The sequence below is a fragment of the Aulonocara sp. 'chitande type north' Nkhata Bay genome, linkage group LG12 (genome assembly GCF_057382095.1).
Source record: "Aulonocara sp. 'chitande type north' Nkhata Bay isolate Kocher_YH1m ecotype deep benthic linkage group LG12, A_spYH_male_GT1.1, whole genome shotgun sequence".
Classification (NCBI taxonomy): Eukaryota; Metazoa; Chordata; class Actinopteri; order Cichliformes; family Cichlidae; genus Aulonocara; species Aulonocara sp. 'chitande type north' Nkhata Bay.
This window is the reverse complement of record NC_141355.1, coordinates 28,791,473-29,035,265: the sequence shown is the minus strand read 5'-3', so window position 1 is coordinate 29,035,265 and position 243,793 is coordinate 28,791,473. Positions and strand designations below refer to the sequence as shown.

At 39.7% G+C, this 243,793-nt stretch overlaps 5 protein-coding genes across 20 annotated transcripts; 1 reads left to right on the top strand and 4 right to left on the bottom strand.

Annotated features, from left to right (window-relative positions):
• Nucleotides 1–6,529: 6,529 nt before the first annotated feature.
• On the bottom strand, nt 6,530–9,671 carry pcna (proliferating cell nuclear antigen). The gene is made up of 6 exons (XM_086314892.1): nt 9,278–9,671; nt 8,302–8,399; nt 8,145–8,212; nt 7,862–8,056; nt 7,181–7,304; nt 6,530–7,083 (listed from the first exon to the last, which is right to left on the bottom strand). The coding sequence occupies exons 1-6, from the start codon at nt 9,496–9,498 to the stop codon at nt 7,007–7,009; spliced, it is 783 nt and encodes a 260-aa protein (XP_086171018.1). The 5' UTR covers nt 9,499–9,671; the 3' UTR covers nt 6,530–7,006.
• A 2,009-nt stretch (nt 9,672–11,680) lies between these two features.
• On the bottom strand, nt 11,681–19,680 carry LOC147317662 (putative aminopeptidase W07G4.4). Its single transcript, XM_086314888.1, has 16 exons — nt 19,408–19,680; nt 18,570–18,611; nt 18,393–18,483; nt 17,538–17,686; nt 17,326–17,434; nt 16,910–17,037; nt 16,743–16,842; nt 16,468–16,543; nt 16,294–16,379; nt 15,533–15,637; nt 15,219–15,294; nt 15,024–15,142; nt 14,855–14,938; nt 13,430–13,487; nt 12,269–12,450; nt 11,681–12,178 (listed from the first exon to the last, which is right to left on the bottom strand). The coding sequence occupies exons 1-16, from the start codon at nt 19,416–19,418 to the stop codon at nt 12,044–12,046; spliced, it is 1,551 nt and encodes a 516-aa protein (XP_086171014.1). The 5' UTR covers nt 19,419–19,680; the 3' UTR covers nt 11,681–12,043.
• A 94-nt stretch (nt 19,681–19,774) lies between these two features.
• fahd2a (fumarylacetoacetate hydrolase domain containing 2A) lies at nt 19,775–28,897 on the top strand. 2 transcript variants are annotated; one of them, XM_086314890.1, is made up of 8 exons: nt 19,775–19,983; nt 21,309–21,574; nt 21,816–22,032; nt 23,057–23,116; nt 23,207–23,369; nt 25,693–25,801; nt 26,302–26,389; nt 28,469–28,897. In XM_086314890.1, exons 2-8 carry the CDS (start codon nt 21,309–21,311, stop codon nt 28,529–28,531), a joined length of 966 nt encoding a protein of 321 aa, XP_086171016.1. In that variant the 5' UTR covers nt 19,775–19,983; the 3' UTR covers nt 28,532–28,897. The 2 variants fall into 2 exon arrangements, with proteins under 2 accessions (XP_086171016.1, XP_086171015.1); XM_086314889.1 differs by having other exon boundaries at nt 19,969–20,046.
• A 1,726-nt stretch (nt 28,898–30,623) lies between these two features.
• Nucleotides 30,624–207,248, bottom strand: gpat2 (glycerol-3-phosphate acyltransferase 2, mitochondrial). 15 transcript variants are annotated; one of them, XM_086314873.1, is made up of 25 exons: nt 207,110–207,248; nt 199,393–199,458; nt 164,726–164,823; nt 76,797–76,903; nt 73,266–73,376; nt 72,962–73,032; nt 72,757–72,867; nt 72,210–72,332; nt 66,021–66,120; nt 60,264–60,397; nt 59,988–60,087; nt 57,102–57,287; nt 55,757–55,855; nt 54,956–55,038; nt 50,122–50,252; nt 49,945–50,015; nt 49,531–49,691; nt 49,321–49,424; nt 43,984–44,165; nt 43,381–43,458; nt 42,535–42,660; nt 35,349–35,469; nt 34,000–34,068; nt 33,570–33,625; nt 30,624–31,176 (listed from the first exon to the last, which is right to left on the bottom strand). In XM_086314873.1, exons 4-25 carry the CDS (start codon nt 76,869–76,871, stop codon nt 31,060–31,062), a joined length of 2,409 nt encoding a protein of 802 aa, XP_086170999.1. In that variant the 5' UTR covers nt 76,872–76,903; nt 164,726–164,823; nt 199,393–199,458; nt 207,110–207,248; the 3' UTR covers nt 30,624–31,059. The 15 variants fall into 15 exon arrangements, with proteins under 15 accessions (XP_086170999.1, XP_086171003.1, XP_086171002.1 ...); XM_086314877.1 differs by having other exon boundaries at nt 199,393–199,454; nt 207,110–207,237; XM_086314876.1 differs by lacking the exon at nt 207,110–207,248 and adding an exon at nt 206,962–207,008.
• A 27,805-nt stretch (nt 207,249–235,053) lies between these two features.
• Nucleotides 235,054–240,688, bottom strand: adra2b (adrenoceptor alpha 2B). Its single transcript, XM_086314871.1, has 2 exons — nt 239,823–240,688; nt 235,054–239,649 (listed from the first exon to the last, which is right to left on the bottom strand). Exon 2 carries the CDS (start codon nt 239,624–239,626, stop codon nt 238,049–238,051), a length of 1,578 nt encoding a protein of 525 aa, XP_086170997.1. The 5' UTR covers nt 239,627–239,649; nt 239,823–240,688; the 3' UTR covers nt 235,054–238,048.
• Between the last annotated feature and the right edge of the window lie 3,105 nt (nt 240,689–243,793).

Sequence of the window (243,793 nt, the reverse complement as noted above, 5' to 3'; positions counted from 1 at the left end):
AACCTGCTCTCTTCTCTGTCTCAGTAAATGTACCGCATCACTGTCAGTAGACTCCTCCTGCCTCGCAGAAGAAGACAGAGATAGACAGCCAGGCAGAGTCTTTCATCCCATTCCCCTTATCTTCCTGGCCAAAATCCCCTGCCTCCAGAAAGCAATTTAAAGGCCAGACAGAGGAGAGGGAGCGAGTCAGAGCGATGCAGGAACGCAACCTCATGATAAACCAGCAGGCATCTGGTTCACTTGAATACAACAGTCCACATCCTGAAGAAGCGAAAGCCTACTACAGTAAAAATGCATAAAAATATTCAACAGTGAAATACAATTACATCTGAGCACCATCTATTAACAAATATAGACATGTTACAAACAATATAAACATTTGATTATGGTTTTGAGTGTATTTCTGGTAATAAAGACGTGTTTCTGAACTTACATGATAATATTAAGACCAAGATCTAATATCAACAGGCTGACCGGGAGCAGGTCCAAAGGTTCAGCCACAGACCTGTGTGAGATATGATTCCTCAAACTTTTCTTTGTGAAGAGCGACACTGATTAATCTCTGACAGTGGCCCTGCAGGAGCCTGTGCTCTGTCAAGCCCCCTTAATGGGTTGACATTTGGGGGAGGTGCTTATTTGCTGGTGATCAATACCTGACTCATGTCCATACAGATTAGCACAAAGACCAGAAATGGAGGAATCAGCTAGTTTGGCTGAATCCCAAAAGATAATCTTCTACAGGCAGAGTTGGCAAGTAGAAATACAAATACTACTATTAAAAATACTTTAGTAAAAGTTGAAGTACTGATTCAACTACTTAACTCAAGTAAAAGTAAAACAATACAGGCTCTGAAATGTACTCAAAGTAAGAAAGTAAAAAGTAGTTCTTTGGAGGACGTTTCTATTTTTATGCAACGCTAACTGAACCTTGTGCTGTATTAACATAATAATAAATAATATCAGTAGATTCTAATTATACTCAGCTTGACTCTGACAATGAAATCACAGCTACTGTGCACCAGTTACACATTGTTCTTTACTTTAAACCCATCACAGTACAGCAAACTAACCTCTTTATCCTGCACTAACATGCAGCCTTTAAATAACACAGTTAGTCTATCTCAGTTTGCTATGCAGCATGTTTCACAATATGAAAAAAAAAAAGATCCCATGCTCAGACACAACATCTGATTTTAAAACATGAGGACTTACATGTGAGCTTTCCTTACCTTTAATTCTAACCTCTCTTCTTCCTCTCCTGTCTTTCTTATCTTTCTCCATTTCTGAGTTTCTATGCTCCATCCTCTGGTGAGTAATAAACGAACAGGACTGCCTTTCATGTGTTTAGGCTCAGATCAGTTTGATGTTTGGAGGCTGGAAGTATTTGTATTTGTACTTTTACTTCCCGCCTCAGTCTACAGGTTGGTGTCACTGTGAAACAAAACTGGATTTTGCACTTGTTTCTTGTGTTGGCCATATACTGTTATATACCATCACTCACTCCGTCTGCACTTGTTTCAGTTTCAGGTGACTTCTCTGATACTTGTTTATCATGTTGCTTTGAAAACTCCAAGCTCTGCTGCTAATTTGCATACAGTTTATTCAAATGTTAGTGATGGGGGATGGCATGTAATTAATTAATCAAATTTGATTACTAAAACAGAATAAATGAGATAATTGTTGTCAGACATTCTGTTTATAATAACGCTCTCACTTTGCCTTTTAGTCCTCACTCCCAGGCTGCCACATGTCTCAATTCATATTCATGTATTTATTTTTTTCAGCTGAATTATGATTAAAGTTCTTTAAATCCATTAGAGTGATAAACTCTGTGTGTAAAGTACATGATAGCATCACACAGTGGCTGCAGATTTGCTGGTTGCACATCCATGATGCAAATCTCCACTTTGGCCACTGTGGAGGCCATTTGAGGAAAGTGAATTCACTGGCAAGTTTGAGAAACCAGTTTGAGATTATGTGACGTTGCATATCATCCTTAAGCAGAAGTTGAGACTCGTCAGACCAGGCAACGGTTTTCCAATCTTCTGTCTCAGCTTCCTGTCCTTTGCTAGCAGGACAGTCACCCGGTGTGGTGTTCTGCTGCTGTAGTTAATCTGCTTCAAGGTTTGATGTGTTGTGCACACAGAGATGCTCTTCTGTATAGCTTATTGTAGCAGTTGGTTATTTGAGTTACTGTTGTCTTCCTAGGAAACAGTAACTCATATGACCTTGGAGCGAGTTGTGTGGGAAATTCCCAGTAGCAGTTTCTGAAATAACCAGCACAACTACAACCACAACACGTCCACTTAAATCACATTTTCTTCCCCCTCAGATCCTCAGTTGAAGTTCAGCAGGTCGTCCAAACCACGTCTGGATGACTAAATCCATTCAGTTGCTGTGATGTGGTAGGCTGATTAAATACTTGTGTTAACAAGCAGTTGAACAGCTGTACCTAACAAAGTGGCTGTTGAGAGCGTATAAATAATCCCAGTGTTTATATGAAATGTTCCTCTGAGTTGTGCTGCCTCGAGCTGCTTAAATAAGAAGATTTTAAAAAGTATTGGCTCAGATAATAAGCGGTTCACTGTGCTTGTTAAGACAAATAATCAGTGTTGAAGACTGGGTGGTAATTATCACCTTCTGGATTATATCTGTTAAGAACACAATCTACGGTAACTGTAATCTAATTAGATAGACGAAAACAAAAACGATTTCCAACAATATCAAGTCAGCACGACACAAAAGTCACACACTCGCTGTGGAGCTCTGAGTCACAGACAGATTATCTGAGTGGCCTGATTTTGTCAAAGTCGGCTCTGTCCATTAAGCAGAACTCAGACACACAGCTCTGACATTATTATAAAGCACGGCTGATAACGCCGTTTAAAATTGTGGCCAATTCAGGCGTGGAAACCCCAATCAGGCTGAACCCTCCTTGCTCTCTTCCAGGATGTGATTAATCTTAACCTGGATGGCAGTGCTTAATTAAATATTGAGGCAGCTTAAATGGCTGCGCTGTCGCTTTGTTTTATCGGTCACTTCCTAAAATGACAGTCCCATCTTTTCCCTCGCTCCTCTGCATCTGGAGACAACACACTTCTGCTCTTATCTGAAGCACTGGCTCTATCAGGTAGACACAATGTACTTTAGGAAGTAAAATAATGCGAGCACAGCTGCACGCACGGCTCTGTGGAACATTTCATTAGAGGGTAAAAAGCTGGTGAGTGCTGGAATGAATTTAGACATTCAGGCACTTGGAGTTATGAAGCACATCTCATCAGATCTATCTGACATGAATGAATGCATTAAAAAAATCCTCTTTTCGTGGCGCTGGGTGAAAGCTCAGCCCTTTCAGCAGAAAAATTCAGATGGAGTCTGGGATTACAAAAGCAGGCAGTCTACTGTGAGGTTTTAATCTGCGCTGTCTCTCCCCTGCTGTCCCTTATCTCTGGCTGCCTTTATCCTTTATTCAACTGGGACAGGTAAAAGCAAAGTCAGATTGCTCACTGACAGCCTGAAGATGAGAAAACTCCTCTAAATGGGGAAATGTTCTCAAAGGAAAAAGTCTGGGAAATATTTACTTTGTTGCTGTGTGGTAACAATGAGAAGACTGATACTAGGTAAAAAGCATACCACCAAGTTTGGACACGCACACACAGCCAGACTAGGTCCTGAAAGAGCAAAATCCTTCATCCCTAAAGCTAACCAATTAACCCGTGGTATACTGTTTAATCCTTACATAAACAAACAATTTGCCACTGAGCATTAACTAACCCTCTCAGTCTCCTGGCAACTGCTAGGCGGGAGATATGCTTCAGTTTTCTGTATGGATTAAAGATACATGGTGCACTGTTCATTTTGCATAGAGCACACATGAAGGTTCATGCTGTTTTTAAACTGTCCAAGATGTTAGGCTAAACTAAGGCCAGGACAACCTATCTGCAGACAAGAAAACAAAGCAGGTGGTTATAGGCCAGGAGCAGCCATCTACAGCTAGCCCCAAGCCCCAGCATTGTATGAAGTTATGCTAGCCCTCCTGTTAAGGACATGTTTTTACCCTTTAAATTAAACGAGGTACATATCATGTGGTATTGCAGGTAGATACCTACCTACTTGCGATGGCCTTAATTGTATCCAGTCTGTATGCAAAGCTCAGTGTAGCCTTAAACTTGTTGGCTTAAACTAAAGCCTGAAATTGGCTGTTAAACTGTGGGATGCTCCCCAGCCGAGCCACTAGGGGGCCTTGGAGACTGACTGGAAAATAAAGGGATCATGTCTGAAGGAGACCCATTGCAGAAGCCTGGGTTCAAATCTGCTAATCTTGAAATTATTTTATTGCACCAGAAAAGGTTTAAGAACGATTACCAAGTTAAGACAAGTGTCTAGTCTGTAAGCTAGCCTAAGCTAACTACAGCCTTTTTTTTTACCCAGTCTGAATTTCTACAAACCTTAAACCTTCACTTTGCTGTCGCTATGCTAAATCATCTATTTTTACAAGGACTAAGCTAATTAACATTAACAATTAAAGTTTTTTCATGAGGCTTTATTTCAATTAACTTTCCTAACAAAAACATGACCTACGACTGGTCTTTGGTAGGCCTGTGGTGCTCTTTCAAAGATTTTGTTTGGAGCTCATAATGTTGCATTCGTAGGGATGATGATGAAATTAACATAAAATATACAAAAATAAAAAAATTTGGGATTTATAATAAAGTTGGGGGAAAAAAAAGCTAAGTTTACATGTTTTCAGGTGTCTCCATTGCATAAAAGCTGCATGTATAGAAGCACCAGTGAAACCTGGAAGCCATGTTTCTACCACCTTCTTTGCTGTTGTTGAAATCTCCCATATATTAAATTTCAGGCCTCTTTGAGTCTCTCAATTATAACATGTCTGGGTAGACTAATCAAAAAGACTTCTGTCTTTTTGTAAGCCTCTGCTGCTCAAATGTTAGTTTCCAACAAAAACATTAAAAACAAGTAAATCAAGACTAAAACAATTATTGTACAATTCTGGGTTAAAACAATGTTTCTGTTCTGCCTTTTGTTCCCTGTTTTTATAAAATTGCTTTGTGAAATTGAAGTAAAAAAAATCTGCTACCTTAATTTTTCCAATCTCTTAGCTTGATATTTACTAACACTACCAGCTAGTTTGTAGTTATGTCATGTGGCAGACTGCTTTGTGTAATGAAACACAGGCCGTGCCAGATGCGTCTGCCAGTCAGATTAAAGCTTTATGAGGATTAAACGGACTCTACAGTGCCTACTGCCCTCCAACACAGATAACACAATCAGCTGCAGCCACACACTCTTGTTTCTCAGATGCATTTCTTGCTGCATGTTAAGTGATTTCTCTGAATATGCACAAGTTTGTTCAGTTTGGTCATCGACCTGCAGGGGCACAGAGCTGAAGCTCCAGAGGACCCTGACTCAAACAGCTTATCTATGATGTTTGCGATTCTGGGAAAATCCATTAAAATCCCCTTTGTCTGGTTGAATAACTGAAATCCAGTGAGTTCACAGTTACACAGTTGGAAACAGATTATGAAAAAGGATGCTGGGCAGCTGTTAGATTTAAGTGCAAAATAAACTGAAATACTTTTTGAAAACTGCAAAATTGTGTTTTGGACCATGAAGATCTTTTGTGCACAGTCTTTACTGTAAAAGAAAATTCCCGAATGAGGAAGAAAATCATCAGGATTGCAATAAAAAAAACAAAACTATTTTAGTCAGTTTTTAACTTTGCAGGTCATTTGTTTCACCCGAAAAATAAAATCAGAAGTAGCAGAAGAGCATCACCTAGTGGCCATTTCTGATTACTGCGTCATGTTGACTCAATGAAGATTGAATCAATACGATTTGGGGAGGTTTTTAGGAAAAATAACAAGAGTTTGCTGATCAAGTTTTATAACCTTAAATGCAAACTTGGGTCTTTTCTTTTACAACTGATAAAAACTGTGCAGTGACAGAACTGATTTACATTTCTTAGCTTGTGAATGTGAGAGAAAACCCCCCCCCCAAAAAACAGGACATTATTTACTTTTTTCTTAATGATTCTGATGATGAACAGGCCAGATGGATCGCTTTCATTCTTATTAACTCTTAGCAAAACCCTGTTTTTAAATAGAGAACATGACCTGTTTCTCAAAAAAACAAACAAAAAAACAAAACTATTTATAACAAGTCAACAGACAGGAATGACAATACTTAGAGGATTTGTTTATTTGTTTCCAAATCACAAAAACTTTGATTTTTTTTAGATTTGATTCCTTTCTTGAGCCGTAATTTCACGCCGCTGTGGTTTGCAGATGGTGCAAAAAAGAAACATTTCATTTTACAGCTAGTGTCAGTGTTAGATCCTACATTTGATTACACCTAAACTCAATGTGCTCAACATAAAAGATAAAAACTTTTTTAAAAAGCTGTGTAGGTCTGTACCTTGGTGCAAATGAGCATAACAGCTTAGAGATCTGCAAGGAGTGTGATAAATACAGAAAGAATATTCACACATGTCCAGAAAAACGAGACAAAATTATTTTTAAACAACCTCAATTATTTATTTGGGAATGAATCCATGAATACAAAAACATTGCGTTTGACTGACAGTGCTGAACCACAGGAAGTATTTACAAATGTGTTATCTACAAAAGAAAAAAAGGGAGGAAAAACGAAAAGGAAATATGACATTTTAAATCTGCTTTCCCAAAAACGGGCAAAAAATAGAGAGCGACTCTAATTTAGATTGAGCAAGTGCTGACATTTACACTGGGGATGTCTGGACCAGAGCCGGGTGCTCTGAGGCTTCACTGCATCACGCAGATGGCACCATTCATACAGCTGACAGCTGGCTGCTTATAAAAGGCCGACCTTCCACCGCGGACAGCAGATCAGAAACCTCGGGGCAGAGTGATCGACCGCCATGAGATCACTTCAGTGCTTCAATCACTCGGGACAAGTCGCAGTCGTCTCGCTTTTCTCTATTCTCCCTTTTTGGTCTGTTAGAAACACCTTAAGAAGCCTCCTCATCAATCTTCGGTGCCAGGTAGTATTTGATGTGCCCCATGTCAGCAATCTTGTACTCCACCACTGTAGGGAGAAAAACAAAACAAACAGTCAAGTCTAGGCCACGACACACCAAACGAAGAATCCTGCAGTCATTTGAGGGAAGAGCAGATGCACGTACCCAGGGGGATATCAGCGGACATGCTGAGAGTGACGGTCTTGGAGAGTGGTGTGGCCTTGGTGAAGAAGTTCAGGTAGTTGAGGGCAAAGATCAGCTGGACGGGTTCATTCATCTCAATCGTAACCTAAACACAGGAAGGGAAGAGCCAAGAACTTAACAGGTGCTGCCACACTCACTCAGATCACCAGCTCATAGAGTAAATAAGAAGCTCTAAAGTAAAGGCCTTAATTGCTGTCTCAGCATTAAGATGGCAACAAATATTTAAGAATACTTGATTTATTTAAATTAAAAAAAAAAAAAAGTTGGTCTTAAATCTGCTGGTAACTAATTGATGCCTTTAAATAAACAGTCATGAATTCATGACACTGAAACATCTGCAGAGCTTTCAACCTCCACCTGTACTCTGTACAAACAGCAAAAGTCACTTCTTGGTAGAAACTTAAACTGATCCAGTCATAGGTCAGTATTTCTCTCTTTTTATTTTATTGCGTTTTTACTGTTGAACAGCTTGTGAGTGCATTACTGCCACCTTCTGGCAGTAATAGCACATTACACCAGGAGCCAGTTAAAACGGAGCACAAAATGCATATTTAAACCATCACATTTTAATTATTTCACATGTAAATTTTATGCAATTGTCTTGCCCATGTCTGCCAAAACATGCTGAGCTCTCATACTCACAGCCTCGTCCTCTTTGTCCACATTGCTGGTCTGGGACAGCTTGATGTTTCCTGTGCCCAGCTCGCCTGAGGCGGAGAACTTGACTCCATCCTTGGCGCAGGAGATCATGACGGCGTCGCCGATCTGTGAAAGGTCACGGCAGATGCGAGCGAACTCCCCGGAGGGCATCTTCACCACACAGCTGTACTCCTGCTCCTGGAGGGACCGACAGACATGGAAAGGTTAGCAACCGTGTGAGGAAAACCCTGCCGTATACAAATTGAGGATGTAACAGCTGACTTACCGGAATACCAAGCTGCTCCACATCCAGGTCCATCAGTTTCATCTCATAATCTGACACCTTCTCCTGGTCTGCAAGATTGAAGAGAAGCGGTAAATACACCACCGTGACACCACCAGTCAGACTGATGTTACTGAATAAACATAGAATTCAAACTTACTGAGAGTCTCAAAGACGAGGGCGAGCGTGTCTGCATTGTCTTCTGCTCTGAGGGTGATGATGTCCTCATTTCCGGCACACTTCAAGATTTTTGACATACTGGATAAGAGAGGTAAAAAAAATAAATCCGTAAACTTTAGTCTCGCTGCATTATAAAATACAACAAAACTAAATAAATAACTAATATAACCACGTCATTCACACAATAAATCAAATCCTTTCCGCAAAATATAATTGAAAATTTCAACAAGTAGTCAGTAGTTAAATAAAAATATCATTCAGTCTGTTCTCTTTTTAAAAGAAGGACCTGCAGCGACAACAGGCTAAACAATAAAACAGTTTAAAATAAATATTACTAACAGTCTAATTTGCCGATTAAAAAGCGTTGTAAACAACTAAACAGGCAGTGACGTAGGAACGGAAGTGGTATTTCCCGGGTTCAACAACAATTCCCGCCAACTATCCCGGCGCACAGTTTGGCGCTAAAACGCTGTCACCGCGCAATCACAAAGCAGCGGAACTCTCTCAAACTGCTCCAATCGTAATTTAAACTTTAAAATGTTTTTGCCCCCTTAACAACATCTAATATACAAAGCGCGCCATTTCAGAGCGGTCACTAAAGAGTTAACTAAGTTCAGGAGGCAGACATGCCCGGGCAACTCCGCCAAGATGGCCTTGTTCTTTGTCAGCATCAGAAGCTGCATTAAGATGTAATAAAGTGCGCTTAAAAGGGGCTAAAAGCGATCGTGAGACTCAAAAATAGTGACCGCGTCACAAACCAAGCAGCCATTTTTTTTCGTGTTATTAGACTCGATAAACTTTGACAACTCAACCTGTCAACCTGGGGACATTAGTCAGCAGAAACTCCTCTTAGCTAAGCCCCATCAAGAACCAGCAACGGGCTGGCATCAAACGGTGTTAAGACAGTATTTTCTACCTATAAGCTCTATTTTTTATGTTTGGTATATGTGCTCCACCTGCTCAGGTTGACTCCCATGGCGAGGTTCCTATCGCAGCGGTACGAGTCGAAGCCATCGTGCCGCAGAGTGAGCTGCACCAGTGAGACGTGAGAGGAGTCCATGCTCTGCAGGGAGATGCCGGACGAGCTGACGTCCCAGCAGGCTTCTGTGATCAGATCCTTCAGAGCCTCCAGCACCTTCTTCAGGATGGAGCCCTGGACCAGGCGAGCCTCGAACATGGTTGCTGTGGAGTTTTATGTCTGCGCAGATGAAAAGATGAGAAAGGCTTCTCTGAGAGCTCAGGTTTTGTGTTGCTGGCGAGCACAGACACGGCACGTGATTACCACTTTCACGGTACAGAGGAGTTTAAGCTGGAAGCGCGCGCTAACAGCCAGTTTTAATGATTCGGGGGCGCGATTGCGTCATTTCCGTTTCCTTGTCGACGCCACAACCGCTTAAAAGAGTGGGCGATTATTTCAGCCATGTTGGAGAGGACAATTTTGTAACCTGGACAAATTATACAGAATTATACAACACTGTACAGCAGGGGTGTCAAACATAGGGCACGGGGGCCAGAATCGACCTAGCAAAAACTCAAATCTGGCCCACTGGACAATTTTAGAAAATGTGGGCATCACGTTTTGGAATTTTTTTCAGACGTTTTACAGGCTTTTAGTACCGATAAAGACCTTTCCCATAGCCATTCATACAACACCAAAGTAATTAAGAAATACATGAATAAATACCATAAAAGTTCTTGTTCCCTCCGGGTACTCCGGCTTCCTCCCACCGTCCAAAGACATGCAGCTTGTGGGGTTAATTGGATAATCCAAATTGCCACTAGGTGTGAATGGTTGTCTGTCCCGGTTGTTCAGTGATGACGCGACGAATCCTACTTCCGGGTCTAAAGTAGTAATATGGCTTTTGTGTTGTTAACATGTTTAATGTTATGTATTTTCTTCTGTTTGATCTCAAAAAGCTCCTAAAACAGTCAGTGATCCCTGTTGACCTCCCTCAGCTTTTATTACCACTAATCATTTATTTAAGCTCAGTTTTTAAAACCTTAGGATGTAACTACAGCTCAGCCCATGCAGCAGTATATGAATGACTAACCTCGTATTGTGGATGGATTATCTCAGTTGTTCTCCCGGCTGAAGTTTGGTCCTTTTACAGCATCCTGCCATGCGATTACATTTGTTTCTGACCACCGAGAACACTCACGTTAACTTTTATCGAGTGGAAAAAAAGTTAGCTTGTTTATATTATGCTAACATAGCTGTGTCGCTAGCGGTCACATAGCACATCATTATATACCAGCTAGCCCAACTTCAGTAACCCTACAAACATCACTGCTGTTTAGTTTTCTGTCTTCATTTATGCTGGAAGTGATAACAGAGCTGTACGTTTTAATTTGTTTCCAAAACCCCGCAGTCAGGACATGCTATATTGTATTTAGATAGAAGCTAGCGAGCTAACTCCCTGCTAACTTCTAACTCCGTTAAATGTCATAAATTCCGTTTTCATGGATGCCTGGATGCTAAACTCAATTGTTACACCTGGTAGAGCAGAACGCTGATCATTTTATTAAAGATGAAAGACTTTAGACAGTTTTTCAACTCTCAGTAATGCCACAGTGATCATTTGATATATGGACCTGCAGCAGAGTTTAGACCCAGATACGGCTAGTGACGTCAGACTGAACAACCGACAGACTGGCGACCTGTCCAGGGTGTACCCCGCCTCTCGCCCTATGACAGCTGGGATAGGCTCCAGCGCCCCTGAAAAGGATAAGCGGAAGTGAATGGATGGATGGAAGTTCTTGTTCATCTAAAGAAAAAAAACAACTTTGTTTTATACATACAGGACAATCTGGGCAATGAGCAGTACATTTATTTCTTAAAATGTAAGTCCAAAGTGTAGCAGCTGCAATTTATTTTACTACAAAACAAAACTGAGACACACTGTTGTGATTTAACTTCTTTTTCTTATATTATGGTATCAGTCAGATTCAATCTGTAGTTAGACTTCTTTTCAGTGACAAAGTATTGAATTTAAATCAAAGTGGGAGCTAATCTTCACATCCAAAGTACTTGTTCTATATAAACAACAAAATGTATTTGTCATATAAAATGACCACTGTAATATGACTGTTTTGCATGCTAAATGTGTAAATTAACTGTAGCTATCACCTAACTATTCAAAATTTTACAAAGCTTAATAGTTAGCTAAATGTATCTAGTCTTTTTAAAAATAGGTTTACTACAAGTGCAACAATTTTGAACATCAGTTAGGATTTTCCAGTTTAAAAAAAAATAAAAATAAAAATCCATCACTTCCTTTTTTATTTTAAACTTGGTCCAAAGGCAATAAAAATGGGGCTTCCTCCTTGTAAGAAAACAAGTTACGTTGAGAGAACACAAAGACCTCAAAAACCTTTTTATTGATGAAGTACTTGGTTTGACAAGCACATGGTGTCACAAATTACACAAATCACATCTAAAGTCTGGTGCATACATACAGGCACACATAGAAAAGGATGTTACGTTTGCACGGCCATTTAACCCCTGAGAATGTACTGATTCAGGCCACTTGACAGGCTGGTTTGACACTTGATTCGGATATGAAGCAGCAAACAGTCTTACAGAAAAGCAGTCTGAGGTATTAATTCATGTCAAACAGGACAGATTATTTTTAATTTTTTAAGTGCTGTAGCAGGTGTTTCTTTTGTAATTGGATGGGAAGAAATTTGTGCAGGGTTTAAGTGCAGAGACTAAATTTCTCTGTTTAGAGATCAGAGAGTATGTAGTTGGTTGCCATGGTGACGATTGGGGCTCCTGTTGGTACACCTGGGAAAGGACCGCTGGACCCGGCGATGTCAATGTGGGAGTACGGCAGAGGGGCTTCAGAATCCACGCCGTGCTGTGGTGGGCACGCACAAGGTAACACAGGTCATTCCACATGAATGCACACATTTCACATGAATAGCAGATGAATAAAATCAGCAAGCACCTTGTCAAGTCCTGAAGCCATGATGAGAAAAGCTGCAGGTGTCTGATGTCCTCGAGGTGTAGCAGAGGACGGCAGGTTGTTGCACTGCAGGATGTCCTCGTACTCAGACTGGCCCTTGTGGAACTCATAGTCCTCGCGCCTGATAGTAGACACCTCAAACAAATCGCCCAGCACCTCTCCGGCTGCAAGGGAGAAGGCCATGTATTAGTGTAAATCAAAGGCAGCGTTCTGCCAACTGAAGGCAACATTGTGCTAGTATAGGAGAAGGTAGGGTCATTTCACAGAATGAAAGTCACAGCAGACATTATCAGTGGTATCTTGCAGCTGCCCCTCAGCTAACATCAGTGGTTCCAGCTATGAGATCAGCAGGTTTATAGTGGTGTGGGCTGAATGCATGAAACAGGAACAAGATAGGACCCTGCACTGGTGGAAAGAGGTTTATGAAGCAATGTGCTTTTACTTCTTTTCAAGTATTTGCAATTCTTACAATAGCAGCATCTGCTGGGAAAACGGTAGTACTGCAATTTTATGAAAGCCTAAACTACAAAAACGTGCTAGGCCAACAGGAGTGGTCTCACTGACAATATCATTATAATTTGCTCCAATAATAGTTACACCGGAAAAAAAAAAGTTAAAAGCTGTTGAAAACAGATTCTAAAGAGGTCACATGATTCAATTTATATATAAATAAGCTTTGAAAGGCTGCCCTGTTTTAGACAGTCTGTGTAAAGATCTGGGAAGATTTTTCTAATTAATTAGACCCTAAATCAGGTCCCATAAATCTGTAGTCTGCACTAAAGTTATGTCTTAACTGAGTTCGATGCAAACATAATTCATTTTTTAAAACATATTGAAATCCAATTAACCAAAGTATCTGAGTAAATATGCAGCAATCAAGGAGTCCATTCATTGAATAATGGTTTTAGCTGTAATTGAAATGAGCAGAACAGAGTAATTCAAAGCATCATCTGTACAGTTAAAATAACTAAAGGACTGGTTATTCGGCGTTTCCTCTGTCAGTGAAGTTGTCTTGGCTGTTTTGGTTTGTACACCTGGCAAAACAGGTGAACTAACTCAACTGTTAACAAAATGATTCAGCTCCAGCTGAAAGAGCTGGAGAAGCCTTAGGTAAGTAGATCTATAATTGTAAATATTTCTCACCTTTCTGCCACTGAGCAGCGTTCCCGCTGCGATGGGCTGGTCCGTTATCCATGATGATCTAAATCAAAAAGTTCCAAACTTAACTTAGTACAACAATGATGATTAAAACACTGCTCTTATTTTTTTTTCCTATCATAAAGGAGGGGTCACAGATTCTTTGTTTCATTTAGCTCAGAATTCAGACTGTTACTGTTTATGTACCACAACAACAAATTTAGGTCAGATTTCTAAATGCCAACTTGATTACAAAGAGATTATGAGTAAAATCCATGCTTTTCTCAATACGCATCACCTGACTAGTTTAGAAGATCTTAAAAACAAATTGGGAAACTGATTTGGGAGAATCTACCTCAGACCCAACTGGGCAAACTGTAGTCCAGTTTAAACTTGTACATAGTGGTCATTGGTCTGCTGATCATCGTGTGACTGATGCGGAGGATCCTGACCACTGTTGTATGTTTTGGCTTGTTTTCTAAAATGTGGACAAACAGCACATCCATCTCCATTGATTTCACCGTTTGGGGTGGCCCCATTAGATATCTCTCTAAGTGAACGTGACTGCCTTCTTATCTCTGTTGGCTAGAAGGCTCACTCTCTCTCCATGGAAGGATTTGTTGTCAAGTGCTTCCTCACAGAGGGTTGTTTTCCTCTCTTATTACTGTAGGTCTTTACCTCGTAATATAAAGCATCTTGAGGCGACTGCTTTTGTGATTTGGCACTGTATAAATAAATCTGAATTGAATTAAATTAGATCAGATACAACACATTTTATGTTACCTGGCAACCATTTATATAATTTGTATAGTATAAGCATGGAAGCTGTCATTACTAACACAGAGCAGTATTGGTGTACTGAATGCATGTGACAGAATGACAACATGACAACATATTTTTATACACGATTGAGTAAATATGTTAATGTCTGACTATATTCATATCCTTGATCTGGTTTTCTAGGGGTAGGGTGGGTTGGGTTTGAGGAATGTGTTCAGACTGTTTTTTGTTTTGTATTGATAAAAAAAAAAATTAGTTACAATAGTGCATGCTCATTTTAAACATTGCCAAAGTAGTTAGTGTATGCATAAGAAACCCTGTAAGCCAAAAGCTCCATCTTCAGATTACTCTAAACAATCTGTTTTATTATTTATTTATTTTTTAACTTTAGGCTACAAGTCAGTGAGAGCAGATGTCCTCCGTATGTTCAGCTCAGGCACGCTGTTCTGGCCGTGAGCACAGAAGTCCCATTAGCCTGCTGTTCAAACCTTCCGTTTGCAAGGAGCACTCAATCAAAAGAAATTTGTTTTAAAGAGAGAGCAGCTATAACTGCTTGAGGCTTTACATAAATGGTTCATTTCAACTGTTAAACATGCTCTTGAATAAAAACACAGCTCTTGAAGATATTGTCTGAGTTTCAGCAGTACTCACAGAGTAGTTGGGTCCCATGGCTCTGATGGCGTGACCAGTCAGAGTGGCGATAGTAAACAGCTGCGGAGAAACTTCATTTACTGCCTGTGTGGAGAGCAGAGGTAAGGTCACGCTGGGAAGGAATGCAACTGAAAACTAACAGCTAAAGATGTCTCCCGAGCTTTCCGACCTTCTCCTTCATCTCGCAGAGCAGGTCGACCATCACCATACGACCCTCGGCATCAGTGTTTCCCACTCTCACCCTACGACCCGCACGGGAAACCACCAGCTCATCCGCCACGTAGCAATCTGAGTAAAATCAAAAAATGTCAGCTGACGAGACTCCACAGAAATATTGTGGAAAAACAAATGGAAGCCCACTGACCTGCACCCACGCTGTTCCTCACCATGGCCATCACGCCAACAACCTTCAGGTGCTGTGGCTTCAGCTGGGCTACGATCTGAAGTGCAAGAGGAGTTTCAAAAGTTTCACTCCCCCATTTAAAATGTATCAAATCTCAGTATGTATAGCGGCCCTCTGAAGACTGCAGGGAGGCGAAATATTCACCTCTGTGCATCTAATAAGGTTTTTATTAACGGTGACTCAGCAGCGTGCAGAGCTGATTTATAGCCGAGTCACAAGTGATGAATATTTATTCCAAGTATTTATTGTTCAGGTGCAAAGAGGCGATTATTCACCTGGAAGAAGCCAGCGACAGCAGCAGCTCCACACTTGTCCCTGTGCATCCCGGCCATGACGCCACCAGCCTTGATGTCTGCTCCACCGGTGTCGTAGGTGATACCCTGGAAACGCCACATCAGAGGCACATTTGCTGACTAAGTACAAACGAATACCCGCCACTTCTTTCTGATTTCCTACCTGACACCTTCCTGCATGCCATTCTTCCTGTTAACTCCCATAATAATCAAACACTGTTACGAATCAATAATATATGCATCTGCGCCTCTATGGTGTTTACCAGATTGGATATGTAATGTAGTAAACAATCTACACCATACATACAGTTCTAGCCCATCTGTCAACACAACCTGGCAACTCACAGCCAATTTAAGCAGTTAAGTGTTCAGCAAATCTGTGTAACACTGAAGAAACTAGCTCTCTGTTTTAGCTGGTGCTAAACTCTGAACATGCCGTAAGAGAGACATTTTAATCTGGATAAATACACTTTTGATCATAAGCTTATATCTGCTCATTGTGGGCATGAAGTTAGTCAATGCCATGGGCTCTGAGGTTAAATGGTGTAACATTCATATTTTATATGACTATATGATATTTGAGGGGGTTTTCATTTTGGGTTTAATATCATCTTGTAGGGTCTCAACTTCATAATATGAAGTACATTGGGCTGACTATTGTAATGATCTGGTGTTATATGAATAATATTTAAATAAAGCGATTTAATTGGTTCAAGGGCAGACACGTAAGAGTGTAGTCTCACCTTTCCCACCAACATGAGCGTCTTTTCGATCGGCCCCTCTCCGCAGTACTGCAGTTTGACGACTCGGGCCTGGTGACGGGGTACACCTGTAAAAGAAGAAAACATTAAATCAGTTTGATAGCTTTAAAAAAAAAAAACCCATCTTAACAGCTTTGTGGGTCAGTGGCATCTTACTGTTGGCACAGCGGTTGACCGCAGCCAGGCACGGATACTCTTTCTCCAGAGTCTTCAGGTCGCTCACCACTTCAACCTGACGGTGAACAAACGCAGAGGTTTGAGGTGAGAAAACGTGGATTAAACTGTGACAGAAGAACCAAAGATAAATTAAAAAAAAAAAAAAAAAAAAAAAAAAAAAAAAGTTGTAGACCGAAAATCAACAAAAATTCCAAATTCTGAATTTTTCTTAAAAAACAAAAGCAGAATATAGATGTAATAATACTCGTTCTTACCTTCACAGGGCTGTCTTTAAAGAGTTCCTGGACGTAATCAGCCACACGAGGAGCAGCCATACGTTCAGGGTCTGATCCACCGATGTCACGGTACGCCAGTCTGAGGGGGCCAAATGTGGTCAGCTTAGGAAACGTGTGCAGACAATGAGTTCAAGTATCTGACTCACCTCCCATTCTCCAGAGCATTAGCCAGCTCCACCAGCTTTGTTCCCCGAGCCTCTTCCGCTGCCCACAGTCCCAGAACACACACCTTGTGGTCATTTTTTTTCACGTTGCTCTCTCTCACTTCAAGAGGCTTTTGGGCACAAAGAGGGTGAATGAGTGTCCTTTTTGCACACAGATACGTTTTCTTGTTTTTAATTCATGGCTCCATACAGGGAAACTATCTGAATACAATTTCTAAACTTGGCCACAGCATCATTATGATTGCGGACAGCGTCTCTAGAGTGACTGTGTGTAGTGTCTGCAGCTGCTTGTGTCCACCTCACACACCTTTCGATTTCCATACATGGATGATAGCACTTATACACTAAACCTGTCATTACTGGCAAACGGTAAACCATCAATCAAGATATTTTCTCACCATGTAGAGTGCATGAAGGGCTCCGAGCGCAGCCACCAAGGTGTTGTTCTTGTAGTCTGCGTGTGGAGGGCACACCAGCAGGGGGCGCTGCATGCCAGCTTTTAAGGCACTGAAAGGGCAAACAGACACCACATGAGGTAAGAAACATGGAAGTAAACCAGCAATTCAAGTCAAAGAAGGAGAAGAAAAAAAGTCAGCTGCCTTCAACTGACCGCTGGATCCCGTTGACTGCTGCATCACTGAAGCGCCTGATGTCATCGTAGTCGCGGTTTACGGGGCCGGTGGAGGCAAACACCAAGCGGTTACCAGGAAGGCCAGGGACCTTGATGACCACCACCTCCTCCCCCAGACCGCTGTCCACCTAGAATCACCACAAAGCACAATGCATCAGTAGAGGGCAGTAGTAGTACCATGACTGCAGGACGTCACTGTCACACTGAGGTTTAGAGGGCAGGCAATTTCAGGTCCTTCAATGCAGCTGCTCACATCCATCACACTTCCTTAACTTCTTACTGTCACAGTAACATAACAGACTGTGTGATGCTTTTTCACACTAATGTAGCAGGAATGACAACAAGATATAATGACGAATATCTGCTAAAACTGTGCTGATTTAATAAAGTGATTGTTTAAATCTAATATAATGTAGCTTAAATTGAGATTATTGTTTGGTTTGTGGATCTTGTGATTACCAATCACTTGGTTCAATTTAAGATGATTTAATTTCATTTGGCCCTTTATTTGCTTTGGTGACGCCCTTATAGAAAGTTTCAGACAAGGTTTAAATGTGAAAGTGTTTTTCCATCAGATTTGGAATGCCCTGCCCGATGAGATCAGCCAGCCATGACTTGCTTTCTTTTTCATTAAGTTTGTAACAATTCTCCAAGGACATAAAACATGAAAATACACTGACACGTACCTTTTTTCTCCTTATTTTAACTTCTCCTCAAGTTTATTTTAATGTGGTCTTATTTGTTTAACCCTATTGTTTTAATCCAGCTTCTATGCCCATCTTTTGCACAACTGCAAGCAAATATATAGTCGAAAGAAGAGAGTCGGACTCTTACAGCACTGTAGTCCTGCAGTGGGGCTTTCAGGGACTCAAGTTCAGAGGGCAGGGATTCATGGCTCTGGGTCACTAAAACAATCCCATCAAAACTAGAAAGAAGAAACAAACGGTCTTTTAAGAAAATCAAAAGAATAAAAACTGACAGTCAAAGAGGAAGTGGGGCCCTGATACTTACTTCTGGTTCCTGAGGTCGCTCGTCCATTGGATGGGCTGGACGCTGGAGAGAGAAACTGCAATGTCAGCAGAGCCTAACACGATATCTCAGAAGACAGAGTTGCACAATCAGTCTTTTATAATGCAGGCTACTGATAAAAAAAAGTGGGCCAAGGTTCTGTGTTGTCTACAGCTGCTAAGGAGTGTCACACAATACATTTCCTGTGGCGGTAAACACGTTTAGACTTTGGTTGTCCATGCAACTTGAAGCCAGAAATCTTGTTGCTTGAGCTAAAATGACTGTCTCCAGACCAAATAACCTGCGCTTTACAGGGAATAAAATGCTCACGAGACTGACTCATTTCACATGAGTCAGATACTTCTGGCATCATATGACGCTTAGAAGAAGTAACCGAAAGTGAAAACTAGATATGAATAAATATCTGCAAGCAGGATGGTAGGTTCGGATTTATCCACATTTTAACTAAATAAATAACACGTAAAACAATAAATTCAATATCACGCAGCTGTGTGCAAAGCCAGTTAAACACGTGCTTAATAAAACAAGTAATCACACTCACAGCAATATCATTACTACTACTTACTACTACTTAAAACTACGCGTTTATGTGAGACACGTGGATTAATATGGCCTCCTTTTTGCTATATTACCACTCTGACTTATTGCATTAAGTTTATATTACAGTAAAATATATCTTATTTTCACAGCCTGCTATTTGTGGGTTAAAATACAAAAACATGTTGAAATTGGATCCGATTCTGCGCATGCGGCAGAAAGCTGCACGTCAGAAAACCGTTAAATTAGCCGTTTTGAATTTTAAATAAAACGTAAATACTACCTGGTGCACATTTTCTGTCGTCTTGCTCTGCTACCTTCAGGATGAAAAGCCTAAATGATCCTTCCTACACCGGTTAGGAATTGGTCACATGATCCACTCACGCTGCCTTCAGGGACTTCCGTAGCTGCAAGATAAAGACAAGCTTAGCCGTAAAGTGCTTTTTGGGTCGGCTAATAAAGGCAGCTTTGACACTAAACGGCTGGTTTCAGTGTGTGGTTAAGCAGCAAAATTATGTGCTGTAAATTTATTTCGTGTTTTGTTGTAGAAAATGTCTAAATTTAAGTTAGCCAGGCCGCCAAATTTCCTACTGTACTTCAAGACACAATAAGGACACAGCAGGGATTTGTAGTTTCTACTTCCGATTCATTAAAAAGCCAAAAGCTCAATTTAGATGATTACATCACACATATATATTAATTACAACTAGCAATGATATAAATGATAATCGTGGCTGCACTCCGTCGCTGGCTGAGTGATTTATCTCGCTTTGGACGAGACTGAGCTGACGGACTACAAACGCTAACCGGAAGTAGCTAAAAGTAGTGTTTTCTGTGCAGAGCTGCAAAAACTGCGGAGGTGAGTATTGACTGAAGGCAGTGCAAAGGTCGAAGTGGAAGCAGTAGGTGTCACGGTTGTTCTGTAAGTGTTTTAGTATAAAATAAGAGTTAAAAATGATAAAAAAAAAAATTTCCGAGATAAGCAAATCATCCCAGGCTGCAGGTACCGTTTCTAGGGACAGAAGCTGCACAGAGAAGCTGCTTTTTCCACCGTGGTTACAACTTGCAGCTCTATTACAATGCGACAGCGGGAGATAATTACGTGTTATTATTTTGTGCAGATTAGCGAACTTAATTTGCACTTGCTCCATTATGGCAGCCGGTTCTCAGAAAAGTTAGGGTTCACGCAAGTTTTAAGAGTTTAAGGAGTTTAGACTGAGGCATTAAAAGTCAGAATCTGGAGAATATTAGAAAAGTAGTGCATGACAGAATCGTTGCACTGCATTATAAACGGAAACTGATGATATACTAGGATTTCCCACACAGCTAGCGCTATAGTTTACATAGAATGGTCAGAAATAGAGGGGGAAACAATCCAGTCATATTAGGCAGGTCTCTGGGGGAAAATGCCTTATTTTCTTTAAATCAAATATCCAGTCATTGTTCAGCTGTGGCTCAGGTGGTCTACTGTCGGTGGATTTCGATATCTCAGACTAAAGCTTAGTGTCAGTCTTAATTGGAGTGTAAATGTGTGTGTGAATGTTAGATAGAAGTCACTTACATTTAAAAGAGTGTGTGTGTGTGTGTGAGTGAGAATGAGACATGCTGACTGACTGCTCAAGAAAAGTAGAAAATGGTAGTGGTCACCAGTGCTACACTACAGCCTCCTAGTAGCTGCACCTTTAATATAAATGTTAAAATCCTAGGTGATTTTCAGAAAACGACCACATTCTTAAGTTTTCATATTCACAAACTTGGGTGTCCATGACGCCCGGCCTTGTGCAGCATGAACAAGTCCATTTACCATTTATTAACCAAGGTGTATACTGAAGAACTTCTGTGCACAGCACACCTGAAGCAGCAGCAGCAGCAGCAGCATATCACACCAGGTGCCGCTCCTGTCAGCTAACAACAGGAAAATGAAGCTATAGTCCTCCATCTTATTTCTCTAATCCAATTCAAGGCTACAGTTGGGTCGGAGCCTATCCCAGTGAGAGTCACACTACACCATGGACAGGTCACCAATCTACCAGAGGGCTAACATATAGAGAAAAACGATTATTCATGTTTATTCACACAAAATCAGTTAAACTACCATCCATGTCTTTGGACTGTGCATTTGTTGAAGGATCAGGTATGACCTCTACTATCTGTTTCCACTTCCTCTTCTTCTCACACGAACAGATGAGACTTCCTCTTCGCTCCTTTTGCATCTTCAGGAGTGTAATCGCTCAGGGGCAAGCTGTGGACGTGCAGAGGCGAGGACTCAGCGGTGCAGCGATGCGTCTGGTGCAGTTTCGACGTCGTGGTGAAGAAGCAAGCATCAGGGTGGGAGTGGAGCAAGGTGAGGGGCACAGTGTGGTGGATCTGAAGGCATTTGACCCCTTGATGCCGTCAACAATGCGAGAGCTTCTGGAGCTGGGAGACAAGGGCCTGGAGTGTGCACAGAGGTATCAACAACTCTCTTCCATTAAGCCATTAATTAATACAGCCATACTATTGCCTTATGCTCCTTCTACTCAAATGACTCAATCATCAGCTTATTTGATTACACTCATCTCAAATCATCATCATTTTAGTATTTTCAGTTAACACAATCTTCTTTCTCACATACGTCAACAAGCTTGGTCATCTGTTCAACTTCTGTTTTCCACATCATCTAAAACAAGTCTTCCTCATCATCATCCTCAGAGCTTTGGCGTCCGGTAAGTGTGTAGTAGACCGAGCAGACATCCAGCTGCTGTCTCCAGTGACAGGTCCAGAGAAGGTGGTATGTGTGGGTATGAACTACCGCGACCACTGCCTGGAACAAAATGCTCCAATCCCCAAAGAACCAATCATCTTCAACAAGTTTCCCAGCGCCATCACAGGGCCGTACGATGACATCATATTGCCCTCTGAGAGCCAGGTGAGGGCAAGACTGACAGAGGCCTTAATAGGAAGAACAATGCTAACTCAAAAGAAGTCAAAGTTATATCTAGAAAAAGACAAAAAATAAATAAAATTCTTGTAAGATGATTGTTGAAGATCTCTGAGCAAAAACCACCACAAGAGCTATCACCTCTAGCTTTTATCAGCCTTGACTTCAAACAAGCCTGAAATCTCCGCTCTTATTATCCAGAATTACTCCCAAAGGAGTAACACATCTAATGTAGCCTTACAGACGACACAGACCCACGTTATCTGCGTTAAAGGCAGTGTGGTGTGCAGATAATAAAGGTCATCTCTGTCATATTTTTCAAATGGGTTGTGTTGTTCCTTAGTTCAAACACCAGAACTAATGAAGAGACTGCATTGAGCTGATAATGTATGTTATCAAAGAGTCAGTGCACCCTGAGCTGTGTCTGTTTAGCCCAAGTCTGCACAGCTCACACACTTTGACCACTGCAGACAGACTGAAGTCAACTGCACGCGACCTTTTCTGCTGATCAGCAGCCTACATACTGATCTCAGAGTATGCGAATTGGATAGGATTGTGTAGAAGTGCATCTCTCTAGCTTTGAACTTCAAATCCCTTGAAAGTTGTCACATTAACATTTACTTTTAATGGAAAAATACTTTTACATGAGTGGTTAAAGGTGGAGTAGGTCACTGTTTAAAGTAGGAATCTGGTCTGGACAAGCCAGACTAGAGTGAAGAAAATACCAAAGTATTATAGAAAAGATTTGGGGGACTCCTTACGTTAGCCATTAAAAGTAGGCCCTGTGACATATTTCACATTTAGTGCCTGATTAAAATTTAACCAATCAAATTAATTCTTTTGTTTTCTTTGATAGATGTGAGCAGGACAATAATTTAACAGCACAACACTTGCATAAAAAAAAACAAACAAGCTGTTTTTAGTATACTTTAATTTATTAATGCTAAAAAATACACATGTGATGCTTCTTGACGCCGTTTTTACATCATCTTGGCCTTTTGTGCGATTGAAGGAGGTGGACTGGGAGGTGGAGTTGGCCTTTGTGATAGGACGAAGAGGAAAACACATCAAGGTCAGCATCACAGCATCAATGAAGGCCGCGGTGCTTTCACGCTTGGCGAAGCAGCTGTTCTGACTTGATTTCCACTCCTCTTTCTATTAGGAGGAAGACGCTCTCTCCTACGTGGCCGGGTTCACCGTGGCCAATGACGTCAGCGCTCGTGACTGGCAGATGAAGCGTAACGGGAAGCAGTGGCTTCTAGGAAAGACATTTGACAGCTTCTGTCCTCTCGGCTCAGCCTTAGTAACCACTGACACCGTGACAGGTGAGAGAACGAGCATCCGCAGCAGGAAGCGTGAGGCTGAAAGGGGGAATTAAAGACAATCTGGTGACTCATGCAATTATCTGTGATTCCGTACGCCAGCAGCTTCACCGAGTTAACAAGCTGCAATTCAGTGAGGAAATGTTGTTTTTGTAGCTGATGGGAGCAGCATGAAAGCCCCAACCAGATGATAATGGTAACCATTAGGATTTCTAAAGGCTAAAAACATTCTTGTCAAATGTGGGCCATCATGTTTACGATTCACCACGGTTTAATTTCTGCTACCAACGGTTTAATAACAAAACAAAGAAATTCTTACTTCTATATGCAGACTAGAATATTCCTGCATCACATCATAATATCCATTTTCAAAGATGAGATGTTCACATAAAAATGTCCCGCGATGATTTTTGTGCTTAACAGGCGATCATCGCTGATATTTGCTTTTGGGTTACGGCCATTATTTGAGCTGACAAGTAAAAAACTCGCGTAAGATACTATAAATGGTTATTGTTACATGCAGTTGTGAAACATTGGGTACACATTCAGTAGCTTGTAAAAAAACATCTTTAACTGCAATAAATCTTCATCATTATGTTCTGTATGATTTATTTTATTTTATTTTTTTTAATGAGCGCTACATTGTTGCTTCAGTTCATTCGTTCTGGCCGATCGTGGCTCAAGAGTTGGCAGTTCATCTTGTAATCGGAAGGTTGCCGGTTTGAGCCCCGGCTTGGACAGTCTCGGTCGTTGTGTCCTTGGGCAAGACACTTCACCCGTTGCCTACTGGTGGTGGTCAGAGGGCCCGGTGGCGCCAGTGTTCAGCAGCCTCGCCTCTGTCAGTGCGCCCCAGGGTGGCTGTGGCTACAATGTAGCTTACCATCACCAGTGTGTGAATGGGTGGATGACTGAATGTGTAAAGCGCTTTGGGGTCCTTGAGGACTAGTAAAGCGCTATACAAATACAGGCCATTTACCATTCAGGCTTTCATTTGTGAATGTTACAAACGGCTCGTGGATGAAGACTAAATTTATTGAACTCAACAGTAAAGATGTAAATCCACATCAGTGCTGTAAAGCAGTCCGTATATGTCAGATGTTGTATGTGTGAATCACAGCTAAGCTGTAATATTGAAGTTTTTACAGATTTTTCACATTTGGTGTGACCAAAATTCACCAAAGTTAAATCAGCTCGAGCTCTCATTGGCGCTACATTCACAGATAATTTCTTGAGAACTGTGGATGCTAGACTGCTAACAAACAGACAAACAATCAGAACTGATGACATTCTCACTTTTTTCGGGGGAGAACAAAATAACCAAACGTTGTGATGTGGTGTGGAGATGGTGCAGGAGCAGAGCAGGGTAGCAGCGTGCCCACGTCTACGGAAGGTGACATTTAAATAGCCTCCGGATGGACCACAAGCCCAGATCATCACCCCTCCATCACCGTAGTTTAGAGTCTAAACTACGGTGATCAGCACCCTGTAAACTTTACAGGGTGCTGATTTTACCAAACATGGTGCTGTGCATTACAGCCGGATGTCTCCACTTTTGTCTCATCTGGACATTGTTTCAGAAGTTTTTGTTTATTGTTCAGATGCAACTTTGCAAAACTAAGCCGTGCTGACATGTCCTCTTCAGAGAGACGAGGCTTTTCTTTTATACAACACACTTGAAAAATGATTCAACACCGTCGCTGTCAAAGACCACGTCAGTCTAAGTTTAGTTAGAATGAAAATCGCTCTTTAAAGGTAGAGTGTGCTTGTCTGCCTGTTTGAAAATGATAATTACATAATTTTTATTATTAGTAATTACCCTCCACAAGTGTCGTTGTCCTCTTACTTTGGTTATTTGCGTGCAGGTAAAACAGAGGCAGCTGAGCAATTAAAACCCTCTATGGATGGGTGACAATTTAAAGGAAAAGCCTAGATGCTTGACCCCCCTGCAGGGAGAGGAGGTGGCTGTGTTATGCTGTCGGGGGCATTTTGAATGTATGAGTTTAGTCTGTGTAAACATCACTGCACAGAAGAAAGTTCTGAGTGATCACATGTATCCTATAGTGCACTGTTGAAAAGACAGTGCCCCCGTCTACAGGTCAGAAATGATATTTAAATGCTAAAACATAAAAACTGTTGTTATCCACGATGCAGATGTACTCTTGAAAAAATAATAGTGTGTTCATGACGGGTGGTCTAATAAATTTGTTTAGACTACTTTCCACCAGCTTCTTTAAAATAATAAAATTATTTCCCTACAAATTTGTCTCCTATCTTTAGGCCTAAAGTCACAAGTAGGAAACTACTTCATGTGTCATTTCTCCTTCAGATCCTCATAACTTGAGCATCCGCTGCCTGGTTAATGGAGACACGGTCCAGGACAGCAACACGGATCAGATCATCTTCAAGACAGCAGCGCTTGTCGCTTGGGTCTCAAAGTAAGTTCCATAAATGAGAAGTTCAGATACTGTGTGTTTATGTACTCATATACATAACAAAGTACTCTTTTCTGCTTGAGTAACTCAAGCTGAGAGTTCAGATTCCAGGAAGTTAAGAAATGAAGCCACAAAAAGTTGCCGACTCTGAGCTAAAATTACACGCTTCATTTAAGACTTATCCACCCCAACCGGCACCGACCAGCTGGAGCGTTCTCTGATCTGATTTGAGATTTTAAGACTACAACGCCTCTCCCACTCTCGCTCAACTTACTGGTGATAATGCCTGTGTTATTCTCTTAATAATGGCAGCCCACAGCACCTTTCACAGGATCTGTGCAGACAGCGGAATAATCTGTGGGAGATATTGTTTCGCATGCTCCGGCTTAATCTAAATTAATACTGAAATTATACTGCGCGACGACGAGAAAGAAAATCCTAATTTGCTGAAGTGATGGTAATTCTTCTGATATTCCACTCTGTGCTTTTTCCCCTATTGATAGGTTTGTGACATTGATTCCAGGCGATGTGTTTCTGACAGGAACTCCTCCAGGCGTGGGTGCATTTAGAAAGCCGCCCATCTTTCTCAAGGTGATTTTATAGTCTGACAAAAGTGAATTCGCAGCATGTACAGCTGGTCTGGACATGTTTTGTTACCAATGTGGTTTATGCCTCTATCAAACATGGTAAAAGTATTGAATAATGAGGTTGGTGTTTGCACAGGTAATATCTATCAGACTGCTTTTTCCCTTCTATTCTTATCTCTGTATGGTATCAAAGAAGGCTCGTTAACCCTCAGAAGTCTTACCCAAGAAGTGGCAGCAATATTGAAACCAGAGATTGTAGAAAGTCGGTGACATTCAAGAACTTTTGAGCCCAGTTCATGAAATCATGAAATGATCACCAATAAGTACAGGATACAGATGATTGACAGGGTACTAAATTAGAGCACAGGTGTCAACTCCAGTCCTCGAGGGCCAGTGTCCTGAAACCTTTACATGCATCCCTGCTGCAACACCTGAATAAATTTAGTAGATCATTAGCAAGACTCTTGAACTTGATTGCATGCTGAAGCAGCAATTCAGCCATTTGATTCATGCTACAGCAGCTCTTGAGTGAATGAACATGGTGCAATAAAAGCACTTTTTGAAGTACATTTTTCCAAACACTTACATATATATAAATGTGCTTGAGTAAACACACCTGAATAAAATTTACTAATTTTATTCAGGTGTGTTGCAGCAGAGACAGAAAAGTTTTAGGACACTGGCTCTCGAGGACTGTAGTTCAACACTCCTGCATTAGAGGGTTAGGAAGGTCGCTCACAACCAACCATCAGCAACAAAGTAATATGCAGGGCTCAAGTAATCAGAAGTGATAACAAGACCTTATCTCTAGGTTTTGGAAACAAAAGTCGACGTCAGACCAAATGTGAAAATCTGTAAAGAAAATTGTGTTACCCACAATTTTTTATGAGTCGTCTTCAAACTTCACAACAATATACCAGGCCTTGGGGGTCATGAGTACCTAGGTTGAATAAGTATTTGACCATGAAAACATTTTTCAAGAAATCATAAATAATGAGTAACATATCACGTGAAAGGGCATAGAGGGAGCTGTATAACACACTTTATTTTTTCAATAACATCCTACGATGTCACAATGATAATATAACAGGCTGACATCATCATTTTGTAATAAAAATATAATAAAACATCAAAGTTGTAGTATAGCATTTGCCCTTTGGGGGCAGTTGTGCTCTCTGAGTGCTCTTGTTTTATTTGTTCCCTTATTGCTAAGATTTGGGAGAATAATTTAATAAAACACTACGGTATCAATTTCAAACTCCTACGCCGCCTCGTTCTCGAGTCATCGCATTCACAAACATGCGTGTCCACGACACCTGCTCATCCTGTGGGGCGATGGTAATACAGCATGAGCCGTACAGCTGAGGGGTGAAGAAAGAAAAAATGGCTCTTTCAGAGTACCTAAGTTGAGAATTTGGCTTCAGGTTAAATTTGAGGGTTGAAACTGATGATGATTTAAGATCTCAGAGGGTTAAATGTTGTCATCTCAGGCGCTTACAGTCACGTGGAAAAGAAAGTCTCCTGTGATGACTTTCTTTTCCACGTGTGAGCACAGAATCTCCACACATCTGTTCAAACCTTTGGTTTACAAAGGTCGGCCAATCAGAATAAAGCCTTAGGTCACACATAAGTAAATTGATTGTAGACGACAGTAGGTCACTAATGGCCAGGCTCTGGTTGCCTAGGTAACCATCTAATGAACATGCCACTCCCTCATATGAGAAGCAGTGGTTTTGGATGTGAGGCCAGCAAAGCTGAGCCAACTCAGGACCTGAGTTAGCATTGCTAACACTTATTTTTTCTGTTGTTGCTGCAAGTCGCTTAATTTCATTGACATTTTGTGGTTGTTATATTGCTGCAAGGCTCTTCCTGGAGAAAGAAGCTAAAACAGAAAACAAAAATTAAACTATGAATCAATGCAAAGCCACTTTAGTAAAGGCAAAGAATTTAAAAAACGTAGCTGAAAAGAGGCATAAAAGGACTATATTGTCCTTTCCCCCATTAATTACTAACAGATAATAAGGCAGTGATTTGAAATGTGTTTTTTTTAATTAAGTGTTAAAACATTTTTTTTTTCTTCCAGAAGGGGGACGTGGTGGAGTGCCAGATAGAACAATTAGGTTCTATAATCAACAAAGTGGTGTAAACCCTGGGAAGAGAATCCATGAATGAACATCAGCCGCTGAACTGCACCTTCTGATCACCCTCACAATGAATTACTATTCAAATAGTTTTTTTCCCCCTTTTACATAATGTGAAAAAACCATCAGGAGATATGTAAAACTCCCTGATGAATGTTTTATTCATGATACTTCAGTAATTGTGAGGAGAGAAAATGTGTTATTTTCTTTTACTACACAAAACAGAGTAATTATGTGACTCAACCTCAGAGTGATCACGAGCTGTAAAAAATACCCTCCGTCAGCAGCCGCCCACTCGTGCTGTGCAGAAGAAACCGTGAACCTACTGATTTTTCTTTTTATGTGAAAATAAAAAAGTATTTTGACACTGACGTAAAAAGTATTTCTAATTATGATTTAATATTCAGGATCAAAGACTTCAGTCAGAAGTGAAAGAACATCATCTTTCCCATAAAAGAAGGAAAACAGATTACTAGATGTGTGGAAATTAATGAAATTACAAAATGCTGCTTCCAACTGTGTGTTTTGTTTGTTTTTTGGTTTTTTTACTTCGATCTGTGTTTCGACTCATGTAGCAGCTTTTAAATATGTCTGACAGAGCTTCAAGGATGGAGTCAGTGTACTTGTTTACAATTTGCAGCAGTGTGACATGTTGACATCCTCAAACTGGCAGCTACGTTTCGACCACTGTATCCCTTATAATTTGTAAACTGCTCCAGTTTAAGATTAGTTAGCTTTTTGTTGAACATATATGGTGCAAAGTGGAGTGCTTTGCAGCTCAGTGTCTCGCTAACCTCAAAATACCCTACAAAAAAACCTCAGCCTCAGGCAATCTTCACAAGTCACAGAGGAGATTTTCATCTCATCCAAGGATGTTACGTGATTGGTTTGTCTGTTTGCCAAGAGGATTACTAAACAAGTTATGAAAAGCTCTGCATGAAAGTGTTTACTGAAGGCGGGGATTGGCCCAAGATAAACCTTTGGAGTTAATCTGGATCCACGAGTTTGTGGAAGGACCCTGAAATTTTGGAGACACTGTTTGAAGTTCTTGAGAAAACAAACTAACCCAGATCCATCTATTATTCTGGATCCACAGCCTCACTTCATGCGCAGTGCAGAGGGAATCTTCAGCACTCTTCTAGTTTTTTATTATGAAGACTAAAGGAACACCTCGAATATGAAATCAGACTTACATATTCACAGAAATTAATGGAAAAAATGCTAAATTAGTTCACCCCCACTGGCAACTGTATAATAATTATAATAACTCAGAAAAAAAGTATTTTGCATCGTCTGAATTGCGACTTCAAAATGCCACAGCCAATCAATCCCTATCCTGTTTTTTGTTTGTTTTTAAAGGTGTTCATGATTTTCTTTTTTCCACGTGAGAGCAGCTCACATGGAAAACAGTCCTCAAAACTCACATTTCTTATTATGCAAATCCTCTGTTTTAAGTCTCGGTAGCTGCTCTTAAACAGATACTCAAACGCAAACCTTCTAATTTAATTTCTGTTCCGAGTGGGCCACGGCTACAGGCCAGTTCCACAACTATTTAGGACTCAGTATCCTCAGCTCAACACTAGAGGGCAGTAGATTCTCACGGCCGATGGCAGCTCAACCACTGCGGCTGTGGTCTGTGCTCGCTGAAGGAGTAAAAACAGCTGCACTGGCATGTGACTGTACAAACAGTCAGCTGTGAACGCCAAAATACAGAGGCCTCCAAGTCCCCATTAAAGCAAGCCATCGATTTGTCTCTGCATCTTAATGTCAAAAGGTCTACGTGAGACATACAGACTCTCCAGAGGTCTGACTCAGCACTGAATGATCTATGTCCAGAAGGAGAGCAGCTCAGAACCATGGCTGTGTGCAAGAGACTAACTAATAACTAATAAACTACTTTAAAGGGCTGTAAATGGCCTGCATTTGTATAGCGCTTTACTCAGTCCCTAAGGACCCCAAAGCGCTTTACACTACATTCAGTCATTCACCCATTCACACACACATTCACACACTGGCAATGGCAAGCTACATTGTAGCCACAGGTGCCCTGGGGCGCACTGACAGAGGCGAGCTGTAGTTGGTTTCGTTTGTACACAGTGAACTTTTTGCGCTTTTGTTCAAGTCATGATGACACAGGAACTTTTATTTGAGTATAAAGAACCAAACAAACATTTTCTCACGGAACAGACAAAACTTGATGCATCCTTCGTTACAACATAAACATGCGTGGATGCGCAAACTGTACCAACGAGCGTCATCCTACAGCGAGTCCTCACAACTGATTACAGGGACTTAATAATCCTCCTCTCCTGCGGCTTTATGCAAATGCTATTACTAAAGATAAACTTAAAATCAATGTCTCATCACTGAAAAATCAAAATGCAATTAACCCAAAGACACCAGCGTCCTGGCTCAGCATGCATCTGTTTTAACTGAACACGGGCTCCCTTGATACAAACAGAGGATGAGGTCAGACTCTGCAAGAAAACAAAGCCGCGTTGAAGCCTTGAGTCATGCTGCTCAGTTAAATGTATTAATTGTAGAGGTACTGAGAGATGAAGCGGTGCAGTTTCTGCCTGTTTTCTGACAACTGGAACAAAGGACTAACAGCCAGGAAGACGCCTCCCTTCTGCCACTCCTCCAAGAGGACCTGAATTGAAAATAACGAGCAGAAACACAGATACGTTAGTAGCATCGCAACCACAGTGCTTATTATTTAGTAACCTTTATTTGAACAAAGTGAGTGCGCAGCTTTTTTTCTTATCTTCATCAAAGCGCTTCCTGCACAAGGCTGAATAAAAAACAGTGAGGTAATAAGACGGATAAAAACAAAAAGCTCCCAAAGCAACAACGCTTCAAAAATGAAAGAGAAAAACAAAGCTACAGATTTCACATAAACAACATCACCTAATTCACTTAGCAAGGTCTGAAATAATGAGGCCAAATGAAAGAGGCAAACTTAAGATTGTGTTGTCCTTCCTTTTTCTTTTAAAGTTTCCTAAAAACTAGAAGCACATTTCCTGTTTGCTTCAACTTGGAGATCTTAGAATTCCCCCTGCCTTACCATCGGAGGCTTAAGATGAAGAAAAGGTCCATTTCTGACTGATAACCTCAATAATAAACTTAATAATTGCCTCTTGAGATGTTTGCAGATAAATGGGTCAATGATGCTCTATTTTTAAAAAGACCGCGATTCCCAACCCGCAGACTGAAAGAGAAGACTGATGGGAGCAGACACTTTGCCTGCCGAGTTGAAAGGCTGGTGTAGTGGTAGAGTAGGGATAAAAATGTTGCTTCTTTGCTCTTTCTTCTGAAAATCATACCTCCTACAACAAAAGGTAAAAGTAAGTAACATTCATTTATACGGTGCTTTTTACTCCTTTACATGAATAAAACCAACACTAAACAAAAGCTACACAATAAATCATTCTGGAAAATCCTGCGTTTCTGTTCAGATTTCGGAGTTTAAGTTGGTGCCCTTCTTTCTCTTCAATATTTCCTGCTGCTGTTTGCAGAATCACAGCAGATGGAGATAAGAGAGGCTCATATTCATCTGCAAGACAAACCATTTGCTGTGTTCCAACTTTCATTTTATGAAAAGAAAAAAAAAACAAAAAAAACATCCGCAGACTTGAAAGCTGCAGCAGCATGATAATCTATCACAATATACATGAGGCCTTTATCCAGTCTCATCAAAGTTTCTGTTTAATCCAGAGTTCACTGTGCCCTGGTGGAGTGCTTTCATATCAGGTCATCTCACACCCAACGGGAAGAAAGAGAAATGTGCCACAGAGGATTCCTCAAAAAAACAAGTTTTGTTGCTTCATACACTCCAGCAAAATATGCAGCATAATATCCTTCAGTGAGATCAAAACAATGCTTCATTGTTAAAATAAGTCCTATTCCGCGTATAACTCCTGCACTCCACAACATGTGGCTTTTTCAAGGTTACGTTCTTATTACTGAAAGGAGTCTAGTAGTTTTAAATTCTTCCGGGTAGAAAAACCTGTAATCACAAATCACTTTTTATAAGGGGGTCATATATTTAGCGTGTAAAGTCTCAAGGAACTGCAGCTGTGAAATGAATGCAGTAAAAATTATGGTATTTGAAGTTTCGAGATGGAAGGATTAGAGTGATGCATCATTGATCCCAACCAACCAACATTTAGAGGAGCCTTTTCCACATAGAAGCTGAACCGCAGCACATCTACAGAGATCGAAAGATGTTTTAATCTTTAGTCCAAACTTAGAATGGGAGAAAATGTAAAAACAGAAATAGACTGTGATAGCAGCATTACAGGTTCATTTAAAAACAGTGAGGTTATAATGAGACACTATTATTGATTGTTCTATCGATCATTTTACTTCCAACTGTGAATTAGAGAGTTTATTAGAGCCTTATAAATATGGGACTGTAAACACTGATCTCATGTGTAAATGCTGCTTTAAAACTTCTCAGTGCAACCCTACCAAAAATGGCACCGGCACAGGGACCTCTGGGGTGGGAAAGGTTAAAGACCTGAATGTCAAATGTAAACCACTTTGTCACAGTTAAGAGACCTCAACCTGTCTGCGCTACTTTTTTCCATTTCCTAATTTTAAATAACTCATTTCTTTGGCTCAGTGAATTCTCTTTATGAACTGACATTTCTGCCTCCTACATGATTGGATTTGGTTGGTTCCAGCCAGGCAGAGAGGCTTCCTATTGCATCAAACATCAGGTTTCTGTTCACAGCCACTGAAAAATGCCACCAGTTTGATTGATTAATAGTGATTTGGAGATCACTTCAACTTTTTTAGAGTTGGATTGCACCTCAACTTTGAGTCCTGAGTGGAGCTATAATTCCTGGCACACAGGCAGATTTGGACGGACGGACGGACGGACGGACGGACGGACGGACGGACGGACGGACGGACGGACGGACGGACGGACGGACGGACGGACGGACGGACGGACAGACAGACAGACAGACAGACAGACAGACAGACAGACAGACAGACAGACAGACAGACACACACACACACACACAGGCTGTCACTCACCCCCAGGTCTATTAGTGTTCTGACTGCAGTGTGCGCCGCCTCCTCTGAGCAGCTCTCTGTGAGATACAGCAAAAAGACGCACATGAAACAAAAGAACAGACAGATATCCAATATAGAAAAAGCAGGTTGGGATAGGAGAACAAAGCCATACCAGTGGGACTGTATTTTTTTTCAGAGTGTAACATTGTAGGGTCATTTGGGTATTTTCTGGTTATCTTTTATGGTGTTTTTTTTTTTAAACAAGGAGGATAGCATGTGATGGGAGTGAAAGGAGCTGTTTTTCTTCTCTGGTCTACGTACCTTTGTTACAACACACACTGAATCAGTTTTTTTAAAAAAGGCAAGGTGACAAGCTTTTAAAGTTTTGACACAAAAATGGAAGATCTTTGTGAGTTTTTTTTTTTCCAGAGGGATGTCAGGTTGAACTCACCATAGTGCTGTTTCTTCTTATTTGCTGTGTCACAAAGATGTGAGTGTATTTGAGCCACGAACTCAGCTTCTGCAGCAGGAAAGACATGAAAATGGAGGCAATTATTCAAGCGAAACAAAGCGAGAACAATCTGCTAAGATAAAGCCATCTTATTATAAAAGCTACTAGATAAAAGCTCTTTGATTCGTCCTGTAAAAGCAAAAACCATATCTGATTTTAATTTTGCTTGTATCCCCTTCAAGGTCCTCTCCTTGGTCACCTCTGCATTGAGTTTGTGGGAAAGGAAGATGTCACTAGAAGCTAAATCTGGCGAATGGGGGCGGGGAGTGTAAGTGGCTATAGTGTTGTGTGGCCAAAAGCACACCCTGCAGCTCGGGTCATTGGTGCTTAATGCTCACTCTCAGATGTTACAGGGTGATATAGTAGAACTCTGCACTCACAATATGAACATGGGGGATAAATTAATAAGGTACATCACTGTTAACGTGGAAAAAAAAAGAACAATGTGCGTGCTTCACATTCTGTTTTTGACCTGATGGTCTTTCTTGGGCCTGGAAAAATCCAACTCCTCCAATAAAGACTGCTGTTTGGTCTTTGGGTTGTGGCTGGAGAACCAGCTCTGATCACTGGTGATTATCTTCAACACAGAAGGGAGTTCAATTTATGGCAAAAGTTGATATTTGTGCTCTGGTTTTAGGTTTCTGGAACATTTTTAAATGTACATGGGAAAATGGTCAGAATGGCATTTCTAGTTGAAGCAGTGAGTGCTTCACTGTGAGAAAACACTGCAGTGCAGAGGTTCCCACATATTAAAACAGCACTTTGTTTTCATTGATTAATTTTTGCTCTTTTGGGAGTCCACTTGATGTGGATTCGACAGTCAAAGGTTTTGTTTAGGCAACACGGCATTTCTACACCACTAATCAAGAGAAATGAAAAACTGTTGAGATAAATGACCATTTAAAATAAAAAAAATACTTAATGCATAATTAGTTTGAAATGCTTTGATTGCATATTAACAATTAAGGGTTTTTATAATTTTAGTGACTATTTGTAGCTGACCTGCAGTACCTTCATGGCCACTAGGGGGCTGCAGACCACACCTTGGAAATTGCTGTTGCAGGTGAGTTTAAATCAGTATAGTTTTGGTTTTCAAAACATGAAAAATGTCACCAGCATTCACTGCATGCATCGATACTAGAGTAGGCCTGACTGAAAAGTCACTCTAATACCAGATCACGAGATTGCCAAATTACTCGTAACCACAAAAGGAATTTATGACCTATCTAATGTTTACCACCCCACATTGAACACAGGTGACCAGCTTCCCTTAAACAGTGTCCACATACCAGCCAGAGGCATCTCAAAGAGATCCAGCCCCATAGTGGTCCAGCATAGCGCCCTGAGATGTCCAGCTAACATTCTGCAGAGGAAGAACAGCATCTCTGGACAGTGACTTGGCTGTCGTATCTAGAAGAAGTTGACACAGGCCACGAAGGACACATAAGAGTAAATCAGAATGAGGCAGTGAAGAGTTGAAAGATTATTTTCTACTACAATACCACATACTTAAACTCACTGTCAGGAGGACGATGCACAGCTCTGGGATGTGATATTACTCAAAATAAACTGTTGACTCGCTGAGGCTTGAATATTTGAAGGCAACATATTTTTATGAGAGTGCTGCTGATGTACTGTTTGTAGAAGAAAATCGCAGTGGATAATAAATACATCCAAGACTATTAACGGTACGACAGAAGGAGCCCAATTACTTCTGCCAAGTAAGCCGTGTGATTGGTTTGGTTTGTTGGTCCGTTTTTAGCAGGATTACTCAAAAAGTTTTGGACAGATCTGCATGAAAACTTCACAAAAGTGGGGCTTGGCCCAACTTAGAAATGATTAACATTTGGAGTCGATACCAATATGGATCTGAATTCAAGGATTTTTTGGAAGGATTCGCTGCTATTGTGAGACGGGAGTAAATTGGACATTTTGTGTCACATTCTAACAAATGCACAATTTTAATATCACAGTTAAATCTGAGAAATCTCTTAATGTTTTTATGAAGATACAAAAAAAAAGAATCCAGATACACAACTCATGAATGGTGCAGAGGTAATATTAAGCCTCAAGTGGCCTTTTTTAAGTGCATTACATTTAAGCGAAAGACCAGCAAAGAAAACAAACACTAATGAAAGAGTAAAGCCTTCTCAATGACTTCAAACAACAGACTAATCTGCAGTGCCTACTAAAAGTTTAGAAGTACTCTGCTTCCTGGTCAAATAGCTGTTAGAAATAAATGATTGCCCCACTAATCATAAACCAGATGGGATGCTGTGTCACTGCAGGATGTTGTATAGATCTCTTCAATTGTGGATAAATCTGTAACAGTATTACCAACAATCTCCATGCTTCACGGCAGGAACGACATCCTTTCACCTTCTCGGAGTCGCAGTGGGCTGAACCAAAAATCTAAACCCCAAAACTTCGACTAAGATCAAAGCCCAGAAACCCATTCTTTGTGTTTCTTTGTAGGGATGGATATTGATAACAGTTTGTTTGATACAAATCCCTTAATCCCTCCTGATCTGTGTACAAAGAAGAACAAAAAATTAAGACTATACAGATTTTTCCCCCCAGCTTTAGAATCACGTATTTCACCTGTGGAAAAGCTCAACTCCTGTGAATTTGACATCATGGTTTTGCAACTACCAGAGGAAAAAATGGATTGGACAATGTAAAGACCAGTCTTGATTCCCATCCCTTTTTCCTGGCCTAAGCAGTTCTTTTCTTCTTATCGGTTTCCCTCAGGGGAGGTTTCTTTGCAACAATTCGACCATGAAGGCCTGATTCACAGCCTCCCTTGAACAGTCGATATTGAGATGTGTCTGCTGTTTGAACTCTGGGAAGCACTGATGTGGGCTCTAATCTGAACTGCCGTTAATTGTTCATCTCTGAGTCTCTAAGAAGTTATCCTCTGCGGCAAAGGGAAGTCTCGGCCTTCCTCTCCTGAAGCAGACAACACGATAGCCATTTTTGTTTGATAGATTTTACGACTACACTTTCTAAACTGACTGACCTTGGTGTCTGAAAGTAAAGATAGAGTGTCTTTTCTGTTTACTTAGTGGAGTGGTCCTTGCCATAACATGAATTACTGCAGTAGCTCAAGGTCACTTCCGGCATATGAACACTATTGCAGTCCAGAATAACTGAATCTGAAGTTGGTTATAATTTTATTAACAGTGTTTAAAATTGTTAAACCAAACCTTTAGAAAACTAAGATTCAGCAAGTCAGATTCCTGAACAGCAGACTAAGAAAAGCATTTCTTTAAGGACTTGGATTTAACCACAGCAGTCGTGATGAAATATGACAGCTGCCCAAAAAACTGGAACCAAACTGTTCTCTAAAATATCCATAAATGCTTTAAAATTTGATCTTTCATTGCCTGACATTAAGGTCCTTGGCTGTGTACTCAAACTTTGGATAAACTGTGTAATTACTCTATAAAATGCTCTTCATTTGTCTCAGAAACTGGAAATAAATTTTGCTATAAAGACTGCGTTAATGAGTACATCAGATAATGAGAGGGGCCATGAAGCTGGTGGTTCATTAAACTACTTGATAAAGTGTGTGGGGACATTATAATCATGTGGAGTTCAGCTGCTCCTGTAAAATGTTCCATTTTCTTTGGACATTACACAACTGCACCAAACAGCTTGCAGCTCATATTTGGTTGATTCTGCTCTCCTCATCTAAACTTTAGGTTTTGTGGAAAGAGAATGGAGGTTTCTGCCACAACTTTCAAAGTGCACGGAGAAGAACAAGGGTCCTAAGAGGTCTAAGATAATTCAGGGTGACACCCTGATGAAGGCCACAGACCAAAATGTCTGATCAAGTAATAAAATTGTTCCTTATACCTTAAATGTTGCTGGGGCTTACATTAGTATATCAAAGTCTGAGCCAATCCTCATTTCTTTATATTTTGCTAGGAATATGTTAAGGTGCAGTGATTTATTGAAACGTGGAAACGAACACGTAAATACAGTATGTAAGGCATAGTTTATGCCTTGAAAGTCAATATTTGATATGTTTATTCTTCAACACAGTCTGAACTCTTGGACAAGCTTCCTCGTCTTTTCTTAAGAACTTTTCAGGATTAGTTCTCCAGACTTCTTGAAGGAGATTCAAAGCTTTTCTTTGGACACTGGCTGCATTTTGGTCCGTTCTCCGTCAAGATGATCTCACACTGCTTCAATAATGTTGAGGTCTGGGGTCTGGGGAGACAACTCCATGACTGATAGTGTTCCACTGTGGGGGGGGGTTTCTTATCAGTTATGCTTTTACTGCACTGGAAGTGTTTTTATGATCAACATTATGCTGAAAAATGATGCTGTTTCCAGTCAGATGCTTTCTGATGGTACCTGGTATGCATTTTGACAAGATTCCCAATACCACTTGCTGAAATAGAGTCTTAAACCATGACAGACCACCGTGTTTTACAGATGGCTGTAGACATTTTGAACAAAAATGTCAAATGTGGATTCATCACTCCATCAAGAACTATTGTCACAGATTTTTAGTCAAGTTCTTGTATAATTTGGCACACCTCAGCCTCTTCTCCTGGTTTGCCTTCCCTAAGAATGGCTTCTTGACAGCAACCCTACCACCATTTCAGAGGAGTGGATGGATGAGTCGGAGGGCTGGATGCATTTCTCAGGTTCTGTGTCAGGTCGATTTTTTCTCTCTAAAGGAGATGACTTTCAGATACTGTTCATATGTTGTTGATAATTTTTAGGTCTTTTTTTTCTTCTGTCCTCTACCTATCCAGTTAAGGACACACTGCACCCAAGATACACCAAGTTTTCAGCTAACAACTCTGTTTATGCCTTTCAAACTGTGTAGATCCATAGATTCGACTAAAAAAAATAAGAATAAATGTTTCGGGACAGGCTGCTAGAAATAAAGCACCTAAAATAAAATTGTTTCTTCACTAAGATGTCTGCTATTTTTAGAAACAACTCTTTGTTCATCCCTTGTGTTTGGTGCCTAATTACCGAAGTATTGATTCACAGATCAGTGTTAAGTGGGTGAAGAAACAATAAAAAAAAAAACATCCCTCTGGGTGGAAAAAGCAGGTAATGTCCAAACAAAAACTGAAAGGCCTTCAGAACCTTGAACATTATTTCTCAAGACCACTTTAAAACATTACAAGAAAGCCTGGCTTCTTTAGATACCCAAAATATAAAGAAATGGGGCTTTTTGCACAGCACCTTATATCTGCATACAATCCTTTTTTTTTTTAAATAATGCATTAATTAAGCTTTTATAACAACTTTTTATATTTTTGCTAATGAACTGGTGCCACTTAGTCAACTGGGCTAATTCAATTAGCGTTTAAACAATCATTATAAAAAAGGTGAAGCACTTAAATACACAGAAAAAGTTGGAGACAAAAATGACAGGATGAAAACAGAGCCGTCAGAGTAACGATCACGAGTTGAGTTGTACGAGCAGTAAAAGCACATCACAACAAAAAGGTCAGCACTGCAGCTGTTGTATAAACAAGTCCAGAGAGACTGCTTAGCAAAGACATTACACAAAGAATGAATGTTTGCAAAGTGCAACAAAAAATGCATTTTCAGCACAGTATTTACACAGATAATATAAGGAGCTTTAAACTACAGAAATAAAATTGGATCCAAAAGGAAAATGGCAGAATCCAATAACACTAAAATGTCGATCATATTGATTTATTTATATTGCATTTTACTGTTTGTTTCACATAACTGAGAGGCAGCATGAATAAATAACCTAATACGCACAAACAAAAAAATATATACATACATTTGGGAAAACAAAACAGCAAAGTTTTCTTGCTTTTTCTTGCCTGCAAAACAAAAGTGAATCTACCTAGGCAAACTGAGGTTAGGGAATACTTTTTGCTGTCTGTTATGTAGGTGTATGCAGTCTTGCTTCAGCACCTGAACTGAGGATAGCAGTGCAGAGGCGGCAGGATAAGAAAAATGAGCGTACTGGATGGAGAGAGTTAAAAGATGGAGTTTGAAAGAGTGGAGCTTTGTAAACTGTAGTGCGGCACTTCCTTGGTGGACAAAGCTGAAATGAGAAGAAGTTATGCCAGCGTGGGTGGCACTATGCAGTCAACCAGCGAGCTACATGTGGCAAAGCCAGTCATAAGAATGCTCTTTCTGTTGTGTGGTGATGCTAGTAAAATCTTTAAATTATAAAAAAAATCAGGGCCTGTATTTCCAGAGTTAGGCATATGAATAGTAGAGAATTGCGAAGCACAAAAGAAGAGTAGTCTCCACACTGAAGAGTGCAATTTCCAGTATTCAGAGGTGTCGCTTGGCAATCATTCATATGAAAAGCAGGTCATATACAGAAAGACGGCTCTACCTACTATTATGACATCATGTGACATGTAGCTCAGAAGGTAGAAGGTCATCTTGCTGGTTGGTGGTCTGCGTTTGATCTCAGATACTTCCTGCCCACGTGTTAAAGTCTACTTGCTTAAGACCCCAATTACCCTCCCTGCCCCTAGTGGTTATGGTTAGGTAGTATCTTCGTGGCACCTTACTGCCAATAGTTTCTGTGTGCATACTTGTATGGCTCAGGTTGTGGGTATATAAATCTTGCTCTGACCACCTGACTCCTGTTTGGGAAGAAAAAAGGTTCTAATTTGAGTTTTTCTGTGAAAACTTAGTTTAAGGTAAAATTAGGTTCAGAAAAGTGGCAGTTTCAGTCTGTAAGTTTGTAGGAAATGATTGTGAGGTAATGGAAACACAAGTGTGTGTGTAAATGGGCATGTGGGAGGCAAATTGTAAGGCACTTTGATAAAAGCCCTATATAACGTCAGTCTATTTATCAGTCCATATCATAAAATGATCTAATAGGAACATAAAAATGCCCTGAAGCTAAAATGTAACACCATTAGATTTTTTTTCCCCCCGAGCTTGAAGTATATGTGCCAGCTCTTTTTCATTTGAAAGTGTAGGTGTAGGTTTCCACTATTTACTGGAGAATTACAAAGTACAGTTTTGTTTGCCTGTATGACTTTTCTCATGTGATGCTTGAAATAAATCCCAGGAAGCACACACAAAGCACCACTGAGCTCACAATACTCCTTTCACAGAACCTGGGATACACAACCTGTAACAAATATGAACAAATTAACATTACCAACTAAAGTACAACTAAATACTATTAGGAGGAAGGAGGCAAGGAGGTGGAGGGTGATGTGTTTTTGGAAGCAATGAAGCAATGATGATGCAGAGCTCAGTGGCAGACTTGAAAAGCACCAAATCTATATATGGCTTGCCTTTTGTAAACAGACAGGTGGTGGGCACATATAACTGAATGTCCTACATATTATAACCAACACATCTATAAAGACTTAATACACTGAAGTCTTTGAAAATGCTCTCTATTGCAAAACATAATGTAAAGTGCTGGTATCACCTTTTTTTTCTTTTTAAACTGCTCATAGTGTCGACTATTCACAATGTAAGCAAATGTTCATTGTTCCGAGATTTAAACAGGAAAAGCCATTTTAAGATGACAGCACCCACGGCCATTATGGTTCTTTAATGTGCGATAAGCAAATATGCAGTTTCTTACCTTTTCCATCATCTGGCAAAACAAAATGCTTCCAAGCACGTGGATGCTAAAACTTTGAATAACAATATCCTCATCTTTACTGGATTCTATGATGCTGAAGCTTGCATTTAAAACGCTTCATTGGTTAATGCTACTGCTATCTCCATAGCTGCCAGCAGAGCTGTTAAATAGTATGCCTGCTCACATCAATGTGATAAAACTGCTGCTCTTTCTCTATGCAGATTTACATTTGCACAGTCACGACTCCCGAGACCATCACCTCAAAGTTGCTCTGCAGTGAATACGAATAACATGCCTGCACCTTTGACAGCTGGTGAATTGGACACCTTGGAAGTCGGATATCACGTCCAACAGTCACGACAGTTGGACTTCTTTTAAATCTAAGACCTTACTGCTAATTGGCATTCAGGATGTGGGCTCTATCCATGCAGGTGCTTTTATAATGGAGATTCAGTTGCTTTAAAGTTGTATTTCATGTGGTTGTTCTGGTATTTTCTGTGCATGTCCTGTAGGCAGTTTGGGCCAGCGCACAGCCAGTCCCACAACGGTGCCTTTTGAGAACAAACTACCATAATAAACATATCGGAGAGCTGAATGTTAAGTAGTGCTACTTAGAGAACGATGAGTTAATATCCGTGGGAAGAAAATCACGGCCAACCAGATCTTAAGGCTTCATAACAGATGTGGGCCTTAAATTTCAACTGTCACTTCAGTGTCTATGAAGCCTACTCACTTCAGACGTTGAAATGAGTCATTTCAACTTTTTTATGTAACTTTTCAGTCTATCCAGTCTTTTTATTTCTCTCAGTGGAAAGATGTGGAACCAGCTCTATACTGGACACAACAGAAGAGAGATGAAGGAGCTACAGGGGCTCAGGAAAGCCAGTGGTCTTCTGTACCTTATAGGAGCAAAAGTCCGGCTCCTCGCAGTCAGAATCGCTGTGATAAGGGTCGTCAGAAGTGGTCCAGGTCAGAGGACCCTCCTGTTTCTTCCAGAAATCACAGATGGGAACATCCCTGGGAACCTCCAGAGGATAGTGGGCAGAACAGACAGAAGCAAGCTCTGGTTAACATAATATGCAAAATATAATGGAGACCACAGGATAAATGGATGACATTGTGTCTTTAACTCTTTCCCCCATAAAGACGTCATTTGACGACCGCCCTGCACCCTTAACCACGAGTTTTGATATCTCAGTATCTATAAATAAAGATGTGGTTTGACCACCACTGGAGTAGTTTTTTCCAAGGGAACCTTTATAGACAGAGCCTTCTGGTGAAAACCCAGACACTTCTTTTCCTGTAAGCAGACCTGAAATGCATTCAGAAAAAGGCTTCAAGAGTTACTCCTAGTGGGCTTTAAAGGGGTAAAGAGTTAAATGAACCTGATTTCTACTGAAGTCTAAAAGCAATGCAATAGAACGCTCTCTAGTACAACACCATCCTCTGGTGAACTGTGGCCTCATTAGCGGTGCTGGACTGCATTAGATTGTGGAGGTGTATGATATAAAGTCTCCAATGAGTACAGAGTAACTTAAATAGTTATAAAACCAAATTCAAACAAAGAAAACATTAAAGAGTTGAAGGTAACATTAAAATTGCATCTTTGGGTAAAACACACACCAGATCTATTACATATTTAATTCATTAAACTACCTTTAGGACAAGATTTCAGTGCAGTTTTGTTTGTTAAATTACGCAGTTTTATAAGGCCCAACTTTTAAAACTATTAAAATTTTTCTTACTTCTTCCTGGATCAGGATGCCACAGCGAACCAGACTGTCAATGGCATCCAGCGCGAAACTCTGGGAAGACTGACAAGGCTATTGAGAAAACGTGAGAGGGCAAATGATTCAATGGTGAGGCAAGGTTACAAACAGCTTCAGCCAATCACATATCTAAAAAATGCAGAGGGAGACGGCTGACAGGGAACATAAGGTGTGTAGTAGAGACGTAGGAATCATCTTAGAACGAGAATAAGGGGTGCCCGGGAGGGGAATCAGAGCAGGAGAGATGTTTCTCTGTGAGGAATGGGGAGAGAAGTGTAGCTGCAAGCAGCAGAGACAAGAAAGAGCAGCTGCCGAAATGAAAGGTGGGGAAACAAAAAGGAATAGTATTTCTGGCTCAGATTCGGAGCCCTTGAAGTCAGTTTGATGGAGCATGTACACACACACACACACACAAGCGCACACACAGATACACAGTGCACGCATACAATCCAAAACCTCTCTCTGGCTGAGACAGAGGCAGCAGAGCAGGATGAATGGCTGTTCAGCTCCATTAAACATCCATTGAATGAGACACGCTGGCTGTGTGTGTGTGTGTGTGAGATATGAATTCAAACTCACTGGCATGAAGCCCGGAGGCAGGAGATGGCAGAGCTGCAAGGCTCTTGCAGTGAGCTCAGACTGGCAGAGCACCACATCAAACTCCGTGTCACCTTTGACCTCCACTCCTTCCACGTCACTCCGCACGCTGCTGCTGACGCCACTGTGAGCCACCTCGCACAGCATGGCTGACACCGCACACGCTACGAACACAAACATTTTATTGTTTGCCTCCTCAAGACCAAATGTGCAGCACAGGTGTTGTGTGGCAAAGCAAGTGTTTGTTTATGACAGCTAAGTAGGTTACAATTTGGCTGAAATCTGTTAGCCATTACACACGCTCTTTGGAAAATAGATACACTGATGAGATTTTGCTGATAAGCGTGAGCTAGGATTTCCGTCATTTACACAAGTGTTATTAAGTCTTTGTTTACATTCTCAATCCCAATTATCCATTCTTTTTCATGTCCTGGTGGAAAAGTCTTGACATCCAGATTGTTCATGTTCCTAAACTGTGCAGCTGTCACACCTCGGGAAATTCAAACCTGATGGAGAAACCTGTGAAGTAAATCCATTTTCCTTATTTTATTAAATTCCATACAGCACCAAATCAAAACAGCAGTCACCTCCAGGCAGTTTATACTGTAAAGTAAAGACAAAACAAAAAAGTAAACAAAAATTTAAAACAATGACTTGAGATATTCCTGTTAACTAGTTTAATAGTCATTAACTGGTCAACTAGTCTAAAAATAAGAACACACATATGTGAGATCGATTAACAGAGTGCTGTTAATTTTAGCTGTGCTGTGCTAAGTTATCATCCACAGTACACTGCCTGCACTCAGTGTGGTTAGGTATTGCTCCAGCCTGACAGTTATATGTAATTTTACTCTGGCTCTGCACACTTACAGCCATTTATTTTCTGCATCAAATTACTGCAGAACTGCGCTCATTCATGGACCTTTTCACCTCGCTTCTTTAAAACTTCCCATCGCATAAAGAAGGTCGGCAAGTGTCATTGTAACCTCTTGATGACAGGGCACTGCCAGTGTATATTAATAAAATAAAAGAAGGATTTTATTTTGCTACTTGTTTAACTGACTAGTATTTCTGGTCCCAAGTAGTGAGCAGCAACACCTCAAGGGCACACGACTACTATGGACAAAAGCTCAGGCTTCAAACAGCTTTTTTCCTACTCTTGGCTCCGGATGAGGTTAATAAAAGTGGGCGTTTCTATTATGGTAATCTCGACCACCCTTTTAACTTATCTGTTTGCAAAGTGGTAAAACTGCTTGTTGCAGGCTTGGGAATAACCTGAGGGACCGCACCATGCCCAGCATAACATAAATCGTTATGAATCATGAAAAGCTAATCCAGTAGAGTCCAAGAATAAAACTGTGAAGCAGGAAATGAGCATAACACAGCCACTTTAAACAAAAACCATTATGGAGGCGGGGGAGATTTGACTATTGCTAACCCCAAATGTGTGTTTATCATATCGCTCTTTCGATTTGCTACAACATCACAACAACGTACTGTATACAGGACCTGATGCAACTTATTTTTACCACTTGAGGTTAGCACCCATGTATGAATATACAACAAAGAGACTTTCAGCAGTACAAAGCCCCCTGCCCACCAGTTTCACTTCCTATACAACCAAAAGAGGTCATGCAGGAACAGTGAATCATGCTGGAGAAGTAGCTTCCTGTACTTCAAACCATTATTTTTACCTCCACCAGGAATCCAAAAATGGGGCTACAGTTTCTATGGCTTCATTCCTGTCTGCCTGTCAGCATGAAAATAAGATTTCAGCAGATAGCTCTGGGCTTGAGGATCTGGTAAAGTATAGATTTACGGTTTAGGATTTCTGCCATTAGACGATTACCATATATTACTGTCATGTATTATCGCTCTGTTCCCAACCAAAACACCAAAGAAAAACACAAGACACTGGATAATTCTGTAAATTAAAACACCAGATATTCAGTGCCAATACTCTTTAGATTATTGCTTTCAGCAATATCTGTGGTACAGGTGTAGATTGTTTAAAAAAAAAATGTGGGGGAAAAAAATACAGCTGCGGATATTAAAACACAAAAATAAAGTGTAGGTCTGTGACAGAAGGCAAATTATGTCTTTTAAAGGAAATGAATGACTTGGACGCCCATCCATAATCAAACCTCCACACTTCTATTTCCTCCTGCTCGCATCCAGGCCATCTATTTCCTGAATGCATAATGGGAATGGAAATAAAATGTAAAGAGCACAATCAGCATATGTGAACACCATATGTTGGTTATGATAAACTTTCAGTATGTGTCCATTATCATAATTTTACACAGGAGATAACACAATCAAACCAGGGATTTCCGGTCTCTATCCAAAAGAGGAGGTTTTTAATGGTGCCACGTGTAATACAGTTTGATTCAATTACATGCATTCCATACAACTGTGACCCTAATGCACATCTTGCATTTGTAGTCTGATTTGCTGTCCATGTCTTGCTCATGGATGGTCACTGAAGCAACTGCCAACTGTCTACAAGACAGTTGATGTACAGTTTAGCTCTCAGGGCCTTATTTGTAGTGACTGAAATTGAAATGCAGCCACAGAAAGATCTAAATAAAACCTGTAAGAGTTATCTGACAGGCTTCAGCCAACAAAAACTAAAATACTGCAACTCTAGTACTGTTGTTTTAAATTTGACATATACTATATACTACTACTTTGATATACTATCACTGGCCAGTCACATGAAAGCTCGATACATTTAGACACGCAGACATGATCAAGACAATCTGCTGAAGTTCAAACTGCATCAGAATGTGGAGGAAAGGTGATTTAAGTGGCTGTGTACATGGTACAGTTGGTGATGCAAGACAGACTGATAATTTCAGAAACTGCTGACCTACTGGGATTTTCCCACTCAACCATCTCTAGACTTTATAGAGAATGGTCAGAAAAAGAGAAAATATCCAGTGAGCTGCAATTCTCTGGGCAAAAATGCCTTGCTGATGTCAGAGGTCAGAAGAGGATGCCAGACTGACAGGAAGGCAACGATAACTTACATAACAGCTCGCTACAAACAGGGCATGCAGAAGAGCATCTCTGAATGTACAACATGTCATCCCTTTGTCACCACATGTACTCAGCTTCTGATGGCTCATTCCAGCAGGATAATGAGCCATGTCACAAAACTCAAACCATCTCAAACTGTACTTTGAGATGGTTACTCAAATGATCTCCACAGTCATCAGATCTGATTCTCTGTCAACAGTGTTGGGGAGTAACGGAATACATGTGCCGCCGTTACGTATTTAAAAACACTAAATATGAGTAGCTGTATTCCGTTACAGTTACAGTTTAAAAAGGTGGTATTCAGAATACAGTTACTTTGTTGAAATAAACGGATTACACGCCGGTATTTTCCTGTTTCATATGTTAGGCTATGCCCTCTCTATTTTTGGCAATTCCACGCACATTAAGAGGCTCAAATGCCTGTGTCTCAATCTCATAATGACGTGAACAAATGTTTTTTAAATTATTTAATATGAAGGCAATAGGCAGAGTGTTATAGGTGTAGTCCTAAAGAATGTAGCCTCATGGGTAGTGTAGTCCGTGCTGCAGGGAGAATGGCCTGCCATACCCGTTATGTGTCTGTGAGCACCAGGGAGGGAGAAAAAGTAGAGTGGAAAAGTACGAGTTGTCACCGATCAGAAACGGGAGATGGAAGCATGTAAATATTATAATAACCACTTCAGCCAAGAAGAGTGCCTGACGAGCCCAGTTGTAAGTAAGCTATTAAGACTCGACTGTACACCGTGTTCTTGTTTTCCTCTGAAACAATAAGTTCCGTTGGAGCAGCCTTTCAACGCCTCTCTCTGTCTCTCGCTAGCAAAGTTGACCCAGACAACAAAGTAAAGCTATTTTTGGCTACGAGCCCGTATTAGCCAGAGGTCCCTTTACTACGGTTCAGAGCCGCGGACCTGTTTTATATACGCACGGAATAGTTTTGTATGCGAGATCGCTGCTAAAAGTGCAGCGTTACCAAATGTCAACCTACTCTTACTCATTTTATATTAAGATTTAAACATCTAGTTGGTATTGGTATGGCGAGTAGCCTTTAGTAATAGTAACAAACCACACAGCAATAGTACATTCACGTAGTTGTAAAAAAGCATGATAATATATTAAGCAATCCAAAGTATTCAGAATACGTCACTCTCATTGAGTAACGTAACAGAATACATTACAATATACATTTTGGGGCATATATTCTGTAATCTGTAGTGGATTACATTTTATAGTTAACTAAAACTAAACTAAAAACTAAAACTAGATGTAATAAAAATCTTAGTTAACTAAATTAAAATAAATATTCGACTTTTGAAAAAACAAAACAAAAAAACAAACAATCCTGTGAACCTTTAAAACGAACTAAACTAGAGGAAATATCCTTTGATTAAGTGCTTGTTATTTTGGTAACACATTTTTATCAAAACTTGTCTGATGAGGCTTTGATGGACATATTTATTGAATCATTTGGACATCTACAAGACCGTGAGTCGATGCTTTAAAAAGTTCTTTGTTTTTGCAGTAATACCTGTATTAATTTTCTTAAATCTTGCATCTGACATATGCCCTCTATACAACAATAATTAATAAAGACTAAAACTAAAGCTGAAAGTACTAAAAAAACTAAAGTGAAACTTCACAGTTTCAAAAAACTACTAAAATGAGCCTACCTGCTCTGGAAAGTAACTGAAACTAAACTGAATTAAAGGCAAAAAGTCAAAACAAAATAAAAATTGAACACTAATAACAACTTAAAAACTATACTATCTCTGTGCTTTATCATCCAATAGAGCAACTTTAGGATGTGGTGAAACAGCAAATTCACATCATAAATGTGCAGCCGATATACCTGACGCAACTATTCCCAGCGCACCCCCACTATACGTTTAGGTTCGAGTTCAAGCATTATATACGAATCTCCACATACTCCTAAAGCTGGAAGCGATGGACATTAAAGAAATGTAAACTTAAAATGAAACTGTTTAATTCCACTGCTGACACTTGCTAGTTTAAAAAAAACTCTTTCTGTGTGCACACTCCCTGACACTGCTAAAAACTTGCTACCCCCTAAATGTCACGCATAATAAATTCTTAAAATTAAAATGTTTTCTCTAGAATTGATTTTCCAAGCTGACATGCCAACAGAGTAACTGCCAAGGCCTCCTACGAAAAATACGGTGCCTGCCAGAACACATGGTGATGGTGACAAGATGATAGATAAATAAACGTCCACGAAAATTATGTTACCTACATAAAACGCATGCCTTCAAAGTCACTCACCCCCAACAGCCTCCGAAATAAAGGCGTGTGTGACCGTCTTTGCCATGTAGGAGAGGTGAAGTGTGGCAGCAAGAGAAGGACAGGGCACAATCAATGGGTCTTTCCTAGAATTGGAGAGGTGTGTACCAAAAGGAAAAATAATAAAAGGTAGAATGTATTATTGATGAGCAACAGCTCATCAGCATTTTTCTTTTATGACAGGAAACTGACTTGGATGGAGCAGCAGCTATGATGAGGTGAGGGGCGAGCAGAGACAGGGAGTAGTGGACAACCTCTGTCAAACTTCCCCCAAAGCCGACGTCTTTGTTCCTGAACAAAAGTTCCTCTGTGAGCCAAGCCACATCACGACACAGAACAGATGTACTTACACCCTGTGGAGGAGAGAAGAAGGAAAAATCTAATTCCAAAATCAGACATGAACATTAACCATCTGCTGACATTAGTTAGAGACTGGTGGGAATGACTCAGAAAATCACTGTCACACTCTACTACACTTGCACGAAAAAAAAACAATATGAGCCGCTTGGAGTGTTGATGGATCCTTAGAGGGGTAGCAGCAGATTTTAACACTCACAGCAGCAAGAGGAAACTTGTTTGCATCTACACAGGGGCTGACAAACGAACCTTGCGATGTTTGTACAGCAGAAGACTGGACATAAGACTGGTGGGCATCACAGCCATGCAGGAAGTTGCAGCTAGACGCACACATACACACAAACACACACACAGATTATGCAGCACAATTTGCATACCATTATAGACTCATTTACTATTCAGCAAGGAAGATAATCCTGTACTTACAGAAGATGAGGTGGAGGATGATGGCAATGCTGAGGTTTCTCTCCGACCGACTTGGCTCTTGAAGTTCAGATGCATAATAAGAAGACGGCAGGAGCCACGACACTCTCCTCTGCCCGAATGCACTGCCAGCGCTTCAAAGAAAAAAAGGGGGAGTGAAAAGAGAAGAATACCAGCATAAATTTAGATTTTCATTTATTTATCTTATATAGAAGAGATGATGCCATAGAAAGAGAGACAGAAGGATGTGGCGCTCAAAGTGTTCTACGTAAAGAGAGCTGGTCTCTTGTCCCCGATGGCAAAGAGACAAATAACAACTGAAATGGGAAAACTGATGAGCAAAACAGCTTGTTGTGCTGACACAGTAGATGTTCACACCAGTTTCAACAGTTTGGTGGTACATCGTACTTTAGTTTTCCACACTGTATCTTTAACTGAATTAAAAGGGATGTTGTTGTAACTTCGTGCAATCGTAGCAGAAGTATAATCTGCATGGAAAAAGAAGAGAAACTTTGGAAACACTTTTTCCGATGTGTTTCCGATCCACTGAAATTAATGCTAAGGATCCCAATTGACATATTTATTTCATCATGTTACATCCCCCAGGAGGATGTCTCTTCTCCCTACTAACCCTTTGTTTTGTACTAATAGTAACAGTAAAAATGAGTCCAGAGAATCCATGGACGACAGGGTAGTCTCATATTAAACAATGGCATCACATCCTTTTTCCAGGCCAGATCTGCAAGCCTCAACTTCATCCGACGAGAGAGACACCCAGGTAGTTACATGGGTCTCTTTCCTATACTGCTAGAATAGGAAAGGCTTATCTTTTAAGGCTTCAAATGGAATCATAATTGTCCCAACTTGCAGTGACTGATTAGAAGTTTTATTATTGATCCACATGCTCAATATCCCAGCAGGCAAGTCCTTGCAGCAAGATGTAGAGCATGCTTAAAAATTACTTTATACTACTGGACATGGGGGGCAGCTCCACAAACAATGAAAATAAGATCTTACAGAAGACTGACATTTAGCATAATACTTGGACAAGGCTGGATTCCCTCAGGAACAATGTACAGCCTGTGTAAAATCTTGAATTGCCTCTCCCAAGCAGAGTTAAAGACCAGGACACTGGAAAGCTGCACAGGCCATAGAGGCCACTCCAGGCCTCCGGCTCTATAGTAACCAGGTCAGATTCCAATCTGCCTTTTACTTTGTCAGCATTATCTACATGGAGGCTCAAGAGGATCTTATAAAGCCTCTTGGTAAAATATTTAAGTTGTATATTATATGGGAGAAATGCTGAGACCTCCAGTGAAATTTATAATGCCTACTTATCAAAGGTACTTTAACTGGCTGTAACAAAGCCTTCTCAGCTTTGGGGAAAATAAAGTACAACTTTACTTTTCTTATTTTGATGAAGATTAGGCAGCCTAGTAAGTATAAATGAGCTCACAGACATTACTAAAGGTCTAAGTATATAAATTTTTACCACATGTGACTGCAGTGGGGTATTTATAATTATCTAGTATATTTCTTTTTCTTTAACATTTTTTAGAGGTATTACATTATAGAACTGGAAACATTATTTAATTTATAGCTAAAAAAATGAAACTATTGTAAAGTGAAGAAAAAAATAATCTCTTAGATTAGGTCTACAGAATAGCTATAAAGCTTTCAGACGCTTTGAAACCAAAACCCGGCATGTGTTTGTAAAGATCAATCATATTTTAAGCAATCTGCATTGACAGCAAATAAACCAAATATAACAGACTAATGGCTTAACAAATAAAATAGTAAAAGTAAAACAAATTGAACACTTTCAGTTTAATTTTGACTCAAATCTAGCTGCAGATCAAATGCACTGGTAAACCAGGAGGGTTGGTGGTGAAAGTAAACAAATCTGCCCACGAACTGTTACATGTTCTAAATAAACATGAGACATTTACGCGTGTACACCCATGCAAACCACCGCTCTCGAGAGGACAAATCGGCTCTGTCGTTTTTTTTTGTCAAAGCCACATGGAGTCACTGGGGACGGGCAAAAGTGCTGCATGCTGTTCTGCAGCAGCCTTTCACGATTCGCTCTTTGTATTCCATATAAGAGCCATCTCACATTAAAACATGGGGTTGCTTTTATTGTGAAGCAGGCTCTGCACTTAGTATGCGATAGTTTATCTAGCGTACAAAATGAGATGATGGCCATTCCTGGCCTTTTTTCTAGCCATCCATCCATCCGTTATTTGTTGCTTATCCAATTCAGGATCCCAGGGGGGCTGGAGTCTATCCCAGCTGTCACAGGTCCAGAGTCGGGGGTAGCCCCTGGTCAGGTCGCCAGTCCATCACAGGGCCAACATGGAGACAGATAATCACACACTCTCACATTCATGGCAAGTACTGACCCAACAGATATCAGGTGACCTTACGTGCATGGACTGTGAGAGGAAACCGGAGAACCCAGAGAGAACTCATGCAGACACAGTGAGAACATGTGTCTGCATGTAAACACAGCTAAATTCAAACCCAGGATCCTCTTGCTGTGAAATGACAGTGCTAACCACTCCACAAAAAACAACTATGTTAATTACTATAATTTATAATTAATATACTTAATGTTGTAAATGGAAAAATACTGAGAGACGCCATAAACAGCAGCACTAGCTGTTCCTTTCTATTTGTGCTCAATGAGTCTTTGGAGGTGTATTAAACCACAACTGCAATTATCACAGCAAACAAAGCACTCATTAAACAAGGAATGAAACTGAAATGATTATAACTTTAAAGAGTAATAACATAGTCTCTGAACTAAAAAGATCCTGTATTGGCCGTCAGCGATTTGAATGTGTTGAAGTGAAGTGGACTCATTGTCCGGGGAGTTGTGTAAGAAATCATGTGAATCAGTCTCGATATTATTTGCTCCAGTTGAAAAAAAATTTCAACAGCCTTATCTAATTATATTGAATAATTTCATTACATAATTATATTACATAATAATAATTTCACTTACCCAAAAAATAGATAAATAAATGCATCACAAATTCAAGCTAACTCTAAAAGTGTTCAGTAAGAGTTCAGTGGATCACTTCACACTACATTTGTGCCTATAACGAGCAATAATGTTTTTCAGCTGTTTATCTGATGCTGTGTTAAAAGTGGTGTAGCACTGATGCATTCTGGTTCTATATTATTTTTAAGAGAAGATATCAAAACATTTTAGACAGAAATTGTTCATTTCAACTAAGAAAAGTTACAAAGTGTGTGCACTTTTGTAAACAGTGTCAGTCATATAGTCACTTATCCATCTCACCATCCATTATAAATCACAGGTTACTGTAATGTGTGAAATATAGAAAGAAAGTTCTACATTTTATTGTCATCGGTTGGCTGTAGTGCCCAAAATAATGAGAATTAAAATCCACTGAGAAGTCAATGAGGCAAACAGTCACAATTACCTATTTTCAGTAGACTGGACATGCAACCTCACCTGTATCCAGACAGCTTACACCAAGCTTCCAAAAAACAACAACAACTGTGTTTTAGAAGCTAACAAGCTAATGTTAGGCTTGGCATTCCCTCTGATAAACAGTTTAAATTCTAGTGTCTGAGTCTAACAATTTTAGATCTACTACAATGAAAGTTTTTCTACTGCCAGCTAGCAGCCGCTAACAGAGGCTAACACCAACTAACAGCAGCAAAAACAACACAGTTTACTAACAGAAAAGTCCAGGATATCCTGACCAACTCACCTCGCTATCATTGTCATTGGACAGGCATGAGCTTCACTGATTCATTTACTTGTTTCATTGAATTCAGTTCATTCATTGACATCTAGAGATGAAATCTTAAACACTGTATCTTTAAACCTTATTATGAGCTACATGGAAAAACTGAAGAAAAAAAAGAGAATCTCCAAAGGTGCATCATGCTGCCCAGAATCTGTTGATGATAGAATCCCTATATACAAGTACATAGGTCATATCTGTGAAGGCACCCTTAATGCTTGATGATATACTGCAAACCATTGAAAAATTAAGTGCACTGTCAAAACAAAACTGCTGAGCAGTTTATATCCTGTCTTGCACAAGATCAGGAAAACATTTTGTTTGTTTTAGAGTTGTCTGTCTCTTCAGCTCTTACATATTGTAGTTAAAGGGTGAGCCAATGCTCCTTCCCAAATGTGGTTGCATTCAAATCAAAACATGCAAATATATACACTAAAATGTCTAAGCTTCAGTATCTGATACAGTGTGTTTGTAGCATTCTGAATTAAATATATGTAACGGTTAAATGATATGCAAATGCTCTAAAGCTGAAACCTCAGCAGCTAGGGAAAAACAGAGTGCAGCAGAAGCACTGAGCAGCGCCCAAGGATGTTTATGATGTAGGCGCAGAGAGTTGAAGTTGCTCACATGCAGATGACAATCCAATCTAACTACCCATCTCTACTCCTCTCTTTTTCTATCGCTTGGCTGTTTTTTCCTCCATCCCTCTCATAAGAATTAAATGTATGATGGGAGAAGCCACTCTGCTCGTCAGAAGCCAAGCAGAGATTGAGCGGGGATGTTATTTTCTTTCCGTTATCTTTTTTTCACTGGCAGACTGTGTAATGTTGATGGTAATTGGACCCAGGCTAAGAGGATGAAAACTCTCATCAGTGCTTGCATCATATCTGTGCCAGATTTAAGGTTTAGAGAAAAGTTCTTCAAAGTTTAGGAGAAAACAACTTTTCAATTTCACAGATCCAGATAAAACACAATGCAGTTCCACTGTGGTTTGTTCATATGCAGTATTAATGTTCACTCACGCATACAGGCATGTATGCAGAAGCTTTGATTACCGGTTGTTGAGGATAACAGGAAGCAACAGGTCCTGTAGAGGGAGCCATTCATCTACTCTGCACCTGCCTGATTCGCACATCTCCTACACACAAACACACGCACACAGGATCGTTTACACACGCATGCACATGCAAAGAGCTTTAAATTTGCATCTTTAAATTACTTAAAACTAATGCTCTTGTTAACTGGGTTCATAAAACTGCACAAAGACTCAATTAGTAACTCCATTTCCAGTTTATTAGGTATATCTAGCTAAAACTAATATATAGTGATACAGTGTATCCTGCAAATTTCCTACTGAAAAGCAATAATGCCAACCAAAGAGGCATTTAACTTATTATCTTTCTTGTGGTGTGCTGAATTACACTCACTCTCTCTAGTCTCAACGTGCAGAAAACAGAGGGCATAAATGTAGAAATTGATTTATTATTTACTTAATATAATATGCTATAAATGAGATTTTACAGCTCAAAGGAAATTTTAACTAAGACTAATTTAAAATGAAATAATTTCAAAACTCATTTTTGAAGCTAATTTAATTATTACAATGTGAAAAGTGTGATTTATGACAAAGCTTTCTGTTTACTGGCACAAGAGTGTATAAATAAATGATCCCACAAAGCGTAACGAGACAATATTCTCAGCTCTTTTCAACAAAAACATGTCTGCCTTTCTTTCTTTCCACTAGGACAACATGACTGTTTGTTTAACCACTGTTAAAACGCTCAGAACTCATGCTCAAAGTAAACACCAGTACGGCTGAATGGGGTTTTTAATGACATGGGCTTCCTGCTGCGTACCTTGACAGAAAAGGGCTGGGCGAGGTGAATCCTCACACTTCCTTCTGGCCTCCAACAGAAAAGGCACCACAACCACTGGAAGATAGATCTCAACCCAACCTATGAAGATATGTAAAATACACACACACAGATATATATCTTGACATATTTACATTTAGGAGGACATGTGAACAGCAATACCACTAATGAGCAGGATCTATAACGAGTACTAAGATAAACAGCCGCCCTCATAGTGTGCTTAGGAGTACAGGAACTGTGTGTACAGCACTGTGTGTCTACAGTGTGTGAATGACAGAGCAGAAATGATGGGGCAAGGACCTTATTATTGCAATTAACCAAAAGCAACACCCACTCTCCGGTATCATCTCAAAGTGCAGATAACAAAGGGCGTTATTAATGGAGACTAATAATCATCACAGCTGCCTTGAAAAAATATTAAAATGCAAACCTCAACTCAACGACCAAAGCTGCCCAGTGAGAAATTAGAGAGCAAAGTTGTGAAAGCTCTCGAAGTTGGAGAGTCATCACTGACAACTTTGGGTTTTTTCTCGAGACCACAAGTTTCATTCTGTGAGCACCTCTTTAGACAAAAATCTGAGAAACTTGTGCCGTCAACACACAACACAGATATCCTGATCACAGGACTGTAACTACAAAATCTTATTTTTAATGGACTCAATATTCTTTGTCTTTCTTCTGTTTGAGTAGACAATTCTCTTTTCCTATTTTTCTAACTACAGCTATTTTGGGGGTTCTTGGGGGTTTAGGCTGTATTTGCTTACATTTGAGTGAACTTGCCCGTGTCTGCTTATTATCTATTAGCAGTTCCTGTTTTCAAAGTAAACATACATACAGCTATGCTTGGATGTAATAACGGAACCAAGTTAACACTGTACAAAATAAAGTGAATTTTAGGTAAATTCATACAGTCATCACACTATTAAAGCATTATTTTTTTCTCCGATGTAGTGACACTGTATCTGTGTGTGAAAGGTCTTTGTGTTCACATTCACTCAGTTGTATCTTAAAAAGTGTTTGCATGTTGATCGCCTCCATGAGCTGTATGTCAAAGTAACTGCTGTCGCTCCAACTGTTCGTCGTGTTGATAAGTGAGCCAAAAAAAATGGCACAGACTGCAATAACTAATTTCCTGTTGTTTTTATAACACTGACAAGCACCTGTTCCTTTCACCATATGCAGTATTTCTGCCTCATGTTCTTTCTCCTTTTTGCAGTTTGAAAACAAAGCACTAAAGCAAACCTGTTCACTTGTTCCTGAGGACAGAACAGTTACAGATGGATCCTATTAAGTGTGTGCGTGCGCTTGCAAGTGTTTGTTTACACACATCCACCTGAATGTAGGTCTTGGGTACACAATCGTACGAGATGCCCACGGGGACCAGACTGACGTCGGGGACAGATCCCTCTTTGATGAGCTGCCTGATGCGAGCCAGCCACTGGCCACCCAGGCCAGACCTCTCTGACACACCAATACTTATTGCCTGGCCCTCATGTAGCAGCTCACGTACCAGCTGAGGAGAGAAAGATGGCAAAGACAGAGGTGTGAAAAATCCTGGGAGTCAGAGAACAATTAACATAAACGCCTACAATGCATTTTGAAAAGACACATAAGCAATAATGCAAACCAGAAGATGGAGGAAACATTAAAAAAAAAGTCCAGAGGCAGATGGTGGAGGAAAGTCAAGTCAAAATGCAGGAAGCAGGCAGGATAAAGAGCAGAGATAAAGCGGGACTGTGGGGGACACTTAATGACATTCAGAGATACTTCCCTCACCCCAAATCCTGTTTCCCCCTTACAGACAACAGAAATTCAATTACCATTGAACAGCAGCTAAACAGGCCTACACTCAATAAACAATAAAGGTCTATTAACACTGAAATACAAGCAATAAACAAGCCTGCCTTCTCACGCAAAACAAATATGCTTTCTCACTTGAAGCGCAACTGAAAACAAACAAAGTAATAAAACATCTCACAGCATCAATTCATAAACAGGCTGTTTATGTTTCACTTTAGCTATAGTCTCTGTATACCGACGTCAGACTGAGCTGTTTTATTGAACTGTATAACACAATATTGATCTTAGTAAAGACAGTAGCGCCTTTAAATGAAATGTGGCTTTAGGTAAACTGATACAGATCACAAAGCGGCTGGCTCCTTAGATATAAACAGATATTAAGAATAAATAGATGCTGATGATTACTGGTAAAAAAATAAAATAACTGAGGCACTTAGACAGGCACTTGAGGAAACCATAAAAGATGCAAGATGTGGGAGAAAACAATACACACCACGAATATCTCCCAGATAACCGACCTGTCAAGCTCCTGATTTAAACTACCAATGCTCTTCATATTTCCCCACCCTCGTTCTTATGGCTTTGTCACTCTAGCCAACTTCCAGAGCTGCAATATCTTTAGCAAAGACTGAAGCTACTTTGTAATTCTGAGAATGAATGGAAAGTAGGATGAGATGGTAGGGTGGCAGGCTGCATTCTGATTGGGGAGCTGACTGTGATAACAATCCGCCATGTAGTGCAATGAAAAGTCCCTGCGTGTCTGTGAGTATGAATTTAAATGAATGCACATACACTAAGCAGCAAAATTACAAAGATGGGAATTTTTGTTTACCTTCTAATTTTATATAATTACCTGCTGTCTAGGATTTATTTTTCATCAAAATGCATTAGCAACATGATTTCGAATTCAGGGCTCAGTGTGCCATTTTAACTTTCACATACAGCACTAATGAGGAATTTGTACCAGGAGAACTTTTTTATGACTTGTGGCACAGAAAAATTTGTGCCTCTAACCTCAATTAGTAGTTGCCCATAAAACTGGACATTTGCATATTGTGACCCAAGTGGTAAACTGTCCTGATGCTGGTGTGCTGCAGAAGTAACCTAAACAGAATCTGTTTAAATTCACACTGACTGGTCACTTTATTAGGTATAACTGTTCAACTGCTTTTTAATGCAATTATCTATATCAACCAGTCGCATGCTAGCAAATCAATGCATTTAGGCATGTAGACATAGCCGAGATGATCCTGGCCATGTCTACATGATACATTATGATACAATGGAAGATTACTGAAAGCACAACACGTCAAAGCTCCAAGCAGATGTGCTACAGAAGAATTCTGTCAGCTAAGAACAGGAATAATTCTCAGCCAAAATTGGGCAATAGAAGATTGGAAAAACACTGCCTGATCTGATGAGTTCTGATTTCTGCTGCGGTTGGGTCAGAATTTGGTGTAAAGAGCACAAAGGAATGGATCCATCCTCCCTGCTATCAACAGTTCAGGATGATGGTGATGGTGTAATGACGTGGGGGATATTGTTAACAAACTTTGTGTCCTTTAGGACCAATTTGTCATTGTGTAAATGCTGACCATGTCAATCCCTTTATGACCACAGGGTACCCAACATCTGATCCTTTCAAGTTGCCACTAAGTGAATATGCTGTTACACTGATGGATTCTCGTATCAAACATGAACAAAGTTTCAAATAATGTGATCAGTGTGAGCCAAAAGCTCAGACTTTAGAGTGCTCTAAATGCTCAGGTTCAGACAGTTCATACCACTCTCGGATCTGTATGACATCCAAGAGAGGGAAAATTCTTAATATAGCGACACAGAAGAAAGCTGATTTAAAGGGTGAAGGGTGGACAACTTGTTTCAATCACCAGAGGAGATGTATCAATACCCATCGTAAGATAAATAAGACTCAGCTGTAAATCATACAGATCTTCTCCAGTTGAGTCTAAGAATAAAACATATGGAGCTGGAAAAGAGCAAAAAAGGTCCCCTTTAATTACACTGGGTTAGACTACAAACAGGCAATATTTGCCCAAGTTAGAAAAAAATGGGTAGAAAATTAAAAATCTCAGCAGCTATTTCATGGTCTGCTATGACATTTAGGGAACACAAATGTCAGTATCTCCCTTTTTTATGTGCTAGAATGAGGTTTGCATCTGTTTACTTTAACACTATGCCAGCTCATGTGTGGCACAGCTTGTGCCTGTTAATGTCCTGATGTTTCCATTTAACTTAAATAAAGCCTCTCAGAACCACTGCAATTGCTTGTTAAAGCAGTCAAGCGGAAGTTTGATGTCTGATATAAGGACCAATTTCTTTTCCTTAAAATAAAGTATGAAAATCACCAGACCTAGGAACTCTTATATACTAACCCTTCTTATTTCTAACTTACAGCAGTCATGACAGACTGGTACAACGTGTCCATCTCAGCATCGTCCTCAGTAGGTGCAGAGGGTGGCAGGAGGACTACACCTACTTTCTGCAGGATGGATCTGCAGGATAAACAAAGCATAGCATAACTCAAACACTAGTTTAATGAAAGAAAATGTGCATAAAGTCATTCATGCACATTTTCACCGTTTGAAATAAAACTGCCCAGCTCAAAAATAGTAGCGTGAATAAAAGTGATAAACACAGCACCCTATTTAGTTTGTGTGTATGAATGTACCTTAGGGAGGCGTTCTTAATTTGGAGAGGACAAACAGTGTACGGGACTCTGAGGCTGTGATAGAAGAGCACGAGAGGGATGAGAGCGCAGTCCACGGCGCTCTGACGCACGTACACATAAACCAGCAGAGATCCCTGAATTAGAGAACAGAAGCAGCTTCTGATAAACAAAATTCCTCACATTGTAATTCATTACATCAAACAAACACGGATTGTGCAGAGGTGACGCACAGATTAAGGAGCGAATCCGTGACCTTAGATTAAATCTGCTTTTGATCAAGCCACACAAAGGAAACAGGAAGGAATGAAGAAAAATTTATTTTATGTTTTAAAACTAGCAAAGACACAGTGAAAAATGTGTGAGGTCAACATTCAAGTATTTAAAGATGCAGCCACAGTTCAAGTATAGGTGGTGAGTATGCCTGAATGGCTGGATTGATTGTAGAAGTTGACAGCGCAACTTTGTTTTTTTCCCCAGTGTCAACAACAGCTCTATTATTTGCTTTGTGGTCCCTTATCTTTCGAGTAGCATTAGTGATTTTTTCCATTATGGACATGGAAATGAAGAGCTACTATCGCAAACTCAATTATATATCGAGTGAAGTCAAAGCAGAGAGATAAAACACGATGGCACTTCTGTGCATGCGATATTGTCGCTACAGCAAAAAGCGCTTTGCAATAAAATAATTAAAACACATAAGCAGCCTGAGCATTGGTAGTCTTCATAAACTCATGATAAAAGATATGTTATTCTTTTTTATTTGCTTTTTTAATATAGTGAAAGACACAATAACTGGGTTACACCTGAAATTATTTTATATGAATTTGGTTGTAACTATAGCCAGTATGCAGTGGTTCAAACGGTTCAGTGAGGTCACGCTGTAACCCAACTTGCCTCAATAACGTCTTTTCAGGTTTGTCATGAAACAATTTATGGATGAATAAATTGGTAAAGATTTAGACAATGGGACTAAACAAGATTTAAATTGATTTTGTACACAGTCCCTCCAGAGATAACCCTCGATATATCCTGACAATTACACTGCTCAAAAATATTCAAGAAACACTTGATCATCACTGTTTAATACAAAGTCATAAACACAAATCTGAATCCATTTCACCTCCACTGGAGAGGCAATGACAAGGCAACCCTCAGAAAGGGAGGGGGGGCTCGTCTTATTGCTGCTGTCTAATTTTTCTCTAGTTTTGCTTTTCACTGGTCTCCTTGTCACTACTTCTACCTGCAAACCAATTAGGTGTCACAGGTAGTTGAGCTCCTCAGTAATGGTACATCCAATGTGGTTTACTGTGTCTCCCAACATCAGTCTGTAGAGTGTGAAGGAGATACCAGGACACAGGTACAAGAAAAATATCACTGCAGCCCTGAAAAAAATCATCTCCAGTGGGTTACTTATGAGCATGTTTCTGACCAAACTGACCAAAAGACAATGTTAAGCTGCCTGCAATATATCATTCAGCAAGACTGGTTTGGCAATGGGTCAGTGATGGTCTGGGATGGTATTATCTTTGGAGGGTCACACAAACCTCCAGGTGTCAGCCAATAGTACCAAGATGAAATTATGAAAATCTCAGAGCCACTTCCACTTCATGCTCGTGCAGCTCCTCCTGCTGCAACACAATGCCCTTGGACAAATGGTGTAGTTAGTGCTTGAATGACAAAAGCACTCATACTACTGAGGGGTTCTCAGGCTCTTCATACCTGAATCCAGTTGAGAAGCTCTGGCACAGAAATAGCACCATAGGCTATTCAGATCCAAATCTGGGAAGAAATCCCCAGAACAACATCTGCTGTCTTATCAGGAGAAGTCCAGATGTTGTTGGATTTAATGGACTGATTCTTATATAGCACTTTTCTGCTCTCCCGGAGCACTCAAAGAACTTTATACAACACACCTCATTCACCCATTAAGACCTATTCACACAAGCACTTCTTTTCTCTATGCTTAAATGCTTCCTATCTAACATTCACACACATTAATACTTTGATGGACGCATCAGAGAGGAACTTGGTGTTAGTATCTTGCCCAAGAATATTTGGCATGCAGGCTGGAGCAGCCAGGGATCGAACCACCGACCTTACTCCTGAGCTACACCCACCCTAATGTGCATACAGACACATGGGTGTCAAAAAACTAACTGAGCCATCTGAAGATGCAAGTCACATCAAATCAAATCAAATCACTTTTATTGTCACATCACATGTGCAGGCACACTGGCACAGCACATGCGAGTGAAATTCTTGTGTGCGAGCCCCACAAGCAACAGAGATGTGCAAACACAACAACACAAACGAGCAAAATACAAGAATGGCCAACCTGAAACTAATAAATATATGTACAATATATAATAGTGTATGCATTTCTGGATGTGTATACTAAATATTTTCCTACGTGTGTGTGTGTGTGTGTGTGTGTGTGTGTGTGTGTACACATTTTTACAAATTAAATAGTAAAAAAAAAATAAATAAATAAAAATAAATAAATAAAAAAATAAAAATAATAATAATAATAATAATAATAATAATAATAAAATATATAAAATATACAGAGTTGAATATGTGCAAAACAAGTGGCATTTATATACAGTGTGGAGTGCATAATGTTAAAGTTCCAGTAGTGAAGCTGAGGTGTCTATGACGTGTTCAGCAGTCTGATGGCCTGATGGAAAAAGCTGTCTCTCAGTCTGCTGGTACGGGACCGGATGCTGCAGAACCTCCTTCCTGATGGAAGCAGTCTGAACAGTTTATGGCTGGGGTGACTGGAGTCCTTGATGATCCTCCCCGCTTTCCTCAGGCAGCGCTTCCTGTAGATGTCTTGGAGGGAGGGAAGCTCACCTCCAATTATCCGTTCAGAGCACCGCACTACTCTCTGGAGAGCTTTGCAGTTGTAGGCGGTGCTGTTGCCATACCAGGTGGTGATGCATCCAGTGAGGATGCTCTCAATGGCACAGCGATAGAAGGTCCTGAGGATGCGGGGGCTCATGCCGAATCTTTTCAGTCTCCTGAGAAAGAAGAGGCGCTGCTGCGCCTTCTTCACTGTTTTGTTTGTGTGTACTGACCACGTAAGATCCTCAGCCAGATGTACTCCAAGGAACCGGAAGCTGCTCACTCTCTCCACAGCAGCGCCGTTGATGGTGATGGGGGTGTGTACTTCTCTGCACCTCCGGAAGTCCACTATCAACTCCTTTGTCTTTGCGACGTTGAGGGTGAGATGGTTGTCTTGACACCAGTGGGTCAGGGCGCTGACCTCCTCCCTGTAAGCCGTCTCATCACCGTTGGTGATAAGACCCACCACTGTAGTGTCGTCCGCAAACTTCACAATGATGTTGGAGCTGTTAGTGGCTGTGCAGTCGTAGGTGTAGAGTGAGTACAGGAGAGGGCTCAGTACACACCCCTGTGGAGCACCAGTGTTCAGTGTGATGGGGGATGAGGTGATGCTGCCCAGTCTGACCACTTGGCGTCTGTCAGACAGGAAGCTAAGGATCCAGCTGCAGAGGGAGCTGCTCAGTCCTAGATCCTGCAGTTTCCTGTCCAGCTTCGAGGGAACGATGGTATTGAATGCTGAGCTGTAATCTACAAACAGCATTCTCACATACGTGTCTCTCTTCTCCAGGTGTGACAGGGCAGTGTGTAGTGTCAGGGCTATGGCATCATCAGTGGACCTGTTGTGGCGGTATGCAAACTGTAGAGGGTCCAGTGAGTCGGGTAGTGCAGAGCAGATGAAGTCCCTGACCAGCTTCTCGAAGCATTTGCTTACGATGGGGGTCAGGGCTACAGGTCGCCAGTCGTTCAATGAGGAGATGGTGGAGGATTTGGGTACAGGGACGATGGTGGCCATTTTGAAGCAGGCTGGGACTACAGACAGAGAGAGGGAAAGGTTGAAGATGTGTGTGAACACTCCAGCCAGCTGAGCCGCGCATCAGCGTGTGATTTAAATTGTGAACTTTGATCTTTGTTGAATCCGTCCTCACTGGATTGAAGATTTTTTGTTTTCCACTGACTGCCGTTATGTCACAGTGAATTACTTATTGTATTTCAGAAACACTTTCCAAGTTGAGTATTTTATTCATCAGGACTGGATGTGCAACTTTTACTTTTAAAAGTCACATTAACTTAATTTCACAGCAGAGTATTTGAAAACCATTAGAAATCATAAGAATAACATTTGAGGTTTTCTGTTAGCGGAAGCTGTTTTCACATGCACTGCCGCGTGCAACATGTGAGAAAGCACAACTTCACACAACATCCTGAATGTACTGACGTTTTCCAGAGTTTATCTGTGAAAACAACTTTAGACACACAACATTTCAGCGATAACAAAGCTGAAGACCTCGCTCACTGAAATCATTCATGCCCATTTTAAGCCTGATTCAGAGTTATTTACGTCTGTTTATTTAGTCAACCATGTAATTGTGAAGTGTGAAGTTTGTTAGGAGAAAAAGAAAATAATTCCACATAAAAAGGCAAGCAGGAGAAACCTCAACTTTCAAAAGATTCCAGACAATTAGATCTGTTTACTTCACCTTAGGGCTGGGCGATATATCGAGTTTTTTAAAAATATCGATATATTTTCATACGAGATATAAGATGTGACAATATCGTTTATATCGATATAATATATGTTACGTTATAATTATACTTGTGGAGCCGCAGGTTTGCCTCTCTTTCGTCCACTTTTGTCTCTACGCAACGTTACTCGGCCTCGCCTCTCCTGCACTGAACACAACTCCGCCTCCCCCATAGCTTCACCTGCAGGCAATGACAAGATGAAAGCGGAAAATCTCCGTTAGCGAGTTACCGTGCGTGGGGCTGGATGGCGTCAACGTGTTAGCGAGCTAACCACGCTAACGACATGCAGCCCAGAGGGGCTGCACGGCCTAAAATCCTTTCCTTTTCTCAAAAATCGACAGTGCGCCTTATGTATGAATTCTGGTTGTGCTTACTGACCGCGAACCTATTTTATGTGGTACACAGCGCTCAGCAATCTGTCAATAAATGTTTTAATATGACTTTGCTAAGCTACGGAGCTGCACCGCTTGATGGATTGTCGGAGAATTACGGCTACAGAGGAGGAGCCTCGCGGAGTGATATGTACAGTGTGTGTATAAGGACCACAAATGGCACCTGTTCAGAGACGTGGAGCAGCTGTGAAATCTGTCTCTTTGTTATTATGCTCAGCGTCTTTTAGTTTACATTTTGACTGCACAATTGTGAGCTTTTTGTTATGCACAAAAACAACATTATTTTCTTTTATTTATGGACCATGATTATTTAATATATGCTGATAATTTATTTTTGAGTAATATCTACGCTGTATGTAAATAAAAGTGCCCGTGTGACATCTGGGACACAGTGTGACTAAGAACTCTCTTTTTGTTCTTAACTTATGGCTTTAAAAAGAAAAATCGAGATATATATCTTATATCGCCATCCAGCTAAAAAATATCGAGATATGAATTTTGGGTCATATCGCCCAGCCCTACTTCACCTTACCGAATATATTCTCACATTTCTGTTTACCTTGAAATCTTTTGGAGTAGATGTGTTTACAAATGGGGCGGCAGCTTGTTTACCATCTCAATAGATGTCAGAGCACAACCTAATGTGAAGCCAAAACCTCCCAGTATCAACACTGTGCAAACACACAGTGTACTTTCCATTTTTTGCAGCAAGAGACACCCTTCAGCATAGCAGATATTTAATCTACAAAGGTGTGTGTGCATTTATAGAAATTTGTACCTCTTGTGAGGCTCTGTGTAAAGCCGGCAGATGGTTGAGGTTAACTTGAATGCTGCCGAACACAGAAGCAAACATCTTCAGCATCGCCCAGCACACGAATCTAGTCAAAAGAGGATAGTGGGTGGAGGGATGTATAGAAAGAAGAGATGAAAAAGTTAATGACAAGAGATGCACACAAGGCCGTAATAGACAAATGAAGCCAAGAGAAATAATCACCAATAATATAATTTAGGAAACAGTTTAGCACAAAACGGGAGGAAAGGACAGTGTTAAATGTGATGTTATGTAAATGAGACAGGTGGGGGCAAGAGAAAGTGGGGGAAAAGGATGGAGATAAAAAAAATGATGACATAGGAAAGAAGTGAATCAGTAAGCAATAAAACAGCAAGTGTGAGAGGATGACAGATGTAGATAGAGACAAAGTCTATAAATGAGGGAGACTGAGGAAGCGAGGAGAAATTGAATATTGAAGAGATTTCTTAAACTTCAAGACAGTCAAAAAGTTTCTTTAGAAACAAAATAAAGTTTCCACTTCATTTCACTAGACATTTGAAGAATTTCTGACACTATCTGAGGCTACAGAAACATGGTCCCAAGAGATGATAGAGTCATAACATCCAATTTCAATTTAAATACAACTTAGTGCAGAGATCAAAAACACGCCGTCCACTAGCCGTGGACAAGTTTGTGTCTCAAACAGCTGTCAGTCATCTTGAAGAGCATGATGATTGACAGCTAGAAAGGCATTCATCTGTAAGCAGTCACACAAGAAGCTTTGAGCTGTCTTACAGTAGCACATAAGCATTTCTGTTTGTCTCTTCAACACAATTTAGGGTTTGGAAAGCCTATTGTTCTTCCCCCGAGTGACCAAAAAGAAGTAGGAATTTGTGATATCTACATATCTCCACTGACAGCTGACTATTCCAATTTTTTCCAGTAAAAATTCTTAAAACAATCCTGTGTACAAAAATGTAGAACATTCTTGTAAGACAGAAATCCGAAACCCTGAGCCTCAAATTCTGCTTTTTCTGCTGGTTTAAAAAAAAAAAAACATAAATAAACATAATTACTGAAATGAATTTTTTTTAATGAATCTGGCAATTATCTTGGGCTATTTTGTTGATAATTAATATTCATAAGAGCCTGTGATTGGCCTGTTCGTCATAGCAACCACAGCTGTGCGTTTTTGGGTATCGCCAACTAATACTGCAAAAACACTAAAGCCAACAATGTGTGAGTTAAGCTCTTAACATTTTTCACTTATTCAGTCCATCTATGTAATGAAAGATGTAAAAGTGACTCATGAATGGCCACGTCACTTTAAAAGAGGCTTTTTAATTAATTTCTCCATGCTTGTTGGGGACTATTCTTCAACACTGATCCACAGTAAACCTACAAAGCACAAGGACGGTCTAAGTTCAATTGATGCAACATTGTTAGAATTATAGAATAGAATAGAATTCAACTTTATTGTCATTGCACATGCACAGGTACAGGGCAACGAAATGCAGTTTGCATCCATCCAGAAGTGCTTTAGTGATATAGATATATTACAATATATATTAGCAATAATATAGATATGTGAGTATATTACAGAAATGGGTCTATTATGGTATGTTATAATGTACACGGTATGAAGTATGTTGTGAATATTCTATAACTATAAGTATGTACAGGCTGTAGTGAGTACAAGCTATGTACAGGATATGAACAGGATATAAATATGAAAAACTATACAGAATATGAAATGAAATAAATAACTTTACAGAATCTGGGATATACAGCTATACAGAAATGGGAACTATGCAAGTTGTAAACAGTTGTAGGATTAAAGATTATCGAATGTACAGAATGATTATTTACACAGAGCTATACAGTAGTGCAGTTAAGATAAGTGAGGGTGTAGATAGTTTCTACAGAGGCTATATAAAGTGCTAGTGGTTGTGAGTGGTGGTTCAGTCCATGTTATTATTGTGTTTGAGGGTACAGTTGTCCATTGTGGGTGTGTGTATGTTCAGTCCATGAGTTAACGTGGGTCAGATGTCAGGAGGCAGAGTTCAGGAGTCTGACAGCTGTGGGGAAGAAGCTGTTCCGGTACCTGGTGGTCTTAGTCCGGAGGCTCCTGTGGCGCCTCCCAGAGGGCAGGAGGGTGAAGAGTCCATGTGATGGGTGACTGGGGTCTTTGATGATTTTCCCAGCCCTTTTCAGACACCGCTTCCTGTAGATGTCTTTTATGGCAGGAAGTGGTGCTCCGGCGATGCGCTGGGCAGTTTTCACGACCCTCTGCAACGCCTTCCGGTCCGAGGCAGAGCAGTTCCCGTACCAGACTGTTATACAGTTGGTCAGGATGCTCTCGATGGTGCAGCGATAGAAGTTCACCAGGATGTCTGAGGACAGGTGGTTCTTCCTCAGAGTCCTCAAGAAGAAGAGGCGCTGGTGAGCCTTCTTGACCAGCTTGGAGCAGTTGGTCGTCCAGGTGAGATCCTCGGAGATGTGAACTCCCAGGAACTTGAAGCTGCTCACACGCTCCACAGCCGTCCCCTTAATGTGGATGGGTGGATGTGGGTCAGCATTCCTCCTGTAGTCCACGATGAGCTCCTTGGTCTTCTCGGTGTTAAGCAGCAGGTTGTTTCTGTCGCACCACTCAGCCAGACGATCCACCTCCTCCCTGTAGGCGGCCTCATCGTTGTCACTGATGAGGCCAATCACCGTGGTGTCATCTGCAAACTTAATGATGGTGTTGGAACCATCAGCAGGTCTGCAGTCGTGGGTGAAGAGGGAGTAGAGGAAAGGGCTCATCACACAGCCTTGTGGTACACCGGTGTTCATTGTGATGGTAGATGAGCAGCGGTTATCCAGCCGGACATGTTGGGGGCGGTTGGTCAGGAAGTCCAGTAAGTCCAGTAACCATTTGCAGATGAGGGAACTGATACCCAGGTCTGTCAGTTTCCTGATGAGTTATGAGGGGTGGATTGTATTGAATGCTGAACTGAAGTCTATAAACAGCATTCTGGCGTATGTGTTGTTGTTGTCCAGGTGTGAGAGGACAGAGTGCATTGCGATGGAGACTGCATCCTCTGTGCTCCTGTTCCGGCGGTATGCGAATTGGTGGGGGTCCAGGGTGGGGGGGAGACAGGATTGGAAGTGTGCTAGGACCAGTCGCTCTAAGCACTTAGTGATGATGGGGGTGAGTGCTACTGGGCGGTAATCATTGAGGCAAGATGGGTTGGAGTTTTTGGGTATCGGGACGATGGAGGTGGATTTGAAGCAGGCCGGTACCACAGCGTGGGCCAAGGACAGATTGAATATGTCTGTGAGCACTCCTGCAAGCTCCCCAGAACACGCTCTGAGAACACGCCCGGGGATGCCATCAGGGCCTGCAGCCTTGTGGACATTGATCCTGCTCAGCACCGCTCCTACATCGGTGGGGGAGAGAGTCATAGGTTGGTGGTCTGGCGTCATGTCTGCTTTGGTTGTGGTTGTGGGGTTCCCTCGCTCAAAGCGAGCATAAAAGTTGTTGAGCTCGTTGAGGAAGGAGACATCAGAGGATGCGGGGGAGGGTTTGGTGGTCCTGTAGTCTGTGATGGTCTGGAGTCCTTGCCACATGCGTCGGGGGTTGGAGTTGGAGAAGTGTTCTTCTACCTTCTTTTTGTAATGGTGTTTGGCTTTTTTGATGCCCTTCTTTAGATTAGCCCTGGCTGTACTGTAGGCGCGTGCATCTCCTGACCTAAAGGCAGTGTTGCGGGCCTTCAGGAGGAGACGAACATCCCGGTTCATCCAAGGCTTCTGGTTGGGGTACATGGTGATCCGTTTCTGGGTGGTGACACTGTCTGTGGTTTTGGAGATGTAATCCAGTACAGATGAGGCGTACTGGTCCAGGTCTGTGTGGGTGAACATATTCCAGTCTGTGTTTTTAAATCTGTCCTGGAGCACTGCGTCTGTCCCCTCTGGCCACACTTTAATTGTCCTCACAGCAGGTTTCACACGTTGGATGAGTGGTGAATACCGAGGTGTGAGGAACAGGGAGAGATGGTCCGATTGTCCAATGTGGGGGAGGGGTGTGGCTTTGTAGGCTCCAGCCAGGTTGGAATACACATGGTCTAAAGTCTTGTCTCCTCTGGTGTGGCAGGAGACATGTTGGTGGAATCTGGGGAGGACTGTCTTTAAGTTGGTGTGGTTGAAGTCGCCAGCAACAATAAAAGCAGCCTCGGGGTGTTTATTCTGGTGTTTGTTAATGGCTGCAGAAAGTTCTTTCATGGCCAACCTAGCATTAGCGTCGGGGGGTTAATGTTCATTGTCATTAAAAAACATTCAGCAAATGGCTCATTAATGTGTTTTTAATAGTTTTTGGACAGAATAAACCCTCAATGAAAATGAGAAAAAGCTTTAAAGACCTTGAGTGCACAAATGATACTTGTTGGCAGGATCAGTTGATGGGTGGCTTTGGTGTTGTCGAGGCTTTAAAGGGACAGTTGACCTGATATTTTTTAGATGGCTCTTTTTTTTAGTCATTTTATTTTGGAATGCCCAGTTTTGGAGATATTAGCTGTGGACATGTCTGCCTTCCATCAAAGTCCTTCTACAGGCAAGTCTTGTCACTCGCCAGTAATACAGGGTGGGCCATTTATATGGATACACCGTAATAAAATGGGAATGGTTGGTGATATTAAAGTCCTGTTTGTGGCACATTAGTATATGTGAGGGGGCAAACTCTTCAAGATGGGTGGTGACCATGGCGGCCATTTAGAAGTCGGCCATCTTGGATACAACTTTTGTTTTTCCAATAGGAAATGTGACACATCAAACTTATTGGTAATGTCACAAGAAAAACAATGGTGTGCTTGGTTTCAACGTATGATCGTTTTGGTCACTGCAGTTGCCCGCAGCTTATCTGGATGATACCAACTGGTCTTCAAGCAGGTTTAACTTTCACGATAACGTCATTTTTAAAAAAGTTAAAAGAAAAAAAAAATCCAGATCTTATACATTTACTGCAAAAGAGAAGGTTATTGGCCACAGAATGGGTCAAAAACAAGTACGTATACAGCACAACCAAAGTTAAAACTGTGGTGTATTTTTACTGTGTGTGGGCAGAAATTCAGAAACAGCAATAATTCAGTTTCCTGCCCGGCTCTTGACTGGCTCTTTGAGGGCAGGAACAAAAAAAACATAATTTTTGCCATTACAGAATTCTCCAAAGCCCAACAAATCCTAGATTTCCATTCAGGATTTGTTGAAATGCAGTCTCTCTCTTATACTGCTTCTCTTGATTACAATGGGAATAAATCTCAATTAATCTATTTTGTTACTTGGGGAAACATTTGAAAACTCAGCATCAACATCACGTTCATGAAAGTAGAGAAAGTTTCATGCAGGAACTATTTTCTTTATACCAAATTACGCCCGTTTACTGTATCACTGCGCAGAAGAAAATGAGCATCTACCCATGATGAGAGGCTTGTGAAAAAAAGTCAGTAACGATCATGTCCTCCAAATAAAAGACGCCGCACGCATCTTTTAGTTGGCAGATGGAGAGAGGACAAAAGAAAAAAATCTTCCATGAAACTGCACAATTTTGCACTTTATTTTTTGTAACCTGGCCATGACATTTGAAAAAACAGCTGTCACTGCTGAGTTTTTAAAAAAAAAAAAAGTATCTTTTGGCACTTTGAGCATCACAAAAAAGATGCCACCTAGTTCTGTTATATTCAAGAAAAGGCAATATCTCTAAAACTGAGCAACTCGCATAACAACAATGCATATGGATAAGCAGTCGTATAGACCTAAATTACATTTTAGAAAAGCAATGTTGCTTTAATGTTGAAAATACATAAAATTAACTCCTTAGCCATTATGGAGTAGCAGCGAATGAATGAGAATAAAATAGGAATTTCTCATAAATTAAGATGTGAAAATCTTTTAGAATCGTTATATCATCAAAAGGCTCATCTTTTCTGCATCAAAAGATTAAAAAAAAATCATTAAAAGAAATCGCTGCAGACTGCAACTCCATTTTTGCTTCAGGCACACCGATATGATACATCTCACTCGTTATTTCTAAATGAAAGGTCTCACAGCACAGCTCTGAATCAATATGCAAATGTGATGTATTAGTAAACACACACAAACAACCATCTTTGAACCTAGCTTTTTTTTCCCCCCAATCGACTCATGCACACATAAACAAACCTTAAGACGCCAGAGGAGATGCAGGTGTTAATGAGGGGGAGGAATGGTGAGAGACAATCTAGCTGCCCGTGGCCGTCTCCCCCCTCAGGTGCTTTGTGCTCTGCTGTGAGCGCCTTCTTCACCCTGAAACACATGGTCACAGGACAGCAGGGTTAATACGGAACAAAGCTTCATTTGTGCTACACTTAGACAAACACCAGCCTTCCAGTAAGACAACAACACCATCCCTGAGTGTGGAGGTTACATAAAGGTTAAACTCAATTACACAGGAGGAGGGACAACAACAGCTTCAAACTGAGGAACAGTGACAGAGATTGAAACCTCTCCTCAAGTTATCCCATCTTTCTTCGTTCACTCTTTATAGACTGAGATAGCCTTACTTTTCTGTTCTTTGCATGTCTTTGTCTTATCTCCACTAGTCCTTTCTCATTCTCTCTCTGCAGAACTGCAGGAACCCGTTTCATTTTCTGTATCTCTGCCTATCATTTATTTACTCTCCTCCAGCATCTCTACTCCTGTCATCCTCCCTCTCTTTCTCCTCAGGTACCTGTGACTCTGACAGACTCGCTCAAGCCTGCCGCTAACAGGACTGCCGTAAACCTTGCACCCACTCACAAACAGGGCACAGCACACCCTCCGCACCAGCCAGCCTCGATACCTGCATACAATTCAAAGAAATGAGCATGAGTGAGAGCGCTGGGACCAAATAAATTTGTGTGGCTTTGCCCGAATGCGGTGGATTCTCATACTACCTGGTTTGTGTCTCATTGACACTCAGCAGGTTGTGGAAACCAAGGGAATAGTTTTGTCCAAGCTTCTTGCTCTAAGCAATGACAAAAACAGATAAAGATAGATGACCTGAATGTCAACATCAACCACGAATGGGCTGTGTGGGGCACAATCCAATTTACTGTATAAAAAAAGGCTATAGCTGAAGGACACTATGTGAATGGGGATAGCTACAAGAGGATCTTTATACTCACAACCTTTGCGTGCCATATAAAGTCAGCATTTTTTACTCAGTGAAAGAGATCCATAATTACTCTGCACACTCACCAGACTGTCTGGGGTGCACTGGTGGCAGCACTGGCCCACAACTGGCCTGAACTTCCCCAAACAAGGAGGCACAGTTTTCATCATTTTCCTGATCTTTAATCCACATGACAGCTGGGAAGAAACACAAAACAGACACAACACAAACAGGATGTCACATGCAGAAAAACCACAACCACATCCACTTTTTGAAATAACACTCAACTGCCATGTTATTACGTACATAAAGCTAAAACTAATGTTTCTTATCTTATTTGACTTTAATTTGTTGCACCCTGATGTCTTTTGAGCTTGTGAAATTTTTTCTGTCTCTTTGATTGGTTTAACTCTGAATTCATATCGGCACGCCATTACTAGCAGTGCAGTAAATATTAATACAGTTCCCATGTGAGCCCCTGTATCAGACGCTCCCTGTGCAAATCAAACAAACAGCTCATGCGCTCAACAAGCCAGGCTGTGTACTGTATACTAATCAACCACACTTCAGGCCTCCCCGAGCAAGCTGACTGCTGGTCAGGTGTTCAAATATTTGCAGTACAGTACGATAAAACACGCCAACCGACTGATTATCATGGTCGATGTGTTGTGTTGATCAGGATTCAGAGTGATCGCCTGGCTTTGGGAAAAAAAGATCTAATCAATCTCCTAAGATCAATGACACTTTCTCCAAGTTGAATGATGATGGATTCCAGAAAAGAGAGCAGCTGACTGGTAGATAAGGTCAATTTAAAGACAAAACCTTATGATCATGAAAGTTTGGATCGAACTATCAATAACTTAAAGGGCCATACTCGTTCAGGGGAAAAGTACAAAGTAAAGAGGTAGACCAAAAAAATGAGAGGCATGCGGATTATCAGGCTAAACCTGTGTGTAAATAAGCTGGCCCAGCTCGATGACCAGAGTTACGCACTTATGTCTGCTCATTCCAAGGAGAAGGTAGAAATGCTTCGATCTGGATCTGATGCCCATGATATGTCATTAATTTCCTGGATTATTATTTTGTAGTTCTGTTCTTCTGCTAAGAGTGTTGTACATAACAAGAGATGAATGAAAGCCCCGGATCCAGACAGGAAGGGGATTTTACATTGTGCTGGCACGGCTTGTGCTATGTGATCACCACTTTCCTGGTGAGGAATTTTGTTTTTTAATGCATGTGAGTGGACTTATTGGGCATGACATCACTTTAAAGTTTTAGCTCATTTCAGTTTTGCTGAAAGTTTCAAGGCCTTGAAACTTGCTCAATATAGTAAAAGCTACATAAAAGGAACACGTGTGCGTTGGATTTGATTAGAGTCACTTAATTTTGTTGTACTTTTGTGAGTTTTAATGGAGTTTTAAAATCATGGGGTGATCTATGAATCCCTCCTGGTGGTGCATTGAGATGCTGCTGTGAAGTCTGATCACAGAGCTATTCAGCTGCCACAAAGCTTTGCATTCATAAGCTGTGGTGTTTGGAAACTCGACAGGGAATAGAAATAATTAAAGTAGTGATGCTTTCAAAACAAAATCTTTCAATGTACCATCAGTTAGAGTCACGCAATAAGGAGGGCAAAAAAAAAAGTTTATTCGGCTTCTACATATCAGAGGGAATTTTCTCTAGTTGTGCATTATTATATCCTGAAAACTTAAAAATCAACTCACAAAAATGAAAACATTAGACTGTTGTTTACCTATTTAAGGAAGTTATACAAAGATATTTATGAGGCAAAAAGTGTGTGAAACAGCTCAGTATTTTCTGTCACTCCGCTGTGTAACAAAAACTGCAGCTGCATTTTTCCAGTGACTTTGGGTTAGATCTGCATGCTAACTTGAAAGAACTTCTGCTCTTCCACAACAGTTTTTTAGATTAAGGTGAGTACTGATTTGATCATCCCAAAATATTTTCTTTACTTTCTCAGGGGCTCTTAGGGAATAAAATCATGCCAGCAAAATGCATCCAAGACCAGAACAGATTCTAACCCTGGTCATCTGTATCCTGCATAGATTCTGCTTTATCAGCTTTTAAAAATACAGCTAAAAGTCTAAAAGCTATGTCGCGTTTTCAGTAGCTGTTCAGTGGGCCAGATTGTCGTCTTTGGCGGGCTGATGTTGGACACTACTGATTTAGAGCCATAGAGATATTTCAGCGCCAAGAGCCCGACTCGCCTTTGCTGTTCACCTTGGCAGCTCATTACTTGTTGTCAAAATTGTAAAATTTAAATTTTAAAAGATCTGTAAGACTTGAGGAGAGCTAAACTCATGATTTGTTTGAGCTATGCAACAGTCCTGCTTGCTTACTTCGTCTTTAGCAGAAAACCCCAAACTCTTACTATGCAACATGAAATCTGTCTGAGTTGGCCCGCCAAGTCCACCTACACAGCTAGGAGCTGGCACACAGGTACATCTTAGGCCCCTGAAGGGTTATATCAAGATCAGATAGTTTGACGTCATTGTGTTGCCTGGCAACCACCAACCAATGCGCTAAAATGACCCATTTGTAGCATTTATGCGCCCAGAATCCTAAAAACACCTTATAAAAATATTATAAAAGTATTGTTTTCATTTCAATAGCAACATTCATATCCACAAAGTCAAAGGATGCACGACAGAGCACTGTGAAAAACTCTTGACTTTCTGAGATAATTTTACATTTCACCCTGCCACTCTGATTGGCAACAGCTTTTCTTTCTTTCTAATATGACAATGATCCCAAACAAAATGCCAATGCAGTAAAAGCATACCTAGATAGAAAAACACAAACTATCAGTCATGGATTGGCCTCTCCAAGGCCCAAATCTCGACATTATTAAAGAAGTGTGCGATCATCTTTATACAGACAGGAACAAAAGGCAGCCAGCATCCAAAAAAAGAGCTTTGGATGTTCTTCGAGAAGCCCGGAGAATTATTCCTGAAGACTACTTGAAGAAATTACAAGAGAGCTTGCCTAAGAAAGTTCAGGCTTTGTTGAAGAGTAAATATGGTCATACCAAATATAGATTATATTAGATATATATTTTTTGTGACTTAAAAACATTCAAAATGACACCTGTAGAAATCTGCATTTCTGGAAATCTATAGGGAACAAATTAGTAGCAAATACTGCGACTAAATGTATCCTTTTCAAACCACTGCTTTTAATTTCTCTGTACAGATAATACATACTACGAAGTTTAAATCCTTTTTGAATGCTTGTTAATGATTTCCTCTTCCTCTCAGTCTTTATGCCGATCTACGCTAATCGCCTAGAGCTGAATACCTAACACACAAAGTCAGATGTGAAAATGCTACAGTATAGACGTCCTCATTTCGGTGCAATGAAATACATAGGCATATTTACCATAACGTCAGTATTCCTTTAAAAATTATATTCATTTGTTGACGGGCATGTATGACTCACTGATGCATCACATCCACTGATTTGGCACATCAAACAGAATTAAACACAAGGGGCCACGCATGTTCTCTCGTGATTGTGAAGAACAAAGCTTTTGAGATTAGTGCCCGTGGAGTAAGTGGGAGATGACAGTGGGAGAGAGACATGCAGGCAGTTCTTACAGCGGGTCTATTCTGCTGAATTGGAAGTGGAAGGACTGTGTCTTTGTTTATCCCATCATTCTTCTCCTGCTCCATGGTGAGGCCCCTGCTGATTTACAACCACAACCCTAAAAAAACAGAGAGAGATTGGGTAGGAAAAAAAGAGTATGAGGAGTCATGTCAAAAATGCTGCATTCTGACGTTATGTTGGATTATACTGTAATGTATGCTTGCGATCACATGTAAATGTTTTTAGTGCTTTTTGGAATAATTTGAAGGCATTTCATAGGGCTCAGAGAAAGACTTCCACCTTGCGATTTAAGATAACAAACACTCATCCACACACAATCTCAGCTTCCTTCTTGATAGTATCTCCCAATGCCCTTAGCTACAATTTCACCCACCTAACAAACCCTTTTCTTGCCCTGCACCATCACAAATTCTCTCAAATTCTTCAACACGCCTTTCATTCTTTTCAAATTAAGGGATATCAGCCTCTTGCTGCTAGTATCACTGAATTGGTCTCCTATTGCTTCCTCTTATTGGACTTCTAGTGGCAAACTTCACTTTAAAAGTTTTCTGCTTACTTCTATATGCAGGTAGGAATCAAACAAGGACAGAACTGCCATTAAGAGGTTAGAGATGTTGAAGAACTCGAGGCTGTCCTTGCTCAGCAACACACAGGTGAAGCTGCACGAATGCTCACTAGTAGGTTATAAATCATTAAAAGCAGGGAACATAGCCATCAGCTGAAAAACAGCTCTTATGTAACTGATGCTGGTCCCTTGCCCACTCTGAACCGTAGTAATGAGTGTTGGCAACATAGGTCACAGTGTAATACAATCTAGCTTAAACAGGTTATCTAATTGATAGCACTGGCTGTGGTGGAGCTCAAGTGAGTAATCATCTGAAATTAAGGTAGATTTAATTCAGATTAATTCAAGTTCACACTCTCCAAAGGGAGAGCTACGCAAGCATAAAAGCCACCATCCTGAGAGAGATTACCTTTGGTTTGTATAAGGCTTTTGATTCTACTACAAAAGGGTGAAGACGTGTGCTGCTGCCTTCAAATAAACCTTTTTCTTTGGCTACATCAACGCAATTCAGGAGTCTCATTAGGCACAATGAAAGACTCTTCCTTTGCATCTCTGTCTTTCACTGTGTTGATCCCATTCTGCCCTATTAACTTTGCTAATTAAAACTTAAGCCCTCCCCATGGGAAGACGCTCCATTTCAACTGGCTCAAGTTCCCACATTCATTACCAACTCCTGTGGGAAATGGCAGACATTGATAAGAGCTTCCCAGGGCTCTGTAGTGTTTCACAGGTGCGGCAGGTGATGAAAGAGACAAGGCAGCAAAATGGGAGTAAAGAGTGTAAAACTGTAAATTACACAGGCAGAGAAACAGCAAAGTCTCTAATGGGGTTATATAATCCACTCAAGGGAATACAAGACCACATGGAAACAGCTAGAGACAGCAGTATGCCAAGGCCAGGTCAACGTAACACTGCAAACAAGATTTTAATTTTCTATGTGCCATCTTACCAGTCAACATACAGTACAGAAATTAATGCAGTCGTGTAAAAACATTCACTTCAACATTGAGATCTGGGCCGCAGGTACCTCCTTAGAGCACTCATATTTATTCTTGCTTGACTCTTCCACTCGTTAAAACTTAACTGATCAATTATAGTATTTAATTAATATGCTGTAGTTTGCCAACGTGACAGCTCAGACCTAAGTGGGCCCATGATGAGAAATAATTAAGAATTAATAAGATTAAAAATCAAAAGCCATTAAAAGATGCCAGGACAGATTAGAGTGAGGATCATTTTAGAGCAGCAGTCAAAGGGATGTCAGCTGGTGCATTCATGTCTAGGGTAGGGTTAACCAGGAGTTAATAGCAGAGGCTTTAAAGGGGGTGTTATTGCTTTTTTCCTGCTAAATATTTTTTATTCTTGGACTATTAGAGTAGCTTTACATGATTTAAAGTTGCAAATTAGAGTTGCACCCATTGGCATCGGTCAACTACATTGCAAAGTACTGATTTTTGCAGCTTCCAATTTTCTTTCCGAGATTTATAAATGACACCAAAATCAACTTTTATTCAATGCTAATTATTTTTTTCATATTTTAATGAAATGAAATTAATAAACTTTACAATTTCCTCCAAACCTTAGTAAGTTACAGGTTTCTCCTCTTACATAAACAACTGAATATAGTATATTTTGCTGCTGGAAGGAGGAACAAATAATTCTCTGAAAACAGGTTGCCCACCTTTACTTGACATTTTCTATCTACCTAAACACAAGAAGGTGCAACAGATTTAGATAACAAAACAAATGTCAGTTATTTTGATTATTTTATTTATGTTTGTGACGAGACAATAGGACACCAACCCTTTACTCATTTTTCATTCATCTCCCTAATTTTCCTCATAAATGCTTTTGATTCTTTGCTCATACCAAGGCTGCTGGCTCTAGCTTAAGCCACTTAACCTTTATTTGTTTCTATAAAAAATTCAGGTTCAGCTGAGTGAGGGTGATTTAACTTTCTGATTAGATTTGTTGTTATAAACATTTTCATGGTGGTCCTCTCAGTGTTTACTTTGGACTTACTCACAGCAAAGAGCTTCCTTGCTGACAACATGTTAGTGTGTGGTTGTCAGAATTTTTGTCTGCGCCACTGTGGGGCATGCATCACAGATGCATGAAATGGACTGGTGCATAATTAGACATACGCAAAGCTGACCAGACCGAGAACATTAAACATTAGCTGGTCAGTTGGCCCATCGGTATTAAAAAATAAATAAATAAAAATCTTTATTTGTTTTATATGTACTGCTCCTTGGTGCAACCCCTCAAATGTTCTCTTGCACGTCCTATTTAAGAAACTGAAAAAGAACTTCCTCACACCCCGAGTGGCTGTGCACTGCTAGAGCTACAAAATGAACCTTCAGCAGGCCACTGGTGTGAATGTCTTTGACCAAACAATCAAAAATAAACTTCTTGAGGTTGGCCTGAGGGAGCTATCCGGTGCTTGCTGTCTGGCATTGTGAATCCCAACTGGAATTTGCTGTAGAATTCCAGAATACCACAACATGTGACAGACGTGAAAATGTCTGGAGAACATTATAATGCGTGTAACATCACTCAGCATGACCGGTTTGATGGCGGATCAATGATGGTTTGGGGAGGCAAATCCATGGAGTGACGCACAAACTCGACGCTGGAAATTGGAACCCAGGCCATTAAGTATCAGGTAGAAAATCCCATATCCCATCTGTTGTCTGATTAGGAGCAGGCCCCGACATTGTCAGGCATTCATTCAAACACAGGGAACACACTAACTACTGAGTACCATTTTAAGTTCCTGCAATGAAATTCTAGCAAAAGTCTTTTTTTCCTCTCTTTGATTTTCTGGTTGTCTATCAATTTAGTTCTTTCATCAAAGAATATGTTATCCTAGTTTCTAACACCTCACTCAGTCCATATCAAGATGGATATTGAGCCTGACTTTTTTCACATTGAGATTGATGATTTCAAAGTGTTCCTTTAATTTTTTAAGCAGCGTACACATATGCTACAATAATTACAATAATAACAGCTCATCTATCTGTAAAGGAGCTGCACACAGAGAAGATAACAGAATACATTTGTTTAAAATTCATCCTCCACACCTCCTAGAACAATTCAACTCTGAAATGAAACTCTTCAGATAGGGTTAAGATAGGCAGCACCAAAAAATCATTTTAGATGATGAGAGAAACTGTAACTCCAGGGAAAAACACAAGAAAGTGTGCCCTAGATGGGTAAAAACCCATGACCCTCTTGTTGTGTATCAGAAATCAATGAGCTACACTGCTGTCCATGCGGGACGCAGGAAGAGTTTCTCCTTAAATCTCTATCCAGGTATCATTTGGATTTTCTGCAAAAGCTTGAAAAGATAAACTGTAAATTTTTCTATTAAACCACGGCAATGTCAAAGCAGCAGAGGAATCACACAGAAATGAACTGCATGTTTCTGTCAGAACAGCTTAAAGAACTTAAACTGAAATACACAAAGACAACATTAACACTCTTAATCTGACAAATGGAAAGGTTACTCTGAATGCTGTCAGAGCGCATTACGTATACTGAATTTAGCTGAACACCGCACTGATGGCAAAAAAGGATTGCATTTCACTGATAGCTAAATAATCAACAAGATTATAGTAGCTAACAATAACCTTAAAAAGTAACAATTACAGCATCACCTCAAACACAGAATTTGTAAAACTCACCTCTTGCAGTAGAAACTTGTTTACCGTGTTTGTTTTGAATGCTGTCACAGCTGAAATCCCCACAGCATACAAATTAGCTTTACAAGCCCCTCTACCCTGCAACAGTCCTTGTAATGCTGAACACTAACGTCATCAAGACGCACTTTTGCAGCTGTAACCGACACTGGTAGCTAATTAGCCTAATAACCTGTCTATCAAATATCAAAGGTAACGCCCAGAAAATAGCAGCATTTCACATTTGGATATTTTTCTGTCAGTGGTAGTCTTTAGAGCCAGGATTTCCTTCTGCAAACAAAAATAACTATGTTGTAAACACACCATGTGAACAATTCAGACAGCAACGAATTACTGTAAGCTTGCGTCAAAACGGCAACATATACCTGGAAGTGGTGTCATTTGAATTACACTGAACAGGCAGCTGATCTACTAGGATTTTCCTGCACAACCATCTCTTTATGGAGAATGGTCTGAAAAAGAGAAAATATCCAGTGAGCAGCAGTTCTCTGGGCAATGTAAGATGTCAGAAGAGTAGGGATGGGTATTGATAAGATTTTCACGATTCCGATTCCATTTTCGATTCTGTTTAACGATTCGATTCTTTATCGATTCTCTTATCAATTCTTATTTTTTAAAAAGGAGAACACTAAGTTCGATTAGCTTAGAACTTTGTTTTATATCTTCTCTTTGAACAAGATAAAAATTTAGGAGTAACATGGCCTTACAAACCCAGCAGTGAGATCTTAAGAGATCCAGCCTACGGCTCTTCAATGGGTGTCACAGGGTCCCCAGGAAAAAAATTTGTAAATGTAAAATAATAAAATCAATATTCTTCTGTAGCAATAACAAAGTATAACATAAATCATTCTGTAGCAATTACACAAGAATATCCAGTAATGTCCCTGCCTACAATTAAACACATTCACTTACTGAAAATCGGGGGCATCTGCTGTGGCAAATGGGTGCAAGCCTTTTACCACAAACTTAGTCACTGCTCGGTGACATTTGTCTATCCTGGCCTGAAAGGAGACGCTACCTGTAGACTGCAGCGAGAACTGCCAGCATCTGAGCCAGACTCTGTCTGTCTCTCTCATCATGGTCACCTAAATGCACAGTAATAGCAGGTTTTGTAATAAGGCAGATCGCGCTAACATAATATGCACTGTTAGTTGATTATTTACCTGGCGCATTAACGGGAGAGGACGTGCAAACGTTACCGCCGCTGCTCGGTTGAGATTCACGAGTCTGGAGCGGAATTAAAAACACGACATTCATTTAAAGTTATCGTGTGTTTTGTGAGTAAATGCTTTTGCATATTCGTAGTGTTTCCTCCCTTAATGAAATATCTACTTTGCAAGTTGCCCTGTTGTTCTCGTAAAGTATAATCAAACTTTTGAGCGTTTGCGGCCAGGTAAATGACGCTCCGCAACGTGGTGACGTCATTCGGGGCGACTGGAATCGATAAGGGAATCGTTTGCAAAAATGGCAAACAATTCCAAGGAATTGAAACAGTGGGAACCGGTTCTCAACAAGAACCGGGTTTCGATACCCATCCCTACAGAAGAGAATAATCAGACTGCGTGGAAGTGGATGGAAAGGAGGAAGACAATAACTTAAACAACAACCTGTTATAACGAAGCTATGCAGAAGAGAATCTCTGAATGTACAACAGGTCGAACTTTGAGCCAAATGAGCGACAGCAGCAGAAGACCACACTGGGTACCACTCCAGTCAGCTAGGAACGGGAAATTGACACAGCTTTTCATCCTGGTTGTCTGACTAATGAGTCTCAATTTTGGCTGCACCATTTGGATGGTAGGCTCAGAGTTTGGTGTAAACATGAAAACATGGATCAATCCTGCCTTCTATCAACAGGCTGTCAGTGGTAGTGTAGTGATGTGGGGGCCCCATGGTACCCACTCAGCGTAGTTTAAACCCCACCGCTTATCTGAGTATTGTTGCTGATCATGTCCATCCCTTTATGACCACATGGTACCCATTTTCTGATAGCCACTTCAAGCAGGATAACGAGCCATATCTCAAAGCTCAAAGCCTCCCAAACTGGATTCTTGAACATGACAATGACTTCACTCTACCCAAATTGCCTCCACAGTCATCAGATATCAGTCCAATAAAGCACCATAGGGATGTGATAGAATGTTAGATTCACATTATGGACGTGCAGCAAACAAATGTGCACTGTGTGATGCTGTCATGTCAACATGGACTAAAAGCTGTGAATGCCTTGTTGAATCTATGCCCCTATCACACTGGGGATTCACTGGTGAAAATGAGATGTTACAGAGTGCCGATGTAATAAAACAGCATCAATATGAGCCAAAATGCTTGTGGGCATGAGTAGTTATTAAATTATGTTGCCATTGTGACTCCTTCATGAAACCACTCATATGGGCTAGAGTCCTCACAAACCAAAAAACTGAGAAGCTTGTTGTGTATTTGTCCAGAGCCGTTCGATAAATCAGGCTGAAATGATCAAAACAAAGACCAAAATGTCCATTTGTGAAATCTGACTGGGCTTCAAACAACTAAGTATTATAAAAAAAAAAACACTGACAACATGAAGCAAGTGGGTCTCAGGATAAAGGTTTCTCAATTTCGAGGGAGAGATTGAGGTGGCTACCAATTAAAGAACAGGATACAGGTAATTGTTATACAACAGATGAGTAAATACATTTGAGTTACCTAGGCAACCAGAGCCTAAAATGTCCACTAGTGACCAAAGCGATGTGCGATGTGTGTGGATACAGCTTCAGGCTCTGAAGTCCATGCAAATTTGTTACGTATAAAACTGGAGAGTAATAAACAAATATCTCTTCTCAGCCTCCAGGTGGATGCAGGTGGTGGAGAGCAGCACTGACGTGTCAGAGGCAGAGATGAGAAAGTCTGCAGGTTAAATTGACTACCAAATTGCGAGGGTGTGTTTGATAAATGACATGAGCAGAGTGAGCCACGAGAGTATTTATGATGCAGGCTTTGCCAGTGCATGTAAAGTGGGATTTTTGTCAGTGAGCAGAACTACTCTCAGCTGATCCCTTATTCACAAGGGGTCACCACAGCAGGTAGCCTCACATGTTTGATTTGGGAATTTAACACCAGACGCCCTCCTTGTTTCAACCTGCAAGGGATTTGCGTCTCCTCCTAGAACTGAACCAGGGATGTTTTGCTTGTTAGGCAAATGTGTGGAAACTACTACACATCAAGCCAGAAGAAAATATTAAGGATTTTCATCAGTAAGCATCACTGTACACTGTAGCGGAGCTGCAGATTAATAACTGAAAATTGGGGTTATCACAGAGAACTTCCAGAAACAAATGCCTGACAGCTTATTTCCCAGTCCCTGGTCATTGAGGATGCTAGGATATTATGAAACTGTCATTAATACTCCAGAAGCAACACCTTTTTCTAAAAGGTAACAGTATAAGTATCTAATTTCATACAGCTTGCAACTTTAAAAGATTTGCCTTATGTTAAGTCAGCTAAGGCCCCTGTGCCACACAGGAGTTGGCAACTACCCATTCCTATTGTTACGAACTTGCATTTCATGTGTTTGTTTTGTGCAGTTAATGTATTTGTTTATGTTAATTCGGCTATGCCAGGGCCCTGCTCCGATTGGTGCGTGGATATACAGCCCGACGGGACTGGTTCCAGCTGGAGGACCCGCCCATTAAAGGAGGCTGGAGTGCCACGGCGAGGGAGGCTCTCGCGTCTCTCCTCACAACCCAGCAGTATACCTGTGGCAGCCGCTGGCTGCAGTGCCGTTTTGAAAGTTGTGGAAGTGGAGTGGGTAGGGGTGAGCTGCGGTTTCTTTTGATCACCAGTTTTCTCCTGTTTTAAATTAGTTACAGAGGTCAGACTATTTTATTTTGGTAAGGTCAGGGGCGCGGGATTTGTTTAGATTTGTTTTGTTTATTATTTTGGCTTTGGCCCGTTTTGTTGTCCCTAGACTTGACTTCTTACCACTTTGTAAATAAATCACATTATAAAGAAAGGATTTGTTTCCTGTTGCTGCTTGGGTCTTGGGGGTGGGGGTGTGGGGGGTAAACATGAATTGGGGGCTCGTGACTGCTGAGTGACTGCTAGCAATTGCTGTGAAACTGATTGGTACAGAAACTGTCAACAAGCTTAGATACCGGCCAACAATCTATGGCAACCCCCAGTAACTAGGGAAAAATGTATATTCCCTGAGTGGTTGAGTGTAGTTATCGATTAAAACCAGAGCAATCACAAGCTTATCTTGCGTCACCAAAAATTGTTTTGCCCGCAGCTGCTTGAAATCACCAAATTTCATTCACTTTCTATGGTGATCTGGTGTGGACACAGCTTAGCATGCGATGGTCAAGACAGACAAACTATTATTTGGACAATAAACCAAACCGTGCATATCACAACAAAAATGCATTGCATGTCTCAAAAATAGTGCTAGAGGGGTTCTGCATATTAAAGAAATAAGACATGGAAAAAATATGGATAAGCTATGTAAAATATACACGCAAATATCTGTACAATATATATACACATATCTTAACGTGTTTTTTTTCCATTTAAACAAATACAAGCATGGCTTCAGTGTGGATTGAATATCCCAATACTGTGGAATTTTCTGGAAACAAATATATTTGTCATACTTTCTTTTATCCATAACAATCCCGATTCCACAATCCTTCATACAGAAACCCCATAAACTGCTGCATAGTTTCATTGTTATGCTGTCTTGAATGGGATGGACCCCCCCGCAACAATGACCAATTATTTTGTTCCAGTATTTGGTGTGAAATAATCTATAGACAATATGTGACTATAATAACTGTGACAAATGTTTGCAGCAGACAGACAATGAGCCCTCCTATTATAAAGAAAATTCAATTTGAGCAAGGTTTTATTAAGGAAAGCACAAGTTTAAAAATCCAGTGCTGCATAATGTACTTAGTGATAACATTACCCGCATGCCTTTGACATGTATGAGCCTTCTTCAACAAACCACCAGGGAGCTGGGATTCTGCTGAGCAGGCAGATAGATTACGCAGCTGGGACAGCATTGTGATAGTCTTGTATTTACAGTCTACAAGAAACCCAGGCTGTCCAAAAAAGAATGGTAATATGGTAAATATACACAACTATTCAATCGAAGGTGTGAGCTGTCTCACCGCTTCACTGCGCGCACACACACAGAAAATCAATCTGTGAATCAGTAGCTCTGCGTCACGGAGCCAGAGAGCATCATCGATTTCCCAGAACAAGAGGAATTCTATAACTTTACACTGTGCTCTCTTTCCACCTACAGCCACACTGTTTTCACTTTAATGTAGAGCTGGGCGATATGAGATTTTTTCATATCACGATATGTTTTTTTCATTTCAGGCGATAACGATATCTATCACGATATAAGCCAAATAACTATATTTGTAAGATTTAAATGTGCCGTTGCTCACAAGTAAAATGTGAAAGAATCAGCAGCTTGTTTTTATTTAAATATTTATTTCCCATAATAAGTTCAACAGGGTAGATGTACTTAAGGAACATGAGTTTTTCAGATAAATAAAGGCAAATATTGCAAACTACACAAAAGGCAGCCGCTAAAGCGTTTAAGTTTCAAAATAGAACAAACAAAACAGACTAAATTGTCAATTCCACTTAGAAACAAAGTATTAATTCTAAAAATAAATCTTAGTTTGTTTTACAGAAGAACAGACAAAACTGACTAACTTTTGTCAATATCAAATAAACTGAGAACTAAAAGGAAATTCTCAATCTCTCCTTGTTGTATAGCTTAGCTTTTCAAACAGTTTTAACAGTTACTTTAGTCTGACAAAAGCCGAATGACGAATTAGCGCTTCAAGTCAGAGACTGAGGCTACGTCCACACGTACACGGGTATTTTTGAAAACGGAGATTTTCCGTTTTCGTTTTAAAAAATAATCCCGTCCACACATAAAGGCAGAAATGAAGGAAAACGCTGCTATGAACATGCCAAAGCAGCAGGTGGCGCTAGATTCCTAACCGTGCAGAAATGTTGGCCAATCAGAAGTCTAGAAGCCTCGGTGGGAAAAAGTAAACAAAGCTGGGGCATAGAAGCAGAACCGAGTCGTATGTGTGGAGGGACAGTAACTGTGTGTATATGTAAGCATTTAAACACTGCAGAGAGTAGAATTAACAGTAACAGTATTGTAGAAATTCATTTCACCGAAACAATAACGTGGCGCACAGTGTGACGCATGCACCAGTTTATTGTATTTCCAGACTTGCTTTCGGCACAATTTACAGTTTTACAGTGCACGCTACTCTGTTTTTTGTCAGACTTGAAATAGCCGAAATACCTTCACACTACGGAACTTCTATGGCTCTTCCGTTTGACAATCTCTCCGGCATTGGAACCATCATCTGTTTTCTCTTCGGTCACGCTCGGTTGATTTTTCTAGTCGGCACACTCATTTCCTCCATTACGCGCTGGCTCCATTACCCGCTGGCTGCTTCCCAAACAAACACACGTGCGGCTTGGCACTTGTGCTGTACGTAACAAGTCACGCGACGTGACGCTGCGGCTGTGATTGGTTCGGCTCTGCGCTACTTAATTTGGATTGGCTGACCTTTTTTTTTTTTTTTTTTTTTTTTTGAGGACAAGAGCGGCGAGGTCTATCGCGATAGCTTAATTTCTCTATCGAGTAAAAGTTATATCGCGATACATATCGTTATCGTTCTATCGCCCAGCTCTACTTTAATGATATAGTGCATGTAGGTAATCTTTACAGAAACATTCTGACAGCTATCAATCAAATAAAACTGTTTAATCAGAGTTGTGTATCTGTAACTAATAGCACTACAGCTGGATTAGTTATGACCTTTTTTCACATTTGTTCATCTAAGTCAGAATTCGAACATGTGGTATAATTTACAATATATTAGTGCAAGAATTACTCCCAAAATTAATTTAGAAAACCACATAATCCACTTTTTATGGGAAGATTAGCTTGTCCACACCCTTATCATATACAAAGACAGCTCCTAAATGTGTGACAAAGGCTTTAAATGTGCTGTATCAAACAGCAGCTTTTCAAAAAATTTCACACAATTATTTGTTATCTTGTACTTGTCAATCAATTACCCGTCTTTTGCCAGCATGGAAATCTTTTCATCTTGTGTGATTCACTGAGCGCTATAGATGAGGTCTTTTAAAAAAAATAATTTTTATTTTTAAAAAAGTACATTAGCAACTTCTGCATTTTCCAAATAAGAGAACTAAACTTTACAACAATCAGTGCAGCTTGATTGGAAATTCTGCACAGCAAAAATAACTTGAAATTTTTAATTTGCTACCGTTTAGCCAATTACTTTTGTTTAGCAGTGTGACTTCTACACATCAATCAAATCAACCCTCACAGATGATTTCAAATAAAATAAAAAAATCCAGTTTTCAGTTGATAATCAAATTGTGCAACATGTAGTAGGATACGCAGCAGCAGACATCAACATTTTCATTTTAAATACTTTAAAATGTAACATGTGGGAAACGTTCAATTATAAAATATATGAAACATGATCTCAGATACACTGACCGCAACACTAATGTGATGCATCAGATAATTCTCTTTTTATGGGAAGACTAGCTCCTCGGCAGCCTTATCATAGAGAAAGACGGCTCCTAAATGTGTGACAAAGGCTTCAATTCTGCCGTAATTAACAAAAGCTACAGTTTTGTTAGTTACTGGCTAATACCAGTCAACAAGGTAAATATGAGCAGGTAAAGCTGCTGATAATTTGGTGCATCTACTGGTGCTTATTACTCACATTTATTTTATTTTATTGTAGCACAAAGCTACTAATTCATAAGCAGCAGGTGGCATTTTGTCTGGAAAACGCTTTTAGTGAGAATTATGCTATTCGTGGTTTGAAACAAAGCCACTCCTCCGTATGAAGTCTGGTATCATTTGATTATCAATTCAACTTTCTGCAACATCACCGTGAGGTATAATTAATCACAACTTGTGTTGTTGCTTTGGAACATCCTGCCAACTGGGAAGTTGCACATACTAACATTAAGGAAGATAAATTAGTTAAACTGCTGTGCTAGGCACATGAGGCATAGATAAAATGAACTACACGATCCAAGGCCACTAAAAAGACTAATGACTAGTATATAAAGTAATACTACCTCAAAGATTCTATTCTTCTTTCGGATGCTCCATTTAGGCATCACTACAGCGTAGGGCTGAACGATATATCGCATTTGCGATAATATCGCGACATGATCAAGTGCAATTTTCTAACCGCAAAGGCTGCGATTATACTGCGATTATAAGGCTGTCCAAATTACTACCATATCCCAGAATTCATAGCGCGGCCCAGCCAAACTCCAGTTTCCAGCAATGGCGGCCGCTACTAAGTTTTAAAATTACTCATACTAATCTTTCTGGGTCACAAAATAAACTTTTAACATATTTTCAGGCGAGAAAGTAGTTGTGTAAACATCAAATATCTGCTCGGTTTATCAAGATATCCCATATTTGCAAAAGTGCTTCGACGTTTTCAGAGGCGTCTGCTACCCACCAGCTCGACAGCTAGCCGGGAGCTCGAGGGTTACTGATGCGGCCGAGAACGGCACAACTCCCGGCACATCATTTTCAGATCACCGCGGAGTTTCGCTGCTCGGGTTAAACGTAATATATAAGTCACTTAGACAACCTAAAAATGTTATTGTTGGGCTTTTTTCAGTGTTTTGTTTGTTCGTGAGTAAATCGGTTTGGCTGAGATTAAAGTTATTAGATTAGATAAAATAAAACTTTATTAATCCCCCGGGTGGGTTCCTCCTTGGTTTTCACACAGCTGACTAAACGTCAAACAGAAAACTTATTAAACAGAAGTATGAGACAGTCGAGAATTTACACCAGTGTCTGGTTATATTTTAGATAGCAAGAAGCAGACGGCCGAGTTTATTAAACTCCACCGAGACAGCGGTGACACTAATCAGAACTAGACCGTCCAATTTCACGCCTTTAAACTTTAAAGGCGTGTTTGTGTGTGTGTTTATACAATTGCTATTATGTTTGCACTTTATGTGTAATGTTACTGACTGCAGAGATCAGTAAGATGTGTGTATTTTTTATTTATTAGTTTTATTTATTTAATATTATTTTTTAATTGAATGACTGTCTAGTAGTTCACAGATGTCGAAAAACTGAGTGTGGTAAAGCCACTGATTTTTTTTAATGTATATTTCTGCAATCTGCACATTGTACTGACTTTCATTTTAATGTTTACACCAGGGTTCCTTGTCAGCACTTTATGCTCAGATGTTTGTAAGCTAAAAATAAACTATTGTGTATGTTCAAATATACTGTTGTGATTGAAGAAGTTAAATAAAAATGTCAGTCATCAATTCATGCATCACCTCATGTCATCATAACAGAGGTCTGTCTTCCAGGAAAGAACAGTTTAAAATTAATGTAATATAGTATTGGCCATACTATATGATGTATTGCTTGTCTTTGTTTAATAATACAGAAGACAAAGACCTTAAAAAATAATCGCATATCGCATCGCAATCGCAATATTGGGGCAAAAAAATCGCAATTAGATTATTTTCCATAATCGTTCAGCCCTACTACAGCGGATCATCCACCCACATCTCACCGCAGCATCCTCCTCTATCACACCAACCGTCTTGCATGTGCTCCTTCACCTTCTCTAAGGTCTTCCCTCTTGCCTGGCAGCTCAATATTAAATATCCTTTAAACAATATATTCACCATCCTCTGCATGTGTCTAAAACACTTAAGCCTTGCCTCTCTCCAACTCTGTCTCCATACTACTCAACTCAGCTGTCCTCTAATATGATTTTCCAGTCATGTCCACCCCGGTCACTCCTAATGACAATCTTAACATCTTCAGCTCTGTCTTCTCTTTTGGCAGTGTTTCCAAACGATACCTAATAGCAGGTCTCACTGCTATCTCGTATACCTTCCCCTGTCACTCTTGCTGCTATTCCTCCTGTGAAAAATCATTCCTGTCACTCATCTCGATCCACTCCACCCTGCCCACACTCTCTTCTTCACCTCTCTTTTGCCCCGTTTGTTGTTTAGGATGGTTGACTCTAGGTATTTAACTCATCCACCTTCACTACCTCTGCTCCTTGCACGCTTTCCACCCATCTCCCTCTGTATTCTATCTTGCTTCTACGGACCTTCATTCATTTGCTCTCCGGAGCATACCTCCACCTCTCCAGGCTCTCTTCCACCTGCTCCCTACTCTCACTACAGACTGTGAACATCATAGTCCACAGAGACACATGCCTGACTTCATCTGTTAACCTGTCCATCACCACTGCAAACAAGAAGGCGCCCAGCGGATCCCTGATATAATCCTCTCTCAGATTGGCATATGACCATATGCTTTCTCTAGATCCACAAGTGATCAAATTTACCTCATTATAGCTAAGCAAAAATTAAAGCTGGATAGCCCTTTTTAATGAAGACATTCTGATGTGTTACTGTTTGACAAGTATTTATGTAATAATAACACATATAGGACTGGTACGAGTGTAAATAACAAAATAAAAGCATGCCATCACACTGTCACAGCTTGAATTGAACAAAGCCACATGTGCCTGTGTTCTTGCTACAGATGGAAAGAGAAAAAGTCTATTATGAAAAAGACCCATTGCCACTGACACGTGAGCTGATAATTTGGGTACAGTTTCAAAGACAATTTAATCACTGGAATATCTCCGATGGTGAAATGATATTTTTCTTGCCTTTGAATGACCCCACTCGACAGGCCCAGGCAGAATGATAAAAAAGACGTGTGAGAGGCGAAATAAGAACAAATTGCTGTGACTTTTGATGTTCTTTCATAAAAACAACATTAAAGCATGCACAAAACTTTAAAAATATGACTGAGGGAAAACAGGAGGGGGGAGGAAGATGGGCTTGGAAAAACAGAGATCAGATTGTTTTCGACTAAAAGGATTTGATGATAATTACACTGATCAACGTGTTTTTGACTAATAGGATCTGATTATAATTATACGGATCACTGAGCTGTTTCTAACAGATACTGTCAGATAAAAAGGTTTCCACTTCGCAGTGGATTCACAAAAAAGGAGTACTAATTACACGTCAGATACCCGTCATCTCTCTCTGTTCACACCTTCACATTTTCCCCTATATCATACCTTTAAACAGCTTTTCATTGCTCCCTGACAGCCATGCAGTTTAATTAACTACAGTGGAGTATGAGACACCTGGGCAGACGTGCAAGGTGGGAAAAGACTGAGGCAGACTAAGAGGCCAGATACCTGCAAGCATTCCTCATCCTATTCTTAAAACATGCAGATTCAAGTCTGGGGCCATATTAACCCCTCTGCTCTCAAAAATGTTCAAAATGTGTGTAAATAAAAAAAGAAAAACTTCAAAAACAGAGTTTAGGAGACATCTTCTTTAAACATCATACTGCAACCTGATTTCTTATGCAACTGGCCTGCCTGGTAATTGATTCGTGAACTGAAGACTTGACAGCTTTTATGCAATAATTGAGAATTAACTGTGTAAAATGTGTTGATGCAAAGTCAAACATGAGAAGTCTTTAGTGGCTGCACTGATAATGAACAATGTAAGCTTGTTTGATCAACACCAACTGCCTGATAACACCCACTTCATATTAAGTTTACATTAACTTCAAACAAACACCCAGAGTTGCCCTGCTTCTATGGCAACAACAGACCACACAATGTGTGGTGAAAATAAGAAAGGAAGAACACACTGATCATATTGAAAGCCAAACAGTGTGTATGCCTATGAACCCTATGGTACTGTGAGTACAAATCCCTCAGCAGCTATAAATATCTCACAAGAGGCAGTCACTGAGGCAGGAACACTGAGTGACCATGTTACTTCCACATAGGGCTGCTCAATTAATCGAATTTCAATCACGATTACGATCTGGGCTTTCAACGATCATTAAAAATGACTGAGCCGATTATTAGCCCCTCCCTCATTTATCCACGACACCTTAAAGGCCGGTCCGTGAAAATATTGTCGGGCATAAACCGGTCCTTGGCGCAAAAAAGGTTGGAGACGCTGATTAAGAGGACCCCGAGGGAAGCTCGGAAAGCTAAGCAGAAGTTATTTGGAGAGGAGAGTGATTGCTGTTGGTTGAAAAGAGAGTTTAAAAAAAAAAAAAAAACTTCAGTGGTGTTGCACACTATTTTATATTATTTTTTTAAAGTCATTGTTAACCCTTTAAAGCCAGTCAGAGCAGCACGCTCCGTTTTGTGTAACTATTTTTTAAATCCCTGTAGAACCTGAACCGTGTAAGCTAGCGCAATAATTTGTTTTGCATATGAAACCAGAGGAGTTGTACTTACATCTGATGCCATCAGCTTGTCCTCGGTCACGGTTTCGTTCCACATATAGCTTTGCAAAAATTGCATAAAAAGGCTTGCAGGAACAAAAACATAATATTCCAGAAACACGCTTTGCCGATCCGATCAGCTGTTCGTAACACTTCCCACAGTGAAACAGACGTCAGCACGAACTATCACATGTCCGCCATTTCCTGGCCGAAACCGGAAGTGACGTCATTTTCGCGGAAATTGTAGTTTTTTTACTTGTAGGCCTTAAACCTATACTGGTCATGTTTGACTTTTCTGTGTCGTTTCTGGGATGCTTAGAACTCGAATTGCACTGCTGGAAATAGTTTATTTTGATGCACCTGCTGTTTTCTTTGCAAATTTGCATCATAGGATTGTTTTTTCGTTTTTCCTGCAGTGTATATAAAAATTGGTGTATCTCCAAAATAAAACTATGAAGACACTCAAAATAAATTTCCTGTTGTTGTAAACTATTTTTTGCAACTTTTTTGTATTTAAAGCTTTGAGGGATAAACCTCTTAAATTTCTCCAAGTAGAAATATATGTAAAAAATACAAAAAACGATTTTCAATTTTTTTGTAGTTTATTGCACTTTTTTTGCAATTAATGTAGTTACTATGGACTTAATGCATACATATTATTAAAATATGGGCTATAACAGTTGTATAGCAACTTGAAATGCTCCCACAAATGGCACTACAACATGTAAAAAAATAATATAAGCTCTGGCGGACTTGGTTCTATAGTAGGTCTTAAAGGGTTAAATAAATATCGTCAAATAATCGAGATCTCAATTTCAGTGAAAATAATCGTGATTATCATTTTTGCCATAATCGAGCAGCCCTACTTCCACACAGAAACAGAAAGCAAAGGACAGATTCATAATGAGAGGGACCCACTGAAGTCATATTTTTAACTTCTCCAACATAAGTAATTTTCTTGAGCGATTTTGCTGCTTGACCTTCTGCATTACAGAGAGACGTACAGCATGGTGGATTAAAATAGTGACAAGCGGCGCACTTCTTTGAGCTCTTTTAAAACTCATCACAGCTGTGAATAATTTGAGTTTAAGGGCAGCTACGATAGCACTGAGCTCCACCACATTTTAGCATGGAGCAGTAACTCAGTGACACCTAAATATTGAAAACAAACCTTGTTTTTGCATATAGCAGTAAAACAAAACCCAAACAAATATTATAATTATCTTTAATACTAGACTGAGAACGCACAGTTAAAAAAAACAAACATGTTTTCCTTTTTCTTCCTAATTCTTTAAAATTCTATTTTTCTACCAGTGTTTCAGACCTCTGTGTAAAACTGCCAACTTTATCGAACTGGTTGTATTCTGGTTATTTTCCTATGTAAAACCAACACTGCAATGTCCTTATGATCATTTTGCAGTTAAATTGCTGTCCTGCAGCAATTTCATCACTAGTTGTGGAGGAATATTAGTTTCAAATCTATGAAACTATCTTTGGCTGGACTCTGCATGTAAATAGTTAATATACATTTCCATTTAACATGAATTTCTGTGTATGTAGGGAACAACAAATTTTCAACAGATGACAACAGATTTTCAATTTTTTTCTTATAAATCACAGTTACTCTGCAACTAGAATTTGCCAGCAGACTGATTCTATTCGCCATTTTATCAGCGTCTTTGGTCTTCACGCACAAAAGTCCTTTTGAAGGTAGCAGTTAAAAAAGATATTTTAAAAGGAAACAAGATAACAAGTTAATTCCACACAGTTGCAGTTAATTTGGCAGTACAGCAGTCTCCAACCACTGTTTCCATAAATGTTGATGATTAACATCACAGAGCAAAGCAAATGCAAACAATGTCCATCACATCTGGAAAGGCCTAAGCAAATCTCTTCTGTTTCCACAAAACTCAATGTTGCTCATTTTGTTATACAAGTTTTGAAAAACATGCAGGGGAGTCATTGCCTGGTACAATCTTTTTTCAGTTTAGTGGACACTTAGTCTATTAACGACGTGTATAATTCAATAACCGAGTCATTAGTCAAACATGCAGCTGGGTAAACACTTGACCTGAGTGTTATGAGTGTGTTCAATTGTCGCGCACAACTAAAACATCCATAATCCCTCTGTAGGCTTAAAACCATCAATCACACGTACACACATGTTCAGAGTTTTAGTGCCCAAGTAGATGTGATAAGATGTGGTAGATGTAGCAGGGTGGTTACACTATGATGTACAATTAAATGAATGGATGCTTTAAGAATCAGAGTTCAGCAGATGTGCAGGGACATCTTTGAGAGAGAATGTGTGGAGACACACACATTGTGTTCTTCAGTGATGTCTGACCTACAGCTGAAAAATGTCAGAGAAGAGAGGTGTGTAATTATCTATATTTGTATTCACGGTCACAGCAGTTGTACTGAAGGTGTACAAAAAAGGTTGACAGCAATGTTAAATTAGAAAAGAAACAGGACAATATGGACCTGCACAAAGCTCAAACACATTGCATACAAGCCATTTCACTTGGCTAAACAGTAATTAGTTTTAAGAGAGAATAATTGAGTTACACTGAAGTGAAATGATAAGGTACTGAAGGCAGAGATCACAGCAGGGTGACTGAATTTCACCGAAACACATCAGATATGGCACGTGAACTGAAGTGTAAAGCGTTCACGTGCCAACCCAAGAAAACATGGGTTGTAATCATTTCAACTTGTCTGATTTTCTTGTGTTAAACTCTGTGGTTAACCCTCATGTCTTAAACTACTGAAGAAAAACCGTTATATAACCAGCATCCACAGCCATGTTTTTTGGTTGGGTTTTTTCAGCTGTAATGAATAAATGCCATAGTAACTATATACATACACATTAAACTTAATGTATGTGTATCGCACTTTTCATACAGTGGTTGCAGCTCAGGGTGCAATAAAAGAAGCACATAGTAAAACAGCAGCAAGAGCAAAACAAAACCCATAATAAAAGTTGACATGAGTAAAAAAAAGTGTAGCTATAGGTTTTGTGAAAGTAGTTATCTGAAGACCACTTTGTAAAATGTATGTTGTTACTTTGGCTTTTAAAAAGTGCTTACAATGCAATAAACACTGGGCTGAGTCCTGTGGCATTTTTATGAGTCTGCCAGTGAGAGAAGCACTGAACTATCAGAGGCCACAGGCTAGGATATCTGCTTGGGTGGGCTTTACTAGGTCTACAGAGCAGGTTAAGGCTAAGCGGTGTAATGTTTTGCAAACCATTAACTCTAATAGCAATTGGGGACCTGTGCAGAAAAAGGTAAAATTCACTGCTCAGACCTTCTTATACTTAGGAGACTGTGGCTAAATAAGGTTTGGTTTAGTGCAATGCTTTGGAAACTGCCCCATTCCCTATATTTTTATAAGGATCTAGCAGACATTTTAGTCAAAGGTCAACATCCATATATCCTCTTCAACTTATACACTTCAGGATCATGGTGGGTGCTGGAGCCTATCCTGGCTGTCACTGGGTTAGAGGTGGAGAACAGCCTGAACAGGACGCCAGTTTATTGAAGGACTAACATCCAGAGACAAGACAACCATTTACAAGTATGGCCAACTAAATGTCAGCAGTTAACCTAACATGCATGTTTTTCATCTGCTGAAGAAAGCTGGAGTGCCAAAAATCCAGCCCCAGCTGACTGATGGAGTTGAACCCCTCTTTGTATTCTTGTTGTGAGTCGACAACATTAACCATCTGGCCAGTTCACAACAATCCACCATCTCAGATGCCTGTCCAGTCAAGATCCCCTCAATTCACGGCAATTTGGCATTATATAAATAAAATCAATACTGTGCGCAGCAGCTCACAACTAGGCTCAACTTTGTGTCTAGGAAAGTAGCCATCTTTAAATGATATTTTTAACTTTTGGTTTTAGTTTTTTTTATGATCCTAGTGTAAAACGCTACACGTCAGTTTGACATTGATTTCATATGGCTGATGTGTGCATGATTTGTATCTTTAAGTTCTAGGTGCCCTCCGTTGATAACAGATTCAGGACAACTGTGAATTACGTGGGCTGGGCCTATTTAAGTGGCCTCCTTCACAGCTCGCCTTCTTGGCCTGTTGATCTCCCGCCCTCCTCATCCATCACACAGGACCTTTATTTTCTTAATAAATGGTGGTAATTAGAATATAAACCTGTGTTGCATCCTTCCTTGTGTTGTGCCCTTTCAAGCCAGCTTTAACAGAAGTCTATGGAGCAAGCAAAAAAAATACAGGGAGATTCACTAATGCACTAACTTTTTTTGGATTCACGGGCCTGGTAGGACGTACATCCAGAAATTAGAACCCTTGGGCCCACAGTTACATAAATTTCATTTTAACAGCAAAGTCTGGCCCCAAAGAGGCACACTGACTTTAAAAAAAAAAAAAAAAAAAAAAAAAAAAAAGGTAGGGGAAGAGCCAGCCACTGAATAACTGATGTGAAAAATTGTTACAGGTTACAATGTAACTGACATTAAAAAAAAAAATCTAAATTAGCCCACACTGTGCCAGCTGTCTAAAAGTCGAGGAGAATGACTCATTGTAGTCATTCACCTGGAGATTCTTTTGCCTAATGATGCCCCTTTTTGACTTTTTGAGTTTTGTTCTATTTTCCTTCTAGGACAATGTACCAGAGTGGACCAAGATGATTCCGGGGACAAGTTGTGCACATGTGTGCTCTAGAAAAGCTCTTTTCAGTGAGAAAGAAGACAAAATGTACCTGTTTTTACAGGGTGATCTATTACTTATCAAACAGTCTCTTTAAATGCAAACTGCATTATGAAGAAAAATATAGTAAATATTTAACCATATTCAGCATTAAGTAAATTCCCTGATTAGGGAATTCTGACATAAAACTAATGATGATTTACTGAAGACAAAACAGGACAACAGAGTCTTTGCAACTGCCCTGACTGACGATCTAGCTTTTTATTTTTGTGTTTGCAGTCATCTATTTGAGATTTAAAGAAGCTTTCTTGGACTGAAGGCCTTTCCACACATAACACATTATGTCCTTAATACCAATCATATTGAAGTAAATTATAATTACTTACATAAGCCGTTACCATGAAACACTTTTGCCCCAGGTTACACATTCTGTACAGCATATGACATCTTTCCCTTCTTTCTTTAGGTGTTTGCAACATTAAACGTTGCCTCTTTTGTGTGTATGTACTAACCACCAAAAGGGTAACGTGAATGTGTATGCAATCCTGCCACATGGCTTGGAAGACTTCTGAGAAAAAAGGATTTATTAAGGTCTCATGATTGCATCTCTAACAGTGGATAAACTAATACAATAAGTGCTGAGGGCTTTGTGGTTATATGCCATAGTGAGAGAAGGAGACATGTGAGGGTCATTAGGTGGGCTCAACTGGAGCCCAAAAGCGTGAATTTTCTATGTTAATCTTGCCCTCTTTCACTTTTTCATCCTCACTGTGGAAGATTGGTTTCAGCAAAACACTGATGTTACTGTTTGCCTTCTTGCCAGCCTTTATCACATCTTTGCAAAGTGAAAAATACCAAACCTTCCTGTAAGGCTTGATCTCAAAACAACGTACAAGTTATTTGACTCTTACAAAACAACACCCAAGAAAAATGTTTTCACTCCAGAGGCAAGTGAACAGAGAGGCAAAGTGAGAAGATGTGAGGTAGGAGGAAGCTAATACTCTTCTTTTTTGTTAACAAAGATTAAAAAATTGATTTTAGTTTTTAGAGAAGCTTGATAACACTGCCTGCTACTATGAGTTTTAACATGTCTGGGTTCCTGTCCAACATCAAAATGTTTTCTCTGTAAAACATTGGTAATTTTGCTTTTAGCATAATATGTGGAACAAACAAAAGCAAAGAACTTATTTAAAACCATGTCGGATTAAGGCAAGGACACAAAACAAGCTGTTTTTGTTGTTGCTGCAGAAAGGTTAATATAGCCTATCTGCCCCCAAGGTTTCATTGAGCATTTATAGTAGACGTTTCCTGCATGAACGAAATGTCATGAGGAACTGTAACATTTTCATGAAATGCAATATCAGGCTTATTAAGCTGCAGGGAAAACAAGCACTGGCGCTACGCCACACAGCAGGCCACTTATTTAATAAGTGAAGCCATTGTTTAAATTGTCATCTAGTAACTACACTGATAACAACATGTGTTAGGATGAGTCTGATTAAACTCAGCAGGTAATTGACCAATTGATGACATTGTACCCAATAATTAGCCAAAGTAGTACATCTAGTTTGTTTTATCAAAAAAAAAAGATAAAACATTTAGACGTATATCACTCTCCTTCAAGCCATCCACATAAATCCCTCAAAGAAATACCTGAAATCTGAAACAGACTTGTGCCATTTCTAACTGACCTTAATTATCCACAATTAATGAACCTAACATTTTACTGAATCCTTATTTTAAATACATTGCTGTATAAATTTATTACCCTTCTCATCTAAAACCACACAAAGTTCTAAAATATTACAACCCTAATATTTTACTTTCTATCAATAAACAACTGCAGCTATTCAAAGGATCAGAAAGTACAGTACTGAGTGGAAGACAATAAATTAACCGACATAAACATTATTTAGCTAGCCTAATTGATTTTCACAATTTTGGTTTGCTGATTGTATGCTCTTAGACACTGAGTTTTTAGGTTTTTTTAATACCAAATACAGATTTATAAGGATAACAAGCTCACAATATTGATTCCATGAATAAAAAGGTGAACTGAAACTGTACTGACACCAGTTGACAACTGATCCAAGGTACAATTTGATAAAATGCTGGTTACAAAGCAATATTACAGAGTAGGGTGTATGTCGCTGTTAAATAACTTTTTGTAAAGAGTTGGTGTCTTAAAGAAAACATATCAATCAAAATCAAGACATTTTCTTTTCCTTGGATATAAATATAGACACTGTGGTGTAGAACTCAATACCCTCTCCTCACCTAGCCTCGGGTGGTCACTAGTGGATAAAAGATGAAAAGAAACACAATTCTACTTCAAGCCATCGATCTAAATCCATCAATTAAAGCAACATCTAAAATTGTTCAAGTGTGTTTGCAGCCTTCAGAAAATGTCTAATTATTTTCTGAATCGGCACAAAATGTGCCAAATTTCTTTCAAAAGGTAACATCAACAACTGTCAACACATAGAAAGTAACAGCAGCTGTAACTCAGTGCTAACTGGCCTTAATTCTCCTCATTTACTGAGACTGAGTTTTCAGCGTTTTTAACTACTGGGTTAAGAACACTGTGGTTTACAAGCTAATAATATTGACATGAATAAAAAGGTGAACTAAAACACTTTGAGTTAACAATTGATTGATCTAAGTCACCATCCAACAAAATTGAATAATTTTACATAGTAAGATGCATGTCAGTGTCAATATTTTTTAGTAAAAACACGGTCTCTTGGACAAACACTTAACCAAAACATGTTTCTGTGATGTAAATAAAGGTTCCATATACAGCTGTCCATATGTTTTTTTCATTTCAGGCGATAATGATATCTATCACGATATAAGCCAAATAACTATATTTGTAAGATGTAAATGTGCCGTTGCTCACAAATAAAATGTGAACTAATCAGCAGCTTGTTTTGATTTAAATATTTATTTCCCATAATAAGTTCAACAGGGTAGATGTACTTAAGGAACATGAGACTTTTTCAGATAAATAAAGGCAAATATTGCAAACTACACAAAAGGCAGCCGCTAAAGCATAGTTGCCAAACTCTGGCCTGCGGGCCAAATTTGGCCCGCAGCCTAATTTCATTTGGCCCGCGAACCCATACCAAATTACTATTAGAGCTGGCCTGCTGGTATTATACAGCTAGTATATATATTGTTTAGTATAAAGCTTTGCTTGTTCCATATTCAGTTTTCCAGCAAAACTTATTTGAGTCCATAAGAAAAGATTCATTCTTATATCTGGAGGAAGATTTTTTTTTTCAATAAATATTAATGTTAGCCCACGACTTTGTTCCAGTTTTGAATTTTGGCCCACTGTGTATTTGAGTTTGACACCCCTGCGCTAAAGCGTTTAAGTTTCAAAATAGAACAAACAAAACAGACTACTAAATTGTCAATTCCACTTAGAAACAAAATATTAATTGTAAAAATAAATCTTAGTTTGTTTTACAGAAGAACAGACAAAATTGACTAACTTTTGTCAATATCAAATAAACTGAGAACTAAAAGGAAATTCTCAATCTCTCCTTGTTGTATAGCTTAGCTTTTCAAACAGTTTAATTCTAGCTGTAAAATTATGCTTCTAGCTCATATTCACAAAGGTAGGATGGTTCGCCACTTAATTTTAGCAGTTAAAGTATGCTTGTACATCACATTTACAAAGGTAGGACGGTTTGGCACATAATTTTACCCATCGGAGTATGTTTGTAGCTTATATTCACAACGGTAGGACGGTTTGCCACTGAATTTCGTGTTGTGCGCATGCATAGAAACAACGGGTAGGATGGTTTGTCAGGTAGGATGGATTCCAAGAACACCTGCATTGGAACGATTGGTTCGGCGATTGGTTCGGCTCTGCGCTAGTTAATTTGGATTGGTTGTTCTTTTTTTTTTCTTTTTTTTTTTTTTTAAGAGGACAAGAGAGATGAGGCCTATCGCAATAGTTTAACTTTTCTATCGAGGAAAAGTTATTTCGCAATACATATCGTTATCATTCTATCGCCCAGCTCTAGTTCCATAGTGTATAGATTTCTTTCACAGATTTCTTTCACGGCAGATATTCCCAGTTTCAGACAGATAAGAGACAAACCAAGCCTCAGGGTCCCAAACTAGTGTACTCCTGGTGCAGATCCAAACCCCGGATAAATAGAAGGATTGCATCAGGACGGACATCCAGTATAAAATCTGTGCCAAATCAAACATGCGGATCTGCTGTGGTGGCCCTTTGGGAAATATTGAATAAATACAACTTTTATTTACAATGGAAAATAAAGAGAAGAACAGTGAAGCAAATGCTGAGCAGTGCAACAACTTTATCTGGCGGACAGAAGAGTACCATTTATGCCTAAAACCCCCCGAGGCTCCCACCGGAAACAGGGACATTTAGTCTTGTATTCATTTAATTTAGCACTAGTCCTAATCATGTGGCACAAACCAAACATCTGTGCTTTGGTGCTACTGCGGAGTTCGTAATAGTTTAGTTTTTCTGTTTATACATTTGTAAAACCACGATCATGGCATCAGTTCGCTAGTAACAAATAATAATAATAATAACCAAAAGAGCAGCTGACAAACACGTGTCATTGGGGAAAATGTGTATTCCAGACAGATTGGCAAGTAGTTTCTGGATATTTTGGCTATAAAATATAATAGGAATGGAGGCATACAATGCTGCAAAGAAAGAAAAAAAATAACTTGTTACATATTTGGTTACAGACAGATTTCTGTGGTCGTCATTACAAATCATTACAAATAATTACAATGGATGAACTTGCAGGAGTTATTTTGCGGTTTTGAGTTAGATTTTTCCGATATTTGGGATGTGTATAAACATATCTCAGCAATCACACAGCAAAAAACACGAATACTTAAATAATCCTATTTTACCTCAGACCCACAGCTAGATGCTTCTCCGGGTAGGTTAAGTCTCTAAAATTATTTCTCTGCCTCCTTAGATATGGTCCCAACTCTGCCAGCACAAAGATCAAACACGACACTGACATCCTGAAATATGTATATCAATGAATACAGTGAAGCTGTATTACGTGTCCGTAATACAGCTTCACCTCCTTGATCAAACCATTAAATTTTCCCTGCAGCTTTCTTTTTAGAATCAGAAAAACCTAGAATCTTCGTTTTCTCCTTTTTTCGTTAGCAAAATCAAGGGCGGCAAGGTTTGCATCTCGAAATTCTGAATTTCATGTTGTTTTTACACAAGGTGTTTGCCGTTTAATGGTAAATGGCTGGGCACTCAGACTGAAGTATTGGAAATTTTAAAATGAATATAGAGGTTTTAAAGATGTTAACAAAAGCTGCGAACATTAAGGGTATTTGTAGAGCGCTTTACTTAGTCCACTTACTTACCCCAAAAGCGCTTTACACATTCAGTCATCCACCCATTCACACACTGGTGATGGCAAGCTACGTTGTAGCCACAGCTGCACTGGGGCGCACTGACAGAGGCGAGGCTGCCGGACACTGGCGCCACCAGTAGGCAATGGGGGTGAAGTGTCTTGCCCAAGGACACAACGACCAGGACTGTCCGAGCCGGGGCTCGAACCGGCAACCTTCAGATTACAAGGCGAACTCCCAACTCTTGAGCCACGATCGTTTAACAGCCTTAAGGGACAACTTTTACTCTGTAGTTGGCAACTATTCGTAGACAAGTTAGTGCCCAGCCTACGGGCAACTGAGGTAATATGATAGCAGCCAAAGCAATCACAAAGAAGACCAATTTTTCCTTCGAAAAGCCAGCAAAAACTCAACGATTGTTTGGGGAATGCACATCTTTTCCTAGCAACTGGAGATTGACTGGGGGGTTGCCAACTGGTTTCTGAGCCTATATATCTGTGAGCTTAATGTTCGCAGCTTTTGTTAACATCTTTAAAACCTCTATATTCATTTTAAAATTTCCAATACTTCAGTCTGAGGGGGGTTAACTAAAACCAGATGGGCCACTGGGCTTTTAAAGCACTGATGGAAGTCCTGGTTCTACAAAAGCAGACATAGCTCTTGTATAAATTACAGTTCAAGAAACCCAAAGAGTTAACAACACTCAAAGTCAGAGTAAAAAGTTGGTCAAGAGAATGAGGATATTACTGGCTATTGCTTTAACTTTTAATGAAAGTCTCTCCAGGAAGAAATTTTGAAGAAGTGTTGCACTCTGTTGTTCATATTGTTGTGCGCAGGATAAAGTACAATGCCTGGCTGCTAATTCACTCTTCACAGCTGGCCAAACATAGCGTGAAGTGGGTGAGAATGTGAAATCACAGAAATCGAACACTGACAGGGCCTTATCTGACACTGGAAAGGTGTGGAAATTTCTGAAGCTATCTGACCAAATGACAAGCAGTTTGAAACGAGTGCAAAGCTTGCTCAATGCCCTAAGGATACTCTAAAATGGACAGCAGTGCAGATTCACGCAGTAACTTGGATGTTAGGGGTTTTTTTTGGGGGGGGGGTTAGGGGCATACACTGATAAATTTGGCTGTCGAATGCTCCAGGATATTTGCAGCTGAAAATGAAATTATGTCACACAGGATTCACGAACAGACTAAACTTATCTTCTGGGTTACCAGCACTGAATGAATAAGACTATCATAGTTGTGATTTTCAACATCCCATCTCATTCATGTGATTTCATTTAAAAAGAAAGAAAATGAAGAGGGCACTTTTATTTAAAGTACTGAAGGCACTTACATTTCAAGTCCTCACACTTCAATTTCAGTGACAAATGTTTGGGTTTTTTTTTTTAAACAGGAAACAAATTAAACAGGCAGCAGCCTAGTCAGACCATGTTCTGTTTGCAACGCTGCTGCCCCCATTGATGTCACCTGGGGAGGACTACAAATTGGTTTTCACCTGAACAATACGCTTGGGTCCATTTGATGTGTTAACCTTCATTTGTACCAGGAAATGTAATTGGAAAACAAATTTGAAAATGCAACTGTGAATAATTTACACTAAAACTGGCAAAGTGTTTCAACTTGGGCTGCTGAGACAGACGTCTCTCATGGAGTCCTTTAGTGATGCAGGCAGGCAAGGTGTTCAAATAGTGCACGACTTCAGTTTTTCTATTTCTATATGATGAGCTCTGCATTATTAAGTGATAAGAACAAGAAATCTGATGTCCTGTAATCATTATGATGCTATACTTTGAGATACAATAAATAAAATAAGTTTTTGTGCAAAGTATCGTATCGGATCAGTATCGTCGATACCACACTGAATATTACTTGGTATCGGATCGGAAATGAAATCAGTGGTATCGCACATCACTACTATTCAGACACTAGCCAACCGAGCAGACTGTGTGACCAAAGCTTCTGCCGCCCTTGCACTGAACATGAACCCTCTTTCAAAGTCAGTTTGATCTCTTCTTTTTGGCATTTTGAAAAAATCTAATCACTTGGGCCTGCTCATCACTTTCAAACATGTCTCAGAACATGTCTTGAGTTTTCCATGCAGAGCGCTGTGGCTTGGATCACCTGTAACTATTGTGTTTCTTTACTTATTTGTCACATATCACAATTTTTTTAAAATATCCATTTGATCAGTAAGAAGTCTACAGCACAGCACAGATCCTTAGAAATCATTCCTCGCAAGTTTCAAAGAAATTGAAAAAGAAAGCAAAAGGTAGTTAACGGTGTCTCACCTCTACTGAAGGTTTTTGCCCAAATTCAACAGATTTGAACCATACTCACAGCAGTATTTAATGACTATTCCTCATTTCAAATATGTTAGTTACAAGAAGATATTTTTTTCAATTAGTGTTGCATTTGAAATAACAATAACAGATAAAAGAGCCACTTTACTTAACATAAAATAATATTAAAAGTGTTTTGGGGATCATTAGAATCTATGGAGCTTGGAAGTTAGTCAGGAGATTAGATAATTTAAAGGATTTATAGTATTAATAACCCACATTGTAATAAAGGATTTCATTGGTGTTAAAGCTGGATTTGAAATGCCCGACAGCAATATAATTAGTTATAAATCTTAGAAACCCAAGTGTGCATTTAAATGAATGAATTACCTCCACTGCCCACATCGACTATGTGGTCTTTTTGTCAGCTGCCTTTATTTTCTTCATCTGTTCGGTGTAGTGGAGGCGTGTAATAGTAGGTGTGAGCCGTCCACCACCATTTGGTGTTCAGCAGAGAGAGCACAGGCAAGGACAACAATATCACTCTTCACCTCAAAGATATTTTTCCAACAAAACCGACCACACAAGAATTCTTTTCAGTGTGGACATTTTCAAATCTTAAATTGCTCGAAAACTAGTAAACTAGAGAAAATGTAAACTCTGTATGAATGCCTGCAATACTGTGTGCAGGCATGACACTACACTGGCTATAAAATTTTAAATGGCAGATATTTATTTTATATCATTTCTGTTTTTGTGTAGTGGGCCCTAATTTGTAGTTTGGGCTTGTCTTCTAGTGTGCAGTGAGCCTTGTACTCTGAACTATATAACCTTAAGGTATTAAGCACCCACTCATGAACAGTTCACATTTTCTAACAAAACATTCTTGTCAGGGCAAAGTGACCTTTCCTTCTATACTGTATACAGTTTCCATTTCTCTCCTGCACCAAAAGAAAGAAAAAATAAAAGGTAAAGGGGACACTGAGACGAGAAATAAAGCTGTGATTTTTGTGACTTCAGTTTCTCAGTGCAGACTACTCCTCATCTGAACAACTTGACACTTTATCACACCCTTCTGCTGGTCTTTCTAGCTCATCACAAATAAAGATCATTTCTTTGTTCACTCTCACTGAAAAATGTGCGATGTGGTTCTGGCAGCTTCTGATGGATAGGTCTTTGAAAACACTGACTTTTTTTTGTCTTATAGCCAGCAAATTCAAAGTCAACTCACTTCTGAGCAGCATAAGGCAGTTCTCCAATTAAAAGGCCTCAATTTTTGTTATACACATCAAACGCACATCAAAAAAGTAAAGAAAAAGTTTAAAGATGTTTAATAACGAGAGTTGTAGAGACTATCCCAATTGCCCTAAGGCTTCTTTAGTTATACTATTGTATCTCTCCATTGTCAAAGATCTGTAACAATTAAATGGGATGAAAAAGCAATTATATACAAGGAATGTACAAAGAAAAACATCAGTAACCTATAATTTCTAATTTATCATTTCCAAAGTGAGTTATTTTCTTTACCTTATTGTGCAGTTATCAAAGCCCAGCAGTGTAGCTAATAGGGTCGCATACTGTTAAATGCACATAGATCTTAGAATGCACAAGTGATGAGCTCCTCCACAGGTGTGCACATATTTTTCTTCAAAAACACAACACACTCCCAGCGCTTTCCTCCTCTGTTTCCAACTTGCACATTTAGTCTTTTTTCCTCCCCTGCCCCTTTCCTCTCTCAACCAGCTGTGCAGATAAACAACCAAGCACTCAAGTGGAGAAAAGAAACATCCCCAATGACAGCTCAGGGTAAGAGCTCTTCTAATTACACTACAAAACACTGCCTAAGCATCTTCTGTCTTACCGTCATCCTTCTCTCTGTTCTGCTCCTCCTAACTCTGCTTCTTTGGCACTCAAGTCTCCTCTTCTTGCTTCTCTTGAATTTTAACCAGCACGACAAAGAACTAAAGAAACATTTTTCCTCATTTGCTTTGCATTTGCTAATGTGAAACACAGACTGAAACCGGTCTATATTGAGTCTCTTCTCCCATCACCATCTGTCTTCTCCTTTTCTAAAATTCTGCCTTTTCTTTTTTTTTTTCTTGTCATCTGCTGCCTTTCCTCTTATTACATTTTTTTCCCGTTTGCTATCACTCGCTTATCTGCACCATCTTCTTCTGCCTGGTAATAACAGTCGTCCTCTTTTCCACCGCCTCAGATTTTCACACAACAACTAGGCAAGGAGGTTGATACAATATTTAGCATCATTTCAAATAGTGTACTTGATTGAGGCTTTTAGTGCCGATGCATATCAACATTTCCATGTCATGGATGAGTTAATCCAATATCTGATTGTTTTTTTTCCCGTACATTTTATCAGAAAGCTAACAACAGAAATATGTAAAAGCAACCACTTGAAAAACACCAACGACTTAACTTGTAACGACAAATGGGGTCTTTCCAGCTCCGTATTTTTATCCTTAGACTCTATTAAAGTATTTGCATAATTAGTTCAACCACTGTCTAAAATGAGCTGTTTCAGTACTCTTCCCTATTCCCTAAAACCAGCGTAGAAAAAAACCCCTCTGCAGTCTCCAACCCTGCATTTAGAGCAGTTTGAAGCTTAAGCTTTAGGCTTATAGGAATTACTTGTACATATGCTGATGTGTGAAACTTTGGCCAGGTTTAATAGGAACATCCACCACTGTAACAGAAATGGGCAAAAGCACATGTTATATTACTCCAAACCCATCACCAATATGGCAATCGTGGCTCAAAGAGTTGGCAGTTTGTCTTGTAATTGGAAGGTTGCCGGTTCGAGCCCCAGCTCGGACAGTCTCGGTCGTTGTGTCCTTGGGCAAGACGCTTCACCTGTTTCCTACTGGTGGTGGTCAGAGGGCCTGGTGGCGCCAGTGTTGGGCAGCCTCGCCTCTGTCAGTTCTTAAAGCTGAGTACTACCTAGCGCCAGAAAAAAGACTATTGGAGAGCCTGCTTTTTCTTTTCATGCCCCATTTTTGTGGAACAACGTCCCTCACGATATTAGGCAGGCATGCTCTGTGGAGGTTTTTAAAACTATGTTGAAGACCCACTTGTTCACCCTATCCTACATGTCTTAATTCTACGCCTTCTATGCCTAGTTTTTAAATTCTTATTGTTTATAACTTGTATTGTGTTTTTAAGTTGTATTGCTATATAACTTCTATAATCCAGTGAGACAGCCGTTTCGCCGGCTTCAGCCTGAGCTGCATGGTTCCAGCTCGTCTTCAGTTAACCTAACATATTCCATAAGGTCAGCCCAGCTAATTGCGGGAGACATGAGGGGTGAAACCAAATATCTCATTAGGACTCATCAGACCAAAGCACAGATTTGCACAGGTCTAATACCCATTTCTTGTGTTTCTTGGTCCAAGCAAAAGTCTTCTGCTTGTTAGTGGTGGTTTCTTAGCAGCTATTTGACCACAAGGGCCTGATTTGCACAGTGGATGTCGAGATGTGTCTGCTACTGGAATTCTGTGTGGCCTTTATCTGGGTTCTAAAAACAGTGATGAGCAGTTATACTGGTAGCATTCCAGCCTCTCTTTACACCAACACCTGTTCCTACACATATCCTATATATACTAAAATCCACTGTGGCCACAACATTTTCCTGATGTGAAGTACAAAAAACTGTAACACTTATCATTATTATTATTATCATTACTTTCAGCATCAGTTAGAGGTGGGGATCACCAGACACACAACAATACAATAATATCATTCACGATACATATTATTGCATTTTTCTATTGCAATTTATCACCTTTTTTCAAAGGTAATTATGCCCTCGAAGTTCAACTTTGTCAATCTGTGTTAACTATTAAGTATTTAAGTTTATTTAATGAAATACTGATATTTGGATTCCCTGAAATGATACAATATCACATCCTGAGATAATAATAAATCCGCATGAGACCCAGCCCAATTATTCATGTCCTCTATAGTGGTCATTTGTTTTTGGTCTATATCTTTGGTCTGACTTATTTGAGCCACCCTAAAGATAAACCAAAATCAAAGATACCACCTCCTCCTCCTCCCTGCTGCCCCCTCCCAACCTCCCTCGGTTCTCGGGAGAATATCACAATACTATGTTGTATTGATTTTTTTTCCCTCCACCTCTAGCATTGGTTCCCTCAACTTAAAAATATCGGTCCCTTCTGCTCAAAAGGTAGTCTGTGTGGATCTAGACTGGGGAACTGAGGTGTTGAGACCTGGTAGCGATGATGGACTAATACTAGAGATGGACCGATCCGATATTACGTATCGGTATCGGTCCGATACTGACCTAAATTACTGGATCGGATATCGGAGAAAAATAAAAAATGTAATCCGATCCATTAAATATCACGAAAGCACCTCGCAAAACTTGCAACACACCGTAACTCGCCTCAGAACGTTAGCAGTCGGAGCAGTATGCATCACGTGATAGAGCAGCTGTGGCATGCCGGACCTGTCGGTGGTCTGGATAGCATGTGGAGCTTCGCTAGCAACCTGGCATTTCATCTCCGACAAAGTTATCCCCGAGAGAAGTAAAGCAAGTGTGTAAGTCCATCTCTGAATGTTTGTAAAGCATTCCCACGTTAAGCTTAACAAGCTACTGCCTCTCGCTCTCCGGCTGCTACTTCAATCGTGAAACTGCTTAAATGATCAGCTGATCGGCTTTTCTGTCGCGAGTCCGTGTCTCTTGTTTGTTTTTGGCCCACTTTGCACCAGAAAGAGGAAACCAGCGGCTGAACAACAGCAGAACGTTTAAGCTTGATCAGCTGTTGTTAGAATTTATTTAATATTTCTTTCTACACCAGGATCTTTTTCTACGTAGCTGACGCTGGTAACTGTGCAGGGGCGGATCTAGCAAAGTTTAGCCAGGGGGGCCGATAGGGCATGAACAGGGAAAAGGGGGCACAAAGACATACTTTTCTTTCTTATTCTCATTTAAAATGTCGAGCTTTTAATAAATAATTATCTGACACCCAAAGTTTTAATTTGATGTAAAATGAATAGAAGTCCATTACTGTATATAGTGACTATTAAGTCTAATATATATACCCTAGTAAGCTATAGTACTTTTTACTTTGGGAAGGTACCATCTGTGCAGTCTGCAATTTTGTTGAAGAAAGATGTTGAATCTATTTAATATTTCTTGAAAAATAATTGATTTCTGTGCATTTTTTTCACACTGCATCAAATTAAGGTTGATTACGTTGATTAAGCATCATGAGGTGGCGCGTGAGGGGTGGTTCCTTATTTTTTATTTATTTATTTTTGTTGTTGCTGGGAGTTGGAACCCTATTAGTTAGGTTGCTTAATATTTACGCTAAGTACTCTTTAAAATACCAGAATAGGGAGGATGGTGTAGGTCTAAGTTTATTAGATTGATCAGTATTGCTGAACTATGAAATATTTTTTTTGTATACAGGTATAACAGAATAGCTTTAGTGTAGTTGTTGTTTTAAACTTGAGTATGAACTTGCAGACTTGCAAAATGCAGCAAGATATTTTAAAAAACAGTTTTGTTGATTAAAAAACACTATATCGGATTCATATCGGTATCGGCAGATATCCAAATTTATGATATCGGTATCGGTATCGGACATAAAAAAGTGGTATCGTGCCATCTCTAACTAATACAAACATGAAAACAGTGCTTGTTCCATTTTTTTAATCATTTTTTGTTTTTTTATTTAGTCATTGTTTATTGAAAATAATCTAATCAAGCAACTTATAGTGAATCACAGCTGGTACATTTTGCTGTTGACTAATGCTTCCAAACGTTAAATTCTCTCACCAGTATATATAAAAAAAAGTAATGCTAGTTATCATTTTGAAGGACTGAGACCATTTAAATCTCAATTTCCAAATGAGACCCTGTCCAGTTTAAACGGTTAGCAAAGGCTCGCGCTAAACTCGGATTTCAAAATGCTAACAGAGGCCGGGAGCTTCGTCTCTGTCGGCAGCGATTAGCTTTAGCTGCTAACGCTGCTGATGTTTAGAAAGAGCAGCAGGACTCTGATTACACATGCTTCCAAGAACATTACAACTAAACTGATATATTAAAACATTTTAGAGATGATAGTAAATCATGACAGATTTCCCCTGACTATATTAAAGTTTCTCTGACTATATTTGTGGACATCTGTTACAGATGAACATCTGCTGTTGCCAGCAGCTCATAAACTAAAGAATCAATACAACATGTAGATCAGGTATGATGATTATTTAATACAAACCTACAATAACTAAATAGTTCTAAAGTTACAGGTTATATACTATGGAAGACTGCAAGTTAGTTACTGTATTTAATACTTTAGAAATTCCTGGGAGAGTTAAAGCCATTACTGGAATTTTTGCCATTAAATTTTTAATTTTAGTGGCGTTCTGTTCTTCAAATTCCCAACAGTACATGTCAGGGGTGAAAAACTGTTTTATTTTAGAACATAGGATAGTGGATAAGGAGCTGCCAGACAAAATGAAATGAACAAGAGAACACAGGAGGTTTATGAATGTAGTGAGAAAGGACATGCAGTCGGTTGAAGTGACAGAAGATGCAAGGGACAGGGTGAGATAGAGGAAGAAAATCTGCTATGACAATCCCTAAACAAACAGCCAAAGGAAGAAGAAATAGTAAAATCCATCCATTTCTTCCGCTTATTCAAGTCAGGATCATGGGGGTGCTGGAGCCTATACTAGTTGCCATATGGTGAGAAGAAGATTGCCAGTCTTTCACACGGCTAACACAGAGAGACAGATAACCATTCACATTCATATGTATGGGCAATTTAGAACTAATTAACCTAACCCCACTAATGGCATGTCTTTAACCCAGTACCTTCTTGCCGTGAGGCAACAGTGCTAGTAGTAAGTTTAAAATTTGCATTCCTAACTCTGAGCTCCAGTAGCGGACTCAGTGACTGAAACTGAACAGCCTCTTGTTTGTCTTCAACTTGCCATAAATTAGTGATATAGTTTAATAAATTGGGACTGGTGGCTATGTGTGTTACGTCTTTGCATCAAGCTGTTGAACCAACCTCTTCTCTGTAATGTTGAGTACTTAATAAAGTGCACAATGATGAGCGGCTGCAGTAAAAGACAAAAACAAAAAAAAACAAAAAACAAAACCTAATCCAACACATCTTGTCTTCTGCCAAGGTTTCCATCAGTGAAACGAATGAGTTACAGCAGGAGACACAGCAGTTTGTATCAGTATTAGAGAGACTCTGGTCTTGGTAGTGCTGATAGTGCTTTATTCAGCAACACAGACAAAAGTAAAGCATTCACTTTATTTGCTTTGGCAGTCTTTCTATAATTCTCATCTTGGCACTCCTCATTCCCTGCAAAAGCTCACTCTTTCACCCTCAAGAAAAAAAAAGACAGCCTTTGTGTGGATATTTGTTGTTGCTTTTCTGAAGTTAAAATCACTTTTAAGCCTATAGAAGGGAGAAAGCCCATTTCCTCTGGTCTTTCCCTTTCAGCTCCTCTCTCCTGACAAATCATTCATCTCTTTCCATTTGTTTGTTCAATTATTTTGTTCATTTTTTCATATCACCTGATTCTCTCGTTATTGCGTTTTATCTCTTTCTGCCGCTCACGTTACCCAACTCTCATTGTGCCTGACGCTGGTTATTTCTCCTCCAGGACCCAATCTAGCTGTGATGGATCCACTCATCTCTTCTGCATTAGACTGCCAGGGGAACAAACCATAGTATTAACAACAGCAATAAAACTGATGACGGTAATAAAAGAACCACACCAGCATTATCTGCGCCGTTGATACAAGTAATGGTGAGCAAGTTATCATGAATGGATCTCACTTTCTGACTCTCCCACTCCACACACATATATAATTCAAGCATGCACACTGCCAAGAAAGTAAAATCTATTTAACGGGCAATTTATGTGATAATCAGGCCATAACTTTCTAATTTATGAAGTTCCCTTCTGGAGACTACCAATCAAATCATCTTCAATCATTGTGGCTCTCCAAAATTAGCAAGATTCCAAGGATTGCTCTGTTCCTTACCAAGAGCTCACAAAAAGAATTGGATACAAGAACTGCTATTGAAATGTGGTCTAATTCTCTTGTTTCAGCACATTTAACTCATCCTGCCTTAATCAATAAAGTCCAAGTGGCAGTCAGGGTTAGGTCATCATCAATTTGTCTGACTGACAAATGAATCCAACAACTATTGACAGTAACAACAAAGGTCTTAGAACAAGTTACTGCAAACTGTAGATTTATGGTAATGAAGAAGAAACTGAAAAAGCTTCTCGGATGAGAGGTGAAACGTCTTCAAGCAACTTAAAGAAGTCCAGACGCTTTTCTTTCCAAGCTCCTTTGACTACGATGACCTGGATGACTGAGAACCTTCACAGACATGTATGGTAATGCTTTCATATAAGAGCCAAGACAAACAATATGTAAGCCAAACCCAGAAAGTCTCAAGTGATATTGTAAAAAATTGTCCCAGGAATACAATAAAAATGAATTAAATTGCAAAATGCAGTAAGTATAAAAATACAAAAACTACTTTCAGATTAAAACAAAAAACAGGTGGATCAACTGGTTTAAAGACAGTAGTCCTGACTAGTTTAGATATCACAACAAATTATTGAAATTTGGTAATATGGTTGGAAAAAACCAAGAAGAAAATAACAGAAATAGCAATATATTAACCCTCTGGGGTCCAGGGCATAATTGGCCCTTTTTGACTACTTTTGATTTTACCTCTATATTTCACCTTTAAAAACCATTTATCTTGCCTTGTTTCATATCATTCTTTTCAACACAACCTAACATGTCTAAATTTACATTTTTTTATCTTGACATATTGTATTAACACAACTGTTCTAAATTCAGACAAAAAAAACAAAATCTGAGTAGAAAAAAATGATAATTTTTACTATAACAACCACAAACATGCTTAACGAATCATTTTCATAACTTGAAATGCAATTTAAAAAAATTATGCACACGTTTTGCAAACACCTACAGTGGGGCAAAAAAGTATTTAGTCAGCCACCGATTGTGCAAGTTCCCCCACCTAAAATGATGACAGAGGTCAGTAATTTGCACCAGAGGTACACTTCAACTGTGAGAGACAGAATGTGAAAAAAAAAATCCATGAATCCACATGGTAGGATTTGTAAAGAATTTATTCGTAAATCAGGGTGGAAAATAAGTATTTGGTCAATAACAAAAATACAACTCAATACTTTGTAACATAACCTTTGTTGGCAATAACAGAGGTCAAACGTTTACTATAGGTCTTTACCAGGTTTGTACACACAGTAGCTGGTATTTTGGCCCATTCCTCCATGCAGATCTTCTCGAGAGCAGTGATGTTTTGGGGCTGTCGCCGAGCAACACGGACTTTCAACTCCCGCCACAGATTTTCTATGGGGTTGAGGTCTGGAGACTGGCTAGGCCACTCCAGGACTTTCAAATGCTTCTTACGGAGCCACTCCTTTGTTGCCCGGGCGGTGTGTTTTGGATCATTGTCATGTTGGAAGACCCAGCCTCGTTTCATCTTCAAAGTTCTCACTGATGGAAGGAGGTTTTGGCTCAAAATCTCACGATACATGGCCCCATTCATTCTGTCCTTAACACGGATCAGTCGTCCTGTCCCCTTGGCAGAAAAACAGCCCCATAGCATGATGTTTCCACCCCCATGCTTCACAGTAGGTATGGTGTTCTTGGGATGCAACTCAGTATTCTTCTTCCTCCAAACACGACGAGTTGAGTTTATACCAAAAAGTTCTACTTTGGTTTCATCTGACCACATGACATTCTCCCAATCCTCTGCTGTATCATCCATGTGCTCTCTGGCAAACTTCAGACGGGCCTGGACATGCACTGGCTTCAGCAGCGGAACACGTCTGGCACTGCGGGATTTGATTCCCTGCCGTTTTAGTGTGTTACTGATGGTGACCTTTGTTACTTTGGTCCCAGCTCTCTGCAGGTCATTCACCAGGTCCCCCCGTGTGGTTCTGGGATCTTTGCTCACCGTTCTCATGATCATTTTGACCCCACGGGATGAGATCTTGCGTGGAGCCCCAGATCGAGGGAGATTATCAGTGGTCTTGTATGTCTTCCATTTTCCGATGATTGCTCCCACAGTTGATTTTTTCACACCAAGCTGCTTGCCTATTGTAGATTCACTCTTCCCAGTCTGGTGCAGGTCTACAATACTTTTCCTGGTGTCCTTCGAAAGCTCTTTGGTCTTGGCCATGGCAGAGTTTGGAGTCTGACTGTTTGAGGCTGTGGACAGGTGTCTTTTATACAGATGATGAGTTCAAACAGGTGCCATTCATACAGGTAACGAGTGGGGGACAGAAAAGCTTCTTACAGAAGACGTTACAGGTCTGTGAGAGCCAGAGATTTTCCTTGTTTGAGGTGACCAAATACTTATTTTCCACCCTCTTTACTACCTCAATTCTCAAAAGTTCTTGAAAAACTGTTTAAAAACAGACTGGAAAAATTTATAGATAAACATAAACTACTCACTGAGAGTCAGTACGGATTCAGATCAAGCAGATCAACATCATCGGCACTATTAGATTCAATAGAATACATCACAAATTCCATAGACAAAAAGCAATATGTGGCTGGGTTATTCATAGACTTGACAAAGGCATTTGACACTATAGATCATGATATATTAATAAGAAAACTGGAACGTTATGGTGTCAGAGGGGTAGTTTTAGATTGGGTCCGGAGTTATTTAAGTGACAGAAAGCAGTTTGTGAAAATAAATGGTGGTTGCTCCTTATGTATGGACATTGCTTGTGGTGTACCCCAAGGGTCAGTTTTGGGTCCAAAATTCTTCAACTTGTACATTAACGACATCTGTAAAGTGTCCAAAGTATTAAAAATGGTTCTCTTTGCTGACGATACAAACATTTTTTGCTCTGGTGATGATCTGCAGAATTTATTGGAGGATATGACTAATGAAATAAGTAAAGTGAAGTTCTGGCTTGATAAAAACAAATTATCATTAAATTTGAATAAATCTAAACTGATGTTATTTGGAAATAGTAGTTTAAATACAAATACAAAGATTCAAATAAATGGTGTTGATATTGAAAGAGTCAGTGAAAATAAATTGCAGTACTAAACAAGGCAAAACAGGTATTCGACAGAACATCACTTCATATTCTCCACTGTTCACTGGTTTCACCATACTTAAGCTATTGTGCAGAGGTCTGGGGCAATAACTATAAAACCACATTACATTCACTTTTTACTCTTCAAAAAAAAAAGCAATTCGAATCATCCACAATGCAGGTTATAGGGAACATACAAACTCACTATTTTTGCAGTCTGAAATATTGAAAATTGACGATATAGTGAAATTCCAAACAGCACAAATTCTATTCAAAGCAAAAAATAAAGAACTGCCAGGTAATATTCAGAGTATGTTTTTGTTGAAAGAAGGAAGTTATAATTTAAGGGGTTTTTGTAACTTCAAAACAATGAAGGTACGTACTACAAGAAAAGGCTTTTGTGTTTCTGTTCATGGAGTGAAACTATGGAACAAACTGAATATGGAATTAAAGCAATGTCCAAACATAAAACTGTTCAAAAAGAGTTATAAAAATATGATCTTCTCGATCTATAAAGAAAAGGAAAATATTTAAATTAAGTGAATGTCTCTATTTAAAAACAAACAAACAAACAAAAAATTCATGATGTGATATTATAGTATATAGTATATCAGAAATCTGTTCACTATTTTTATTACAAATTATATCAGCAAGGAAGCTGACTAAATATTCACTGATAATTTATGGCAAAGGGGTGGGATTAAATAAGTGTATACTTCTTCCCACTCCCTTTCAACATGTAAATTAATCAGAATGTTTTTTTGTATGTAATTTGTATAGTATTTTTTTCTCTCTTATTTCTTTTCTAAATGTACTTGTATATTGTTCACATGTTGAAATAAATTACCAATCAATCAATCAATAAATTCTTTACAAATCCTACCATGTGAATTCATGGATTTTTTTTTCACATTCTGTCTCTCACAGTTGAAGTGTACCTCTGGTGCAAATTACTGACCTCTGTCATCATTTTAAGTGGGGGAACTTGCACAATCGGTGGCTGACTAAATACTTTTTTGCCCCACTGTATTTACCTAAAAATTCAGCCAATGCCTGCGTTTTTTATATAACCATTTAAAACTATTTACAGAACAATCAGGTGTTCTGCATCAAATAAGAAGTCACACAAATTATTTGTGCCACTCCAAAAAATAGTTTCTGTTCACTGTGAGATAAAGGAGAACACCACAGGCCTAAACCCTGCAGGTCTGACAGCAGGTGATGTATCACTCCTGTCTTCCACCTGGAGACAACATTTACATTGCAATCTGACTTCGGTGGAGTTTTTGCAGCAGCTGTGAAATTCACTTGTATAACTGACACAAATCAAAATAACGACTACAATACACACTAACTACACAAGACAACACACTAACTATAGACTGTCTGTGAAGGTTCTCAGTCATCCAGGTCATCGTAGTCAAAGGAGCTTGCAAAGAAAAGTGTCAGAGAAGCTACTTCAGAACTGAAGAAGCTTCTCGGATGAGAGGTGAAACGTCTTCAAGCAACTTAAAGAAGTCCAGACTCTTTTCTTTACAAGCTCCTCTACCTATAGACTCCAAACACGCTAAACGTCACAAATCTCTCACGTCTCAAAACTCGCTGTCCCTCTTTCTTTCGCTTGCTCGCTTTCTCTCGGCACCGTCACTCCTAAAATTTCTCCCTCTAACTAAACAACAAAATGCCAGATGTTGCCATATAATTTTTTGATTGGTCAACATGGTACATTTTTCCACCAATAGGGAAGGGGTATTTTTTCTTTAAAGATGCACCACAATAACTTTGGACCAAGACAAAAAGCTGGTTCTCCTACTTTTTCACTTTTAAAAATTAAGATTTGCTTTCCTTCATTCTGGCGCCCGTGTTTGTGTGCTGAACCCTCCTTCACACACAGCAACGACAATCAGGTCAAAGATAACACTGAGCCGTTAACACGTCTTCTTTGTGATGACAGAACAACGTGTGCCACAAAGTTTGCAATCAAATTCAGCTGGACTCTGGTGCGAGCTTATCAACTCTGAATGTTTACTGCATTTGTCATATTTTGGAAGTTTTTATTTTTAGTCTTTATTATAATTCTAGATTGAATAATCACAGTTATATTTACATATTTAGAAACTTTTCTAATGTGACTGTAATGATAGAGAGACTTACAGAATATTTTTTCAAACATGTTTTAATTTATCCATAAAGAAGAAATGCATTACTTTTTTTGCTGAAAATGCAGAAACCATAACTGAATTTTCTACTTCATGTGTTCCTGTAAATAGAACATAGCACAATCACCAGACAAGTAGGCATGCTTCAGCTAGAGAAAAAAAAAATACACTTACAGAAAATAATCAGATAAGACATGAGAGCTGCACAATCTAAGGAAACACAACAGCCCTGGACCTTGCATCACCTTAAGATGTTCAGCTTTTATTAAGACTGGTAGCAGAACTGTGCTGACTCAGGTCTATGATAATTTGTGATGCTGCACTTTCTAATACTGTCGAGAAAGACTGCCTTATACTGAATGGAGGTAGGCTGTCCCATGTAACTTAGAGGTCTCATATACAGTAATATACTAATTGCATATTTACAAGTTAAGGTAATCCAGTGCAACACTACGAAAGCAAATTGCGTCTTCAAAAAAGTTTTTTTCAAAAGTTTCAAATTATGAATGTATTGAATACTTTTTATAACTTTTCATTTGCTGTACAATAACAATAAAGCACATTTTGTTGTTGACAAATCAACAATACACTAAAGAACATTTTTAAGTACAACCCTACTACAGCAATTGGCAAGAGACCTTACAAGGTAAAAACCAGTACAGTTTCAGTCTGTGTATGTGTGTACGTCTGTCTGTTTCTAGGAAAAGGATATAATAAAACTCCTACTCCTGCCCTGCAGGTTGACAGCCCTAGCCTTCAGATTGATTTGACCAATAATTCCGGCAAAAGCTCATTCACATGAAACCAGATTCTGTGCTTCCCATCTGTCGCCCACTCCCTCACATTCAGTCTTGCTATTTCAGATTCCAACAAAACCTTATTTGTTTGCAACCCTGGAAAGCTATCCAAATTTTTAAAACTGTATAAATCAATACACAAAAAGTCTAGAATAAATCACGGCAAATTGATAATGATGGCTTTGATGAGAGAAGAAGTGGGTGTACTAGAAATGTGGTGGAAGATGACAATACTACCCAGAATTTGAGGTTGTTGTTATTCCCATGGATACTTTATGCAAACACATGCAATATGAATGCAGACGCTAATGCATTTTTAATGAATGTCATCAGAAGGCTAAATGTGGGACAGAGTGTTGTTTTAATTGAAGAGGAATAATTCAAGTACCAGCATTCCATCTGCTATATCACCAACTCAAAAAGGATGAGATTGTGTTATTTAACACCCAGTGTCACTTAATATTTGAATTAAAAAAATAATTTTAAGCTTTTGTGTTACCACTTAGTTCAGAAAATTGATTTCGCATTCATGCGTCTCATTTGGGGCTTCGCAAAAAGAAAATGTAGCTCAATTTGGAGTTCATAGTCTAGGTGGTTCGTGAAGTGCTCTCTGCAAGAGTTCCCTTAACGGGGAATAATGATATCAGTGAGTAACTGGCTTTGTGAGCTTCAACACATATTCCAAAACACTGTCATGTTGCAAAGGTTCTTATTCTTTTCCTCCAATTTTTTCTCAAACTACTACTTTTGATTAAATATTGCTAACTTAGCCACTTGTGGTTTTGGGCTACAGGAACAAGAAGACTGCTCAGTGAAACAGTAGGCATAACATCAAACACCAGCACGTCTGCAACGCTCTGTGATTTATTAATTATGAGTTTCCTGTAAAGGCCAAAGTTCAGTGGTGTCGACACGAACAGATACATTACTGCTGCAAAGTTTGGAGTCACCCAAAAAAAGTTTTATGTTCTGTGATTTTTTTTATTAACGTCTTTAAATAAAGAAATCTAGATAGGACATCCCTTAATCTGTCTTCTTTCGCTTATCCTAAGTCAGGTCACAACGGCTAAGCAGCATATTCTGTAGTCTTTCTCCCAAACAAAATGTTCCAGGTCCTCCAGGGAAAGCCCAAGATGCTCCTGGTCCAGAGAAGATATATATTCCTACTGGCAAGTTCTGGGTCTTCTGTGTAGTTTCCTCCCAGCTGGGCAAGCCTGGAAAGCCTCCAAAGGAAGGAGCCAAGGAGGAATTCTGCTTGTTCATTTACTATTCTGAGTTTAAGATTGTAGTTTCAGGCTTTGGTTCCTATTATAGTTGTTATTCCTTTGTGCTTAGTCCTTGATTTTGGATATCGGTTCCATTTCCTCTGTTCAGTATTTGCATTCTTAGGTCTAGGTTTTAGTTTGTTTGTATTCTGTTTCTCGTTTCTGTCATCATGCCTCAAGTCTTGTCTCCATGTTGTCTTGTCTCCATGTTTGTTCGACTTTCCGTCTTTGTGTGAAGTCTGCGTTTCTGTTCCTGCGTTTTGTTTCTCCCCGTTTAATTTTTGTGGCCTCTGTCTCTTTAGTTCTACTTCCCCTGTCTCGCCACCTGTAATTAGTGTCACCTGTTGCTCCATCATCATCCCCATGGCTGTCTCTCTCCTTGCTGTTTGTTTTTTTCAACATGAGAATTAGTTTAGATTTCCTGGATGCTGATCTGCTTTTAAGTTTATTTCTCGTTTCTCGAGCCCTGAATTTGGCGTCCTCCTGCATGCCACAAGACTTTTACATAGTACACAGTAGATCCCCTGGTAACTGGAAACCGTACTGCTATGGCTACACTGATTTGCTTATCTGTATAATTTTTCACTCGTGAACAAGATCCCACAATACTTAACCTCCTTTTGACTGGGTTAAAAACTTTCCCCTCAAATTAAATACAATTTCTGGGAGTGAACTGTGGCGTCAGTCTAGAGCTGGGCGATATATCGCGTTTTTAAAAAATATCGATATATTTTTATACGAGATATAAGATGTGACAATATCCTTTATATCGATATAGTCTATGTTACATTATAATTATACTTGTGGAGCCGCAAGTTTGTCTCTCTTTCGTCCACTTTCGTCTTTATGCAACGTTACTCGGCCTCGCCTCTCGTTCACTGAACACAACTCCCCCTCCTCCCCCATCGCTTCACCTGCAGGAAGCGACAAGATGGACACGGCGAATCTCCGTTAACGAGTTACTGCGCATCGCCTCGTGCGTGGGGCTGGATGGCGTCAACGTGTTAGCTAGCTAACCACGCAAACGAGCTAACCACGCTAACGCCATGCAGCCCACAGGGGCTGCACGGACTAAAATCCTTTCATTTTCTCAAAAGTTGACAGCGCGCCTTATATATGAATTCTGGTTGTGCTTGATGGCTGCGAACCGATTTTATGTGGAACAGGGCGCTCAGCAATCTGTCAAAAAAATTTTTAGTACGACTTTGGTAAGCTACGGAGCTGCACCGCTTGATGGATTGTCGGAGCATTACGGCTGAGCCTCGCGGAGTTATACGTACTGTGCTTCAACGTAATATTACCCTATTGTGTATAAGGACCATAAATGGCACCTGTTAAGAGACGTGGTTGCGAAGTGGATTTCAAACTCCAGGCTGTCAGTCACAGAGTACAAGTTGGGAACAGAGCAGCTGTGAAATCTGTCTTTGTTATTGTGCTCAGCGTCTTTTAGTTTACATTTTGACTGCACAATTGTGAGCTTTTTGTTATGCACAAAAACAACATTGTTTTCTTTTATTTATGGAGCATTATTATTTAATAAATGCTCATAGTTTATTTTTGAGTAAATTTTATGTACATCTGCTCTATGTTAATAAAAGTGCCTGTGTGACATCTGGGACACAGCTTTGACTAAGAACTCTCTTTTTGTTCTTACTTTATGGCTTTAAAAAAAAAAATCGAGATATATATCTTATATCGCCATCCAGCTAAAAAAAATATCGAGATATGAATTTTGGGTCGTATCGCCCAGCCCTACGTCAGTCATAGAGGTATTAGACGGGATCAGAGACCAAAGGAAAGCCTTGTTTTGCTCATTTGTCTCACTCATTTGTCTCATCAAAGAATCATCAAAGATAATAATCATTATCTTTTATTGGATAACATTTATTGAATCCCAGAATCTAGGACTTGATCTATTGCTGATGTTTAGACCAGTGTTTGTAAAGTTGAAGGGTGATGAATGTTTCTCATAATGGGCTTTTTTTGTTCTTTTTGGTCATCCCATTTCCCACAGTAAGTATGCAACATTCTTTTTTTTTTTTAAATCCTTCTTTAATCAACACATTTCATCTTTGTTTACATGACTGGAAAAGGTTTTTTCTAATGACTAATCCACTTCATAGCAAGTTATTCTATTAGATAATAAAAAGTACTGTCGAAGATGGATGGTAGATGATGGATTCAAACCTAAAACACTTCCTGCCTTGTAGCAACAGTCTTAACCACTGTTCCACTGTGCCCCCAAATTTATGTTACCACATAAAAGTTAAGAAAATGTCTACAAGCTGCAGCTGATAACAAATACCTACTAGCTATGAAACGTTGACAGGAACATAGTTTGGATACCATTTCCTGCATTGTGGTAAATCCCGTTGGTAGAGAGAGCATACTTCACATACTTGCCAGGGCATTGCCAGATCTGATTGACTGGGTCCTAGCCTTGATGAGGGGCACTTTAGCAAAGGTCCTGCCCCTCATCAAGGCTAGGTGCAGCTGAGAAGGGCTGAGAACATGAGGTGTTAAGGGTTAAACCACTCGAGAACGTGCCTCTAACTATAAAAAGTCATTTTTGCCTGCACTGGAACAAGTTTTGTTTAAAGTCTGGCCTCTGTCTTCTATGTGTGACCCTGCCCAAATGTCAGTTTAACATGGCAACAGCGTTTGATTAAGCAGGAATATACTGAATGTTCTAATTCATTCAGGACCTGCCTGCTATCTTCAATCAGAGAGTAACAGCAATGATTTCACAAAGTTTATTTAACAAACAAATCAACTGTTGGCAAGCCATTAATTTTTTTAATGACCTACACCATAGCACTGCAGCCTGATATAAAATTTGATTGTACAATATAGAAAATAAGCTTGCCTGATGTTGTATTCTCTAGCTCTGTGTTCCCTCAAAGGTCAACACTGTCTATATGGGTTTGCTATTTGTCAGTGATGCAGATTTATGTGTCAGAGTTTACCAAGTTGGACTCGATACAAGCAGGAGCCTCATGAGCTGAGTGCTGCTCAAAAATGTTTAAGGCATGGGAGTAATAGAGAAGCCTGCACACATCCACCACTTCAGAAACTGCATAAGAGAGTTTGTATGAGAGAGAGAGAGCGGGAAGCACAATTTTCATTGCTTCCACACTCACAGCAAAATTTAGGTAATGCTTAATCATAAAACCTCACTGTTTTATAATGATCCTTGACTTTAAACGGGTTAAACATCTCAAATCTGCAACGCTAAATTGTCATTCGTGTGGGTATTATGTTCTTAAAACTGGCAATAAAGGAAGATGAAACGTTTTATTGTTTTTTAGTTGTAGCGAGGGAACGCAAAGGTTAATTGTTGAGAGACTTTGTCTAATTAAAAGCAAATTTCTTTGTGAAGAAATCTGAGAAATTGCCTTGTGGGCTCTACAATTGTACGAGCTATAGCTTGTATCAGGAGCAACAATCAGCTGTTTTTCTGCTCTGCTGGTGTATTGAATTAGCTCGTTTACAGCATATGGCTTTGCCTACATTTTACCCATGGGTTGCCACTTTGTGCAGTGAAATGCAATCTCATCTGAAAACTTTTTGTTTAATGCCTTTTATATTTAATTCAGCATAGAGGCTTGTATTTAAGTGCCTAGAAACTTTTAATAATGCAGTGGTATAAGGAAATCATAGACATATTAGTAACAGGCTGTACATGCAGGACTCAAATACATTTTCCATAAATGGATCCCTTAAAGCGTTTTTGTAGATATACAGAAGTAATCCTGTCATCTAATATTTTAGCTTTTCAAAGGCCAAGATTTGTATATTACTCACAATAATGTTTGCTTAAATTAATTCCATTTTTGGTGATATTCAGTTAAAATTTTCTTTGGGATGATTAACTGACACTTTCATATTTCTTAAGACTTCTCAGTATATACAGATTTTTATTAATGACCAGTCTTAAATTAGGGAACTATTTGCTGTTTTGACTTATGTTTACTTACATACACTCACTCTGGACAGACTGAAATGCTAAAGTGCTCGCCTGAAACACCTGAAATGCCACAGCCAAACTTATGTGAACAACTGCATGTAATTGTAGGTCAGCTGTAAAAGTACAATAAACTACAATACGTCATTCCCAAGAAACTCCAGTTCACATATCAACACACTAATTCCAATCCACTGAATACGTTTAAATTAAACAACTCTACAGTAATTATCTTTACAAAGTTACGCTTCCAGCAAATCAAAACACATTCATTTCAAAAAGCTGCAGCACCAGCTAAAGTTAATTCTTTATATCACCATTAATTAAATATCTGTATGACATTTTCCACGGTTTGCTTGCCTCTGACCATATATACTAGTGTTTGCACACACCCCCCAGTCTTTTCTTTTCTTTTTTGTTCCTATAAACTCCAAACTCTTTAGTTACTTGAGCTACAGTAATTAACTCAGAGGAAACAATAGTCATGATCTGACATTATTTTAGAACAAGAATCACTTTTATTTTATTTTGGAAAGAATTAATTGTGTGTTGTAAATGTTGTCACTGCAATGGAAACACTTTGGAAAGATGCACCATTTCTGGCTTCCTTCATAGACACTATTAAGTTTCTTCAGTCGGACTTTCTACTGCTTTTTGCCATAGCAATGCAAGCTCGGACATCTCCTCTGAGGAAAACTGACATTGTGTTGACTCTACGGCTGGGTATCGATTTTGATTTCTATAATCGATTCGATTCCAATTCGCAAGGTCCCGATTGGATTTGATTCTGAATGAGACAATCTGAAATATTATAATTCAGATCATTTATCGGTACATATCCATATTTTTATAAAGCCAAAGCTGACACTTGTGAGACTTCAGAGGTGTAAGCATCACAGCAGCTGCCTTTGTGTCAAAGTAACTGAGGATAAAACACAGAAAAACACGGAGATTTTCCTGGCCTGGCTTTTCATAGCAGATAACCGCCTTAAAAATATTCTGCAGTAGATTAAAAAAAACTGAAGAAAATCATGAATCAGCATATGAACATTATCTGATGCTGCTAAAAGTGAAACAGAACAAAGTTACTGAAGTTTTATTAGAGACACAGCTAAGCTTTTTTCAATTTAAAAAGTTTAAATTAGGTTTTCTCAGCGGAGGTTGTTTAAAAACAAAAACAAAAAACAAAATAGTGACCGACAGCACTGTACACAATGGTAGACTGGTGCATAATAAGACAGAAAGAGAGGGCTGTGCAGGAAGTGTGATTTTATCTTGGTGGAAGCAAAACAGCCAAAGCAAGCGGGAATTCGTGACAATGTTTTTCAAACATGAAGTATAGTTTTGATCTTCTTTTGCTGTTGGTTCAGTATATTTTGGACAGAGAGTGACAAATCCTGCAGGTTCAGAATCTGTGAGATGTCGGCTTCCAGCACCAGACAACGTGTCCGTGTACGTGCAGTGAAATCCGTCTACCTGCTTATTAATCGTGTTTTAAGTGTTCTAACTCAAAGTGTTTTAACTCTTTGAAATAGTTTTGTGACCTTTAATCTGAGATTCTGGCGTTTCTGGCAAAATCAATTTATATTTGAAAATAAATTTAGGATTTAATGAATCAATATTGATTGCATTATTCAAGCTAAAATCGATATGAATCAGGAAATCGATTTTTTAAACCCACCCCTAGTTGACACACAACTGAAGGGCCCAGACAAATTACAATAATAAAGGGCATATTAAGCACTGTTGCACTAGGTCTTGAAATTGTAACCCTTTAAACTGAAAAAGCCTAAAAGGGCTCACCGACAGTGTATCCACTGGGGAGGACAATGACCCATTTTACAAGTTTAAAGTACACTATAATTTAAATGGGTTCCTTTTTTTTGCCCAGCTCCACTTTCCCAAGTTTTAAGGATTTTGGCCTGGTAATTTCAGCATAATGCGATCACACGGTAAACAACCAAAAAACAGCACAGATAAAGCAACTCCACCTCATCTTCCCCCTCAGGAGATAAAATAAAATAACAGAGTAGGAGTAAAGGTATCAATACTGGTACTGACAAAATTCTAACAAAACCCATCTATATCAGAATCTTGTTCTCTTGAAAAATGCTAAAATGGCCTTTGTACTGAAAGGCATACATCACTCTTTTATAAGAAGCCTCCAGGGATTATGCACCAGCTTGGCTTTAAAGTCAAAGACAGTAAGAGGACACAAAGGAAGGAAACAACAGCTGATGAAAGACCGAGGGATAAAGGATTGCAAAGGTCCTTTGACAGACTCACCTTGGATCTAATAGACATGACATCGTCGTAATGTCCTAGGACAATGGCTTTTTTATAACTAGGGACAACCTTAAATTCACCAACTTAATCATGTCGAGTTCTTTTTCACACAGTTCAAACTTTCTAAAGGGCTCTCACAGAAAGAATTTCTCTGCTTTCTTTAGCTTCTTTTAAATACCATCATTACGCTGTGGAGACTGATCCATTATTCATTTAATAAAGTCCTACCGGTTAAATGAATAATGGATCAGTAAATAATGGATTAGTAAAAAAAAAAAAGAAGAAAAAAAAAGACTTCAACATTTCTCTAACTGTGAAAAAAAGAAAGTTCCAGCCTGCACATTTCTGGACATCTTGGTAATTAGCGTATGATCATATGTTAAGTGTATCCTCACATGAGTTATTTTGTATTTCTAAGGATCAATTTTTCATTTTCCAATTTTATGCGCGCGCGCACGCGCACACACACACACACACACGCACGCGCACGCACACACACGCACGCACGCACACACACACACACACATATATACAGAATGCGTTTTTGAAACAACTTGAAACATTCAAGTTTGAAAAATATGCAAAAAACTCAAAAATCAGAAAGATGGTAAATATGTACAAATACAAAACTGTATCAATAATGACTTGAGACCATTTCTTTGATAAAAGAATCTAATTTAAACTAACAAATACTTTGTCTGCTAACTTTGGATTAACAGAGTGGGTGTGAGAGGAGCCACAGGCTGCATGGACAAACACAGCCCCCCCACCAAGTAACATCCTGCTAAGAGACGATGCCTTTCAAGCAGCAGCCTTACACGCTGCAGGAGACAGAACTCATGGGCTCAGCCTGAAAAATTGTTATCAATGTCAAGTGTATTAGTGTAGCTTTCATGAGCCACCTAAGTGTTAATGGAAAGTGATACTTGCTCTTGTTAACAGACACATCATCTTTTGTTTAGGCACATGGGGATGAGCACTTAATCCAACACCCCAGTGATAATCATAAAGCATTTTTCTTAACACTTCTGAGTTAGAAAGCTCTGAAACTCTAAAGACAAATTATTTCTTACCTCTACCATTATTTGCTTTATGACATACTCTAAAGTAGTCTCAAAAGTTTCTGACAAATGCTGTTTCTTTGTGTATTTCTTAGTTTGTATGTTTGTTTTTATCAGGTTCATTTGAAATTAGAAGTTATCCTATATTTAGTAACTCTTTATGGTAATTTCATTTTAATGGAGAAAGACATAACATCAACCAAAAATCCAGAAAAAAAAGACATTACATAAAAGTTACAAAGTGATTTTCATGTCACTGAGTGAAATAAAGGGGACCTTGTGGGCAGAGCAAGATTTCAATCCATTATGGCATGTGCTACCAATGGTGTTCTTGGTGACTGTGGTCCCAACTACCTTTGGATCATTAGCAAGTGCTTCCCATGTAGTTTTGGGCTGACCCACCACTTTTCCCCATGATCATCCTCACTCTATGTGGCAAAATCTTGCATGGAGCTCACAATTTAGGGTGACTGAAGACCATTTTATATTTCTTCCATTTCCAAGTAATTTCACTACTTGTCATCTTCTCACCAAGCTTCTTACTGATGGTCTTGTAGCCCATTCAAGCCTTGTGCAAGTGTACAATGTTGTCTCTGAAGTGAGCTTTGACAGTTCTATTCTCTTGCCTATGGCGAAGGTGAGGAATAGAAGAAATTGATTCTGTGGACTGAATCAATTTCTTCAGATACTCCTCAAATCACTGAGATCAGGAGTATCTGTAACAGACTGACTGACTGAAATCTGCATGCCCATGTGGGAGACAGATTACAATCTCTGCTATGCACAATTCCGGCTAGCTTGTAGGGAATCAAATGATTATTTCAGTGACATACAAATCAATTTGTAACTTTTATGCAATTTGTTTTTTCAGGATTTTCTTTTTTTGATATTCTGTCTCATAAAATTAGTTTCATAAAATTAGAAACTGTTCATCCCTTTGTAAGAAAACAAACTTAGAATTCAGCAGAGGATCAAATAATTGGTTCTCCGCACCATATAAAAGTCATGTGAAAATCAGTTTTTTCTAGTACACTCTTACTACTTCCGGGAATTAAGAGGATAAATAACAGCCAGGTGCTGATATTAAAATGTGCTTGATTAACTGATCATCAACATGTTTGGCAAGTTACAAGTTACATCTGAATAAATCACAAGATTTGTGGAACAATGTCCTTTGGGCACACTGCACAAAACAGAAATGTCTGGCCATAATGCATAGTGATACGTTTGGTGAAAACCACACAGCATATCAGCACAAGCACCCCATTTCTAATGTCAAGCACAGTGATAGAGGGGGTGATGATTTGGGCTCGTTTTGCAGCCACAGCATATTGGCATCTTGAAGTCATTGAGTCAACCATAAACTCCTCTGTACACTAAGGTTGGCCGATATGTAAAATTTTCTAGCTGACAGTCGTCAGTCCACTAAATGACGATAGGCGATATATTCGCGCAGGTGACTTTTTGATGGGCGGAGCAATGAATCATGCACGGACTGATTGGCACATTGAGAATTTATACGTTTTGTTTGGAGGAAATATTTCAGTATTAATATAACTACTTTTTGGATTATTCATTTATTTATTTGAGATGCACCAAATCGCACAAAAGACTTAACATTACGTCAGAGATTTTATTCTATGTTTGCTGGACTAGACATTTTGATTTTTAACTTACTTTTTGTTTAATTTTTTATTTGCTGTTTGGTTGGGTGTGTAAGACAAATAAATTGTCACAATGACCTAGAGGGTACTCTAAAAGTAAAATGTTCTTTTCTCATTTCAAGTAAAATAAGTTTGCATTCTGAACTTTAAAAAAAAGCTTTTGAAAAAGCTGACTTTAGAAAAAAAATGGTGACTGTAGCCAGTGGCACCCCTTGGCCTCCCAGTAGATTCACCTATGGTATCAATTTGAAAATCCTACGTCACTTCGTTCTCAAGTTATTCAATTCACAAGATTTTCTGAAAACTTGACCTATGACCTTGAGGTCGCTTAGTTCTCGATTTATCCCATTCCCAAACGTGGGTGTTCATGTTGCCTGCCAACCTGGCGGGTTTTTGACAAAACCCCATTAGGCTTTTACGTGTGAGGGGTAAAAGGTGTAGTGTAAGTTTCCCTTTATCTTGTATTTCTCTAACCATCTAGGCATTAACTCCCCCTTTTTCCTCATAAAGTGAGGAAAGGGATGACTGGACAGATGACCTTACATCTAACCCTAGAGATGAGTTCTGCATCTCATCTCCTGGTAGAGTTTTTTGTTTTCATACGCGCTCTGAATAAATGATTTGATTTGCTGAGTAGCATCCCATCACAGACAAAAGAAAACACTATACAGATTAAAGCCCCATGGTAAATTCAAGGAAGGTTAAAAAGGTCAGTCAAAGTCTAGTAATAGGTCTGGGCGCATAAAAAAAAAAAAAAAAAAAAAAACAGCATCTGGGTCTGGATCTGGACTATTGCTGATCTCAGGAAAAAAGGTGTGCTAAATCATGCCCAAAACAAAACAGAACCATCAGATCCTCTCAATTAGTGGACAAATGTTCAGTAATTTCCTTCAATTTGTCACCCATTTTTACATTCTTAGAGGTGCAGTGTGCAGAATTTATCCTCACTGTTTCTATGAGAAGCTATATGTACAGCCATTTATCAGGAAACCCCCCAAGATTCATTAGGAAAAGCCTGGAAACCAAGAATTGTAAATGAGAATAAACAAAATAAAAAATGATAGATAGAAAATGATGAAGGATGAAGACTGAAGTCCTGTTTGTGAGTTTCACCAGTAAGATCAAATAACTGTGCTAACAATACACACCCATTCGCTTGTTAAAATGTTTCACGACTACAGAACCTGCTTGACTCTGCAGATAATTGATTTATTTAGGTACCATTATGTGTTGAATATGCGTTTTATTCCCATACCAAAGATTTCTCTTCTTCACTGAGGTGAGGAGTACATGATTAGACTGAGATGGTGGGCTGCCTCTGCATCATCATCATCATCATCCAGTAAAATGCCATTTTGATGCAGTTTATATAAAAGCTAAAATGGTTACTACAATATTCTACCCAAGCATATAAAAAGAGCTCCGGCTTATTACCCGGTCCTAGTTATGAGTCACATTTCCCCTAAAGTACAGATGCAATTCCAGCTCATTGGGGTAATGTTCAGACTCTAATGCTGCTAATTCTTCAGCACTTGCTTTCATCCACTGTTCAATATTCAGCCATGCTGGCAAACTCACACAAACCTAACATCCAGCCCCACAGCTTTAGCACCTTTCTGTCTCCTAATGCTCCTATAGATCCGATTACCAATGGAGTAGTTGGTAGTGTGTACCTCACATGTATTCAATTCATTCGGTGCTCTAATAGAGACTGACCGGGCTCACAATTTATATAAAATGATGACATACAAAGTTATCACAGGGAACCAAGTTAGTGTGCCTCCCAAGCTATACTGACTTACTTTTTACAGATCATGTACAACAGTGGTGTCAAACTCAAATACAGTTCCAGAAATTGTTTTAATATCATGCTGTGACATATTTGAAAATTATCAACTATTTAGATGGTCTTTTATAAGCATCTGCACAAGCAATCTACTGCCTGAAGACAGCGGTAATGTGCTCTACTACGCATAAATTAAATTTATGGGAAGTGGTTGTTTAAAAGGCAACATTAGATTTTGTTGCTTCTTGTTTGGCAGCAATGAAGCTGGATACATGGCTGTAAATTTAGGCGACTCAAAAGTTCAGCAAAATATATTATGCTCTACAGTGGTTTAATTTATGAGTCACAGCTGCTATTAAAGGCATAGCACATTTGTAGGAATCCAGAAGCATGAATACCTAACATGAACAGAGAGATGAAAAATGACACTGATATAAACATTAAACACATCTAAGAGGCTCCAAATTTCCTTACTCTTAATTTAGCAAAAGTTATCTCTATGCAGGAGAATCCCAGGCAATACATCCATATTACTTAGATCCTGGTGTTGTCTTGCATGTGGTAAAAAATAATTGAAATTAATTTAGTGAATTAGCCTCTTCATCAAAAATGAAAGCATATTTTATACAATCAAATTAGATGCAGTCCTGTAAAATTAAGAACACCCCATGATTCAGTGGCTTGTCTATTCACCTTTAGTAACTCTATCAGGAATTTTGGCCCACTCTTCTTTACAATGTTGCTTCAGCTCAGTGGAGTTTGCTGGCACTTGTGTTTTTTCCCACAGCTATTTTGTTGTAGCTTTGCTGCTGACTTTGGGATCACTGTCCTGTTGCATGACCCAGTTTGGATCAAGCTTGACAACCTTGTGCTTGAAAGTTTGTACGAGGTGATTGTGCCATTATGCTGTTTGATTTTTACTAAATGTGATGCTGTGCATTATGGCCAAACAACTCCACTTTGATTTCACCTATCCAGAAAACCTTGTTTCACAAGTCTTGTGGTTTATTCAGATGCAACTTTGCAAACCAAAACTGTGCTGCCATGTTATTTTTTAGAGGGAAGAGGTAACCTTTCCAACACTTCCAACTGAGGCCTGTAGAGTTTAAGATGTACCTCTTAGATTTTTTTTGCAGTTTCTCTGAGTATCTCAGCAGTATCTGACCTTGGGGTGAACTTGCTGAGATGTCTACTCTACTTTCTACTGCAGTGTGTTAACACACACCTGAATACTCCAGATCAACAACTTCCCACAACTCCAGCTTTAGACAGGGTTCATGCGCCTTTTTCAGGGTCAAATTCAAGCTTTTCCAGCACATGCTTTAATGCTTTAAGAATGCACAAGCATCTACTTCAAATCTATTTAATTTATCATCTGTGATATTATGTACAAGTCCAATGTATTTTGTTCATCTCCCTTAAATAAACAGGCAGCCTTAAAACTGTTTATCTTGCCAATCTGTTATTTTCTCATTTTGACAAACTGTATCAGCACAATTTATCTAAATTCAGACAAAATTTTACAAGTAGAAAGTAGAAACCACGAGCATGTTTAACGAATCATTTTCATAACTTGAAATGCAAATAGAAATTGTACATTTTTAAAAATATGCACAAGTTTTGCAAACAACAAAGTTACATGGTACTATTTACCTAAAAATGCAGCCAAGGCTCAGACGTTTTTTATATAACCATTTCAAACTATTTACGGAATAATCAGGTGTTCTGCATCAAATAAGAAAGCACAAAAAATATTTATGCAACTCCAAAAAATAGTTTGTGTCCACTATAACACAGATGAGAACAGCACAGGGATAAACCTGCAGGTCTGACAGCAGGTGTGTCACTCAGTGTTTACACTGCAATCTGCCTTTGGTGGCTTTTTTGCAGCAACTGTGACGATCACTAGTAGAACTGACACACAAAACAAAACAACGACTACACTACACACTAACTACACAAGACAACACACTAACTTGAGACTCCAAACACGGTACACGTCACAAATTTCTCATGTATCAAAACTGTCTCTCTCTCTCTCTCTCGCTCACTCCTAAAACTTCCCCCTCTTCCCAAACAACCAAATGCCACATGTTGCCATATCATTTTTTTGATTGGTCGACGTGGTACATTTTTCCACCAATAGGGAAGGAGTGTTTTTTCTTTTTTCACCAATAACTGTTGTTTTTCACTCACAAGCAAAGCGTGTTTGCTAGCGCTCTCCTTAGAAAACGCCGTTTTTACCGTTTCTTCCCGGAGGAAACGCCACTGTTTTATTAAAAACAAAAAACACCGGTTTTACGTGGCGTATCAACACAATTTAAACACTGGTATATAGTTTGAAGTCCGCACGTTTGACCCAAGTTGAAATGGAGACTCTGGGTTGGTCGACCCCAGAGGGTTAACCAGAAAGCCTTAAGTTAGCAAGTTATGTATCAGGCTAATGTTTAAAGCTTTCACTTGAGTAAATTAACTCATTTCACTGCTAAGTAATGTTAGCTAAGTTCACAGCATATTCCATAATAGCGCTGCCATACGGCATCACACGCAGTGCATTTCAATCATTTCTCCAGCGAGTTTGATAGCTAGCAAAATAATAATCATAATTTTTTAAAAATAGCATGTGTAACGTACACGTACTGGAAAATTATTTACTAGGACTCACCTATCATGTGACTGGAGAGCGCAACCTCCGCCATTGTTGTTTTCCATCAAACACTCATTAAAACAGCAACCTATAAGTATGTTAGCGCACCCATCCCCGACTGTCCGAGGGAGGGGCGGGGTTACACGTTGAAACAGACAGAGGGGCAAGGCAGCCCAGGCGGATTTGCCTCTACATTTTGCGACTCATTTTATTTCTCTATCTGATAAGAAAACTATTCAATCAGATAGTTATTTGTGGTGAATGAAATACAGTTACACTTTCAAGCACTTTTAAGCACCACATCTGAGATTCAAGCACTTTTCAAACCTTGAAAAGACAACATTAAAATTCAAGTATTTTCAAGGATTTCAAGCACCCGTATGAACCCTGTTTATAAAAAGGTGCTAACGCTTAACGTGACCAATTAATCAAGTGCCTTTGATTAGCAGCATCTGGCTACTAGGGGTGCAGCTATTGATCATTTTATTAATCTATCGATTGAACAATTAATTATTATTAATAATAATTCAGTGTCCAACCTAACCTCAGGCCAGTGCCTTACTGGCCCATGTACATTTTTATTGGCTTGTGAAAACCGCTTTTATTAATAAATATTAATGCAATTTAGTTTAATTTAGCCTTCAGCAAGCTGTATGATTTAACCAGTCTGGTGTCAGACTAAGTTAACAGTTCATCTTCATCTTTTAATACAACTTCTGGAGGCTTACTGCAGATGTTTCTGTGTACAAAACAAACAGCAGTGGATGGAGCAACTACAAAGTTTGCTTTTCTTCATGTTGGAGTTTGTTGAAAGACTTTTTTCTAGTAAAGGTTTCAATGGTGATTACAGGAACAGCGCAGCTGTTTTGAAAGCTAGAAGCACATTTTTTCACTCTGAGCTAAGCCTCTCGGCTCTGCCTCTTTGCTCTTGTGTAAAACAACTCTGCCTCCACATTAAAATGTGCCAGCGTTATCATCACTGCTATCAGTGTTTTTGTTTGAAACTAGTGGCTGCGCGGGCTTAATGTTGTCAGGCTTTTTATTCACATGGTGCTCCTAAATACGTTTGTATCGCAGGTCTGTTTTTAGTCAGAAATGTAGGTTTTTTCACATGACTCTACAGTAATCTGAGCAACTATTCTCAAAAAAAGAGAAGAAAAAAAAAGGCCATAAAAAACTAATTCACAATTATTTTTAGTGTTTAAAATTAAATCAAAGGATACAGATAATATAAGATAAAAAAAAAAACAATAATACACTACTGCAGGAGACTAAATCTAGAGTTAAAAGGCAAATTCATTCAAGAGATAACGATGGAACCTAAATGGTTTGTAATCATGAATTTAAATTGACTGAGAGCAACCAAAGAATTCATTTTCTGGATGCATTGCAGAGAGTTTCAGGTGGTTAGAGCGAAGAAATTAGAAGCTGGACTTGCAATGATAGCCAAGCAGGACTAGGGCTGATATGGACCAGAGTGCCATCCTAGCATAGAAGTGGTGGAAAATGGCAGCCTTCCAATTAGAGTCTTAGCGATAAACAGAGACATATGCCTATCATGTATTTTAGGCAGAGAAGATCAGCAAACGTGTTTTAACTGCTGATATGTATAGAAAACCAAAAGTTGAGTAGAGACTATTAATATAAATGATTAACTTTTTATACCTTAAAATCTTTCCCGACAATGAATCCATGATACACTGACATCAAAGAGTCCAGATCTGGTCCTTATCCTGTCCTTTCCTAAAACATCAACTTTAACTACAGCATACAGTGTGTGTGTGTGTGTGTGTGTGTATATATATATATATATATATATATATATATATATATATATATTCATCCATTCGCTTCCGCTTATCCTTTTCAGGGTCGCGGGGGGCGCTGGAGCCTATCCCAGCTGTTATAGGGCGAGAGGCGGGGTACACCCTGGACAGGTCGCAGGACCAACACACAGGGACAGACAACCATTCGCACTCACATTCAAACCTAGAGACAATTTGGATTATCCAATTAACCTATCCCCACAAGCTGCATGTCTTTGGACGGTGGGAGGAAGCTGGAGTACCCGGAGGGAACCCACACAAACACGGGGAGAACATGCAAACTCCACACAGAAAGACCCCGGCCTGATGGTGGAATTGAACTCAGGACCTTTTTGCTGTGCGGCAACAGTGCTAACCACCGTGGCACCGTGCTGCCCATGTGTATGTATATATATATATATACATACATATATACACACACATACATATACATATATATATATACACATATATATACATACATATATACACACACATACATACATATATACACATACATACATATACATATATATATACATATACATATATATATATATACATATATATATATATATACATATATATATATATATATATATATATATACATACATACATATATATATATATATATATACACATATATATATATACACACACACACACACACACACACACACATACACATACATATACACACACACACTGAACATTAATATTTAGTGGATAGCTTCTGGACATAGGCTCCATGACAGCAATACTCCATAATTCAGCATCTTGCTCTACAATGCCAAAGAGAATAGGAAGTGAAAGACCATACAATATAAATTCTGCACGAAACTCTAGTCATTCGTACCTTACTCTGACTCAAAGGTCTGACACCAGGGTCAGTTTGAGATTGTTTTCCATGCTGACAACTTATAAAAAGTTATGTAAAGTCAACATAGATTGTGTTGCCAAGTACTTGTGAACTCTTCTGAACTCCTAAGAACACAACAAAATGTGCTGCCTTGAAAGCAATTAAAGGTGTTGTGTGGCTACAGAAAACAAGAAGAACATTTCCTTTGAGATATACAGAAACACAGACGTGCACACATGCACACACAGAGTCCTCTAACAACGCATGCTGTGTGTAGCAGAATGTTGCAATTATGGTGCAACAATGAAATCGAGTCAAACAGAGCAGTCATCTTCCTCGTTTTAAAGCCACATTTTAAAAAGAAAAATGCATAAATAAATAACCTCAGCTGGTTTACATGCTGTTAAAAAGCACGAATAAGCTTTTACTACACAGAAACATAAAAGAAGCGGATGTGTCACTTCACAAGTATCACACAACGCAGTACTATCAAATATAACAGTAGTGTAGTCAACCACTCAGGAATGCTGATTTGTATACCAGCTGCACTGTCCTGATTGGTGGATGCTGCATATTAATGCCCATTCTGGTAATCATTCTCCACTGTCTGGGAGCTGGCAGCTCTGGAAGACTTGGCTCCAACAAGATTTCAAGCACGGATGGACTATTTGCTGCAGCAAGAAGGCCCATGGGTTTTATCTGTAAGAAACACTCGCAGGGAATCAGTCCCTATAACCAACCTTTTGAAACCTTTCACGCACATTGACTTGCAAACTGATCCAGACACCAAAACGAACACTGAAAGACGTAAACGTGTAAAGCTGCCACCTTTCCTGATCCCCTTTTGAAAGCTGTGGCAAAGCCTGATATTTATTCATCATTTAACCCTCAAGTGACCAAACTTCTTTAGAAACTTAGTGGCATCAGTTATGGCCCTATTTATACAGGAAAATGTTCCTTTTGCCTTCTTTAACCACAACAACTCCTCTATTAATAATTGTTTTTAGCCATTTTTAAGCAAAAAGGGGTCCTGGCATCACAGTTTCACCAGAGCTTTACACTTGGCTGGTTTAAAAAGGAATGATATCACAGAAACTGCACCTGCCTTTAAAAGCTATTAACAGTTCACCCACACAGAGATCAGTACCAGGATATAGTACTGGTAACCAGGCTACAACCACTGTTCAAATGTCTGTGAAAGCATGCACTTCAGGATGTCTGAATCTTGTTCTAGGTCTGCAATACATGGCACGATGGAAGTGAAAACTTCCAATAAAATTAAAGCCTTTAACTTAAAAAAATTTATTTCCAGGGCAAGTCTGAAAAATCCGATCCGAAGCAGATTGATAGTGGGAAACATTTTTATGATTAAACACATCACAACGGCTTAAACATATATACAGTTCTGTCACCTGAAGGTGAAAAACAACAGGAAACAGTCAACATCTGCAATATTACAGAAGCTATGATTTATTATTGATCTGTCAATCTGACTTCAACAAAGCTGCCTTTGACCTTCGAAGCCTGACATTGTGCAGCACATACGGTGTGACCGCACAAGCCAGATAAGGTTATCAACACTTCTGGAGACCTTCTCCAGCCACATTAAATATGTTGTATTGTAATCTTTACACTTGTCAATCAGGCAGACTGACATAGATAAACGATTCATTTTTATAACATTGCCGATAACAGCTATCCAAGCATTTAAACAGCTAAGAATATTCATAAACTGCATAAGTTACAAACACAGCACCCATATTATTCAGGTGAACTCATTTCTAAGTGGCCCTTTTTTACAGTTATTGACTTTTTCAGTCAAAAGTGACGCCACAACTTTTTCCTCACAATTTTTGATAAATAAAAGCCTTGTGTCTAAGAGTGTGTAAGAGATTATCCTATATATTGTTGCGTTTTCAGTTTCACCCCAGTTCTTTTTATTCCTCAGGCCTCCAGAGACGACACCGGAACTCAGTAGTTATTTCACAAAACCTTTATTCATCTTCAGTCACTCATGCACCTTCTAGAAGGGGAGATATACAGGGCCCGGCAATTCCTCTGTAGATCTCAACTCCTTCGTCTGTTACAACCAGTTTTATAGAAACGACGCCCCATTGTAAAACCCACATGGAGTATTGTAAACCCAAAACACTGTGTTTGTGTATGTATGTGCGAGCACGTGAGTGCCTGCGTGTGGGCGTACCTGTGAGTGTGCGACGTGAGTGAGTATGTGTGTGTCGTAACAGTTACAGCACTGGGTGTGTATATGTGACTTCCTGCCGGTCATAAAAGTCCATCTCCCCTCACCCAAGCTACACCAAACAAAACATGGTTATCAGGTCACAAGCACTGAGACCCCCACTCAGGTATCCCTTGGGGAATTTCCACTAAGCTGTTGGCTTCTTGTTTGTCTTACTCTTACAGCTAAGCATGTGGAGGGTCTCCTGCAAACCTACTTCTAAGTTGTGACAGTTATGAGCCTTTATTACATTCAGGGACAAGGGTAACAGACTTCTCCTCTCTTTCCTATCTGTTCCATACAGTCCTAGCATCTCCTAACTGTGACTTCCTATTTCCTTTTATGACAGGCAGACCCCCAGTGTCAATAAATTCCTCTCACTCTCTGCACAATTACACACACACTCAGGCCTATAGCTAAACCAACCTGATCTACAGCTGGACCCTCTCATCTAATCAAACTTAAGCACATTATATTCTAATCATTGTTTTCTTGTACTCACAATATCTATATCTATAGACACACAGAGAGACACACACACACACAGAGAGGGAGAGAGGTAATTTTGTCCAAACTACAGTTCCCGTAATCCGGTGAAGCATTTCATGTAATTTCAACATCCCCATTTCATTTCCAAGAAAACACATTTGCAGCTTTGTCACTTTCTCCTTTCTTCTAGGGCTGGGTGTTCCTTACCATCACCACTGAACTGATATATTTTAACTGTTCCTTTCTTATTTCACAGAGTTTGTGTTTCACCGTTCATTATTATCGGGCAGGACACAGCAGTGGCAAAACAAATGAGTTTAATTTCTGTCAAATGTGTAACATGAACTCCTTATTTCTACCATTTAATTTTCATTTGGAGTTAGAAAGATTAATTTCTAACTTAATAGGAGCTTCAGAGTCTGAAAATGTGATATTAAAAACATCTGTGCTGTGGTCAATAATAAGTCTGACAATCTGTGATTCTGGTCTTCCTTGATTTCAATGGTATCTGAGATGCTGAACACCGAGTTGTTCTTGCTTTGAATGGCTGATGTTGAGCCAAATTGAACTTTTCGGTCAGATGATCCCATGTTGTTTTCTTTGTGTTCTTCCCGTTTATCTTTTCTCACTTGCATGAACTCCATCAAATATGTTGGTAGATATTTCTCATTCATAAAATCATGATTTGGGATTGCACTGTATTGTTTCTTCCTGTCAAAGGGGAGTTTTTCCTTCCTATTGCTCATGGCGTGGTTGTTGGGGTTTCTTTTGAATATTGTAGTCTTTACATCACAAAGTGTCTTTAGGTGACTGTTGTTGTGAACTGGCACTATATAAATAAACCATGTTGAATTGAATTGTTTTGTTTTCACATATTGCTGTTCCCCCCCGCCCGCCTGTCCCGTTTGGTTCTTCTGCCATCAGTATTATTGTCTGAAGGCAAAGAGAGAAGCCCAACGGAATTACTTTACCAAGTGGACCATCCCTGCCTTGCCGTATTGGTCCATTTGATTGACCTTTGTTGTTATTATTTATTTATTTTATTTTATTTTCAGTTGTTACAGACGGGACAGACATGACCGGGGAGAGGGAGGGAAACAAAGACAGTGGGGAAGAGGAATAGTGATGATGGGCAAAGAAGGGGGGGGGGGGGGGGGGGGGGCAAAAAACATATTTTTATATATATATCACCTGGATCACCTGTTGAGAGAGAAAAAAAAGAGAAAACATGCAAAAAAAAAACAGAAATATAATAAACACAACACCATCGCGATACTCTATGTGTATATAGCAGTAAATATTAAATATTGATTATTATGCAGCACGTAAGACTTACAGCACACAGTGTGCTTTGAGGTTGGAGCCAAAAAGGGTGTAGTTTGTTTGTGTGAGCACTCGTGTGTACACCTGTGAGCGTGAGTGCGCTTGTATTTAAAAGATTCCTTCATGTAATGATCTGCTAGAGGGTGTGGGGAGCCATATCCCCGTCCTCCAGGGCATGGTATGGAGGAGATCCAGGCCCCAGACAACCAGAGGCCGTCAGAGCACAAGAGACCAAGGAAGACCAACGGAGGGGCAGCCGCACCACTATCCCGGAAAGAGCTGAGGAGAGCCCCAGATGAGGGGTCACTCAGCAGCTGCGGAGCAGAAGCCAGGGGGGGTTGCAGTGACGAGCCCGTGAGTTCCGCCGGCAGCCAGCTGTGCCAGAGTGACCGAGCCCCAGGCTGAGAGGCTGAGGGCACCCCACCCCCGAAGGGGCCCGAGTGAGCTCCAGGCTCCAGGCCCCGACAAGCAGCCACCAGGAATGAGCTGGTGCGTACCTGGACGCCCATCCCCGGACACAAAAAACCCCACCAATGCACCGATGTCTGAGGGCGTCTGCCACTGGCAGGGGGAGTGGTGGGGGGAGATCGGTTCCATACCTTGGAGGGCCCCAACAGGCAACAGAGAACAGGGGTGTGTGAAGACTCCAAACCTCCCTCTGCCCGCTCATATGTAGTGTTGATGCATGTGTGTTCTAAGGTGCATTTAACACATATGTTTCACATATTGCTAATTCTGTTCATTCTAACCTGGCAGACAAGGCCGTGTCTGTCATATTAGATTTTCCCTTTTGTTCTTTTTTCCCCCCGTCGGCATAAGCTTGTCATATAATCAATCATTTATTGGGCAAAAACAGGAACACTTAAGAGTCAACGGGATCTCCTGGTAACAACAACAGAATCAGTGTCACATGAAAATTAAATTGCAATGAATCAAAACGGTGAAGTCCTGAGAATAAGCCCTGACAGGAAACCCTGTCGATCTCACTAATGAACTCAAAACAAACAGCACACAGACGAGCCTGTTTTGACAGATTATCATGGTGACAAATCCTTTCACAGCAACACTCATAATATATTTTAAAGACAGCAATTTCAAAACGTGTTCTATCAAACTGAGACACAACGAAATGTTTTTAGACAGAATTAAAAAGCAGAGTGGGTGGACAGTCGCTTAACCCAAGGTGTGGGCATCCTTGCCACCCTCCTCTTCTGTTAGACCCCTCCCAGCACTTTGTCTTCGCTAAATGGAATTTTCCATGCATTTGTGCCCTCAAATGCTTGACCCCAGTCCACCGTTTTATCTTCGTCCAGCTAATGTATTAAAGGGCAAACATATACAATTTAGTCTTGATGAAAAATACAAGCTGTCAGAGCAATGGATGCCAATACGACTGCAGGGGTGGAGTGGATTTTACAAACAACTCCATTTAACTTGAACAAGCATCTGTGTCTCTGAACTTCCAATCCATTTATTCAAAGACCTCCTCTGACCCTGTCTGTGGTGATAAAAAGACAAAATTAAAGCCAATGATCTACCTGTTGTTTACATTTCCTACAAACAAAACATTTTGTTACACAATAGTTTAATGGGAAGGGTTTATCCTGCAAAAAGCATCTGGGTTGAAAATGAACCCCCCACTCAACTCTGAATGTTAGTGTTGAAAGTATTTAAACACAACCCTATATATTACAACCATTATAAAATTATAGGATTTAAATATCAGAAAGCTTTAAAATGTTGGTTTTTTTGTTATTTATTCTCTCTAACACTGTGAAATATAACTTGCTCTAGAAAATGGGCACCTCTGGGGCTGACAAGTTAAGCCAACATGAAAGAGATAAAAAACCGCAGTAAGTCGGGTGGCCACTAGAGTCTGGCTCTTAGGGAAAGCTAATTCCCATATAGTCCCATGATAAAATGCCTTAACAGCATTAGTAATCAGGGACACAAACTGTTTTGGTATCTACAGATAATTTCTCCCTTCTTAATAACTGAATATTACATAACTCCTTCATTTGGATACTGCTAAGCTACTGTTGGTTTTAAAACGCTATCTAACAACCAGCTTCAGCTTCAGTGACGTGTACAACCAGTACACGTCACTGAATTGGACAATGTGACTGTGTTTAATGGAGTTACTTGACAAATAATGTGACTTGCAATGAGGTATGGACCATCTAAGAAGTCTTTGCTTAAGTCATGTGTTTCCATGTGCTCTTAATAGCAAATATGCCAAAGTCAGTCAACATGGTAGATATCAGATTAGATATTAGATTATCAACTGATATATGCACTCACTGGCCACTTGATTACTTACACCTTGCTAGTAACAGTTGGGATCCCCTTTTTACTTTCAGACCTGCTTTAATTCCTGTGACATAAATTTCAATTAGGTGCTGAAAATATTCTTCAGATTTTGATCCATGTTGACATGACAGCATCACACATTTGCTGAAGATTTGTCAGCCGCATACAAGGTGGGTATACTGTCGTTTTAAAGGGAAATATATAGTCAGCACCCATACTCAAGCAAAGTGTAGCACTTAAACAATGATCAGTTGGAACTAAGGGGACCAAAGTGTGCCAAGAAAAGATCCCCAACCATCAACAGTCTGATGTGTTGATGTACGGCAAAATGGATCCTTGCTTTTATATTGTTTCCCTACCATCAACATTGTAGTAGGTAATGACTCATCAGACCAAGGAACATTTTTACAGTCTTCTACTGTCCAATTTTGGTGAGCCCGTGTGAACTGTATCCTCAATGCCCTGTTCTCAGCTGACAGGAGTTGCACCTGGTATGGTCTATCTGCTACAAGGTTCAGAGATTCTCTTCTGCATGCCTTGGTTGTAACAAGTGGTTAACTGAGATACTGTTACCTTCCTATATCAGCTTTACCATTCTAACATCAACAAGACATTTTCACTCAGAAAACAGCAGCTTACTGGATATTTTCTCTTTTTTTAAATATTCTTTGTAAACCCTACATACTGTACAACCAGAGCTAATCGTTTGGGAAAATGCCAGTAGATCAGCAGTTTAGAGATACGTTTAGAAATACTTACACAAACCCATCAGACAACAACCATGCCTTATTAAAAGGCCTTTAAATCACTTTTCTTTCCCATTCAAATGCTCAGTTTGAACCTCACTCTGTCTACATGTCTAAATTTAGTGAGTTGATGCCACATGATTAGCTGATTAGATATTTGTGTTGAAGAGTAGTTGAACAAGTATACAAATAAAGTTTCCTGAAAAATTTGCCAATCAGTATAAGCTGAAATACAGGCGTATCCATCTTCTCTAACAGCTTCCAGTTTTTCCCCTTCAATCAACCCCTTTGTTTAGGTTTTACTGATTTTTCTTAAGACAAATCAGGAATATATTTGAAGAGCACTTGTAAGGAAGCTTCTAACACATTAACTGATAAAGTTGCCTTCACCTCGTATAACAAATACTTGTCTTACTTTAGAGGCACAATTGGACTGACAACATTTTATCTTTGTGTTATAGGCCTTCTATGTTTTAACTCCATTCTGAATGGATTTAAATTTGTAAAATTTCATAGCATTAATAGTTTTTACATTTTATTCATAGGAGCCAACCTGTTTCCACTAACACAATTCCATAGTAGTTTCATTTTTAAATGTATTGTTCAAATAATAAACAAACATGACCTTGTTTACTACTCTGATTTAAATTTAGCCTCACCGATTTTGCTCAGCAGCTGAAAATACATGATAAATAAGCCAAAATGTGTGGAACGCTTTGGGTTGTTTACTAAAAGAAACCCACCATATATATATCAGTGTATTAAGTGGGAGCTGCCAGAAACTGTTTTAGCCGTGTCAGCTTATGTCTTTTATTAAGCTGTCATTTTGGTGTTTGGCTGCAACATCTGAGCAAATTCTACCAAGTCGACACTATTTTAAGACCTGGTGTTGTAAGCCTGGTATCTTATTGGCTGGATATCTCGGTATCCCAAAGCGTTTTAACAGTTGTCAACATTGACACACTTTGAAATTTTGATAGGCAAAAAAAACAAAACAAAAAAACAGTGTCATCCAGTTTTACAGATCATTTGAGGGATAGCCATCAGGCCTTAGAAGCAGGTGTTGCACTGAATTACCAAAAAGCAAAAACTTTTCTTTTTTTTTTTTTTTAAAGTCAGATATATTTAAACTAATTTTGTGGTAATTTGTTTTCCTTTTGGATTTTTTCAAGGTAATTCATGCTTTAATGTTAAAACGTTCTTGTGGTTGCTATGCCGAATGTCAGTTTTGGAAAGCCTGGAGTATTACATGTCATTCCTCTGGAACACCTATGAAAAGCAATGACATTTGCCAGAATGACACAATGCCTTTAAGACTCAACATCCGTCGTATTTTCAAATTTTTTAGTCTTTGGTTTTGTCATCTAACTAGCAAAGACGTTAGGAGTACCAGCTTCTAAAACACTGGCTATAATGGCCATTAAAGTAAAAAATGATTACCATGTCTAATAAGAAGCTGTACCTGTCTATACTTATCTGGGTTTGCTTTCTGCTAGTTGCTCATATTCTAGAGTCTCCCTATAAATTATACAGGCCTAGAGACCAGTCGGTTACCCTCTGGCAGCCTCTGGTTGCTTAGGAAGAATGCAAATTCAGCTGTTTGCTGGAAGATGATGACTGGTGTTGAGTAAAATCAGTTGCAAAGACAGCGCTGCACTAAACACCTTTTTTAAACATTTTTTTTAATTTACAACAAATTTTTTTGTACATTACGTAAATCCTAGAGGTTGACCCTGATTTAACATGAAAAAGGTCGACTCATCAAAAAACACTATTCTCTGAACTGTAGTAAAATTTAAAGCTGCTACTGGAAAGAAAAAACTTTAAAGTAAAAACTGCCTGTTGCCAAGAGCATATTTCAAATGGTGAAACTTTTACTGTAAAGGCAAATGATTTCTATTTCTAGTTTGCACTTTTCACAGTCTTATTTGGCAAGCAGCTGACAAGTGTTTGCAGAACAGCCGTGTCTTCAATGCAACCTTCAGGCAACTATAACAACCTGGTAGTAACCAAAGCAGTATATACACTGCCAATTAATACCAATTTTATGCAAGCAACCTGTAGAAACCAATCACCTGGTGATTGTTTGGTGGGTTTACTGGTCGGTCAGGGAACACCCATTTTCCCCTAATGACAAGCATCTGACAGATGGTGACTAACTAGTGTCTAGGGCTGTTACTGAGCCCTACATTGATAAGATAATTAGAAAATCTGTAAACTTCTTTTCTATGATATAGGCCTATCTGTTCAACATTTTCAGCAGTCTAAACAGATGTTTCCCAATTTTATATAATCTTCTCTGTAGTGATCATTTCTATTGACTTGGCAAAACCATAAAGTAAAATATACTTTCTTCTGCTTGAAGTTGTTGACAGCAGCAGATAAATTATGTGTTTGATTATGTGCGCGGATATGTTCCAAAATATTTTCCATAGTAAAGGTTACACGATATTATAATAATAATAATAATAATAATAATAATAATAATAATAATATCATCATCTATTAGGACCATTTATTATCGTTGTTTTATATTGTTATGATGTGTTTTATTTATCCCCTACCCACTCATTAGTCTACTTTCTTGCCATTTTTTTAAGTCTGCCAGCAAAGTTTAAACCAAATATTAAACAAAAATGTTTTGTTGCTTTTTGAGCATCTGAGCCAAACATTTTTGTTTAATATTTGTGTTTGTGCTTTCCTCTTCTCGTTGTATATTGCTATATTTTATACCACATTTATTTATTTTGTTGCTTAACTTTATTAGAAGACTTTACAATGTTGCATGATGTACTGTACTGCGTATTATCTGGGAAATTGTGTCATTTCACAGTGACGATGACTTGATGCTGAAATAACTGTTGTTCATCTGCCATGAAATAGACTATTATTTGGCAATTATTATTATTATGCAATCTTTCTTATTGGACATCAATTTTTTCCATTTATTTTTATTTGTTCCAAGATGAGGCATGCTCTAGTTTCTCAAAGAAAGTAAATCTAGCCTAGGTAGGTATTTAAATATATTATTAGCCTTTTATTTTCTTTATTTTTGACACCTTTTATTTTTGACACTTTGGCCATCACAAGGCAAGCAAAACCAAGTTCTGGTATATTCAGGAGAAAGCGTTGCTCAGCCAGTAGCTCTGATTGTGGGCAACCAAGACCAAAGCAAACAAAATGAATAAATGGTACCGCCAATTGAAGATGCTCCCTTGTCCTCAAACACAGAGTCAGAGACAGAGACGCAGTGTTTGAGAAAATGTGTCTTAGCTGTTCCGATACTCATGACACACAAGGGATCACACTAAGGGTTTTTGCTTAGGCAGCAGTTGTCCATCTTCTCTTCTGGATCGCCTGGAGCATCCTTTAGGTGCCTTCCCAGCTTTGACAAATGTCTAAATAACCACATTTATTCTGCCACATTCAGTTGAGACCGAAGAAGTCATTTGGATGAGTGATGAGACATTTCTCCCAAAACCGCTACGTCCAGATGAACAGAATCAACTATTTAATTACAACGTTTTTTGTGAAACACCTCTCTTTGCAATTGATGTCACACAGAGATTACCAGCAACCAATCACTGAATAGTTGGAGAATATACATTTCCCCCCCACAATCAGGGGTCGGTCTCTAGGCCTACTAAGACTGAAACCTTAGTAGTTTTTTATAAAGTATATTTTGTTTTAATATTATGTCTGTTTTAAAATATTCTGATTAATTAGAAAACTTAAACACTCTGTTTATAAAACAAAATATTATCATTAACCAATTTTTGGGGGGGACAGCCACATATTGTGACTGATCTTTCTTCTTGATGTCATACATCCAAATCAAAATCTCACAATACATGAATATTTATGTTATTCCACCAATTTCAGCCTGAGCTACTCTGTTTAAAAAGATAAAACACTACAATGCACCCAGGCTATAACATTTCATTTGACCACAGAATCATAAATATTGGAGCAGATATCTGGAACTTATTGAACATGAATAAAATCGAATACAAAGATGTTGCCAGTAACACATAATAACATGCTGTGAGGATTATTTTCATTGCTGGTCTTAATGATCTAATTTTCTGCCTGTCACAAATCATCAGAGTCACTAAATAAAAGGCTAACCTTGTTTCTCTGTCCATGAATTCTAAATGACACAGGGATTTGGCCTGCGGAGAAAAAAAAAGTATCTGCTGATTAATGAAAACTTAGATTATAAAGACTATTGTGTAATAACTTCTACTGAACTCTCAGTGAACTCACAGCAACTGACAAAGTGTTGAGGGGCACCTCAAATAAAGCACCTTATTCCTCAGAATCACCACCTGAAAGGGCAGTCACATCTGTCAAAAACCATAAATTAATATCGGACTGAACAGAAACATTAACTTTTTGGAACATCTACAAAAGGCAAATAAATATGAGAAACAGATACTGACACAGAAGTGCTTAATATGGAGCAGAGCTGTCTGATTTGCTGCCAAGCAGTCAACGAGACGTTTTGGAAAAAAAAGGGAAAAATGAGAAAATGTTGTGCTGCCTTGTAACATCGTCAGTGATGGAGGTAAAAGCTCAATCATGATTCTAAGCAAAGTAATTATCTAAAGAGGATTCTGAAGTTTTCAAGTTTTCCACATTTTGTTTTGACTGATCCTAAAATGCACAGTGAGTTTATTGTTTTCTCATCATTATTAATATTCCACAATGACGGAGGAAAAACAGGCTTTTGTAGTGTTACACAATTACTGACAATAAAACACTGGCTTGTCTTATTTAACCCTTACATACTGTTCATATAGTATGGTTCAGGTTAAACTGGGCCAAGAATTCCGTCATAAGGAGCGTCTACAACAAATTTTAAGATACTGATTAATTTATTATGTATAAACAACCTATTAATCTTTCATTAATATTTAAAAGAGCAGGTGGAGTGTATTTTTTTAAGATTTAAAAATCTCATTTTTGGAGAAAAACATCCAACATCACACAAAAAAAACTTTTTTGTGTTTACTTTTCTTCATGCTGAACTCTGCTCATTGCTCTCTTTTATGTTCAGGTCCAACCAATCAGCCTTCTACCTACACGTAGCTTCATCTCAATCAGGCTACACACGATTGGTTTCTTTGGAGGAGACATGGCTACATTAGTTGCACAGTCCACATCCTTCACTCTGCATAGGCAAACAAACACAAAATAGGTACCATGAACTCTGCTTTATATGCTATATTAGCTCTGGTGCATCCTTATACCATGGTTCCCTAAAACACTCTAAAACTTCAAGTGCACTTACAAACAAGCACTTATACAAGGTCTTGGCAGAAGAAGTATTTTATAGAATACAAGGCCATAGTAAGCAAAGTTGTTTTTGTCTCTAATTTACAAAATTAGCCGCATGTTACAGTCAACAAAAATAAATAAAACAAGCAATGGGAAAATGCTTCCTGAGGTCACAACTCAAGTATTAACCATGTGGTTGTTGCCCCATAGGCTTCTGCACAGTTAGCGTTCTTTAGCCAACCAGAGGAGCCTCCAACTGCTGGTTAGTAAAAAGAATACACATTTAAAATACTTCCAAACTGCCCTCATCTTTCAGACCCAGAAGCTTTGTTCTTTTATTTACAGTCCAGTGGCCACACAGAGGCCACAGCATCATGCTGTGGTAGTTATTTTCTGCAACAGGGACTAGATGAAGGGAAAGACAGATAGAGAAAAATAATCTCAGTGTTCTCAGTGAAAACCTTTTCCAGTCCTCTCAAGACTTAAGATTTAACATTACAATATTTATAATTACTTTTTTGTTGTACTTTGTTAGGAACAGTTTATTACACAAAATAAACTAAAGAAAATATCTTCTATTTGCTTGTTTAAATTAGGTGATTAGCTGATATTTTCTACATTAATAATTATAACAAATGAAAATTGCTCTCATATGAGTTTGTAAAGCTGGATCACTTTCTGATCAGGCAGGTGGCTGAAAAAGTGAAGAAAAGACAATTAGGAGATGTATAAAGAAGAGAAAGAGCGCCACTAGTGCCAGATAGTCCAGATGGGAAACAAGGTAATTAGTAGCACAGGGAAGGCCAGGAACATCCATGTGTGTGTGCGTGTGTGCGCGTTGTGTGTGGGGTAGCTCTCACTCTGCCCAGGAGTCACGGTGCACGGCAACGGACAGGATCCAACAGAGAACAATGGAAAGTCACACACATCAAACAAACTGTCAAGCTCAAGACAAGAGTTTGAGGGGAAATTTTCACAGTGCAATTAATTAGGACAGGAGGGAAATGGTAATAGCCTGGCATCAATGCATGCATTTAAACGAATCAGCTTCCATTGTTTGAAGGTGGATGGTTGAGTCAGTTCATGTATGCTCCTACAAAATGCACCTTTTCATATCTTGACACTTAAAAGTATCATAAGATTGATAGAAATTGCTACACAGTATGTAATAACTAATCTGATATTGTCAAAAAAAATTGTCATATTTGCACATGTACAACAACCTATAAGTACGACTGTACATCCACTAAGTACTTGTTACCACCTGTAAGAGTAAAGTGTTTACTTTGCATTAGACTTCATTACATTAGTACCAAAAATATAAATGATATGAAATACAAATAGTATATGATATCTTAAGAGGCATTTGTTTTTATTACTCATCATAACAGGAGCATCATACAAAGTAGCGCACTCACTCCAGCCCCTCAACAGCTCTCAACACAAACTGACCATTAAAAGCTTTGCAAAGGGGATATTTACATATTGCATTGAACTATATGACACAGAAATTCACTCAGCATTATACAGTCTAATGCAGTGAATATGTTTATTTTGATTACAGAGGCCCACGCTAGTTAATTCTTTTTGAATTCTTCTGGGGAATGGGAACAACACGGCCCATTTTAATTACTCAATCAGACAAGTGATTTGCTTAATTATGGATTCCGAGTTTAGGGAGTTGTTTAATTGCTATGAGCACAGGTTAACAGTAGTGCTTTTCAGCTTTTAGATGAGAGCAGGGAGGACAAAGGGTGATCAAAGCTCCACATGGTGGACAAATAAAGACTTTTCAGAAAGATGAACACAAAGTATCATAATAACCTCTTCCACACTGCACTACAGCCCACTAGTCATGCTTTCATCACCCTGATCCTCTTTCTCTCCCACTAATGCTTAAATGTGCCTGGAGAAAACTGTGATAAATCTGCTGATGCCTGTGCCTCTACTCATCTCAGTGATGATGACACTACTCCCATTGCCACTGCAAAGTGCTACAAAGTAAATATGAAGAGGAAGCTCAGCTGATGTATGACAAAGCAGCACTTTTTGAACTGGAGAGGGACAGGAAGGGAGGGAAATAAGAGACAGAAAAAAAATGCATTTGGTGAGTAAGGGATAAGCAATTTGGAGAAATATGATAGTGAGAGAGAGGGTAAAGCAGATCAGAACAACAGCACTGCCATCTCTTTTCTATCAGAACAGCCACACAAAGAAATGTCTGACCTCTGGACCAACTACGGCGCAACTTCACATAGCTCCTTGATGTTTTCCACTACTCCAGTGCTTCACTTTCCTCTTTGAATAGAAAATCTGCACCTTATTGTCTTAGACTGACTGTGCCAATTATGGCACAAAACAGCTTTTCCACTTGAATTCAACACCTTAACTACAGAGGATCCGAAAGTGTGACAGAGGCAAAATTCTGGGTATTACTTTCTGGTCTTACTTTATTGCCTCACAGTCAATTTTAACTGCTGGAACTGCATTTCCAACTATCTACAACAGAGGAGTAAAGTGCAAAGCTAGCCTGGCAACATATTTAGAAAGTCAGCAATTATGAAAAAAACAGTGCCAAGGTTGAATAGGTTTCCTTCGGAAGGAAAAAAAATGAAGTAGACAGACATACACTTGGGTGTTTCCCCAGTCGAAAAATCTATAATGAATACGGTATATTACCAAAAGTATCCACTCATCCATCCAGATTACTGAATTCAGATGTTCAAGTCACTCCAATGTTAGTATTCATCTAGACATTGAAAACTCAATGGCCAAATGAACAGAATCAGCAGAATTCAGAATTCTGGGATTCCCTTACCTGGATGATTGAGTATGCATCAACACACATAAGAATCACCAGTTAACCTGAAATTCATGTCTCTGGACCTTCTGTCTGTGAGGTAACAGTGCTAACCACTGCACCACTGTGCTCCCTAAAATGATAAAAATTTGAATTCAAAATGAAGTGTACATATCCTAGCTTGCTGTGCATACACACATACAAGCAAACATTTGTACATTCATACAAAACATTCAAACCATGAGCAAAATTAAAGGGCACCTGCCAATAAAAGTAAAAAGTCGCCATTTCTTTTAGCAAAATGCCACAAAAAAAAAATCTAAACATTTACAACAAATAAAATATTCAGCTGACATGATGGAATGAGCTTGAACTCTTGGCTAATGTCTTAACCTCAAAAGGATTATGGTCTAATTAGCTAGGTTTACATCTTGTTTAGCATAATACACTAATCATTTTATAAATAACTTGTAATTAGAGTCAAAAGGGGGGATAAAAGAGGATGTGCTTAGGGTGGGCCTAGCTTGTGATTGACAGGTCTCTTCCTTATCAGCTTGCAGTGAATTCTCACTCAAGTGAAGGCTTCATAACAGGTCAGCACAATCACATCTGTCGATGTCCATCTTTTACATACAGCCTATGTATCGAATAAGTTAAAGTTCTGTTCTGTGATTTCCACTCTAGTTACATATAAAAGGGTCACTCAAAGGTAAAGTTAGAATTAACATAGATGTCTTACTTATGTCTCTCACATAGTGTGCAGCCTCATTTTGGATGCTGCCGTTTGCTGTTCTCCCACTTAACAAAGATGTTGAATTCCTTGGAGCAAAGCTGCCCATAGATTTTCATGGTAGGTGGTTTTCAGTTAGAAAAAAGTAGCTTAAGGCATATGCAAAAAAGAAATCACTAAATGTAGTGACAGAGATGTCTGGCACCCAAGCTGAGATGGTCTACGTTTCCACATTAAAAATAAATACAATAAAACACCAAATACCCATTTCTTAACGAGCTTCTTCTTATGAAATTATTACCCTGGAGAGAGACACACACTGAGTCAATCAATACATTGCAGTTTTTTCTAAATAGGACATTTTGTACTAATCACAAGAATTACTATTTGGTGTGTTCCAGCATTCACTGTTTTTGAAGTGCTTACTAACCTTATTTATAGGTTATGTTTTAGGGAGTGCGCTAATCATGCACATTGCCGGATCACCTGCTTTCATGCTCCATTTTAGCTCCTCTATCTCTTTAAGGTTCTCCTCTTAAAAAGCCCAGTGTAGCTACTGGCTAAAAACACAGGAGCTCAATGATAACCTTCTGAAACAGGCTTGGTATGTAAACCTAGAAAGGAGAGATTCATGAGAAGTCACTACAATACACATGCACTAATAATTAGCATTCAGTTTTACATCACAGGTCCAAACTGTCGGCATTCAGTCAGAGCTAATACTAATGTTAACCACTTCAGGCATACTGTTAATATGTCCTGTTTCTTCTAAGATTCCTTCAATTATCATTTTACACATATACATTAGGTTTGGTCCAATCATCCTATCGCCCGCTGTAGCATCACCATAACCATGATAATGATATTAATTTAATAACTCAATAGGGAAATTAGCTAAAAATCACCCTGTCTGACAAGCCTTCGCCAATCACTTTGACCATTGTCAATTTCTAATGTCCTCATCTATTAGCATGACCCTTGTATACCCTAGCAACAGGTGTTAATGGCGACTGTGGCTGTCGCACATGTGGCAGCACAAAGAAGACAAGATGGTAGTGTTAGCTATATTAGCTTTGTTTTGCACAGAGACTAAACAGACAGGTATTCACCTATTGTGGGCTCTTCATTTTTGTCAAATCCTGCAAGTGCATCAACACATATTTAATCTTGTAACAGTTGGAGGATTTGGCATGGTTCGCTGAGGCACAGTTGAGATATTTTAGAGTTTAGAACAAGAAATAATAGTTGGCTGTGATACAGATGGTTTCATCTGAAGTAAGTTTTTGTTTGACAGCTAGCTGCTTGGCAGTGTGTTATATAGTGAGGTATAGAACTGAAGCATTGCAGGTGGCTAAAACAGCAGGGTTTTATTGGTGGACACATTAAATCCTTTTATCGGTGGACTTTGCAAAATTTTATATGCAAACAAAGCAAAAATCTAAAAAGCATAATGTGTGTAAATTATGTGTTTTGAATGGGAAAGCACAGGATGAGTCTTTGCAGTGACATTTTGATTTTTTGGGGGTCCCGGGAGGAATAATGGTGTGCAGGATAAACGGTCGTGGCAGGTTAAAGGTGAGAAAATATATGAGGAATATAAAGGAGAGGTGGATGAAGAGCAAAGCAGGAAAATACAGAGTCTTGCTGTGTCACAGAGAGATAGAGGGATAAAGGTCTTCATCTGCCCAGTAGGGGAAGAGAGGGGGAGCTGTGAGATCAGCAAGGTTTCTGTCGATTAAAAAAAAAATTAAAAAAAATCAGAAGAGGTCATTTCCACCACTCTGAACGCGGACCCCACAGGCAAGGTTTTTCAACTCTGCAGAGCAGCTCACAGAAAGGGACCAAATCTGAACAACCAAAAAAAAAAAAAAAAAAAATTCGACAGCATCAACTCTTTTGGTGCACTACAATCATAATACATCAACTAAAAGATACTTTAAACTGCCAGGGAAGTGAAATACGAATGAGCGAATAGCCAATTGAGATAACTTTTTGATTGGCTGGGACAGATTTTCTAGTTTCCTGGAATATATACACTTCCTCAAGCCTAGTAGAAAATCCTGACATATGGACAGGTACATTAATCTCAAATAACTACAGGGCAAGGCAAGTTTTTTAAAGTAGGAGAAATTGAGGAAGATAAATGATACAGAGGAGATGGAACAACATTAAACAGGCAGAAGAAGACACAGAAAAGCACACAGGGAAGATGTGAAGAGTGAGGGGATGAAGATAAATGTGATAGGGTGGTGGGAGGAAACCCAAGTGAGGGAGAAAGAGCCGTTTCCAGTTCAAACAAACTGATACATTGCGAGATGTGAGAAGGCTGCTGTGTTTACTCTAAAAAGGAAAGTGAGATGAACAAATGCAAAGTGGAGAGGTAAGAAGTAAAGGGAAGCAAAAATAGCCAGAAAAGGAGGAAAGGTTAAAGCTGACACCTTGGCTAGCTGTGGAAGATTGAGGAGGAGTGATTTGAGGAAAGAATGGAAATAAAGAAAGAATGAGGAGTTGAGATAGTGTTGAAGAAAGGCATGTTATGTTGGAGATGGAGAGAGAAAATGACAGGCACGAAGACACGGTGGGTAATATGAATTCATGTAGGCAGCTGACGGACAGTTGAATGTCAGGTTGGCAGTCATTTTTGTAAACAGCGACACTGAGTGTCCTCATCTCATCACACTGCTATGGCTGGAAGGAAAAAAACAAGCAAACGATGGGAAGAGAGATGAAAGAGGCGCATAGTGTGTGTTTGACTGAATCAAAGACAGACGAGGAGTGACTGACTCAGTCACATTTGAGGTCATACAGATTATAAACGCTAGAGATCAGAAACAGCAGAATCTCAAAGGCCAACAGACCAGAGTATAAATGAATTTGAGACGCCAGGAAAGGCGCTGTGTCAATATTCAGCTCTCTTAATGTTGTTAACACCTAAGCCCATGAGGCTCACTGGCAGAAACAAAGAACACATTTACATGAAATCTAATATCATAAAGCTTGTTATGAACTTAGAACAGTCCTGTTTCCAGTGATTCTGTTTATATGCTTCAAATTTTCAGAATTAGGGACTATATTTAAAGCACATACGATGAACATGTGTCACAATGTATCGTGTCTTTTGGAGCAGCAGATGTCTGCCCCCCTCCCTGACCCTGGTTCTGCCGTAGGTTTCTTCTTGTTGGAAGCGAGTTTTTCCTTCCCACTGTCGCAAAGTGCTTGCTTTTATGGGATCGTCTGAATGTTGGGGTTTTCTCTGTTATTGTAAGGTCTTTGCCATACAATATAAAGCATCATCATTGTAAAACTAAGAAACGTATAAAGTTCAATTTGAGGACTGTTTAGTGGACAATGTCAAAAACAGTCTAAACAAGGGAATTTAAAACAATTAATGACATTCTTTAAAAATTAATCATAATTTAAATGCTGCTCAACTGTTTGGCGCCTCATATCATGCACTGTGAATACTGCGCATTATACTCTCCCCAGCCACCTCCTTTAGCTCGTTCAGGGGAACACAGAGGTATTCCCAGACTAGCTGGAAGATGGTATCTCTCTAGTGTATCGTGGATCTATCCCGGGGTCTCCTTCTGATGGGACATATCCGGAACACCTCACCCAGGGACAGCTCAACTGGCTCCTTTTGACGTAGTGGAGAAGCAGCTCTACTCTGAGCTTCTCCCAAATAACTGAACCCGTCCCCCTTTCGGAGAAAGCTCATTTCGGCTATTACGTCTGCGAACTAATTCTTTCACCTTCAAAATAACGTACAATAATAGATTAACGTTTTTTGGCACTTTTCAATAACTGTGTCGGGACTGCATCTCCATCTAGTAGCAGATGGCTGCATATCATTTAGGACTAGAGATGGCACGATACCACTTTTTTATGTCCGATACCGATATCATAAATTTTGATATCTGCCGATACCGATATGAATCCGATATAGTGTGTGTTTTTAATCAATAAAACTGTTTTTTTTTATATCTTGCTGCATTTTGTATAAGTTCATATTCAAGTTTAAATAAACAACAATACTAAAGCTATTCTGTTATACCTGTATGTAAAAAGTACAACAAAATATTTCATAGTAATAGCAATACTGATCAATTTAATAAACTTAAACCTACTCCATCCTCCCTATTCTGGTATTTTAAAGAGTACTTAGTGGAAATATTAAGCAACCTAACTAATAGGGTTCCAAACTCCCAGCACCTCATGAGCACTCCCACCTCATGATGCTTAATCGACGTAATCAACTTTAATTTGATGCAGTGTGGGGAAAAAATGCATAGAAATCAATTATTTTTCAAGAATAATTAAATAGATTCAACATCTTTCTTCTACAGAATTGCAGACTGCACAGATGGTATCTTCCCAAAGAAAAATGTAGTATAGCTTACTAGGGCATATTAGACTTAATAGTTAATATATACAGTAATGGACTTCTATTCATTTTACATCAGATTAAAACTTTGGGTGTAAGATTCAGATAATTATTTATTAAAAGCTCGACATTTTAAATGAGAATAAGAAAGAAAAGTATGTCTTTGTGCCCCCTTTTCCCTGTTAATGCCCTATCGCCCCCCCTGGCTAAACTTTGCTAGATCCGCCCCTGCACAGTTAACAGCCGTCAGCTGCGTAGAAAAGGATCCTGGTGTAGAAAGTAATGTTAAATAAATTCTAACAACAGCTTATCAAGCTTAAACGTGCTGCTGTTGTTCAGCCGCTGGTTTCCTCTTTCTGGTGCAAAGTGGGCCAAAAACAAAGAAGAGAGACAGACTCGCAACAGAAAAGCCGATCAGCTGATCATTAATCAGTTTCACGATTGAAGTAGCAGCAGGAGAGGGAGGGAGAGAGAAGAGGCAGTCGCTCCATATATCGGTTGTTAAGCTTAGCGTGGGAATGCTTTACAAACATTCAGAAATAAACTTATACACTTGCTTTACTTCTCTCTGGGATAACTTCAGAGATGAAATGCTGGTTTGGTAGTGAGGCTACAAATACACACAGCCGCTCTATCACGTGAGGCATACTGCTCCGACATGCTACGGTTATGAGCCGAGTTGCGCCGTGTTGCAAGTTTTGTGAGGTGCTTTTCTGATATTTAATGGATCGGATTACATTTTTTATTTCTCTCCGATATCCGATCCAGTAATTTAGGTCAGTATCGGACCGATACCGATACGTAATATCGGATCGGTCCATCTCTATTTAGGACACAACAATTTGCCGGCATTCGGTATCCATTATGTTAACAATTAGAATATTTGTTGGCTACCCGCACACATTCCAAGACCTGGTGCTACACAAATAAAATGCAATTTAATGTAAATTGAATTATCAGTACTTGCACAGAGAACATGATGAAGAGAAGAACCTGTGAGCTGTGTTCAGGGCTATTTTGATCAATAATTATATTGTAAATCTTGATTATTTAACACAAAAGTAACTTAGCAAACAAGAATTTACTGAACTCGAACTTTTAATTTTATTCAAATGATGAACTCTGAGGACTTTTTTCAAAGCTCATCCTGCAAGGGGAGCCACTGGTCCCTGACAGGTTGCAGCCATCTCCAGCATGGGAGTCACCAAGATACAGAGGTGGCAGCTGACTTGGGCTCCTCAGGAGACTGCACATTAGCTGTCGTGTGCTGCCGAATGCATACCAGGTGACAGACCCTGATCTCATACCTAGTGATCTGTAGGCAAAGGGAGCTGCAGGCAACCATTAATAGTCCTTTCACAGGTTCACCTTTGAAAACCTTGGGAGTTGTGCTTACTCTAGAAAAATCTTGTTGGCCAAAGGTTCTCTTTTAGTCATCTTGGCTTGCTTTTGGAGGGGTGAAAGCACACTGTCTTAAAGCAAAGGGATGTGCCTGATCTATAACACGAGAAACAAAACAACTGTCGCAGCTCTAATTAACAGGCTAATGACATAATCTTGGCAGTAATCAGAGTTTTTCAAACATAGGAATTTTTTCACTAGCATTCATTGTTTAAAAACATGGGGTGCGATAAACGTTAAGGGTAGCTTAACTATTGAATATTTTGGTTATTAATTTGTTGGGAATTCTAGCATTCACTTTTCACACTCAAGTTCACCTAACTTGCCAACTTATCAACTGCCACTAGATTTACTAGACTTTTAGTGCATTGTAAGTGTCTTTTTTCCATTAAAAAAGCATCTTGATTAAAATCTATGAACAGAACTGCTTTGCAATAAAGTCTTGCTTTCCTGCAGCTTTCCTGCTCTCTCTCTCACACTGCTGTGTGACAGAGAGTAAGTGGTGCACTGAAAGAGAAAAAAAAGTAAGACTTTCTACTCCTAACTTTCTCTTCGAGTCATCATTTCACATCCAAATGGAGCTAAAAAATCCCTGCACATATGTCTGGAAGTCTTGTGTATGGGTATTTTGCCATGCTTATAAAACCAGACACTTGTTGGTTTACCAAATTGAGAGCTAAGGCGGAAATACCCAGTGTCAGCCTTAAGCTTGAGAGGTTGGTGTTTAAAAGCCTAAAACTGTAGTGTAAAGACAGATCAAGGGTATATTTGTCCAGGAATGTATTCAGCCTGAGGTCCTAAAACGGCAGCCTGCTGGGTTCACCCTTTTCCTCCTTGCTGCCAAGCTCTGCAGCAGAGTGGGAGAAATCTGTGGGAGTGACCTTTGGTAAAGCAAAGCACTTCACTCCCTGTCTGTGTGTAAAGGTTTTATGTTAAGGTCAAGTGATTGAGACTCATATCAGCTGGGTCCTACTGGCAGGGGGTGGGAGGACTATACCCCTAGAAAAAAGATCCGAAAAGGAGGACAAATAGATTTTCATGTGTAAATTTTTTTCTGAGATTATGTTTTGTTTCCTATTTTTTTCTTGCGAGACAAAACCGAAACAAATATCAGAGCTGCATAAGTGTAACTCTGTCCAAACAGCAGAAGACAGAAAGAGAGAGGAAGCTGATCTCTTCACTTCCAGCATGAAGTGAAAGTATCATAGGCTTCATCATCAGGACATAACGGTATCACAGCAAAGTCACAACATTTGATGTTTTTTTTTTCCCCCTTTCTTTTTAAAAATGTATATAGTTAAGCTAATTTTTTAGGGCACTCTTTTAAATGTGTAAAAAGGCTAATAACAAAAGAAAGCTAATAATATACATTAGAAAGATGAAGGGTCCATTTTATGCCACTTAACAGTGAAGGTCAAATGCAACATTTCTTGTTACACGCCTGATGATGGACAGATGTACGGATGGAAAGATCTAGAGCTTGTAACATGTATCCTAAGTCTTATGTTACCATCATTATCAAATCCCTTAATGCTTACACGTGGCGGGTCACTTGTCTAAACTGTATTTATTACATAGACAAACGCAGCCAAACAATAATGCAATCAAGAACAACCCAATTCTCCAATATTTTTTATGTTTGTTATTTTAACTTGACTTCAATATCTCTCAAAACTATCGATTTACACCATGCATGTGTGTGGACTGTGGCAGAAGGCCGGAAAACATGTGAGAATACATTCAGACACAGAGAGAACGATCTACACAAATAAAGGTCCCTGCTGGGAGGTGACAAAACCAACCACCACACTGCCTGTCTCTCAAAACTATGTCTGTATCATTACTGAACCACAAAGGGGAGGCAGTTTGACATTTTCAAGTTAAAAATTCATAGAAACAAGTCAAAGACAGGTAAATATATCAGTTTTTTGCATGTTAATCTACAAGTTTTGAGATTTTAGGTAACGGGTTAAGGATTAAATTGAAATTAAAATGAAAAATGTAGGATTTTTTTAAATGCTGAAAACACAAGCTTTACTTGCTGCAACAGTTTGCCTACTTTTCCTTTTTGTTAATTAAAAGGTTTAACTAGTTTTCTGTCTGGACTTTGACCAATGCTCAAATTCCTGCACTGTCAGGTTAAAACACCAACAATAGTCTCATTGAAAAGGTGAATGTCTCCAATATAAAGGGATTTGAATAACAGCTCAAAATATGGCAGTCTCCTCCAAAGGGAAATCCCCAGGGAAGATTATACAGAGCATTTCATTTTACAATCCATCTATATGCACACCAAGCTCAAGCTGAATGACCTATTAAGGTGTGACACAGCACCTTTAAATGCAACAGGACAGTCCTGTTCCCCATTACCTGCTCCTGAATCAAGAAGCACACTGTGCCATTCTTCAAAGCTTTAAAGTCTTCAAAGAGAGAGGACGAACAATGGAAACTGGAGTGCAAAAAGAAAGAACATGACTAAGGGAGAGGAAAGACAAATGGAAGACGAAGGACTAAAATCTTGTCTTTTAAAGGATAGTCTTCTGAAACAGCTGTGACATTTCAAAAGGCCAGACTTCCTGAGAGGCACTGACTTTTCTTCTATTAGAGTAGGACACTCCATGATTACACATATCAATAACATCTGAACACAGGCCCTGTCCTTTGTATAAGACAAGTTCCACAACCAAAAGATCATATCAGTTGTTTGTCCCCAGCATTTGAAATGACCCATGAAAGTATTTTTTAAAAATATGTAGGATTGGTTCCACTTTAAAAGAGGGACAACGTCACCAGGCCTGACTAGTACTGAACAAGTTTTCAGTTGCAACAAATGACAACGACGACGACGACGACGACAACAACAACAAAAAGGAAAAAGATGATGGTTTAAAACATTCACAATGTAGAAACATGTTAAACTCTATTTTCTAGGATAACAGGGTGACATGGACATAAGGACCAATGATTTATGGGGTTGCTTTCCAGTGGAGAACAATATTATGTAATATAAGCCATGTAATGTGAATCTTTCTCTTACTGTGTGTGAGTGTAAAAAAGAAACCAAAAGATAACAATGCTCTGTCTCCAGTCTTTCTGCAGCCCTCTTTAAAGGATCTGCTGGTCAGTCAATTGACATAACCTGATTACAAGCAACAAACAGGATGTCTCTTTGCAGGCATTTAACTGAAATTTTAGCAATAACTGATACAAACATGCAAACATGTGTGTGAGTTCAAGTTTCAAGCAGCCAACCAAACATATCGTATTTCCCGGACTACAAAGCGCACCTGAATATTAGCCGCACAAGCTAAAATCAGGGGAAAATCCTGTTTTGTACATACATTAGCCGCACCTGACCAAAAGCCGCAGGTGTTTCAATGTTGTAAAAGAATATACACAAAGGGAATTGTCAGGAAAGAGATGGCTGTTTGGAGACACACCCCTTTTATTAATATTTTGAAAAACAAGTTATGGGTACATATTTGCATAACTTTTTAGGTATATGTACAAGTAGCGGTAATTACAAGTAGGACACATGTACTGTGCTTCATAAATGAGTAACAAATGTAGTACATAACAATAACCTGCAGCACACCAGAAAAATAGATTCAGACTACCTTTTAGGCTCAGGTGCAGTGACACAGCTTTAACAAGAAGAAAAGTCAGTCATTCACCATCTTTCTCTTCTTCCTGCGCACTAAAACCACCAAAGTCCTCTTCTCCAGTGTCGGATATGAACAGGTTCAGGGTGGCTTCGTCATCCACTCTCAGCTTCTTTCCTTCGTTGTCACTTTCAAAACCAAAGAAATCCTCATTGTCAGTGTCGGAGTCGAACACCCTCAGAAGGGCCGTGGCGGTGTCTTCCTCTCCATCATGCAACAGTCCAGCCCTTTGAAATCCATTGGTGATCGTGGATGTTTTCACACTTTTCCACGCTGTCAGAATCCACCGGTGGAATTGAGTATAACTTGCTTTTCGCAAGTTTATCGCCGCTCGTCATCCACGACTCCCGCTGAACACATAGCGCTACTTTGAAGTTTGTTTTTTGCGCTACTTGTACGGCACTATGTTGCCTGGCGGATGGACATGTGACCAACATATCACTCTTGAACCCCGATACTGTGTGTCTGATCACATGCCCTTCCGCCAGGCAACGTAGTGCCGTACAACAGCGGAACAAACAAAACAAATCGTCTTACGATATGACAAAAATCATGGACAATCCATAGAAAAGCCGCACCTGACTAAAAGCCGCAGGGTTCAAAGCTGGTGCAAAAAGTAGCGGCTTATAGCCCGACAATTACGGTAATACAGACAGAAAAATAAACTTGCTTGAAAGTTTTTCATTGAACAGTGCAAACTGTTTTTTAGTGGATTTCTTCCTGTTTTTATTTTTTAGAATTTGTTTCAGGGCGGCGGGGTGGGGGTAATCGTTAGTTTTTAGAGTAAGACAATATTTTTTTACAACCTCATACACATTTATGGTGGGAATTTTATTGAAAGTAAATGAACTAAACTGTAATGTATCCTAAGAGCTGTTTAATTAGGATGCAGAGATAACATAAAGCCTTGTTCATATCTTTAACCCAATAATTCAAATGCAGCAACTATAACAGTTTTAGTTTCTTACTAAAAGCTTCTTTTTTTTAAGTCAAATTCAAGCACCTTGTTATTTACCTTTAAAGAAATTTCAAATTCATTTTTAAAGAAACAGACTTCAAAGCAGCTGTTAAATCTGTCCACCAATCATCTGGTCATTTTAACTGGACTAATTATATAGTGTTATTTAATGCTGTTTAAGGAGACATTGTAGAGACATTGGATGGAGTTGTGGTGCGGGGGTTAGCATTGTGGCCTCACAGCAAAAAGGTTCCTGGATGGGGACTTTCAGTGCCAAGTGTGCAAATTCTTCATGCCTCTGTGGGTTTCCCCCAGGTACTTTCACTTCCTCCCAAAGTCTAAAGACACACATGTTAGGTTAACCGGTGATTTAAAATTATCCAGGGATGATATTGATAAAGTGTATTGCATGAAGCAACTGTATGATGTACGATATAGTTAAATATGACTTGTAGTTAAGAAACTTCGAGTGCTCAATAAGACTTTCTAGTCTGGCAATAAAGATAACCATGTTCTCTCTGAATTACACATATGATAAAGGGTTTTTTTGAGTGATAAATGAAGAATGATTTACCGAACATGATGAATGAGTTTAACTTCACTTTTTCAGAGAGCTCTACTTCAACCTCGAAAGAGGATACAAGTACCATTGCAGCCTCACTAAAATGCCATAAATTGTGCAGCATGAGGTCAAAAGTATTTTTGGAAAAAGTGGCTTTTCACCAGATATTCTAAGACAGAGAAAGAAACAAAAAATGCCATTTATAGACTGTTTGTTTGGTAAAATGTAAAATAGAAAACAAACAGGCCGCCCTGGGAGAGAGGCTGTTTATCTCCAACATATGTCTGTCTTTCTCTTTCTCCCTCTGACTCCATCTATGTGTCATTGAGTAATCACACTTTAACCTGTCCAGTTAACCTGATTTGGCCTTCATGTGCCAATTGGCATGGCATAAAGGAACCGAGCACCTCTTCCTGTTGCACATCATGCTGCATCAGTGACTCAGCATGTCCTGAGTCAATTAACCTTCCCTTTGAACAGGTGTGCAAATCATTTCTACGGGAAATCTCTCCTGTTTGCTCACAGTGAGTTCACAACACACCCAACAATGTCATACTGTAGGCAACATTAGGGAGTGCTCACACTTGGCAACTGATATCATGTCTGAGCACCTCTGACCCCCAAAATCCACACAAAATCATTGCGTACCATGGCCTGGCCTCTTGAGGTGGTGGGCTTGGTTCAGTTGGATTCATGATCAGTAAACATGTTACTGAACTACAGTGCTTTTTCAACAACAGCTCTCTCTGGTAACAAAAAAAGAAAGAAAAAAATCACTGGGTTAATTAACAGATAGATAAGAGGACACCGTGTTATTGTTTCCAAAATCGCACACAAAACACATTAAATCATGAATACTCTACATGGCAGAGAGAAGTGATGCTGAGCCAAACTGAAGCACTCAGATCTTTAAATACAATGTGTGCAGGCCAGTGGGCGAGAGGGAAAGGGGAACAATCGTTCTCAGCAAAGGTACAAGGCAATTATGCCCAATCTGATAATACCCTTAAATACCATCCACACATAAAGCGATTTGCTCATTGCTAGTGGTGCAACGGATCAAAACTCTCACGGTTCGGATCGGATCACGGTTTTAAGTCACGGATCGGATCAATATTCAGATCAGCAAAAAAAAGAAAAAGACAAAGATTTTAACATTTACGTATTAACTTATTTAAGTATTTTTCGCCTATTAAAAACATTCAACTTATATTAGCAACACGTCTGCAAGATACTCTCCCCTCAGTAATTCATAGAGATCAAAACTGTTTTATATTGGGGCGTCAAGGTCTACATAATGTAAGAAGAGTCTTTAACATTATAGACGGACTAAACAATTCTTCAGAGAGGGCCTTTCTCTCACTGGATGCTGAAAAAGCATTCGATAGGGTCGAGTGACCTTATCTTTTTGATGTTCTGACTAGATTTGGTTATCGAGATGTGTTTCGAAGATGGATACAATTATTTTTATATATATATATATATATATATATATATATATATATTAGGGGTGCAACGATATTCGTATCGATATTGAACCGTTCGATACAGTGCTTTCGGTTCGGTACGCATATGTATCGAACAATACAACATTTGTAATTTATTTTATCAACTTTCCTTCTGACTATGCTGTCTGTGTTGAGCGCTCAGTGGATCTGCGCTCGACAGTGCAGCCTAGGCGGAGTAGTCGAACGCAGATTCACTGAGCGCTCAACACAGACAGCATAGTCAGAAGGAAGAGCGCAGGGCAAGCTAGCAAGACAGAAGTTAAGCTCTCCTTGCAACATTCAGATCTGGCGTTTGGAATTATTTTGGTTTTCATGTGACGTATGACCCTGAAGGTAAGCGAGTCATGGACTAAAGTAAAACAGTATGTTGGATGTGTCATGCAATGATCAATTACATGGGTGGGAACTAGTGTGTTAGCGCAGTTAGCTCGTTAACGTGTTGGCCGTCTAGCCCCATGCACGGGGCGATCGGCGGTAGCTCGTTAATGGAGATTTGCCGTGTTGTGGCGTTAAGGTCATTTCAACGAGATCAACCTGAAAGCACTAGTGGGAACACAACGAATATGACTGCACATTTACGCCGACATCATCCTAGTGCAAAGACAAAAACAACAAGCATGCTACTAACTTTAGCCGAGTCATTTAGACAGCTGTTAGCACATGATTCTCCTTATGCTGCTGAGAATATAGCCCAGAAGAAGCGGATAGTATAGCTTTTATTTTGGAAAGAGACATTTCTCTGTAATAAACTCTCTTTTCCAAAGATGAGTGATTCCTCAATCAGATACAGGGCTTGCAATATCGCTAGCCCGACGTCCAGGGGCTAGCGATTTTTTTCAGTCGGGCTACCAAAATCTATCTCTGCCCTGCCCGTCGGGCTATTGTAGGAAGGAAAAATATATGTCAATGCTTTTGCATTCTTTCAGAAATGTAGCTGGGTAATTATGTCATTGGCATTGGTGAGCCACTGTCAATATGTGACATATTGTAATCGCGTTTGAATTTGCGCTTGTTTTTTTGCTTTCACTTTGCAATCGTGCGAACTGTGTATAGAGAGCGACAGCACTGATATGTGAGTGATGATAATTTGTGCACCAATTCCTCTGACATCGTCTTATTAATCGTTAGCTTACTATGCAAACATGACAAGTGAAATCTCCCGCAGCTTAAACATGTGAGAGGTTGATCGCGCAGAGAATCGCTGAGCTTATGTGAGTGTGTGTGTAAAAGCAACACGATATATATTTTAGTTCTGCTGAGCCAAATAAGACAGGTCAGGGTGAAGAAGTGACCGCCAAAGAAAAGCTTACCACAAAACGGAGAAGTTATGACAAATCAGACTATAAGGCAAAAAGAAAGTGCAGCTTTATGGTTTCATGGACAAAAGAATTTCTGTGGCTGCAATATGACGAGCTAAATAACCAGGGCTGCACATAAGTGGTCCGCAGGTGCGCATTCGCTGTCAAAATAAAAAACACGCTTAAGCCTTCTCATTTCACCCAAAATCCCGTGGTACAGTCTAGTCTAAGGGTCTGGTCACAATTCAGGAGTCATTTTAAGTACATCTCTGCGTCAGTACACATGCCCATCACGCAGAACCATCTGTTTACTCCTGGCCTCATTGATGGTACCTATGTACAGTGGAAGCGTCATGGTATTAATACATTTAAGGATCTCTATAAAGATGGCACTTTCTTAACTTTTTTAGACCTGTGTTCAGAAACAAATCTTCCGGCTACCAATCTATTCTGTTATTTTCAGGCACGGCATTGCACTTCTGCTCTCTTCCCCTCCTACCCTCTTCTCCCAAATGTCCAACCGTGGGAGGAATTCTTATCCCTTAAACCCAATAAGAAGTCAATTATATCTTTAATATATAAACAACTTATGGATTTAAATGTCCATTCCGTTGCTAAAATTAGGGGGGCTTGGGAGCAGGAGTTAGGAATAATTTTTTCGGATCAGCAATGGGAGAAAGCAGTATCCAATGTCCGTTATAGTACGTCCTGTGCCAGGTTACAACTCATCCAGTTCAAGGTGTTGTACAGGGTTTACTATTCAAAGTCTCGTCTGTCTGAGATTTACCCACAAGTGATGGATCAGTGTGAGAGATGTCATGCCACCCCATGTGACCTAGGCCATATGTTCTTTCTGTGCCCAAGACTCCATGGCTTCTGGAGTCAGTATTCAGTTATTCTTTCCAAAGCTCTTGGGACCCAAATCTGCACGGACCCTTTTCTAGCTGTTATATATATATACACACACATATACATATATAAATAAATAAATAAATAATGTTCTTCCTCTACAGCCCCCCCCCCATTTTTGCACATGTCGAGGAGCGTGTCAGGCTACATTTCACTGTGTGTTATACTTGTATAACTATGCATGTGACAAATAAAGAACCTTGAACCTTGAAGATACTATTTTGACTTAAATAACGCCCCGCCATTGGAGCGGATAACATGTATACTGAAAAGGAAATTGGATGTTTTTGAAAAGGTGTGGAGACCATTTGTGAATTTTGTAGAAGGATTTGTATTATCTGAGGAGGACGAGGACTGAGGGCAATGACATTTGATTTGGGATAATAGTAATTTTAGGCCTTTAACGGAGTGACAAATCTGATGACTTTTTTGTTTTCTTTTTGCTGTCTGAGAGGAGTGTATGTTCATGTAGTATTTAGAATGTTGGACTGTTTGTAAGTCATTAAAATGTAAAAAAATAATAAAGATATTGTTGGGGGAAAAAAAAGCATTCAACTTAAGACTCATTCCACGCAATTATATAAAAAGAAATTAAGGTGCAATATAGGGCAGTACAGGGCTTTGTATCTACACTCCGCTGTGATATAATGAGCAGTCACGGTCACGTAGCTTTCCGTTGACCTAGAGGTCCACCCATTTGTAGTTGGGCAACAGAAGATGCCTTGGACAGTTCAGCCATAACTTTAAACTTTTCCTGCTCATACATGCCTGGGTACGATCTTGTCACTGAAGTGGATGCGCAACGGGATATCATAGCGTGGCTTAAGCACGTTCATCATAGTTTAAACCCCTTGTTTTGCACAAGGGAATACGGCCTCCAGTCTGCAGCTAAACACCCCAGTAGCTTTTGTAGTAGCTTTAGCCCGGTCGGATTGGGGAGCAAAGGGCTGCTTAAATGCTGCAAACTCCTCTGCTCCTCCACTTGGATCGCTAGCACTGGCCATAACTATTGCTTGACAGACCGACCACGCGCACCATACACATACTTTTTTTCCTTCTTTTTCGAATCTTCGGATCACGTGCATGCCGAACCATGGAGTGGGATCGGTTCGGATTACGGATCAACCGTGATCCGTTGCACCACTACTCATTGCATATCACTTTTTAGCTGATGGTTTTTTGATCACAGATACCCAGTCTTGAGTTGGATAGATATCCCTGTCTAGTGAAAGGGTACAATTCACAGACCTGTGGAAATTTAAGTATATCTTTATTCCTTACAGAAAATTGTGACCACCTCTATAAAAGCAGAACTTTTTGCAATTTGCTGTTCTGGCACATTTAGGTATGTGTTAATAGAATGCCACAATCTTCCCAGGAGAACACACCTCGTTAAATTCACCCCATACAGACTGTGGAATGCTCAGAGAAACTGGAAAAACCCCAAAAGCTACATCTTTCCTTTGCAGAGACGAGTCCAAAATGAAGAATTCTGGCTATAATGTACAATGCCACAGTAAGTGAAAAACAAACAGCAGATCAGCACAAATATCTCACATCAACTGTCAAGCACAGTAGAGGATGGATGATGATTTGGGCATGTTATACAGCCACAGTGTGAAATTGGGTCATGCAGCAGGACAGTGACCTCAAGCACAGCACAAATCTACCACAGAGTCACGGACTAAAGAAAAGAATCAAAGTCCAGATGTCAACCTGATTAAAAGAAGAGTAAGCGAAAATTCCTCCACAAGAATGCGGTCTGATTAAGAGTCTGATTAAGTAATACAGAAAATGACTACTTCAGTAACTGCTGCTAAAGGTGACTCTACAAGCTATTACATCATGCTTTGTACTCCATTTCCACAGGGCTGTATGTCACCTGTGATTGGTGCAAGTAGCTGAATTTCACTAGCATTCCTCACTTCCTGGTCACTATATCACTGCTAGTCTATTCCTGTATGGATGCATTTTCAGAGTCAGACTGCCATGTTTCCATCCTATTCTGATTTAGTGTTGGTCATTTAGATTTTAGCCAACTGCAAATTTAATTCAGAATATAATTAACAGTTTACATGGTTCATTTTGTACATTTCTTCCTACAAAGTTTAAGAATTCAATGCACATTCATAAAACACTTGACACTTTTTTCCAGATCTGCACCAAGTTGTAGGTCCTTTTGTCATTTTCATAAAAACAAATGTCACATTGAAGAATAAATAGGATTCAACTACACAAAACATTTCCATCCTCTTGCCAAAAGGGGTTCGTTACAGGTGGGGAACTCTGTTTTATTTGGCAGCGGTCTGGACACTAACCCCAAAAGGAATTTGTGTTTCCAACTGGAATTGAACCAATGAACTTTCACATGCTAAGTAAATGAGTAAACTGCTACAGTATGGAGTCCCCATCTAAATGTCTCTGTAAATACTTCTTCAAAATGCCAGATGGCCCCAGGGTTATTAAAGGAAAAGAGAAAGACTTCCCATATGGACTTGCAGGATTCTCAAAACTAGAAAACGGCAGACTACACTTGTTGGTTGCCAGCTAATGCATTATTGTTAACACTGGCATTATTAGCAAGCCAGTCACAATTGCAGCCCATCCCATTTAAATTTTGCATCACAGAAGAAATATCCTCATGCCAATCAATATGTCGCGCATATTGTTACCAAACAGAACAATCACAATTGTTCTGCATTGCTACATGTGCAATGACATTACTGGATAGGTGAACATCAGCCTGCTCCGGATGAGCACAAAACTCAGACATATCTGAGGTTGCATCTCTAATTATTATGTTCTCTGTTGTAAGACGTTTTTTGAAAAAAGTTACTCGAGGCCTGTTGGGAACATTACAGACAATGGTGGAGGAAAAACTAGGGTTTGGAGACAACACAGCAAGCTGAATGACAAAAAGACAGACCGAGAGAATGGAGGAGCACAACTGGACATATTAAAAAAAACACCAACAAAAAAAAATGAGGAGAAGGAAATGTTCTTTCAGAGTAGTATTTCTGAAATCAGATCGCTGTTGATTTAATTTAGACCGGAGATAGTTTTTTTCAGAGTCTCTCAAAATGCAACTAATAACAGTGCAGTCTGCATATTTAAAAAAAAAAAAAAAAATTGAAAATAATTTAATTACATTTTGTGAACATTAATGTGCAAAAAAAAAGGTACACATGACTAAAACTTACACTCTTCCCAATCATTTCTGTTCAATTGATAGCTGTTGCTGCTTTATACTGTGACTGCTACAGGCAAATCCTATCAGTGATGTAGATAATTAGCCTAAGCGTTTCTGTTTAACTCTATTAAACAGGGCAAGACTGCCAAGGCTGACTCACATGGCTGGGATGTGATACTGGTGCCCTAATGGGAAACATGCTGCTGCCACACAGTCCTTAATTACAAAGTCCTCTGACAGCCCTTTGCTTGACCTGGCTAATTCTCTACAACAGGCACACACATGCATACCGAATGAAGGCTACACTCTGGTAAAATACTTGACTGACATACAAAATCAATGTAATTAGACTACATGATAGAGGCTCTGTGGTAAGACAATCTGTATTATTAATGACGGAAAAATCTATCAAGCTCTCTCTGTACCTTTCAGTCCTCAATCATGTGTTCGTTCTCTCCCTTCTTTCAAGTCTAATTTATGTTTCAAAGGAAACCATTAGTACAGAGCCACAAAGAGACTGACACTGTCACAGAGGTTGCAGATAAGCAGAGCTGTGCGCAGCCTCGGGATTGGGATACACAGCAGGTGCTGCAGACGACACACAGGCCCGAGTAGCTGACAGAGTTAGAGAATGTGACCTGATAACTACACCGCAATGTCCCACATAAATAAAGACACTAACTCTGGCATGACATTCCTATTGTACGTGCCAGTGTAATGCTGCATACTCTTAAGCAAAAGGTCTCTAAACAAGGAGATATTTACCAACTTTAAGCTTTATTGCAAATTAAGACGGACAAAATTCTCAAATTATTGCTAATTAAACATCAAGCATAAAAGGTCTTCTCTCTTTCTAAAGCATCCTTTTTTCCATGCAGTATTCAGACTTCTTTCACATCCTTTGTGAGGAGGAAAAGACTAAAAGACCTATCACTTATGATCTGTTTAAATAGCTTAACAAATCAACCAACACTTATAAGTGAGAGATCCAAGGAATAGTATCCATATTAAGCACAATGAACTAACTCAGATGACTAGGCATTGCACTTTAACAACCTGGTTCAACCCCTGGTTTTAAAAGCAGATCCAGCAAAAGAACAAAAGTCCTTTACATCCAATATCTACAATGAAACACTATAAATCCAAAAAAGAAGACTCAGATTAAAGTGTATTATACAGTACTTTTCAACAGTTTTGAGCCACTCCTTATTTCATTATACTTTGCTTTTAAGATGCCAGGCTTTCTTGTATTTTATAATTGCTCTTGAGCAATAGTTCTCCAGGCTTTCTGAAACTTTTTCAGGTTTTCTTTGGGCAATGGATGCATTTTCACTCATTTTCAATCCAGTCCTTGTACCTGACCTTTATCAGAAGGTTTCAGTGTTTGTTAAGCAACACAAATAAACACTACCTCAAGGGATGAATTGGTGATGCGCCTATACATAATAGGCAACATTTTGGAAAGCACCAATTTTAAACTGTATATTTAGGCACATTGTTTTTAGTAAAATGTAAACATCACATAACTGGTTCATATTTCTTTAGCTGTATCTATGAAAAATGCCAAAGACGACATAGTTTGACAGGAACAATATATATATTTTTGCATCAACAAGGTGATTTACGAAATCTCAGTATAGTGTGCAGGGTGTCCTTACAAATAAATCTGAGAAAAGTGGAAAAGTGCAGGACAAAAGAAGTGGCTGGCCTAAACAACTAGCTATGAACAATACCTGAAAGTGTTTGTCAAGAAGTCATTGTTATGAAACAGCAAGAAAAGGCTGAGGTATGCCAAATTACAAAACAACTCATGGAACGGCAAACCCAAGTTTGACTTTTTTTTGTATAAGCCGTCCTCAGTATGTATGGAGAAGGTCAGGAGAGAATTTCAGCGTGTCTACAGCCATCTGTATAGAACAGTGGAGGCTCTGTCATCATTTAGAGCTGCATTTCAGCCAGTGGTGTTGGGAATCTTGTCAAAATTGTCAAAATTATTAATGCAGAAAGGTACAGTCAGATTTTAATTATGCAGTACTATATCTGCAAAGCATCTAACTGGCAACAGTTTAATTTTTCAGCATCACAATGACCCCAAACACACAACCAATGCAGTAGAAGCACAGCTTGGTACAAAAACACACAGTGGAACACTATCAGTCATGGACTGGGCTCCCCAGAGACAGCAACTCAATATTAAAGAAGCAAGGTGGTATCATCTTGACATATAATGAAATATGATTTAAGAAGCCTGGAGAACTAATCCTAAAATGTAAACAAAGCTTGTTTAAGAGAGTTCAGACTATGTTAAATAATAAAGGTGGTTATACCAAATATAATCATTCAAGCTCATCAGAAATATATCAGAAAATGTTTTTGCTTTATATACTGTATTTGTATATAAATTTGTAAATCCTCCAACAATTTCTAATTTTCCTAGCACAATATAAAGAACAGAGTGATGACTCAAGACTTTTGCACAGTACTGTAGTACTGTATCTGTGGTGGATAATATACTTTTTAAGATATTATATTTTCAAATGAGACACCACCATTTATGTCAATATACATCAATAACATCTAACACAGAATAGCCCCTCCTCCACTATACATATACAATTTAAAGCTTGCTCTCAAATTTAACATGCAGTATAGAGACAGACATAGCATAATATTTTGTAGTGGAAAGGAAACTATCCTATGAAAAATATGATGCTTATTACCTATAATGACACAGAACATGTAAAGGTTCTACGTTTTGCAAGGTAAAATTACTGTTTTTGGCAATGGACTGCAGCGGCTTTGAAGAGAGTGTAATGGCTACAGTCTGATGAAAGGGGTCTGCTGGCACTTGAAGCACTGAAAATTAATATAAAGGACTCTTAAACGGCTTTTAATTTGTTTTAGGTGACTGTAATGTGTTTTGCTGTTGATCAAACCTAAAACATTGTGCCAGCTGGCAGTCCTGTTTGGTGGTGTGCCGCAATCCAGCATAATTAATACACCAAGCATTTAAGTATCTCATACAACCTCACTTCAAAGAAACGAAAATACCCCATACTGAGTAAAAACATTTTTCCCCAGCAAAACTGCTATTATATTAAACATTATAATGAAATATGCAATATGATTTTCCAGCGTTTCCTGAAAACTGCAGCAGCTCCTGACTGAGAAAGTGACTGCTTTGAAATACAGGCTACGAAAAAATTCATACATTTTATATTTTAAATTGTTTGAATAAAAGTGGTTGCGATAGCTCGCATGCAGAAAATATTGAGATATATAACACATATCACCACTCAGTCTAAAAGTACAGGGACATAAAGCACTGTGCAAAAGTCTTGAACCATCTATTTCTTTACATTTTGCTTGGAAAATAGGAAATAGGTACAGCAATTTATTGAAACATATAGAAATACAGTATGTAAAAAGCAAAAACAATTCTTAGTTTCTACAGTTCTGACACGCATGAAAGTCAATATTTGGTTTAATTTTTTTTAAGTAGTCTTCAGTGAATAGTTCTCCAGGCTTTGTCAAGGACATTCAAAGCTCTTCTTAGGATGTTGATCCCATACTGCTTCAATAACGTTGAGGTCAAGCCAATCCATGACTGATAGAAAAACATATTATGGAACACTATAATGGCACTGCATCATCTGATGGTATCTTTCCTGTGCCCTTAAATCCATCAATTTTAACAAGATCCCAAACACCTCTGGATGAAACAACCACAAACCATGACAGAGCATCAATTGTGCATCTAAATTATCTCAAGTACAGTAATGTCAAATAAAATAAGGGACACATGCAACCCAAACTAAGGCATAAAATAATAATCCCCATACTCTGACTTGTTGGAAGGCTTCTGACATTATTTGGAGGCAAAAAGAGTTCTGACGGTGTTTTTTATCTCCTGGGTGACATGGATTTGGTGTCTATTCATTTATGTGTTTTTGTGCATGTGTGTCTTCACGTTTAAGTGTGCAAGTGAATGAGCATGTTTGCGTATCTATAAGCCATTAAAAATATGTGGTGGCTCCAATGAAGAAAAGCCAGGATATCAGCATTCTGAAGTTTGCATCCTGTGCTATGATGCTAAATTTTATGCTGCTGAAAACAGACGTTACAACGTAAATAATTAATGTTAGTAAAAACTCAGTGTCTAACCTAAGAGCTTGGCTGGTCCATGTACATTTTTATTGGTCTGTTGGGGGGGGGGGGGGGGGGGGGGGGGACTGGTGTGTGTATGTGTGTAAACACAATTTTATTAACAAACAAAATGTTTCACTTTGAATCTGAAAAAGAATGTTGTTGTTTTTTAATGCAATGTGGTCTAGTACACTCCATGCCCCCCTTTTACACACACTTTCTTGCAGGTGTCACAGCTCACTGTGATAGAAAGTGGGATGGCTGCTTGCAAGATGGCACATGTGTTTGGCTGTGCCTCTGGCTTTATCCATGTGTTTGTTTACGTTATGTGTTGTGCAAGTGTTTTTGCTACAGATCTGTCTGGTGTCATCTCCCTTCGGATATATGGTCGCCATGCGTTATTGGCGATCAAATCTGCTATGGATAATTTCCAGAGTCAACGAAACGAGGTTGTTTTCCACTTGAGCACGGCGCAGCACCCAGTTTACCTCCATTCTTGCCAGTCAGCTAGTTGTTGCTTCAGAGGTCTCATTGGAGGAAGCGGGAGTCGGTTTTTTTGTGCTGCTTCGTCAGCTTCGGAGAGAAGTGGATCTTCTTGAACTTCATTACTGGGCTGCTGCCGGTAAGATACGCCTGAGACTTGTGGGAGCTGGATTAATCCCCTCAAGTCCTTATGTTTACTACCTAGGCTGTCATCTCAAAGCGAGGAAAGCCACAGCTCATTGCAGCAGGAATCCTGATTTGCTGTGCGCGGAGCTCCTTATCAACTCTTAATGAACACTGTCTTGCCATTCTCAATCAGGGTGTGCTTTTCAAAACTAGGAATCTCTCTGTTAGATCCCGCACACCCTGGTTAAATAAGCAAACTCGTGGTCTTTGACATTCCTGTGAAAAAGCACAACGTCTGTGGAAGTCCACTGGTCTGATGTCCATCGTGAAGATTTCAAAGAACTTCTTCACCTATATAATGAATGAGTCAGTGAAAGAGGCTAAATCCTCTTATTTCAATAATCTTATAAATCGTCATAAGAATAATCCTAGAGTTCTGTTTGAGACCATCAACAGTATTGTTTCTCCTCCATCTCAGAATGCTGTGTTGCTTTCTGATGAAGACTGTAATATTTTTCTCAATCACTTTATAAATAAGGTGATGGGCTTGAGATCCAAAATCTCCTCAAGTGCCTCCTCTTATGAAGATGGCTCTTGGTGTCCTGGGTCATTTATTTCTTTTTCTCCAATTGACTTAATTACAGTAATAGGTAAAATGGTCATCATGCTCATGAAAGAATAAAGTTACATTGAAACCAAGCACACCATTGTTTTTCTTGTGACATTTCCAATAAGTTTGATGTGTCACATGGCCCTCTTCCTATTGAAAAAACAAAAGTTGTATCCAAGATGGCCGACTTCTAAATGGCCACCATGGTCACCACCCATCTTGAGGAGTTTGCCCCCTCACATATACTAATGTGCCACAAACAGGACTTTAATATCACCAACCATTCCCATTTTATTACGGTGTATCCATATAAATGGCCCACCCTGTAGATCCTGGCTCTACTAGTAATTATTGGCCTATTTCAAAATTGCCATTTATAAGAAAATTACTAGAATTTTTTCAGGTCTTTATTATGCAGATTACAGATTTCTGACCCTTTTCAGTTCGGCTTTCAAAAGCAGCACTCCACTGAAACCCCTCTCTTAAGGGTCTATAATGATGCAGGGAATTGTTCTGTGATCATTTGCTTGATCTCAGTGCAGCCTTCAATACCATTGACCACAAAGCCCTACATAACAGGCTGAAGGTTTTGGCAGATATATCTGGTTCCGTGTTAAACTCATTTTCTTCCTACTTATCAGATAGGACGTCTTGATGTATGCTCTAGTAAATCCCCAAAAGTTTATTCTGCTCAGCGTTTTCAGTGGGAAAAACATTTCGTCACTCACCCAAGTGACTTCTTCAGTCTCACCTGAAGGTTTCCCCAATGTTAAAAAACAGTACATTTGCATAAAGACTGAAACTAGCACCACCGAGGGAACAATGGGGTGGGAGGTCAGTTCCTTGATCATTAGTGCTGACCTTGGATCAGTGGTTGTTGATTAATGGTTATGAGAATCTGCATATTCTGTTTATTTTAACCTTTATGTTTAACAGGCCATAACTTAATTTTAATCAGAACAAAATGTCCTGTAAGCTGAACAAATAAAACATCTCTATGTGCAGAAATGAGCACAGGGAACATCTACAAATTCCAAAACCAATAAAAAAAATAATTAATTAAAAAAAACTCAAACATCTGCACGTTTACATAAAAATACCTGTTTTTGGCAAGCGTGTATTGGTAAGTAAACCAATAAAATATGCAGCCTTGTTGATATTTTGTCACAATCCCAATGTTAAATAATACAGATATTGATTAGCTATAAGGTAAACTGTTTGTCAGAATTTTATTGTAATTCATCAGGAATCTTGATTTTAACCGCTATATCATACACACATTGATACGACATTAATATGAATGCAATCTACATTCTAATTAATGTGTCACAGGCTAAAGTATCACAGGCTTCTTGCCTGATCTTTTAATGTCAGTTAACACGATGCTTTAGAGTGACATGATAACTTTAAGTGTGACACCTAATTACACTCACTCAGTTGTTAAATTATCCGTGTCAGCAGGCCAAAGAAGATTAAATGTGTATCTTGATGGCCAGGGAAACCACAGTGTTCCAAGTCAAATTACAGGAGATGGGATGAAAAGTCTTGTTACTTTACTCCTGCCTAGGGATGGGTACCGGTATGTGGTTCTGACATAAACGGTAGTAACCAGACCAAAAAGCAGCGCACATTTCGGTGCCTTTTTTCCCCCGAGATGTCATACACTTTGAATTCTAGCCAATCATTTTACGTTTCCGAGGATAGTAGGTGGGTCCAGGTACGTAAGTTCTTTTAGAGCAGAGCTACAGATTAAAAATGCCCAAGCGAAGGGGTCAAAGTCTGGCTGTACTTCACAGCAAAAGATGCAAAGTCAGCAGCCTGCAACAGTGCTTTAAGGTGATACTGTGATACTGTCAAAGGAAGTAACACCTCAAATCCGATGAAACACCTGGTGACGCATAGCAGAAATGATGACGGATGATGATGCAGCAGCAGCCGTTCTTCTCTGCGTGAGTAGCTTCATGTTGTTCGTGTGTAATTTACGTTGAGTAGGCTAACCACGTTATTAAATTAATGCATGTAAGGTGAACTAGCAAACATCATCATAGCTACATGCGGCTGTCTTCTTGTTTGATGGCAGATACTCCCTTCACCCTGGCAAAAAAGGCTAAAATGACCAAAGAAAAAGTGGAAAACTGTTAAACATGAAAGGTTTTTGGACAAAGTTTGTGTTTTTTTCTATTGTTTAAGCACTGCTTCCAGCAAAGAGTGATACCATATATGCCCCATAGCTGCAGAAAAGGCTAACATTGTTATCTTTTTACAAAAAAAACAAAAAACAGCTGAACATGAGAGGTTTTTGGACCAATTTTGTGTTCTCCATTCTTTAAGCACCGGTTTGAGCACCGTTTAAGCACCGGCACAGTTTCAAAAGTACCGGTTTGGCACCGGTATCGGATAAAACCTAAACGATACCCATCCCTACTCCTGCCTCATTTATATTCACATCGAACAAAGCAATGGTAATCTCAATTTCCAGCTCTCATATCAGACGGATATGGATAACACCTGTTTTATTAGAAAACCCACAAAGAGGGAAAACCTCTGGGATTTTCAGATACATTTGAAGACTTTGTCCTTCCTCCCAGGTTCTGGCACTGCCCGCCTAACTCACATTTTTTCTCAAGCAGCAGAAAAAGAAAAAAGGAAAAGCTTCTGTGCCTCAAACGAATCAGTGTAGAAGTGCTGCAGTGACGAGAGTAAGTATGACATTGGTATTCTGTGGAGAGAGAGAGAGTGAGCCGTTATCTCAACGATCACAAAGTTAAAGCTTCTCAGAGTGTTGGAAATAGATCGCAGGACCAATTCCATTGAATTTCTAGCATTTGTGGGAAAAAATAATGTATCTTTAGTTATTGACTGACACAATGTAAAACTATATTTGTTTTTTTTTTAACACAACTAAAAACATGATAAATTCCATAGACTGTTTTTGACTTTTAGAAAAAGGCTCTAAAAGTATACATATAACGTATATACACTTTAGGCAAGCATAATGGCATTACCATTTCTTTTAAGTTATTCGTATTATAATCATTCCTTTTTCACATTTCTACCATTAAAGTAATGCTAAAAAACTATAAACCACAAAATCTGACATGAAAAACAAATCACTCTTTAATTTGACACAAATAAACTATGTTTCTACAATCTGTGACCGTCCCTAAACATAAACTCTGGCTGATCCATCTGACCATGCAGGGTCAGCAGTCTCAGAATTACAGGGATATTCTTCTGTTTGCGCCCTTCGGCAAACAAGAGTACATTTGGCATGTTCTGTTTGTGGCCAGCACATTTTGGATACGGATGCTTTGAAATATCAGCAAGATTCCTTATCTTGATATAATCACAGTTTATATACATATGTAAATTTATGCAACCATGCATTCTCTGAAACATCTGTGTATAAATTAAAGCTGCAAGCTGTGATGAAAGGCCCCTCACACCCCGGCGCATTGAGCCCTGCAGAACACATTATATGGCCACTAGGTGGCGATGGAGAATACCATCTGGCCAAATGTCACATCTCAATCGAATTATAATTATAACCTACAGTGCATTTCCATATTTCTTCTTCCCACTATGCAGCGCTCAAAAGCACAAAAACCCACCATAAAAACCAAAAACAAACTCTGAACTTCAAAAACGTCTGAAAATAGCAAAAAGTGCTGAAGAATCATCAGGGTCTGATGTATATTCTCAACATTTTCGAGGTGGATGGCGTCAACCTGGGAGGAGCAGTACCCAGTTTTTCAGTGTAATGTAAGACCAACTTCTTGAGGCTTTCCTTGACCAATTTGAGCTTGCTGGGGTCAACCACCTTGAAGCTGTACCAGTGTAAAACATGACATTTTTAACTTAAAATGGCAGACTACGTCTTGGATTTGCGTCATTGGGTCCCGTGGACTTATTTGTCAGTCTTGGCTTGTTACATGTGTGTACCAAATTTGGTTTGGTTCAGAATAAACATTTAAGTAACGCACAGCAGTACGATGTTCAGGGAATAAACACGCCCTGTGGAATCCATTGTGAAGCCCTAACTGATCTCAATTACTGGAAGATAACGATGACTGGAAAATAGGGCTGTCACAATTAGTCGACTAGTCACGGTTACGTCGATGACTAATTGAAGAAGAAGAAGAAGAAGCTGTTTCCCAGAATTCATAGCGCGGCCCTGCTCAGTTTCCAACAATGGCGGCAGCTAGTTTAAATATTACTCTTATTATTCTTTCTGGGTCACAAAATAAACATTTAACATATTTTCAGGCGAGAATGTAGCTGTGTAAACTTCAAATATCTGCTTGGTTTATTAAGACACCACATATTTTCAAAAGCACTCCGACGTCTGTTACCCACTAGCTCGATAGCTAGCTGGGGTTCAAGGCTTACTAGAGCCCGTGAGAACACCGGACTCCCGGCAAATCGTTTTCAAACCCAACGCCGTCTTTCGCTACTCAGGTTAAACATGATATATAAGTAACTTAGACAACCTAAAAATTTTATTGTTTGGCTTTTTTCAGTATTTTATTTGTTCCTGAGTAAATCGGTTTGGCTGAGATTAAAGTTATAGTTTTTACACAGCTGAGTAAACGTCAAGCAGACAACTGATTATCAGAAGTGTGAGATGCTCGAGAATATACTCCGGTGTCCTGTTATATTTTAGCAAGGAGCAGAAGGCTGAGTTTATTAAACTCCACCGAAACAATCTGCAAATGTCATTAAAATTTAATAAACTATCATCTTGTCTTCATTTTTAGTTAGCACATACCTTAAACACTTAAAGCTGTAAGCTAATGATAGTTATATAAGAGCAGATGCAATAAGCTGTACGTTTTACGTCCATTGGATGCACGATCTGATTAGTCGACTAATCGCAAAAATAATCGGTGACTAGTCGACCATCAAAATAATCGTTTGTGGCAGCCCTACTGGAAAACAAAAAGGTAAATAAAGAGTCCAGTAAAAGCAAGATTACCTCATCAGTTTAAGAGAACTAGAAAAGATCAGGCAATGGGTCACACTGAGTGCAACACTAAGAATATACATAAAAGTTTGTGACTGAGATTTCTGTATTTCTATAAAAAGACAATTTTAGCATGTCGGAAAATTAGATAAAAAGAACCCAATTAAACAAACAGAATGATATCAGTCATTCTCATTACTTGATTGAGAAAAATAAGCCAATATGTCAAAGCACTAATACAGATACAGAACAAAACAAAGACCACTGGACTGATGGAGAACTCAGTTTAATTAGACTAAGGAAATTATAACATGACTATTTATGCCAACCTCTGATTTTCTTCAAGGATGCTTAAAAATGTATGCAGCTTTTTCTTAAAGTATATATTTTCACTTGTTTTTACCAGCATCTACAAGAACATGATGTGCAACAACTACTGTTAAAAACAACAAACTTAGAAAACATGCTAAGTAAAAGGCATTGTGTAAAAGATGTGTGGCGCTGTGAGAAAACATAGTACTCCACAAACAGGAGAAACTTGCAAACACATCAAACGACTGCAATTCTGTATGATACATGCTCAACCTAACAAAAACAGGGTCTGCAGGGTCACAATTCTGTTTCAGGTACTGTAGGTGAAGTCATTTCAGAGTTGTTAAGTGGGGTGAGCTCCTTGAAGGATAGCTGAATAGTACCCAGAAACTAAGAATATCAAGTAGTATGGTTACTTGTAATTCACATCCTGCGATCCATCATTAAACTTCACTTTACTTGTTATTGCATAGTGTGACTGCAAACACAGAAAAAGAAGGTAGTTTGTTTTTGAAGGAGCTCCCCAGTGGTTAGTTCCCCTTGGGGAGCCCACAGTACTGTTTGGAGATTGCTTAACGCAAAGAATATCCATACTAAACTCCATGGCTATCAAGTAGCTGTCAAAATGTCACAGAAGACAAACTTCATCTTGGTGCTATGGGGAAACATGCGATGAAAATTTTTACAGTTGATTGGTTTTGTTGGAATTTTAGTTGTGTCAGAATATTTTATGGCACTTTATACAAAATTTGTTGAGACCACAGAGGTCATAACTAAGAAAATAACTGCTGAGAATGTTTGTTTAGTCATGAACTCAAAGGAATGAAACCTCCCACACACTCTGTCACTTTTATTGACTTTGGAAACTAAGTTATAAGCGATAAAATTCATGGAGATAAACAGCATCAGATTTGCATCTACTAAAATGAAAACACTGAGAAAAGAGCCACATTTAATGAGCAATCATTAACTCTCAACGTAGGTCTGCTGAACACAGGAAATTGATCAACCTAATATCCATTCATACCCCTAATTAAGTATCCCTTCATGATGCTTTTGGGCCACGCTTGCCCCACTGCAAACTTTGAAATGAATGTCTGCGTTGAAAGAAGCTGGAGAGATTGGTCAAAAAAACAAAAAAGAAAACAGAAAACAAACATCTTCATTCTGCCTGCTGGTTTAATTTTAAATCGAGACATAATATAATCCTATGTTGGAAAAGATGCTGGACTCAAGGCCAGGTTTCCTGTTCTCAGCTAACAAGGGTGGCACCTGGTGTAGAGCAGGGCGATATGACCAAAAATATTTATCACGATATACATTTGAAAATTTGCGATAACAAATTAACTGATGATATAATTGACACTAGACAAAATACTTTACAACTCCACAACTTTATTAGTGCAAAAACCCCAAAAAAACATCAATGTATTTTCACTTAAACAAGCAGCTGTTTTTTATGTGCATTAAAGTTATATAAAAATGTAACAGTGCAAATGCAAATTCCTTGCTGACAGTCTAACCAAAAGGCATTTCCAGTGGAAACTGGCCGACAGATCCTCAGCATAACCATGTATAATATCCACAAAACTTAAAAAGAGGTTATACACACACAATACAGTAATACTATGTTGAAGCACAGTACGTATCACTCCGCGAGGCTCCTGCCTATGATAGCCGTAATGCTCCAACAATCCATCAAGCGGTGCTTCGTAGCTTAGCAAAGTCGTACTAAAACATTTGACAGATTTTCGAGCGCCGTGTACGACATAAAATCGTTTTGAGGTCAGTAAACAACCAGAATTCATACATAAGGCACACAGGATCATAAGGGGCACTGTCGATTTTCAGAAAAAAAAAATCAAAGGATTGATTTTAAGTGTGCCGTATTTTCCAAACAACACGTAATAACGACGGCCCGCTAGCATGCTCTACCAAAAATAGTGCCTTGTTGTGTATCTGACGGATGAAAGCTAAACCAGTTCCACACCACTGAAGTTGCAGCATTTTTACAAACCAATTCTGGTTCATCCGTTTCATTCAACGATCCACTTTCGCCATTCTCATTCTCTGTTGCCGCCATGCTTTTTCCGCCATGTGCTTATGAAAACAAAGGCACTGCACATGCACGTTTTACCCATATTCTATAGCTATATTTCATTTTCTTATCATTGCCCAACATATACCGGTATTACCGTGAACGGTATGATATGGCCCAGCCCTAACCTGGTGTAGTCTTTTGCTGCTGTAGCCAATCTGCTTTAACAAATCTGCATACAGAGATGCTCATCTGGATAATTTATTTGTAATAAGTGGTTATTTTATGTTACTGTTGCCTTTCTGTCAGCTCAAAAGCAGTCTGGCCATTCGCCTCTGACCTGACCTTTGGCACCAAAAACATGCCCAATGAACTGCCACTCTATATTTTCTCTGTAAAACCTAGACATGTCTTAAGGGCTTAAAGAAGAGGCAACTGGACTTCTATTATCCAAGAGACTTCTTCAGTTCTAAAAACAAATTTTCAAATTTTTTTTTTTTTTTTTTTTTTTTAGAGATTTCCTCATGGTGCCGATCATGTGAGTCACCACATGAGCCAAAGTATGAAAAAACATAAGGCATGGGACATTATCATAACCCAAGTTAATGGTGAAACCCCTCAGACAACCTATCACACGACCTATTGAGGTCACCTGAGACAAGTTTGCTGAAGACCAGCTGCTTTTGTTTTTAAGCTTTTTAGGCTACCTTTTCTGGGCGGACTGAGAATCTACAGAAATCAAACCTACAAATTGTTGTGCAGGAAAATCCCAGTAGATCAGCAGTTTCTGGGGGGAAAAAACAAAACAAAAAAATGTGTGTGATCAACAACCACACCTTCAAATTTCTTTACCATTCTGACCCTCATTTTAAACTTCAGCAGGTCCTGTTGACCACATCTACATGACTAAATCAATGAGTTGCTTCGATCTGTAGCAGCTGAACAGGTGTACCAAAAAATGTGGCCTCTTCCTATATGGCATTCATGTGTGTCTGGACTTATGAAAAAAAAAAGCACAAAAATATATTACCATGGCTTCAGTTATGAAAACTATTATGTGCCCCATAAGACAGCCAAGGAAGCAATATGTAAGAGAAATTCAGTTGTGTTTTTTTTGTTTGTTTTTTTTTTAAATTGCACTACTTTATAACCATGCTGTGCTTTGCTGGCTGTATAGCTTAACAAACATGCCTCCTCGAAGCAATATTTTCAAAAATATAAAGCCATTTATCAAATCTTCTGTATTTTAAATCAGGTAAATTATGTAATAAATCCCATCAGTGGTGCCCATGCAGGAAAAATAAAACCCTTTTTCAGCAGCCCCTTAAATATGGTATTGGTTGCAACAAAGTAAAAAAAAAAATCTTGCTGGCAAAAAAAAAAAAAAAAAAAAAAAAAACGAAAGAAAGAAAGAAAAAATAAATAACTATGTAGATCCTGAAAAAGGATTGGCATGGCAGTGAAAATGAAATATGCCCACTGTGTCTGAATGAATATAATAGAAGCAACTGGCCAAACTTTTGGCTGCTTAATACAATTTCTAGAAGTGAAATTATATCATATAAAAAAAACACAAAGCCACAAAATCTTTGTGCCAAGTCTCACATCAACTTTATTTCTGCCATATGACCTTATATTGTCAATATTCTTAATATCATGTGCCTGTAAGCTTCTAAATCTCCACCTTACTATTATTTTTCCTCTCATACACCCTCCCCATCCCTCTTCTGCCTGCTTCTTTCTTCTCCCGCATCACAGCATATGGCTACTTAACAGGATCTTAACTCCAGTGATAAACAACAGACTAGCCATTCCCCCATCAATCAACATCCCTCCATCCCTACTCTGAGCCTCAGAGGCTTTGCAATTTCTCAGTCCTTTTGAGGTCAGATTTACTCCCTTCCTCACTGTCTGCGCTGGCTTATTCTGTCCTCACAGCTTTCTCCCCTCACTAAGTCTGTGCTGTGTCAGCTTCTCTTTCCCTTAATCTGAAAAACACTTCCGTTTTAGCTCTTCAGCCACCATCCCACATAAATAACCCTCTTTTGCACCCGTTTCTCTGCAGGAGAAAAAGCAACTCTAATTTAACTAAAATTTCAATAAACTAGTCTTCCAACTGAGAATTGTTCATGCATATTAAATACCACCTTAACTATCAATACAATGGAAATCCAATAAAGAGGGAAATTAAGCAACAAATAAAACCCTGTGCATATTATGAATAAACATTTCCCCTCAAAAGGCTGCATAACTACTACATGCAAAAACAAAAATAGTTTAACAACAACAACGTAGCATAAACAATGCCATTACAGTCCAATCTGCTACCTTGCGCTGTTCATACTGCACCATGTCTCCTCCATTATACGTTTTTAAAAAATCATTGGGATGAAAAATGCCAAAAACAATCATCAATTTACTATTTGAAAGAAAGTGGATTTAGCCTACAGCCTCTGTTTCAAAAGAATTGAATTAACTAAAACTTCTGATATTACATTTCTGAGCCAATTTAATCACTGCTGTACAAGGGGAAGAGAGAGCGAGAAAGGAAAGACAAAAGCAAGTAATTGGAAAAACCTATATCTTTCTGGAGGATTTTCTACAGCAAGCACAGCTTTTCTGCCTCTTCAACAATCTCTTTGTAGGACAACACAACAATCCTGTCTAAAACCTTGCTCTGTTTATCACCCTCACTGAGGCTACTGCTCAAGTTTATTTCCAGGGGTTGTAGAAAGAGAACCAATTAAGTTTAACAACAGCCCAATTTCTGTAAAAATCTGTGTTCAATTCAACAATGCCATGCATAGCAGGAAGGTAAAAGTACATCTAAATTGTGTTTTTGGGTCTTTTTTCAAGCACACTAACATCCTGGCTTGCAAAAGCCAATGTAAGCTTGTTAAATAACCTTGCTGCATTAAAGACTTTAATTTTACTTCTCATTTATTTGGACTAGTAATATTTTTTTTAACTAACATGCTGAAAAAGCTCATTTAAAATTTATAGAACATCAGATAATGACAAGCTTAATGAGAGCTAGATTTCTGCCTTCCAAGCTTCCAGGCAAGTAATGACGTAAAATGACGCATAGCTAGTGATTGAATCGGTTATGAACATCGGTGTTAATACAATAAAAATCACTTTAATTTACTTTGATTCCAATAATGCTTTGCAATTCAGAACTACGTCAGTGGCTTTATTTAATTCGGATGCTTTAGTACCACATTAATCAACACAACCTTGTGTTGGTTATAAAAGTGATATTGTAGTTGCTACAAAATGTGTGACAAGAGAGTCATTTTGTGACTGATTCCTGTGCTCCTTAGACTGTAAGGACTCTAAGAATTAGACTGGAAGGAATAATTCTCAATGTCATATCTGCATGGGGGTGGACAATCCTACGTGGAACATCTTAAAATATAATGCAATACAGAAATATTACCGCACCTACAGTTTTAATATCTGCCTTTATTCCTTTTAAGGGTCCCATGGCTTTATTCGTGCTTTCTTGTCTTTTATGACTTATCCCATTCAAATTACTCTTCTGCGTGACACTGAGAAGACCACAGCATACAATTAACGTCATTTTCACAATCACCAAATTACTTAGTGTGCTCATGCCCACAGAACCAACTGCATTTGTTGTGTCTGTCCTCTCATTAAGATGTTTATCTCCTGCCTGTTTCTGAATTCACTCCAAGACTTTGCCTATATTTTGATGTAAACAGCAGGAAAAGTCACTCCAAAGAACTGCTACAAAATGTAATTATGGTGCACAAAAGCACAAAGATAAGCAAACCATTTACTGGCTTTGTTTGTTCTTTTTTTCTTTCGGTTGTGCTTCCTCATCTAAAAAAGGCAATGATAAGCATTCTTAACCTGCCAGCACAGGCTTTGGAACAAAATAACTGTGCTATCCATCTATCAGTCCACCCAACTATTCATTTTCTCCTGCTTATCCAGGTCCAGGCCATGGGAGCGGCAGGTCCTTCTGCCCAGCCTCTACCTGCAGCTTTTGTTTTGAGCTCAGGGCAGAAATGATACGCAATCTCTCCAGCATAATCCCACAGTGGGGCATCCAAGAAGCAAGTTGATTCAGTACCACAACTGTGGCTGCTTTAAATGTTTACTACTGTTGTGGAAGTTTTCCATTAAATAAAGCCTGCAGACGAGCGGTGAGGGGTAGCTAACATCCTTTAATTAAAACACACGAAGAACAGGCAACCAAGCTTGTGGAGAGCCTACATGACCGCGGGGCAGACGGTCAGCAGAGTCTTCCTGAGCCTAGCATGGCTCTCAGTTAAATACCTTCTTCAGGAACAAAAAGCAGTACACAGCTGTTTCACACCTTAAGGTTCACACTCCCTTGCTACCTACCAGAGTCCTCAAAGAGACAAAAGACTCTTCCTGTGGAGTTGTCTGCTTCCCCCAACTTCCTTACTACACCCCCACCATTTGTCTTAATGTATGAGTGTGAGACTTGTTAAAATCCAGTGGCACCAAGGCATTAAACAATAAAATAATGTGATCAATACATAAGTAAAAGAAATTCCTATACACTACTCACCCGATCCATAAAGGTGAGCAGTGGTATCCTGCAGAAGAAGTAGTTTGACTGCTTATACCCAAAAGCATAGGGATAATCTACTCCTGCATTCCATATACAAATAGTCATAACTGATGTCAAATGTGAACAATGTTTTACATGTTAATTAAAAAGAGTTAAAATAACATAGACAATGTTTAAAAATCAAAGTACACAGTCACCAATCCATTAAAAAAAGGTAAAAGTCATAAAATAAAAGACAAATGGCAAAATGTATTTAGAGTAACAATTTATACATGGAAAGCTACATTTCATATCACCGACAGTGATTTGAATAAAGTCTAAGGAAAACTAGCCTTTCACTTTACTGTAGCTTGATTAGAGGAAAGAAAGCCCTACGCTGGAAAAAACGCATAAAAAAAGACGAAAAACAGCCACTGGGGTTGGACATGACACACAGCAATATGTCATTAGCGCACTTAAACAAGTATCCACTAAAGCATGCACACATGCTAACAAAAAGTTGAGAGCCCTGTAGAGCAGCTGATTAATGTCATGGGAATGCAGCAAAAATGTCCACAAAAGGATAACATGTCAACGTGAGGGCAGCAAATAATGCTAATTGTCAGTGAAAGAATGTAAACAACAGTAACTGGGCCACATTACATGCAGAATGAAAAATTAGGTGGTTTTGTAATAATCCAGCTTCTGCGGGCTAGTGGAGTGCTGCTCTTTTATCCAGCTACAAATGAGGACCAGTGTATGTTAGAGTATGTTTCATCTTAGGTACAATTAAGGTTAAAAACTGTTAGAGAAACACATCTTTACATTGAACTAGCCTGTAAGGACATGTGGCGACTAAGATTATAAGATATTCAAGTCAATGCTAGTTTCAGCAATTCTGGGTATTCATCTGTGAAAAATACATCCGTGTCCCTTACCACGTTGGATGGGCTCAGACACCTAGAATATCAGGGGCAAGATTCCCCTGCTAGGACTTTCCAAGGTAACTTGAGCCTAAATGAGGGGCTTGACACACATCTGTGATGTGCCAAAGTATATCTGATCCCTTAAGTCCAGTGTGTTTGATTTTTATACCCTGGCCCGCTTTAAGGGTCGGGCTCAGGCAGAATTCAGCTGGACTGTGTCAGCTGCCTCCATGCAGCCCACTGAAAACTGAGAGAAATCATGACCATGTTTGTGCGATGCAGGATGGTGGCCAGTCAAAACACAAACAGTCACTTTGTGATGAAGAGTGGCTCTGTGTGTGTGTGTGTGTGTGTGTGTGTGTGTGCGTGCGTGCGTGTGTGCGTGTGTGTCCAATCCAGCCTATACACCCACCATGACAAGTGTAATTGCATGTGGAGTCTTACTGTAGCTGCTAATTGAATTCACAATAAGAGGGAATTTACTTGTATGACCTTTTGGACACTTTCACCTTTCTCTGAAGAACAACAGAAACTTTGGTATCTAAAGGGATGCACAATACTATAAAATAGAACAATTAAGATGCCTGTTAAGTGTTCAAAATGTGCCTGGTCTGTTTTAATTTTATTGTTGTTTACAAAATCCTACTATCTGTCGTCATTCAAAAAATCCTTAAGACTAAAAACACTCTGCAATGATTAGGCCCTATTTAGGATTTAGGGAGGCATTGTAATTGAACATTGAACACTGGCACGGTTCAATTCTGTGTGTTCTTCTGAAAGGATAATCAGTTTTAACACACTAATATCTGCACGTGTGTGGAGCTGACTCGAACAAAAACAGGCGTTGCACCTTCACTGTGTGTGTGTGTGTGTGTGTGTGTGTGTGTGTGTGTGTGTGTGTGTGTGTGTTTTGTAAACCTGGCTGATGCAGACTTTGTGTTGGAGGGCCACTTCTGCTTATGGCTAGTTTGTTTGGAACAGAACTTAATTTGGAGGCAACTCCATGGGAGCACAAAAACAGAGTTACAGTGTGCAGGGGCTGGACTGGAAGTGGGCCAGGGAGAGAGAGACTTAGAAAGCCCCTTTCTGTGGAATAAAACAGGGAAAGCAAAAAAGACAAACTGAAGCCTAGTGTGCTAATCATTATGTCAGTCCAGACCAATGGACTCTTGGGGAGGAAGGACAAATGTTTTCTGGTGCGATACACAGAAAAGCGTCTAGTTCGAGTACGGGTGTGACTCCAAAGACAACTTTTATAGCATCACAAACTCCAGTTACCTCACCAAGGATGGAAGTATCACCCGGTGAACAGGAAAAACTATGTGGAGCCATCTTTGTGTGGGTCCACCATCTACAGAGACCATCATCTTCTGTGGACTATATTGTTCCACTGGGGGACTTGAGGATGTGATTACGAATAATTGCCTGGCTGATCTGAGAGATTGTCAGTTATTGAACCTCTATGCTAATTACAGTTTTTCCATATTGCTACCCTGCCACATCAATAGACGGCAAGTTCAGTGTGTTGTCTTCTGCACTGCTCTTTTCTGCCTCTTCGACAGGTAAGGTGTTTAGGTGTTTAAGGGATGGAGGCAACGGGAGCTTAGCCATGATCTGAGGAGATCACAGCTCTTGGAAATGCTTCAGTATCCCCCCCAGAAGAGCTGGAGGCAATGATGAGGAAAAAGTAAGATCTGGGCAGCGCTATACCCACAATCCAGATGCAGTTAACCAGTATAAATGAATGGTAAATAATGGTAAATGGCCTGTATTTATATAGCGCTTTACTAGTCCCTAAGGACCCCAAAGCGCTTTACATATCCAGTCATCCACCCATTCACACACACATTCACACACTGGTGATGGCAAGCTACATTGTAGCCACAGCCACCCTGGGGCGCACTGACAGAGGCGAGGCTGCCTGACACTGGCGCCACCGGGCCCTCTGACCACCACCAGTAGGCAACGGGTGAAGTGTCTTGCCCAAGGACACAACGACCGAGACTGTCCAAGCCGGGGCTCGAACCGGCAACCTTCCGATTACAAGGCGACCTCCCAACTCTTGAGCCACGATCGCCCCCTGAAGTATAAAATGGATAGGCATATCAGTGCAAATTCACTCTAATATACAGCCTTAAAGAATAATCTCAATTAGTCAGGGAACCCTAATGAGGCAGAATGAAGACAGTTATGAGAAAGAGTATAGAAACTACAACACAAATACTTTCGAGAACACTGAATGAAAAGCCAACCCACAGGAATCTTAATTACATAAAAATAATAACAAATTTGCTTCCCCAAACACCAAATCCGATAAACCGTTCTTAATGACAGGCCTGTTCTCTCAGATCAAGCCAAACAGTTTATCACTGATAAAGGTAAACATCCAAGCAAATGCACCCCAACTCCCAGGTGACTGGCATAGTGACAGAAGGGGGAGAGGTTGAGAAGAGTTTCACAGAAATGGGGAGTGAGAGAGAAGAAAATCAACAAATTGATAAATGGGGGAAAAAAAGTGGTGTTAGAGGAGGACAGTGAAATTGAAATACAAACAGGAATGAGACATTACAAAAACATCACAAGAGTGTTAATTTGGTAGAGGTATGAAGCTGCTCATGCACTATTAAAAAGCAGACTCCTGCAGGGATATTGAAACAAATAAACACTCCACAAGCCTCTCCACATCATGCAGATGTGATGGTCCTGCAGGCACTACAATGTGAAGTGGCATAAACAATGCACAAACAAAGCTCCACAAAGGACTTTGGTACACAGAGGCCAACGGTATGGAAATGAATTTACGTCAGCAAGTCCTTGATGCACAACTGATTGTGCTCGTATCAAATGCACTCTGAGACAGCTTCTGAGAGCCAGCTAAGAGTCTAAAAACAAATGTACTTCAAATGTAAGCAACTCCACTCCACATAAAAAGTAATGTGTTACATATTACTTGATACTTTTGTAAAAGTAAAGCATTACCTTAATTACTCCCAGGGAAAAGTAATTTGCTGTACTTGTTTTTGAATTACTTTCACATTACTCAATAACATGCCCTGAAATGCACTGTCACGTAATTACCACTTAACAATATTAAACTTAGGCTACAGTCCCACACACTGGTACGAATTCCTATCCTAACAAGGGCACACATTGAATCTTTCAATGTCCAAGTATAGCAACCAAGCCAACAACAAAGTTGAAACCAGCTCAAAAAGATCTTCACTGTGAATACTGGTTATTCTACTGGGGAACCATGTTTGGGTAGAAATGAATTCTATGATGCTACGAGACGGTATCTGCTCATCACTGCTTTTGTTACTACCAAAGATCAGGCTCTGACTGCCCAGCTGGTTAGCATGTATTCAGCTTGACATTACTCTAACTTCATGCTAGCTGTGTGTAGCAAGAACAAAAGGGACATTTTTCATTTCTACTTGCCCGTCAGACAGATAACTGAATAAACGTATTAAACTGAAGTAACACAACTGTAATGTGATTACTGAATTTAGTACAGTTACATTACCATGTTGCAGAAAAATTTAATGTGACTGTAGAAAGCATTCAACTTATGTCCATCAAAGTCCACTGCAAGCAAGGCAGGAGTCATGGAGAAAATAAAAAAAAAATAATTACAATGTCCTTGCTAAATCTACTGAAACATTGTCTTGCAGTTCTTTATACAGCAAATTGTATTTATTTTATTTTATACATGCTGTAACAGTGACCTTTTTTTTTTTTTTTGCCTGTCCTGTTTGGCTCTTTTGCCATCAGAATTGTTGTCTAAAGGCAAAGAAAGATGCCCAACGGATTTACTTTACCAAACTGACCATCCCAGCCTTGCCGTAATGGTCCATTTGATTCACCTTTTATTGTTTATTTTATTTTCACTTACTGAATACGGGACAGACTTGACTGGGGGAAAGAAGGGGAGAAAGAAAGAGGGAAAGAGAAACAGCTGAGAAGAGGGACGGGGGAGAAGGGCAAAAGACAAAAACCAACAGAACGGGCAGAGAAAAAAAATGCATATATCAATCACCTGGGTCACCTGCTGAGAAAGAAAAAAGAAAGCAAGCAGAAGAGAACAAGAGTAATAGAATAAACAACATCACAATGATATATGGGAATATGACAGTAAATACTAAATGTTAAACATTATTGTGCAGCACATAAGATCAACAGAACACAGTGTGCTTTGAGGTAGAAGCCAAAGAGGGTGTAGTTTGTGGGTGTGATCACCCGTGTGTACACCTGTGAGCATGGACGCGCTTGTTTTTTGTTTTTTAAAAGGTTCCTTCATGTAATAATCTGCTAGAGGGTGTGGGGGGGGCCACAGCCCCGTCCTCCAGGGCATGAAGCAGGTGTGGAGGAGATCCTCTGCACCCTGGTGACATACCCCTACTCCAAGGTCCTGCATGTGTGGGTGGTTGTGGTGGAGCGGGAAGAGGGAGGCAGCTGGAGATGGGGAGGGAAGGAAGGGAGGGGCAAGTGACCCCTCCCTGGGGCCAGCTCCCCCGCTGACCCCAGTAGGCACCCCCACACTCCGCGACCCGCCAGGGAAAGGGGGCCCAGGCCCATCCAGACCGGGGCCTAGTGCAGCAGCGCCGCCCGGCCCCACAGAGCCCGGGACAGTCCACCCAACCCCACCACAGAGAAAACTGCACCCACCCCACCATCCACTCATCTTCCAGACTACATAAGACAATAAACACCCAGGCTGAGATCTTCCTCCACCTCTCCTGTATCTCCCCCTCCTGCAGAGGGAGCTCCTGAGGAGAGGAAAGCTCCTGCAAGATGTGACAATCTCCCCCACCAGTTGAAGAGCCCCCCAGGTGGCTCGATGCACCGGCGGCACCCTGCATCCTGCTGGAACAGTGACCTTTTTAAATCAGTTGTTTAGCCTCATGCTGCAAAACTGACGTTGCTATGTGCCGGTGGTTTCCCTTTGATCTTTTCTGTGTTTTTTTTCCTCTCTACATACTTTTTATGAATCAGTAAACCTCACAGTGCTAACTACATTATTTATAGGCTCCAACAAATTGCAATACAGTTCAAGGCACTGGCAGAACAATCAAAATGTGTTCTAGTTTACCTAGAACCTTTACTGGCTTTAATAATATAATAAGTGAAATAAACACACACAAAAAAATGGATATGGATATAAATGAACTGCTATCTCCCCCCTGGTTTAGTGCTTATACATTGCAATTTTCCTGAGGATCAGGCCCTGACTGTCATTTGCACTTATGCACCAAACATTCAGCACTCAAGGTACCCAACTTTATTTGAGCCATCTGGGGACTCTCAAAGCTCGTGAAACCCGAAGGGGCATGACTGGAGAAACAGCTGAGCTGAGCTGAAACCAGGTGGTGGCTTCTGTGATTATCATAAATTGCTCATATCTGATAATACTTTCAAACATAACGTTGCAAGTTCACTTGGCACCTGAAGACCTCAAGCCTCGGGTTCATCGTTGACCCTGTAATTATGATCATCTGATCTGTAGATCACTACCTTTGGGTGAGCTAGAAAAGGCATCAGGGGAAGTTGCTGGAAAGGCCTGGCTGGACTACATGCACTGTGCGGGTGTATTGGGAGCATCTGGCAGCAGCTCAGTCTAGGACACAGGTGTCGAACTCCAGGCCTTGAGGACCAGTGTCCTGCAGGTTTTAGACATGTCCTTGATCCAACACAGCTGATTTAACTGGCTAAATGACCTCCTCAACGTGTCTTGAAGTTCTCCAGAAGCCTGGTAATGAACTAATCATTTGATTCAAGTGTGTTATTTCCAGGGAGTCATCTAAAACCTGCAGGACACCGGCCGTCGAGTCCTGGAGTTTGACATCCCTGGTCTAGGAGATAATCAACTTCCAGCGCACTGCTGAAGTGGCTATACAGAGTTATGGATTTAAGCTTGATGTCCATCACTGTAGCAACTCCTGAACCAAATTGTGGACACCAGAGATGTAGATAGCCATTAAGTCCTATTGAACTTGCTTAGTTTGTGGAACTTGAGAGGCAGCAAAGTTCAGAAGTCTCAATACTTCTTTTTGCAGATGATGTGACTCTATTGATTAAGCAGAGTGCGGAGCTGCTAGTATCAGAATTACCCTCTCTGGGTCTTAAAGTGTGGCTTTAAGCCAGAAAAGGAGAAGTCCCAAGGTTAAACTCACCTATGGCCCGGAGCTGTGGGTAGTGATCCAAAGAATTCGATTCAGGATACAAACAGCAGTAATGGACTTTCTCTGAACTGCGTCTGTTCTCAGTCTTAGAGATAGGGTGAAGTAAAGCTGCTACTCCTCGGTGGTGAAATGTTTCTCGTTATGTCCAACTAGGAAGAGGCTCTCTCAAGTACCATCACTGCTAATGAGAGTCTGGTCCCTGCCTATGACCGAACAGCAAAAGATATTTAGGATATTTGTGTGTGTGACAGAATTACATATTATTTATTACCATCAAGACTTACCGATGCATTTTTTTCCTTTTGAATAATATGATCAATCTAGAACACTCTCAGTAACTGTTTTTGTAATTTGGGTTTTTCCCCCCTCCATCCTAATCCCCACACATGACCTAGTAAAGTAAGAAACTGAAGCAAAAGTTTTGTTCTTTTTTTTTTTTTTTTTTTTTAAATTTAAAAGAGCCCTTTATACCACCAGCATGAGTTCAGATGAAAAGTTGTTTACAAGTTTGGCCAGAACGAGGGATGGCTGATCGCACGTGGTGGAAGTGGTGGTTTGGGTGTTAAGATAAAAAGATACTTATAGATACATTTACACCCACAAGGCTGTAGATGCCCACCCTCTGTCTCCTGGCAAGAAAAAGTGTGACACGATGCGCAGTTAAGGGAGAGAATACCGGCTTTGTGTGAGAGCATATGCTTCAGGAGAGCACAAAACACGGACAAAAGTAAAAAGAGATCAACAGTATTAAAAGCCTCCCTCAAGCCTATTCCTGTGGCTCAGAAGTCAGTGACATCTCAGGAGAAATAAGAGACGGTATGAGGTTAGTTTGTCAGTTGACTGGAGACAAAAATGGACAGAAGTACAATAAGCTCCGTAAGAATATTTAGAAGTGTTAGAGACTGAAGAGCCAGGGACTTGAGATTTAATAACAATTTTAAGAAAAAAAAAATTGAGACATGAGTAGTACTTCGAGGGCTGTTATTAATTTCCAATAATTATTTGTCTGCTGTAGATATGACTACTACTAATGACATACTTTAAAATATGAAAATGTAAAAATAAGAAATATGTTTACAAAATAATAATTGTTAATTTAATTTTCCATTTAACAAACTTGTGCATAACTTTATCCTCTCATTATTGTTTCTTTCCTCAAACACAAATATTATTAGAAGAATGAGACTGATATTAACATTTCCAAAGTATATAAGAATTCAGCTATGTGGTCTAAAACATCAACTGGCTTTTCTGTGACAACGTGATGTCTGTGATGTCTAAAACGTAGTAGCACTGTGTAACAGTCTGTGCTACATAGGGGAAGCTGTCAAGGAGTAGCACTGTTTGTACTGACTGATTTGTTAAAACTTGTTTTATAAAAGCTTTGTTTTGTTTTATTTTGTTAGTTTGCATTTTCAGTTTTTAAATATTGTTTTTAATCTGTTTAATTTCAGTAGTTTGATTAGTATTCAGTGTAAAAGTATCAATACTTGTACACAATACTTATTGTGTTGACCAAATTGACAAAAGACCGAAACTAAAGACATCTCTTAAGTATGTCTCTCTTTTTAGTTTTACAAAGACATAATATAGTTTACTTTTTACTTTAGTAACCAAAAATCTGATATAACTTCAATTTTAGTAACTATGAAAATCCTGCTCTGATATGTGTAAGGAAGTCAGGCTTACCCTTGTGCAAACATACAGATGTAAGCTAAGATGAAACACTGCTCTTCCAATATAATCCCCAGAGCTGGTTTGCTTGTCTCAGTTTAGTTTTGGTACGTTTGAACCTTGGTTCTTATTTTCATAATAATAGCAAGCTGTACGTTTTAATTAGTTTCAAAAATCTCTGTCAGAACATGGTATGAAATGTTTAGGTGGAAACTAGCGAGCTAACTTCCTGTTAACTTCTAACTCCGTTAAATTTAATAAATTCTGTTTTCATGGATGCCTGGATGTTAAATTGTTACACCTGGTAAAGCAGCAACGCTGATGATTTTATTAAAGATGGAAGAATTTAGACCGTTTTTAACTCTCGGTGTTCATTTGACTTTGGGACCTGAAGTGGATGGAGTTTTGGACCCAGATTACTCTGCGAAGCTCCTCACTATGGCAGCCGTAATGCTCTGACAATCAATCAAGTCAGTAAGCACAACCAGAATTCATACATAAGGCACACTCTCGTTTTTTGAGAAAATTAAAGGATTTTAAGTGTGCCTTATAGTGTGGAAAATACGTTATACAGAAGAAAAGAATATATCATGATATATATCGTTACCGCACATGCTTCAAATTATACCGCAATATGGATTTTAGGCCATATTGCACAGCCCTAGCTCTTAGGCACATACATCACAGGCCTCTCAGGTCGGCCCAAATGGTAAGAGGCCCTGGGGCAGAAACACTAGAGATTAGATATTTTTGTTGTCCGAGGAGCATTTAAGGATCCCGCAGCAGGAGTTGGAAAACAATCCCGAGAGAGACATCTGCACTAACTCGCTTAGCTGCACTCCTACTATGACATGCTGTGAAAAAGCAGAGCAGAATGGAGAGATGGATCGAGTTTCACAACACTTCTAAAACTCAAATGCAAATCAAATAGGCTATATTCTCGCCCAGGTCCAGAATGGTGATTTGTCTTTATATCGCTCCAGTGCCAGTGACTCTGAGCGGACGCACAAATATTTAACAAGTCTGTTACCAACACCTTCCCCATGTTTATTATTCCGGTCATTTATTTTTCTTACTCTTGACATCTTTTTTTTTCATCTTTGTGTTACAAATGATTGACCTCAGGCTGAACAGAACTTAGCACACTCACTAACCACACTTCCAAAAATAAAGCATTAAAAAAAAATCTATCCATCTATCTTCTTAACTGCCTTTTCAGTTCAGGGTCACAGGAGGGCTGTAATCTATCCTAGAAGCAAGGTACAACCTGGACTGTTAAAACTGAAAGACAGACAACCATTCACACCAACAGGCAAGTTTAGTCACCAATTAACCTAACATGTATGTGTTTGGACTATAGGAGGAAGCCAGAGTACCAAGAAAAAACCTACACAGGCACAGGGAGAACATGCAAGCTCTACAGACAAAGACTCCAGCCAGCTTGTGGATTAGACACCAAGACGTTCTTGTTGTGAGGAGACGGAGATAACTGCTGCACCTCTGTAGTGCTGTGCAGAGCAACACATAAACACGAGATACAACTTGTTAAATTAAAAAAAAAAGTTTGTGTCCTTTTCTTTAAAAAAAAAAAAATCCTAAGACTTGAGCCATATTCATGCTCTTTTGTAGCACTACTGCATTTAAAATAGGAGTAGACATGCACAGGCTTTGAGATGCAAAGATAAATTTTGAATGTATCATAGTGTTTACCGAGTATGGCTGGCCAATTTTGTTTTGCTATAAAATATGTATGAGGGGTGTCAAAAAGTTGCAAAACTTTCTTTTTTTACAAAGACATCTTTTCTATATGATAACAATTTATTTTTGATCAGAGAACTTTCATTTATTTTAAATTCCTCTCGAAACACCACATTCAAAGTTCAAACAACATTTCTTTTTGCCACTGTTAACAAAAATACTTGTAATAGTGACCACAACTTCCTGTTGCTATGGTCACTTTTAACATGGCAACTAAGTTACCTATTCAGAACAGTTTCAGATCACTGACCAAGACATTAACATCTCAAAGACAGCTGACCCTCCAGAGCAGGGGTGCCCAATCCCGGTCCTCGAGAGCTACCGTCCTGCAGCTTTTAGATGCATCCCTACTCCAACACAGCTGAATCAAATGGTTTGATTACCTCTTCAGCATGCCATCGTGTTTGGCAAAGGCCTGATAACAAGCCATTCATTTGATTCAGCTGTGTTGGAGTAGGGATGCATCTAAAAGCTGCAGGACGGTAGCTCTCGAGGACCGGGATTGGGCACCCCTGCTCCAGAGCAACAAATTTCCCACGTGTGGGACTAATAAAGGTTATCTTATTTACTGGAAGTGACTTAAAACAATGGACTCAAATGTGCCAACATATTCATAAGACTATGATGGCAAAGACAGAATCTGTCCTACCTTAAGCTGAAGCGGCAACAGGGTTTGTCAGGTGAAGACCACTGGAGAATGGATGCTCAGCGCTGTCTTGAAAGAATCAAAAATACTTGTTAGGACCATTAAGTAAGATGAGATCAAATTTAAAAAAATATCAACAAATATGACACAAAGTCTTGGTACTGTCAAATTATCACTACAAAATATGTTTCTTAGCGACATGAGCCAGAAAGAAAAGCTTTAACTTTACCCATAATTAAGTGACACCAAGACTGAGTTAGTGAAGAGATAAGGTTAAAATGAATTTTCTAGACAGGACAGCACTACATCACTTATTCATACATTTTTCCATAGCATAGCTATGCACTGCTGACCAAGACCTTGAGATCAACCCCGAAGGCACCCCCAAAGCTACCTACAGAACTGTCCTTGGGTGCATAAAGAAATCCTTTAACATTACATTTCAAACAATACATGCATGCGCATGGGCGTCTGTGTGTAGGCAGGTGTGCAAAGCAGGTCATGCCACGCACAGGCTTCTTTTATGGCTGTGTAAACTGAATGTGGCACATCTCCCCTTCCAGCAAGGAACAGTTGTCACCCCAACGATGAAATGAGAGCAAAGGAGAAAGCCTTCAAGGAATGAAAGCGTGGCATCTTCACTGTGATTAGGTATTCACTAACAGATAAGTCAAATCAGTGGTAATAGGAAGACATCAATGCAGTGAGTGAAGACAAATGAGACAGGAGAGGGATAAGATGTGAGAGGAAGAGAAATCCTCTGACTAAGAGCTCAATTGATTGCAGTGAACGAACACTATATTCTTTTTACCATGATATATGCAAACTGTATACAGCTGGACATTACTGTTTTAATGAAGGTAATCCAATTCATTACCAACTGTCGCTGAACAGCCCTGTACACATGCAGCCACTTGAAATGTGGATCAGCTCATGTAAGATGACACACATATAAGGCTTCCCTCACGTAGTCCCAGTCAGAGGGTGAAAACTGTCTCACTTTATTTTTTTTCATTTTTCCTTTACCCTAATATGCATAGCAAGAAGGCTGCAAGTAGTATTCTTCTAAAATCAATTAAAGTTTTATGTTTGTCTGGATATTCGTGCAGAAAACACTTGTGATTCCATTTCCAAATGACTAAATTTAGTCTTAAATGCTCATAATAAGCCAGACAGCTGCAGATGCATCTGCCAGTTTATTTAATAATGTAAAATTATTAAAGATGGTATGTCAAAAGCACTGCCAAGTCTGCTGAAGTAATCCATATTCTATCTAAATGCGCATTTTATTATCTCTTTTGATTAAGTCCTTGGGTGGCTGTAGCTCAGGCGGTAGAGCAGGTCATCTACTGATCGGAAGGTTGGTGGTTCGAATCCTGGCTTCCCCCAGTCTGCATGCCAAATATCCTTGGGCAAGATATTAACCCCAAATTGCTCTCCGATGCATCCATCGGAGTATGAATGTGTGTGAATGTTACTTAGAAAGCACCTAGAACAATGTGCTTGTGCGAATGGGTGTGAATGGATGAATGCACAAGTTGTGTAAAGCGCTTTGAGTGCTCAGAAGAGTAGAAAAGCGCTATATAAGAACCAGTCCATTTACCATTTTATATTTTGAGATAGAATATGACATCAAATCTGTGACCAAATCTAACTTTGATCACAGCATTGTTTATCACTTTTAAAAATTCCCATGAAGTCACCTTTTCAGAAAAATTAATTTTTAGTTTATCAACCTGAGCCAAGCCGTATCGTGATATCGTTTAGTTTGTCAATCAGTAGAGAAACGGGCAATCTGATGCAGACAGCATAAAAATCAAATTCTTATTATAAAATATTTTGAAAAACTACTGAAAGTTACGGGGCCTCTTCAGATACTAATCTTCACTGCAGAGTAAAATTGAAGTTCTGCAACAGAAAGGAGTATATTGTTGCACTGATGTCAGATTTTTATTGAACGAGTCTCTAAGAGTACGAATGTTATTTATCTACTATCCTCCAATAGGTTTTTTTTTTCTTCTTCTTTCTTCAGACAGTGGGTACAACAATAATAATAATATTAACAGTAATGGTAATAAGTTCAGGTGGAACATCACATCAACTGATTGCTATTGGCATGCTAATATAGTGCTGAGACTACAGTTACGATATCAATACGTCTGCCTGTTTGCGCTCATCCCACACAATCTTATTTAAAACCATACAGAAATATGATGAATGGTTAGAAATCCTTCCTGCAAGTATTGTATTTCTGAGGCTAATATTTTGTTCAATCTGGTAATACCACTGTACCCTGTCATGTGTCAGCATTTTTGAAAAACAATCTCCTTAAAAAAGCAGCAGCACAGGCCATCGGGGAGGAAGCTTATCACAGGGATTTATGCTCCCAGTAATTCTGCACACACGAAGTAAATGTATATCTACAGATTTATGGGACTGAGTCCTGCAGGAGTCTCCAGCCAGAGAGCGGGACTATCTTTCCACTAAACAAATCCAAAAAGAAAATCCATGCAAGAATAAACTGCAATTATATGTGCTATAAATATAATAATTTCACATAACATTAAATCATAATGAGAATAACTTTCACTATCATTTGGGGTTAGCAGTAGCCATATAATAAAGGCACACTGTGCTTCTAGAGCGGACGTTTTTTTTTTTTTTTATATTCCAGCATTTTCAAAGCTCTGTACACCCACATACATGTAGGTGAGCTCAGTTACTTTGATCAACCTCGGCTGGATCTCAAAGGCAAGTAATGCTCTGACTGCATAGATACCTGACCTGGACAGAGGAGGCTGTGATAGCTCTCTGTATAATGATGCTGAATTTAGTCGAGTTTATAGTAATTAAGCTGTTCTAGAAGCAAACCTAATGTCCACTGTTTATCAGTTGATTGGTGCTCTGATAATTGAACTCTTACTTAAAGAGACGCCCTAAGGTTTAATCTTGGCTCTGTATTTGTGTGTCCTTGTACTGAATTTGATCGTTTTTGTGTGCAAGTTTAACTAACTCTAAAGTTTGAATCTGCACTGCTTATTCATTGTGTGTCGGAGTGGGTGTGTAGCAGCAGTAGATTAGGGAATGTCTCAACATATCCTCTTAATTGAGATAAAATTATCATATTTAAAACTTAAGTCTTACCATTAATTATGTCTTATTTGAACAGTCTAGTAGGAACAGGGTTTGGTAGACACGTTGAATCTGCACTGGAGGAAGAATTAATGAAGTTAGTATAGAAAAACTGACTGGAGAGAAAGAGTCTTAAATAATATCAGCAGTTACTGAAGTTGCTCTACTTAATCATAAGTTGGTGGGACAGCCGTGAATTATTTTGATTTGATTATTGTTATTTAAATTTATTCTTATTTATTTGCTTTATTTGTTTATCTGACAGCTTTATTTGTGGGTTGGTAGTTTGCAGTTACAATATTATTTGTAAATAAGTTCATCAAGTAATGTCTACTTAAAGTGGCTTAACCAAACTCTGTTTCTTTGTCAGCCCAGTTGCAGTGCTGAAAAAACACTGGGGGTTGTTCCCAGTAACATGTCCTAGCTTTTTTTTAATGGAGCAGAAAATTTTCCTTTCCCCACTCCATTTTCTCTCCAGCTTATGAATCATTTGCTTCAAGGTGTACGTTTATGAGTTATACTAGGAAGCCAAACCTATATGATTTGTTTCTTTCTCAGAGAAGCCCACAAGCCAGCATCATACACAAAGAGGAGCTAACACTATTAACAAGATAATGAACCTCTATGGGAGTTTTGGTAGCTGCACACGGCAGAACATAACAAAGGAATAAATTAAATGTTGTTCCACTTTCAGAAAGACGTATTTTGTCTGCTGTACACCATGACAGAATTCTTTCCATGGTTAAGAGAAAAAAAAAATCATAATATTTTACCCTCTCAAGGACACTCTCAAGAAGTCAGGGTCTACAATCAAGAGACATCTTCATAAATGTAAATACAGAGAGTTTACAAAAAGGTGCAAACTGCTGGACTCACTCAAGAACAGGACACTATCTTGGACACTTTCCAAATGAAATAATTCACACAGACAAAAAGATAGGCGGAAAGAAGCCAGCAAAAAAGCCATCACTGAGTGCCCCAGAGCAACCGACCCACGAACACCTTGTTCAGACACACTGTTAAAAATCTACATGCTTATGAACAGCTGACATATGCAATAACACTTCAAAAAGAGGTGGGAGAGAAAAGGTGGGAGAAATGGCTGTTATTTAGCCCACAAAAGCTAAGCTAATCGTACGAGGTGGAAGAAGTCGTTTTTCTTTTATGGACAATTTTGTTTTATTTTGAATCTTACCCCATAACCGTATGTACTATTATTTGTTGCCCGAGATTCACAGAATTTACAGAAAATGCACTATTGTGGGATATATATTGTTATCAGGATGATATGTCTTATATTGGGATATGAGATTTTGGTCATATCGCACAGCCATAACCCAAGAGATTCTCAGGACAAAGCAATGGGGTGCTCTTCAGTATGGCCAACTCAGACACCTGAGCTCAAACTAATATAGCAGCTTCTCAGTCATGAAATACAAAACTAAAAGCAAAAGGACTTCCAAAGAAGAACCAACTGAAAGCAGCTGCAGTAAAAGCCCTCGAGTTAAAGCTGAATGTCCGCATCTCAATCTCATATTGAAGGATTTAAAATCCACTGAGGTTGTGTACAGCAGCAAAATTAAAGAAATTGTGTCTTTGTTCAACAAAATATGGATATACCGTAACTGCCAATGTTGTTGTGGTCCTGGGTGTCTGTAACACACTTATTGTTTTTCAGTTCTTATATTTTCCAGTTTTAATTTTTACCTTCTTCTCTCCTATCTTTAGTTACTCCTCATTTCCTTTGAAGGTTAATGTTCTCTTCCATCCAGAATTAATGTTATTTCCTGCTTTGCTGCACCCTCAATACATTTACCTTCGTCTAACTCTTTGCACCTGTATGTCTTTCAAGCCTTAGTCCAGTCACCCCAAATGGTGGATATATAGCCTCATCTTTTTCTTTGCTTTTAAGTTCCATGTGTCTTTTCTGCCCTTTTTGTGGGTTCCTGTTTTTGTTTACTTGCCCGTTGAAACTCAGTGCTCCGTTTTTTTTGGCATCAGCAATGAACATTGCATGAACCAACAGCCTTTGAGTCCTGTACTTGGGCACTCTCTCCAACATTATCCCAACAGACTTGTTAAACCGATCATAAAGAACATTTCTGAATATCTACTTCTTGCTGGCTTGTCAAACTTGTCTTCACATGATTATTGACAAAGATTTTTAGTGGAGCTTTGTGATCTGGTTCAAATTTTTGTAATGAATAAAACAGACCGCTTTTGGAGACAAAATATATTTGTCACTGCTAGTTCTTAAATTCTGCATCACTTCCATCACATCACTACTACTAACATGCACTTTGTTTGCTTCAACACTGAGATTATGTCACTACTTGAGAGTTAGTGCAGATAATTGGGGTCATTTTCAAAATCATTATGTTAAAATAATTACTGAAATTTCATGTAATGATGGGGCTAAAACATAGAAAACTAAGCGTATGATTTTATAACATTTTCTAGGTGGTTCCAATTTATGAATTTGCCATCACAAAGAAAATAATTTACACAAGATCTAAATTATGGCTTAAACCTAATAATATTTTAATTATTGATTAGTCAGTGGTTGTAGTTCAATTTAACCTGATAGCCAGTGTGGTTTCCTCACCTCTTCTTCAGGGCTGCAGTGCCAAACTCACAGTCTGTGTCTATTTTGACATAAACACGGCACAGCTGTAAACACCCTGAAGGCAGTGAATTACAGCAGCTAAGTTGCACAACACCTGTGGAAAATCCAGGGTTATCAGATTTTTTTTTTTTTTTTTAAATCACCACCGTGTGAAGAGATGTGCAGTTTTTTTCTCTGCAAACCAAGGGATGAAAATGTTATCATTATTGCTAAAAAGCATCAAGGGCTGAATTTGCCCAGCCATAAATCTTGTACTAAACCAGCAACTGTGTATAATGTGAAAAGGCTCAGCAGCTGGTTAAAAGCAGCAAATGAAAATACTCCGAAGAAGTTATCACAAGAAAGAAAGAAAGAAAGAAAGAAAGGTGAAATGTCTGGTGAAACTGGCTGAAAGCCGAAGTATCACAGACTATGATCTGTGCCGACTTTGATAACTTGTTTAATATTTCAGAGCCTCCTTTACGTGTAGGCTCTGACTAAAGCACAATGTTGTTGTTTTTTTTATGATTAAACTACAGCCACATAATAGCCAAGGCAGAATGTCAGAAAAAAGTGCATAGGCCTTTTCTTAAATGTGGTAATAATATCAATAATCACTTTTACAAAATTTACAAAACTTGCAGTATTAAAAAAAATGCCAAAATACATCAAATGAAAGAGAAAGAAGAAATGAATGCAAAACTTTTATAAATATCTCTGCGGCGCCCATCTGAATGTGTCTCACCCTGTCCATAGCACTCGCCTCTGTCACACCAGTCCTCTGTACATCCATGAACCTCCTCTGATATCTTCGTATTTTTCCCCTGCCTGGTAGCTCCGTATTCAACATCCTTTGTCAAGTATATCCACTATCCTTCCTCTACTCATGTCCAAACCATCTCAACCTTGTCTCTCTAACTTTGTCTTCAAACTCCTCGATCGGAGGTGTCCCTCTGATGCACTTCTAATCCTGTCATGCTGGTCACTCCTGGTGAAAATCTTAGCATCTTCACCTCTTCCACCTCCAGTACTGCCTGCTGTCTTTTTGTCAGCATCACTATCTCCAAACCATATATCATAGCAAGTCTCACTAACCATATTACTTGCTGTAGCCTCTATTTCAGTATTTTTATGAGTGCCCAGTTAATTAACCTAATCCAAATATTTGATGTACTGCAATATAATCTGTTTAAATGGATCCAAAATGCTGACATTTAAAATATTTGAATTAAAAAAACACTTTGTTTTCCTACTGCTTAGACACCAACAGAAAAAAAGCATTTACAGTTGTGAATTCAACTGTATTTTAGATATTTATTTGGCCTTGTGGGCTTTTGCCATTTCTACTTTAAATGCAGCATATACCAAAAAATTAAAAATAAAAATCTTACTAGAGGGTGAAAAAGATGTGATTATTATTTAAACATTAACCAGCACTGTCAGCAAAAACAAAAAAAATGGGCAAAATCATTTATCCCAGCATAACAACACCTGTAAACACTGCAAAGCACTTGAGATACATACTTCTTCTAAGAAAGTCTTTTGGCTACCCAGGGCAATTAACAGTAATCAAAACGCTATCCCTAGATTTACAGCAGACTGAGCAGGCTCGTTAGCTGTTAGCTAACTTGGCCTTACCGACTGAGCAGATAAAGATGACTGGGCTCGTGATTCACCATATGCAGCCCGTTTCTGATATTTACCATCCCAAAACAAACACAGCAGCCCCTGGAGTGTTTTATCTTTACAGCTGCAGAGCAAAAAAGTGCCAATTAAATAAGCTTTGGGCAAATATCAAAAGTCCTGTGGATCAACTTGTTCTCACATCTGCTCACCTGCCTCATGAAGTGCTCCACAGCACCTGTGCACAGATAGCTCAGAAGCTAGCAGCCCCGCGTGCGCAATCAATGAACATCACAGCATCTGTTTTTTTCTGAGGTAAGCGTTTAAAATCCACAACAGTGTGCTTAAAAAACAACTCACCGGAGTTTTTAACACGTTTCCTGTATCCACAAAAACCCCACTCCCCTCCAAAAATACAGCAAAATCGAGACCGTAGAAAAATAACTGAGCTTTTAAGAAAAGTGCAGCTGGTCTAACTCACGTTCAAAGATGTCTACCGGAAATGGAATAGTGTAATCTCCTTGCTGTTTGTGACAATGTTATATACCTGCAATATAATAATATTGGAATAGATTCAACAAGGTGTTGGAAACGATCCTTTATACATTATCTTTATAATGTATAATAATTTATATTTCAGAAGCAGCGGTAGTTTTATTATCACATACACATATACATAAATACAGGTGGTTTATACTATGCAACAAACTTCTTATTTCTAATTGAATAAAATTCGGTTTTATAAATTATATAAAATTCTCTCATTCAACAAGATAAAATTAAATACATAAATAAAATAAGTATCCCAAAAATTTGGGGAGAAAGTAAAAAGTAATAAATATGCAATAAATGAAAAGAATTAAAGAGACCTGGGGCTTTTATTCATTAGTTAATTTTTATGTTGTATTTATACTTTTTCATTATGCAGCTTTATTTTGAACATGTTAAAATAATAAAAAATGTTTAAAAAACCCACAAACAATCAAGCAAAACATAAGAAAAACAGAATATTAATAATTAAGATAAGATAAGATAAGATAAGATAAGATAAGATAAGATAAGATAAGATAAAACTTTATTAATCCCTCGGGTGGGTTCCTCTGGGAAATTCGACAGCACCGACAGAAGTTACTTAATTAATAACCGTTTTCAAATCAGAGCTGTACTGATGAGAGTGATAGCAGATAATAATAATACTAATAATAATAATAATAATAATAAGAAGAAGAAGAAGAAGAAGAAGAAGAAGAAGAAGGAAGGGAACAGAAAAAGGAAGAAAGGTGATTTAGGTGACTTTCAATGTGAGACAATTGTTGGTGCCAGAGGAGTTTTCTAAGTATTTCAGAATGCTGATGTACTGCAGGAATGTCAAACATGAGGCCCGGGGCCCCGGCAAAGACTTTTATGTGGCTCATCAGACATCTTCAGAAAATGTGAACATTTAGACTTTTAACTGTATTTTAATGTGTTTTTACAGATTTTCCTGCCCCTATGGCCATTCATATTATACCATAATTGAATGTTAGATAAGCAATTTAATGGCAGAACAGTCCCTATAACCCCTGTTAGCCTCCTGTTACCTACCAGAACACTGGCTAGTAGAAAGAAGAGTTTTACTGGTCTACACAACTTAAGATTAAAGTCTAGGATTTACTGAGTGGCTGGAAAAAGAAAATATCCAGTGAGCAGTTGATGCCCGAGGTCAGTTACTACCTCAACATCTCAATGTTAGTGTAAACAACATGAAAGCATTTGAGCCATCCTGTCTATCAACACTTCAGGCTGCTGGTGGTGGTTTAATGGTAAGAAGGACATTTTCCTGGCATACTTTGGGCCCCCTTAAACATGCACGGTTTAAATGCCAACATCTACTATCTACATGAGTATTGTTGTTGATCATGTCTATGACCACAGCCTACGCATCTTCTGATGGCCACTTCCAGCAGGATAACACATCATGTCACAAAAACTGTACCCAACCACCCTTTACAATCACCAGATCCCAAACCCAACAGATCACCTATGGGATGTGGTTGGATCTCTCTCCAGAAATTCCAGAGTTTCCAGCAGCTTTTCAAATCTGTGCCATGGATGCAAAAGGGGTCCAACCCATTACAAGTATGGTGTAAAATGGCTGGCTAGTGTGTATACCTGTGTGCATGTGAAAGACACTGAGTGTGCTGTCATATTATTCATTATTTTTATTATTCCAGTTAACCAATTCTCAACAAATATTAGTCCAACTACACCTGATTTGTGTTTAAACCTAATGCAGGCCAGAGTCTTTCCAAGTTCTGCAGCCTCTGTGATCTGGCTGCTTCAAAAAAGCAGATTATCATGGCAATGCAGATAAACTGTACACCATATACGGGAGAGGTCAAAAGAAGGAAAGGTCAAGTCAGATAAAAAATTTTCAGTGTTCACTTATCTCAAGTATTGCCAAAGCTAAGGAGCCAAACCAACATAAAAATAAAGAACTGCCAATATGAAATGCAATAGATTTTATCTTGGCTGAATGGGACTCTCAGTGAGTCTCTCAGTGAGTGCTGTAGTGTTTTACTGAGCCAGTTTTAACAGATGGGGAAATGAAGAGCTGCACACTTGATTGTGCGTGTAACACCAAGCACTCAGTGCATCTCAAACCTCTTTTTGATCCATCTTTTGAGGAAATACTTATTTTCTAGACATCTGGGGGGAAATTTTTCTCCATTGTATCTAGGCACAGAAGTATTGATGCAGGACTGATGGATTTGCTATTCTTCCAAGGTAATTTCACTGATTAGTTCACCTCTCCAGGTGAAGCCATGTAAATCAGTGAAATCACCTGGAGTGAGCCCCAAAGGTCCAAAGTCATGCCTATTTCATATGTGACATAAAAATCCAATGCTGGTAATGAAAGAAAACATGCTGGATAGGAGCTTCTCCTGAAGAGTCTTTCAGATGAGGCACAGGTGTTTCCTTTCCTTCTCCATCTTAAAAGCCTCAACGGGACAGTACACAACATACCATAGCCCTCACAAACATAATTAAAGAAACGCCAGCCGAATGGATGCATCAGAGCATAATAAATCACAATATGTGGGATGACTTTCCTTTTTTTCCTGCTTAAAGTTTGTTGTTTGGTTCCTTCTTTAAGCAGCCTTAATTAATTTTATGTTCTCTTGAGGGCAGCAGAATAACATATGGCACACTGTTATCTTCTGTTATCTATGTAGTTAGGTGAAATGTAAGTTTATTCATCTAACAGATGCACAGCAACATTAGCATTTATTTGGAGCCGTCCTCTCTTGTTGTTTGATGAATAAAGCTCAATACTCACTCATCATTGTACTTTGTCATTCTGTTTATTAGCGCAGTGCAAGCTGTGTAAAACAGATCCAGAGCTTTGTTTAAACCACCTGCTCGCTGCTACTAGAAACAAAGTTGGTGTAAAGAGACAAGAAAAACAAAACTCTGAGTTAAAACAGGGGAAAAGCTCCAAGGACAGGAGGTACAACGCAGTGTTGGTTTGTAATTCTCCCTTAGATTTATCACTACAACTGAGGCCTTTCACATTAAAGAGCCATTTGATCCATTATAATATATGCTTGTTACGACCCCCTCTGCTAGGCGACAGGAGGGGAGAAACATACACAAGCCCTCTCACGAAATCTGAGTTAATAAGGGGTTTTATTACAAACATTAAACTGAAAACCGACGGGGCTGTTCAACAGACCACCGGGGAAACAATTAATACACAATGAAAAGAACAGGCAAGAGTAAAAGCTAAGGGTTAAACAAAGAGCAACACAGCAAACAGGTTTAACAAACAAGCTTCACATGCACCGCAGCCAAGGAAGACACTGCATGTTCACTTCAGAGCAGCAGTTCACCATAGTGTGAAGGCTCTTCAACCTTTTATACTCCCAGGTGCAGACAATCAGCCAGTCAATTGGTCATGGAGTGGTCATGGGATCTCCAGGCAGCCAGTCGTCCACGAGGTCTGGCATGCTGTGATCTGCATAAAAGAAGGCTGGCACAGGACTCCCAGCAGCCAGTCATCTACGAGTCCTGGCACACTTAGATTTGCATAAGCACAAAAGGGTAGTCTCACTCTCTCCAAGGCCCAGGGCCGTAACAATGCTAAACTGCCACTTTATTAGGCATACAGTACTTTGTGAGCAACAGGTCGTCGCCATTTTTGACTTTACAACTGCTTTAAGTCTTCATAGCACAGATTCCCAGAGAAGCATTTCTTGTTTTTGATCACTGTGAAGTGCATGTCATGTGATTCACATCAGTTTTACATTACATTTACTGAGCCCTTATTGTGGATGGAGACATTTGTCTTCCTGGAAGCAAAGACAGATCAGGACAGAAATGTTTGATCATGGCATAAAGACGATCACTCAGAACAACTCTGTATTGATTTCTAGTCACCCTTCTCTTGAAAAACACCAGTAGACCCAACCTGCCTCCGGATCCCCTCTTTGGATTACTCAGAAATGTATGGTTTTGCTGTGACTCTCCTTTCTTACCTGTGTATACAGTACAGGTGAGGTTAGTGTAGGTCAGGAAAATTGGTTTAACAAAAATGTTTTAAGCATAAATTAATTATTAAATATTCTATGATATCGTCAAATAAGGCCAACATTTATTCATTTTATTTTGCATCCATCCATTTTTTCTCCCATTTATCCAGTTCAGGGTTGCAGGAGGACTGGAGCCAATCACAGCTGTGACAGGATGAAAGTTACTTTATTTTATTTCTTTCTGTTCTTTTTTTTGTCAATGCTCCATCAAGCATAGTCACAGTGAATCATCTGCTCTATCGTCTCTCTCTATCACCAGCACCCTAACCCTCTGCATGTCCTCCTTCACTACATCTATGAGTTTTCTCTGAGGTCTTCCTCTTTTCCTCCTTTCTGGCAGCTTTCTCCAATCCTTTCTCACTTTTCCTCCATGTCAAACCATCTCAACTATCTCCAAATTCCTTGACCTTAGTTATCCCTCTGATATACTCATTTATAATCCATTCTCGTCACTACCAATTTAAGTCTAAACATCTTTAGCTCTGCCACCTGCCTTTTAGTCAGCGCCACCGTCTCCAAACCACACACATACCAGGTCTTACTGCCTTCTTGTAAATGTCCCCTTTCACTCTTGCTGCTATTCTTCTGTGATAAATCACTCCTGAAACTTGCCTCCACCCACTCCACCCTACCTGTACTCTCTTCTTCACCTCTCTCTTGTCTTCACTGCCCATTGCTTTGGATGATATGATACATGATACATATTTATACTCATCTACCTTCACTAACTCTGCTCCCTGAGGTTTTACTGTTACACCTGTCTCCCTCTCATTCACACACATGTATTCTGTCTTGCTTCTACTTACTTTCATCCCTCTTCTCTCCAGTGGACACCTCCACGTCTCTAGACTCTCTTCCACCTGCTCCCCACTCTCAGTACCTCATCTGTCAGCCTGTCCATCACCACTACAAACAAGAAGGGCCTCAGAGCTGCTCTCTGATGTAATCCCAGCACCACTTTGAAGTGACTCCTACCGCGCACTTCACCACTATTTTGCTGTCCTCATCATGTCCTTCACCACCCACATACTGCTCCACCACTACTGACTTCCTCATCCAGTACCACAGTTCCTCTCTTGGTGCTCTATTATATGCTTTCTCTAGATCCACAAACACATAGTGCAACTCCTTCTGACCTTCTCTATGCTTCTCCATAAACACTCTCAAAGAAAACATCACATCTGTAGTGCTCTTTATTGGCATGGAGCCATACTCCTCGCTGCTTCAGCAACTCTTTCCCATATAAACCCAATGCATGGTTCATCGGCTTTCTTCCTCAATAGTTACCACAGTTCTGCAAATCACCCTAGTAATTGAAAAAGGCTGCAGTACTTTTTCTCCTTTCCTCAGGCCTCCTCCCACTCTCTGTGTTAAACAATCTGGTCAAAAACTCCACTGCCCCCTCTCCTAGACATCTCCATTACCTCCACATTAGGTCATTGGACCAACCCCCTTTCTTGTATCTGTCATTTTCATAGCTGCCCTCACTTCCTTCTTATTAATTGTCTGCACTTGCTGATTCAATGATTTTCCTCCATCTGACCCCTGTACCTCCTCTCTCTTGCTCTCCCTCTCTTTCATTTTCTTCATTCATCAGCTCCTCAAAGTACTTCTTCTCAGCACATTCACTTCACTCATTAGTACATTTCCATCTGTGTCCTTAACCACCCCAAACTGCTGCACGTAATATTCAAGCCCAGTTTCTCCTAGAAGCCAGTTGAAATAAATATTTTCCTTTCCCTCAGTGTCCAGCATCACCTTTTACTTTGCCTTTGCGACCGCTTTCTTATACCTCTCTCTTATACCCAGTACTCCTCTCTTTATCTACCTGTCTATCCCACTTTTTCTTTGCCAACCTCTTCCTTCGAATAATTTCCTGTACTTCCTCATTACACCACCAACTCTTCTTGTCTTCTTTACTCTGTCTTAGAGCTGGGCGATAGAACGATAACGATATGTATCGCGATATAACTTTTACTCGATAGAGAAATTAAGCTATCGCGATAGACCTCGCCGCTCTTGTCCTCTTAAAAAAAAAAAAAAAAAGGTCAGCCAATCCAAATTAAGTAGCGCAGAGCCGAACCAATCACAGCCGCAGCGTCACGTCGCGTGACTTGTTACGTACCGCACAAGTGCCAAGCCGCACGTGTGTTTGTTTGGGAAGCAGCCAGCGCTTAATGGAGGAAATGAGTGCGCCGACTAGAGAAATCAACCGAGCGTGACCGAAGAGAAAACAGATGATGGTTCCAATGCCGGAGAGATTGTCGAACGGAAGAGCCATAGAAGTTCCGTAGTGTGAAGGTATTTCGGCTATTTCAAGTCTGACAAAAAACAGAGTAGCGTGCACTGTAAATTGTGCCGAAAGCAAGTCTGGAAATACAATAAACTGGTGCATGCGTCACACTGTGCGCCACGTTATTGTTTCGGTGAAATGAATTTCTACAATACTGTTAATTCTACTCTCTGCAGTGTTTAAATGCTTACATATACACACAGTTACTGTCCCTCCACACATACGACTCTGTTCTGCTTCTATGCCCCAGCTTTGTTTACTTTTTCCCACCGAGGCTTCTAGACTTCTGATTGGCCAATATTTCTGCACGGTTAGGAATCTAGCGCCACCTGCTGCTTTGGCATGTTCATAGCAGCGTTTTCCTTCATTTCTGCCTTTATGTGTGGACGGGATTATTTTTTTAAAACGAAAACGGAAAATCTCCGTTTTCAAAAATACCCGTGTACGTGTGGACGTAGCCTCAGTCTCTGACTGGAAGCGCTAATTCGTCATTCGGCTTTTGTCAGACTAAAGTAACTGTTAAAACTGTTTGAAAAGCTCAGCTATACAACAAGGAGAGATTGAGAATTTCCTTTTAGTTCTCAGTTTATTTGATATTGACAAAAGTTAGTCAGTTTTGTCTGTTCTTCTGTAAAACAAACTAAGATTTATTTTTAGAATTAATATTTTGTTTCTAAGTGGAATTGACAATTTAGTCTGTTTCGTTTGTTCTATTTTGAAACTTAAACGCTTTAGCGGCTGCCTTTTGTGTAGTTTGCAATATTTGCCTTTATTTATCTGAAAAAGTCTCATGTTCCTTAAGTACATCTACCCTGTTGAACTTATTATGGGAAATAAATATTTAAATAAAAACAAGCTGCTGATTATTTCACATTTTACTTGTGAGCAACGGCACATTTAAATCTTACAAATATAGTTATTTGGCTTATATCGTGATAGATATCGTTATCGCCTGAAATGAAAAAAACATATCGTGATATGAAAAAATCTCATATCGCCCAGCTCTACTCTGTCTATAGGATACACCAAATACCTTCTTGGCATTTTCCCCTCACCACTTCAGCTGTATTTCTGTTCCCTACCACTCAGAGCTTGTCTCAACTCCTTCCTGAACTCTGTGCAACATTCTTCTTTCTTCTTCCTCATTTTATTTTTTTTAATTTTATTTTTATTTTTTATTTAATTTTATTGCTACAATTCAGTATTCAGATCTTACAGCATTTGGAGTAATACTTCATTTTATGGTGTATAAACATATATGCCAGTGACCTCCACCTGCCTTTCTCCTTTTCCCCCCACTATTTCCTTCTTCTTGTCTTAAATTTATGGAAGTAGCAGTATTGAAAAGTTACCGCTATTATTGAGACTGTCTTTAGCACAGTAGTTAAAAAACAACCATATGCTTTTGGGTGATTATAGTCCCAATAACGAATTTATCACAGGTGTATAAATCTCACACATTTTTCAAGCCAAGTGTTGCGTCTCTCAACTATCTCCACATTAGAGGCACTTCACCAACTGACTGTGACTCACCATAACTGCTTTGAATATTTTTAATGTATATCTGCCGGGTGTGGGTGTTCATCTGCATCCTAAATGTGGTGTCAATGAAGTATTTAGTGTACTTTCAGCCAGCAGAATATTGAGATGATTAGGCATCCACCCACATATGGATCCTATTCAGAAGGCAGACTTGTACTATAGCCAGACTGGATTGTGAGGGGAAGTTCCGAGACATCTCAGGATATAGCTGTGATAATTACGTCTGCACAATTGTGTCTCCATAACTCATACAAGACTCACATGTGTGGCCAAATTTACCTTGATGACACATTATACGACTCGCAGTTATCTCTAGCTATGTCAAGAACTCAATTGTGTGCTTTGTATTCACCAAAGCTCAGCTGATTTTGATCACTGCTTGCAGCCTAAGGCTCACTGTGAGCTGCTACTTCTGGAAGAGAAGTCGCACAGTTTCTTTTAGCCACAAAAAAAAAAAAAGATTGAACATTTTTAATGTGACTGTGACGTGTGTCTGTCCACATGTGACTATAGCAGGCACAAACAGGCAAAGGTAGATTGTGGGTGTAGGAGATGCTCATAGTGACCAGATTTTAATCACCAGCGGATGCCAATTTATGTTAGGTTGGTGTCGTGATTCATTATCGTTCATTCCAACACTCACTGGTCACCATCCTTCATAAGCAATTTAGGGAATTTCGCTGCTGTCAATCAATAACACCCATGCCAATCAAATTACCCTCTTTTCTCCCAGGTCCCCTCCAGTCTCTGATCACACAGTCAATTGCTTTTGTGATTTGGCACACAGTGACATCCACAGGGGGAGATCTGCCTCTAACAATCATTCACTGCAAAATCTCCATCCACCCCTCCCACCCTGGAATAAGAGTGGGAAATGTCTTCAAGGGGATTGTACATTAAAGCATGAGCACACACATGCACGCTTTTGAATTAAAGTGCCAAGTTGAGTATTTGGTTTGGGTTTTGCATCTCTAAAACTTTCAGCTATGCAGTCTGGTGTTATTGTCCTCAAATGATAGAGAAGTGTAAATAGGAATGGTTTACTTTTTCATTTTTACTTGGGCCCCCAGCTGAATGTTAAGTTGCTCTTTAAATATATTTCTAAAAGCATGAGTTTCAAAAAAAATTAGAAATTCCGATTTTTTAAATGTTTATATGAGTATACTTAACTTTTTTTGCACAGTTGCACAGTGAAAGTTCTCACACAGTACCCAGAAAATCAATTATTCTGTTCCACCACAAGCTGGGTTTCAAGCAATCTCTAATAACACTGTTACTCACTATATGAAATAACTATGAAAAGGCTGGTGGTGTTGCTGGCTTGGTCCGGCCCCCAAAAGAAAGTTACTGTAAAGACCATCTGGTGGTTAAAAAATGTCATTCAGACCCTGAAGAGGATGAATTAGTCACTGAATATCAGTAATTGTTCCTTTTATAAGATCATGCCAAGTGGTACCAGCTCTGCCTTTGCAGTGCTTAAACTTTAGGGCTTTTCACAGAGCATAAAGATGTGCCTCTTGGATGAATAATGTGTGTCTGACATGAATTTTCCATAAAACATTGGAATGCTTGGTTGCATTAGCTCTAAAAATGACACGACGGCTCCCTGGGCTGATTGAGAAATTCTAAATCTCTGTAAATAGAAAGTTTTTTCATCTCGAAATGTTACCACACCTCTCTTCACTCTCAGGTACAATGCAGACTTCAAGTTTCTTGTTTAGGTTGCTTTTGGGATTAGGACTGAACTCCAGACTAATCCCAAACTAGCTTTTCCCACTTTCATGAGGTGAATTTGAAAACCAGGCTTCTAACGGAAAACTGAACATATTTTTTATTTTATATTGTGGAAATCAAACATCTAAGAGAAGTGACAATATCCAAAACAATTTGCACTTAACACATGCATAAGGACAGTACAAATATACAGTAATGCTAAATCTATTAAAGTAGACACTTTTAGCTACCGGAAAAATCAGCTCAGTGCTTTGCAGATCGGCTTTTTTGTTTATTCAGCATTATCAAATGACTGGCATGGGAACATTGCATGCGTATTTTAACATCCAGCGTGTTATCTTCTTGGAACAGTAACAGAACTGTAATTCTCTTCTCTATGGTTTACCTCATAAATCCCTCCATAAACTGCAGTTGGTTCAAAATACAGCTGCTCGTATCACCTGTTCTTAAACAGCTCCATTGGCGTGTGTATGTATTAGGGGTGCAACGATACTGGTATCGATATTGAACCATTCATACAGTGCTTTCGGTTCGGTACGCATATGTATCGAACAATACAAAATAAAATTTTAATTTATTTGATCAACTTTCCTTCTGACGATGCTGTCTGTTTTGAGCGCTCAGTGGATCTGCGCTCGACAGTGCAGCCTAGGCGGAGTAGTCGAACGCAGATTCACCGAGCGCAGGGCAAGCTAGCAAGACAGAAGTTAAGCTCTCCTTGCAACATGGCAAATTAAACGTAAAACAGTATGTTGGATGTGCCACGCAATGCTCAATTACATGGGTGGGAGCTAGTGTGTTAGCGCAGTTAGCTCGTTAACGTGTTGGCCGCAGTAGCTCATTAACGGAGATTTGCCGTGTTGTGGCGTTAACGTCATTTCAACGAGATTTACGCTGACAGCACTAGTGGGAACACAACAAATATGACTGCACATTTACACCGACATCATCCTAGTGCAAAGACAAGTAGAAGCAGACAAAAACAACAAGCACGCATGCTACAAACTTTACCCGAGTCATTTAGACAGCCGTTAGCACATGATTCTCCTTATGGGGACCTGATATGTTTAATATGCTGCTGAGAATAAAGCCCAGAAGAAGCGGATAGTATAGCTTTTATTTTGAAAAGAGCCATTTCTCTGTAATAAACTCTCTTTTCCAAAGATGAATGATTCCTCAATCAGATACAGGGATCGCAAAATCGCCTGCCTGATGTCCTGGAGCTAGCGATTTTTTCCAGTCGGGCTACCAAAATCTATCTCTGCCCTGCCCGTCGGGCTATCGTAGGAAGGAAAAATATATGTCAATGCTTTTGCATTCTTTCGGAAATGTAGCTGGGTAATTATGTCATTGGCATCGATGAGCCACTGCCTATATGTGACATATTGAAATCGCGTTTGAATTTGCGCTTGTTTTTTTGCTTTCACTTTGCAATCGTGCGAACTGTGTATAGAGAGCGACAGCACTGATTGGTGAGTGATGATAATTTGCGCACCAATTCCTCTGACATAGTCTTATCAATCGTTAGCTTACTAGTATGCAAACATGACAAGTGAAATCTCCCGCAGCAAGCTTAAACATATGAGAGGTTGATCGTGCAGAGAATCGCTGAGCGTTATGTGAGTGCGTGTGTAAAAGCAGCAGGATATATATTGTAGCAGGTCAGGGCTGTTCGGGGTTCTGTTTGTACAGTTATGTTTTGTTTATGTTGCCATAGTGACGGGTGACGCCCTCTCGCTGCGACGGTGTGTCCTTCCGGGGTCAGAGGGCACCCTGTGTGGTGTTGTTGTTGTTGTTGTTGTTGCTGTGCTGTTGCTGCGCTGAGCAGTTAGCTAGCAGCAGTGTTCTTCTGCAGATGTCAATAAACGGCTGTGCTCCCTGGCTAGCTCACGGGAAGCAAGACCAAACGATACCTCCGTCTCCTCTTTGTCTGAGCTCGCCACAATATTTTAGTTCTGCTGAGCCAAATAAGACAGGTCAGGGTGAAGAAGTGACAGCCAAAGAAAAGCTTACCACAAAACGGAAAAGTTATTACAAATCAGACTATAAGGCAAAAAGAAAGTGCAGCTTTATGGTTTCATGGACAAAAGAATTTCTGTGGCTGCAATATGACAAGCGAAATAACCAGGGCTGCACATAAGTGGTCCGCAGGTGCGCATTCGCTGTCAAAATAAAAAACGGGCACAAGATAAGAAGTTGCAACGCGTGTTTGCATACATAAGATTTTCAGAAGGAGGACAGACATTTGTTTAGAACTCTTAAAGATGTCGAAGAAGCAAGCTCCTTTAAGCAATTACTGTGATGTTCCTCCACCTCCAAAGAAATGTCAGAAGGAGTCCGAACCACAAAAGAAGCACGTATTCTCGGAAAAGTAGTTGCAGGAGGTGAGCAGGCTTCAAACAAATGATGAACGCACAGAGATGTGGTGCGGAATGTGCCGTGAAAATTTAATAAATGACAAATTAAAAAGGCATGAACTTTTTTTTTTGTATCGAAAAAATATCAAACCGTGACACCAAAGTATCGAACCGAACCGTGAATTTTGTGTATTGTTGCACCCCTAGTGTATATATATATATATATATATATATATATATATATATATATATATATATATATATATATATATATATATATATATATAGCCTTGGCCAGCCGCTTGAGGAGGTACACCAGAGAGATAGAAGGCAGGAGAATAAACCAGCTGTTCTCCACAGAACCAGCAAAGGTGTACTCTCAGTGGCAAGGGAACAATAAGAGAACAGCACCACCAAGGCTGGAGACGGAGCAATACTGGAAGAGCATATGGGAGAAGGATGCAACCCATAACGGCAATGCTCAGTGGCTAGAGGATCTGAGGGCAGACCACAGCGACCTCCCTGAACAGGGTCCAGTAACCATCACAGTGGCAGATATCCAAGAAAGGGTCTCCAGTATGAAGAGTTGGACAGCACCAGGGCCCGACATGGTTCACGCCTACTGGCTGAAGAAGCTGACTGCACTCCACGAGCGTCTGGCAGCACAAATGAACCAGCTGCTAGTTAATGAGAGACACCCGGAATGGCTAACTGAAGGCCGGACGGTCCTGATCCCCAAGGACCCCAAGAAGGGACCGGTCCCCTCCAACTACCGACCAATAACCTGCCTCAGTACTACATGGAAGCTCCTGTCAGGCATCATATCGGCTAAGATGAACAGGCACATGGGTCAATACATGAGCGGGACACAGAAAGGAATTGGCAAGAATACCAGAGGCGCAAAACACCAGGTACTGGTAGACAGAACAATCAGCCGAGACTGCAAGACCAGACTGACCAACCTGTGCACTGCCTGGATTGATTACAAGAAGGCCTATGACTCAATGCCCCACAGCTGGATACTGGAATGCCTAGAATTGTACAAGATCAATGGGACCCTAAGAGCCTTCATCAGGAACTCAATGGGGATGTGGCGTACAACACTAGAGGCCAACTCCAAGCCCATAGCACAAGTCACCATCAAGTGCGGGATCTACCAAGGAGATGCTCTGTCCCCACTGCTGTTCTGCATAGGCCTGAACCCCCTCAGTGAGATCATTAACAAGACTGGCTACGGATACCGACTACGGAACGGAGCAGTTGTCAGCCACCTCCTGTACATGGATGACATCAAGCTGTATGCCAAGAGTGAACGAGACATCGATTCACTGATCCACACTACCAGGCTATACAGCAATGACATTGGAATGTCGTTCGGACTGGAGAAGTGTAGCCGGATGGTAACAAAGAGAGGGAAGGTAGTCAGAACTGAGGGGATTGAACTACCAGAAGGCAACATTGCAGACATAGAGGACAGTTACAAGTACTTGGGGATCCCGCAGGCGAATGGGAACCATGAAGAGGCCGCTAGAAAAGCTGCAACCACCAAGTACCTGCAGAGGGTCAGGCAAGTCCTGAGGAGTCAGCTGAATGGTAAGAACAAGATCCGGGCCATCAACACGTACGCCCTGCCCGTGATCAGGTACCCTGCTGGGATAATAGGCTGGCCAAAGGAGGAGATAGAAGCCACTGACATAAAGACAAGAAAGCTCCTTACCATGCATGGAGGGTTTCACCCCAAGTCCAGCACCCTGAGGCTGTACGCTAAGCGGAAGGAAGGGGGCCGGGGACTGGTGAGTGTCAGCACCACAGTCCAGGATGAGACAACGAACATCCAAGAATACATTGGGAAGATGGCCCCAACTGACCGAGTGCTCAGTGAATACCTCAGGCAGCAGAAACCCAAGAAAGAGGAGGGAGACGAGGAACCATCATGGAAGGACAGGCCCCTGCACGGTATGTACCACCGGCAGATAGAGGAGGTGGCTGATATCCAGAAATCCTACCAGTGGCTGGACAAAGCTGGACTGAAAGACAGCACAGAGGCACTAATCATGGCAGCACAAGAACAAGCTCTGAGCACAAGATCCATAGAGGCTGGGGTCTATCACACCAGGCAAGACCCCAGGTGCAGGCTGTGTAAAGATGCCCCTGAGACAATCCAGCACATAACAGCAGGGTGCAAGATGCTAGCAGGCAAGGCATACATGGAACGCCATAACCAAGTGGCCGGCATAGTGTACAGGAACATCTGTGCCGAGTATAACCTGGAAGTCCCGAGGTCAAAATGGGAGATGCCCCCAAGGGTGGTGGAGAATGACCGAGCTAAGATCCTGTGGGACTTCCAGATACAGACGGACAAAATGGTGGTGGCTAACCAACCGGACATAGTGGTGGTAGACAAACAGAAGAAGACGGCCGTAGTGATCGATGTAGCGGTTCCGAATGACAGCAATATCAGGAAGAAGGAACACGAGAAGCTGGAGAAATACCAAGGGCTCAGAGAAGAGCTCGAGAGGATGTGGAGGGTGAAGGTAACGGTGGTCCCCGTGGTAATCGGAGCACTAGGTGCGGTGACTCCCAAGCTAGGCGAGTGGCTCCAGCAGATCCCGGGAATGACATCGGAGATCTCTGTCCAGAAGAGCGCAGTCCTGGGAACAGCTAAGATACTGCGCAGGACCCTCAAGCTCCCAGGCCTCTGGTAGAGGACCCGAGCTTGAAGGATAAACCGCCCGCAGGGGCGTGCTGGGTGTTTTATATATATATATATATATATATATATATATATATATATATATATATATATATATATATATATATATATGTGCGATAATATGATGCTACTGATGCCTAAACAGTGCAGCTACTTTACCTTCTCTACATGCCCTAACCTTTTATGTATAGTAATTAGGAAGTCTGACAACATAATATTCAGTGCTGTGAGCATGAAACTGCCCACACAAAAATAGATGGTGTATGCACAATTTGAGAGCTTAACGAGTAATGGGACCTCTGAATATCATCAAAGAAGCAGCTAAGCAAAGAAGTATGCTGTATTAACAGAGCACAGAGTTCTTACTGTCTTTGTCTGCTGGCCTCATTCTTGGTTTTCAGAAGTGGACTAAAACATATTGCTAAAAACACGCATACAAAACCTCTGAAACCAAAAGAGAGTACTGATACAAAGACCTAAACAAGGATTGAATGTTGAGTTTGTGATAAGAAATAAATGCCCCTTTCTCTTTGCTATGCTGGATACTCTCCTCCTGTTAGTCACATGGAGCTTTTAAACCACACTAATGATGAAAGGCCAACCACTGAAATCAGCCTCCGTATCGGGCTTCAAAGCAGAGGGAAGAAACTGTGGGATGATGCCAGGAACCTAAGGTCAGCAGCCTCATTTAAAAAATGGTGTTATGGATAAATTTCGCTTTCTGTATAATTATGTGCAACACAATTGCACCCCCCACCCCCCCGATGAATTCATGAATTTATTTCGTAGTGGGGCAAATAATTAATTAAAGACAAGCAGAATTAATGATATAACCCAGTTACTTTGTCTTTAAATTAATGATTTGACACTCTTAGAAACATGCTTATTTTCTTTTGTGCAGAGAATTAGAAAAAAAAAGCTCAGTTTCATTCTCATAACTATGCAAAAATATCAAAGAACTAGCTATTAGCTGACCTGATGGTTGATATAAATCGTAGGGTTGGGGATGTGAAGGTTTTCTGGCTTTTGAAGAGGGCATAGTATTGCTTTCATGCTCTCCCTTTGTTCACCTGCATCATGAAATGGTTCCTTAGACCCATGGGTTAAAATAGGATTGAGCAGGTGGGGGAACACTAAGATAAGGGGCAGCGGTGCAGGGTAAGGAAAAGGATTACCCAGAAATAACTCACATGATGATTTGTTTTGTGAGCTCAGTAGATTTTTCTTTGTGTACAGACTGTGATCAGTTGACTTGTGGTACTTCTACGATATTCACTGCTCTTTGTGGATTTTGTCATGGTCCCCGTGCATCTCTCCTCTGCCGGGGTGGTGTTCATTACAGGCTCCCGCCCTTGGCCCATGCACCTGTGCTCACCGTCACACCTGCAGTTGATCCCAGCGGATTGAAGCACTATTTATGATGGCGGACCTGTGTCATTCTTCGCTGGACCGTTGAGCCATTAGCGTCAGTCTCTCTGAAATCTGCAAATCGGAATCTGCGAGTTTTGTGATTGTTTCTAACTGGTCTTTTTCTGTGTGTGTGTGTGTGTATACTGTGAATAAACGCACTGTCTCCTTTGCCAAGGATTTCTGGTCTGCGCCTGAGTCCGTTTCAAACCCCGTGACAGATTTAGCCAATTGAATTCAACAAGATATAGGACTCATTTCCAACCCCTGGATACTATAAAGCTAGTATAAAAGGTAGAATTCAGTGAGTGACTCTAATCAGCATAATCACCTCTAATATAAAGGTGATTAAATGGTTGTTTGTTACCCGTAACCTATAACCAAGTAATCAGTTAGCTGTAACCAGTCCAACATCATGCCTAACTGTAGACTTTATCAAAATACTAAACTGCCTGTTTGTTTGTCTTTTAGGCAATATTTGAATAACACAAAATTAATATATTTCAATTTATTTTGCAAGATATTTCACAAAAATATAATTCAGCAAAAACATAATTTGTGGATTCAATGTCTTATTTAACAATTCTAAATTAAATAAGGACATTAGTCCACTTTAACCCCTGCTTGACGTGGCCTCTTGGCTTCAGCTGCAATATTTTTCGCGCATCATCTCATTACTGATATATAGTTAAGGATCAGAGGTCCTGTCTCCCAGCTTCTCTTCAGTGTGTGGTGATCCTTAAAATCTTACCAAGGACAGTTATCAGTAAGAGCTCCATGTCTTCCAGTTCTGAAATATAACCAACATCTGGAAATTCTTCCGACTGATTCCCTGAAAACATTCCCTAAATGCTTGAAGACACATTCCCTGTTGGAGTATTCCTCTCAATGGCTCCTCTGTCTGTAAAAACAAGATAAAACATTTTAATTAGTGCTCCCAAAATTATTTTTTGAAGTTCTTTCTTTTCCATAAACTTGCTAAAATCTGTGGCTGTTTCTTTGTACATATGTACCAGGATGTATATAAAAGTATGACTGTATACAAAAGATGGAGAAAGCAACATAACGTCACCATTTGGTTTGTGATGTCAGTTCTGAGCGTTGCCATCTGGATATGAGTGAGGGTTGAGTTTGCTGGGAAACTAAAAGACATTGGAATTGGTAGTGACATGTCAGTCACAAGCAGACACACATGCTCTACTCGAACCTCCATTTTTACTCTTCTGGGAACAATAATTTACAAAATAAACACCATGCTGTATGCAGTAAGACTCGAAACGTGATCGAAAGGATGAATTCATCAGGAAAGTGTTTAATAAGGTCACAGATTAAGAGTGCTTAAGGGTCATTTTCCCATGGCCTTCACCATACTGCAGCTCTGTCTGTAACCGCAGGAGTTACTCCCTGGTCTCTGGAAAGAATGCAAGACTAAAAACACAGCTAGCCTGGCTCGGTCCAGTGGTGACAAAATATGTGTGCTGATACCTCTCATTTCACACTATTGCTTGTGTGCAACAATTAGGGACTTTATCTGGGCTTCATGGACAGTCGCTGATTGAGGAAGTAACTGAACCTTGGTGAAAGAGACCAGCTCTTAACAATCATTTAAAAAAAGAAAAACAAACCCAAGATGTAAAATCTTAATTAATGGTCACTGCAGTTGAACCTGAGACAGAACCATTGTAGTTGTTTCTCTGTTCCTGGTCCCATCCCTAATGACAAACTAAGCCTCATCTGAGGGCCGCAATCATCTCACTGAATGACAAAGTGGTGACACTGAGAAAGTGAACTATTTCTTTAAGAAAGAACAAATTGCACCATAAAGCATAGAAAGATTTATTTACTCATTTTTTTATGTTGAAATAATGAAGATTCATTTACTACACCTCATAAAACATTCTTATGAAGTGAGCCAGAATGCTAAATTGTACTTGAACACTGAGCCCCACACTACAGGCACCAGCAAAAGATGATGCAACATGACGCTAAACTATGTAGAAGCCGTAAACAACTCAACTCCACCAAGCTGTCCTAATTATTTCCACGTTTTCAATGGAAGTATAATGTACACTCCTCAGGCTACTGTACTACTGTATATAGATTAGAAAGGACATGACACTTTCACATCCAAACAGAACATCCTGTCCTCCTTCCTGTGCCAAAAATGACACACACAGACACACATGTGGATCCATGCTGTGTCAACAAATATCCTGCCTGTTAACTTCTAAACTTTCTTTCTCTTCTGTTGTTCTTTTAATCAACCGCAAACTCATAAAGCGCATGGCCAGGCCATTCTGAAAATACATAAGTGGAAAGTTCAAGGCAAGATTGATATTCCACTGATTACTGCGGATCAATAATTATACAGCAGAGCACAGCTAAAAATGACAGACCGTCCAAGAAAATCGATCAGTTTGAATATATCTGGAAACTTGTTTTTTTTACTGTGTGTGTGTGTGTGAGTGTGCGTCCAGTATCTGTGTGTACAGTTAAGTGTTAGTCATCTGTTTCTCTATTTTAGGCTTGCCTTTGTTTCTCCTTTGGTATGATGTGTGTGCGCGGGTTTGGGTTGCTGAAACGTGTGTGTGCATGTGTACGGGTATGTATCTGTGTTTCAAAATGAACTTTGTGACCTTTCCATAATGGCCCGGCTAAATAAAGATACAGCCTTCTTTCTCCACTCTGCATATCTGGCAACCTTGTGTGGAAGTCTCACAAAACCTGCACAAGTCATCTCTTTTATGGAGGTGTGGACTTTAAGATCATTTCATGAGTTTGTTCATGTATGTTTCAATTAAATGATTCAGTTATGATTCAGATTCTCATTAGAGTTTTGTCAAGGCTTCAATTTTTCTTCAAAGAAACATTCGGGATAGAATTATTACAGCGGAGTCTGATACTGCACATAGTAATAATGTGAAGCCTTTTCCTTGCCTCTCTTTATTTTTCATCTTTACCAACACCAGAAGGCACAAATAAGATGTCAGGGACTGCAACCATGAAAAACATGGAAAAACTGTGTTCACAGAAAAAGTCTTTTTTTTTTCTTTCTTTCTTTTTTTTTTTTTGCAATGTGATACAACTGGACGCTGCACTGCACTTTTTGTTTTTTTATTTTCACATGCTTTTGAATATCTATAAGGAAACACCATAGGGGAAATCTGAATTATTCAAACTTGCACTGATGTTTGTTCACAGCATACATCATCTGATATCTAAACATCAAACTAGCTCAACAAAAAACACTGAATTAAAGATAGTGTTTATAGAATCATGCTACTAAAATCTGCCAAGCTTTATCTGCAGAAGCAATATATGTTTGTGTTTCAATATGTTGAGTTATTAGATTGAATGCTTTGTCTTTCATATGAAGGTATTTATTCAGATATTGAATCTCTGAAGGATTGTAGTATACTGTATACTGTACTACTGTACTAATAATGTATACTAAAACATCTATAATTGAGTTGATATACATTTATTAGTCCCACAAGGGGAAATTTCATAAGGCTGCCGACCTATTGCACGCAATGGCGGCGCCATCTTACCCTCCGACCATACATACATTACACAAAACATCACATCGGGAAGACAGGTCAGAGAGGTATAACAATGGAAAATGCACCACATGAGGAAAGATAAGGAGAAAAAAATAACTCCCCCCAGACTGAGCTCCAACAGGGAGATCAGTTTGAGAACAGAAAAAAACACCTCTGCACATAGCACATGAAAAAAACTCTTAATACACCAAAGAAACACATGACAAGCAACAGGGGTGGGTAAAGGGTGCAGCATCGGAAGGGAATAAGCGTCGAAGGCATTTGGAAAGGGAGGGGGGAGTGAGTGTGTGCATATCAGTGTATATGTATGTGTGTGCGTGTCCAGAGTTCAGCTGAGACAGTGGCATATATCATATTAATATCCTACACACATAAATAAAAATAAATTATATAACGAGCTATAATACAACAACAACAACAATACTACTACTGCTACTAATAAATACATCTGTAACCCTCATTTCTTGTTTTGGGAGTGTTATTCAGTGTGTTGGTCTGTGCATTAATGGAAGTATCTTCTGTAATACAGAAACAGCAAAACAGAATAGAATTTAATCAAATTAGCTTTAACCTTATTCACACTTTGTTAGATTCCAGTACAGTTCTGATGTTTCAGATGAGTCCATGCTTTTTGATTCCTTTGGCTTGCCTTGAACTCTGCTTTGGTATTAAGGGCAAAGCTATTCGCTGCCTCAGTTCTTATCTCAAGGATAAGACTTTCTGTGTATCTGTTGCTCAGTTTTTCTCATACCCTGCCCCTGTTTTTTGCAGGATCCCTCAGAGTTATCTGGTTCCACTTGGTAATATTAGTAGGAGATATAACACCTTCCATTTCTACGCTGATGATTTACAGCTATATCTTCTGCTAAAATCTCAGGATTCCCTACAGCTTCTGCTGTAATGTCTTAAATACTAAAGGTTAGATGACTTATCACTTCCTCAAGTCAAACAATGGAAAAATAATTTCTTTGGTCATCTATGATTCCTCCAAATCTTAAAGCCAATTTACCAGAAATGTATGTAATCTCAGTTATGGTCCTGGCAGGGTATTCTTTTTCCTTTTTTTCTGTCTCTCCTTCTTGAGCCCTTTCTCTTTACACCACAGGTGGAGTTGCTGGGCTGGGTCTATCTTGCCAGCTTGCCTCTGGGTAAAGTCTTTCTTTTTCTTTTCACACCTGTTCCATTTTTGTAATCAAGCTCCTGTTTTTGCAACGGTTCTCCGCTAGATTGTCCTTGTCATTATGGTGGCAATCAGGCCGTCCTTGCTACCTGCTAGTTTTTGCCTTTTGTGATTTAACCATGTATCCATCTCCATCCTAGTTCTTTGCTTGGAGCCCAACCACAAAATGCTTCAGTCTGTTTCTCCTATTTCCAGCCAAGGAAAGTGATTGCAGTGAGGACAAAGCATCCTCCACTGCAGACCTAGTAGTCCAACATTAGGGTGGTGTCATTAATTATAACATGCCTCATTTGCAGGTATCTAAAGAATTCCACATTGTGAAGGCCAAAACATTGCTGAAGCTGCTGAAAGGAAAGAAGGGTCCGACCTCTAAACAGATCACCCAAGTTAACCAGCCCCAAATTAGACCAGACCAAAAAAACCTGGTCCAGACATCCAGGCAAGAAGTAAGGGCCAATCATAACAGGAGCCAGCTAGGATATCAGATGGACCCAGCCCTCCAAAGCACGGATAGACATCCAGGCCTTGACAGAGCATAGAGTAATAGGATTGTTGGAGAGTTTTTTTGACACCGATCTCTTTAACATATAACAAATTAAACAGGGGACATTTGGATTGCATCTGATCCCAGTCAATGATGCAGTAAGTGTAAGAAGAAGCAAGCGGCAGGGGATTCAATCAGATAGGGAAGCCAGGAAATCCTGCACCTGTCCAGGTGTGGAGAATCTCCTCCTCGAGCCATTGTGTGTCACCTGGACTGTCGCCGGAAAGAACATGGTGTACTGTATACCCCGCTCCCGTAAAAGCAGCTTCACTGCATCATAGGCCTTTGGCTTCTTCAGCACCGCCGTGGAGAAGTCATTGTCAATTGACACCATTGAGCCGTTAAGCCTAAGACCCCCATCTTCAGAGCTGAGTCGGTGCACCGCTTCCATGACTCTCTGTTTATCTCTGAAAGAGTGAAAATGAATGAGCAGCGTGCGGGGACGCTTGTTAGGGTCTGGTTTCGGAGCGAGTACACGATGAGCCCTCTCCAACTTTATGCGCCCAGCCTTGGTGGTCATCCTGAGAACGCAGATTCAGTGTCCTCCGGTAGGCCAAGAAGCCGGACGTTCAGTCGTCTGCTGTAATTTTGCACTGCATCCAATCTTTCCATGAGAGCGTTGACTTGATTTTCCAGCTTGGTAATCCGGCGCTCCTGAGCAGTATCAGCGTTCTCCACAGCTAGCACCCTAGCTTCCGCTTCGTCCCACCCTTTGTGTGCCGACTAGAGTTCAACCACGAGCTTAGAAACAGCCTTGGTCAGAGGACTAAGTTTCTTGTCAGTTACTTTAACAACATTAGCCATCATCAAGTTAAAGGCATTGGCGAAGGCTGGGTCCAATTCGACAGTAGGGTTGGAGTCAGAGCAGGTGCCATCTTGAGGGGCTTCGCCCGGTTCAGACGGAGTGTCTTTTCTTTCTCTGTTTGGTCGCTGCTTACCCACATTGTCAAAAGACTGTGGCCAAAAGTCTTTCAGGGACATAGCCCGCAATGTACATACCAGAACAGAAACAGGACGCCTTATAAAACATGGAGTATAAAGGAATTAAGGCTGAGTGGCACGGAGCTCCGAAAAAACAGTGCGTTCACCCCGCTGCCATCACGTGACCCCTGCACTCTCTCTTCAGTAATGAAGTCCCACCTGCCAGCTGAGTACCTTCTTGTACAGTGTTAGGTTTGTATTGTTGATTGTCATTTATGCTTAGAAATATCTACTCATATATGCTTAGAGTGTTATAATCAATGTCATGTTGGTAGAGGTTTGATCCTTAATAGTCTGCAAAGACTTTGTGTGCATTCCAGAGTGCTCTGGCATTCACACCCACATCCTGGGAGCATGGGAGAGGTTGTACCTTCTCTTATTGTTTTGTGGTAGGATAAACATATCTATGTCTGTTTTAGGCTAAGTGCCTTTTGTTTAGATGAACTGCTGGACTTCCAGACCAGCAGGTTTAGAGAAGTCATTTATGGGGTCTCACACACACACACACACACACACACACACACACACACACACATAGACAAGGTATTCTTTATCTTTGTCGTGGTTTGTCGTGGTTCTCTCCCTCATATATGAGTAACACAAAGAACTTTGCCTACTTGGTGTGTAATGCTTTTTGCCGTGTAGCTGAATTGTCTTGAACGTTCCAGCGAATGGGTTTAAGCTACAAACCTATCATTAATTGGTCCTCCAGCCGGAGCCCTGGAGTCGACATTCACCGAGGGGAAAAGAGACATGCTGAAAGACTGACGTCAGCCAGGAAGTTCCTGTAGTAAAGTCCCGAGATGTGAGAATTTGTCATCGGGCCAGTGGATTAGCTGGATTAGTCTTTTCTCCTCGATGGATGACGATCGGCGGGCTTAGGGACTGATGCTACACGCAATAAGCCATACCAAGTACGTTCAGAGAGTCCGACTTTATAACCGTGTTAGTGTGTACTTCCTTAGCCGCTTTTTGGGGCTAAGAACGGTGTTTTTCGCTGCTTTGTGGAGCGATAAGTGAGTTCTCCGCCGCTTTGTGGGAAGTTGAGTGGGTTCTCCGCCGCTTTGTGGGACGTTGAGAAGTTCCGCGGGGTCCAGATTGTGCTGGACAATAGACCTATTCTTTGTTGTTATTTGTGGTGTTTGTGTTTGTGTTTGTGTGAGTGAGTGTGGAGTAGAACACGTGGTCTATGACGCCAGCTGTTGTTGTTATCAAGCAACCAAGAGTGCGTCAGAGGGTGACGAGAAGTTTATGATGGAATTCGCTCTTGGCAGCGCGAAGTATTTAGAATATTGGGACAAAAAATATGATTTTGGGTGTAAACTGCTTGCTGGAAAATGTTGGAAGTTTTCAGAAAACACAGCAGCCTTAAAGAGGCTGTGTAGAAGGCCAGCCCACAGCAGCAGCACTTAAGATATGCTTTGGTGAATGGCTTTCCCCCACCCCTTGCTGAAACAAAATGGTTTGATGATTCTTCAGATTGCTCTGATCGACAACAGCCTGTGCTCCAGACCATTAATTTAACCAGTTGTTGAAAGTAATCTGCATTAAGCTTAGGGTTGCTCAAATTTGGAACAATGACATATAAGCTGAAGTAAAATAGGTAAATATTTTAACTAATTACGTGCATAGAGGCACTTGACCTGTTTGAAAGACTGTCATCTTAATATGAGCCATTGCTGACATATAGAGCACACCTTTATTGAATATGAATATGAAAGTGCAAGTCTTTGCCACTGTGGGGAAAAGCATGCAACCACTGTGTGAGGTTGCATTGCAATCTCTTCTGAGCTGATGAGCAAGCTACACATTATCAGATCGAGAGCTGGCTGAGAACTCCTCAAAGAGAGGGAAACAAAACTATGATAACTATGATAACTGGAGTGTGCAGCGTTTCCGTGAGTTCAGCTTCTTCTTTCAGATGCGCAGCAGTTGTCCTGTATCTTGACTCATGTGTGTAGAGTGTTCAAAGCATCAGCATTATGTTTTGTTAATTTGTTTTGTTAGGTTGAAAAATAATTAAATAGACTTGTGATCATACTTATGGATCACCATGGCACTTATCATCAGCCATATGATTTATTTACGCAGCTGAAAAAGTGAGTGTGAATGTGCCTGACGTCACAGTATGTGTGTGCGCTGTGTAAAAGTAATTGCCTCCAATTGTGAGAGCGGTGATTCTGCAGGTCACCAGCTATTGTAAAAGGAAAAAAAAAAGAATAAAAAAGAGACAAAATTTACATTGTAGAAGAAAAATAATAATAGGTTTAGGGAAGTGATTTATGGGGTCTCACACACACACACACACACACACACACACACACACACACACACACACACACACACACACACACACACACACACACAGACAAGGTATTCTTTGTCCACATGTGTACCTATATGAAACGTCATATGCAAATGAACCTATGTATATTCATGTAACCTCAATAAAAGAGCAGTGTTACGGGGGAGCGGACGAGAGCGACTGGGGTCAAGCGAAGGAACGGCGCTTGTCGTGGTTCTCTAGAACTTTGCCTACTCGGTGCTTAATGCTTTCTGCTGTGTAGCTGAATTGTCTTGAACGTTCCAGCGAATGGGTTTAAGCTACAAACCTACCAACCCTGTTCCGGAAACAAACGAGTAAGCCAGTGGAACCACATATTGTGTTCTGCATTCTTCATCAGCAATGTTCTGTCAAACTCACCACGGCAGTTGCTAACATCCTCTCTTTTCTCTGGCAGAGTTTTCAGTGCTGCCCTGTGAAATATCCAGCCTCTTCCACCACTCACCAATTGGTCACAAAGACAAGGATACAAGTCTCTCAATAAACCTTTTAAAACTGCTGATTGTTGTTTGAGTCTGCTCTTTAAGTCCACATTGAGCCAAAACATGAGCATCTCACCTTGTCTTTAAAATCTAATCCAAAAGGCCTGGGTGTTATCTTTGGCTTGAAGCTTTGATTTGATTTCTTGTCAAAAAATAGCTACTAGCACGACCTGGAAACAGTCCATGCCTTTATTACTTCACGTATGTGTTACTGCAGCTTCCTTTATTTTGGTCTCTCCATGTCTCTCACTTAAGATTCTCATGAAGTTACTGAAGCTAACTTTTGGTCACTTTTTCAACAAGAGTAAAGAGTGTTGTTTCCATCCAATTATACAATGGTTAAAAGCAGATCCAGTTTGAATCATGTGCTTACTTTAACTCAGCCATGATGCAGCCGTTCTCACTGTTAGTTTTTTGTACTTAATAAGACTTATTTGATTTAGTAGTTAAATAAGAACAAAAAATGAAAACAGTGGTGCAGCTGTAACTCATGCCATTTTGTGTGTTAAAACAAAAAATGACAAACTGGCTTGTTTTTGCATTGACCCCCCCCCCCCTAAAAACTGTTAAGCTGTTACCATAACTGCTCAGGCTTATGGTTAACTTTACTATTTGGATTGTTTTCTTTGATGTTAGTGCAGCAGCAACATGTCGACTATCAGTTAGTTGGTTTAGTTTTTTTCTTCTCGTGATGAAAGCTGTTGATGTCAAGTTCACGGGTAACAGTCTAAATGTGACGAATCATGTGGTCTCTGATTAGTTCCTTCTTGTTTTATCTTGAGTTCTTGGTTTCCTCTGGCTCTGTGTCACTTTCTGTTTTTGTTAGTCAAACCGTTACGCGTCTTGTCATATGCGGGTCCTGTGCAGCACTTCCCATTAGCCAGACTGTATTTTTAAATCAAAATTTCTATTTTCTGTTTCAACAATATTTCGTTATTTTTTCTTCAGCCTTCCCCTCTCTTGCACACTCATGCATTGCTGGATTTTTCATATTAGGACCTAATTTTTTGCCGCGTTAACTACCTACTAAGGTACGTCCACTTTGTGCTTTGAATTTCCATCCAAACGCACAACGCATCAAAACAAGGCTGGAAATGCCTGTTTTACATCCCGGCTCTTTCCTTTAACAAAATCTTTGTAAAACGAAATTTTATGAGATGCGTAAGAGCACACACTCACACATACCCCCATCAAGTGGCACTCTGTTAAACAGTCACAGACTCCTTGAGCGATTTTAATCATAATTGCCCATGCCCCCTAAAAATGACATTTTTTATCACAGCCTTCACCGAGCGAGAGTGCATTTTAATATCTCCACCTTCGATGGGTAGAGAGCTTGCCTCTGTTCTGTCTCTCATTTTTCATTCTGCCTCTTGGGTGTTTTCAACAGTCAAATTACAGGGGGAAGAAATTTATCTGGCATTATATCGTGGATGCGATTGGAAAAGAAAAATGCTCGGCGCTAGAACGCCCTCTAAACACATACATATTCATACAGAACAATACTAAATCCATCATAAATCTCTAAATTAAACTTGATGTGCGTCTGTGTTTCAGTATGCGTCCGAGTGTGTCCTTGCATGTATCGGCTTCGCTTGTTTAGGAGTCTGTCCACTGTCTTTTGTGAGTAAGAAGCTAATGTGTTGAGTGTCGTGGTAGTTGGACTCTTTCCATTTTTGCCCTGGAGAGTCCACCGTCCCAATCAGGCCTTCTTTATATTCTAGCTGAGGCCAGAGAATAAGGGGCTTAGGGACACTGTGTTTGTGTGAATATACAACATTGTAAACATACAGCTCACTGCTCCCATTGCTTGGCTATGATAAGTTATCTGTTCACACACAGTGCTGAATATGGAAATGAAACAGTGTGGAGGAAAAGATGGGCAACATTTTGGTGTTCTTTGAGTGGAAACTTGTATGTGTGTGTGTGTGTGTGTGTGTGTGTGTGTGTGTGTGTGTGTGTGTGTGTGTGTGTGTGTGTGTGTGAAGGTAAAGCAGGACAGAGAGGCTCGATTCAGTGCAGACAAATGGCCAAACAGCACATCAGCATAAATCAATTACAATTCACCATAGGCCTGATGACCTCAAATATAACAAGCTGTCACAACAAGTGTGTGTGTGTGTCTGATTCTGTGTGTGGCTTGAATAGAATATGAGACAGTCAGTGCGGGGAGTGTGTGTATGTGTCTGTGTGTGATATTTGGAATGATGCTCTAATTCCTTACAGACTTCCTCTGTGTTCGCTGGCAGTAGGTGACATTATGCTGTTTCTGCTATGGCCTACTTCTCATGTCCCACTGTGATAGGAGATTTTGCTGTGACATCTTGAACAGCCATCAACCCACAGTGTTATGGACTATTTTCCCAAGTTGTGTTCCCATTTAAGGCAATTTCATAATGGCTGGAAATTGCTTTGCATTGCGCTTCGGTTTGACATGTATGTCACGAAAACATCACAGATTTGTGAAACAACTCACTGCTAATTCTCTGTCTGGTCTGGAAATGATTTTTATTATCATTATCATTATTATTATTATTGTTGTATCATGTGGAGATGTATAAAACAAACGAACCAGGGAATGACTTGTGCTTTTTCAAGCGGCTTTATTTCCAAACTGGAAGGAGATGATGACAGATGGGAGATAGATGATTGCAAAGCTCAGACCAGGCAGTTTGGTCCAAACACAGTTGGGGAAAAGACAATTCAGGCGGTTTCCGGGAAAAGGATGGTGCTCAACAGGCAGAATACTGCATCTGTTACCTTTAAGCTATAATTCTTACTTTTTAAAAAACAAACAAACAAAGCAGCAGTCTCACCACATAAAGCCATGAATGGTAAGTTTGAGCAGCATTGCAACTCATGGTTATTGGAAGCAGCCATGAATCCATGACCTCTGTGGCTATTTTTGTCATAATTGAGTTGCTATAGCTGTTTGTGTTACTGGAGAGAAAATAATCATTTTAAATGAGGACAGGGAACAGTTGTATAAGTGCACAGAGCTCTTGCTTGCAACCATTTGGTTTCATCAGTTATTTAAATCTCCTAGCAGCTCTGCGTGATATGGATTATCAGGCCTTAATGCACTGCAAATCATCCAAATAAAACTGGCTATGGTTGCTATTGACATTTTCATATTTCATTACTTTTTCAGGAGACATCTGACAGCAGTAGCACTGGTGAGGAGACATTTTTCTGTTGCGATATAGATTGTACATCAATGCGTGTGCTTGTATCTCTGATTGAACATTTCACTGTACTATAACTAGATGAAACAATGATGAATAAATGTTGCATTGTATGCACATAACTCAAAGTTCATGTTCCTTCAGTTCAACACAAATGCATCCCCCCCAACCCCGAGCTTAAATATAGCCCAGTCTCACAAAGCAAGAGCTTGATGGCAGAAGTCAATGTTGCTCTTGTTCAGGATATTAAAACTCTGTACAGTCTTTTCAGTCTCTGATCGCTTCCAATTCAATTGGTTTTTCAGAATAAAAGCACAGTAACTGAACAATAAATAGGTAACAGAACACACAAACTGGTTTGAAATAAATAATACAGTGTTTTCAATCTTTGCCTCCTGTCACATACACCAAATATAAACTGATATTTCATTACAGAAACACAGGGCCAGATTTCACTGAGTCAGGCTGGTGTCCTGTGAGGCTCTTTGGTCCCTTGAGGGTGATCTTTAAAAAGCCATGTACTCGATGTCACAGAAAAAACATTCACTTTTAGATCATTAAGACTGTCCCAGTGTAGCGACACACTACCGATCTTTCCTCCAAATTCATCATAAACATTACAGACAACCAGATGCAGGAAATCTGTCAGTACAGTAGATCTGTAGTACATAGCAGCCAGAGGAGGCACTGACACTTTTTAAGGAAAAACAAGAGTCAACACGCATGCACGCTCGCACACTCGCCCACATACACACACACGCTCACACAAGTCAGCAGAATTAGACAGTTACTAAATTGATGTGTTGCTGCTGACAGCCCTTGTCCCATTGAGTCAATAAACATGTGCTGTTCACAGTTACAGACACATTTTCTTGGTTTTTTTTCCTTCTTTTTTTTCTTGTCCAGGAAACTCACAAAGCTTTAGTGTCTTGGTGAGAAAAATAAAAGTACCATTCATCTTCTTGCCTCTCAGCAACGTGTCGAATGTGCCATGTAGAGGTCCACTGCAGAAGATGATGTGCCAGAGGCATCGGTAAGGAGTGACTCAGACAAACAGTTCTCAGTATAACCCCTGTAGGTGTAATTAGGGGGAACATCACACGTCCATAATTGCATTGTTCATCTCGGCGTTACAGTCAATATAAAATGTTTACCTGGTAAATAATGCTGCACAAAGCAGGATTTGTTTTGTGAAAGTTAATGCTTGCCAGTAGAATGATAAGAATCTGGTGGTTTTTATTTTTAGGAGATGCACCTCCCATTTGATACTGTGAAAAAACACTGAAAGGGTTTGAAGATGCTCTAATTATCTTTGAATGTTGCTCGAATGTCCAAATACTGAGGCAGTTCATTGAAAGAGAAGCTCAGGCAAGTCAATTAGGGTGATTCTACAGGTTAAGTTAAAAGAAAGAAAACTGTAAGCTAAGAGTATGAGATGCAGTCTCATCACTTTTCGTCTACTTCTCAGCATCATACATGGGATTTTATATCAAGTCCATCATCCAAAGTTAATTTTTATTGAATATTTCATGAAAGGTGAAAGCCAAGAGTGTCATTATAAACAACCTGAGTGTCCATTATGACCAGTGAAGCCAAAAGCAAGGTGGCAGGGCTTCACATGAAGGCTTTCTGCACAAAATCTCCGAGTTAAGTCTGAAAGGGTGCCCTTGTTTGTGCTATCACATTTGAGATTGTCAGCAACCTTCTCTTGTTGTTGCATTTTTAGATAAAAATCAAGGAACACATGTTTGCCCTGCAGCTTTGCAATTGAGACTACAGACACAGTTGAAACTGCAGACGTAGGGAATCATCACTAATCTTATGTGCTCCTTGTGTTGTCTATTGATAAGTAAAGGGCCCTAGGCTCACAGGAATCTAAGGCCACTTGTCCTTACTTTTACCTGTCTTCTTTAGTCCCAAAGTTTTTGATAACTACAAAACATGTATAAAAAATATGTTGTATTCATTCACAGAGTTAATTCCCACTTGTTTTCTGCCTTCTATAAGTTTTATAGTGTATTTACATTTCTTCTATCATGCTGCCCCCCTCTGTCTCCCAGGATTATCTATTATTCCTTGTCATCCAAAGACAAAACTTTGGATTCAAAGTCTTATCAGAAATACTAAAGTACTAAGCAGGTTAATAGTGTCTCGCTCAGCTGCTTTTTCATCGTCTGTTTCTTCGCCTCACTCTGTAAAAATCTGTCAACCAGTTGCGAGCTGAGATTTCACAGTCCGGGGTTTGTGTTTACACGCTGTGGCTGTAAAAGTGGCTCTCAGTTTTTACATATGACGTATTTTTTTAAACAGCCCTTTAAGTGTTCTGGAACATGATTGGTTTTTGTTTTGTTTTGTTTTTTTATGCCTCAGAAATGTCCATTTTCTATACAGCAATTTTATGTGCTAAAAGAAAGTACCCTTGGTGCTTCTGCACAGTATCTTTTTGAAGGCCTTTCTAAAGTCTTTGTTAAAGATGGTGTATATGACTGGGTTGAGTGAGGAGTTGCAGTAACCAATCCAGAAGAAAAATGTAAAGAGTGGACCTGGGATGGTGCAAGTCTCTGGGCACACTGCCTGGAGAGAGTAGGAGAAGAAGAAGGGGAACCAGCACACCACAAAGACACCAATGACCACTGCCAGGACAAAGGTGAAACGTTTCTCTCTGTTGACCATGGCTTTACGCCTCGCTGCTCCAGGGTTGTTATCTGTTTTTGACTTTCTCCCTGGCACCAGACGAGCCCCCTTTGAAGTGGCAATCATGTCGCGGTAGCGCTTGACTGAGGCTGGGGAGTGGATCCCCCCTCCAGCAGGAGACCCTGGCATGCTGGTGCTGCCGCGTCCCCCTCCATGGCTGTGCTCCATATCGCTCTCTGTGCTTGAACTGTCAGCATTGTTATTGTCAGCCTTTTTCTTTTGCAGACGCTTGCCCTTCTTCCCCTCCGCTTTAGTCTTGGTGGCAGACTGAGGCACAGTGGAGGGGGTTGAGGGGACTTGTGAAGAGGTATCAACCTCTGTGGCCGTGGGCACGGCTGGAGAAGGGGATGGAGGCTGCAGGAGATTATTGGGTGTGGGATTTGGGGAGGTTTGAGACTCTGCTGGAGCTGGAGAAGGTGTGATAGCGAGGGTGGGGGGTCTGGCATTTGAGGTTTTGTTGGATGAAGGAGGTGTGCTTTCTTCTTCATCCTTCCCATTGGCTTGTACATGCCGAGGAGGCTGACTTGGTGTTGCACAGCCAACCCCATCTTTCCTGGGCTCTCCTGGTGGGCAGCGTGTTCTCTGCTTGGCTATTTGGTAAATTCTTACGTAGACCAGGATCATGATGAGACATGGAGCGAAGAAGGAGCCAATGGTGGAGTAAAGGATGTACCAGCGCTCATCATTCAGCTGGCACTGAGGTCCTCTCTCACTCCCCTTGTCGCCACCCTCACTCTTGTTCAAAGAGAGCAGGGGAGGGAAGGAGATAATGGCAGAGATGAGCCACACCACCACAATAGCGGCTTTGATGCGTTTGGGTGTCCGCTGACGTCCGTAAGTGACCCTGGAGATTGACAGGTAGCGGTCCAAAGAGATGGCACACAGGTGCACGATGGAGGAGGTGCAGAACAGCACGTCCAGCGCCAGGTAGATCTCACACCACAGAGACTTGAAGTACCAGTAGCCAAGCAGTTCGTTGGCTAAAGAAAAGGGGATGATGAGTGTGGCCACTAAAATGTCCGCAGCAGCTAATGACACCAAGAACAGATTCTGCGGACCTCGGAGTGACCGGCTGGTTAGGACAGCGATGATGACCATGATGTTCCCGACGATAGTGAAGATGACCATTAAGGTTATGGCGGTGGCAAAGGCCGCCGTTGCTTCCGGGGAGTAGGGGGCAGGATTGAGGACACTCTGGTTGCATGGCACGGAGGATCCCGAGCCGCTCACACTGCTGTTCCAGCCACTCAGCTCCATGGAGCAGCCGCTGTCCTGAACCGAGGCCATGCTGGGATTATTTTTCCAAGAGGCTTTAAATTTAAAACAAGCAAACAAAAACAAACAAATAAACATGCAAAATATTTAAAAAATGTATAAAGTGTTAAACACTCTTAGATTATCACGCATTTTTGTCCTTAATAAAACAGTATATTTACATTAAAATACATTTTGTAATAAATTGATAATTATTTGGCATATTTACCTCAGCCGTTCTAGTTTTGTCACTGTGTTGTTCGCAAATGATCACTCCCTTGCACCCTCCACGGCAGGTCTTCCAAATCCATTTTATGTGCAACAAACAGTCCTGGGGAACGCGTCAAGACGCGGATCTTTTCAATCAAAACGCATTGCCACTTTTCAAAACCCGTTCTTCTCCACAAAAACAGAAACAGAAAAAGAAAAAATAATCACTGCTGGGCGTTCGCCCTCGCAGAGTTACATCGCACCCTGAAGAATTAAAACTTGATTTTTTACACAGACCGATCCTTTTTCAGTTAATGTCATGAAAATGGAAAGATTTAATTTAAAACGATCTAATTTGGGGCCATTTACGGTGAGGCGTTGTTGGATATCAGAGATCAGATTAGAGTAAATTGGTCTGATTTCCGTGCGTCCTCGTTTGGAGACGCGCGTATACCTGACAATCTCGTTCGAATAGCGAAAAATAAAAGAGTGATTTTAGATGACGCGAAATAAAACCAATGCGGTGGGATATTTACACTGATTGTCTGTTGAAAGATTATGATGTTTCACAGGAATACCAGCGTTTCCAATCAAGAAAGAACACAAAGAACAACCTCAAGCTCTCCAGCTCTCCTGCGCACGATGTCACATCTGCTTTCAAAACACGTTGTTGTTTCAGTAATAAAAAGATCCTCGCAGAGCAGCTCAAGTCGGTGCGTCTCAGGAGTTTTTTTTTGTGGTCCCTGGCGCTTCAGAAGTTTACCGGGATGCCATGATTCAGCCGCTCCGCTGATGCACCTCGCAGATTTCCTCGCAGAGGGGCAGCAGCATCTTCACTTGTGAACAGGACCTTACGACGAAACCTAATAAGTGGGGTGCCTCCCATCTCCCTCTTCTTTTAGACCCGGTGATGTCACTGTGAAGCCGAGCGTCATGGGATGTTTGCTTCCTCCATCCTTGTACAGCCCCCCACCTCCCAAATTATATCTATACCCAAGCGTCTCAGCCAACGCAGTTATATTAGAAATGGCTTGTTGGGTGGCACTGCTCCGGTCAATTAACTCCACAGGACGCTGTGATGTCCAGCTGGGAGAGCAGAGACGATGCCATCTGCTTTACTGAAAACATTTGTTTCATTCCAGGGACTCCAGGGTAAACAGCACAGTCATCATTACCATCACCATCATCATTTTTCCTCAAGATGTGGCAACTTCACATTTGTGCTTTTCAAGCAAAAAGCCTGTGTGACATTATATCATTCTTTGGTTTTTAAACGATTTTTTCACTTAGTCCTCAATAACTCCTTCAGTGCTGGAGGTCTAGATAAAGGCGCAGTGTAATACTAAAGGGAAATGCCATCCAAGTTTTAGCTGCCCAGTCTTGTTAAAAGCTTTTTCTCAGATTTTTAATGAGATTAGGTAAGGTAAGCACAGTGTCTAAGATTGTACAAGCTGAAAAACACCTCAGTGTTTGAGGCAGGGTTTATGTGCACAGTTCAATGTGTTTTGTGAGCGTCCAAATCAATACAGATTGCCAGCTCATAATCACAAAGGCAGGCTCAATTTTACGTGCGAGAAAGTAGTCACACCTTTATAATACAGTAAAACCACAAATGTCTAAGAATTCTAATAAAACAAATTCTTCATTTTGAAAGATGAACCCCTTCGGAGATTTAAATTATTGATGCATTAGGTACTGACTGATCCACCCTCTGGATTAAGGATCTAAAGCAATAAATCATACATTTTATGTAGTTACAGATTTTGCATATCAAATCCAGTCCATGGGTAATGACAACCATCAATTAAATGGTGCAGTAAAAGTGAATTATGTCCTTGTGAAATCTGAAATCTCCTCATGCTCATCTACCTCTCCACTCCCTGGATAAACGCACCGTGTTACCTTCCACCTCTGCTCACTGTGCGAGGTGCAGGGTGAGGGAATAAGGCACTCATTGTAATGTTCTGTGCTCATGCATTTACATCATCACTTGACTTCTATTTAAATCCCTCTGCAGTTATGCACCATGCAACACTTCCTATCCCTAGAAGAAGAGACATCTATCATCCCTCTGATTTGTTGCCTACCTGAGATCAAGGGCCTGAACGTTCAATTATCCATTGAAACCTACGTCATACTGGCTGTTTAACTTGGCCATAAAACAAACAGCAGCAGAGTTTATCCTGTGCTGTTTGAAAGTAGGTAGGTGGCCTCTGTCAAATAAACGCACACAAACAAACAACACACACATTTACCGGTCATATACACACACGATCTTATGAATGGTGTGTGGGTAGAGGTTCTGTTTGTTTGTTTTTGTAGTGCGTCCCCCACACATTGCTGTTCTAATGAGGAAGAAGCCCAGCTAGCCACCCATGGAATTACAATTGGGTGGCCTGCTCTCTGATTCTGTGACCAGAAGCAGCAGTCAATAATGGTCGTACATTTCTCGCTCCACGCTACAGAATCTAAATATAAAGGGGGAGAGAATAAAGCTTTTAGCAGGAGAGTGCACTCCAATCAAGTATCTCTGTTTCCGTGGGTGAACCATGCTTTGTAACACGCTGAAAATGCATTCTGGGGGTGAGGGGTATGTCAGTGATGCCGAGGTTATAGTGAGTGAGCGGCACACAGTGTTCAGTGCACAGTACACTGCTTTTGAAGTGCCTGTTGTGTAAGAGCATGTGATATACAAGCATGCATGCACTCACACATACAGTTCACAAGCCTGGAGGGAACTCTGCTGCCATGGATCACCCACAGTGGATAAGCAATTTTTCTTTGATATCCACATTGGAAAAGTTGGTACTTGGTCTGGAAAGGACTCTCACTCTTAAAAAAAACAAAAAAACTCCAGGAGCTTTTGAACAGTTTCATTGTGTTCAAAATAACTTCAAATTTCTTTTTAATTCCTTACCTTTTTAACAGGGTCTTGAAAATGAGATTACTGCAGGTCAGAATAATGTAGGACTGTGGTCTGGTGGGAGTCTGTGGACATTATGGTTCTGGTCCAAATCAATTATAGCACAATACCTGCCCTTTGGAAGCTTTCAATTTAGACCTTTTGGAATTACTGGCTTTAAACGGTTTTCTGTTTTCTATGTGTGGGTGTGTACACTCAGGTACTCATACTATTATGTGTACCAGTGTGCGATTTATAAACCTTGAGAGAGATGGTGTGTGGAGATCAAGGAAAATTTAGCCAGAAAAGGTACGCCTCGTCTTTCAAGTTAAGCTCTGTATTAGGGTCAGTGAGTTTTGTCCCACTTTGACGACAGAGTGAGGTCCCTCCTTTTTCTCCTGTTTATTTGAAGGTTTCCAGAGGCCTCAGTAGGTAAACCAGTCCTGCAATGTTCTATAGTACACGGTTTGGAGAAAATATCCATACATAGCAAAATATATTATGATCTCTCTAACATACCCATGACTGGATGAGGAATGTGCTATCCATTAGCCACGAAGGTACAAATATGTTTGTTTGTGTGTGTGTGTGTGTGTGTGTGCAACCTGCAAACAATTACAGGGAGTGCTCCCAAATGACCATGCAGTCATTTTCCCAAATAACTACACCTCTGTGCATGTGTGTGTGTGTGTGTGTGTGTGCATGCAGGTCAGTGCATGTGTGCGTGCGCGCATGTTACATGAATGCGTTGTAATTCTCCAGCTTACAGTATCGTGTTGCTCATCCTCATCATGTGGTTTTCTCTAAATGGGATTTCTTGTTTTGAGTGACACAGTCTTCAGCCGTAGATAACAAACACTGTGTAATGCCATGTCCAAAGGAAGTGTGATCCTCTCTGCTAATCCCTAATCTCTTATATGCTTCCTCTTGTACATACAGTACGCTACACATGTACATCAATTACGTGTTTCCAGAGCCTCATGTAATATGATTGGCCTAGTTTTATCTGGACACAGATGGGACCTACAGTTTGAGCCAGTTTTATTAATGAGGCAGGCTGACTGAGTCGTAACTGACTGATGAGAGCC

Excerpts from the sequence above, each read along its gene's own strand:
- pcna (XM_086314892.1), bottom strand. The coding sequence starts at position 9,498 with ATGTTCGAGGCTCGCCTGGTCCAGGGCTCCATCCTGAAGAAGGTGCTG. Across the intron at positions 8,400-9,277 it reads ATGGGAGTCAACCTGAGCAG|TATGTCAAAAATCTTGAAGT; the intron begins GTGGAGCACATA and ends TCTCTTATCCAG. Across the intron at positions 7,305-7,861 it reads TGGACAAAGAGGACGAGGCT|GTTACGATTGAGATGAATGA; the intron begins GTGAGTATGAGA and ends TCCTGTGTTTAG.
- LOC147317662 (XM_086314888.1), bottom strand. Across the intron at positions 17,038-17,325 it reads CCCTTCATGCACTCTACATG|CCTCTTGAAGTGAGAGAGAG; the intron begins GTGAGAAAATAT and ends TGTGCCCAAAAG. Across the intron at positions 15,295-15,532 it reads CTGTCGCTGGCTTCTTCCAG|ATCGTAGCCCAGCTGAAGCC; the intron begins GTGAATAATCGC and ends CTTGCACTTCAG.
- fahd2a (XM_086314890.1), top strand. The coding sequence starts at position 21,309 with ATGAGACTTCCTCTTCGCTCCTTTTGCATCTTCAGGAGTGTAATCGCT. Across the intron at positions 21,575-21,815 it reads GGCCTGGAGTGTGCACAGAG|AGCTTTGGCGTCCGGTAAGT; the intron begins GTATCAACAACT and ends CATCATCCTCAG. Across the intron at positions 23,117-23,206 it reads GAAGAGGAAAACACATCAAG|GAGGAAGACGCTCTCTCCTA; the intron begins GTCAGCATCACA and ends TCTTTCTATTAG.
- gpat2 (XM_086314873.1), bottom strand. The coding sequence starts at position 76,871 with ATGGAGCAGGAGAAGAATGATGGGATAAACAAAGACACAGTCCTTCCA. Across the intron at positions 60,088-60,263 it reads ATTAAGAACGCCTCCCTAAG|ATCCATCCTGCAGAAAGTAG; the intron begins GTACATTCATAC and ends TTTATCCTGCAG. Across the intron at positions 50,253-54,955 it reads CCTGTTATCCTCAACAACCG|CGCTGGCAGTGCATTCGGGC; the intron begins GTAATCAAAGCT and ends TTTTCTTTGAAG.
- adra2b (XM_086314871.1), bottom strand. The coding sequence starts at position 239,626 with ATGGCCTCGGTTCAGGACAGCGGCTGCTCCATGGAGCTGAGTGGCTGG.